The sequence below is a fragment of the Aquarana catesbeiana genome, linkage group LG01 (assembly GCF_042186555.1).
Source record: "Aquarana catesbeiana isolate 2022-GZ linkage group LG01, ASM4218655v1, whole genome shotgun sequence".
Lineage (NCBI taxonomy): Eukaryota > Metazoa > Chordata > Amphibia > Anura > Ranidae > Aquarana > Aquarana catesbeiana.
Window position 1 is genome coordinate 110,025,082 of NC_133324.1, and position 288,260 is coordinate 110,313,341.

The 288,260-nt window shown below is 43.5% G+C and overlaps 1 protein-coding gene and 1 pseudogene across 3 annotated transcripts; one reads left to right on the forward strand and one right to left on the reverse strand.

Annotated features, from left to right (window-relative positions):
* Positions 1-7,831: 7,831 nt before the first annotated feature.
* On the reverse strand, positions 7,832-179,315 carry ANKRD55 (ankyrin repeat domain 55). 3 transcript variants are annotated; one of them, XM_073622880.1, is made up of 11 exons: positions 178,847-179,312; positions 91,719-91,841; positions 84,911-85,041; positions 78,195-78,304; positions 65,608-65,668; positions 60,557-60,685; positions 58,838-59,022; positions 53,870-54,037; positions 36,627-37,282; positions 29,709-29,810; positions 7,832-8,316 (listed from the first exon to the last, which is right to left on the reverse strand). In XM_073622880.1, the coding sequence occupies exons 1-11, from the start codon at positions 178,884-178,886 to the stop codon at positions 8,057-8,059; spliced, it is 1,965 nt and encodes a 654-aa protein (XP_073478981.1). In that variant the 5' UTR covers positions 178,887-179,312; the 3' UTR covers positions 7,832-8,056. The 3 variants fall into 3 exon arrangements, with proteins under 3 accessions (XP_073478981.1, XP_073478991.1, XP_073478999.1); XM_073622898.1 differs by lacking the exon at positions 7,832-8,316 and adding an exon at positions 17,660-17,738 and having other exon boundaries at positions 178,847-179,315; XM_073622890.1 differs by lacking the exon at positions 53,870-54,037 and having other exon boundaries at positions 178,847-179,315.
* Positions 133,314-133,493, forward strand: LOC141124402 (U2 spliceosomal RNA; annotated as a pseudogene).
* Positions 179,316-288,260: the final 108,945 nt, after the last annotated feature.

A 288,260-nucleotide genomic window follows, 5' to 3' on the forward strand; every position in this document is an offset into this window, starting at 1 on the left:
AGAGAAGAACTTCAAAATCATGTCTAGATGGTACAGGGATCCTGCTACTCTACAAAAAATATTCCCATCTACATCGTCTACCTGTTGGCGTTGCACTGCAGCCACAGGCACATATCTTCATGTCTGGTGGGAGTGTGATCGGATTCGACCCTTCTGGAAGCAGGTATTTCAGGTATATGATAAGATATATGATGAATCTCTGAAATTGACCCCTGAGATAGCCCTTCTTTACATATTACCAGGATCAATAACATCCCAAAAACGGTGCTTATTGCGTTTTTTTCTATCGCGGCCCGTCAACTCATCCCCCTTTTTTGGAAAACGACCGTTGCCCCCCCCCCCCGCTATCTCTCTGGGTCTCCACGATGAATGACATCATGCGAATAGGGGAGATGTTGGCGCTAAACAATAACACATACGAAAAATATACCATTTTGTGGTCTGCCTGGCGGCACTTCGCCTCCTCAGACACCCTGGCTGAAATGCTTCCTGTATCTCGGAGCATAGCTTCCCCCCCACCTTGATTCCTAACCAAAATCAGAGGATGATCCTCACCTATTAAGTTGATGTCCTTCTCTTCCAGTCTCTCCCAACAGATCCCCTTCCCATCCTTCTTCTCTCTCACTCCCTTCTCTCTTCCTCTTTCCTTACTCCTCAAGCTTCTTTACTGTATTGACATAAAGTGCTTGTATGACTATGTACGAAATTTTGGGAGCAAGCATTGCTGTGGGTGATAGCCATTTTGCTTGTAGTTGTCGCTTTTTTGTAAACAATATGTCAATTATATCTTTGAATGCTTTGCTTTTCCTATCAATAAAAAAATATATTCAACCCTAAATGTGGCCGTGTGGAAAAGGAGTCGGGAGCCAATGCATTCAGTGGTTTAGTCCCAACTGAAAGCCCAACTGCAGCACAATTGAAACAGTGGGGTTCACCTGCACTGCAAGGATTAACTGCTTGTTTATATCTAGGGGGCAAAGAAAAATAAAATTTATTTAACTGAGCCCTATCGGGATATAAAATAAACTTGTCTAAGTCAAAAGCCCTTCCCCTTAACATCCCGGCAGCTGAAATTCAGCACTTAATATTCTGTTTCCCCTATGCGTGGAAATCAATGGCTCTAAAGTACCTGGGAGTATTTATCACCCTGACTTTCCATACAATGTACCAGGAAACCCCCCCCCCTTTATCAGCAAATCAGGCTAACACTACAACAGTGGAAGAAACATCACAACTCCCTCTTAGGACGTCCATCAAAACGTCTATTCTTCCCAAGCTCCTATATTTGTTTCAAACGCTGCCCGTACCTGTCCCCTATGCACACCTGAAAAAATTACAAGCAGATCTACTACAATATGTATGGAACTATAAACGACATAGGATCCCCTGTTTGGTGCTCATAGCCTCATGCTTAGATGGTGGCCTAGCATTTCCCAATCTTATTAGATACTATCAAGCGGCCAAGTTACGTTTCATAGCCTCTTGGTTTACCCAACGCTCGTTTAATAAATGGACGGAAATCGAAAAATTGTGGTTAGCTCCTATACACCCTAACAATCTACTTTGGAATGTGAATGTAGAGATGGACCCTAACCGACTTTTGGGGTCCATGTCCCTGCTCAGAACACTTTTCCACCAGTGTGCCCTTTCCTTGGAAAAATCACTGCTGACTTCCTTTCTGTACAACCCTAAGCTGCCCGACAGCCTCACTTCCTACATGTCCTCTCCCTGGGTGTCAAAGAATCTGTTCCACTTTGGCCATCTAGTAGACCCCAGATCCTGTAAACTGCTTCCATTTTCCGAACTCCAAGCTAAACTTGACCTACCCCGCCAGGTGTTTTATGGATATTTACAGATCCGTCACTATGCTCAAACTTTTACTCCAAATTCTTTGCCCCATCCCCCTTTGAACGTGTCATTTTAGAAGGCTCAGCACGTAGGGGAATGATCTCTGACATCTTACATAGCTACATAGTTAGTCAGGTTGAAAAAAGACACAAGTCCATCTAGTTCAACCATAAAAAAAAAAAAAAAATCAATAAAATAAAAAATATCATACCATCCCATATACCCAATCCTATACCAACAGTTGATCCAGAGGAAGGCGAACCCCCCCCCCCCCCATAAATGTTAGTACCCAGTTATATTATGTACATTTAGGAAAGAATCCAGGCCTTTCTTAAAGCAATCTACTGAGCTGGCCAGAACCACCTCTGGAGGGAGTCTATTCTACATTTTCACAGCTCTTACTGTAAAGAAACCTTTCCGTATTTGGAGATGAAATTTATTTTCCTCTAGACATAAAGAGTGCCTCCTTGTCCTCAGTGTTGCCCATAAAGTGAATAACTTAACACCAAGTTAACTATGTGGACCCCTTATATATTTATACATGGTGATCATTTCCTCCCTTAATCTCCTCTTCTCAAGAGTGAATAAATTCAGCTCCTTTAATCTTTCCTTCTTTAATCATTTCCTCATAGCTGAGTTCCACCATGCCTCTTAACAGTTTAGTTGCCCTCCTTTTTGAGAACTGGTGCCCAAAACTGAACTGCATATTCCAGATGAGGTCTTACTAATGATTTGTACAGGGGAAAAATGATATCTCTCTCTCTGGAGTCCATACCTCTCCTAATAAAAGAAAGGACTTTGCTCGCTTTGGAAACCGCAGCTTGGCATTGCATGCTATTATTGAGCTTATGATCTACCAAAACCCCCAGATCCTTCTCCACCATTGATTCCCCCAGTTGTACTCCCCTAGTATGTATGATGCATGAATTTTCTTAGCCCCCAAATGCATAACTTTACATTTATCAACATAAAACCTCATCTGCCGCATAGTCGCCCAATTAGACAGCGCATTGAGGTCAGCTTGTAAATTGGAGACATCCTGTAAGGATGTTATTCCACTGCATAGCTTAGTGTCATCTGCAAAGACAGACATGTTACTTTTAATCCCAGACCCTATATCATTTATAAAGATATTAAAAATTAAGGGTCCCAGCACTGAAACTTGGGTTACACCACTGATAACCTTAGCCCATTCAGAGTAAGAGTCATTAACCACTACTCTCTGAATTCTGTCTTTTAGCCAGTTTTCTATCCATTTGCAAACTGATATTTCCAAGCCTGTAGACTTTATCTTACACATGAGCCATGAGTGGGGAACTGTGTCAAACGCTTTTGCAAAATCCAAGTATACCACGTCCACCGCCACCCCTTTGTCCAAGGTTTTACTTACCTCCTCATAAAAAGAAAACAGGTTTGTTTGACAACTTCTGTCTTTCCTGAATCCATGCTGTCTGTTGCTTAAAATATTTTTTTCCAGCAAGAACTCATCTATGTGGTCTTTTATTAAACTCTCCAGTATGTTCCCGACTATAGAAGTTAAACTAACAGGTCTATAGTTACTTGGTAAAGACTTTGTTCCCTTTTTAAATATAGGCACCACATTGGCCCTACGCCAATCCTGTGGTACGATTCCTGTCATTAATGAGTCCCTAAAAATTAGGTACAATAGCTTTGAAATTACAGAGCTCAGTTCTTTTAGGATCCGTGGGTGGATGCCATCTGGTCCAGGTGCTTTATCCACCTTTATTCTGTCTAAATATTTCTGGACCATATCCCTTTTGAGCCATTGTGGATCATTTGGGTCTGTGTCACTACCACCCCCATTATGGACATGAGTTCCCCCATGCTCCTTTGTATACACAGAGCTGAAGAAAGTATTTAATAAATTTGCCTTCTCTTTGTCTCCTGTCACCCATTCTAGATTATTTTGTAAAGGGCCTACATGCGCAGACCTGACCTTTTTACTATTAATATATTTGAAGAATTTTTTGGGTTTGTCCTACTATCTTGTGCAATCTGTCGTTCGTTTTCAGTTTTTGCATCCTTGATTTCCTTTTTACATATTCTGTTATATTCTTTGTAACATTTAAAGGACACTAGTGTTCCTTCATTTTTATATTTTTTAAAAGCTCTTTTCTTATTGTTTATAGCTTTTTAACTTTGGCCGTGAGCCACATAGGTTTTATTTTAAGTCTTTTAAACTTATTGCCCATGGAAATATACTTTGCAGTGAGTTCACAAACTTTGAAGAATTCCCATTTCTGTTTAACATCTATAAGATATTCAATGCCTACTCCATTCCAACTCAAGGTAAACACTCATACATGCTCCGATGGGAGAAGGCGCTAAATGAGAAGATTTCACTGGAGGCATGGCGCATAATCTGGTCTCAGGCTGCTAAGAGTTCCTTTTGTACTCTCTATAAGGAAAATGCATATAAAATCCTCTACTTTGGTACCTACCCCTCCGGTACTGATCGCTGCTAGCAATGCCACAGGGACAAAGGCACTCTCCTCCATATATTTTGGAACTGCCCAATGATTACCCTTTTTTGGCACTCGACCCACCAGATGCTGGGTCGCCTCTTTGGGGTTTCTATCCCTATGACACCAAAACTCTTCCTACTGGGCCTTTCTCCACTTAAAATCCCCAAACATCACAAGAAGTTGCTCCACCACATTATTACAGCTGCACGATGTCTTATCGCCCTTCACTGGAAGCAGCGCTCCCCTCCATCCTCTGACACCTTGCATGCCAGAGTTAAGGATGTGGAGCTGATGGAGAAAATGCCGGCCAGACTACAAGATAGAATGGAAGCCCACAATCGTGTCTGAGACCTACGGCATCTCCAGGAGGACCTGCCCTGAATCAGTACATAGGCCACTTTGATGACACCTCTCTTTCTCTTCTTTTCTTTCTTTGTTCTGTGTTACTTATGTTTTATTTTACACTATACTACTTCCATGCCAATGATACAACACTGTGTTACAATGTTTCAGTAGCAATTTTGCTCTAGTAATATATTCCCTACTTGTAGTTATATTGTGTGCGACTACCATGTCTTGCTCCTATTTTTAGTGAGGATCTGTAATAATAGATAATCTGTATTAAGAAAGGCTGCAGCCTCAGCATTCCTTTATGAATGCAAGATTCTTTGAAGTATCTCACCAAACATATAACTGGTAATGCAGGGGATGCTTGTAATTTGACTTCAAGTTGTGCGCAGACACATATGAGTGGGGAAGAGAATTCTGGTGCATGCTGTACATTGTCTGCAAGGTAGAGAAATTTTTCTGACGTTGCCAAAGTAGATGGCTGCAGATTGAACAGAAAGGTATTTTTTTATGACCATAAACCAAGAAATGGCTTGTGAAGAAATTATTAAGTTTTATTTTTGTTTGCACAGAAATGTATTTATTTTTTTTTTTTGAGTGCACAGGATCTGGTCTGTTAGAAGTGGATTACAGTGCCCGTAAACCACAAAATAAAATAAATATCATGACATGAGTTTGCGTTAGTGAAGCTTGCTTATTTTAGTTTACAAGTAATATTTGCTTTACACATTTACCGTAAGCCACGAAAGGCCTTAGAATGGAACGTAAAATTCCAAAAAAAGGAAGTCCAAAGTTTGCTTCATCCAAAACCGGTCACGAGCCAGCAGAGTGGAAGGAAACTGAATTTTCCTGGATAACAATCATATACTATATTCACCAGTCACCAGGAATATTTCATTATATTTAACATGATTGTAAAATGACCCTAACAGTAACCCCTAATAATCATGTTTGAACCATCTCTATCAACTTTTTTTTTTTGATGGAATGAGGAAAGGTTAGACCCTCTGCAGAGTTTTTCTTGCAGCCTTTGTTACTGTTAGTTAGTCACAGAGGGGTGAATCTATAATTTCCGACCATACCTGTGGAAGCAGAAAAGCACTGTAGTAGTTGCCACTACTACAGTGACCACCACTGTCTTCTGGATCATGTGCCGAGCAGATGCCTTGCTGCATAGTAGGCACTTGGGGTCACTTACTTGGCATGGGCAAAATTCAATGAATCCAAGGCATTCCATGATTGGACAAGGCAGAGAGGCACAGCAGTGATGTCACAATTGCCACTGTGTCCAATCAGAGGTTGGACTGTAGGGTGTTAGTTCATCTTTCTAGTTTTCCTGCAAAAGTGAACTAACAGTGTAAAATATTAACTTCACATCGAAAGCTTCATCATCACATAAGAGGTCTCCACAGAACCCCCCTTTACATGAGACCTCCCATCACATCAGAGTTCCCCCCATCACACCAGAGTCCCCCCCTTCATGTCAAAGTCACCCCTTCACAACAAAGGCACTCCATCACATCAGAACCTCTGATACATTGGAGGACCCCTATACATGCGAGAACCTCATCACATCAGAGTCGCCCCTATACAAAAAGGCCCCCATATATAAGTCTACCTATCACAAAGCCCCCTAGTTACAAATCCCCCATCAAAGAGCCCGTAAGGTCTCCTTCACACCATGGTGCAGAGATGTCAGTTTTTTTGCACGTGTTCTGCAAGGGCACAAAGAAAACAATTATTCTCTATGTGCCCTATTCACTCCACAACACTGGTATCATGTGCAGATTTTTTTCTGTGCAGGAATTTGCAAAATGTTTAACACAGGGTGTGATGACTATCTTTGGATAAAAAAAAACGTTTGTGAAAATTGTTGTCAATATGCAAAAAAACTCACTGAAATGTGCATGAAAACTGATGTATGACTGATGCAAACTCATCACTCGGCAAGTGAAATCTGCATGTTTTTTTCCATTCGTTTTTATGCATGTATGGTGTGAACGAGGATTGACTCACACAATCACCCCACCACCGAACCATTGGGTGTTATAGTGTGCTGGCAGCCAGCTAACCCACACTATTGCAACTCATGATGCTTAACCAGGGAAAGCTGGATCCCAAGTTCCTGCCCCCCTAGTAAACCTAAATGGAACCCTGGTTGGGAAACACTGGCTTAGATGCTTAAACACAGGTTCAGTTCCGCTCTTTCCCAGGATCATTCAAGCTTACTGTACAGCCATAGCCAAAAGTTTTGAGAATGGAACAAATATTAATCTTCACAAAGTCTGCTGCCTCAACTTTTATGATGGCAATTTGCATATACGCCAGAATGTTATAAAAAGCGATCAGATGAATTGCAGTTAATCCCCCTTAGCCATGAAAATAAACTTAATCCCATTAAAAAAACATTTCCACTGCTTTGTGAAGAAGGCTTCAGAGCGCCCAAGAAAGTCCAGGAAGCGTCAGGACCGTCTCCTACAGTTAATTCAGTTGCGGGATCAGGGCTCCACCAGTGCAGAGCTTGTTCAGGAATGGCAGCAGGCAGGTGTGAGTGCATCTGCACAGTAAGGAGAAAACTTTTGGAGGATGGTCTGGTGTCAAGAAGAGCTGCAAAAAAGCCACTTCTCTCCAGGAAAAACATCAGGGACAGACTGATATTCTGAAAAAGCTACATGGATTGGACTGCTGAGGACTGAGGTCATTTTCTCTGATGAATCCCCCTTCCGATTGTTTGGGGCATCCAGAAAAAACCTTGTCCGGAGACGAAAAGGTGAGCGCTACCATCAGTCCTGTGTCATGCCAAAAGTATAGCATCCTGAGACCATTCATGTGTGAGGTTTCTTCTCAGCCAAGGGAGTGGGCTATTCTCCTCTCATGTAAGCATTGCTATCTAACCCTAAAGGCACATACTAGTTCCAACTCAGTCATGTCACCCTTAACCCTGGTATTAGTAACTGTCTTAAAAGTCAGATGACAAGGACTATCAGAAGAGCAAAATACTCTGCATCAGATCAGGTATGCTGCCCAGAGACAGGTTTTCTTTATCATAACGGATAAATAACAGTAATAACCACAGTAAATTAAACAAAGTTCTATCAAAACAATATAGAATTCAATGAAACTATTTATTGTAAAGTTTCCTCTGATGTTTTTTCATGTTGTTTTGGCGTGGAAGATCACAAAATAACAACTTAGAAAAAAGATTTTTTTTTATTTTTAAAAAAATAGCAAAAACCTAGTTCATGTTTATAATAATTTTTCAAGAATGTACAAACGACACATATGATTGCTGTCTCACAGACCCTACATACAGTGTAATGTACATGAAATACATAAAAGGAGGGACTCTTCTACTCTTGGCTCCAGATGTGGCGCTAGTCGTTGGTGTCAGACTTTTTTGGGGATCTCATAAGGCTTTCTGTTGTATTTTGGCCCCTTTGACTGGGAATGGCAGGCAGGACGCGAGTTGTCCTCAAGGGCTCTCTTCTTAGGACTGGCAAGAAGGAATAGAGTGAGTGACTCTGAGTTTTAGAGATGATTAATGGAGATAAGTTATTTGCCATCTGCAGAGAGTTGGTTGGCAAAGACATAGACTTCTTGACTCCTGGACAGGCTTGCCCAGATGGCAACTGGACTGGAATAAAAAGAAAAGTAGGAAATTATATTTAACAGATAAAGGTTATATACTTCTTGCTATCAACATGGATGTCAGTGGAAGCCTATGGAGCAATTAGCCTCATTTCACTCAACCAGTTTACTATAACATGATGTTAGAAAACTACCAACAAGTTACTGTACATATACCCCCACTGACTAACAGCAACAGAGTTTATACCAGATTACCAGACATGTCAAGTTGATGTTATTTTTAGGTCACATGCATCTCTATTTTTGTTCAGTACTGGTTTAATTATGTTTTATACAAGCACACTGGGTGTTTAGCGCAGTACATGAGGCTCTTGTGGTTAAATGTGGGTGAAAGGCACATGTGCACTTAATGCCCTAAATGGTAATGGCACTTATTGCACTTTCCAGCCATAGGAGCTTTTAGGCTCCCGCTCTGATCGCCTAGGCATTGGAGCGGAAGTGGGTACCTCTCAAAATAAGGTATCTGCTCCCCGTTAAAAAAAAAATATTTCAAATTTGGCAGAGAAGGAGAGAGGAGGAAGAAAAGTGGAAATTACCCTTTTGGATGAATCACTAGTTATTGGGCTTGTTTGGTAGGTGGAAGTGGCTTCCTTAGTTCTTCTGTGTGTCAGGAACATACATCAGCATTTATACCCTCACTAAGGTTGCCAGTCCTTGTTTTGGAAGATCTTATTATTTTACAATTATCTTATTACAGCACAGATGTGGTTACTTCACTTGCAGTTTTAGGCGCCATAAACATTGGGCATTTAGCCACAGATAGATGGCACATGTGCACCATCCAGCCCAGCCTGTCAAACTCTATGAGGCTGACAGAGCTCCATGGCGCACCTGTGCCCTTCATCCACGGCTAAAGACCAAAACCCTATGTAGTGTGTCCAAATGTCCAGTAGGCATTGGGTTTACCTGGCTCACAGAAACATTTTTGCAGCAAAGATGAATGCAAATAATAGACTGTAGCAACCAGTCAGTTTACAGCTTTTCTGTTTTCATAAAAGTGGAGAAGTTAGGACCAGCACCTAGTAACCATATGCTGGTCTGTACTTAACTATGTGCTAAACAAATAAATACCAAATACACTACTTTCCAACAATGCCTACTGTTAACCTCTGCATTCTGTGCGCTATTTGCTCCTGACCCCTGCACTGTGTGCGTTACTTGCGATTGACTCTGCAATCTGTGTGTTACATATTCCCAACCTTTGCACTCTGTGTGTTACTTACGCCTGACCCCTGCACTCTCTGCATAACTTATTCCTTATTCTTGCACATGCAGTGTTACTTACTCCTGACCCCTACACTGTGCGTTACTTAACCCTGCATTCCATTCGTTACATACGCCTGAGCTCTGAACTCCATGCTTACCTTACTCTAGACACCTGCGCACAGTGCATTATTTACTTCGGACCCCTGCACTCTTTGCATTACATGTGCTCAACCTCTGCAATCTGTGAATTACTTACTCCTGACCCCTTGCACTCTCTGCATTACTTATTCTTATCCCCTGTACTGTCTGCTTTAATTACTCTTGATCCCTACACTCTGTGCATTATTTACTACTGATCCCTGCACTTCATGCTTTACATACTCCTGACCCCTGAACTCATGCATTACTAAATCTGAACTTCTGCACCCTGTGCAATATTTACATCTGACCCATGTGTTACTCCCGACCTTTTCACCCTATCTGCTATTCCCTCCTAAACCCTGCACCCTGTTTGTTACGGACTCATGACCCCTGCACCCTGTGCAATATGGACTGCTGAACCCTGTACCTTATGTGTTATGGACCCTTTAGCCCTACACTTTGTGTGTATAGCACCGTTAATATACAGTGCCCTGAAAAAGTATTCATACCTGTCAAAAACCATGAAATTAGACCGAGACAGAAGTACAGTTAAATCACACTTGTTTAATAATAAAAGTAAAAAGAACAAACGTAGTCAAATCAAAGTTCAGTAACCGGAATGGATAGTCAGCCAAGCCAGAAGTCAAGGATCAAAGTAGTGGAACAGCAAGCAGAATCTGGAGCCAGAAGTAATGTCAGCAAAGCCAGTCTTTAAACAGGAACGCAGGAGTTTCTTGTGATATGACCAAGGCAAAGGCAGAGCTCCTCTGGACTGCACGGTTTAAGTAGGTAGGACTGACGAGCAGGATCAACAGCTGAGTAACTGTGGAGAGAGATGGGAGCTGGCAATTAGCCAACAGCTGAGCGGCCAGCTCAGAGAAGGAAGGGCTGAGCCTAGCCCTGACAGTACCCCCTCCTCCTCCCCCTCAGAGGACCACCAGGCTTGAGGGGAAAACGTCTATAGAAATCACAGAGGAGGACAGGGGCGTGTACATCCGAGGAGGAGACCCAAGAGCGTTCCTCCGGACCGTACCCTTTCCAATGCACCAGGTATTGTATGCGCCCATGGTACCTACGGGAATCAACAATGGACTGTACTTCATACCCCTCATGGTTCTCAACCTGTACAGGGTGAGGACGTGGCACCGAGGTGGTAAAGTGGTTGCAGACGAAAGGTTTTAATAAGGAGACATGAAATACATTCAAAATACGCATATTAGAAGGAAGGTCTAATGCGTAAGCCACTGGGTTAATCCTGCGAAGAATATGGAAAGGCCCAATAAACCAAGGTGCGAACTTCATTGAGGGAACACGAAGTCGGAGGTTGCGAGATGACAGCCAGACCCTGTCCCCAACCTGGAAGGAAGGCGCAAGCAGGCGTCTGTGGTCAGCATGGAGTCTGTACCTATCATTAGCATGACGCAAAGCCTCCTGGACTTGTGGCCAAGTGGAGCGAAGACCACGGAGATGCTCCTCTAACGTAGGAATACTCTGCGGAACAAACGAGTCAGGCAACATGGAAGGTTGGAAACCATAATTCGCCATAAACATGGACAATCGGGAAGCAGAATTCAAGGCACTGTTGTGAGCAAACTCTGCCCATGGTAATAGGTATGACCAGTTGTTATGATGGTCAGAAATATAGCAACGTAGGAATTGCTCCAAGGACTGATTCTGATCTGAGGCTCATTCTGCGGCCTCATTAGACTGCGGGTGATACGCAGAGGAGAAAATAAGTTGAATTCCCAACTGTGCACAAAAGGCTCCCCAGAACCGGGACACAAACTGACTACCCCTGTCCGAGACAATCACCTTGGGCAGCCCATGTAAGCGAAAGATCTCCCGAGCAAAAATGGAAGCCAGTTCCTTAGAAGTGGGCAACTTCTTAAGTGGAATACAATGACACATCTTTGAGAACCGGTCAACCACCATAAGGATAACAGTGTTGCCTTGGGAGTTGGGTAACTCCACAATGAAATCCATAGACAGGTGGGTCCAGGGCCTCTCTCCATTGGGTATGGGTTGTAGGAGGCCCACTGGAAGGTGTCGTGGAGTCTTACTCTGAGCACACACGGAACAGGCAGCTATGAAGGCAGTTACATCAGCACATAGACTAGGCCACCAAAATTGTTGGGAAATGGCCCAAACGAGTTGATTCTTACCAGGGTGGCCAGCTGCCTTGGGAGAATGGTAAGTCTGGAGCACGGCAGTACGGAGACTCTCTGGGACAAAGCAGCGGTCACAAGGTTTCTCAGGAGGAGCATGGACCTGAGCAGCAAGAATTTTGTCACCCAAAGGAGAAGTGAGACTGGTGCGAACATCAGCACTTACATTCTTAGTATGAGACGATGTAATTGAAACATGACAAGAAAAGAGCCATCGCGCCCTTCTGGGAGAGAGGCGTTTAGCCTCATACAAGAATGTGAGATTCTTATGGTCAGTAAGAATGATTACCGGCGCAGTGGTCCCTTCAAGGAGATGTCTCCATTCTTTCAGGGCTAAAATGATCGCCAACAGCTCTCTGTCACCAATCTCATAATTGCACTCCGCAGGTGACAATTTTTTGGAAAATTAGCCACAAGGATGCATAGCGCTCTCAGAGGTAGGACGTTGCGACAGAAGGGTGCCAACACCAGTCTCAGAAGCATCAACCTCGAGGATAAAAGGTAACGTAGGATCAGGATGTGCCAACACAGAAGCAGAAACAAAGGCAGCCTTGAGAACCTTGAGACTCTCAAAGGCCTTAATGGACTCCGGAGACCAACTCTGTGGGTTACCGTCCTTTCTGGTCATATCAGTCAGGGGCTTAACCAGAGACCAGAAGTTACGAATAAACTTCCGATAATTGTTGGCAAAGCCCAGGAAACACTGCAGAGGACGTAAACCCATGGGTAGGGGCCACTGTAGGACTGCCGAAAGTTTCTCGGGGTCCATCGAAAAACCAGCAGTGGAAATGACATAGCCCAGGAATTTAACCTGTTCACGATGGAACTCGCACTTCTCCAGTTAACAATAGAGATTGTTCTCTCTTAGTTTCTGAAGCACACAACAGACATCTGTGTGATGGCTCTCCAGGGACTTGGAAAATATGAGGATATCATCGTGATAAACCACCACACATAACTGCAACAAATCTCGGAGGACAACGTTAATAAATAACTAGAAAACTGCTGGGCGTTACAAAGGCAAAAAGGCATTACGAGGTACTCATAATGGCCTGTTCTGTTATTAAACGCAGTTTTCCACTCATCACCCTCCTTAATCCTCATGAGATTGTATGCCGCTCTCAAATCAAGCTTCGTGAAAACCGTTGCTCCCTTGAGGCGGTCAAATAACGCTGTAATCAACGGAATTCGATAGGCATTCTTAATCGTGAAACGATTGAGACCCCTATAATCAATACAAGGTCTCAGTTCACCACTCTTCTTCACAAAGAAGAAACCAGCACCAGCAGGAGACGAGGATTTGCAGATGAAACCTTGAGAAAGTGCATCTGCAACATACTCCTCCATGGCCTTATCCTCCAAGACCGACAAAGGGTAAACCCAGCCACGAGGGGGTATGGCTCCAGGTTGAAGGTCAATTGCGCTATCATACGGCCGGTGTGGAGGCAAACCACCGGCTTGAGCTTTGTCAAAGAAATCGCTAAAATCGCGGTATTCCTCCGGCAGGGAGGAGAGTGAAGAGGTGCACAGGAACTTGGCTACCTTCTGGAAGCATGTCTCACTGCATTGTGGTGACCAGGAGAGAACTTCAGCACGGAGCCAATCAAAAGAGGGGTTGTGCCTCTGTAACCAAGGATAACCAATAACCAGCAGAAACTTAGGTGAGGAAATAACTTGGAATTGGATTATCTCATGGTGAAGAGCCCCTACAATAACTTGAAATTGGATTATCTCATGGTGAAGAGCCCCTACAACGGAACCGTCTCATGAGTCACATGGGCAGGCTGTAGAGGTCTCCCATCAAGAGCCTTAATAGCAAGTGGAGTGTCACGCAGCTGCAGTGGAATCGAGTGCTTCGATACAAAGACAGCATCAATGAACAGGCCTGCAGCCCCAGAGTTGATTAGAGCCTGTATCTCGATGGACGACTCAGCCCAAGAAAGGGTGACCGAAACCAGGGGCTTACCCTTCTGGACAACTGGGGATGAAACAATGCCTTCTAAGGTCTGTCCGTGACAGGACCTCAAGGTTCGGGCTTTCCCTGGGCGGGTAGGACAAGACTTCTAAAAGTGACCTGCCTGGCGACAATAAAGGCACAATCTCTCCCTCCTCCTAAAGTTTCTCTCATCTGCAGAGAGACGCGTGAAGCCCAAGTGCATGGGTTCATCTTCACTGACCGACTCGGTACCAGGAGGCATGGGAGGTGAGGGAGGCATGGGTGGCTCTGCTGCCTGAGTACGGAATGCAATGGCGTAGTCGGCAACAGTTCTGGTACTCTGTTTGATGGACATGAGGCACTTGGCAGCAGAAGCAGAGTGTGTGGGAACGTCAAATACCCTTTTAAAGGAGGCCACAAACTCAGGGTAACTCAAGACAACAGGTTTTTGCGTCTCCCATAGAAGGTTTGCCCAGGCCAAGGCTCTCTCAGAAAGCAAAGATATCACGAAACCTACTTTGCTTCTGTCCGTGGGAAATGCCTGGGGCAGCATCTCAAAGTATATCTTAACCTGGTTGAGAAACCCTCTGCATTAAATTGGATCACCCTCAAATCACTGGGGAAGCGGAGCAGAACCAGACATACCTCTTACAGAGGTAATATTTGAGGCGGGTGCCTGCACAGAGACTGGTGTAGCAGCAGGGACGGCCTGCAACTCAGCTTGTACTGGAGCAGCCACAGTAGGAGATTCCAGGTGAGTCGTGCGACTCAGGAGCGTTTGTAGCGCTATGGCAAACTGATTCATGCTGTGATCTTGATCATCCAACCTGGAAAAATTACCAACAAGTGGATTGACTGTATCTTCTGAATTCATGGCCTCGCCTACTGTCAGAAACCATGAAATCAGACTGAGACAGCAGTTAAATCACACTTGTTTAATAATAAAAGTAAAAAGAACAAACGTAGTCAAAACATAGCCAAAGTTCAGTAACCGGAATGGATAGTCAGCCAAGCCAGAAGTCAGGGATCAAAGTAGTGGAACAGCAAGCAGAATCTGGAGCCAGAAGGAATGTCAGCAAAGCCAGTCTTTAAACAGGAATGCAGGAGACTGGACTGCTTAAGTAGGCAGGACTGACGAGCAGGATCAACAGCTGAGTAACTGTGGAGAGAGATGGGAGCTGGCAATTAGCTAACAGCTGAGCGGCCAGCTCAGAGAAGGAAGGGCTGAGCCCAGCCCTGACAATACACCTTGACATTTCCACATTTTGTAATGTTTCAACCAAAAACGTAAATGTATTTTTTTGGGATTTTATGTAATAGACCAATACAAAGTGGCACATAATTGTGAAGTGGAAGGAAAATTAACGGTTTTACATTTAAAAAAAAAAAAAAAATCTGAAAAGTGCGGCGTGCATTTGTATTCAGCCCCCTTTACTTTGATACCCCTAACTAAAATATAGTGGAACCAATTGCCTTCAGAAGTCACCTAATTAGAAAATAGAGTCCACCTGTGTGTAATTTAATCTCAGTATAAATACAGCTGTTCTGTGATGCCCTCAGAGATTTGTTAGAGAACCTTAGTAAACAAACAGCATCATGAAGGCCAAGGAACACACCAAACAGGTCAGGGATAAAGTTGTGGAGAAGTTTAAAGCAGGATTAGGTTATAAAAAAAATATCCCAATGCTTTGAACATCTCACGGAGCACTGTTCAATCCATCATCTGAAAATGGAAAGATTATGGCACAACTGCAAACCTACCAAGACATGGCCGTCCACCTAAACTGACAGGCTGGGCAAGGAGAGCATTAATCAGAGAAGCAGCCAAGAGGCCCATGGTAACTCTGGAGCAGCTGCAGAGATCCACAACTCAGGTGGGAGAATCTGTCCACAGGACAACTATTAGTCGTGCACTCCACAAATCTGATCTTTATGGAAGAGTGTCAAGAAGAAAGCCATTGATGAACAAAAGTCATAAGAAGTCCTGTCTGCAGTTTGCGAGAAGCCATGTGGGGGACACAGCAAACACGTGGAAGAAGGTGCTCTGGTCAGATGAGACCAAAATTGAACTTTGTGGCCTCAAAGCAAAACGCTATGTGTGGCGGAAAACTAACACTGCACATCACCCTGAACACATCATCCGTGTAAACATGGTGGTGGCAGCATCATGTTGTGGGGATGCTTTTCTTCAACAGAGACAGGGAAGCTGGTCAGAGTTGATGGGAAGATGGATGGAGCCAAATACAGGGCAATCCTAAAAGAAAACCTGTTAGGGTCTGCAAGAGGTTTCAAAAGACTTGAGACTGGGGCGTAGGTTCACCTCCCAGCAGGACAATGTCCCTAAACATACAGCCAGAGCTACAATGGAATAGTTTAGATAAAGCGTATTCATGTGTTAGATTGGCCCAGTCAAAACTCAGAACTAAATCCAATTGAGAATCTGTGGCAAGACTTGAAAATTGCTGTTCATAGACGCTCTCCGTCTAATCTGACAGAGCTTGAGCTATTTTGCAAAGAAGAATGGGCAAAATGTAGATGTGCAAAGCTGTAATTGCAGGGAAAGGTGGTTCTACAAAGTATTATTTTAGGGGGCTGAATACAAATGCATGTCACACATTTCATATATTTGTAAAAAAAATTAAAAACCATTTATCATTTTACTTCCACTTCACAATTATGTGCCACTTTGTGTTGGTCTATCACATAAAATCCCAATAAAATACATTTACGTTTTTGGTTGTAACATGAAAAAATGTGTAAAAATTTCAAGTTTTATTTTACCATACTTCTTTAAAATGATCCCATTGTAAATGCAATCTGTCCAAACCCACAATTCCTTAACCACCTGCCGACTGCTCACAGTAAATATACTGTGAGTGGGCAGCAGATACAGGCATAGTCACATACTGTACCTGTACATCGGCACATTCATATGGGTTTGGCGGCGTCCACTTCCAACCTATGCTGTGGACACAACACTAGTTTGGCAGCAGATTTCAGCTAATGATTTTGGCTGAAGTCAGCTGATCAGCTGTGTCCACTCACACATAGCATTCTGTGTTTACACAAATACAGAACTTTGTGTACAGGGAAAGGTGACCTGGCCATCTCTTCTCCCTGCAAGGCAGGGAGTAAAAAAGCCAGATAGAAAAGTAAAAGCAGCACACTTTACACATTGGTAGGCACACAGTTAACCCCTTGATAACTGATAGATGTTAACCCCTTCCCAGATAGTGTCTGTTAGCGTCAGATTGCTTGCCACCCTATCACAGCCCCACTTATAAGTTACTGATCCCCACCATTACAGTATATCGTCTATAGCTGTGTAAATTTCAGTATATATACCATAGTTTGTTTTGCATAGTAGTTTTGTATATATACCAAAATTGTTGCCCGACTAACCGCGGTAAAATCGCGCAAACAGAATCGCGGGACGCCCAACGCCCAAAAGAAGTTCTTGTACTTCTTTTGGGTGTCGGGCATCCCACGATTCTGTTTGCACGATTTTACTTTGATTTGATGGGCGGCAATCTCCGCAGAATCGCGCCGCAATTTGGTGCCGTTCAAATTAACAGGGATCGCAAAGGCGTCCTGCAATTTGCGCCATTTGCAAATCGCGGCGATACTGCCTGCAAAACGGAACACCATGGTGTGAATGGAGCCTGAGAGCAGAGCAGTAAATTATTGCACAGAATGACAATCAGCATTGAGCAACCTGCTAATGGCATGTGCTATATTTAGGAAAATAATATGCAACATTTCATATTTACTTAACTATATAATATATAAAAAAATTGTATTATTAAATAATACACACTGTGACACACACACACACAACACAAGTTATATTCAATTCTCTTTGGATTTTTTTCTTTATTCACCATAACATCCATTTCTTGAGGGACACAGGAATTCAGAGACTGTTGGGTTATGCTGTCACCTACAGCAGGATTTGGAAACCTGCAAACAAAAAAATGTGGTATAACCACTCCTAGTCTCAGTATGTCTTAGTTATGTAGCAGTAAAAAAGGCATGATTTTATACATGGACTGCTGGGACCTGTATCCCTCAATTAGCTCCAAGAAATGGATTTTACAGTAAGTACAGTACAGTAATACAATATCCTTGCTTGCTCATTGAGGGACACAGGCATTCAGAGATTTTTGGGATGTCCAAAAGCCAACTGATAGGTGGAAAAGAGCAACAAAACACTAACAAGCCTACAAGAAAAAAAATAGAACCAGAGACTGTCAACACAGGTTCCCCCAAGATCATGTTCTGAGTCCATGGCAGAGGACACACTGGCATAACAATTCCACTGAACAGTTATGGCATCTAGTGGTGAAAAGTGAGAACTACATGTCTAACACTATATTACATTCATTTAGCAACCAGCTCAAGTGCATTAAAGAGGAATCTCGATTAAAGAAAAAAATCTCAATTGAAGAAAACATAGCAAGCAAAAAGGTTATACCTTTGTCAAAACAGAAAAATGGCATCTGTAATTGACTGAGCTTATTGTGCATGAATTATCGTCTGTACTGCACAAAGTTTGTAGTCAATTTGTTCCTGTATTTTGATGCACAACTTTAAATAACAAACAAAAAACGAAATAAATAGTGTCCATCCACCTAGGACACTAGAAAAAAAACAAAGGCAGACTGGGAGTAGGAGGAGTTATACCAGGCTGGCCACAATTTTTTGGTCTGCCAGTGTCCAAATCCTCCAGTAGGTGGCAATATAACCCACGTCTCCCTAGTCTCTGTGACCCTCAATGAACAAAATGATTACTATTTCAGTGTGATTTTATGGAAAGAATTATAGATTAAAGAAAAAATAAAGGCATGGTAATACAGTTATGATGTATATGTGCATATAATGTGTATAAATGTATCTGCACAGATGTTCTAATGCATTTTATATGTCAAGGGGTTATGAGAAGCAAAGACATCTTTATAACCATATGTTCAACAATCATCACATGGGACAAGAATTCCTGGGAGACAAGCTGCTGTAAATAACTCTTTTCATGGCTTAATTAAAAAGTAGGACAATATTTTAAAGGGATTCCAATCTTTTTTGTGCACAGTTTTCAAATTTACTGTATGTGAACGTGATCAGTTTACAGGATGACCTGCTTTCATAGCATTCACAAATATAAGGACTGGGATTCCCCTTGACAAAAGGTAGGATTATAAATTTACAAATGTGCTGCCTTTTGTCTTTTTTAAATTGAACTTCACCCTTATCATAAAAATTACAACAAAAGCATCTTTAAAAATGTTTAGTAATGGCAATTTAGGCAAGTATAAAATGCTTATAGATAATTGCAGACTTTATTTTCTTTGCATATATTATTTTCCTTTTTTCTCCTTCCTTTTCATTCTGGCGATTTTTACTAAGGGCAGATTAATATATCTCCCTTTACGTCCTGGAGCTCTGCCTAGAACACAGGGTCTGCTTTCTGGAACATGTGACAGGAACTTCCCAGGATGCATCTGTGAGGCCAGGGTTATATCACCAGTGCCTTGCTCAACCAGGAAGTGGTAAAACATTAATTGTAAGTAAAAGCAAAACATGTTCAACTAATGATTGTAAGGTGATAATTAGTTTGTATTAATTGCTGTGATTTTTCAGAGCCACCTTAACCACTTCAATACCGGACACTGGATACCTTCCCACCCACAACAATTTTCAGATTTCAGTGCTGTTACACTGACTAGCAATTAATAGTGTCATGCAACACTGTACCCAAATTAAATTCTTATCATATTTGAGACAGATAGAGCTTTCTTTTGGAGGTAATCACCACTGTTTTTATTATTTTTTGCTATATAAACGAAAATACTCAAAATTAAAAAAAAAAAAAAAAAAAAAGTGTTTTGCTTAGGTTCTGCTATAACATTTTGCAAGTAAATAATCTTTTTATAATAAATTCAGGCAAAAATTTATTCTTCTACATTTCTTTGGTAAAAATAACCAAAATCAATGTATATTTAGTCTGTTTTAGACACAAGAACAGTAACTTGACATTGTTAAAAAACCATGCCTCTGCCTTTGGGAGCCAAGCTTGCAACTGTTAGCCTTGCAATGCCTCATGGGACATTTGTTCCACAACAGCTGGAGGGTCGCAGGTTGGACACCCATGCTCTAAGGCAGGGATATGCAATTAGCGGACCTCCAGCTGTTGCAAAACTACAAGTCCCATCTAAGGCAGGGATATGCAATTAGCGGACCTCCAGCTGTTGCAAAACTACAAGTCCCATCATGCCTCTGGGTGTCATGCTTGTGGCTGTCAGAGTCTTGCTATATAAAGAAAAGTGTAGCGCTAACAACCATAGACATAGTCCATAACCATATTCATGGTTAAGCCCAACAAGTAAATTACATAGATGTGTATAAAGATCCTTGTGAGAAAAATAAGAGTCCGTAATGCAAAAATGCTGATAATATCCTTAAAAGTGAAAGTCTTTAGTAGATAAATAACACCAAAAAAGTGAAGACAGACAGCAAGTGAATGTGTTGATAGAAGATCCACCACCCTATTGGATTAGGGGCTTACCGGAAAGATTGGACACAGATGGGTGTACACCCACTGGGTCAATCTAGCTTGTAACTGTGGGGATCCACGGTGGTGTCTGTATAGCGTGAGGGTTAATCCAGGTGACCCAATACGTTAGATATGGCAAAGGGAGTAGGTCCACTCAGGCATCCAACGTATACATATAAAAAGACGTAAGAGTACATAGCGTAATACTGTATAAGGGGTTTAAAACTCATTTATTTAAAAGTAGGAAAACTCACACTTTGGTAGAAAAAACAGCACTCTTGGATACAAATATCTGGCAATGTTAGTGGTATCAGCAGCTCATCCCAGCCCCATCCCTTGCTATGCCTCATGGGACTCGTAGTTCTGCAACAGCTGGAGATCCGCTAATTGCATATCCCTGCGCTAAGGAATTACAGAGAATCTGAACTGACTGACATAAGTATCCATTGTATTCCACAATCAAAACTGGATGGCATGTAGACACAGCCCCTTTCAGACCGGTGAATCTAAACAAACAGATAAATCAAAGGGCGCAAACGCCTAGTGTATTATCCACAACACCTTAATAAAGGATAACAAGAGTGCAAACTCAAAAAATGCAAAAATGATAACCGCATTGTATGTAAACCAAGAACCAAGGGTCAGGCTTGCTCTGATGAAGGGGGGCTGTCCCCTGAAACAAGTCAGATGATTATAGGACATCTATCTGAACTAGAAGAGTTCCATTACAGGACAGACCATTTATCCTTGGTTTACGTACAACACTGTTATCATTTTAGTTTTTGTGAGCCTTTGTGAGTATGCACTCTTTTTATCCTTAAATAAAGAAGTGCTGAGGATAATGCACTAGTCTTTTGTGCCCTTTGTTTTATGTGATTATTTAGTCTGTGAGAAAGTTATAGCGATTACAAACTATGATATATATATATATATATATATATATATATATATATATATATATATATATATATATATATGTGTGTGTGTGTGTGTGTGTGTGTGTGTGAAAATTGATCAATCCTGATGTACCTATGTATAAAACAAAAAGAATCTGCGCTGGCAACTCCCCAAGTGTATAATTGTGAGAAAGTGATATTTTAAGTTTTATATCAAAAAGCATATATACCATATGATGTTGCACAGAACCACATTTAGTGGATATTATATGGAGATGTACCAAGAACTGTGCATAAAACTACCAAACTATGTGAATAAAAATAAATCAATAAACGTAAATTTTGTGATCTAAATCAATTCACTCTTGGACGCTATGCGACTAGAAAGTCACTAGACTGTTATAGAGATAATCCCATACATTTGTGAGTGACAATAAATTAATCTCTGAAGAGTAAAGAATATGTGAATCAAAAGTCATAAATCATAACATAAAGTCTATTAAATTCAACCGTTCCTTCACAGGATGACAATCTGCAGATTTCAAACTTGATTCATTCAAAATAATAGATTCCAAATAACAGATAAGGCTGATGCCGGTAATGCTTGAGAGGAGGCTTTAGAGATCACAACCCTCGCATTCCATCAGAAAAAAGAAGAAGAGAAGACACATAGCATAAAACCTATGACACCGTGAGATCACCTGCGCATAAAAGCGCTACTCACGGAACTGATGTGCAGGGCAGGCATTCAGATAGTTTAGTCGGTGTTCGCTGCTGTGCGGCGTGCGTTCCACCAACTCCAGGAAGTGATGTCACTGGTTCTCAGGTTTACAAGCGTGGGCAGGATGTTACGTCGACGCGTTTCGCCCCTCCCCCAGGGCGTTATCAAAGACCCCTGGGGGAGGGGCGAAACGCGTCGACGTAACATCCTGCCCACGCTTGTAAACCTGAGAACCAGTGACATCACTTCCTGGAGTTGGTGGAACGCACGCCGCACAGCAGCGAACACCGACTAAACTATCTGAATGCCTGCTCTGCACATCGGTTCCGTGAGTAGCGCTTTTATGCGCAGGTGATCTCACGGTGTCATAGGTTTTATGCTATGTGTCTTCTCTTCTTCTTTTTTCTGATGGAATGCGAGGGTTGTGATCTCTAAAGCCTCCTCTCAAGCATTACCGGCATCAGCCTTATCTGTTATTTGGAATCTATTATTTTGAATGAATCAAGTTTGAAATCTGCAGATTGTCATCCTGTGAAGGAACGGTTGAATTTAATAGACTTTATGTTATGATTTATGACTTTTGATTCACATATTCTTTACTCTTCAGAGATTAATTTATTGTCACTCACAAATGTATGGGATTATCTCTATAACAGTCTAGTGACTTTCTAGTCGCATAGCGTCCAAGAGTGAATTGATTTAGATCACAAAATTTACGTTTATTGATTTATTTTTATTCACATAGTTTGGTAGTTTTATGCACAGTTCTTGGTACATCTCCATATAATATCCACTAAATGTGGTTCTGTGCAACATCATATGGTATATATGCTTTTTGATATAAAACTTAAAATATCACTTTCTCACAATTATACACTTGGGGAGTTGCCAGCGCAGATTCTTTTTGTTTTATATATTTTCAAAGTGTCAGCACTTTTTTCATCTAGCAGCTGCAACACATGAATTAGTTTTTAATATAATTTATTTATTTGCGAGCGCTGTGTTTTTTATCTACTGATGTACCTATGGCCTATCTCATTTCTTGAGGGCCTAAAATGCCAGGACAGTACAAATACCCTCAAAAGGACCCCTTTTGAAAGTAGACAGTCCAAGGCATTTAGTAAGAGGGATGGTGAGTTTTTTGAAGTTGTAATTTTTTTATCCAAATTGTTTGGAAACCGAAGTAATTCAATAAAATTAGTTTTTCTTTCCACATTTTTTTTAGTACATACTGTCACCAGAGCAGTACAACGTCACCATATGACTGGTGTGGCGATGATCAGGAACACTGACTGGTAAATTTGTAATAGTTTTTTTTAAATTTTTGCAACATTTTTTCTTTCTTCTTTTCTACATTTTTTTTTTTCTTATTATACATTTTTTTTTACATACTGTTACCACAGCAGTACAGTGTCACCATAGTGACCCCATGACACCATAATGGCATCTATTCATGTACCATTGTGTACAATTGTGATAGCTATGATTGGCCACAGCTATCTCATGGTACAGGTCCACTGCTATTGGCCCTGTACTATGTGATCACTGTGACCAAGCTTGCCCCACTCTTCTAAACATAAAAACGGAGCAGATGCTGCTCCTAACAAAATGATGCAGAGCAGGAGAGAGGAGGAGGGTTGTTAACCCCGCAGAGCTGTTAGCTGTCTCCCATCCCATGTGACAGGGTCACACCTAGTGGGAATCTGCATCAGTTTACTATATGGAACACTGCCGCATTCCCACTATTATTTAGGTGCATTTCATCATATTCAATATTGTTATTATTTTGGTTGAACATTCGGAATGTTTTCTGTTTTCTTAATGACTTATGTCATTATATGAATTGTTCTAACTGGCTTTCTGTTATGAATACCCAAGCACTTGAAATACTATAGATGAGAATACTTGAAATCTTATGGGTGCGAGTATCTTTCATGGATTCCTTTGCAAGGTGTTTCTACTTGTGTGCCACATATGTCGTTCGGATATGATGATCCATTTTTAACACATGTTGCTATCATATGAAGTCTTATCTATGTGTTTTATTTTAGATAGTGAGACCTGTTTTTCTCCAGCAATCCCTGAGTGTGTCCTGACAAAGTTAGACAGCGAAACGCATTGACGCACAGGGGCTCACTACTATGTATACTATGCATGTTTATCTCTGTCATGTATTGTGTATATGTTTTGAATTCTTTACCTTTTTTTTGCTTTTTGTATCATGTATTGTTATGAATAAAAAATAGAAAATTTTATATCTTCTACTCTTTATTGTGCCTTTAAAGTCCGACCTTTTGGCTATCTTATGCCCAATTTTCTCTTTTATATCAAATTTTCATACGGATGTGGCCATAGAAGTGTTTTCCTTATATTATCCGAGGCACTAAAACTATATAAGGAGGCATATAAAAATCTTAATGAAGTAAACCTGCACGGTTATAACAACTCAGGGGCATGCAGCACTAGCAAATTCTGAAGCAACATTTTGCTGCAGGTACTTATCTTTCTTTGTCTGGTGATTTTTAGCAGGTACATATGCACCACAATCAATGTCATAGTCATCAAAAGCCATGTTGTTCTGTTGCTAGCGCTACATGCTGCAAAAAGTCAATGGCTCAGCAACTAAGCTTCAAATCGTTCGGAATTTCATTGACACAGACCTTTCGCTTACCTCAAGTCTATTTTTATAGCAACAAAAATGCTAAGAAAAGCAATTCTGTAATTGCTACAATATTGCCTGTGTGACATAAACCTTATAGATTATCAGATTTTTGTATGAGGACCCAGCAAATTATGTTTACATGAGTTACAGTGGCTTGCGAAAGTATTCGGCCCCCTTGAACTTTTCAACCTTTTGCCACATTTCAGGCTTCAAACATAAAGATATAAAATTTTAATTTTTTGTGAAGAATCACCAACAAGTGGGACACAATTGTGAAGTGGAACGAAATCTATTGGATATTTTAAACTTTTTTAGCAATTAAAAAACTGAAAAGTGGTGCGTGCAAAATTATTCGGCCCCTTTACTTTCAGTGCAGCAAACTCACTCCAGAAGTTCAGCGAGGATCTCTGAATGATCCAATGTTGTCCTAAATGACTGATGGTGATAAATAGAATCCACCTGTGTGTAATCAAGTCTCTGTATAAATACACCTGCTCTGTGATAGTCTCAGGGTTCTGTTGAAAGCGCAGAGAGCATCATGAAGACCAAGGAACACACCAGGCAGGTCCGTAATACTGTTGTGGAGAAGTTTAAAGCCGGATTTGGATACAAAAAGATTTCCCAAGCTTTAAACATCCCAAGGAGCACTGTGCAAGCGATCATTTTGAAATGGAAGGAGTATCAGACCACTGCAAATCTACCAAGTCCTGGCTGTCCCTCTAAACTTTCAGCTCAGACAAGGAGAAGACTGATCAGAGATGCAGCCAAGAGGCCCATGATCACTCTGGATGAACTGCAGAGAACTACAGCTGAGGTGGGAGAGTCTGTCCATAGGACAACAATCAGTCGTACACTGCACAAATCTGGCCTTTATGGAAGAGTGGCAAGAAGAAAGCCATTTCTCAAAGATATCCATAAAAAGTCTTGTCTAAAGTTTGCCACAAGCCACCTGGGAGACACACCAAACATGTGGAAGAAGGTGCTCTGGTCCGATGAAACCAAAATCAAACTTTTTGGCCACAATGCAAAACGATATGTTTGGCGTAAAAGCAACACAGCTCATCACACTCAACACACCATCCCCACTGTCAAACATGGTGGTGGCAGCATCAATGTTTGGGCCTGCTTTTCTTCAGCAGGGACAGGGAAGATGGTTAAAATTGAGGGGAAGATGGATGCAGCCAAATACAGGACCATTCTGGATGAAAACCTGTTGGAGTCTGCAAAAGACCTGAAACTGGGACGGAGATTTATCTTCCAACAAGACAATGATCCCAAACATACAGCAAAGTCTACAAAGGAATGGTTCACAAATAAACGTATCCAGGTGTTAGAATGGCCAAGTCAAAGTCCAGACCTGAATCCAATCGAGAATCTGTGGAAAGAGCTGAAAACTGCTGTTCACAAACGCTCTCCATCCAACCTCACTGAGCTCGAGCTATTTTGCAAGGAAGAATGGGCAAGAATTTCAGTCTCTCGATGTGCAAAACTGATAGAGACATACCCCAAGCGACTTGCAGCTGTAATCGCAGCAAAAGGTGGCTCTACAAAGTATTAACGCAAGGGGGCCGAATAATTTTGCACGCCCCACTTTTCATTTTTTTATTAGTTAAAAAAGTTTCAAAAATCCAAAAGATTTCGTTCCACTTCACAATTGTGTCCCACTTGTTGGTGATTCTTGACAAAAAATAAAAATTTTATATCTTTATGTTTGAAGCCTGAAATGTGGCAAAAGGTTGAAAAGTTCAAGGGGGGCGAATACTTTCGCAAGCCACTGTATCTGTAATAGAAAAAGTCCCTTGCTAGTGAAAACATGCTTTCCCTGTATCCCTGTCTGATAACACTATAACATCTCTTCTGGGAAAGTGAAACAATGATCAGGGAAATGCAGTGTACAATTCTTTTTTAAACCACATCTGCTTCTGTATGATCATTTACTGGTATTTTGAAGAATTCAACTCACTGGCAGAAAATAAGAAGGAACCCTTTGTGGAGGTCGTAGGAGTTATGAAAGACAACTTCTTGCACTTTTATGTTAACCAAGGAAAATCATTACAGAGACAGAGTACAGAGATACCATTTTAAATGCACTTTTGGGTGACATGGAAGGAGAAAAACAAACAAACATTAAAGTGATTCTATACACTACTTTCTTTGCCTATAAATGACTGATGCAGACAGGAGCACATTATGCATCTGAGCTGTCATTGCTGTACTGTATTTGGAAATACTTTATGCCAGTCAGTTGCATGTCTGTGGTGCCAGCATACGTCTCTCATTACAGGTTTTCTTTAACATTAAAAAAGGGAGGGTGGGATTAGGGCACCCTGACCCATGACTACTATTGGCGGGACCAATTGTTTGGGCAAGTATAAAAGTCAATCCCAAGTCCCAAATATCCATTTAGATTAGCACATCATCTGGTCCACCATCAAAGCTTGCCTCTCAGTCCACCAATAATGTTGAAAAGAGTTTATCTAGTGCAGATAAATCACCAGTGGTCCTGCCTTTTTTCCCACCCAAACCTTAAAGCTGAGCTCCAATCATTTTTGTGTTTATTAAAAGTCAGCAGCTACAAAAGTGAAGCAGCTGACTTTTAATAAATTCATACTAACCTGTCCCAGGATCAAGCGATGTGGTCATTTGCACCATCGCTTGTCTTCCTCTCCCTGGCACTTCAACTGTTGGCACCCGGAGAGACCAAGACAGAAGTATACCTTAAATCACACTTGAAAAATAATAAAAGTAAATAGAACAAACATAGTCAAAACATAGCCAAAGTTCGGTAACTGGAACGGATAGTCAGACAAGCCAGAAAGCCAGGAAGCCAGGAATCAGCATAGTAGAACAGCAAGCAGGATCTGGAGCCAGAAGGAACATCAGCCAAGCAAGTCTTTAAAAGGCACGCAGGAGAGAATCACTGTGATGTTGACTAGGCGAAGGCAGAGATCATCTGGGCTGGACGTCTTAAGAAAGCAGGACTGATGAGCAGGATATCATCAACAGGTGAGTCACTGTGGAGAGATAGGAGCTGGAAATTAACCGCCAGCTGAGTGGCTAGCTCAGAGAAGGAAGGGTCCAGCCCTGACATGCGTGAAGGAGGAGGAGAACTTCTGCTTGGATCACCTAGGCGATCCGAGTGGAAGTAGGAGCGGATACCTGTCGAAACGAGGTACCTGCCCCCCCCAAAAAAAATGACATGTTAAATGTGGAAGGGGAGGGGGGAGGAGTGCCTAAAGCTGAACCACCCCTTTTGGGTGGAGCTGCGCTTTCAAAAGGGTTGCCCCGCCCAATTGGCAGTGGTCCCATCCTTCCCCAGCTTATGCTCTTGTGAACTGACAGGCTGGCTCACAGTTTTATTCAATCGCATTGCCCTCCTGGTTTATATTCATAACATAGAAGAAATGGCTGGGTCTCCTGGACTTCTGCCTAGGTTGCCTTGTGGATGATCCAGCTCTGCACACTATAGCCTGCTCCCAGTCTTACTTGCTCAGCCCTGACAGTACCCCCTCCTCAATGACCCCTTCCCCTCAGAGGACCACCAGGCTTAAGGGGAAAACATATGGAAATCACAGAGGAGGACAGGGGCATGTACGTCCGAGGATGAGACCCAAGAGCGTTCCTCCGGACCGCACCCTTTCCAATTCACCAGGTACTGTATGCACCCACGGAACCCACGGGAGTCAACAATGGACTGCACTTCATACTCCTTATGGTTCTCAACCTGTACAGGGTGAGGACGTGGCACCGAAGTGGTAAAGTGGTTGCAGACCAAAGGTTTTAATAAGGAGACATAGAATACATTTGAGATACGCATATTAGAAGGAAGGTCTAAAGCGTGAGCCACTGGGTTATTCGTGCGGAGAATACGGAATGGCCCAATAAACCGAGGTGCCAAATTCAGAGAGTGAACATGGAGTCGGAGGTTGCGAGATGACAACCAGACCCTGTTTCTCTAACCCAAGAATGCTCTGCAGAACAAATGAGTCAGGCAACATGGAAGGTTGGAAACCATAGTTCGCCATAAACGGGGAAGCAGAATTCAAGGCACTATTGTGAGCAAACTCTGTCCAAGGTAAGAGGTCTGACCAGTTATGATGGTCAGAAATATAGCAAAGTAGGAAATGCTCCAAGGACTGGTTGGCTTGTTCTGCGGCCCCATTAGACTGCGGGTGATACGCAGAGGAGAAAGCAAGCTGAATTCCCAACTGTGCACAAAAGGTTCACCAAAACCGGGACACAAACTGACTACCCCTGTCCGAGACGATCACCTTGGGTAGCCCATGTAAGTGAAAGATCTCCCAAGCAAAAATGGAAGAATGTATTAAAGTGAAAAACCTTTTATCTTTACAACCCCTTTAAGAATGCATGAGAGACACTTTCACAAAATCTGCTTGCGCCAGTCTTTATGAATTCCAGGGATAATGTTTACATATATTTTATTTTATATGTGTTCAGGGCTAAAACAAAACATGCATAAAACATGTTTTTTTCATTGGTTTCAGGAGTATATGAAATCTTGCATGAGTATTGCCTATTTTATGGCTTCCAGCCAGTAGGTGGAGCTCCGGGATCCTTTCCACATATTTACCAGGCCAATTCCAACTGTGCTGCTGAAAACAATGCCTGTTTTTACAGGCTGGATATTAAAATTACCTACCCAACCATTCCTTTTCTGTACAGATCTGTGTGGTTGTGTACAGATTTTCAGTTAGAGAGAGTCTGCAAGCAAACAACTCTTGCTTCAGCTCTTTTGAAAACCCATGATATTCTGTGATATTGGTGTCATGAGGACATCCTCTAATAAATGTTTGTATGCAGAATAAAGATTTTAAATCTTAAAACCTATAAAGCTGAAAATATAACTGACTGAAATCCATTATCCTGCACCTGTTAATGCCAAATTGTAAAACTATGGGTCATCTGCAGATGGGAGCTCCGAACTGTTTTGCAGAATGAATGCAATACAGCATTGAAAATTTTGCCCAATTAATTTTTGTTTCTCCTTATGATGCTACAGGGAAAAAAATATTTGAACCTTATGAATGAGATCTTCCCTTTCAGATGTACTGTATGTGAAGAGCATGTTATTTACACCTACTTTTCTTCACACAGTGATCCGGTAAAGGGGCCAAGCTGTTTCGCGCAAGTCGAAATTCTTTCATTCTTGGCTTATCTTGAGGGAGATGAGGTGAGTTGTGACCTGAAAATAATTATATATGTTAAGTATAGTATGACACTTTAAACAAAAATAGGTAAATGTAAAATATCTTCAGTTAATGAAGATTTACTAAATAATGTATATATTTTCTATAAATAATCTTTTACAAAGCCTGCAAAGACCTGATGACAAAAACGTAATTCAGATTAGGAAAGGATACATTTTAAAGGTGAAACTGGTGAGAAAAGAAAATGTTGCTTTTTATGCAAAAAAGAAACTGTATTATGGGCATTACATTGGTCCTGCGACCATCCAGCCTTACGTGAAAAATACAGTGTGCCAACTGCAGGAAAACCACATTGCACTTCCAGAACATCTAAGGCTGCTTTTAGATTGATGCAATGCGGTTTGACTGTACAACCAGAGCAGCGCAGTGTACCCGTGGGTTTGGTGCAGGGCAGCTGCGCTTTCCCATAGACTTCTATTTGGTCCTGTGGTTTTGGTGCACTTTCTAAAAGCGCACTAAAGATGCAGCATGTAGGAGTTTTGGTGCTCTTTAAGAAAGTGCACCAAAACTGTAGGACCTAAGAGAACTCTATTGGAAAGTACAGCTAACCTGCACCAAACCTGCGGGTACACGGTCAAACTGCGCCGTATAAGTCTGTAAGTAGCCAAAGTATTGATATTTAGGTCAAAGACATGCAAAGGGGTGACAGGTCCCCTTATTAGGTTTATGTAACAGACAGTTATTTGTAGCTGCTTTCATGCAATGTGGGAGTCTGTCCTGGCAATGGCTTGCCCAGGAAGCTCATGGGGTGTAGTCTGGTTATTTTGTTTTGGCTCAAGGGTAAAGGAAAATAACACATAAATACAGCTGGATGCTGCCCCATTGCCAGGACAAGAGTCATCAGCATCCAAAACAAGGAGGCAATTGCCCCCCCCCCCCCCCATGAGCTGTGAAATCCTTTAGCAGTATAGATTGCAGGTCCTGCCCTTTTTGCACTTCATTCCTTGGTATGTGCCCAAGGCAGCCGACTATTTTGCCTACCCCTCAACAGAACTCTGGGGCAGCACAGTGGTTTAGTGGTTACTTCTACCTTTCAGCCTTAAGGTCAATCAAATCCCAACCACAACACTACCTGCATGAAGTTTGCTTGTTCTCCCTGTGCTTGTCTGGGGCATGCTGGTAGGTTTTTTGGCTCCTACCCTAATTGGCCCTAATATGTAGGCAGGTGATTAGAGGGCCTCAGATTGTAAGCTTTTTGAGGACAGAAACTGATGTGAATGTGCAATATGCCGTCAGGTCCATAAATATTGGGACATCGACACAATTCTAATCTTTTTGGCTCTATACACCACCACAATGGATTTGAAATGAAACGAGCAAGATGTGCTTTAACTGCAGACTTTCAGCTTTAATTTGAGGGTATTTACATCCAAATCAGGTGAACGGTGTAGGAATTACAAAGTTTGTATATGTGCCTCCCACTTTTTAAGGGACCAAAAGTAATGGGACAATTGGCTGCTCAGCTGTTCCACGGCCAGATGTGTGTTATTCACTCATTGTCCCATTTACAAGGAGCAGATAAAAGGTCCAGAGTTCATTTCAAGTGTGCTATTTGTTTTTGGAATCTGTTGCTGTCAACTCTCAATATGAGATCCAAAGAGCTGTCACTAGCAGTGAAGCAAGCCATCATTAGGCTGAAAAAACAAAACAAACCCATCAGAGAGATAGCAAAAACATTAGGTGTGGCCAAATCAACTGTTTGGAACATCCTTAAAAAGAAAGAACGCACCGGTGAGCTCAGCAACACCAAAAGACCCGGAAGACCACGGAAAACAACTGTGGTGGATGACTGAAGAATTCTTTCCCTGGTGAAGAAAACACCCTTCACAGCAGTTGGCCAGATCAAGAACACTCTCCAGGAGGTAGGTGTATGTGTGTCAAAGTCAACAATCAAGAGAAGACTTCACCAGAGTGAATACAGAGGGTTCACCACAAGATGTAAACCATTGGTGAGCCTCAAAAACAGGAAGGCCAGATTAGAGTTTGCCAAACAACATCTAAAAAAGCCTTCACAGTTCTGGAACAACATCCTATGGACAGATGAGACCAAGATCAACTTGTACCAAGTGTACCAAGAGTGATGGGAAGAGAAGAGTATGGAGAAGGAAAAGAACTGCTCATGATCCAAAGCATACCACCTCATCAGTGAAGCATGGTGGTGGTAGTGTCATGGTGTGGGCATGTATGGCTACCAATGGAACTGGTTCTCTTGTATTTATTGACGATGTGACTGCTGACAAAAGTAGCAGGATGAATTCTGAAGTGTTTCGGGCAATATTATCTGCTCATATGCAGCAAAATGCTTCAGAACTCATTGGACGGTGCTTCACAGTGAACTGAAGACAGTTGCAGTAGAGGCCTGGCAGAGCATCACCAGGGATGAAACCCAGCGTCTGGTGATGTCAATGCGTTCCAGACTTCAGGCTGTAATTGACTGCAAAGGATTTGCAACCAAGTATTAAAAAGTGAAAGTTTGATAGATGATTGTTAATCTGTCCCATTACTTTTGGTCCCTTCAAAAGTGGGAGGCACATATACAAACTGTTGTAATTCCTACACCGTTCACCTGATTTGGATGTAAATACCCTCACATTAAAGCTGAAAGTCTGCAGTTAAAGCACATCTTGTTCATTTCTTTTCAAATCCATTGTGGTGGTGTATAGAGCCAAAAAGATTAGAATTGTGTCGATGTCCCAATATTCATGGATCTGATTGTATGTAAGGGGCTGTGTAAAATGTCAATGCTATATAAATGCCTGTGATAAATATATCTCCACTGCTGAGGCTCTATAATTGGAGTAGGTGTACCTTTCATTCATCTGCCCATCCTCAATTCATAGAGTGCTTTTCATCCATGTAAATTATAGTTCAGCATCTATGAATGGAGGAAGGGGTGAAGAGGTAGAGCATGGTTTGCACTCTTGATGAGTGCCCATGACAGGTCCAATGCTTGTATTAACCCGGAGCAGAAGATAACGGCTATGGGGGAAGGTGGGGAAGAGAATTTCAGAGTTAACCAGCACAGCTGGCAATAGAACAAAGGATACTTCTCATTAAATATAAGCAATGTCCCTTGTGCTGGTTTAAAAAAAAAAAACCCTCAGGGCTCATGCACAAAGGATGTTTTAATAACGCCATTGCTGTAGCAGCTCTAAAAACTTTTTTTCTTGTTTAGCCGCGTTTTTACATTAGCGTTATTGCGTCTTTTTCTGCGTTTTTTTGGCGTTAGCGTTTCTGGGCGTTTTTTTTTGTTAAAAACACTCCCTATAATGTAAAAGCACCTAAAAACGTCAAACACAGCTAAACGTGGCTTGACCCGTTTAGACGCTTTTTTTGGGTGTTTTTCATTTTTACGTCTTCTTTTTCTACTACCCCTAAACTCCTCTGACAGTTTAAGTGTGCATGGACACATAGGCTAACATGGAGGGGCTTTTAGGGGTAGTTAAAAAAACGTCAAACGCCCCTAACAGCAGCTGTAAAAACATCCTGTGTGCATGAGCCCTTAACTTAGACATTCACTGCAGTAGTCAAAAGTATTGGGACACCTGCCTTTACGCACACAACCTTTATTGGCATCGCAGTCTTCGTGTGTAGGGTTCAATATTGAGTTGGCCCATCCTTTGCAGCTAGAACAGCTTCAACTCTTCTGGGAAGGCTGTCCACAAGGTTTAGGAGTGTGTCTATGGGAATGTTTGACCATTCTTCCAGAAGTGCATTTGTGAGGTCAGGCAATGATGTTGAACGAGAAGGCCTGGGTCGCAGTCTCCACTCTATATCATCCCAAAGGTGTTCTATCGTGTTGAGGTCAGGACTCCCATATATTAACTCAGCTATTACAAACCAGGCCCGTTTTTACACAAGTTTTCTGAAATTTGTCCAACATAAACATCATATAATATTTCAACTGAATGACAACTTTTAACATAACTTACAAAGCTGTAACACTTTGCCATGTCTTTATAAACAGACCACTTGCTTTTTCTGGGCATGGTCTCATACCGCAGACACAAGTCAGAATAATGCTGCCATCTACTGGTAGGCTTTGGTAGGAAAATATACTTGCAGAAATTAAAGTTTGCCAAAGTAAAAGTAGAATTTTCTTACTAAGTTGCTTAGATCTAGAGACCACCACCATGCTTGACTGTAGGCAAGACACACTTGTCTTTCTACTCCTCACCTGGTTGCTGCCACACACGCTTGAGACCATCTGAACCAAATAAGTAGTTAAATATAAGTTTATCTTGGTCTCATCAGACCACAAGACATGGTTCCAGTAATCCATGTCCTTAGTCTGCTTGTCTTCAGCAACCTGTTTGCAGGTTTTCCTGTGCATCATCTATAGAAGAGGCTTCCTTCTGGGATGACAGCCATGCAGACCAATTTGATGCAGTTTGCGGCATATGATCTGAGCATTGACAGGCTGACCCCCACCCCTCCAACCTCTGCAGCAATGCTGGAAGCACTCATACATCTATTTCCCGAAGATAACCTCGGGATATGATGCTGAGCATGTGCACTTAACTTCTTTGGTCGACCATGGCGAGGCTTGTTCTGAGTGGAACTTGTCCTGTTAAACCATTGTATGGTCTTGGCCAACATGCTGCAGCTCAGTTTCAGGGGCTTGGCAATCTTCTTATAGCCTAGGCCATCTTTATGTAGAGCAAAAAAATTTTTTCTCAGATCCTCAGAGAGTTCTTTGCCATGAGGTGCCATGTGCCCAGTATGAGAGAGTGAGAGCAATAACACCAAATTTAACACACCTGCTCCCTATTCACACCTGAGACCTTTTAACACTAATGAGTCACGTGGCACCGGGGAGGGAAAATGGCTAATTGGGCCTAATTTGGACATTTTCACCTAGGGGTGTACTCACTTTTGTTGCCAGCGGTTTAGACATTAATGGCTGTGTGTTGAGTTACTTTGAAGGGACAGCAAATTTACACTGTTATACAAGCTGTACACACACTACTTTACATTGTAGCAAAGTGTAATTTCTTCAGTGTTGTCACGTCAAAAGATATAATTAAATATTTACAAAAATTTAAGGGGTGTACTCACTTTTGTGAGATACTGAATGTATATATATATATATATATATATATATATATATATATATATATATATATACACATACACATACATATACACTTATATTCTACTGAGGCCTCAGTTAAAGTTTTTAATCTAAAGTTTTAAAGTTTTTTAATCTGCACAAAATTCTGGTGTGTATTAAAGATTTGCCTAGTTAAACCTCGTTCACACAGGTGTACTATAGCATAGACCCGTGTAAGGGCTGTGTTTGCCCGTGCAGGGATACACAAACATTCCGTGCATCCCTATGCAGGCAGTCCATTCATTTTAATTAGGACAAATTGTTGCGGTAAATTGTGAGTGTGATTATGCAGTGGGTGTTGAAAACCTGAGCCTACTTACTGTGTACATGATAATGGCACTGTCCCACAATCATTGTGTCTACATACTATGCTTTAATTATTGTGCCACAAGCAAGAGTCTAACAGACCTATAAAAACCTCAGTACAATTATTTGCAAAAATAATTTTGTTTTTCTGCACAATGCCTATCTTTAGGAAATATTTCATTAACAGTCAGTGACTACTAAGCAACCAAGTATTGTACAATATAGCATAACGAGTGAAGTGGTCAGAAGCATGTAATAGAAAACCCTGTGTACACAGTGCAGTGATCAGGAGCGTGTCATATACAGCCCAGCATACAGAGTTCAGTGGTTAGGAGCATATCATATACACCCCAGTGTACAGAGTGCAGTGGTCAGGAGCATGTCATATACGACCCAGTGTAATGAGTGCAGTGATCATATTAGAACAATTTCTGTTATATAATGAACTAGGTATAGAGCAAGAACAATCTACATAGGATCACATAAAAAATACTGTCCTATCAAACAAATACAAGCTGTAATGTCACCAATAGCGAGACAAAGAGCAAGAGAGTGATAGACGGGGGGCGGGTTTGGGGCTGGGGATTGTCGGGGAAGAGAAAAAGAGAGAAGACAATGACAGTAATGGATCTTGCTTACACATTCCTCTAAAATGTGTACTCAAATCGCACTTATTTTAGAAAAATGATAATGTTTTCACCTGTTATGAGGAAAAGTAATGCCCTGTACACACGATAGGTTTTTCCGACAACAAAATCCATGTTTTTTTTCAGACGGATGTTGGCTCAAACTTGTCTTGCATACACACGGTCACACAAATCTTGTAAGAAATTCTGAACGTCAAGAACGCGGTGACGAGCCGATGAAAAAGTTCAATAGCCAGTGTGGCTCTTCTGCTTGATTCCGAGCATGATCGGAACTTTGTGCATCGGAATTGTTTACACACAATCGGAATTTATGACAAACGATTTTGTTGTTGGAAAATTTGAGATCCAGATCTCAAATTTTGTGTGTCGGAAATTCCGATGGAAAATGTCCGATGGAGCCTACACACAGAATTTCCGACAACAAGCTCCCATAGAACATTTTCCATCGGAAAATCCTATCGTGTGTACGGGGCATTGGAAATATAAGCCATTGAAAAAATAGGAGTAAAGTTGAAGAATATTGACCTACTGGTAAATGAATCACAATCAGCAAGAGAACAAGCTCTGTATAGAGTGATGGTCTTTATCTCCGTATATGAAAAGGAAACTGTATAAAGCAACTTAATCTTACCACAAACTGGCCTAGCAGATTGCCATTTTTTTTTCAAAACAAGTAATAATTTGGTGCCTTTGGTTTCATATTTTATACCCATAGTGTACCTTACCTGAATGCATATTTTCCATATGAGGAAGATGAGGAGGACATAGACTGTCCATATGGTTTGGCTTTTTGAGCAAAGCATGACCCTTGAACTTGTCAGGATCTGGTGAAGTCCAGGATTTATGGGGCAGGATTTGGTTAGCAGCTATATTCCATGGATTGTCTTGCAAAGTCTGGCAACTAATTCTGTGGTCAAACAAGTCATGCTCACTCTTGCTTTTCTGAGACCGGTGTGCAAAATGAAAAGCATTGCTCTGTGGGACATCTGATGTAGTCTGTGATGTGGTCAAAAAAGTGTGTCCAAGAGTTATAGGAGGGAGACTCTGTGTTCTTATGGGTGGAAGACCTTTGCTATTTTGCTTGTTTTCGGGTAACAGATACTTCTGTGACTCCACCGTCCTTTTTTTGCAGTTGACTGAGGTCACCCTTTCATCAGAAGGGTCTTTGCAGTTTGTGTCCAATATACAGTCAAATGTGGTGATGATATCATCAACCTCCGAGGTCTCTTCTCTGTTATACCTGAGTTTGTCCTTCTGATGTGCTTTCTGCTCCACCTTCTTCTTCTTGCATGAGAATATCTGATTCAGCACAGTGAGACGCCCTTCTTTCCTCATGGCCTTACAGCCCGGGGAGGTGAATGGCTGTAACGGGTCTGGTGTACTGCCAATAAAGAAAGAACATCACTGTTATGAATATTCAGTTACAGTCACTAACAACTTTAAAGCCCAAATTTAGGTTAAAAAAAAAAATCATCATGATGTACAGTACTTACATTTAATGAGAAGTGTCCCTTGTGCTTGTGCTGACTGTCCTAGATGAAAACCGAAGTCCGGCCGACGTGCCCTTAACAACCGATAACTCATTAGCTGTCAGTGGGCTTCCCCACTGACAGCTGAAATGTAAACAAAAGTTACCAGCAATGAAAAATGCAGACAAAAAAACAGAGTGGGGTCCCCTAATCCATACCAAACTCTTATCCGCGAGCACCTCCCTCTGTAACCATACCATACAACATGCCCTCAATGTGGGGGAGTGCTTTGGGGCAGGGGCCGCTCTGCCCCAAGGCACCTTGTCCCCATGTTGATGGGGACAAGGGCCTCTTCCCCACAACCCTGGTTGGTGGTTGTGGGGATCTGCGGGCAAGGGGCTTATCGGAATCTAGAAGCCCCCTTTAACAAGGGGGCCCCCAGATGCCACGCCGCCCCCTATGTGAATGAGTATGGGGTACATAGAACCCTTACTCAGTCACCAAAAAAGTGAATAAAAACACAACACAAGTTTTTAAAAAGTCCTTTATTAAAAAAAAAAATAAATAAATGTCCCCGGAGTAGATCCATCTTCAATCACGCCGTCTGCCACCACCACCGACCCCAAAAAAGAAAAAGAAAATCCTTCGGTCCCGACGAAGGCTCCCACTGTCTGCCAGCTCCGTCATCTGACAGTCCTGAAATTGCTAAGGGGCAAGGCCACCCGGCGACATTACCAGGTGGCCCCGCATGTCCCGTTAATGATGTCACAAGGGGCGGGGTCACCCAATGTCATCAGGTGGCCCAGAGCCCTCCCTGCCCCAAAGCACCCACCCCCATGTTGAGCTGCATTTAGCCTGGTATGGTTCAGAAGGGGGGACCACTAGCTCGCCCCCCCCCCCTTTCCTGGCCCACCGGGCTGCATGCTTGGATAACGGTCTGGAATAAATTCTTGGGGGGGGGCCATGCCTTTTTAAAAAAAAAAAATTGACATGTGGTTCCCCTTAAAATCAATACCAGACCAGAAGGGCCTAGTATGGATTGAGAGGACCTCACGCTGTTTTTTTCCCCACGTTTTTCATTGCCGGCATTCTTTTGTTTACATTCATCTGTCAGTGGGGAAGCTCGCTGATAGCTGATGAGTCATTGGTTGTGAAGGACGCGCTGGCCGGCTTCCCAGGCTACTCCTTAACAACCAGCTATTCTTCACACAAAATCGAATTGGGCGATCATTTTTCAACCGATCTGAATTCGAATTGTTCCGAAAATTTGGAATTCAGTAGAAAACGAATATACGAAATGAAATTAAAAGAATTGAAACAAAATTTGTTACTGTTTCATTCGGAGATTTATATACTTCCGAATCTCCGAATAACCAAAAATTTGTCCAAACTGATATCCGGACTGAAACAAATTGCACGTGTCTAGCTCTTCCTTTCTTTCTGTAAGGCTTCTGGGATGGACCAGAGGAATCCTCTGTGCCAGCGCTGACCAATTAGAATCGCTCTAGTCCATCACAAAAACACAAGAGAAAGAACAGTGGATGTGTATGCTGTCTCAAAATGATCTTTCTGACACATTGGGGTTGATTTACTAAAACTGGAGAGTGCAAAATCTGGTAAAGCTCTGTATAAAAACCAGCTTCTAGGTTTTCTTTTTTTTTTCGTCAAAGCTTAATTGAACAAGCTAAAGTTAGAAGCTGATTGGGGTGGGGGCGGGGGGAGTGTATGTAGGATTTCATGGGCCAGCGCTAATCAAGGGAATTACATTTTTTTGTAAAAACTAAAAGTTAGAAATACGCTACCATGATGTGAAAAGAACGAGATGGGATAATAAAATGAGCCAAATGGTGATTAAAATCCTCTCAACGTTATCGCTGAAGTAGCAAAAGAAAAAAAAAAAAAAAGAAGCTGATTGGCTACCAGCTGCACCAGATTTTGCACACTCCAGTTTTACTAAATCAACCCCAATGTTTATAAACACTATTCAAATGCAAGATAGAAAGACACATAATAGTTACTTTTGTATGTACTCTTTTGTATTAAATGCAGATTAAAGGGATAGGTCTCATCTGCATATAATGTAAGGCTGGCCATACATTATACTTTTTTTGTACAATTTTCCTTTAGCCCGGGTTCACACTGCACCCGACTTCAAAGTGGCGCGACTTCCGCTCGACTTTTAATTCGGACCCCAGCACAACTTTGGCACGAATTGCATGCAACTAGTCGGACCAAAAGTAGTGCAGTCGGAGAGACTCAAATCACACTGATTAGAACGGTTCATGTGCACAGAATGGGGTCCAACTGGAGTTTGACTTCTGATGAGACAAATGCTCCAAAGTCGGACGATTGTCGCATCAGTGTGAACCAGGCCTGAGACTTACCAAAACCATATACGAGGTCAAACCTAAACACTTTCAATTTGTATGCAATTAGGCGGGCCCTTGCACTACATAGTTAAAGGTAAATGTATGGCCAGCTTAAGTAAAAGCAACCTGAGAAGAAAGAAAGTTTACTTTTTAGTGTCACATTACAAAAGCACAAAATTAAAAAATAAATTTCTCATTTCATTTTTTTTTTTTTACTGTTCAATGCTTTGCAGCAGAATTATAGTTTTAGTGTTGCAGGATAAAAAGTATACCTTTATCTACCAATCAAAGTAGAAAAAAAGTGTTTTTTTAGTTCTGTTAAAAATTTTGTCTAAAGATTGCATATAAAATAAAATCATTTTACAAAACATGATAAAAAACAGAACAATATATGTATTACTTTGTTATGTAATCTTGTTTGCAGTATAAGCAGGCCCAGCAGAAATGTAAAACCTGTCCTGGTCCACAGGGAGTGTAAAGGTGTGAGAGCTGAGCATTTTTAAAGCCAAAAATGTTTTCAGCGAGTAGGGAATAGTTTAAAATCATGTCAGGTTTTTTTGCTCCTTTGTCCCACTGGGGAGAATTACCTTCACTTCCTGTCCTGACAAAACAGCAGTGAGTGATACGAAACCTATCCAAAACAAGGGAAATCTCTCTTAGTTGTAACCGGGACAAATGTCCCCACTGGAAAAAATAGATCACACAGCAAACTGAAGTAACTCTTCACAAAAAAATGAGGTTAGAGTACTCCTCAATTTCACTTCATCTTACTACAGTCTCAAAATTGACTCCTGGGCACACAGCCTGCTTCTAAAGACACATAGTTGCCAACATTGTCAAAAAATTGATAGGGACACTTTTTGTCTGTAGGCGGAGTCTTATAATTAGGGGGCGTGGCATTCATTTCTAGGCATGCCGTAGTGGGGGAAGAAAAATGCGGCGAGAAATGGGCGTGGTTTAAACTTAACGTTGGTCGTGGCTTAAAGGGGTGTGGCTCAAAGGGGGTGTGGTTTGAGTCTGAGATGAACGACGGATGGAGGGAGAAAGAAAGAAAGAAAGAAAGAAAGAAAGAAAGAAAGAAAGAAAGAAAGAAAGAAAGAAAGAAAGAAAGAAAGAAAGAAAGAAAGAAAGAAAGAAAGAAAGAAAGAAAGAAAGAAAGAAAGAAAGAAAGAAAGAAAGAAAGAAAGAAAGAAAGAAAAAGAAAGAAAAAGAAAGAAAGAAAGAAAGAAAGAAAGAAAGAAAGAAAGAAAGAAAGAAAGAAAGAAAGAAAGAAAGGAGAGAGAAGGAAGGAAAGAAAGGGATGGAGGGAGAGCAGGCCTAGATCCTACACCGGAACAGAAATCTGTGTATTTCAGAATGTTTAACAATCAGCAGATAAAGATACTCAAAACACCTGGTGTTAGCACTTCAATCATCACAGCACCATGGTTGATAAGGTGTCAGGGTGATTGGAGCGCATTATTTTTATTATTACATTGTAATATAAAATGAAATACCATAGTTCAACTCACCATAATGCAGAATCAGTGGGAGCCCTGAGCGTGTCACTTACCATGTCACCTGCCATCAGGTGTCCCCAGCAGAGTGCCTCCTCACATCAGGTATCCCCAGCAGAGTCCCTCTTTACATCAGGTGTCCCCAGCGGAGTCCCTCCTTACATCAGGTGTCCCCAGTGGAGTCCCTCCTTACATGAGGTGTCCCCAGTGGAGACCCTCTTTACATCAAGTGTCCCCAGCGGAGTCCCTCTTTACATCAGGTGTCCCCAGCAGAGTCCCTCTTTACATCAAGTGTCCCCAGCAGAGTCCCTCTTTACATCAGGTGTCCCCAGCGGAGTCCCTATTTACATCAGGTGTCCCCAGTAGGGGCCCTCTTTACATCAGGTGTCCCTAGAGGAGTCCCTCCTTACATCAGGTGATCCCAGCAGAGACCCTCTTTACATCAAGTGTCCCCAGTGGAGTCCCTCTTTACATCAGGTGTCCCCAGCGGAGTTCCTCCTTACATCAGGTGTCCCCAGTGGAGTTCCTCCTTACATCAGGTGTCCCCAGTGGAGTCCCTCTTTACATCAGGTGTCCCCAGCGGAGTCGCTCTTTACATCAGGTGTCCCCAGCGGAGTCCCTCTTTACATCAGGTGTCCCCAGCGGAGTCCCTATTTACATCAGGTGTCCCCAGCAGGGGCCCTCTTTACATCAGGTGTCCCTAGCGGAGTCCCTCCTTACATCAGGTGACCCCAGCAGAGACCCTCTTTACATCAAGTGTCCCCAGTGGAGTCCCTCTTTACATCAGGTGTCCCCAGCGGAGTTCCTCCTTACATCAGGTGTCCCCATGGAGTCCCTCTTTACATCAGGTGTCCCCAGCGGAGTCCCTCTTTACATCAGGTGTCCCTAGCGGAGTCCCTCCTTACATCAGGTGTCAACAGCGGAGCCCCACGTTACATCAGGTGTCAACAGCGGAATCCCTCTTTACATCAGGTGTCCCCAGCAGAGTCCCTCCTTACATCAGGTGTCCCCAGCGGAGTCCCACGTTATATCAGGTGTCCCCAGCGAAGTCTCTCCTTACATAAGGTGTCCCCAACGGAGTCCCTCTTTACATCAGGTGTCCCCCCCTCTTTACCCTGGTGCGGGCCGCACCCGGTAGCGACGCCACTGGTGATTAGGTCTCCGCGCCATTTACAGAAGACCAGCTCAAAGAAGGAGAGGAGAGAGAAGGAAGGAAAGAAAGGGATGGAGGGAGAGCAGGCCTAGATCCTACACCGGAACAGAAATCTGTGTATTTCAGAATGTTTAACAATCAGCAGATAAAAATACTCAAAACACCTGGTGTTAGCACTTCAATCATCACAGCACCATGGTTGATAAGGTGTCAGGGTGATTGGAGCGCATTATTTTTATTATTACATTGTAATATAAAATGAAATACCATAGTTCAACTCACCATAATGCAGAATCAGTGGGAGCCCTGAGCGTGTCACTTACCATGTCACCTGCAATCAGGTGTCCCCAGCAGAGTGCCTCCTCACATCAGGTATCCCCAACAGAGTCCCTCTTTACATCAGGTGTCCCCAGCGGAGTCCCTCTTTACATCAGGTGTCCCCAGCGGAGTCCCTATTTACATCAGGTGTCCCCAGTAGGGGCCCTCTTTACATCAGGTGTCCCTAGCGGAGTCCCTCCTTACATCAGGTGATCCCAGCAGAGACCCTCTTTACATCAAGTGTCCCCAGTGGAGTCCCTCTTTACATCAGGTGTCCCCAGCGGAGTTCCTCCTTACATCAGGTGTCCCCAGTGGAGTCCCTCTTTACATCAGGTGTCCCCAGCGGAGTCGCTCTTTACATCAGGTGTCCCCAGCGGAGTCCCTCTTTATATCAGGTGTCCCCAGCGGAGTCCCTATTTACATCAGGTGTCCCCAGCAGGGGCCCTCTTTACATCAGGTGTCCCTAGCGGAGTCCCTCCTTACATCAGGTGTCAACAGCGGAGACCCTCTTTACATCAAGTGTCCCCAGCGGAGTCCCTCTTTACATCAGGTGTCCCCAGCAGAGTCCCTCTTTACATCAGGTGTCCCCAGCAGGGGCCCTCTTTACATCAGGTGTCCCTAGTTGAGTCCCTCCTTACATCAGGTGACCCCAGCGGAGTCCCTCTTTACATCAGGTGTCCCCAGCGGAGTCCCTCTTTACATCAGGTGTCCCCAGCGGAGTCCCTATTTACATCAGGTGTCCCCAGCAGGGGCCCTATTTACATCAGGTGTCCCTAGCGGAGTCCCTCCTTACATAAGGTGACCCCAACAGAGACCCTCTTTACATCAAGTGTCCCCAGTGGAGTCCCTCTTTACATCAGGTGTCCCCAGTGGAGTTCATCCTTACATCAGGTGTCCCCAGTGGAGTTCCTCTTTACATCAGGTGTCCCCAGGGGAGTTCCTCCTTACATCAGGTGTCCCCAGCGGAGTATCTCTTTACATCAGGTGTCCCTAGCGGAGTCCCTCCTTACATCAGGTGTCAACAGCGGAGCCCCACGTTACATCAGGTGTCAACAGCGGAATCCCTCTTTACATCAGGTGTCCCCAGCAGAGTCCCTCCTTACATCAGGTGTCCCCAGTGGAGTCCCACGTTATATCAGGTGTCCCCAGCGAAGTCTCTCCTTACATCAGGTGTCCCCAACGGAGTCCCTCTTTACATCAGGTGTCCCCCCCTCTTTACCCTGGTGCGGGCCGCACCCGGTAGCGACGCCACTGGTGATTAGGTCTCCGCGCCATTTACAGAAGACCAGCTCATGGAGGCCAAAGGGAAGAATCAAGATAGTTGGTCTTCTGTGAAATGAAAGCCGGCGGAGACAATTCATGAGTGGCGGCCACGAACCCCTAGTGGCGGCAGCGAAAAATCAGGAAACCGCAGATTTCCCACCAAACGGTTAGACCAGGACAAAGGTCTAAATACCGGGAATGTCCCGGGAAATTCAGGACAGTTCGCAACTATGCAGACACACGGCCTGCTTCTCCAGATACAAGGCCTGCCTCTCCAGACACACGGGCTGCTTCCCCAAACACACGTTCTGCTTCTTTAAATACATAGCCTGCCTCTCCAGAAACGCAGCCTGCTTCCCCAAACACATGGCCTGCTTCTCCAGACATGCAGCCTGCGTCTCCAGACACGCAGCCTGCTCCCCCAAATGCATGGCCTGCTTCTCCAGACACACAGCATGCTCACAAGACACACGGCCTGCCTCTCCAGACACACGGCCTGCCTCTCCAGACACACGGCCTGCCTCTCCAGACACACGGCCTGCCTCTCCAGACACACAGCCTGCCTCTCCAGACACACGGCCTGCCTCTCCAGACACACAGCCTGCCTCCCCAAACACACGGCCTGCCTCCCCAAACACACGGCCTGCTTCTTCAAACACACAGCCTGCCTCTCCAGAAATGCAGCCTGCTTCCCCAAACACATGGTCTGCCTCTCCAAACACACAGCCTGCCTCTCCAGACACGCAGCCTACCTCTCCAGACACGCAGCCTGCTTGTCCAGACATACAGCATGATCTTCAGACATACAGCCTGCTTCTCCAGACACAGTCTGCTGAAGTTCTCAACAAACAAATGGTATTCTAGTGTTCCTCAGTTTTAGTTCTGGATACAGCTTCAAAATTGACCTTATTCCTTCAGGCCCACAGCCTGCTTCTCCAGACACACAGCCTGCTTACTCAAACTTGTCAGGGCTGGGCTCTCAGCCCTTCCTTCTCTGAGCTCAGGTTGCTCAGCTGTCGGTTAATTGCTAGTACTCATCTTTCCACAGTGGCTCACCTGTTAATCGTCTCCTGCCCGTCAGTCAAGCCCACAGCCAGCCCCTTCTGGCTATTTAAACCGCCTGGTTCATTTCTTCAATGCCTTCACCTTGGTCATCATATCTAGAGACTCTCTGCTGTGTTCCTGTTGAAGGCTTGCCTGGTTGACGTCCCTTCTGGTTCCTGATCCTGTCTGCTGCCTCTGACTACGTTGATCCCCTGCTTCCTGATTTCCTGGCTTGTTATGACTACCAAACCCTGGCTATGTTTTGACTACATTTACCAGTTGTACCATTTTTACTATTTTATTAAAAGGTGTGATTTTTTACTGCATTTTCTTTCTCCATCTGTTTCATGTTTCCTGTCAAAACTCATGGCCTGCATCTCCAAACACGCAGCCTGCCTCTCCAGACATGCAGCCTGGTTTTCCAGACACTGCCTGCTTCCCCAAACACACAGCCTGCTTCTCCAGACACACAGCATGCTCTTCAGACATACACCCTGCTTCTCCAGACACAGTCTGCTGAAGTTCTCAACAAACTAATGGGATTCTAGTGTTCCTCAGTCTTAGTTACAGCTGGTTACAGCTTCAAAATGAACCTTATTCCTTCAGGCACACAGCCTACTTCCCCAGACATGTAACTTGCTTCTCCGGACACATGGCCTTTGTATCGGTACCCCCGTAGGTGCTGCTGGTAACTGTAGTGCGTCTGTCACACTGCCCAGCCAGGCACACACTTTTCAGTCACACTTTAGACAGAAAGCAGTCCTCGCACTTGTTTTTATGTTTTTATTGAGGGGAATAAACTTGGATGGGGATAGGGAAAATTATGAGATGCCCAGATGATTGAAAGTTAATGTTGGGACAGAACTATATACACACTTGATATATACAATCTCCTCTCTTCCTCCAGCACAACACTTACTTGCAGACTATCTCTATGTAACACCTCCAGCACATCACTTGCAAGCACTCTCCGAACAAGCTAGCACAGATAGATACCCTGTTTCCCCGAAAATAAGACCTAGCATGATTGTCAGTGATGGCTGCAATATAAGCCTTACCCCCCAAAAAAGCCCTATCCTGTTTCCCTGAAAATAAGCCCTACCCTGAAAATAAGACCTACAAGGACTTTAACTAGGGCTTATTTGGGGGGTAGGGCTTATATTGCAGCCATCACCGACAATCACGCTAGGTCTTATTTTCGGGGAAACAGGGTAGGCCTGACACTGGCTCAGCCAGGCCTTAGCAAATGCCCTTTGCAGGCAGGGACCGCGGGCCCCTATGGTGTAGTAAAAATAAGGTAGTCCTTGGTGCTAGCTGTCCACGTGGCTACTGAGCCCAGTACCACATCTTCAGGCTCTGCCAGCCCTCCTGGCTGCAGCTGCCTCTTTCTCCACTGCCCATACCACAGTCCATCCTACTGGCTCTGCACCCATCTCAGACTACAATCTCCCAGTCCTCTCAGGCGTGACTCCCCAGTTCTCCTGACCATGTGATGCACTCACCAGCCCTCCTGGCTGTGACCTGTAGTTCCTCCCCGGAGACTTACCCGACAGGGATTCTCCCGCTGTTCTCTCTTGCTCCTCCTGGCCAGGACACCTCTGTGTGTTGTAGGAGGGTCCCCTCCACACCCAAGCCCAGGCCCAAGGTCACCCCCTCCAGATTGGGGAGCTCCCTCAAAGGCCATGGCAGCCTAGCACTCCATCTTCAGCTTTCACTTAATCACAACTACTCTCCAGCTGGGCTGACCCTGGGTATTTAAGGAGGCCTGCCCCCTGCCAATCCAGAGTGGGGATTGGTTAGGGCTATTCAAAATACCCCAGGCAGCACCACCTTTCCTCTCCTCCTTCCTTTCCAGAAAACACTACAACATTCTGGAAAGAAGTGGGAGGTGTTGGTGATGCTGCCTGTGAATCACCCAGCTCTGCCCCGGGACACTCCCAACCCAGATCAAAACACACCCAGGCTTGGCTGCCAGTCAAGCCTGGAAATGTACCTCCTCTACCAAAAACAACGCTATCACTTCAAGCACACTATGACAAACTCACCAGGGATTTGCCAAACATATCACACCTATGGCACAGCACACTAGAACCTTCTTAACCACTTAAGGACCGCCTCACGCCGATGTACGTCGGCAAGGCGGCACGGGCAGGCAAAATCACGTACATGTACGTGATTTGCCTCCCGCGGGTGGGGGGTCCGATCGGACCCCCCCCCGGTGCCCGAGGCGGTCCTGTTTTGTCCCCCGGCAATCGAAGGTGAGGGGGAGGCCATCCGTTCGTGGCCCCCCCCTCGCGATCGCCGCCGGCCAATCAGATCACTTCCTTTGCTGCTGTATGCTAAACAGCAGCAAAGGAAATTATGTCATCTCTCCTCGGCTCGGTATTTTCCGTTGCAGCGCCGAGGAGAGAAGACTTCACTGTGAGTGCACAACACTACACACACAGTAGAACATGCCAGGCACACAAAACACCTCGATCGCCCCCTGATCACACCCCCCCTCCCTGTCACAAACTGACACCAGCAGTTTTTTTTTTTTTTTCTGATTACTGCATTGGTGTCAGTTTGTGACAGTTACAGTGTTGGGACAGTGAATATTAGCCCCCTTTAGGTATAGGATACCCCCCTAACCCCCCCTAATAAAGTTTTAACCCCTTGATCACCCCCTGTCGCCAGTGTCACTAAGCGATCATTTTTCTGATCGCTGTATTAGTGTCGCTGGTGACGCTAGTTAGTGAGGTAAATATTTAGGTTCGCCGTCAGCGTTTTATAGCGACAGGGACCCCCATATACTACCTAATAAATGTTTTAACCCCTTGATTGCCCCCTAGTTAACCCTTTCACCACTGATCACCGTATAACCGTTACGGGTGACGCTGGTTAGTTCGTTTATTTTTTATAGTGTCAGGGAACCCGCCGTTTATTACCGAATAAAGGTTTAGCCCCCCCGATCGCCCGGCGGTGATATGCGTCGCCCCAGGCAGCGTCAGATTAGCGCCAGTACCGCTAACACCCACGCACGCAGCATACGCCTCCCTTAGTGGTATAGTATCTGAATCAATATCTGATCCGATCAGATCTATACTAGCGTCCCCAGCAGTTTAGGGTTCCCAAAAACGCAGTGTTAGCGGGATCAGCCCAGATACCTGCTAGCACCTGCGTTTTGTCCCTCCGCCCGGCCCAGCCCAAGTGCAGTATCGAGCGATCACTGTCACTTACAAGGCACTAAACGCATAACTGCAGCGTTCGCAGAGTCAGGCCTGATCCCTGCGATCGCTAACAGTTTTTTTGGTAGCATTTTGGTGAACTGGCAAGCACCAGCCCCAGGCAGCGTCAGGTTAGCGCCAGTACCGCTAACACCCACGCACGTACCGTACACCTCCCTTAGTGGTATAGTATCTGAACGGATCAATATCTGGTCCGATCAGATCTATACTAGCGTCCCCAGCAGTTTAGGGTTCCCAAAAACGCAGTGTTAGCGGGATCAGCCCAGATACCTGCTAGCACCTGCGTTTTGCCCCTCCGCCCGGCCCAGCCCAGCCCACCCAAGTGAGTATCGATCGATCACTGTCACTTACAAGGCACTAAACGCATAACTGCAGCGTTCGCAGAGTCAGGCCTGATCCCTGTGATCGCTAACAGTTTTTTTGGAAGCTTTTTATTGAACTGGCAAGCACCAGCGGCCTAGTACACACCGGTCGTAGTCAAACCAGCACTGCAGTAACACTTGGTGACGTGACGAGTCCCATAAGTTCAGTTCAAGCTGGTGAGGTGGCAAGCACAAGTAGTGTCCCGCTGCCACCAAGAAGAAGACAAACACAGGCCCGTCATGCCCATAATGCCCTTCCTGCTGCATTCGCCAATCCTAATTGGGAACCCACCACTTCTGCAGCGCCCGTACTTCCCCCATTCACATCCCCAACCAAATGCAATCGGCTGCATGAGAGGCATTTTTATGTCCTCCCGAGTACCCCTACCCAACGAACCCCCCCAAAAAAGATGTTGTGTCTGCAGCAAGCGCGGATATAGGCGTGACACCCGCTATTATTGTCCCTCCTGTCCTGACAATCCTGGTCTTTGCATTGGTGAATGTTTTGAACGCTACCATGCACTAGTTGAGTATTAGCGTAGGGTACAGCATTGCACAGACTAGGCACACTTTCACAGGGTCTCCCAAGATGCCATCGCATTTTGAGAGACCCGAACCTGGAACCGGTTACAGTTATAAAAGTTAGTTACAAAAAAAGTGTAAAAAAAAAAATATATATAAAATAAAAAAAAATTGTTGTCGTTTTATTGTTCTCTCTCTCTCTCTATTCTCTCTCTCTATTGTTCTGCTCTTTTTTACTGTATTCTATTCTGCAATTTTTTATTGTTATTATGTTTTATCATGTTTGTTTTTCAGGTATGCAATTTTTTATATTTTACCGTTTACTGTGCTTTATTGTTAACCATTTTTTTGTCTTCAGGTACGCCATTCACGACTTTGAGTGGTTATACCAGAATGATGCCTGCAGGTTTAGGTATCATCTTGGTATCATTCTTTTCAGCCAGCAGTCAGCTTTCATGTAAAAGCAATCCTAGTGGCTAATTAGCCTCTAGACTGCCTTTACAAGCCGTGGGAGGGAATGACCCCCCCCACCGTCTTCCGTGTTTTTCTCTGGCTCTCCTATCTCAACAGGGAACCTGAGAATGCAGCCGGTGATTCAGCCAGATGACCATAGAGCTGATCAGAGACCAGAGTGGCTCCAAACATCTCTATGGCCTAAGAAACCGGAAGCTACGAGCATTTTATGACTTAGATTTCGCCGGATGTAAATAGCACCATTGGGAAATTGGGAAAGCATTTTATCACACCGATCTTGGTGTGGTCAGATGCTTTGAGGGCAGAGGAGAGATCTAGGGTCTAATAGACCCCAATTTTTTCAAAAAAGAGTACCTGTCACTACCTATTGCTATCATAGGGGATATTTACATTCCCCGAGATAACAATAAAAATGATTAAAAAAAAAAAAAAAAAAATGAAAGGAACAGTTTAAAAATAAGATAAAAAAGCAAAAAAATAATAAAGAAAAAAAAAAAAAAAAAAAAAGCACCCCTGTCGCCCCCTGCTCTTGCGCTAAGGCGAACGCAAGCTGCGGTCTGTCGTCAAACGTAAACAGCAATTGCACCATGCATGTGAGGTATCACCGCGAAGGTCAGATCGAGGGCAGTAATTTTAGCAGTAGACCTCCTCTGCAAATCTAAAGTGGTAACCTGTAAAGGCTTTTAAAGGCTTTTAAAAATGTATTTATTTTGTTGCCACTGCACGTTTGTGCGCAATTGTAAAGCATGTCATGTTTGGTATCCATGTACTCGGCCTAAGATCATCTTTTTTATTTCATCAAACATTTGGGCAATATAGTGTGTTTTAGTGCATTAAAATTTAAAAAAGTGTGTTTTTTCCCCAAAAAATGCGTTTGAAAAATCGCTGCGCAAATACTGTGTGAAAAAAAAAATGAAACACCCACCATTTTAATCTGTAGGGCATTTGCTTTAAAAAAATATATAATGTTTGGGGGTTCAAAGTAATTTTCTTGCAAAAAAAAATAACTTTTTCATGTAAACAATAAGTGTCAGAAAGGGCTTTGTCTTCAAGTGGTTAGAAGAGTGGGTGATGTGTGACATAAGCTTCTAAATGTTGTGCATAAAATGCCAGGACAGTTCAAAACCCCCCCAAATGACCCCATTTTGGAAAGTAGACACCCCAAGCTATTTGCTGAGAGGCATGTCGAGTCCATGGAATATTTTATATTGCGACACATGTTGCGGGAAAGAGACAAATTTTTTTTTTTTTTTTGCACAAAGTTGTCACTAAATGATATATTGCTCAAACATGCCATGGGAATATGTGAAATTACACCCCAAAATACATTCTGCTGCTTCTCCTGAGTACGGGGATACCACATGTGTGAGACTTTTTGGGAGCCTAGCCGCGTACGGGACCCCGAAAACCAAGCACCGCCTTCAGGCTTTCTAAGGGCGTGAATTTTTGATTTCACTCTTCACTGCCTATCACAGTTTCGGAGGCCATGGAATGCCCAGGTGGCACAAAACCCCCCCAAATGACCCCATTTTGGAAAGTAGACATCCCAAGCTATTTGCTGAGAGGTATAGTGAGTATTTTGCAGACCTCACTTTTTGTCACAAAGTTTTGAAATTTGAAAAAAGAAAAAAAAAAATGTTTTTTCGTGTCTTTCTTCATTTTCAAAAACAAATGAGAGCTGCAAAATACTCACCATGCCTCTCAGCAAATAGCTTGGGGTGTCTACTTTCCAAAATGGGGTCATTTGGGGGGGTTTTGTGCCACCTGGGCATTCCATGGCCTCAGAAACGGTGATAGGCAGTGAAGAGTAAAATCAAAAATTCACGCCCTTAAAAACGCTGAAGGCGGTGATTGGTTTTCGGGGCCCCGTACGCGGCTAGGCTCCCAAAAAGTCCCACACATGTGGTATCCCCATACTCAGGAGAAGCAGCTAAATGTATTTTGGGGTGCAATTCCACATAGGCCCATGGCCTGTGTGAGCAATATATCATTTAGTGACAACTTTGTGCAAAAAAAAAAAAAAGTGTCACTTTCCCGCAACTTGTGTCAAAATATAAAATATTCCATGGACTCAATATGCCTCTCAGCAAATAGCTTGGGGTGTCTACTTTCCAAAATGGGGTCATTTGGGGGGGGGTTTGTGCCACCTGGGCATTCCATGGCCTCCGAAACTGTGATAGGCAGTGAAGAGTGAAATCAAAAATTTACACCCTTAGAAATCCTGAAGGCGGTGATTGGTTTTCGGGGTCCCGTACGTGGCTAGGCTCCCAAAAAGTCCCACACATGTGGTATCCCCGTACTCAGGAGAAGCAGCTGAATGTATTTTGGGGTGCAATTCCACATAGGCCCATGGCCTGTGTGAGCAATATATAATTTAGTGACAACTTTTTGTAAATATTTTTTTTTTTTTGTCATTATTCAATCACTTGGGACAAAAAAAATAAATATTCAATGGGTTCAACATGCCTATCAGCAATTTCCTTGGGGTGTCTACTTTTCAAAATGGGGTCATTTGGGGGGGGTTTGTACTACCCTGCCATTTTAGCACCTCAAGAAATGACATAGGCAGTCATAAACTAAAAGCTGTGTAAATTCCAGAAAATGTACCCTAGTTTGTAGACGCTATAACTTTTGCGCAAACCAATAAATATACGCTTATTGACATTTTTTTTACCAAAGACATGTGGCCGAATACATTTTGGCCTAAATGTATGACTAAAATTGAGTTTATTGGATTTTTTTTATAACAAAAAGTAGAAAATATCATTTTTTTTTCAAAATTTTCGGTCTTTTTCCGTTTATAGCGCAAAAAATAAAAACCGCAGAGGTGATCAAATACCATCAAAAGAAAGCTCTATTTGTGGGAAGAAAAGGACGCAAATTTCGTTTGGGTACAGCATTGCATGACCGCGCAATTAGCAGTTAAAGCGACGCAGTGCCAAATTGGAAAAAGACCTCTGGTCCTTAGGCAGCATAATGGTCCGGGGCTCAAGTGGTTAATAAAGTCTAGCAGTTAATGAAATACAGGCAACTTCTGACCTTGCAAAAAAAGCAAAAATGCAAAACATAAAGCAGGGCTTAGGGAAGCATCCCTACATTCAGATCACCCTTATGTAATAACAGTGATGGACATGCTGTCTTGAACATTCTGCAAAGTGGACCCGTTCAAACCACATATGTACTCAGCAGCTCAGCTCAACACAAACATTTAAACCATCCCATTTCAGGGATGCTTGACAGGAATCAGAACACGACAATAGTCTCAATGTGAACAAGCACAGCTAAACGTAATCCCATAGCTCCCAACTGTCCCTGATTTCATGGGACTGTCCCTGATTTGGAACAATGTCCCTCTGTCCCTCTTTCCTCCTCCTCATTTGTCCCTCATTTTGGTCTGATCTTTAAGTGCTGAACCATTTATCCAGTTTCCAGATTTATGCATTGGTAAATTTCAAGAGCCAGTATAAAGGAATGGTAGTGGTTAAAAAAAAGCACTTGTGGGTTTAACTCATAATTTTAATTTTTCTTTGTATAATTCTCCTTTAAGGAGGTGTGGCAGGGGTGTGTGTCTTATGCCTACATACTTTTGCTAATAGGTGTCCCTCGTTCCTATTGCAAAAGGTTGGGAGGTATGCCTAATCCATATAATGTAATACAAGTCTTAATCTGTATATGTACTGTAATTTCAAAGCATGTTTTCAGTATATTTAAATAAGCAACTTTCAAATAAGGAATATCTGGTTATCCTGCCATTAAGGTTCTTTTTTCACTTGCCAACTGTCTTCCAGTTGTGCTCCTGCTTTGTCAGCCTATCATGTGTGCCTTGGGTAGAGGCTACAAAAGACTAAGCTGGCACACCTTTCTCAGGCATGGTCCACCATTGCCACTATACAGAAGCTGGCCCGGAGGAATCATTTTGCAGTTAACACTGGAGTGAGTGCAAATGCAAAACAAATTAAAACAGGTGAAAATGGTGTTCTTTTAAGCCAACTGTTTTATAAAACCTGGTACTTTTGAAAACCAAATGTTATCCAGTTAGGGTTTAGATCCACTTTAACAAAGTATATTTATTTTTCTGAGTGTTGCAACCTGATGAAATGAATGGTGTCTGTTGTGTCTGAGGCTGCAGCATTACTTTATTTTATTGGCTCCCTCCCTTCTCACGATTGCATCAAAGTGGAAATTGGAAAAAAAGAAGTGCTCTAATTAAGCCTCATCAGGGTTTTTACACAGAATGAAAGATACCTTAATCAATTGCTTTTCACGCTTACCTGTTCTCCTGAGAAAGCAGCTTGATGCATGCAGTGTGCCCACAGTACATAGCATAGGTTAAAGGGGTGTTTTCATTGATGTCCCTGGGATTTATATCCACTCCCAACTTCAATAGAGTCTGTACACAGTCTGCTTTTCCTGCTGCTGCAGCCCAGTGTAGAGGAGTTCTGGAGCAGAGTTATGGATATGTCAACAAAAAAGTATTCATTGGTATAGGTCAATGAAATTGATCGTGTACAATGTATGCATACAATGTATGCATCTGTTGAGTTGTATATGGCTCTTGGCATTTCAATTCAAAGATTATTGGATTTTTCAGATATTTAACAAAAATAGTACATTAACATTTTGGTTCGATAATGTCATTATAAAACAGATATAAGACTTCTGTAAGTGAACAAAATACATTACCAGTATCTTTTTTTTATTTGCTCTAGACTAAATGAAACCAACACTGTATTATTCTTTAATAATAAAATAATCCTTGTTTATCCCAAAGGGGAACACTCTGTAAACAAGGGTAGGTTGCTAAACTATAAGAAAGGAGGAAAGGAAAGAAAGGGAGAGGAAGTTACCGTATGAGTTTTATAGCTTTGTCTTGAGTTCTGCTGGAAACACAAGTTTAGTAGTTCTTGGTGTCTTTCAAAAAAATTGAAGCTCTAGGATGTAATGTCCATGCAAGCCAAACTTTTGTAAATTTAGCTATGGAGCCATTTTTGTGTGCTAACATTAATTCAAAATGGGCTATGGAATTGAGTTTTAAAATGACTGGCTCTTGGCATTCCTATATGGGCCAAGTCTCCGGTCATCACATCTTACATGCTTGATAGCCCTTTCCATAGAATTTTCTTGGTAAATGTTTTACAAGGTAGGTCACCAGATTTTTTCTCAATTGGTCAGGCTTGGGATTTGCATGCAAAACATGCACACAAACTAGGGCAAATTTAGACAGGAGTCAACGAACCTATCAGCAGGTCTTTGGAATGTGTGAGAAAACCCACGTAAACACGGGGAGAACATGCAAACTTCATGCAGATAATGTCCTAGCTGAGATTCAGTGCTGCAAGGCTTAAAGTGATTATAAAGTAATTGTTTTTTTCCTATAAAAAAAAAAACAAACATGTTATACTCACCTGCTCTGTTGCAGTGGATTTGCACAGAGCAGCCCAGCTGCAGCCCAGCACCAGCGCTCCTGGCCCCTCCGTCCTGTTGAGTGCCCCCACAGCAAGCAGCTTGCTGTGGGGGCACCTGAGCCGAGCTGCAGCTCCGTGTGTCCATTTAGACATGGAGCTGCAGTTCGGCTCCGGCCCCTCTCTCCTGATTGGCTAACTGACTTTAATTGACAGCAGCGGGTGCCACTGCTGTGTCTCAGCCAATCAGGAGGGGGAGTCCCAGACGGCCGAGACACTCGTGACATCGCTGGACAGAGAGGGGGCTCAGGTAAGTATTAGGCGGGGGGGCAAAGGGGGGCTGCTGCACACTGAAGGCTCTTTATCTTAATGTATAGAATGCATTTAGATAAAAAACCTTCTGACTTTACAACCACTTTAAGTGCTAACTGCTAAGCCACTGTGCTGCCGTATGCAAGAAGGGAAATTAATGTTTGGGACACTGACTCTCTTGGAGTAGTCAAATCTTCTAGCAAATTCAAAGGCACATTGCAAGTGAATAAAAAAAAAAAAAGGAAAGCAATTTAAGAAATCAGAGCTTAGTAATGAGAGTGATCTCTGCTGACTTTCATCATTCAATCATGTGTACCTCTACCTGAAGGAGTAGGATTTTTCTAGCTCAGGGCCCAGGTAAATTTAGCCAGGCCTGTGCTATAGGCTAGGCCTGGATGTTTTGATTCTGGGACTGGGAATGTTTGGTGTGTTTGTTGTAGTGGGGGTGTGGCCACCTGTGCTCTGACTCAGAGATGCCTCCCCTGCTTTCAGAAGGATAGTTCTGAAAGAGAGGTTGGACTTGAGATCTGAGTGGCAGGCAGCTCATGTGAGGAGCCCTGACCAATTATCTTTCGGTATTGGCAGGGGACAGGCCTCCCATATAAGCTGGGGTCACATGCTTCCAGGGAGGAGTTATGGAGAGCAGGAACAGACAGAATGGAGTATTGAGTTGCTGTTCCGGGCGTCCCCACATGGGGATGCGCCGAGCGCGGAGGAGGGATGGAGGAACCGCTAAGACGGAGCCATAGATAAAGATCTTCATGTGATCACATTTTATCCATTGTAGTGTGCCACTTAGCACCTTCTAGCGTTTTAATAAAGCTTTTTTACGGATTCATGCCCTATGTGGAGGTTTTTTGTTCTTCCCTCCTTCCATGAATGGGACCTCGCTGAGCCTCAGTCTCTTTTCCTATACTGACATTCCATCTGAGAGAGATATCTTCATTGGCTGTGGATCTACATACCACCGAACAGCGACTGTCGTCCCGGATGAGACTCCCTGCCAAGACCTCTTCAACCAGACATCCCTGGGATCGTTGGATCCCTCAAGCCCGTATGACACTCCACCATACGGTGATTGTGTCCATCCCCTCTGGTAAGAGTACTTATTTCTATTGTTTGCTGTGTTGATTTGGAAGTTTGGAAGATCTGGGTGCAAAGTGTCTCCCCATAAACACAGAGCCTGTTCCAGTTCCTACCTCATGCGTAGGTGGGACATCGCATATGCCCACGAACCCCCAGTTCCTGTGGACTTACATATGATTTATTATACACTTATGGACTTTTTTCTTTATGTGTCTACTTGTTAAATCTTATCACACTTACTGCTCATTCGGCATAGGTTTTGTACTTCAGCACTCTGCCACATATACACGTTCTAGATGTATAAGCACATTTTTTAGCGCTGCATGTGTTTCATTTAATCTTTAAAGAAGTATCAAGCTGCTGTGACCAGGGAACACAGGACTTGTATGCTGGAGAAAATCAAGCGGAGGAAGTAACAGTAAAGAGGAGGATAGGATAGTAGATCAGCATTCTGTGACCGGGAACACAGAACTGTTCTTTTGGAGAAAGGTCAGTGTGAAGGAAACGGAATAAAAGAATCTATCAAGAGTAGTGCAGAATGCTGTGGCCGGGGAACACAGCGTTGACAGTAATGAACTGGCTGGGAACAGTAGTCTGCCTATTACCATGTGCCAGGTCATCCGGGGAGATATCGTGGTTAGCACATTGGTAATACCTTTCAAAGACTGTGTGGCTGTCTGACCCATTGAACCATTGGGGAGAGGCAGTGTATGTCTCTGGTTCTTTGACTCGCTAAGGCAATCCCATTCTGGTCTGCAAGGTGGAATTATTCAGAGTGATTCTGCTTTGTCCAAATGGAAGTAAAGAAGTAGTTCAGTAGCTTTACAGTACAGGCCTTGTATCAAAAGAGAAGAAGCAACAGTCTGCAGAGAAACTATTGCAGGGTATGCATCAATTTACAAGGTCAAGGCCATGAATAATGTTCCACAATGTGCTAATGCTATGGGCATCTCATGTCACCCTTTGTTCCACCCAAGTTGTATCCCGTAATAAATATGAAAAAAACGTGCAAATGACTGTTTATTGTCTTAATCAATCATGGGGAGCCTGGCAGCAGGGTGATTGGCGGATTGCTAAGTAACCAAATCAGCAGCCCTTACGGGGGTACCTGTTCACACATGTTCAAGCAAAAATGCTGTTTTTTATTTTCCTTCCATATACTGGGGTATTCTTTGTAAAGTGAAGCTTTACCTCATTTAATAAGCTCTGGAGCGCCTGCACCTGCAACGGCATCGGCAACGGCACTTGCAAAAGTGCACAGTCTAAAACTTCTACCGTGGTCGGTCAAATGATTAGGCATTGTTTATAAGACTTCTGTCGATGGGGTAGATCAGAGAATATACTAGTCCTCTACTTCTTATAACTACATTACCATCTACTATGCATACCTATACAGTGCTTCCTGAATGCCTTTTGCTACCTCTTATGACTTTAAAGGAGAACTGTCATGAGCATTCTAAAATTAAATATAGGTTTATACATGTATGCCTAAATATTTGTATTAGCCTTTTCATTAAAACAGTAGTAAGGGTGAAGAAAATCTTTTCTTTTTTCCTTGCTTTCCAGCTTCTTTGCCCCTTTCCTGATGAAGCCTGATTTGTGGGCATCACTAACCTTGAGCTCAGTTGCCCCTGCCCCTTGCTCAGTGAGCACATCTGGGGGAGAGGGTGTGTCAGCTAGAGGGCTCCAACCCTGTTCCCCTGTTCCATCCCCTCTGTGATTTCATTGGTAGCTAGGATGGTGGTGAACAATCCACAAAGCATCATTGGTGGAATGCTTACATCCTAGCAACCACCTGCATTCCAACCACCTGCATCCTAGCAACCAATAATGCTGTGTGACCCTGCTGCCAGCATCCTAACAATCAAGGATGCTGGGTGTCCCAGCTGCCAGCATCCTAGCAATCATTGCTGTGCCTCCTAGTGACCAATAGAAAGGTAGAGGGGTGGAACAGGGGAACTGTTTTCCTAGTGAGAGCAACAAGCGCTGTCTTAACTGACTGACTCAGTTGTTCTTGTCCCCTTGCTAGCTGCATATTCGGACATTGGTGGGGGGCACACAGATATCCATGCTATCTCGGCTTGGAGACCATATAGAAAGATGAAATTGGAAAGTGCTATATGCAATTTGTGAGCTGGGGGACATGAGCAACAAAAATAAAAGTTAGTGAGATTTCTTCTTTAAGTCAGTAGGGTGAGAAGGTGGGAGTCTTATTTCACTACAGATCTGGTTTAAGTCCCATATAATATTGTTAGCAAATCTACACTGCTGCTAACTTTCCACAGTTACTTCTGGAACTTTAAAAATACAAATCCCACTTAAAGATTTTATATACTTGGAATATATTTGTTTCAGATTTTAGTGAAAGGGAATGTGCAGATATTGAAGTGTAGATCAACATTTTCTTTGGTGCACAGCATTACATATATGATCAATTACCTGTCATCCACATCAAGGGCCTGTAAGTTACACTCTGGGACTCGGGCAAGTTCACAGATAATATCACTGTATCCTGCAGCTGCTGCTATGTGCATACATGTCTTCCCATTCTCATCATCATAGTTGATTGTGGACTGGCCCTGCTGATGATCGAGTATTATAGAGCACAGCACTCTGTTTCCACTCTGAAATCGAAGAGGTAAATGTAAATATATACCCATGAATGGTAAACTATCAATAATGAGAACTTTTTTGTTGTTTTGGATAGATTGGGAATGGTTAAAACCCCTGTATTATATTTTATGTGATGCTATGGGAAGATTCTTTCTGCTATGGGGAGATTCTTTCTGTATTTGTAACCACTGTAACCACTAGTGACCATGAGATGCGAGAAAACAGGGAGTGCACCGCATTAAAGTGGATGTAAACCCAAATTTTTTTTTTTTTTTTTTTTTTATGTCATAATGTAGAGTATAAGATTTCCTATCATTTGAGCCCAGTCTTGCCACAAAGAGTTAATCCAGCTCTGAGCAATCCTCTTTTATTGTTCAGTGAGATAAAACTTGACAAACAGAGAAAAACTTTGTCAAATCCTCCCCCCTTGCTGTGAGTGACAGGTGATTTACATATCTCGTGCACTAGCCTAAGACATGCATTATTTTTTAATTCCCTCCCCCACTCCTTTCTTCAGCAGCTCTGCAAGGATTGGCTGTTCCACACCTCAGCATGATTTGGCATGCTGAAGTCATGTGGTTACTTTCCTGTCTTTTCACTGGATGTTAGAGATCATAGCAGAAGTTCAGTGTAAGAAATACACAGGAGAAAATGCATATTGACAAGGGGAGTGTAGAGGTGGGTGGGGAGTCTACTGACATCACGACTCCACCCACCGAGCTCCAGACAACAGACCCCGCCCGCAGAATCTGCAGTTTTTCGGGTCTAATAACAGACAGAGGGGAGACATTTGACAGGTAAAGATACATGCAGGAGGCATGTATATCCTTATAGATAACACGTATGACAGTAGTTTAGAAAGGATGACATTGGGTTTACACCCACTTTAAAGGAAAATTATGACCTCCTATTAAAAAATATGTGCTTCAGCACTTAATTGTAAGTGCTTCTGTACTTTTTCCTCAATCCCCCTTCAAAGTGCCCCAAATACCTGCTGGTCATGCTTGTAAAGTCCACTTCAGGCAGCTTCCTGGGATGGGGGACAACACTGCTGCAGTACTACTAAATTCAAAGCAGTGTTGTCCCTCACATAGGCTGTGGCTGTGTGCTTTACATAGGGATGAGGAGATGTTGCTGTTGGTTGTGGCATTCAGTATTATCACTGCTGATTTATAAACATGTAGCTTGTCAATCAACAGCTGGTCCTGCTCACTGATTTCTAGATTGACAGAACTGCATGTGCTGCAGAAACCCTCCCAGTTTTCTTAGAATTCTGATTTTGAAACTTAGAATTCTGACTTTTTATTTGAGAATTTTGACTTTGAAACTCAGAATTCTGATTTTCAATCTCAGAATTCTGACTGTAAAACTCAGAATTCTAATGTTTAATCTCAAAATTCTGACTTTGAAACTCAGACTCTTCCATCCATAATATTATAACTGGAAAATGGATCTGTTTAGATTGATCAGAAGAGCATTTTGATATATTTTATACAGGGAAGAGCAGGAGGTGATATTACATAGTCACACCTTAGAAGCCAGTACCTGAACTGCCCAGTGAAGAGCAGTTTTAAAGTCTTTGTCCACCAGTGTTGGATCTGCCCCTTTCTGTATCAGGATCTGTACATGATGTGGTCGGTTATGAAATGCTGCCCAGTGAAGTGACGTCATTCCCTGTCATACAAGAATACAGAAAAATTACAGAATAATAGCCTAAAAATTTTCTAAACAAAATGCAGGTACACATGTAGTGATTTAAATGACTATTTCAGATAGCACTCAAGCATTCAGCACAACAAATTCAACATTTGAATTCACTAGGCGACAATGACATCTTTAAGGAGGTTTCATAAACTGAAGCTTCATCAACAAAACAGATCTTAAATATTTGCCACTTAGTGGCAGGTTTGAAGAAGTACATATAGGTGGTCTTTAGATCTGTGGAATGGGAATGTTAGGAGTAGGCATGACCCCAGCTGGAAAGATTTTGACAAGCATCTGTGCAATTTTGTCGACTATATATTCCTGGATAGGGGACTACACCACTTTGAAGAAAGGTCAGACTTAGAGGAGGCTGCCTTTGCTCTCTTTCTGAAAATGATAGTTGCCTATCTTTTGAGTTACGGTATTTATTTTCTAAGATGCTATCCCAGAATGAGCATGTAGAAAGTGAAGTCAGGAATCCTGATTTTGTTTGGCACTTGTATTTTTACCCTGATGAAGCCAATGTACTGAGGAAACATGTTGGGATAAGGATTATGAATTTTTAGCACTTTTTCATTACATCAACTCAAATAAGAAGAGTAATATAGATTGAGAAAGTGAGTGCTAAAGATAGAGGGATAGTAATCAAAGAAGGTAATCTGCTCTCTTCCTTGTAGACTAGGACACAAGATGAATAAAAAATAGTTGCCACATAATATTCTACATTAATGTACTTTCATATACATATAGGGTTTTAAAAAAGTTAATAAAGGATATGTTTTATAGGTCAAGGTTTGACGTGTGAGCTGCCCATCCTAAATTATATAAAATTCCATATTTTCCTAGTGACTACCTAGGAAGCAGAGCCCGTTTTATAAAAAAAAAAACATTGAAAGGACAATAAATTCCCTTTAAGTCTAGGTTCACACCTATGTGCTTTTTTGTGCATTTTCCATCTTTCAGAAACGCACTACAGTTCATTAACATGGTTTCCTATGGTACATGTTCACATCTATGCGTTTTTCATCAGGTGCATTTTTGGAAAGGGTCAGGGACCTTTTTTCCCCGCAGCAGATTGCGTTTCGCGTGTAATAGACTTCAAGTCGCACCAGAAACTCAAGTGTTGCGTTTTTTTAATGCATTTTGTGGGGGGTTCCCCCCCCCTTTAAAAACACTGTATCAACTGTTTTTATTTTTTGATAAAGAAATTGTAAAAAGCTCTTGCACTAGCTTTATTCACTTTTACACTTTTTTGGTGAACGTGGGGGGGGCTGGGATCCCTGTTAAAAGTGGCTTCCAGATTCTGATAAGTCTCTCGCCTGCCTGGGGAGTTCCGCCTGCAAAAAAAAAAAAGTCAGCAGCTACAAATACTGCAGCTGCTGACTTTTAAAATAAGGAAATGTACCTGTCCAGGGCGCCCGCGATGTCCTCACCAGAAGCTGTCCCGTCCCTCGGAACTCCGCTTTAAGAACATGGTGGCTGAGTTCCCGGCCTGTTTCTTAGCAACCAGCTACAGTGGTAAAAATAATTATTTGATCCTCTGCAGGTTTTGTAAGTTTGCCCACTTACAAAGAAATGAAGGGTCTATAATGTTTAACATAGGTGTATTTTAAATGATAGAGACAGAATATCAACCACAAATCCAGAAAAAACATGATATAAATGGTATAAATTGAGTTGCAGTTCAGTGACTAAAATAAGTGTTCCCAAAGCAAAACATTACTTAGTACTTGGTGGATAAACCTTTGTTTGCAAGCACAGGGGTAAGACGTTTCTTGTAGTTGGGTACCAGGTTTGCACACATCTCAGGAGGGAATTTGGTCCAATCTTTACAGATCTTCTCTAAATCCTTAAGGTTTCTTGGCTGTTGCTTGGCAAATCGAAGTTTCAGCTCCCTCCATAAATTTTCTATAGGATTAATATCTGGAGACTGGCTAGGCCACTTCATGACCTTAATGTGCTTCCTTTTTGAGCCACTCCTTTGTAGCCTTAGTGGTATGTTTTGGATCATTGTCATGCTGGAAGACCCATCCACGACTCATCTTCAGTGTTCTTGCTGAGGGAAGATGGTTCTCAACCAAGATTTTACAATACATGGCCCCGTCCATTGGCCCCTCAATGTGCTGAAGTCAGCCTGTACCTTTAGCAGAGAAACAACCCCAAAGCATAATGTTTCCACCTCCGTGCTTGACTGTAGGTATGGTGTTCTTAGGGTCATAGTCAGCATTTTTCTTCCTCCAAACACGACGAGTCGAGTTAATGCCAAAGAGCTAAATTTTGGTCTCATCTGACCACAGAACTTTCTACATGGTCAACTTTTGAACAGATATAACCAGGGCTGTGCTGCTAATGAGACCAGTTGAAGAGGCCACCTCAGGTGGCACTCATGGACACATGGCAGGGGTGGCACGGTCTATACTGTACACTCTGTGCATAGTGCATGTTCAGCCCTGCATACTTTGGCCTTCTTGTGTAGCACCATTAGTTGTTATTGTATAGGTGGCCATCTGCACCATAATAATGACATGGTGTGGCCCACCTGCCTGCGTCCTAGCAACCAATTACAGTATGCAGCTCAGAATCATCCTAGCAACCAATGACGCTGTACAGACTGACCACTAACATCACCAGAGGGAGAGGGGGGTTAAAGAGCAAATGGGAGCAAATAAGTTAATTGTTATGCCGGACATTGATCGGACATTCCGACAACAAAATCCGTGGATTTTTTCCGACGGATGTTGGCTCAAACTTGTCTTGCATACACATGGTCACACAAAGTTGTTGGAAAATCTGATCGTTCTGAACGCGGTGACGTAAAACACATACGTCGGGACTATAAACGGGGCAGTAGCCAATAGCTTTCGTCTCTTAATTTATTCTGAGCATGCGTGGCACTTTGTGTGTCGGATTTGTATACACACGATCAGAATTTCCGACAACGCATTTTGTTGTCGTAAAATTTTAGAGCAAGCTCTCACACATTGTGTGTCGGAAATTCCGATGGAAAATGTGTGATGGAGCCCACACACGGTCGGAATTTCCGACAACAAGGTCCTATCACACATTTTCCATCGGAAAATCCGACCGCGTGTACAGGGCATTAGAGTTTACATATATTTTAAAAATAATCCTAACTGTCTAACTCTAAACTGTTATTTTTATCCAAAGTTATGAAGAATCCATTGTTTGGTTTTTGTAAGCAGTTAAGGAAGAGCTGGGAATTATGGAGAGAAAATTTTACCAATGGGACACTAAGACACATTTACAAAGCCAGTGTATGACTTAACCTGTCAGCATCCAGAAAAACGCAGTCAGTTTTGGCTAAAGTTGGCCTTTATCTTTTGAATTTTATCACTGGTCCCTACTGGAATTAGAGCTTATCTATAAACACTGAAAAATGTGGTGTTCATGTGGTTTCCAAGTCAGGTGTTAGCTTTTGTTTTCTAAACTGACAGATTGGCTAGGCTGCATTATTCTTTTGCAAACGTTTTTAATAATTAGCGCTGTTGTTTGGACGCAATGCTAATTAAAAATCTACTGTTTGCTGTATTATGTCTTAATTTACAGTGAACAAAAAAACATTTGCTGACAGCAGTCATTTTCATTTGCTCCAGACTCTGCATCATCAGCTCTTTAATTTATTGTGACAGCTCACTCCAGTTGTTTATGACCTGTTACACTTTATCATGGCCAGTCTTTGAGACTGAATGATTGATTAGGCAATAATTGAATAAGATGGACTTTTTAGTTTATGTGCCGATTAACAGTCACCCTTAACACTGTGCATCCAAATTCCTTTTAAGGGATTTTTTAAAATAGAAGCATCAGTGCAGTTACAGAAATGACTTTTCAGAAGGCAGTGCTTTGTCAACTATGACAGACACATGTTGGCTATATAGACTATATATGGGGGCCCCTTTATCCCTTATCTGTAAAGTTCAGCTGCAAATATTTTAAATAGAAACACGCCTTTTAGTCTAGGTAAACATCTATGTGATGTGTTTTTCTCGCATGTTTTGCATTTTTAAACCTGCGTTTTTGTGTTTTTGCATGCATTTTTAATGCATTTTGCATTTTTTTGTTTCCTTTAAAAACACTGTATATACAGTGGGGTAAAATAATGATTTGATCCCCTGCAGATTTTGTAAGTTTGCCCACTTACAAAGAAATGAAGGGTCTATAATTTTTATCATAGGTGTATTTTAAATGACAGAGACAGAATATCAACAAAAAATCCAGAAAAAACACATGATACAAATGTTATAAATTAAGTTGCAGTTCAGTGACTAAAATAAATAGGTTAAGTTTATTTATACAAACTCTGGCAGCTATTGTTATCTAACCCAAGCGCTGCATTTTTTTATGAGCCTATTCCAACTGAATGGGAAGTCAGCAAACCTCAAAATGTACAAAAGAATAGGTCCTGCAATGCAGCGCAATACAACACAATGCAAAGGCCATATGTATTTGTTGCTGTATGCTTTAAATCAATGGTGCAGTATCAATGTGCTTTGCGGTGCAATTAATTTTACATTGCAATGCACATTACACCCATACACAATGGGATGCATTATAATGTGGGTCATGATGCATGGAATAACGTTTGTTCTGGTATGAATAATCTTTGAGTATGATAGCTTGGTCCTCTTGGAACCATTGTTGACCTAGTTCTTTCAAGAGAAAAACACAATAACCACATTAACATTCTAACACTTTGTTATTACAAGAACATGTGTTCAGGACAGTCCCCTATACACAATGACTATACTGAATCTGTACATGTGTGGGCACTTAGATTAAAAATCATCTACAGTATTTCCCATAAAAATGTGCAATGGAGAACAGAAAATCAGCCAAGTTGACAAAAAAAAAAGAAAGAAAATACCACCCACCTCATTGTCCTGATGATTAATCTCACTTAAAGTTGATTGTTGCAGAAGTACAGACAAAAGCCTAAAATAAGACAATAGAGAATTTGTTTAAAAATACTGAAACAGAATCTGAGAATGTCTTGAATATACACAGATCAGTCATAACTTTATGACCACTGACAGGTAAAGTGAATAACATTGATTATCTCCTTACAACACCTGAAAGTCCGTGGAATATATTAGGCAGCAAGTAAACATGTTATCCGTGAAGTTGATGCATTGAAAGCAGAAAAAAATGGGGATTGCAGTTGGGGGTATGTGGCTGCGTGACTAGACATGTTGCCCATACTGACCCATGTCCACAGCCAAAAGTGCCTATAATGGGCTTGTGAGCATCAGAACTGGACCACAGAGCAATGGAAGAAGGTGGTCTGGTCCAAAGAATCACAGTTTATTTTAAATCATGTGGATTGCTAGGTGGGTATGCATTTCTTACTTGGGGAAGAGATGTCACCAGAATGCATTATGGGAAGAAGGCAAGCTGGTGGAGGCAGTGTGATGCTTTGGGCAATGTTTTGCTGAAAAACCTTGGTCCTGCCATTTGTAAGGATGTTAGACATGTACCCTACCTAAAAACTGTTGCTGACCAAGTACACCCCTTCATGGAAACAGTATTCCCTGATGTCAGTGGCCTCTTGCAGTAGGATAATGCGCCCTACTGCAAAAATGGTTCAAGAATGGTTTGACGAACACAACAACGAGTTTAAGGTATTAACCACTTAAGGACCGCCTCACGCCGATTTACGTCGGCAGAATGGCACGGGCAGGCAGAATCACGTACATATACGTGATCTGCCTCCCGTGGGCGGGGGGGGGTCCGATCGGACCCCCCCCGGTGCCCGAGGCGGTCCACTTCTGACCAGCGGCGATCAGAGATGAGGGGGAGACCATCCATTCGTGGCCCCTCCCCTCGCGATCGCCGCCGGCCAATCAAATCATTCCTTTGCTGCTGTATGCTAAACAGCAGCAAAGGAAATTATGTCATCTCTCCTCGGCTCGGTATTTTCCGTTCCGGCGCCGAGGAGAGAAGACTTCAATGTGAGTGCACAACACACACACATACAGTAGAACATGCCAGGCACACAAAACACCCCCTTTTACCCCCCGATCCCCCCCGATCACCCCCTAATCACCCCTCCCCCCCGTCACACTGACACCAAGCAGTTTTTTTATTTATTTATTTTTGTCTGATTACTGCATGGTGTCAGTTTGTGACAGTTACTGTGTTAGGGCAGTTACTGTTAGCCCCCTTTAGGTCTAGGATACCCCCCTAACCCCCCCTAATAAAGTTTTAACCCCTTGATCACCCCCCGTCACCAGTGTCACTAAGCGATCATTTTTCTGATCGCTGTATTAGTGTCGCTGGTGACGCTAGTTAGGGACGTAAATATTTAGGTTTGCCGTCAGCGTTTTATAGCGACAGGGACCCCCATATACTACCTAATAAATGTTTTAACCCCTTGATTGCCCCCTAGTTAACCCTTTCACCACTGATCACCGTATAACCGTTACGGGTGACGCTGGTTAGTTCGTTTATTTTTTATAGTGTCAGGGAACCCGCCGTTTATTACCGAATAAAGGTTTAGCCCCCTGATCGCCCGGCGGTGATATGCGTCGCCCCAGGCAGCGTCAGATTAGCTCCAGTACCGCTAACACCCACGCACGCAGCATACGCCTCCCTTAGTGGTATAGTATCTGAACGGATCAATATCTGATCTGATCAGATCTATACTAGCGTCCCCAGCAGTTTAGGGTTCCCAAAAACGCAGTGTTAGCGGGATCAGCCCAGATACCTGCTAGCACCTGTGTTTTGCCCCTCCGCCTGGCCCAGCCCAGCCCACTCAAGTGCAGTATCGATCTATCACTGTCACTTACAAAACACTAAACGCATAACTGCAGCGTTCGCAGAGTCAGGCCTGATCCCTGCGATCGCTAACAGTTTTTTTTGGTAGCATTTTGGTGAACTGGCAAGCACCAGCCCCAGGCAGCGTCAGGTTAGCGCCAGTACCGCTAACACCCACGCACGCACCGTACACCTCCCTTAGTGGTATAGTATCTGATCGGATAAATATCTGATCCGATCAGATCTATACTAGCGTCCCCAGCAGTTTAGGGTTCCCAAAAACGCAGTGTTAGTGGGATCAGCCCAGATACCTGCTAGCACCTGCATTTTGCCCCTCCGCCCAGCCCACCCAGGTGCAGTATCGATCGATCACTGTCACTTACAAAATACTAAACACATAACTGCAGCGTTCGCAGAGTCAGGCCTGATCCCTGCGATCCCTAACAGTTTTTTTGGTAGCGTTTTGGTGAACTGGCAAGCACCAGCCCCAGGCAGCGTCAGGTTAGGGCCAGTACCGCTAACACCCACTCACGCACCGTACGCCTCCCTTAGTGGTATAGTATCTGAACTGATCAATATCTTATCCGATCAGATCTATACTAGCGTCCCCAGCAGTTTAGGGTTCCCAAAAACGCAGTGTTAGCGGGATCAGCCCAGATACCTGCTAGCACCTGCGTTTTGCCCCTCCGCCCGGCCCAGCCCAGCCCACCCAAGTGCAGTATCGATTGATCACCGTCACTTACAAAACACTAAACGCATAACTGCAGCGTTCGCAGAGTCAGGCCTGATCCCTGCGATCGCTAACAGTTTTTTTGGTAGCGTTTTGGTGAACTGGCAAGCACCAGTGGCCTAGTACACCCCGGTCATAGTCAAACCAGCACTGCAGTAACACTTGGTGACGTGGCGAGTCCCATAAGTGCAGTTCAAGCTGGTGAGGTGGCAAGCACAAGTAGTGTCCCGCTGCCACCAAGAAGACAAACACAGGCCCGTTGTGCCCATAATGCCGTTCCTGCTGCATTCGACAATCCTAATTGGGAACCCACCACTTCTGCAGCGCCCGTACTTCCCCTATTCACATCCCCAACCAGCTATTATTGTCCCTCCTGTCCTGACAAACCTGGTCTTTGCATTGGTGAATGTTTTGAACGCTACCATTCACTAGTTGAGTATTAGCGTAGGGTATAGCATTACACAGACTAGGCACACTTTCACATGGTCTCCCAAGATGCCATCGCATTTTGAGAGATCCGAACCTGGAACCGGTTACAGTTATAAAAGTTAGTTACAAATAAAAGTGTAAAAAAAAAAATATATATATAAAATAAAAAAAAATAGTTGTCGTTTTATTGTTCTCTCTGTCTCTATTCTCTCTGTATTGTTCTGCTCTTTTTTACTGTATTCTATTCTGCAATGTTTTATTGCTATTATGTTTTATCATGTTTGCTTTTCAGGTATGTAATTTTTTATACTTTACCGTTTACTGTGTTTTATTGTTAACCATTTTTTTTGTCTTCAGGTACGCCATTCACGACTCTGAGTGGTTATACCAGAATGATGCCTGCAGGTTTAGGTATCATCTTGGTATCATTCTTTTCAGCCAGCGGTCGGCTTTCATGTAAAAGCAATCCTAGCGGCTAATTAGCCTCTAGACTGCTTTTACAAGCCGTGGGAGGGAATGCCCCCCCCCACCGTCTTCCGTGTTTTTCTCTGGCTCTTCTGTCTCAACAGGGAACCTGAGAATGCAGCCGGTGATTCAGCCAGCTGACCATAGAGCTGATCAGAGACCAGAGTGGCTCCAAACATCTCTATGGCCTAAGAAACCGGAAGCTACGAGCATTTCATGACTTAGATTTCGCCGGATGTAAACAGCGCCATTGGGAAATTGGGAAAGCATTTTATCACACCGATCTTGGTGTGGTCAGATGCTTTGAGGGCAGAGGAGAGATCTAGGGTCTAATAGACCCCAATTTTTTCAAAAAAGAGTACCTGTCACTACCTATTGCTATCATAGGGGATATTTACATTCCCTGAGATAACAATAAAAATGATTTAAAAAAAAAAAAATGAAAGGAACAGTTTAAAAATAAGATAAAAAAGCAAAAAAAAAAAAAAAAAAGCACCCCTGTCGCTCCCTGCTCTCGCAAAAAAAAAATGAAATACCCACCATTTTAATCTGTAGGGCATTTGCTTTAAAAAAATATATAATGTTTGCTTGGGGGTTCAAAGTAATTTTCTTGCAAAAAAAAATAATTTTTTCATGTAAACAAAAAGTGTCAGAAAGGGCTTTGTCTTCAAGTGGTTAGAAGAGTGGGTGATGTGTGACATAAGCTTCTAAATATTGTGCATAAAATGCCAGGACAGTTCAACCCCCCCCCCAAATGACCCCATTTTGGAAAGTAGACACCCCAAGCTATTTGCTGAGAGTCATGTCGAGTCCATGGAATATTTTATATTGTGACAAAGAGAAAGAGACAATTTTTTTTTTTTTTTTGCACAAAGTTGTCACTAAATGATATATTGCTCAAACATGCCATGGGAATATGTGAAATTACACCCCAAAATACATTCTGCTGCTTCTCCCGAGTACGGGGATACCACATGTGTGAGACTTTTTGGGAGCCTAGCCGCGTACGGGACCCCGAAAACCAAGCACTGCCTTCAGGCTTTCTAAGGGCGTAAATTTTTGATTTCACTCTTCACTGCCTATCACAGTTTCGGAGGCCATGGAATGCCCAAGTGGCACAAAACCCCCCAAATGACCCCATTTTGGAAAGTAGACACCCCAAGCTATTTGCTGAGAGGTATAGTGAGTATTTTGCAGACCTCACTTTTTGTCACAAAGTTTTGAAAATTGAAAAAAGAAAAAAAAAAGTTTTTTCTTGTCTTTCTTCATTTTCAAAAACAAATGAGAGCTGCAAAATACTCACCATGCCTCTCAGCAAATAGCTTGGGGTGTCTACTTTCCAAAATGGGGTCATTTGGGGGGGTTTTGTGCCACCTGGGCATTCCATGGCCTCCGAAACTGTGATAGGCAGTGAAGAGTCAAATAAAAAATTTACACCCTTAGAAATCCTGAAGGCGGTGATTGGTTTTTGGGGTCCCGTACGCAGCTAGGCTCCCAAAAAGTCCCACACATGTGGTATCCCCATACTCAGGAGAAGCAGCTAAATGTGTTTTGGGGTGCAATTCCACATATGCCCATGGCCTGTGTGAGCAATATATTATTTAGTGACAACTTTGTGCAAAAAAAAAAAAAAACGGAGTTACTTACCGGTAACATCCTTTTCCAGGAATCTTTCAGGACAGCACCATAGAGAGAGACACCGGCTCCTCCCCTCTTAGGAAACACCGCCTTCCAATTCAATATTTAAATCTCATCCTCCCAACGGCCCCTCAGTTCTTCACGAGTTCCTCCGGCCAGCTGGGGAGACACAAGAATACGTCATACAAATCTTTATCTTACCTGACGTTCTCATGCGATGAGTTCTCATAGATAATCAAAAACCTGGGTGGGTACTAGTGCTGTCCTGAAAGATTCCTGGAAAAGGATGTTACCGGTAAGTAACTCCGTTTTTCCCCATTCATCTTTCAGGACAGCACCATAGAGAGGATAAGCGAGCACCTTACCTTAGGGAGGGACTACTGCCTGCAGCACCTTACGCCCAAAGGCTTGGTCTTTGGCTGACAGCAGGTCCAATCTGTAATGCTTCACAAACGTGGAAAAACTGGACCACGTTGCTGCTCTACAGATCTGCTCCGGAGAAGCACCAGCCCACTCTGCTTGAGAAGTTGCCACTGCCCTGGTGGAATGTGCTTTAATACCCTCCGGGGGCTCCAAACCCCCGATTACATAGGCCTGGCTAATGGCCAACCTTAACCATCTGGCTATTGATCGTCTAGAGGCTTTGAACCCTTTCCTAGCCCCTGAAAACAATACAAAAAAAGAATCGGATTTCCTAAACTGTTTTGTACTATCTAAGTACTGAAGGACGCACCTTCTAACGTCCAGTTTTTGAAAAATATGCTCCTGTTCCCTCACAGGATTCGAACAGAAGGTAGGTAAAATAATTTCCTGGCCCCTATGAAAACTAGAGGCCACTTTTGGTAAAAAGGCCGGATCCGTTTTAAAAATCAAACGGTCCGGAAAAACCTGAAAAAAAGGCACCCTAATAGAAAGGGCTTCGAGTTCACTTACTCTCCTTGCTGTGGTGATCGCCACCAAAAACACAGTTTTGAGGGTGATCAACTTCAAGGTACAGGATTCCAATGGCTCAAAAGGATCCCCTGTAAGAGACTGTAAAACTAAGGAAAGATCCCACACTGGGAATGGGGAACTTTTAACAGGCCTCTGTCTGCCTAAAGCTCTAAAAAACCTAGCTACCCAAGGATCTATAGCTAGCGGCTTTTCCAGGAAAACGCTTAGTGCCGATACTTGTCCTTTCAAGGTGCTAAGGGCTAATCCTTTGTCCGCTCCTGCCTGCAGAAACTCTAATACTGCTACAGAACTTCGTACATCGAAGGAGCTTTCTGTGCACCAACTGTTAAAGCGTATCCACACCTTTAGGTAAATGGCTTGCGTCTCTCTTTTCCTGCAATTTAGGAGAGTTGTCACTAGCCGATCCGAGAAACCTTTGCCCTTTAGCAATTCTTCCTCAGTAGCCACGCTGCGAGGTTCCATCGCTCCACCTGAGGGCAACAGATTGGACCCTGAGAGAGAAGATCCTCCCGGATAGGCAGAATCCAGGGAGGCTCCACTGTCAGACTCTTCAAGAGGGAGAACCACGGCCTCCTTGGCCAGTGTGGTGCGATCAGAATGAGGGTTGTGTCTTCTGACCGAAATTTTCTCAGAACTGCTGGAATCATTACGGGAGGGGGGGAAGGCATAACACTTTGAGAAACGCCAGCTCTGAGCTAGTGCATCCACCCCAGCTGCTCCGTCCCATCTGTTTAGGGAAAAGAACAGACGAGCTTTCGTATTCGCCTTTGAGGCGAAGAGATCAACGGAGGGGACCCCCCACTTCCGAGTAATCATCTCGAAGATGTCCTGGTTCAAGACCCAGTCGCCTTCCTTCAGCATTTTTCTGCTCAGAAAATCTGCTACGTGGTTCTGCTCCCCCTTCAGATGTATTGCAGAGAGAGAGAGAATGCTCCCTTCGGCCCACCTGAGGATGGATTCTGCCAGACGCCACAAGGATCTGCTCCTGGTTCCCCCTTGCCTGTTGATGTAGGCCACTGCTGATGAGTTGTCCGAACGGACCCTCACATGCTGCCCCAGGAGTTCTCTCTGAAAAGCTCTGAGAGCCAACTCTATTGCTCTCAGTTCCCTCCAGTTCGAGGACTTCTTTGCGTCTTCTTTTTCCCAGGTGCCTTGCATCATCTTGGAATCTAGGTGTGCTCCCCACCCTGTGCCGCTCGCATCGGTCGTAACCGTTATGGACACTGGAAGAACCCACTCCAGGCCCTGTGAGAGATTGGACCCTTTCCTCCACCACCAGAGGGACCTTTTGACCTGACTTGGCACAGATATAAGGGAGTCCAGAGATGCTGGACTGTGGTCCCAGACACTCAGAATAAACAGCTGTAGGGGGCGAAAGTGCAGCCCTGCCCACTGAACTGCCGGAAGCGTGGAAGTCAGTAAGCCCAGTGCTGACATTGCTTTCCTTACTGAGATCTGACTGCTGCCCTGGAGCAGTAATATTGCTCTGTCCACCTTCTGGATTTTTTCTGCTGGAAGGAACACTTTTTGTTTTGTCGAATCCAGTACATAGCCCAGGAAGGTGACCTTTTGGCCGGAACCAAACTGGATTTTTCCAGGTTCAAGAGCCATCCCAGGTTTTCTAAGCTGTCTCTTGCTACCTGAAGATCCTGGTACAACTGCTCTGGGGAAGGAGCAAACAGGAGTAGGTCGTCCAGGTACGCGACTACAGAGATGCCTCTGAGCCGCAAGAAAGCCAGGACCTCCACCATCACTTTGGTGAAGATGCGGGGGGAAGAGGATAGTCCAAAGGGGAGTGCTTTGAACTGTAGATGAAACGTTCCTTCCCCAGTTTTCACCGCCAGTCTGAGAAACCTCTGGTAACTTTCTGCGACTGGAATGTGCAGATAAGCGTCCTTTAAGTCTATTGACACCATGAAGCAATTTGGGGGAAGAAGCGCTTTCACCGAATAGATAGAATCCATCCGGAATTTCCTGTAGGTAATTGAGACATTCAGAGGCTTCAGATTCATGATAAGCCTGAATTTTCCCGAAGGCTTGCGGACCACAAAAATGTGGGAGTAAAAGCCTCTGCCTATCTCCTCTACAGGAACCCTCACTATCACCTCTTGTTCCTCTAACTCCTGTAGGGAGGATAGAAGAGCTGACGCTTTCTCTGCACACTTTGGCAGCTCGGTGACCAGAAGTCTGTGCTGAGGAGGTTCTGAGAACTCTAGCTGGTAACCTCTTCTTATGATCCCTAACACAAACTGGTTGGAGGTGATCATCTCCCATTGTGGGAGGAAGGCCCCCAATCTTCCTCCCACCGTGGTTACCCCGTCATTGGGTCTTCTTGGGCTGTTCAGGAGGGCGAAAAATCGCCCCTCCCCGCCCCTTGCCCTTCTGCCCCCAAGCTTTTTTCTACCGCTCTCCTTTTGGGGTTTCAAACTTTCTCTGGGGGCGAAACTTTCTTTTAGCCTGCTCCCCAAACTTCTTTTTAATGGGAAAGGCCTTTTTCTTATCGGCCGTCCGGTCTAAAACGGTCTCTAACCCTGGGCCAAACAAGAGATCTCCTGTGAGGGGAATTCCACAGAGTTTAACTTTAGACGCGCTGTCTCCTTGCCACGTCTTAAGCCATAGGGCCCTTCGAGCCGAATTAGTGAGGGCTGAAGACCTTGCGGACATGCGCACTGATTCGGCGGAAGCGTCCGCAATATACGCTACACCCTTAAGTAGCATGGGAAAGGAAGCCAAAATAGTCTCTTTTGGCGTTCCTGCCTCAATATGCGCCTTTATCTGCGTAAGCCAATATTCCATATTGCGGGCCACTACTGTGACCGCCATGGCAGGCTTAAGGTTTCCCTGTGACGAATCCCAGGACTTCTTTAAGAGAGAGTCCATCCTTCTGTCCATGGGGTCTGCAAGAACCCCCATGTCCTCGAAGGCCAGATCTGTTTGCCTGGAAACCTGAGAAAAAGCAGCATCCAGCCTAGGGGTCTTATTCCAGACTAGAGACTCCCCTTCTGAAAAAGGAAACCTTCGCTTCAAAGCCCTTGAAAAGAAAGGTTTTCTCTCAGGATCTTTCTATTCATTCTTTATGGCCTCAACCAATACATCATGGACTGGGAAATCCTTCCTTTTTTGTTCCCCAAGACCTTTGTACATTTGGTCATGGAGCGATAACACCTTCTTTTCTTCCTGAATTCCCAAAGTGGTGTGAATAGCTCCCAAGAGCTCCTCCACTTCGTCCAGGGAAAGCTTATAGCGAGAGGTTTTTGTGGATTCCCCATCCACCTCCTCCACATCCGATTCCCTTTGAGAATCTGAAGCAGTGCTATCTGGCTCCTCCTCAATTTCCACTCTGGAGCCCCCTGGTCTCTCTCCACTAACAGAGGGAGTATCCACTGGGCTAGGTGTAACACTCTGCTGCACTGGTAAAGGACTGCTTTGGGCTTGCGGCAACTGGAAGCTAGAAAAGAGTGCCTTAAAGGACTGAAAGGTGCTAGAAAGCTCTTTGACGGATGCAGCAAGATCTGTACCCTGTTCTGCTGCCTGTTCCCTGACTAATCCATCAATGCACTCCTTGCAAAGTGCCTTGGTCCAGGATTCCCCCATACTAACTCTACAAGAGGGGCATTTTTTCTTTGAACCATGAGGCGACTTGCTTTTCTCTGTGGCTTTCTGAAAAAGAAAGAGAGAGAGTCGCCATAAATGCCCAATCCCACCAGTGCTTTTACAGAGGACCACCAGGAGTGCCCCCCCCAGGACCAACCACCACCAGGGTCCCAGACACACTCCCCTTCCCCCCAACCACCAGTGAGGGGAGAACACCCGTGAAGCTATCGGGATTTAGGTAAGGGAACACCACCCCAGGGTTCCACTTACCTTAGCATGGCTGGTGCTACTGTCTCCTGGAGCAGTTCTAGAGACCTCTGTCTCAGACATGTCCGCTGAGGATGGTGGTCGATCGTTTCCCCCGACAGTTGACTCTACAGCAAAGCAAGAGGGTCGCACCAGCCGAACGCTCGGTCCGTTTTCTTTCCCCGCGTCCGGAACCGGAAGACGCGGAATCGTCGGAAGTGCCCGCCCTCGCCGGAACTGACGTCACCCGTCATCCGACCCGGCCATAGAGCTTCAAACGCTGGCTGCTTGAACAAGCAGGAGAGACTCAGGCACTTCCCACAGCGCCCCCCTGGGCAGAAGAAACACGGACCTCCTCAGCTGTCTCTTTCCCCAAGAGAGGCTGAGGCGCGCCAATTCAGTTTTAAAAACAGGTAAGTATGGCTTCCCCAGCCTTTACCTAACTGAATAAACAATAGTAGAGGGAAAGAGCTAGAGAGACCCGACTCCCCCTCTTCCTCACACAAAATCTTTGGCTTCAGTCTCCCTGACTGATCCGCCACGGTTCCCAAGCAGTGTCTCCCCACCGGAGGAAACACCTGAACTGAGGGGCCGTTGGGAGGATGAGATTTAAATATTGAATTGGAAGGCGGTGTTTCCTAAGAGGGGAGGAGCCGGTGTCTCTCTCTATGGTGCTGTCCTGAAAGATGAATGGGGAAAAAAATGTGTCACTTTCCCGCAACTTGTGTCAAAATATAAAATATTCCATGGACTCAACATGCCTCTCAGCAAATAGCTTGGGGTGTCTACTTTCTAAAATGGGGTCATTTTGGGGGGTTTTGTGCTATCTTGGCATTTTATGGCCTTCGAAACTGTGATGGGTAGTGAGGAGTGAAATCAAAAATTAATGCCCTTAGAAATCCTGAAAGCGGTGATTGGATTTCGGGGCCCCGTATGAAGCTAGGCTACCAAAAAGTCCCACACATGTGGTATCCCTGTACTCAGGAGAAGCAGCTGAATGTATTTTGGGGTGCAATTCCACATAGGCCCATGGCCTGTGTGAGCAATATATCATTTAGTGACAACTTTTTGTAATTTTTTTTTTTCATTATTCAATCACTTGGGACAAAAAAAATATATATTCAATGGGTTCAACATGCCTCTCAGCAATTTCCTTGGGGTGTCTACTTTCCAAAATAGGGTCATTGGGGGGGTTTTGTACTGCCCTGCCATTTTAGCACCTCAAGAAATGACAGTAAATAGGCAAATAGGCAGTCATAAACTAAAAGCTGTGTAAATTCCAGAAAATGTACCCTAGTTTGTAGACGCTATAACTTTTGCGCAAACCAATAAATATACGCTTACTGACATTTTTTTTTACCAAAGACATGTGGCCGAATACATTTTGGCCTAAATGTATGACTAAAATTGAGTTTATTGGATTTTTTTTATAACAAAAAGTAGAAAATATCTTTTTTTTTCAAAATTTTCCGTATTTTTCCATTTATAGCGCAAAAAATAAAAACGGCAGAGGTGATCAAATACCATCAAAAGAAAGCTCTATTTGTGGGAAGAAAAGGACGCAAATTTCGTTTGGGTACAGCATTGCATGACCGCGCAATTAGCAGTTAAAGCGACGCAGTGCCAAATTGGAAAAAGTCCTCTGGTCCTTATGCAGCATAATGCTCCGGGGCTAAAGTGGTTAAATTGGTCTAGAAATTCTCCAGATCTCAATCTAATTGAGCATCTATGGGATGTGCTGGAAAAACAAGGTCGATCAATGGAAGACCCACCTCGCAACTTACATGACTTAAAGGGGAAGTAAACCCTGATGGGTTTTACTTACTTTTTTGTTCCCTGCAAAGTAAAAGCATATTGGGCTAGTATGCATGCTAGGATCCGTTCAGACTGGCCTCTCAGTGAGCCGCTAGAGCCTGTGCCAGCCACTTCCAACCCCTGCACAGCCCAGTGCTCCAGTGAGCAGAGAGTCACCGACTCTCTGCTCACTGAAGACCGAGCCATCAGCGGTCTCTTATCACTCTGCAGCTGAGATCAGTGCCATTGCCATCTAGATGAGTGTTTTTTTTTGTTATTTTCTGGTCCCAGACTTCTCTTTTAAAGGCCAGCTGAAGTTTCTACCTTCTTTTAACTGTCCAGCAATAATAAAAAGAAGCAGTACTCAAGCAGAAATATTCACCCCATCTCTGATGCTGTCCTTTGCAAACTAACTAAGGTATGTCACAAAGCTTCCCAGGACTCACAGGAGAATGCTTCAATGTAATTATGCAGTGGTGTTCTCTGCAGGAAACTCCGGAGAAAGAAAAGGACCGAAGAGCCATTGAAAAACAAAAAGTAGGCAACCCCGGTGTGTTCTTTTGAGGTTGGGAGCAGAAAATGGAGGACAAGGCCCCAACCAGGAGCTAAACTTAAAATCAAGAAACACCTATTCTTGATCACTTCTTGTATTTGTATTCCCTGATGTAATTTGCCCTATAATTTCACATTTTATTTGTCTGTAATGATACAAGTTTTCCTACTGGCTGATGTGCTTACTTGATTTACTTGTATATAATACTATAATTAAATTGTTATGACTGAGACTTTGCTTTTACAGTGTTGCATATAACTGATAAGAGAACAATGACATTGTAAAATAATAAGCTTCCGTACCTGACATCAGCTTCAGCAGTGGCCGCATGCAGGGGAAGTCTCCCATTTTTATCTGGTATGTTCTGCTTGGCACCATTCCTGAGCAAACTAACACAGCCTTCCAGCCATCCCTGTAAGTGACAAGTGATATTAGCTTGCTTCTCTATAACATTATTGTAACATGCTGCCAGCCTTAGTTAATGAACCCCTATAACCGAAGACAGCCTTCCTCAACCCTTTATCCTTGAAAAAAGTATAAGTTTTTTTTATATTTTATTTAGTTTTGAATTTAGAAAAGAAGGATTCAAATGCTTTCACTTTTGTTCTTTCCTGCCTGTTACCCATTAGCAACACTTCAATTCACTTCCTGTAATGAGGCACAACAGGAAGTGTGAGGAAATCTCTGCAAAGTAAACAAATAGCCAGATGTCAGGAAAAGGTACCCACCTCTTCTTGTGGGGACAGCTCTAAAAATGTGGATTTCACCTCAGTTTCTGGCTTCATGACAATGGTCAACAGTACAAATAGAGAACGTCGGACAGCGGGGACACAGCAATAAAAACCTGACAGGTATTCCAACTCTTTCCTCATTCTCCAAAACTCGGGAAAAAAACATGTTGGTTATCCATACAGTTTAATTAAAAAGTTCATAATTCCAGGGTTAAGGTTTTGGCCAGAGACCTTCTGGTGGCTTCGTCAATTATTTGCCTGGCCTCCTGTGGCTTGCAGTTGTGCTTCTGTTTACTATTAAAACATAATCTGCTAATAGATATAGAAATCTGAAATATTTGTGATTTTATTTTAAAAATAAAAGGAAATCTGTCTTATCACTTTCATACAGCTGCATTAAAATATCACCAAGACCTTCTGCCGTGTCGGCGTATCGGATATCTTTAGACCTCTCCATCGTTGGAAATACAGTACAACAAACAAGCAAACTTTAGAGAATGAGTCATTGCTTTCATCACCTTCCAAGGAGCGAGATTTGAGCTCATATGTCAGGTTTCTAGTCATTGAACAGACAAGATGTTCAGAGAAGTGAAAGAATTAATATATGACCTTTCAAAGTTCTGTGATGTTGCCGTACATGGCTACAAAGGTCTCTGACAATTACACCTCCAGACAGATTGATATTTTCTTCTCCACACTCATAATTTAGCCATTGTAACCACTGTTGTCACAGAGGCCTTTCAAGCCCTATGCTTTTGTATCCCTATCATGGGCAGCTTAAGAACACTGAAGGATAAATGAACAGTCATTTTATATAAAAATGATCACAGCTGTGACACTGATTGTAAGCTAGAGGACAAAATGGTAGCCACTGTCCTCTTGCTAACAAATTAGTAGTCTATGGCAACATTACTCACAGCAATTATACTTTGCCCTGCTGTTTCGTTTGCATTTTAGAATGGCTATAATATATTTCAGAGACCCTCGAAAATCTGTCCTTTTCACTAATCTGATGCTGTGAGCAAGGGCAGGAAGTTACAAAGCTTTTATATTGTGCGTATGTGATGTATTTGAAAGTTTGGAGCAATCTGTAGACACAGCTGTACTGCCCCCACCAGTTTCAATATGACATTAGGCATACTTTGAAATGTTCCAGTTTTGCCACAATGGAGATTTAAAAACCTGCATAAGGTTGCGGCACTGATGTACTCTTATCCTTATTTTACCTAATATGGCTAATGGCTTCCAACATACAAGCCAGTCCTCATCCACCAATGTGTAACTACCTTAACCACTTAAAAACCACCCCACGTACATTTACTGCGGCAGGGTGGACCTTAAGAGCAAAATCACGTACCTATACATGATTTTTTCCAAGGGCGCACGCGTGCCCTGTCAGAACCCCGCTCCCGTTGTGACTGGATACAGCGGGAGCCAATCAGGAGGACCTGATGTCCGCTGAAAAACCAGCAATCGTTTAGAGAGAGGCAGAACAGCGGTCTGCCTATGTAAACAAGGCAGATCGCTGTTCTGCTAGTAAGGAAGATGGAGATCTTGTGTTCCTGCTAAGCAGGAACACAGATCTCTGTCTTCCTAAAGTGCAACCATCCCCCACACAGTTACCAAGGACTCCCAGGGAACATAATTAACCCTTTGAGTGCCCCTGATGTTAACCCTTTTCCTACCAGTGTCATTTGTACAGTGACAGTGCTTTTTTTTTTTTTTTTAGTACTGATCACTGTGTTGGTGTCACTGGTCCCCAAACCGTGTCACATAATGTCAGATTTGTCCGCTGCAATCTTGCAGTCCTATAAAATATTTTAAAAAATCGCTGATTGCTGTCATTACTAGTAAAAAAAAATAATAAATAAAAAGTCCATAAATCTATCCTATAGTTTGTAGACGTGATAACTTTTGCACAAACCAACACGCTTATTGGGATTTTGTTTAGCAAAAACCATGTAACAGAATACATATTGCCCTAAATTGATGAAGAAATTAGATTTAAGAAATTTTTATTGGATATGTTTTATAGCAGAAAGTAAAAAATATTGTTTTTTTTTTCAAACTTGTCGGTCTGTTTATAGCCCAAAAAATAAAGAAATTGTTGGGGTTTTTTAGTTTATAGCACAAAAAATGCAACCCGCAGAGATGTTCAAATACCACCAAAAGAAAGCTCTATTTGTGGGGAAACATCGATTTTATTTGGGTACAGTGTGGCACGACGGCGCAAAGTCAGTTAAAGCAACTCAATGCAGTATTGCAAAAAATGGCCGTGTTTAGGAAGGGGGTAAAACCTTTGGGAGCTGAAGTGGTTAAATCCAACTCCAGTCTGGTACAGTCTATAGTTTTTTAACCCCAATTTTACATAAAAATTTAAAGAAAACAAAAAGGTCACACCCTTATGATTAAACTCTGCCCTATATCTTCTCTTTTACCATCACTTACAGTATTTCAAACCATTGTCTGCAGTTCTACCTGTCTGCTGTTTATTGTGACAAGTTGGGGAATTTGTAGCGAAACAGTGAGTCTACTCCAGAAGTACAGTTCAGGACTTTTTCTGCCCACTTTTATTTAAAACAAAGCAAAAATTTCACACTTGAATAGTTTACCACGCAGGGGGTTCTCACCATCAATGCAACAAAACATAGAATTCAGCCTCGTGGCTCTCTTTGCTCAGCCCTCATGTCTTGGTAATACAAACCATCAAAAACACAGTCCCAGTGCTCCTGCACAAACTGCTGTACCTTTGTCAGTTTGACTGTTTCTTTTTGCAGTCTTGGGCCTTTGTCTGTCCTGATCTGGACAGTATGGTGCAACGTGCACCTAATGCCCTGTACACACGGTCAGGAAAATGTGTGATAGGACCTTGTTGTCGGAAATTCCGACCGTGTGTGGGCTCCATCACACATTTTCCATCAAAATTTTCCGACACACAAAGTTTGAGAGCAGGCTCTAAAATTTTCCGACAACAAAATCCGTTGTCGGAAATTCCGATCGTGTGTACACAAATCCGACGCACAAAGTGCCACGCATGCTCAGAATAAATAAAGAGATGAAAGCTATTGGCTACTGCCCCGTTTATAGTCCTGACGTACGTGTTTTACGTCACCGCGTTCAGAACGATCGGATTTTCCGAAAACTTTGTGTGACCGTGTGTATGCAAGACAAGTTTGAGCCAACATCCGTCGGAAAAAATCCTAGGATTTTGTTGTCGGAATGTCCGATCAATGTCCAACCGTGTGTACGGGGCATTACAGTTTCCTACACACACTGACCTCTTCGGGAGGGTGGGGCGACTGACCTCTAACCCTGTCTCTAGCATAAACCCAGCACACACCTGCATCATTAGTGTGCCTGTTTCCTGCAAAATCTGGTCCAGACTGCCATTTTAACCACTTCCGGACCGCCACACGCCAATATACGTCTTAACTTTGAAGAGGAATATCGTTGTTATGGCAGCAGCTAGCTGCCCTAACCCCTGCATTCTCTTCTTTGGCCGGCGGTCCGGTTTCTGATAATAGTGGTCTCTGCGGCAGATTTGCGCTACAGTGCCCTCTGCCGCTTACCAGAGCCGTCGGCAGCGGTGGAGGCGATGCTGTCCCTTGTTGTGACATGAAGATGAGTTTTTTTTTATTGCATTTTAGTGTAAATATGAGATCTGAGGTCTTTTTGACCCCAGATCGCATATTTATGAGGTCCTGTCATGCTTTTTTTCTATTACAAGGGATGTTTACATTCCTTGTAATAGGAATAAAAGTGACACATTTTTTTTTTTAAAAAGAACAGTGTAAAAATAAAAAATTAAATAAAAAATGTTTAAACACGCTCCGTCCTGTCGAGCTCGCGTGCAAAAGCAAACGCATACGTAAATTAAAACATTGTTCAAACCACTCATGTGAGGTATTGCCGTGATTGGTAGAGCGAGAGCAATAATTATAGCCCTAGATCTCTTCTGTAACTCAAAATATGCAACCTGTAGAATTTTTTTAAATGTTTCCTATGGAGATTTAAAAAAAATGTTTGTCGCCATTCCACGAGCGGGCACAATTTTGAAGCATGACATGTTGGGTATCAATTTACTCGGCGTAACATTATCTTTCACAATATAAAAAGAATTTGTATAACTTTAATGTTGTCTTATTTTTTTAATTAAAAAAATTGTATTTTTTTTCAAAAAAAGTGCGCTTGTAAGACTGCTGCGTAAATACGGTGTAACAGAAAGTATTGCAACAACCGTCATTTTATTCTCTAGGGTGTTAGAAAAAAAATGTATAATGTTTGCGGGTTCTAAGTAATTTTCTAGCAAAAAAAAACTTTTTAACAAAAACAACAAAATCTCAAAAAGAGGCTCGGTCTTTATATGGTAAACAGTATACACACATCTTTCCTCTCTCTTACCTTTAGCCTTTTACCACCCACTCAAGCAGCTAATACCTCAAGCATATTCTGATCTTTCATCATATTACACACATACACACAAACACATTGATAGAGAACAGACCGGTTGCAGATACATGTGGCCCCCTTGAGCCACAGCATTCCTCTTTGCAAGGTGGACTTTCCCAACTCTAGTCTTCTAACCATACAGACAATCTCTCTTCAGTAACTACTTCTCCACAACACTATCCTTTCCTTTATGGGGCCAGACTGTACCCTGCCAAACAGTATCTTCTGTACTTGCCAATATGGATGTCAACAACTGGCTGTCTCCCTGTATCCCCGTCAATATGGCTCTCAGGCTGGTTTTTGTGGATACCACCAATGGATGCCATTGATGTAAGCTGTGCAGTCGTTTAAAATTTTGATTTCAAACGATTATGTTAATAATGCACAATATCTGATTTTTGTTTTTTTGTTTAATGACAACAGTGTTGTGCCCTCAAAATCATAAGGTTCAATCCAAGTAAAATGTGGTAACCGTTAAGAATTGGACAAGACTGCTTGGATCATCCGATAATTATTATATTATCTTGTTTCATGATGCCTTGTATTGTTTGAGGGATATAATTTGTAGGGGTATATTCATTTTATTTTGGCTATTTATAAGCCTTCTTAACATGACCAATTTTAACCTGTTTATAATACATTGTATTTTTATATAAGTTGATGTGTCTCATGTCGTGCCTTTAAAATCCACCAAGTTTTTCTTGTTGGTGTTTTTTTTTTTATGGTGAAAAATCAGATCGCCTTGGAATGTCTACTTTCCAAAAAGGGGCTATTTCAGTGGTTTTTGTACTGCTCTGGCATTTTTATTTGCTATGCTTTATAACAGACAGTAAGCAAAACTATTTTTCTTTTTAAATGTTTTTGGTCTTTTTCCCGTTATATAGTAAAAAATAAAAACCCAATGCTTACTAAATGCTACCAAAGAAAAGCTCTTTCAGACTCATAAAAAAACTGAATTGGGTACTGTATTACATGACCGAGTAACTGTCAGTCATTTATAGATGTATTCAGTCCTACCTTGATTCCTACCCCTTAATTAAGGGGTAGGTTCTCAGTCTGCGATTTCTTACTTAAGGCTAGGTTCACATTTGTGCATTGTGGGAATACGTGCAAAATCACGTGCAATTCCAAAGTGCATAATAAACGGGCATCGCTTTTGCAGATGTGCAGCAGTGCCATTAACTCTTAATTGCACCCCAAAGTACCTTGCTAATGGTAGAGTTCATTTTGGTGCGGCACAATTTAAAAAAAAGGGTCATGCGCTTCTTTTGTGCAATTTTCGCATGTAGGGCAGCCCATTGAAATGAATAAACTGCCATAAATGCAATGTGCAAACATATGTGTGTACCTTTGCATCTGCATAGATGTGAAAGGACTCTAAGGCCAAAGACACTCCTTCTAGTGAGCTGAAAAGGAGAGAAGTGCAGCAGCTCAAACAACGGCAATGATCTTGCATATAATAAACTGATCATGAATATTCAATATGCCCTCTACCATCTTTACCAAGGAAGGATGAATAAGTATCATGATTGCTAGAAGTGCACATAAACATATGTACATGCAAAAGAAAAACAATAATACTTATAATGAATTTATAATAATGAAAAATATCCCCTTCACTGCAAGGGATACTTTCATGATGTTCATTTAATATAGGCAGATAATGAACAATTAATGAAGTACATACAGGTAGTTAATGAAGAAAATGGAACAAGGTTTATAATAGAAACCAATATAAATGACCTAAATCTTGAAGTAGATGTTCTTATAAAGCATGTACCAAATTACCATTTAAAGGTGGACTCATGTATTCCCCTATAAAGATTACATTTTCTTACCAGGTACGTGGCAAGTGATAGACTTGTTCTTCCACAGGCATCTTGTGTATTTATGTTAGCTCCCATTTTCAGCAGCAGTTTCACTGTATCGACCTGTCGTCCGGAAACAGCGTGCATCAGTGGTGTGCAACCTGGAGATGAAAAGTCAACAGTGTGCATCCAAAGGTTTGTTAGAGTATGTCGCATGAAAAATATCGCTATAGCATCTTTTCATTAAGGAAAAAAAAAAGTACATAGTATCCATGGCAATTATAGCATGGAATTATTTAAAGGGTCGGTCTGGCCAAAACAGATATTTCATCTATAGGTGACAACTGTTTAATTAAAGTAGAACTGAGGCAAAACTTTTTTCATAAAAAAAAAACTATATCAGTCAACATCCGTGGAAAATACAATAAAGTAAAAAAGACTGCTTGCAGTGAGGCCGATATGCAACAAATCCTCCAAAGTCAACCAATATATAAAGTGCAGCACCTATAGTATAACTATTTGAAAGTACAAAAGTGTCATATAACAAATAAAGTGCAATTGATATATACATTTACAAATATAACATAATATAATATAATATAATATAATATAATATAATATAATATAATATAATATATATGATGTAAAATGTGCAATTCATCCACCAATAGTCCAATTCCTTAAAATGACAGGTCCTCAATTTCAAGTATAACAGGTAAGTATATAAAAACTTAAAAAACAGCAAGTTCATGTAAAGTGCAGACAATCTTCACAACTATTATGTGGACCAATGAACAAACATTGTACGTATCCACCGTGCAGATTACCACCACCAGCACCCCACATTCACCAGAAAATATGGCTGCATTGATAAACAGCAAAAGCGCTTAGCTGTATCACCCAGGCAACGCTACAATTCCTCAGGTCCCTTTAAGATGTCTTCTCACTGGCTGTAACACTGGTTAGAGCACTGCGATCCAGGACAGGAAAATGGATACCACAGCTATACAGGATAAATGCTCACAAACCGGATCCACAAAGATCTCCCATGGTGCAGCATTTAAAAAAAAAGTTTTAGCACAAAGCTCATAAAAGCAGTTTAAAACCAAACAAAAGTAGCCAACAACTTATAGCTATGGCCGCCACATACAATCCATGCAGCCGCGTGCTGTCAGTACAATGTAATTCCTTCCAACAGGTTTTGCACTATAACGTGTCTTCAGGGGTCAAATGTACTGCATTATTTTCATGTAGTGTATACTGAAAATCTAATCTGGCCCAATTAGAGCCGAAAAAATGTCTCTAATTAGGCAGAATGAGATTCTCTCTCTCTCTCTATATATATATAAACTGCATTAAAATAATGCAACACATTCTGACCCCTGAAGACACGCTATAATGCGAAACCTGCTGCGGGGATTTACTTTGTGCTGACGCCATGCCGCCGCATTTATGGTATTTGGCTGCCATAGCATTAAGTTGCTGGCTACTGTTTGGTTTTAAACAGCTTTTATGTGCTTTATGTTAAACTTTTTTAATAAATGCTATACCACGAGAGAGCCTTGTGGCTCCGGTATGTGAGTACTTATCCTGTCCTGGATGCCGGTACTCTAACCAATGTTGCAGCCAGTGAGAAGACATCTTAAAGGGACTGCAGCCTGAGGAATAGTAGAATTGCCTTGGTGATATAACTAAGCGCTTTGCTGCGTAATACCATGTAGCCATATTTTCTGATGAGTGTGGAGTGCTGGTGATGGAAATCTGCACGGTGGATACACACAGTGTTTGTTCACTTTACATGAACTGGCTGTTTTTTAAGGTTATTAAAACTTGAACATTTCCCTTCACTGCCTGTCCCATAGCCAAAACAGGAAGTGAGAGGAAATCCCTTCAAAGTGAGGGCATACCTGGTTGTCACCAGAATTAGTCTCCCCATTGGAAGATTTCCCCTCTGTTCTTGTTCTGGTGACAACTCACAATTTGGGATTTTCTTTCACTTTCACTATCTGTGATAATGGTAAACAAGACAAATACAGATGGTGAATTTACCCATGAGGGACATAGAAAGCAATAAAACCCTGACAGGCGTTCCCTCCACTCTATCCAAAACTCTTAACTCTATCCAAAAAAAAGTTTTGCATTTAGTTATACTTTAAAAGGTACACTTTCAAAGTTTTTGCTGTTTTAACTAGGTATTACTGTAGTTATTTTCCCTGTGTTTTGTGTTTGCTTTACCTTGTAATGATGGGCACACATGTTGAGTCTGCAATTTGTAGTGTCATAGCTGTTCGATCCCCCTTTGTTCACGTATTCTTCCACCTAGCTTGCCTCCAAGGCATGCCTCACCATGTCCTCTGTGTTGCATCACAAATGTGCTAATGTGAGGAAAATGCATTGTGATCTCTTTGTTAATTGTTCTGACTGTTTGTGTCTGTGTCAGATCAAATTACTGATTAGCTCTCACCTGCAAAACACTAGACTGAGACACCCAGGGATTTATGTATTTTCCACACTGGAAATGACAGATCTCAGACTACAGACAGGGGTCATGCAATAGGCTCTGCAGTACAATTCCCCATTGATGTTTGAACACAAACAGAAACTTCTGACACAGAATGTGAATATTTACTCTACTATAGGCTGTGTGTACATTGTGACACCATAATACTACATGATCAATACACATCTTATGCATGTGAAAACAAAAGATGCAGGTAGGAAAGTTTCAATGTCTTTCAACTCCAAAATGGCTTGCCTAAGCAGTCAGATTCATCCTCATCTGCAGCCCTGCAAACCCAAGAAAGGGGGTCTCATTCTTCCTGCTACAATCTTTGTTAAATAAAGGAAAAATTAGGCACGTGCCTAGATGAAAAGGGCTCACCATCTCATTCCCCTAGTTGTGCATTTATTTTCTTCCCCAAACATATAACTGAATCAACTGTGGTTTTATATAAACCCAGAGTTTAGTTTTAATGTTTATTGTTTGATTTGTTTTATGACACATTTCTTTTACGCTAACTAAATCTTTATATATTTGTGATGTAATAGATCATGATGACCAATATAACATTTATAATAAACCAATCCCATGTGTTTGCAGACATTTATTGCTCAGTTTATTGCTGAACAATCTGCAAACATTGATGTAATCTGGATGATAAGTACCACTGTACTATAATCCTATCATGCTGTTCTAGTCTGTAGAAATGAGTAATCAAGACGCAGGTCGTGTGATCTCTGGAGGGAGGTCTAATGCTGGGTCTGGTGAATCAATGCTGGGTCTGGTGAATCAGATTCCTAAGGTAACAAAACAGCACAAGTGATTTGTCATCTCATTTAAACTGAATACCAATCTGTTTGATTATTATGCATCACAGTGTCTACAACACACTGCAAACATAATTTCTGCAAAGAGATTTAAACAGCAGCTCTGGACAACAAGTGGACACAGTCAGTGAATTGCTAATGCAATCCAGAAAATATTGTAAGTAAGCTAAAGTCAGAACATGCACTCAATTTACCTTAAAGCTTAAGTGGGCTCCATTCACAAAGCGTTATTGTTCCCCTTTAAAAAGGTGGTAAAATTCTGCTCAGCGTTTTTTCAAAAAGTTGTTTGCCATGTACAAAAAAAGCTACTAAAATACTGCATGAGTTATTTTATGACGCCTTGCGGTATTTTAGTAGTGGAAACTTGAGGTTATTTAACGCCTGGCACTAGCTGGCATATTTATTACCATTAATAAATCGGAATTGTTAAGGAGTGGGCGGTTGTCCACGTTCTTAACCACTAAACAACATGGTTGTTAAGGAGCGGGTGGCCATCGCATCCTTAACAAATGATGAGTCATCAGCTGTCAGCAGGCTTCCCTGCTAGTAAAGGGGGCTTCCAGATTGTGATAAGCCCCCTGCCCACAGATCCCCAGAGCCACTGGCCTATGCTTCACGGGGGAGGGGGCGCTCACTCGTTCCCTCCCTTTCCTGATCTGCATGCTTGGATAAGGGTCTGGTATGGACTTTTGAAAGGGGGGGGGACTCCACGCCATTTAAAAAAAAAAATCTGTGTGGGGCTCCCCTCAAAATCCATACCAGACCCTAAGGGCCTGATATGCATTGGGGGGGGGGGGCGGACCCCACTCCACTTTTTCAAGAATTTTTTTATTGCCAGCAATCTTTTTTTTTAGATTCAGCTGTCAGCGGGAAACCCTGCTAACAGCTGATGACTCATTGCTTGTTAAGGATGTGACAGCCGCCTGCTCCTTAACAACCATGATGTTTACTGGGTGTTAAAAAACAGACGGCTGCCTGCTCCTTAACAACTGGTACACATTCCATAAATACCGCATGCCTGGACAACTACTTAATTTCCATATGCATTTAATTATTTATTTCCTTCTGTGAATGGAATTTAATGTCTGCGGTATTTACCGATCGATTTCAGCATTTTTTGGTAAATACCACACAAATGGTCTTTTGCAGTGATGGCGAACCTTGGCACCCCAGATATTTTGGAACTACATTTCCTATGATGCTCAACTACACTGCAAAGTGCATGAGCATCACGGGAAATGTAGTTCCAAAACATCTGGGGTGCCAAGGTTTGTCATCACTGGTCTAGTGAATTGACAGTTTCAGGATCACAAAATGTGTCCTTACATAGTTAAATAGTTAGTCAGGTTGAAAAAAGACACAAGTCCATCCAGTCCAACCTTACAACCTTGTCCTGACACCTGTCTGTCTTCAAAACAGGCTGCAAAGCAACAAAATGTGATTATTTTAAAAGGGGTGATTCCTTTCTATACCCACTGTAGATAAATAAAAGCTGACAATTGTAAGTAACTCTGCTAGTGTAAATGGTTTGTATCATTTCTCTTACTGATACTTTCTGCTTGAGAGCTTCTTCTTTAAAAAAAAAAAGCAGACTTATTGGCTGGATCACCAGGTGAAAATAGAAACAGGAAAGATTAAAAAACAAAATGAATACAGCCATCACAAGAAATGTTTAGCTGCAATAAAATAAATGTTTGCTTTAGGGTTTAACACCACTTTAATATTCTATACAGAAGCTCCCATTCTAGAAATGATCACTAGTCCATTTTTGTTTGCAATATCTCCAAGCAAAAGTATATAGGAATTAGAATTAACGTTTGCTAAAATTATTATAATGTATAAAGTAGATTTCATTTATTTAGGCTCCATTCACATTAGCGCGTGTGACTTTGATCCAACTTTATACTCAATGGATCTAAATTGCATCAAATGTCACACCAAAGTAGTGCAGGCATCTTTTCAAAGTTGCTACGACTTTAACCACTTCAATACAGCGCATTTTCGCCCCCTTCCTGCCCAAGCCATTTTTCAGCTTTCAGCACTGTCACATTTTGAATGACAATTGCGCGGTCATACAACACTGTACCCAAATGAAATTGTTATCATTTTTTCCCCACAAACAGAGCTTTCTTTTGGTGGTATTTGATCACCTCTGCGGTTTTTATTTTTTGCGCTATAAACAAAAGAAGAGTGACAAGTTTAAAAAAAAAAACAATAATTTTTACCTTTTGCGATAATAAATATCCAATTTTTTTTTTCTTTAAAACAAATTTTTTCTCAGTTTAGGCCGATATGTATTCTTGTACATATTTTTGGTAAAAAAAAAATCGCAATAAGCGTATATAGATTGGTTTGCGCAAAAGTTATAGCGTCTACAAAATAGGGGATAGATTTGTAACATTTTAATTTTTTTTACTAGTAATGGCGGCGATCTGCGATTTTTATCGTGACTGCGATATTGCGGCGGACATATCGGACACTTTTGACACATATTTGGGACCATTCACATTTATACAGCCATGCGTGCTATAAAAATGCATTGATTACTGTATAAATGTGACAGGCAGGGAAGGGGTTAACACTAGGTGGTGATCGAGGGGTTAACTGTGTTTGCTAGGGAGTGATTCTAACTGTAGGGGGTGGGGACTCACTAGGGGAGGAGACCGATCGGTGTTCCTCTGTAATAGGAACACACCATCGGTCTCCTCTCCTCTGACAGGACCGTGGATCTGTGTGTTTACACACACAGGTCCACGGTCCTGCTGTGTTACCGGTAATCGCGGGTGCCCGGCGGACATCGCGGCTGCCGGGCACACGCACCGGGTGCCCAGTGACACGGCGCGCGTGTACCCCCTGGTGGGCTGGGATAACGAGGACGTCATATAACGCCCGCCCGCCACAAGAGCTGCGCCGCCTGGCCGTCAATTGACGGCCGGCGGTCAGCAAGCAGTTAAGTCACACCAATTTGAACAGGTGCCATTGAAAAGAATGGGGTACGACTTGTCATGCGACTTTGATGTCCAACCAGGTAGGAAGGTTGTTCTCTAATGTCTATAAGCACCTTTAGGCTGGCCATAGGGAAGAATTTCGAACAAAAAGAATGTTCTAAGAAAGTTTGTTCATTTCTTTAATATTAGTGGGTCAAATCGACATTCGTTTTCAAGGATGGAAATTTTTTCTGGAACGAACATTGACATTTGACATTAATGACATTCAAATGTTCTGAGATGTTTCGTATGAATTTCCCTAATACCTTTCCTAAGAATTTTTGTTCAAAATTCTATCAATCTATGGCCAGCTTTAGTCTCTCTATAACAGTGATGGCGAATCTTGGAACTCCAGATGTTTTGGAACTACATTTCCCACGATGCTCCACTACACTGCAGAGTGCATGAGCGTCATGGAAAATGTAGTTTCAAAACATCTGGGGTGCCAAGGTTCACCATCACTGCTCTAGAATATATCTCACCACCACACTCTCCTCTGACATTCCCCAGGACACACTCAGTACCTTCATTGTCACAGTACTCCAGAATGGAAGGATCTTCCCGGATTATTGCAGTCAATGTGTTGACATCACCATTCGCTGAGGCTTGGTATACCACACTCAAGTCAATCTCTTCTGCTGAATCACCTTGAAATAGAAACCAGAAAGGCCATTTGTTATACATTTTTTTAAGCAAGTTATATAGTAAAAGTAGATTGTCAGGTCATAACCGAAATCCCAGGGCCTAGGTCCTACCTTCCAGTTCTAGCTGTAATTATCTATGTGCACAGGTGAAAAACAATCCTGTCTGAAATAATGGTAATGAGTGACCATACAAGTAAACACATGCAAAATGTAAAAACAAAAAAGGAGAGCAAAAAGCAGGACTTTGCGTGAGACATGTCAGCGCAGTTGTTAAAATGTGGGCATCCATAAGTTGTTAACTCAACGCGTTTCTTGGCTTATAACCAATCATCAGGAGTTCCGATGCATAATAACTAAAAAATAATGGGGCAGCCATTAGTCTAATGATTGACACATAAATATCGAAAAAACAAAAAAACTACAATAGTACTCACAGATTGGTGGATAACTAATAAAATGGGAAGGTGGTCTGGGTCTGCAAAGTCTCACCCGGGGTTGAGGCAAGGACCAGCCCCCAAAAGGAACCCAAGGGACAGAGGCCGCCATCCGGGCCGGGACACCCCACATAACCGTAGCCCAGCAAGAAGGGAGGAACCTGGCAAAACGCATGTGGAATGCTGTGGAGGGAAAGGAAGGAATGTGAGTCAAAGTGAAAGTGAAATGAGGAAGCCATCCATGGCTGGGCAGGATAGAAGGAGTAGGGTATGTGATAAGGGAAACATAAAGCATAGAGGGAGTGTGAAGTACAAGGTAAACAGTGAGGAAGGTAAATGCGTGTCACATAAGTGGTGTTGGAAGTGTGGAAGCATGGATGGCCATGGGGAAGTGGAGGGGATTTACCTGTGAAGTGCGAGTTGTGCGCAAGCCGGTCATCCCTACACAGGTTGAGACGGTGTGTGAAGCAGGCCCACCAGAGGCCGCCGCCATATACCCCAGGCTGGGGGCGTGTCCCCACCAACGTCATGAAGGGGCGTCAATGCAGCACACAGGGAGGAGGGAGGAGTCCATCCACGATCAGAGCAATTGGGATGGAGTCCCGTCCCCCTGCCGCCATGACCCCGGCAGAATGGATCACTGATGCCCGCAGTGCAGCGTCGTAGGTCGCCGCACACCAGGCGTGAAATCATGACGCCGATGCGCCAAGGTCACGGCCCGCCCCCACCTGGGCATATCGCATCCCCAGAAATGGGACCCAACAAGACTCCAGTCCCATCCCCAATTACTAAAATGAACCAGTGAGTAGTTAAAGAACACAAAATGAAGTAGTTAAAGTATAAGGAATGGAAAAGATGTATGCACTGAATTAAATCAATATGCATGGGGTGGTCAGCAAATGTCTAGCTGATGAAAAAGAAAAAACAGGAAAAAGATTCAAAAAGCCATGATAAACGTGAAAAAGTTTGTAACGAAGATGATACAGTGGGTTCTAAAGGTATGGTTGGTCAGGTCACAGAAAGCGGGTGTTTTCCACCCAGTATTTTGGATATACAAAAAGAAGGGGGTTGTGACCTGTCCATACCGATATTTAGAACGCTGACATGTCTCCATCCCAATTAATATAAAAACAAAAAAAGGAGAGCAAAAAGCGGGACTTTGCGTGAGACATGTCAGCGCATAAATAGTAATTAATTGGTCAGGCTCATATAGAGTTGGCCTGTATCCAATGCAAGTATATAATCCAGACATCAATAATTATAATAATAATAAAAAAGAACAATGGGCGTAATCACAAAGGATTTACATCAGATATTCATATAAAGTATCATTTTAATTTATCATTCAACATCCATAAGTTGTTAACTCAAATCGTTTCTTGGCTTACAATCAATCATCAGGAGTTCAGATGCATAATAACTAAAAAATAATGGGGCAGTCATTAGTCTAATGATTGACACATAAATATCGAAAAAACAAAAACATAAAGCATAGAGGGAGTGTGAAGTACAAGGTGAACAGTGAGCAGTCACTTATGTGAACAGTCACATAAGTGGTGTTGGAAGTGTGGAAGCATGGATGGCCATGGGGAAGTGGAGGGGAAAATGTTTTATGTTTCCCTTATCACATACCCTACTCCTTCTATCTTGCCCAGCCATGGATGGCTTCCTCATTTCACTTTCACTTTGACTCACATTCCTTCCTTTCCCTCCACAGCATTCCACATGCGTTTTGCTAGGTTCCTCCCTTCTTGCTGGGCTACGGTTATGTGGGGTGTCCCGGCCCGGATGGCGGCCCCTGGTTTTTCTTTTGGGGGATGGTCCTTGCCTCAACCCCGGGTGAGACTTTGCAGACCCAGACCACCTTCCCATTTTATTAGTTATCCACCAATCTGTGAGTACTATTGTAGTTTTTGTTTTTTCGATATTTATGTGTCAATCATTAGACTAATGGCTGCCCCATTATTTAGTTATTATGCATCTGAACTCCTGATGATTGGTTGTAAGCCAAGAAACGGGTTGAGTTAACTTATGGATACCCACATTTTAACAACTACCTGTACTGTAACTGTATTTTTTGTACCTACTATGTCCATTGATTGATTTTATATTAATTCCTCTATGTTGAATGATAAATTAAAATGATACTTTATATGAATATCTGATGTAAATCCTTTGTGATTACGCCCATTGTTCTTTTTTTATTATTATTATTAATGTCTGGATTATATACTTGCATTGGATACAGGCCGACTCTATATGAGCCTGACCAATTAATTACTATTTATGCGCTGACATGTCTCACGCAAAGTCCCGCTTTTTGCTCTCCTTTTTTGTTTTTATATTAATTGGGATGGAGACGTGTCAGCGTTCTAAATATTGGTATGGACAGGTCACAACCCCCTTCTACATGCAAAATGTATTTTGTCCTGTTACCTTTCTTATTCTATCCTGCTCATTGGACAGTGAAGGTGCAGCAACAAACTGATGAGGTCATCGCTGTGCTTATTCCATCGATAAGTATGTTCACAGTATTAAGCTGGTAATAGATGGGTCATTTCTTTTAGTTTCAATACAAAAAAACAGATTCCTCCATTCACAGAAGCGAGATGGAAAGAGGAATCTCCAAAAACCACACAAATCAATCTCCTGCGCTGTGTAGTGTGCCTCTAAACAGCGAACTCTTTGCTTTGACGCTTTGGGCGTTGGACTTACCCCTATCAATCGCAATACACCACATCTATAATGTCACAATAGTCAAGACATGTAAATCACAATACAATAAAATCGGCAATCTTATTCTAAATAGTTGTGTATAGATCCAGGGCTCAACTTCTTGGTACAATAGGTATAAAGTGCATAGATCACAAAGGAGCACTGAGCCAATGCTTGTTACATGCTTATTTAAACTCATATGTGGACAGGGCCATCTTTAATATTGATTGGATCCTGGGCAAACATTCCCCCCCCCCCCCCCATGCAATTTCGCTCTCCACCTGCTCTGAGTCTACAATAAATAGCAGCTAGACTCAAAATCAGTTTACTGAATTAGATAAGGCAGCAATTGCGATTGGTCGCCAGAGGTTACAGTGTACCATTACCGCTCACTGACTGGCTGCTAGAGGTTACAGCACACATTATGGCTCACTGATTATTTGCCAGAGGTTACAGAAGATAACTGCTTGTTGATTGGTTGCTAGAGATTACTGTACATCAATACTGCTCACTGATTGGTTGCTAGAGGTTACTGGACATCCTTAACCACTCACCAATTGGTTGCTAGAGGTTACTGCACATTATTAATGCTTACTGATTGATTGCTAGAGGTTACTGCATATTCTTACTGCTCAATGATTGGTTGCAAGAGGTTAGCGCAAATCATTACTGCTCACTGATCGGTTACTAAAGGTTATAGCATATTATCTCCTCACTGCCTGCACACCATGGACTGGGGAGGTGAGGGGACCCATCAATAGACATAAAACTCCTAGGGATTCTAGGACTTCTGGGATCCGTGGCAATGCTGAGGGAGGGAGGGCAGGTAATCAGTGGCAATGCTGGGGGGTTGATTGGATCAGTGGCAGTGGTTGGGGGGATGGGATTAGTTAGGAGGCAGTACACTATGGCAAATTCTAAACTATGTAGAGCAAAGTTGGAAATTGTTGGCAAGTGGGGGATTCTACACTGATCACCAATGTAATGGGGAATTTACAATGACCATCAATGTGAAGGGGGATTTACACTGATCACCATGTAATGGGGGATTTTATGTCACCCACCAATATAAAGAGGGATTTCTACGCTGACACTAATATAATAGAAGCGTTTACACCAACCACCAGTGTAAGGGGGAGTATACAATGACCTCCATGTGAGGGGAAATTTACACTGACAACCATTGTCTAGGAGATTTGTACTGACCACCAATGTAAAGGGGGATTTACACTGATCACAAGTGTAAGGGCAATTCTGTGCTTACCACCAATGTAAAGGGAAATGTACACAATGTATGAAGAATTTACACTGACAACCAATGTAATGGGGGATTTTATTATTTATTTTATTTTTTTATTTATTTCAGGTACTTATATAGCGCCGTCAATTTACGCAGCGCTTTACATATATATATTATACATTCACATCAGTCCCTATACCCTCAAGGAGCTTACAATCTAAGGTCCCTAACTCACATTCATACCTATACTAGGGCCGATTTAGACAGGATCCAATTAACCTACCAGCATGTCTTTGGAGTGTGGGAGGAAACCGGAGTACCCGGAGGAAACCCACGCAGACACAGGGATTTTACATCAACAACCAATAAAGGGGGGGTTTACACTCATCACTAATTTAAAGAGGGCTTCTACATGGACTAACAATGTAAGGGAGGATACGAAACTGACCACAAATTAAAGTTTGGATTTTTTACCGATTACCAATATAAAGAGGAGTTTCTACAATGGCCACCAATGTAATGGGGATTTACTATGACCGCTTATGTGATGGGGATTTACACTGACCACTGATGCAATGGGGATTTACACTGACCACTAATGCAATGGGGAATTACACTGACCACTAATGTAATAGGAGCATTCACAGGAACCACTAATTTAAGGAGGGATTTACACTGACCACCAATGTAAGGGGGATCTTCATACTGGCCACTACTGTGAATGAAAGGATTGTACACTAAGCCCCAATGTAATGAGAAGATTTACACTGACCACCAATGTAACTGAGGCATTTCGCCTGCTTTCACATTTGTGTGTGTCAAGAACGCATGCAATTTGGTTTCCTGACACCACAGAAACATGCTGCCCTTTAGCAGATACACAGCAGTGCCATTAATTGTTAATGACACCCTCACGCATCTGCTGAGATGTGCATATTCACATGCACCACAATTATTTTGAAAAAGGGTTCCACCTCCAATTTGCTTACCTTTGCAGAACAGGCTGATGTTAGGCTTAATGACCACAGTTGTAGGCAGGACTTTCAAGCATGACCCTTTACCTCCACGGTGGCCAGCATTCAGCAGAAGTGATGGAGGATATGACCTCAGGGGGGCATGATATACATACGACTACCGCCTCTATTTACATATCAATGTCCACGGCTATTTGCATATTAATGCCGCTGCTATTTACATATCAATGCAGGTTATTTACATATAAACACAGGGTCTGCAGGTGAGTCATCTGTACATGACAATAGGGCAGAGCTGAGCAGCATTAGTAACAGAACTTGAACACTGAGATATCGGGACACAGCACAGGACTAAAACTTCATGGGACAAGGGAATTTGAACTGGGATAGTTGGCAAGTATGAGGCAGTTGCTTTGGGCCCCACAACAATGATGGGGACCAGGGCAGATGCCCATTTTGTCCTGCCTTAAGGACGGCCCTGTATGTGGAACCACAGTAAGGTAAAATAAGATGAAGTTTAAAATGAATAAAATTACTAAACCTGGTAAGAATTGATTAAGGAAAAAAGGAATGAGAGAATAAAGAGAGAAAGTGTGTGGGATCATGGTATGAATCTGCTATTGTAAAACTGTCATATTGTCATTCTCGATCTGTAATGGTTATTATTATTGGTCTCCCACTCGCCTCTCCTAGTGGATGGATGAATACAGGGGTACACTCCACCAGTGTGGTAATGTCCCCATCAACCACAGCCTGTATTCTGACAACCCCCACTACTCCCCAGGGTTCTGGTGCACAGTCCTGTTCTGAGGTGCACGACACTTCTCGAGCTGTGCAGGCCAGGGACTTGTTTCTTGAATGTCTGGACGGCACGCTCACCGCATTATCTGAAAGTGCAGTGATGGTCTTCGTTCCAAGACCAGGGCCCGCCCACTTGACCTCCATGGATCTCCTGCACATGGCGTACTGATGTACCTTCCCACCCGATGACGCAATCAGGGCCATTCACAGCACCAGCAAGGTACTGGGCAGGGCGAGAGAGATCCCCCTGCAGGAGCTACTCCCTCCATACATCTCCACCAGCCCATGCACCACCCACAGCTCTAACTAAATGTGTCAGACACACAGAGGAAGGAGAACGAGGGAGAAAAGCGGGGGGGGGGGACAACAGAGGGGGAGGGGGAGGAAAACGGAATCCCCTCTGAGACATTGTATTCTGGCAAAAGTTTCCCAGATATAGCGCCCTGCTCCTGTTAGGCGAAATTTTGTTGTTGGTTCTACTATAGTCAGTGGAGAAATGATCTGTCTGGTAAGGGTTTTCTAAGCTGGCTGATTTATCGCTCGTGCCTGTTTCTGGAAGAAGCTTCCAGAAAACAGAGGAAGAAGGGTCAATCACTCAGTCATGAATATTTATCATACCTCAGCCAATCCCTGGAAGGGGGTGGCCAGAAGGTGGCGTGCGGGGTAATAAATATTTAGGAGGCCTGGGCAGAGTGTTCTCCTTCCTCTGCTAGGAGGGTTCCACTTTTGGGGCTGCTGCCCCTGGGAGGCACCTGGTGTGAGACAAGAGTTGCAGTTTGGGCCTCAGCTGGTGTTGGGCTGGGGGCCTGGAGAAGATTGCCAAAGTAATCTGCTGGAGAGCATTGCATAGAAGCCGTGTCTAGAGAAGGATTCTTTTGTCTCCTTTACTGAAGAGTATCAGGTGGAAGCTGGGTGGTAGACAGCTCCTGGGACATTGTGAGACCTGAGCTTGGGCTTGGGACTTTCACGTGAGCTTGTTGCTATAGGATTAGTGCTAATAAAAGTTTGTCTTCCTCTTGATTTCGAATATAGTTTTGGACTATCTTGCACCCGTATCCCTCTCCTGTTCAAGTTTTTTGCAAATAAAATCCACAAAAAGACATCCCCTAGACTGAGCTTGTGTGTCAGTGTACTTGGAACTGTGTCTGTTGCAGGCAGTCTCTGTACTAGCAAGGGAGACCTGGGCATATTCTCAGCACCCCCTTTGGGGGTAAGCGCTACACAACATTTTCATTCAACAAAAGTCTAATGATCAGCTTCTGTTGAACAGGGAAGCCCACACATAGATCGAAATTCGGCTGGTTCCTGCTGAACCAGTTGAATTTAATTTCATAAACGGCCAGCTTAGACTGAGTGCCATGCAAAGCAACAGAGCCCTAACTGGCTCAGTGTGCCGGAGCTTCTGATCCTGGGGCAGCCTATAATAAAGCTTAACTATAGGTACAATGAATATTGCACTGTTTAGGAGATATTCACAAATTTTACAGATGGTGACGTCACTGGTGCATGGGCACTGTGGCAAACTGAATGTGCCCTTAAGTCAGAGTGGTGCGCTGCGATCGTGACTCCCATGCCCATTCCCAGAAGAAAGACTGGGCAAAGATGGAAGCCCTGGCAGAGGTGACAGCACTGTATATGGTGCATACTAGCACATTATGCCATTAACTTGCAGGTTTTTTTGATGACTAAGGCTTTAAGGTGAGTGAGTAACCCATGTGATCAGTGGCGGCCCCTTCATAAGGTGCGAAGGGGCTCTGCCGCGCCTAAGCCATGCACCCGGCCCCTAATCTACATGCAGGGCGCCGGACGCATGGATTTCAATGTGTTTTAAGCACATGATTAGAGCCTGACGCTCTAATAGGCGTAAAAAAAAAAAAGGGTGGGCTTGGGGCGCAGAGCACTGCGCCCTGAACCCACCCAGTTGTATAATTCGCTATTGTCTTCCTGGTTTTCCTCCTAGCCAATGAGGAAACGTGTCCTGCAACCCTATTGGCCAGGGAGTCTTAGGACATACTTCTTGTTCGGCCGGGATGTGAAGCCCAGCTCTCCTCCTGGTGCATTGTATGATAGAGATGGCAGTAGGGCTGTCAGGTGTGTGTGGTGGCAGTCTCCTCCTCCTCCTCCATGTTTCTCCAGTCTCCTGGGGCCCCGGTGATGGTGATAAGGGTGGCGGAAGCTCTGAGTCCCCCCCAGTAGCGGACGCCTCCTCCTCGGGCTGTAACTTCATCCTCAGCCCTGAAGCTCCAGAGCTGGCCCAGCCCTCCGTCCTCTGTCCTCTGTCCTCTGTCCGCTGGAAGATGATTGTTTATGGGCTGGGAGCACGGTGAGTGTCCGGGTGTGGGGTAGGGGAGGGGGTCCCGGGAGGTCAGGGGTTGTACGGAGGATGTGGTTGTACAGGGCAGGCAGGCAGGGGAGTGCTGTCTTGGAATTGGGGAGATGTGTACAGCTAAGGGCTGTGTGAGCCTCATTCACACTCAGCACAGCCGGTGATGGGGGGGAGGGGGGCTTTCCTGTTTGCATCCCCCCCCCCCAAGATTTTTTTAGCACCAGCCGCCACTGCATGTGATTAGTATTAGTGGGGTATGTTCCTGACATTCATTTGAACTAAGGAAAAGACTTAGCTGAGTGGTCAGACATCTTCACTATTATAGAGCAAGCTCAGTTGAATGGGACTAACTACTATTATACATACCTTGACCTGGATAGATGGGGATCTTCACAGACAAAACAGCTTATGATTGAGACTCATGATACATTCTTTGATTTTGATGTAACACGGTATAAGAAAGTTCACTGATTTCTCTCATTCACACACAATGAGCCCTTTCTAAGAATTTCTTAGCAGCCTTCACAGGTGCTGGTGTCAAAGTAACATATTCGGATAATTGCAGAAAACTGTGAGCACAAAGTGAAATAGCCAGAATTAAAAAAAAAATGTAAATGAAAAATATTCTGCTGGGTATTATGAGGAAAAAATAACAATGTGAAAGAATTAAAGTGTACGTAAACCCAAAATCTATTTTGTCTTGATTGGTACCATGCCTCACTGGATACAGTTTATTAAAGCAGTAGTAAACGGCTGGACTTTTTTTTTTGTACCCTGCAAGGTAATGTCATGATGTGCTAGTATGCACCGCATACTAGCACATTATGTTAAACTTACTTTAAAAGAAAGCCTTCCAGCGCCGAGATGTCAGAGCTTCAGGCGCTTCCAACCTTCATCTGTGTCCTTTCCGGGTCCGCGGACCCCGGCTGTGTGATTGGCCGGAGCCGCGATGACGTCACGCCCACACATGCGCACGGGAGCCACAGTTTACCGCCGCAGTTTACCGCACAGGATTCTGCAGGAATGGTGCACGTTTAGGAGATATTTATAGTACCTATAGGTAAGCCTTATTATAGGCTTACCTATAGGGAAAAGTCAGAGATAGGAGTTTACTCCCTCTTTAAACAAACATTTTTTTAAGAATCTGTTGTAAAGTTTCCCACCTGGAGATCGAGCTTGTAAGCAGCACTTCCTATTGCAGGCTGGCATCACCAAGCCCCTGTTCACACTGAAAGCGACTTTGAAATTGTGCTACTTCACTTAAAGTAGCTTGATTTCTTTTTCTGTTAAAAAAAAAGTAGCTTGATTTCAAAGCCACTGGTCAGTGCAATTCAAGGTACGACTTTTCTGACATCTGTGCGACTTCATGCACAGATGTCAATGTAAGTCGTACCTGAAATAGCGAAAAATAGAGCAGGAACTTTTTTTTTCAAATCCGTGCGGCGCTGCATAGTTTGAGTCGCACCAATTTGAACAGTTTCATTGCCAACAATAGGGTGTGACATGTTATCCGATTTGGATTTGTCAAATGGCATGACAAGTTGCGCAAGTGTGAACGGGGGGCTAAGTCGCTGCCTTACAATTAGTAGCAGCGTTGACAGTCTGCTGAGCACACTGCTCATGAACATGCCTCCTGCAGACCTATTAGAAAGCCCAATGGCAGGCTGGCAGGAATTGCATGGCAGGCTGACAACGCTGCGGCGAAATACTTGGCAGCAAAGTAGCATTGTCAGCCTACAACAGGGAGTGCTAAATCTGTACCTGCGTTTAGCCATGTTTGGCTTCTGAAACGTTGAAATCTTCTGCGTCTGAACCCATTTTTTTGCTTCCAAAGAAACGCTGTTAAAGGCAACTGCAAAAAAAGGAAAATAAACGAGACTGTGTACGTGGTCACATAGGATAACATTGAATGAGTTCAGGGGCAGTTGAAAAAAGCATCCAACTGCCTCTGAACGCGCGTTTAACAGTGTCCCGTGTACATGGGGCCTAATTTGTCATGCTATTTGACAGTTCCAAATTGCATGACAAGTCGCACCTCATTGCTGGCAATGGAACCGTTCAAATAGCCGCGACTCATGCTGCGGCGACTTTGAAAAAGGCTCCTGCAGTACTTTTTTTCCCGATTTCACTGTGACTTGCATTAACTTCTCTTAAATGAAGTCGCAAGCCACATTGAAATCAGATGTACAAATTGCACTGATGTGCAACTTTGAAATCGCACTAAAGTAGTGTGATTGCAAAGCCACACCAGTGTGAATGGGGGGGCTAAGTCTGCAAGTATGCTGCTACAGTAGCCTTTTTATTTTATTCATTGAATTGTACTTGGTACCATTATGTTCCCCGTACATTCCACAGTTTTTTTGTAAGTTAAAGTGCTACTAAACCCAGTAATATTTAAATAGTTCACCCCCCCACAGTGCCCACCGCTCATAAATCTTCTTTTTACATTAAAATACTGCCACTATATAGCTTTTTGGCTGATCTGTATACCACGGTCGCATGATAAACTGCAGGGTCCGTCCGAGTGCTGAGTGTTCAGGTAGGAGGAGATTTCCACTATAGCTTGTGTCCTCAGGCGGATCATCCATCAATCAAGATGTGACATCCCACCCACTGTGTTCTTTTTTAGTTACTGGGAATGGAGGAGGAGGGAGGGACTGGGCTGTCATTTAGGATCTATATACGCAACCAAATATGTGATGTCAATATCATCTGACCTGGCTAGCTCTAATAGACAAGGAAATGTTCTCTCCAGCAATAGAGATTAAACTGAGCATGTGCAGCAGTACTACCCTCACTGTGTCTTATTTAGTCTTGCCAAGAGAAACCCTGTAGGAGGGGAGGATCCGTCCATACAAGATCAAAGAGCCTTTTTACACAACACAGAAGATTTAAGTTCCACAGTGAGTATAGCAAGCATACTATTCTGCACATACAGACAGAATTGACTGTTGTGGGTTTAGTAACACTTTAAAGCCTATTTAGGCACTCCCTTCCCCTCGGTTTCCAGTTTATTTCACTTTTCCTGGGTAAGGAGGCTTTGAGATTGTTTAATACTCATTTCTGCCATTTTGTAGGGATACTAGGCCCTAGGTAAAAAAAAACGCATGGGAGAGGGAGGAATCTTTTTCAGATTGCTTCAAGGGCGACATGAAAATACACAAATCCTTTACATTCCAAATTTACAAAACAGTATGATTTTCAATGGCAACCTCAGCGACTTTTCGCTGTGGAATTTATTTTTCTTAGGCTTAAAGTGGATGTAAACCCCAATTTTTTTTTTTTAATGTCATAATGTAGAGTATAAGATTTCCTATCATTTGAGTCCAGTTTTGCCACAAAGAGTTAATCCATCTCTGAGCAATCCTCTTTTATTGTTCAGTGAGATAAAACTTGACAAACAGAGAAAAACTTTGTCAAATCCTCCCCCTTGCTGTGAGTGACAGGTGATTTACATATCTCGTGCACTAGCCTAAGACATGCAGTATTTTTTAATTCCCACCCCCACTCCTTTCTTCAGCAGCTCTGCAAGGATTGGCTGTTCCACACCTCAGCATGATTTGGCATGCTGAAGTCATGTGGTTACTTTCCTGTCTTTTCACTGGATGTCAGAGATCATAGCAGAAGTTCAGTGTAAGAAATACACAGGAGAAAATGCATACTGACAAGGGGAGTGTAGAGGTGGGCGGGGAGTCTACTGACATCACAACTCCACCCACCGAGCTCCAGACAACAGACCCGCCCACAGAATATGCAGTTCTTCGGGTCTCATACCAGACAGAGGGGAGACATTTGACAGGTAAAGATACATGCAGGAGGCAAGTATAACCTTATAGATAACCCGTATGGCAATAGTTTAGAAAGGATGACATTGGGTTTACATCCACTTTAATGTGCATGGGACGTTTTGAAACCTCTCCTGAACAATTTAATTTGACAGATAGTAACCATTTTAAAAACGTGCGTTTTGCCGCATGTACATGCCATGTTTGCGTTTAGAAGCGTTTTTTTTTTTCAAATAGTCAAAAATGTATCTCCATTAAAAACGCCTGTAAACGAAATGTGGAAATCACTGTATTGGTGTCATTGGTCCCCAAAAAGTCTCACTTAAGTGTCAGATTTGTCCGCCACAATGTCGCAGTCCCGCTAAAAATCGCTGTTACTAGTAAAAAAAAATGAAAATTCAATAAATCTATCCCATAGTTTGTAGACGCTATAACTTTTTGCGCAAAGCAATCAATCTACGCTTATTGGGATTTTTTTTTTACCAAAAACATGTAGCAGAATAGATATTGGCCTAAATCGATGAAGAAATTTGATTTTTTACATTTTTTAATTACCAGTAGAAGTAAAAAATATTGTTTTATTTTTTTAAAATTGTCGGCCTTTTTTTGTTTATAGCGCAAAAAATAAAAACCGCAGTGGTGATCAAATACCACCAAAAGAAAGCTCTATTTATGGGAAAAGAGGACATCAATTTTATTTGGGTACATCGTCTCATGACAGCGCAATTGCCAGTTAAAGTAACGCAGTGCCGTATTGCAAAAAATGGACTGGTCATGAAGGGGGGTAAACCTTCCGGAGCTGAAGTGGTTAAACAAAGAACTCTAGTTTATCACTACCCATCTGCGATCACTCGCGTGACACTTACTACTAAATGGGTAATATTAAAATGGCAACTTAAAAAAAACACCTCACTTTGCCTTCCCACATTATATCACATCACAGTCCAAGTTTCTCCCATATAAATAATATCTCTATTGCTTTGCTATAATCTGAAAAGTTCTTAAATATTAGGGCCCTTTCACACTGGGGCGGGGGCGGCGGTAAAGCGCTTTACCGTCGGTATTCGGCCGCTAGCGGGGCGGTTTTACCCCCCGCTAGCAGCCGAGAAAGGGGTAAAAACCACCATAAAGCGCCTCTGCAGAGGGGCTTTGCCGGCGGTATAGCCGCGCCGTCCCATTGATTTCAATGGGCGGGAGCGGTGAAGGAGCGGTATACACTCCGCTCCTTCACCGCTCCGAAGATGCTGCTAGCAGGACTTTTTTTACCGTCCTGCTAGCGCACCGCTCCAGTGTGAAAGCACTCGGGGCTTTCACAATGGAATCAAAGCAGCCGCACTTTCGGGTCAGTTTGCAGGCGCTATTATTAGCGCAATAGCGCCTGCAAACCGTCCCAGTGTGAAAGGACCCTTATAAACAGAAACATAGAAGAAAGATGGCAAAAAAAAAAAAAGAGAGGTCCATCGACTTGACCCTAATTTTTTTTATTTATATATGATTTGTTATTAAACTTTTTGTCTAATTATAGATCTACAGTATGATTGTCCTAAGCATGTTCGAATCCACTTACTATTGACTGACACACTACCTAACTGGAAGTCTATTCCAAGTATTAATTATTCTTTCAATAAAATAATACTTTCTAAGATTCGTTTTGAACTTTCCTCCTGCTAGTTTGAAGTCATCTCCCCATGGTCTTGTTCTTGGCTTCATATTAAAAATACTGCCCTCCTGAACCTTATTTGCACCCTTCATGTATTTAAAGGTTTACGGGCAGCACAGTGACTAAGTAGTTAGTACCTAGTAGCACTAGAGTCATCAGTTGGAATTCCAACCACAGCATTATCTGCACAGAATTGCATATTCTCCCTATGCCTGTATAGGTTTCCTCCCACACTCCAAAGACATGCTGGTAGGTTTATTGGCTCCTGTCTAAATTGGCCCTAGTATATGCGTTAGAGATCTTTGATTGTAAGCTCCTTGAGGGCAGTGACTGATCTGAATGTATAATATTAATATACAGGGATGCACAAATCATATTGCCCGACGTCCAGGACATGCAGTGTCAGACAGGTTGTATTTTTTTACGTTTAACCCTGCGTTGGGCAAGCTGCATAACAGCTGTGTTGACTATGTTGTGATTGGCCCACAGCTATCACATAGTACCTGGGCCTTTCACAGCACCCTGTACCATGTGATTAGCTGTAGCCAATCACAGATCACTAGAGATCACAGCTTTCATGAATGATTAACCCATTCATGACAGTTGGAAACTGTACCGTATCATACCTGGCCGATCCCCCTGGAAGCTGGAAATCACTGAAGTAGACACTGCTATCATGGGTGCCATTCTGAGAATGCTTTGTATTTTTTAACCACTTACCAACCGGCCCATAGCCGAATGACGGCTGCAGGGCGGTTGGATAACTCTGGGTGGACGTACTATGACGTCCTCCAGAATTCCCCTCTTGCGCGCCCCCTGGGGCGCGCACCCGAACACATCCGTGACCGCCGGGTCCAGGGGACCCGGCGCATCACGGATCCCGGTAAATGGCCGCTGATCGCGGCCGTTTACCATGTGATCGCGCCATCAAATGACGGCGCGATCACATGTAAACAGACCGGCGTCATCTGATGACGCCGGTTCCTCTCCTCCCCTCCTGTGTACCGATCGGTACACTGTGGAGGAGAGGGAGATGGATGGATGTCTGCAGCGCTGTGGGCTGTATGTGTAGTGCCCACAGCGCTGCACAGAGACATCCATCCATCCATGCTCAGCCATCCCTCACTACTAATGCTGTGCAATACTCTGCAATACCCCCACAATACTCTGCAATACCCCCACAATACTCTGCAATGCTGTGCAATACTCTGCAATACCCCCACAATACTCTGCGATACCCCCACAATACTCTGCAATGCTGTGCAATACTCTGCAATGCCCCCACAATACTCTGCAATGCTGTGCAATACTCTGCAATGCTGTGCAATACTCTGCAATACCCCCACAATACTCTGCAATGCTGTGCAATACTCTGCAATGCTGTGCAATACTCTGCAATGCTGTGCAATACTCTGCAATGCCCCCACAATACTCTGCAATGCCCCCACAATACTCTGCAATGCCCCCACAATACTCTGCAATGCTGTGCAATACTCTGCAATGCCCCCACAATACTCTGCAATGCTGTGCAATACTCTGCAATGCCCCCACAATACTCTGCAATGCTGTGCAATACTCTGCAATGCCCCCACAATACTCTGCAATGCCCCCGCCATACTCTGCCATGCCCCCGCCATACTCCGCCATACCCCGCCATACTCCGCCATACCCCGCCATACCCCGCCATACCCCGCCATACCCCGCCATACTCCGCCATACTCCGCAATACCCCGCCATACCCTGCCATGCTGAGCCATGCTCAGCTGTACTCGCCCTCTGTATGTGGCCAGGCTGTGAAAGTCTCACACATGTGGTATCGCCGTACTCAGGAGGAGCAGGAGAATCTATTTTGGGGTGTCATTTTTGGTATGTACATGTTATGTGGTAGAAATATTGTATAAATGGACAACTTTGTGTTAAAAAAAAAAAAAGCGTTTTAACCACTTCCCGCCCGCCGGCCGTCATACAACGTCCTTGACTTTGAGCGGGGATATCTGAATGATGGTTGCAGCTACAGGCATCATTCAGATATCAGCTTTTTCAGCCGGCGATTCCCTACACCATGAGAACGATCATAGCAGCTGTTCCACTGCTTGATCGTTCTTACGGGAGGCGAGAGGGGACGTCCCCCCTTCCCGCCGCCTTGCGGTGCTTCTACCGACTCACCGCTACGATCGAAGCCAGGATCTTTTTTTTTTTTTTTTTTTTAATTTCAGGCTTCCCAGCCTAGAGGTGAGATGTGGGGTCTTATTGACCCCATATCTCACTGTAAAGAGGACCTGTCATGCCATATTCCTATTACAAGGATGTTTATATTCCTTGTAATAGGAATAAAAGTGGTCAAAATTTTTTTTTTTTTTGGAAAAAAGCATCAAACTAAAATAAATAAAGTAAAATGAACAATAAAAAAAAAAAAAAATTTTAAAGCGCCCCTGTCCCTGTGTGCTCGCATGCAGAAGCGAACGCATACGTAAGTCCCGCCCACATATGAAAACGGTGTTCAAACCACACATGTGAGGTATCGCTGCGATCGGTAGAGCGAGAGCAATAATTCTGGCCCTAGACCTCCTCTGTAACTCAAAACATGTAACCAGTAAAAAATTTTAAAGCGTCGCCTATGGGGATTTTTGAGTAGCAAAGTTTGGCGCCATTCCACAAGCGCGTGCAATTTTGAAGGGTGACATGTTGGGTATCTATTTACTCGGCGTAACTTCATCTTTCACATTATGCAAAAACATTGGGCTAGCTTTACTGTTTTGGTTTTTGTAAAGCACAAAACAGTTTTTTTTCAAAAAAAAACGCGTTAAAAAAATTGCTTCGCAAATACCGTGCGAGATAAAAAGTTGCAATGACCGCCATTGTATTCTCTAGGTTCTTTGCTAAAAAAACATATATAATGTTTTGGGGTTCTAAATAATTTTCTAGCTAATAAATGATGAGTTTTACATGTAGGAGAGAAATGTCAGAATTGGCCTGGGTGCTCCAGAACGCCTGAAGGTGCTCCCCTGCATGTTGGGCCTCTGTATGTGGCCACGCTGTGTAAAAGTCTCACACATGTGGTATCACCATACTCGGGAGTAATAGCAGAATGTGTTTTGTGGTGTAATTTGTGGTATGCATATGCGGTTTGTGAGAAATACCCTGCTAATATGACAATTTTGTGGAAAAAAAAAAAAGTAAAAAAAAAACCTTGATTTTGCAAAGAATTGTGGGAAAAAATGACAACTTCAAAAAACTCACCATGCATCTTTCTAAATACCTTGGAATGTCTTCTTTCCAAAAAGGGGTCATTTGGGGGGTATTTGTACTTTTCTGGCATGTTAGGGTCTCAAGAAATGAGATAGGCCGTCAGTACTTCAGGTGTGATCAATTTTCAGATATTCGCACCATAGCTTTTGGACTCTATAACTTTCAAAAAGACCAAATAATATCCACCGATTTGGGTTATTTTTACCAAAGATATGTAGCGGTATAAATTTTGGCCAAAATATATGAAGAAAAATTACTAATTTGCAAAATATTATAACAGAAATGAAGAAAAATGTATTTTTTTACAGATTTTTCGGTCTTTTTTCTTTTACGGCGCAAAAAATAAAGAACCCAGCAGTGATTAAATACCACCAAAAGAAAGCTCTATTTGTGTGAAAAAAAGGACAAAAATTTCATAAAGATACAGTGTTGCATGACTGAGTAATTGTCATTCAAAATGTGAGAGCACCAAAAGCTGAAAATTGGTCTGGTTAGGAAGGGGGTTTAAGTGCCCAGTTGTCAAGTGGTTAAAATAAAGCAAAGTGTTCTCTGGACAAGGTGGAGTGGTTAGCGTCCTGCCTTTCCACCTTGTCCAATCAGAGAATGCTTTGCATTAATACAGAAAACGCAGACTGCTCCCTAAATGGCACTGGTGCCGATCAGCTGACATCCTGTGTTCAGAATGCAGCAGGGCAGCCGCTCAGAACAGAACTGGGAAGCAAATGGAGATCATTCAAGCAGATGTCAGAAACCACGAATCAGACCAAGGCAGAAGTGCAGTTAAAATCACACTTGTTTAATAATAATAGTAAAACACTGGGGGTCGAGTCCTTGGTCTTAAAAAACCGTGGGTAGGACATTACTATAATGCCACCTTCTCCACATATGCTAGGGGGGTAAGCGTCTTAATACATAAGAACTTATCATTTACGCTGTTGGACTTGCACCGGGACCCTGAGGGCAGATATGTAATACTACATGCAGTTGTTGCAAATGTGCCCATGGTGATAGTGGGACTGTATATACCTCCCCCGGCATCGCTACTGGTACTTCACAAAATTATGAAAAGTATAGCAGGTTATCCCACAGATAAGGTACTATTAGCGGGGGATTTTAATATGCCTCCATGTCCACATGTGGACAGGCTGATGTCGGACGCGACAACAGAGTCCTCGCTATCCAGATGGGCCACTACTTTTGATCTTACAGATGTCTGGCGGTGGAAAAACCCCTTATTAAGATCATACACCTGCCAGTCTGCCTCCTATAGGGCCATGTCCCGCATTGATCTGGTGCTCGCCACGAGCGCCGTCTTAGCGATGGTGCAGGAGGTCTCCCACTTGCCTAGGGGTATATCAGACCACTCTCCGGTCCTGCTCCGCTTGAGGATGACCCCTGCCCCCACTGACTGTCTGTGGCGCTTGTCCCGGTTTTGGGTATCAGATGAACGTGTAGCTGCGGATGCGGAGGTGGCTGTGTGGGAGTTCTGGACGGATAATCCGCCTGCTGCGACACCCCCAACTAGCTGGGAGATGTTTAAATACCATGCAAAAGAACATTATCAGAAGGCCATAGATCTTACAAGACGTCAGACTAGGGCAGCTCTGCTGCGGGCTGAACAGAGGGCTACAGATTTAGAGGATCAGTATACGGCTAGCAGGGATGAGGCCCATAGAAAAGACCTACAGTGTGCTATGAGAGAGGTTGTGTTACTCCGAACATCGGCCACAAAAAAATTATTACTGCATCAAGCGCAGCGCATATTTGAGCAGGGGGAGCGGACTGGACGCCTATTGGCGTGGCTATCCAAGGAGCAAGCGGTCTCAGCTACGGTGGCCAACATTAAAGATGCTTCGGGGCGGTTATTGTCGGACCCGCGAGATATTAATACCTGTTTCGCGCTGTATTATAGGGACCTATATACGTCCAGGGTGGGATATTCGGTCGCTGACCTTCAAACATATGTTGGGGCCATTGAATTGCCCTCCCTCTCGGAAACAGCTCGCCGGCGTCTGGATGCTCCAATAACACTTAAAGAGCTCCAAAGTGCTATAGGATCCCTTCAAGTGGGGAAAACTCCAGGGGATGATGGATTCCCTGTTGAATTCTATAAGGCCCACGCTGAGACCCTTGCTGTCAGGCTGCTGGAGGTCCTCTCCGCCTCCTTTGAATCTGCTTCTCTGCCCCCTTCCATGTCAAGAGCTGTAATTGTGGTCATTCCCAAACCTGGCAGGGATCCCGAATTATGCTCTTCGTACAGACCCATCTTGCTCCTAAATGTGGATGCGAAGATCCTTGCAAAGGTTCTGGCTACCAGACTCAATGCAGTCATCTTGTCGCTAGTTCATGGAGACCAAACAGGCTTCATGCCGGGCAAGGGTACAGACATTAATCTACGGAGACTATTTACTGTACTAATGAGACCGGCTGCTGAAGGGGGGGCCAGCGTTGTGGCCTCCCTGGACGCAGAAAAAGCCTTTGACTCGGTGGAGTGGGAATACCTATGGCTAGTACTACAAAAGTTTGGGATAGGACCTAACTTTGTAAAGTGGTTACGTCTACTCTATTCAGGCCCAACAGCCAGAATTCGTACAAATGGCATCCTATCTTCCTCTATTCCCCTCCACCGAGGCACCAGGCAGGGCTGCCCGCTCTCACCGGCCCTCTTTGCCTTGGCGATCGAGCCGCTGGCGATATTGCTCAGAGCATCTACGGAGATGGGGGGTATTTCGTTCCCTCCCCTGATAGAAAAAGTATCACTCTATGCAGATGATATGCTGCTGTACCTATGTGACGCCCAACAATCATTAAAAGCCACTCTGAATATCATAGACAGATTTGGAAGGTTCTCTGGGGTCAGGGTGAACTGGGAGAAATCTCTCCTGTTCCCCCTGACAGATGCTCCGCCGCCGGCTGGCCCACCCCTCCCTCTCAAAAGAGTGACGAAATTCAAATATTTAGGCATTAACATACAGACGGATCCGAAACAATATCTAATAGACAACGTATACCCTATTCTACAACAGTTTATCCAGCGTTGTTTGGTCTGGAAAACGTTGCCACTGACCCTGGTCGGGAGAGTAAATCTCATAAAAATGTCCTTCCTTCCTAAATTTTTATATGTTTTTCGCCACACTCCAATTCCCATCCCTAACTCGTTTTTTGCAAAGCTAGACCAAGCTATTACCTCTTTCCTCTGGGCGGGGACAACACCCAGAGTTGCTAAACAAACACTACAGCTATCGCTTTCAGAGGGAGGCCTCTCCAACCCAAATTTTAAAAAATATTACTGGGCGGCGGTGTTGGTCTCGGTAAGGTGGTGGTTTACTCAAGATAATACCAACCCAGCGGTAAATTTAGAGGCAGCAATTCTTGGCTCATACTCTGAGCTCAGCAACTTAGTCTATAGAGGTCCAAGGTACAGTCCCCAAATCACACTACATATGAAAACGACCATTAAGGTGTGGCAGCAGGTGTCTCGCTACTTTGGTGACGGACGAGCTGTCTCTCCATATACTCCGCTGTGGGGCAACCCCACAATGCCGCATTTTCAATCTGTCCCGGATCCTCAGGTCTGGGCCAGATATGGTGTTCGGACATTACGGGATATTTTCAAAGAGGGACAGCTTCTCTCGTTTGTAGAGCTAAAGGGAAAGTTCGGCCTCCCCCCATGGATGTTCTTCCGTTTTTTGCAGCTCAGGCATGCGGCCCGGGCGCAATTTCCAGAGGGGGTCGAACTAGTGATCCATTCGGTTGAATCCCTACTGATAGCTAAAGACATAGATCGTACGCTGTCCTCTATATATCTTAGGCTTTCCTGCAAAGCTGCCTCTGGAACACTTACACTATTTAATAAATGGCATTCAGACATCCCGACTCTGACTGAAGAGGATTGGTCAGAGGGACTGCAGCAGTGAATACCATTTATGATCTCAGCCAGAGATAGATTCATCCAGCTAAAGTTTTATACTACACTCCCCATAGACTTTCCTCTATATACCCGGGACTGGATGATACCTGCCCTAAATGCAGACAGTCGGTGGGGACCTTTCTTCATATGGTTTGGTCATGCCCTATAGTGCAGAATTATTGGACCACAGTGGTGGCGGAGGTCAACGGAGTGGCGGGATTACACCTGGAGGTAGATCCGCTTATCTTTCTACTGGGCATTACCGACAATTTGGCCACAGCAAAATATACAAAACTGTTTGTGTTTTACACAGCATATTATGCCAGGAGAGAGATATTAATGCGTTGGAAGTTAGGAGTGTCACGGATTCACACCCCAACGGCTACTAACTAACCGCAACGTGCGTTCCGTGACCGGGGTATATGAGGAACTAAGGGAATAAGGGGGAAATTATACTGCGCATGTAAGACTGGCTGCAGTACTTTCACAGCCTACACTACCTTTGGCCACCACTAGAGGGAGACTCCACTCCAATCCAGCTAGCTGACCACACACAGGCAGATACAAATCTTACATACAATCTGGTGCACTCTAAGGGTTGGGGAGCAGTCTAGCAATTACTATACACTTCTAGGGTTCCTCCAGCTATCCTGCAAGCTTGAACCCCGGTGTTAATCACTCTTCCCACTGTCCCCACACCCACACACCAGACACACAATAAACGATAGCCTGCCACCACCCAACAGTTTGTCCGCAGACTGGTCTGCTGAGCCACCACACACACAGATCTCCATCTGGAAGATCTGTTAGCTTACAATCTGCATGCAATCTGCCAACACACAGTGCAATTGCATACCGATTGGTACGTAACTTAAACCGAGTACTTAGGCACTAAAATACAACAACCTCTCCGGAGTTATGAGTCCTAGCTTAGTACACAGAAGTCACTTATTAATTTTATCATTTAATATCCCGAAAGTGGGCAGTGCATATAAGATATACAAAGAAAAAGGATTTACCAAAAAAGATACAAAAAATGCAGAAAGACACACAAATTGGCAATTTGCTATGAAAATAAAAAGGGATAAAAACAGAAATAAACTTTACCAAGAAAATCTATCCGTTAGTAGAAGCATACTGGAACATGTGGGAACTCCCCAGTTTCGAACTGGCTTCGTGGAAGAACGATGTCCATATCTCAGGCTACCCAATTTATTGAAATATGGATGCGGGCTGGACTTTAGCCCTTGGCCAATCAACCCTGGGGGGGTGTTCCTGTCTCAGCCCACAAATGTTTTGTGTTCTGAAATGACCAGAGTCACATTGGCCCAGAACGGCGCTGATTGCTGGGTCATGGATAGGATTTCCGATACCAGCGCATCATGCCGATCGCAACAGTACCAATCACTGCCTGCCTGCCGCAATCAGGCGCCATATAACGGTTTTGGGTGGTTCTTTAGGATTCCACCTCTGCTAAACATGCAGAGTTACATGTACACGTAACCCATCAGGTGTACGATCCAAAGGAATTATTTTCATCTCTCTGCCGTTAATATTTTAGCTTTTATGAGAGATAAAAATGGTTCCTTAGATCTCTCGATATTAATCAAAGCTTACAGACTGTCCGGAGCCTTGTGAATGCCCCCTGCAGATCTGTGTGGCCAAGATGACTAGCTGTTTCCTTTGAGCCTCAGGAAGGTGGCAATCTATGTTTACTCTAATGGGAGCTTTTATTGGCATCTAGGTGTCACTTAGATCCTAGAAAAAACTAGCTCTGTCCTTTCAACTGCTAATGAAAGAACATATGTGCATGACTGACATAGAATACTATATTTCTAATAACCCAGAATTAAACTACATCTACAGATCACACCACATCTAGTTAAGGCAAAACTATCCTACGCTTATATTTTCGTCACATCTCCCCCTTCCAGGTGACGCACAGCTGAGCCTAAACGGGTCAGCTAACGCGTCTGCATGGAAGATTCCCTAAGATGGGGGTGAAGGTTCCCCCAACTGAAGCTTGGCACCACCGACATTTCAGCCTGTCCCTTTGCAGATAGGAGAGGGCGACCGCACCCCTCTCTGACTGATCCTAACGGGTCTGGATCAGGATTGGCCAGTAGATTGCCCTGCGGATCCACTTCATCCACTGGCCACTGACTACCTACTGAAAGGGTACAGGCAAATTTGTCATTGTGTGTTGTCAGCATTCTCAGCCATTGGCCCTGGCCATCTGGTGGTACTCTATGAGCTACCACACCCAGATGTTTGAGCCTGGCATAAGGCCGTCCCTGGGTGATCTGGGCCTGGTTCCATGACCTGGGTACCAGGGCCTCCACTCTTTGGCCTGTCTCCCACACTTTTTCTCGTTCTGCCTCAACAGAAGGCCTGCCAGCACAACCCCTGAATTCCTCTACGCTGACACCAAACATATCAGCCTGTAGGAACGCAGTGCCATCAGCTGCAGCCTCTGAGAGAGCAGATTCAGATAGGGTCAGTTTTCCCCCATAATTCTGTGGTTCTTCCCCTGTTATGCACAGAAATGAATCCTCAATCATGATACTCATAGCTGTGTGGACAGAGGATAAAGCCACGAAAGACTTTATTCTGCCAGGGGTCATGCTCTGACCCGTGTCATACTCTCCTACTCTGTCCTCCTCAGCAGAAGGCCTGCCAGCACAACACCTCAGTTCCTCTGGGCTAACATCAGACTTATCAGCCAGAAAGTACCCGGTGTTGTCAGCTGCAGCTGCTGAGATGGTAGGCCCTGATGGGGCCAAATTTGCCCTGTCACCCTGTAATATTCCCTCAGTGACACACAGCAATGAATCCGCAATAGCAGTACTCGCAACTGTGGTGACAGAGGAGAAGATCACAGAAGACTGAATTCCACCGGGGGTTGTCCTTTGACCCACATCCCATACTCCTACTCCATCCTCAGCAGAGCATCTGTTGGCACAACACCTGAGTTCTTCTGGGCTGGCAACAAATGTATCATCCCCTAAGAACTCAGTGCTGTCAGCCACAACTGCCAAGGGAGTAGAGTCAGATTGGATCAGATTTGCCCCCTCACCCTGTGGTCTTTCCTCTGTGATGCACAGCCCAGAATCCACAATGGAAGTACTGGTAGCTGTGATGGCAGAGGAGCAGACTACAGAAGACTTTGCCTCACATAAGGTTACAAGCACACCTTGCTTGTCCGTACCAGGATCTACTGAAACACAATTGGCCTTTTCAGCAGGTACTTCAAAACATTCCTTTTCTTTACAAGTGGTTACAGAGTCACAGTCCTGTTCCCCGTACACCCTCATCCCGCCATCCCCAACTGGCAGTCCGTCAGCCAGACCTCTGTACTCCTCCAGGCTGATGTCATTTTTAACAGCCTCAGGGGACTCAGAGCGATCTGCCACAGACACCAGGGAGACAACGGTGTGAGGGGACCTCAGGCCTGCTTCACCAAGTTCACAAGGGTCCGACCCAGTTGGATTGGGCCCTTTCACAGACAGTCCCTCTGTAGCAGTGGGCAGTGACCAGTTCGGGGCAGCCCGGTGGGCCCCGGGAGTCACCACTGCAGCAGAGGGAATGTCTGCACAGCACAGATCATGACTTTTTACATCACACAAAACATTATCAATTTCAGAGTTCATTGTGACTTTAGTTTCCTTTCTGGGCCTTGGCTCCAGAAACCCATTAGGGCCTGGACCTGGCCCACAGTCACTAGTCCCCTGACCCTCCCCAGAGTTCCCAACGTGCACTGAGTCACCCAACAGTACTTTACGTGAATCCGGGGCTTCAGGTGGAGATGCAGGTTTCAGGGGGGATGAATTTGGCTCATAGCGGGCTACCAACTGCACCCGGTCAGTACCCGATAGTACATTACTGGCATCTGCTATGCCTACTTCTCTCACTTTGCTTTTTGATCCTCTGAGCAAAGCAACACAAGCTGTTGGTAACACAGGGATGACTCCTCCAACCCCTGTGATAACTGTGGCTTTCTTTGGGACCACATCCTCATGGCTCCTCGATCCTGAAAGAGCTAGGACATCCATGGATCCCGTATCTCGGATCCCGACTGAAACATTATTACCTGCGGTAACCAGCTGCAGGGTATCCGCACGGCCTCCTACATTTGTGGGATCTGCTCTGCCCACTTCTTTCACTTGGCTTTCAGATTCCTGGTTCAACGAAACACAAGCCATAAGCATGACAGGGATGGCTCCTCCACCTCCTGTGACAACCATGGCTTCCCCTGGGATCACATCCTCACAGCTCCTCAATCCTGGAAGAGCTAGGACATCCTCTGATCCCATAGCTTGGAGTCCAACTGTAACACTGTTACCTGCGGTAACCAGCTGCAGGCTATCCACATGGCCTCCTACATACGTGGGATCTGCTCTGCCCACTTCTTTCATTTGGCTTTCAGAGTCCAGGTTCAACGAAACACAAGCCATAGGCACGGCAGAGATGGCTCCTCCACCTCCGGTGACAAATATGGCTTCCCCTGGGATCACATCCTCACAGCACCTCAATCCTGGAAGAGCTAGGACATCCTCTGATCCTATACCTCGGAGTCCGACTGTAACGCTGTTACTTGCGGTCACTGGCTGCAGGTTATCCGCTCGGTCTCCTACATTTTCCCCAACAAGCAACACAGTAGGGGGTGCACTTTTCACACTTGCTGGTGGGCTAGGCCTCCTCCACTTTGGACAAAGGCTCGAGTAATGTCCACCTTGGTTACAGACAAAACACTTCAAGGTTTCCACAGATGTAGGTCTGGCTCTTGTAGTTCTTGATGCAGATGGAGGTGATGTTGCATTTCCATGCTGGATTTGGGTACTGTTCAGTTTGTGCTCTCTCCCTCTTTGCTTCATCTGCTGTAGTGATTTCTTCCGCTGAGAGGGTTTGAGAACAGAATCATGCTATCTCACACAGTCATCAGGAATGGCACAGTCTCTGGGTTTAGATGCCATGGTGAACTGTTCATGGTCATCCTCTATCAACGCACATAAAAGCTGGGTCCTCGTCTTGCCGACTGTACTGATGCCTCTTAGCTCACAGAGGTCAATCGCGGTCTCTTCGGATTGCCTCTTGTACCAGCATATCATCTCGTGGGTTACCATCTCCAAGTTTTTTGCCCAAATAAAAGATAGAAAAGAAAAAACAAGAGGGGGTGGGGAGCAAATAGCCAAGTATGTCTTCTACAAAACAAAAATTATGCACTGAGTGAGCTTCTGTAGGTCAGTTGCTTCTAACAAGTTTCCAACCTTTAGTACACAGGTTAAATGAATAAACCATGTACTAATGTACTAAGCAAATTCCGCTCGCTGCCGCCAATCTGTCACGAATTCACACCCCAACGGCTACTAACTAACCGCAACGTGCGTTCCGTGACCGGGGTATATGAGGAACTAAGGGAATAAGGGGGAAATTATACTGCGCATGTAAGACTGGCTGCAGTACTTTCACAGCCTACACTACCTTTGGCCACCACTAGAGGGAGACTCCACTCCAATCCAGCTAGCTGACCACACACAGGCAGATACAAATCTTACATACAATCTGGTGCACTCTAAGGGTTGGGGAGCAGTCTAGCAATTACTATACACTTCTAGGGTTCCTCCAGCTATCCTGCAAGCTTGAACCCCGGTGTTAATCACTCTTCCCACTGTCCCCACACCCACACACCAGACACACAATAAACGATAGCCTGCCACCACCCAACAGTTTGTCCGCAGACTGGTCTGCTGAGCCACCACACACACAGATCTCCGTCTGGAAGATCTGTTAGCTTACAATCTGCATGCAATCTGCCAACACACAGTGCAATTGCATACCGATTGGTACGTAACTTAAACCGAGTACTTAGGCACTAAAATACAACAACCTCTCCGGAGTTATGAGTCCTAGCTTAGTACACAGAAGTCACTTATTAATTTTATCATTTAATATCCCGAAAGTGGGCAGTGCATATAAGATATACAAAGAAAAAGGATTTACCAAAAAAGATACAAAAAATGCAGAAAGACACACAAATTGGCAATTTGCTATGAAAATAAAAAGGGATAAAAACAGAAATAAACTTTACCAAGAAAATCTATCCGTTAGTAGAAGCATACTGGAACATGTGGGAACTCCCCAGTTTCGAACTGGCTTCGTGGAAGAACGATGTCCATATCTCAGGCTACCCAATTTATTGAAATATGGATGCGGGCTGGACTTTAGCCCTTGGCCAATCAACCCTGGGGGGGTGTTCCTGTCTCAGCCCACAAATGTTTTGTGTTCTGAAATGACCAGAGTCACATTGGCCCAGAACGGCGCTGATTGCTGGGTCATGGATAGGATTTCCGATACCAGCGCATCATGCCGATCGCAACAGTACCAATCACTGCCTGCCTGCCGCAATCAGGCGCCATATAACGGTTTTGGGTGGTTCTTTAGGATTCCACCTCTGCTAAACATGCAGAGTTACATGTACACGTAACCCATCAGGTGTACGATCCAAAGGAATTATTTTCATCTCTCTGCCGTTAATATTTTAGCTTTTATGAGAGATAAAAATGGTTCCTTAGATCTCTCGATATTAATCAAAGCTTACAGACTGTCCGGAGCCTTGTGAATGCCCCCTGCAGATCTGTGTGGCCAAGATGACTAGCTGTTTCCTTTGAGCCTCAGGAAGGTGGCAATCTATGTTTACTCTAATGGGAGCTTTTATTGGCATCTAGGTGTCACTTAGATCCTAGAAAAAACTAGCTCTGTCCTTTCAACTGCTAATGAAAGAACATATGTGCATGACTGACATAGAATACTATATTTCTAATAACCCAGAATTAAACTACATCTACAGATCACACCACATCTAGTTAAGGCAAAACTATCCTACGCTTATATTTTCGTCACAAGGAGATCCTCCCACGGTGGGGGCGTGGAGGGCCCAGGTCAATGCGGTATTGCCACTATATAAACTTACCTATATGGGAGGAAACTGTCCTCAAAAGTTCAACAGAATCTGGGCGGCCTGGGTTGAAGCGAGACACCTCACCATATAGAGATTTCCGAGAGCCCCCCCTCCAGGGGGCCTTTGGGAAAAGGGGCAGACATGGTGTTTCTGACAACAGCTCGGGGATCTAGGGGGTTTTGAGATACTAAATCCGCAGTAGTGTGGGGGTAGCTTGCCCTCCTGCACGTTAGGATACCTGCCCTACGTGACACCTCTTCCCCTTTTTCCCATTTCTCTTGCTGGCGAAGAGTCCCTGGTGGGAAAGGGTGGTTCTAGACAAAAAGGGGTACATAACTTAAAAAGCCTACACTCTACCAAGGTGGTTGTGGAAATCATTCGGGACTAAGAATGTTATGTAGGTAAATAGATTGGGATAAAGTTGCATAGAAGACTCATGTTCCTATGACGCATAGTTATCAGACCTCAATATGTATCACTGTGAATCTGGTTCTACGGATATTTTTATATAAGATGCTTAACCTGATTTCTCAAGTGTACTGTACTTTCTATTTAAATAAACATTACCTGTGTTAAAAAAAAATAAATAATAATAGTAAAAGGTAAACAGAGCAACGTAGTCAAATCATAGCCAGAGTTCGGTAAACGGAATGGATAGTCAGACAAGCCGGGACGTCAGGAAGCCAGAGATCAGCGTACCTTAGGACAGGTAGTGGAACAACAAGCAGGATCAGGAACCAGAAGGGACATCAGCCAAGCAAGTCTTCAACAGGTACACAGGAGAGAGTCTATGGGTGTGTTGACCAAGGCAAAGGCAGAGGGGAACTAAACTGAACAGCTTAAGAAATCAGCAGGACTGACGAACAGGATATCATCATCAGGTGAGTCACTGTGGAAAAGATTGGAGCTGGCACTTAACTGACAGCTGAGCAGCCTGCTCTGAGAAAGAAGGGCTGAGCACAGCAGCGGTGTCTATTACTTTGATTTCCAGCTTCCAGGGGGATCAGCCAGGTATGATATATGCATAGTTACATTGGTCTAAAGTAGACCAATGTAACTGTATCAAATATCCATACATGGAATTCTGCTTTAAACTTGCTGCAAATTCAAGGTTGGTCAAACCTCATCCCTCATAGGCAGCAGAGCCAAAGAGGCAGTTTTTTGTTTTTCACTCCTGGGACCCATTTTCAGTCGACAGCGGGCTGAAGCCTGCTGTCGGCTGATGTCACAGAGCCGGTCCTGGCTGGGGAAAGATTGTAACCATATGGTTAGGATTCACCCAGGAGCCTTGATTGGCACCGGTCAGCAAGCCACTGAGAGCCTGAGCCAGCCTCTTCCACCCCCTCCACAGCCCAGTGCTCCAGTGAGCGTAGGGGTTGAAGAGCAGACAGCAGATGGCAGCAGACAAATGCAGCATTGCACCAATGCTGCAATCACCTAGGTAAATATGAATTTAGAAAAAAAAAAAAAACAAACCCATGCTTCTCTTTTATTGCAATGTGCATCATCAAAAAAAAATATGGCTATGATAGCTGAAGTCTTAATGAGCCCTTAATCAATGCTATTGCGGTCAAAAGGAAAAGGGGTGATCAAACCAATTTAAATATCTGTTATATGAAAAATTAAATTGGATAATTTAATCATAAACCAGCAAACATGGGTGTATGACCAAGTGAAATAAAGTTCCAAACACAATAAAATAAAATTCCTAACAAATCTTAAAGAAATCAATGTAAAATTGATTTGTGGTTATCAAGAGTAACAAAGCCTGATGCATCTTAAAATAACTATACTAAACAACAAAGCACAAACACGTTCCAAATTACCGAGAGAAATCTTTAGAATCTGTAAGGCTTGAATGCACATCCAGCAACTGTGCTGAAGAGATCTATGCAGGCCATAAAGGAAGGTAGAAAAGATACAGAATGTAAAGGCAGACCCTTGGGAAATACAGTATACAAAGGGAGATCAATGCTCACAGGAACCAGATGCTGAGATCTAAGGTCAGCTCACATAGGACTGCACGACCGCCTTTCCAGTAACAAAAAATTATCTTGTTATTTCCAGTTAAAACGTATCTGTTGTCATTGATTGTTTTAAAAAGCAGCTGACATGTTTGAATACAATTATATCCTTGTTACAGCTTGTATCCTGAATATCTGTGTAGAAAAAACTGTTTCAGTGTTCACAAACACAGAAACAGCTCTACTAGGGGCAATACAGGAGCAACCAACAGAATCACTAGCAGAGGCATTTTCGGTTATTTTATCTTTTTTTCCACAATGTACTGTATCCTGTTGTCATTTATCTGTAAATCTACAGATGCAGATTAATGATGTCTTCTGCCCATCACAATCCATATTTACCTTCAGACTGTTTTAATTGTGAACTGGTATTGTGGTATTTTAAACACAAGTAGTGAACATAGCCTGTTCACAGCCCCAAAGCCCAATGCAGCATCACACAATCTGCTCCCTTACCTAGGTGGATGGAGCATCAGACTGATGCTCCATTCACCTACTGTAGGTAAGTATAATTATGGGGAAAAAAATTCCCATACTTCTCTTTTAAATATGTAAATATATAAATATAATATACAATATATAAATATGATATATTTCTTGAAGATGATCTGCGTTTAAACTGCTGAAAAAATTGATGTATAAATTTAAATGTCATTGATAGCCTGAGAAGAGATAAATTCCCCCTCTTTCTAAGACTATGTACCAGCACAAGTGAGCATGCGCAGACATGCAAAATAGTCACAATTTAACTCCCATTCCTTTTTACCCGGGCGCTATAGTAAATTTGCAAGTTCAGGCGTCTGCGAACGTGAAAATGAGCGTTATATATCCAAATGCAAGTTTCAACCATTGAATATAATTGTACAATTGTTACTTCCACAAAAAAAAAAAAATACAATTTAATTTTGAGATGAACTGTTTATTTCTCTAAAATAAATTGTCCTTGCTGGGTTTTTATGTTGCTTCTTCTTCATATTTTTTTTAAAGAATGATATTCACATGTGTTGTGTAATTTAATGTGTAATGTGTAATGTTTTCATGTTTTGATAAAATATATTTTTCACAAAAATCTAACCCAAAACTTCCACAGGTGTCTTCACAAACTACAAACAATAACATTGCTGATGCAATTTTAAATGAGTCACAATTTTGTGTGTTGTTGAGTATTTGATCATAATTTTATCCCAAAAAATGTGATATGTGTACCAACTTCAGAAACCAAAATGTCATTCCCAAAATTCAGAGGGTAACATCCCTATTCTACACTCACACACCAAGACCCACCAAATATCACAGAATAAATCAAAAAGCATATCTCCTGACTAATGTCATTCCACCATCTATAGGTACAGTTGCAATAAAAAGTATGTGAACCCTTTTGGAATGATATGGATTTCTGCACAAATTGGTCATAAAATGTGATCTGATCTTCATCTAAGTCAAAACAATAGACAATCACAGTCTGCTTAAACTAATAACACACAAAGAATTAAATGTTACCATGTTTTTATTGAACACACCATGTAAACATTCACAGTGCAGATGGAAAAAGTATGTGAACTCCTAGACTAATGAGATCGCCAAGAGATAATTGGAGTGAGGTGTCAGCCAACTGGAGTCCAATCAATGAGATGAGATTGGAGGTGTTGGTTACAGCTGCCCTGCCCTATAAAAAACACACACCAGTTCTGGGTTTGCTTTTCACAAGATGCATTGCCTGATGTGAATGATGCCTCACACAAAAGAGCTCTCAGAAGACCTACGATTAAGAATTGTCGACTTGCATAAAGCTGGAAAGGGTTATAAAAGTATCTCCAAAAGCCTTGCTGTTCATCAGTCCACGGTAAGACAAATTGTTTATAAATGGAGAAAGTTCAGCACTGCTGCTACTCTCCCTAGGAGTGGGCATCCTGTAAAGATGACTGCAGGAGCACAGCGCAGACTGCTCAATGAGGTGAAAAAGAATCCTAGAGTGTCAGCTAAAGACTTACAAAAGTCTCTGGCATATGCCAACATCCCTGTTAGTGAATCTACGATACGTAAAACACTAAACAAGAATGGATTTCATGGGAGGATACCACAGAGGAAGCCACTGCTGTCCAAAAAAAACCATTGCTGCACGTTTACAGTTTGCACAGGAGCACCTGGATGTTCCACAGCAGTACTGGCAAAATATTCTGTGGACAGATGAAACCAAAGTTGAGTTGTTTGGAAGAAACACACAACACTATGTGTGGAGAAAAAGAGGCACAGCACACCAACATCAAAACCTCATCCCAACTGTGAAGTATGGTGGTGGGGGCATCATAGTTTGGGACTGCTTTGCTGCGTCAGGGCCTGGGCGGATTGCTATCATCGAAGGAAAAAGGAATTCCCAAGTTTATCAAGACATTTTGCAGGAGAACTTAAGGCCATCTGTCCACCAGCTGAAGCTCAACAGAAGATGGGTGTTGCAACAGGAAAACGACCCAAAGCATAGAAGTAAATCAACAACAGAATAGCTTAAACAGAAGAAAATATGCCTTCTGGAGTGGCCCAGTCAGAGTCCTGACCTCAACCCGATTGAGATGCTGTGGCATGACCTTAAGAAAGTGATTCACACCAGACATCCCAAGAATATTGCTGAACTGAAACAGTTCTGCAAAGAGGAATGGTCAAGAATTACTCCTGACCATTGTGCACGTCTGATCTGCAACTACAGGAAACATTTGGTTGAAGTTATTGCTGCCAAAGGAGATTCAACCAGTTATTAAATCCAAGGGTTCACATACTTTTTCCACCTGCACTGTGAATGTTTACATGGTGTGTTCAATAAAAACATGGTAGCATTTAATTCTTTGTGTGTTATTAGTTTAAGCAGACTGTGATTGTCTATTGTTGCGACTTAGATGAGGATCAGATCACATTTTATGACCAATTTGTGCAGAAATCCATATCATTCCAAAAGGGTTCACACACTTTTTATTGCAACTGTATATGTCCAAAGAAATGCAGTAATTGTGTAGGAGGGTTCCACCACCATTGCAAATTGTGCCATATGTTTACCATGGGCTAAGACAATAATCAGCCTTAAGAATTCCCCACCAGCACCAATTGCAGCCTCTTACCAAGCAAAAAGCAACAAAATTAGAGCTGTTTCTCTAGCAGCATGCTGACAGTAATCAGCCATACCCAGTCTTCAAAACAGATGGCATGTGCCAGAAACAGGTTGTTCAAGGGCTCTCTGGCCTCCCACAGTACATCTGCATTGATTAACTTATTGCACCCCTGGGACTTAGGACTGTTTGACACCACAGAGATGCAGCCTCCATCCATATAACAGCACAGTGGCTAATGGTTTAGCACTTATGCTTAGCAGTGCTGGGGCTGTCGGTTCAAATCCCAAACATGCCACTTCATGTAGAGAAGTTGTCTGTTCTACCTATGTTGTTAAACATAACTAGTGACTCATGTCCGTGCATAAATGTAGTATTTATGTGGAGGAGGGTTCCACCACCATTGCAAATTGTGCCATATGTTTTCCATGGGCAAGGACAATAATCAGCCTGAAGAATTCCCCACCAGCACTAATTGCAGCCTCTTACAGAGCAAAAAGCAACATAATTTGAAATGGTTGTATAGCAGCATGTTGACAGTAAATCAACCAAACCCAGCCTTCAAAACAGATGTCATATCACAAAAGCAGGTTGTTCAATGGTTCTCTGGCCTTCCACAGGACATCTGCATTGAATAACTTATTGCACCTATGGGACTTAGGACTGTTTGACACCACAAAGATGCAGCCTCCATCCAGGTGAAAGCACAGTGGCTAACTGGTTAGCACTTCTGCTTAGCAGCACTGGGGTCGCTGGTCCGAACCCCAAATATGCCACTACCTGGCTGGAGATTTGTATGTTCTTCCTCTGTTGTGGTTTTAAAGTTTTTTTTTTCACCAGTGATTACAGTTTTGATGGGTTTCACATAATGGAAACCCAAGAAATTACATTATAAATCAAGCGAGTGTGGGTTTGTACCAAATCTATAACTGTGTGTTTTGGGGCAGATATGAATGTATAAGTCTGGTGTGATCCTGCACACATATTTTAATGTTGTATGCTGATGATGAATAACAAATGCGCTTTGTCAACAATTTGTGTGAAGCAGCCTTCACAAAGTTGTAATTTCCTGTTTTGTACCCTCAACGTACAAGTTTAATTTGTAGATTTATGGTATCACTGATCATGGCCAGAGCCTTGGACATTTGTTAGGTTTACCCTGCACAGACATATATGCTGATTCATTCTTTCATTTGTAAAGAGTGTGTGTTCCTGATGAACAGGAGTGAGCACTTGAGCCATACATGAAGAGACTGAATCAATTACACTGGTGGGTGTGTCCTTTACTGGGTGGGTGGAGGTGTGCTAGCAATCCTAGCTAGGTTATATAAAGGCCTGCAGTTGTGGCGGTTCTTTGGCCTGAGAAGAGGCCAGTATCTTTGTTTGCAGTGCTTATATTGGTTTACAAATCAATATGTTTTTTTTTTCACGGGGGTGGGGTGCATAATGCTGTGGTTTGATTGTGATTTGATGATGTGGCTGTGGTTTCATGATTACTTTATGTGTTTGCTGGTATAGTTTTTCATTAAGGCCCTCAAAAGTGTGTTTTTGTTGGCATGGTTTCCAAATTGTGTCTTTGTCAAGTCTGACCATGTGTTCATTGTTTGTGAGCCTCAGCCAACCTTTATCTTGTTCTAGTTACTTCTAAATCTCACATGTTAGACTTACAAGTGCTAATGTTAATCTAGTTTATGTAATGGTTTAGATGAAAAGGAAGCTTCCTGCTAATTCCAAACATTAGTGTGTGTGTGTGTGTGTTTTTTGGATTTTGGATTCATTTTGTCTGTTTTAGCTTATGATCCTGCAATCTAACTTTTTAGGGGTTTGGGGGCGAGGCGTTCTGATCACCAAATAGGTTTGTCATGGTTATTAGCTTGATTTGTATCCCTGCTTTTCTAATGTGTCCTACCCTTGTAGATTGTAAGCTCTTTTGAACAGGGCCCTTCTAACTATGTGAAAGTGGTAACTCCTGCGCTGTTAAAAAAGGCCTAAACTAAAGGAACACTGCTGCAACACCCAAAGACTGATCCAAACAGGCAGATAGGGCATAAAATAGGAGATGGTGATTGCGCTGTGATGAACAAAAGAGGGGACAGGGAAAAGTGGGTGGGACTAAACTAAAGTGCATAAAAGACAAAAGATAAATGCCAGATAACCTAAGTGCATGAGTCAGGTACATAGGACTCACAGATTCAGAGAAGAACTAGCATATATATAAAGTGTAGGAATGCGTGTGAAAGCATATAAGGGCACTTAAAAACTAGAAAGAAATTGTATAATAGTGCATACAAGCAATACTGGCATCAATAGAAGTGCAAACAAACAATAAATGTGTATATCAAAATTGAGAGTGCATAAGCCCAGCAAACATTAGGCTCATAAATATTGAGTGGATCAAAATACTGACATGAGCGAAAGACAATGCAAAAAAATTAAAAATAAAGATTATTAGATTAGTCCCAGTAAATTAGTGCTAGTATCACACCAGCACGTAGCGACTTGCAAAACCTGTAAGTGACAAGTCCATAAAGTGAGATGATGCCAATCCCACCACCAAATGTGACACTTCCATATAAAACAATTCCAATAGTGAAGGGGAAGGGAGGAGTTCTTCAGTGGGGGCACCTTCGTGTTTACAGGCCGCTTACCTTACTGCTGTAAGGTATACAGCGTGTTGTGAATGGCCAGCGAATAAGGCAATCCAGTTGTACAATGGATAACGATGGTTCAGTATGCAGGATGGCATATAAAAAGACAAAAAAACGGACAGTATATAGTACAGAGTGGAGGGGCAGCGAGACACAGAAAAGGGAGGGAGGGATTACACTCACTTGTTTACAATGAGTGCAAGCATCAACCAACGAGCGCCAAGCTCGTATCCCTCCAAGTGTTAACTTCTGTCCTTTATTGCGTAAAAAACAGTCTCATAAACTTAAATTTAAAACCAGCTGAGCTCGTCACAATCAGCTGGTTTCCTCTGAAGAAGTCACGTGACGATACGTGTCAGGAGCACGGGACGCTGCCACAAACCAGCTGATTGTGATGAGCTTGGCGCTTGTGGATGTGTTGCACTCCAACCGGTTTTAAATGTAAGTTTATGGGACTGTTTTTTACGCAATAAACGGTATTTATATACAGGATCACGCTATGTGCGCTCTCTTCTTTTATACCGCACACTGTTATTTTGCCTGACGAGATTTGAGGAGTTGGAAGCGGGGACAGACTGAGGACGGAAGTTAACACTTGGCGGGATATGAGCTCGGCGCTCGTGGGTTGATGCTTGCACTCATTGTAAACAATTGAGTGTAATCCCCCCCTCCCTTCTCTGTGTCTCGCTGCCCCTCCACTCTGGAGGTCACGGAATTATACTATATACTGTGTGTTTTTTGTCTTTTTATATGCCATCCTGCATACTGAACCATTGTTATCCATTGTACAACTGGATTGCCTTATTCGCTGACCATTCACAACACGCTGTATACCTTACAGCAGTAAGGTAAGCAGCCTGTGAACACGGAGGTGCCCTCACTGAAGAACTCCTCCCTTCCCCTTTACTATTGGAATTGTTTTATATGGAAGTGTCACATTTGGTGGTGGGATTGGCATCATCTCACTTTATGGACTTGTCACTTACAGGTTTTGCAAGTCGCTACGTGCTGGTGTGATACTAGCACTAATTTACTGGGACTAATCTAATATTCTTTATTTTTAATTTTTTTTGTATGTTTTGCAGTGTCTTTCACTCATGTCAGTATTTTGATCCCTTCTAGCTATATTGTCAAATGCTGGAGCATCATTTCCATGCTTTTTATTTTTTTTCAGAGAGGGTGCCCCATGTTGATGGGGACAAGAGCCTCTTCCCGACAACCCTGGCCGGTGGTTGTCGGGGTCTGCGGGTGGGGGCTTATCGGAATCTGGAAGCCCCCTTTAACAAGGGGGCCCGCTGATCCCGCCCCCCCATGTGGATTGGTATCGGGTACATTGTACCCCAACCCATTCACCAAAAAAGTATCTAAATATACAAGCCACAAGCGACAGTTTTTGACAATTATTTTATTAAAAAAAAAGAAAAAGTGTCCCACGAAGTCCATCCACTGTCCATCACGCTGCCCGACAGACCCAAAAAAATGGAAAGAAACTAACGAAGCTCCACCTCGATGGGAGGCATCCACCGACTGATGTCTCTTCACTTTGACAGCTGTTATATTGGAAAGGGCGGGGCCACCCAGTGACATAACTGGGTGACCCCTCCCCCTTCTGACATCATGTGCTGTAATGTGATGTCAGAAAGGGCGGGGTCATCCGGTTACACCACCGGGTGGCCCCGCCCTTGCCTATTTAACAGCTGTCAAAAGCTGTCACATTTTGACACTTTTTTGTTGAATGAGTAGGTGTACGATGTACCCGATACCCATTCACATAGGGGGGCGGGATCTGAGGGCCCCCTTGTTAAAGGGGACTTCCAGATTCTGATAAGCCCCCTGCCCGCAGCCACAGCCCAGGGTTGTCGGGAAGAGGCCCTTGTCCCCATCAACATGGGGACAAGGTGCTTTGGGGGGGTGCAGAGCCCCCCTGCCCAAAGCACCCCCCCATGTTGCTCGCTCGTCACCCCCACCATGACCTGCCAGGCTGCATGCTCGGATAAGGGTCTGGTATGGATTGTGGAGGGGACCCCACGCCAATTTTTCTTTAAATTTTGGCGTGGAGTTCCCCTTAAAATCCCAACCAGACCCGTAGGGCCTGGTATGGACTGGGGGGGCCCTACACTTTTTTTCTTCATTTTTTTCATCTATAATTCTGGGAGTCAGCAATACATTACAGCCGCGAGCTGTAAGTTTAAATGACATTTTTTCCTTTAGAAAGGTCATTATTGCTGCGGCATGTTCTACATATCGCACAGATGCGCTATTTTACAGGCAGAACAAGGGGACCCACCAGGCACGATATTTAAAGAAATTTAATTTTTATTGTTTCACTTTAAGCATCATTAAAATCACTGCTCCTTTTAAAAACAATTGTTTAAAAAATAAAAAAATTGCATTGATACATGTCCCCTAGGGCAGTAGCCAGGTCCCCATACACTTTTTATGGCAATAACTTGCATATATGCTTTTAAAATGAGGACTTTGGATTTTTAATGTTCCTGTCCTATAGACTTTAATAGCGTTCACATCTTCACTAAAAATAGGCGAATGCCTAATAGCCAATGCCACATCAGCATGGGCATGTTTGTTTCCATAATATTAATGCCTCAATGCAAAACATTATTGTATAGAATTAAAAGAATCAAACACTAGCAAATGTATTTTCTACATACAGTTGTGCTCAACTCAGTAGCCTAGTGGTCTGTGCTCCTACCTTGAACGACTCACAACATGGGTTCAAATCAAATCCCACAGATGGTATCACCTACTGAAAGCTTGAATTGTACTCAGCAGCATATGCAAAAAATACGCAAATGCCAATTAGTCGATGCACATCAGTTTGGTTAATTCCATAATATTAACTCTTCAAATGCATGCAATGGTATGTAAGTATTCAATAATATTATGGTGTGGAATTCCAAAAATCACACACTAGTTAATGTGCAGGGTGTTAGTTTGCATTTTTTTGTTTTTAATTCGCTTGTGCACTGGAAAAATCCGCTGAGCAGGCAGATGACGGTCTGTGTCCTCTGCACTATGCACTCTGGGGTAATCAGATGGAAATGGACCGCCTGTCTGGTTCCATCCGATGGCATCCTATCTGATTCGCCAGACGGATCGAAAATAGGATCACCATCCGTCTGTTTTTGGTGGACAGGATCAGATCGGATAGTACCGAATGTCCGCTGACATCCGCTGCTCCATAGAGGACAATGCAGGGTCTGATCAGGTTCACCTGAAAAACTGACAGGTGGACCTGATCGGACAGCCCATGTGAAAGGGGCCTTACTGAAGGCAAAACTTTAGGCAAACAATTTTTTTGGAACACCTGTCAGGTTTTTTTATTGCTCTCTGTGCCTCCATGAGATTAGCCCTCTCTATTTGCCCTGTTTTCTAAAATCACAGAGAGCGAAAGAAAATCCCAAATTGTAGGTTCATCAGAACAAGATTAGATGCAAAATCTTCCAATTGGGACACTAGTTCTGGTCACCTTGGTGACAACCAGGGATTTCCCTCACTTTGGATAGATTTTCTTTTACTTCATGTGTTGGCCTTTAGTTTTACCAATTTAAAATAAAACTTCAAACAAAATTAATTGGTAATTTTTAAAGATACCAAAAAAAGAAATATATATGCCCTAATGTTCTTCTCATTTTCTACTATCTACATTAATTTAATTCTTCAATCACAATATCATTCATTTTTAAAATAGATAAGCTTTGATATTTTACTGCTATCTCAGTCAGAACTTTTCTTACATTTTGGTGGCTCTTTAATCCCATCTACAGGAACACACAAAATACCTACAGGATACCAGTATTATATACTGATATCATAGACCAACCTTTTTCAACCAGAGTGCCTTCAGGTTTCTTTAGGGGTGCCTTAGCAAAATGCCCAAAATATTGGCCAAAAATTGTATACAAGCCAGTAAGTGGATCAAGGCTAACTTTTGGCTACACAAAGCCACAGGTTTTCATTGTACACCACTAAAACCTTCTAGCCACCGGCACCTTAACAACCGATGACATCATCAGTTTATAAGGAGGACAATGTTTTCTCCTCCCCTGCCCTCTCCGTGAGCCCTGGGGTCACATTAACTGAGTGAGGGAGAGAAACTGAGAGAAAAGAGAAACACTGGAATACTAGTCAGTGTGCAAAGGTGTGTTTGCCTTGGAAGAATATATCACCTGTAATCTTGCTGCATTTTAAAAAAAAACTATTTGTTTAGCTTTTTAAATTTTAGAATGGTGTCTCTCAAGATCGTTCTGAATTTTAAAGGGTGCCTTGACTGAAAAAAGTTTTGAGAAATAATGCCATAGACAGTATATAGACCATTCTACCAGAGCATAGTGAATGTGTGCAAGCAAAAATGCATTTTTTTTCCCCTTGTACCTGATTCGGTATTCTTGACAAAGTGAAGCTTCACCACATTCAGTAAGCTCTGGGGAAAATGAGCGCAACTGCAGTTGTAAAGTGCACAGTCTATTTGCCTTTAGTAAATAAAGTCCAATGAGTTTAACCGTCTAAGCACTTTGGAGGAACTGCTGTACTCATAACTGAAGAAAGATGTGACAGGTCAACCTTATAAATAACTCTGGTCCATATAACAGCCTGAAGGAACATTTTTCGTGAAGACCACTAAACAAATTTAGGAAATGCAGGGGCATGTGGTGACCTTGCAGAAGGAAGAACAGGTGAATGAAATAGCAGTTCTTAAAAGGTTGCTGGGAAATATCTCAGTGACCAAGCTCAATCTTTCACTTTCTGTGTAAAGTTAAAGATTATAATGCAATATTGTTACTTTATGGCGAGTTTAATGGGTGATCTTGGTGCTCTTGCTCAATGATAGCGGATATCTCCTGGCTTTTAGTTTTAAATCCAGACAAGCTTTTAGCCTTAATGCTTGGTTAACCTGAGTGTTAACGACATTATACTTCAGATTCTTTGTATTGCATTCGTAGATACAAGTCAAACTGCAAATAATAAAACAGATAAATGGTAACTGTTGCCATATCCAGTCTGTTTAATGAATGATTAACCCAGCTGCCTAGGTAGAAGTGTAGCGGAAAGTGCCCCATTACATACCATGCTCAGATGCAGGTGCCCTTTTCCCTGGATTCCCACTATCCCCATGACTCCCAAAAGCCCCTGGACATGCCCAGGGGATATAGATTTCCTGGCTCCAGGAGCTCAGAGGGACTGGATAGGGCACAGGTGGCTGGGCATGTGGTCAGCCACCAGCTGCCCGGCCCTCCACTTTTAATTCTGGAGTGCAGGCAGCCAGGTTGGGGCACAGAGGCATGCAGTGAATTCCCAGTCACTGCAGAAAGCACTGTGCCAACTTTGTCCAGAGCGTTGAGCCTCATGTGGAGGGGTCTTGTGACTACAGCAGTTCACCTGTACATCTAGACTGGAGGTTTCTTCTGTGGTGCCAGTCAGATCCCTCCAGCTGCTTCCTGGGAGCACCAGATCCAGCCTACCTCACTGTTAGAGAGACAATGCCACATGAGGGCAAGCGCAAGCAGCCATTTGTACTTTATTGTAGGGTTTATTGTGTAATGATCCCTCTATGTAATGAGTTCCTATTAAAGTGGTATTACACTCAAACTTTAGAAAACTGCTGACAGGCAGAGTTTTTATGGCAGAAGAGACCCTAATCGCCTCTTGGCCCTTTGGCCAAGATCAAGTGTAGTATTTGTTCTTATAAGTGTCTGGTAGGGGATCTCTGCCATCATCCTAGACTTTCAGCTGGGATGTCTGGCTGTATAGTATCCCTACTGTTATTATGGGGTTCCTGAGGGATCCTACTGTGGAAACAGAAACCGGTTTACCCACTGGGTGATGTGGGGTCTGGGAGTAAATCCCTGGTGGAAGATTCCAAGGGGCCTAGTGCCTCCTGATTTGAGCAGTGCTACCTGGTCTGACCAGAGGCAAGGAATCAGAGGGCCGGTGTGAAACATCCCCTGGGAGTGGTGTCCTGGGGTTGTCGGAGTAACACTTTAGTTTTGGCACCCTACTGTGAAACTAGGCCACAATACCTAAGCTTTTTTTCTGCACAACGCCTCATGGGCTAGGCTCTTTTGCCGATATTGGGGAAACATTTGTTTCCGCAAGGTCCATTTTTTTTTCTTTTTTTTGTATATTTATTTTCTCTCCACATGTGACACCGTGAACTTATAAATGTGTTTTTCTTTTTTACTCTAGGATTCTAGGCCACGGCTCTTCTGGCCTGCGCTGAAGTCCAGCGGAAACATCTGAGAATCTGTGGCCAACCAGTTTCTTCCACCCCTGCCTTTGGGGGGGTCTCTCTTTGACAGAGCCCCCCATCTAGTACTCCCTAGTAGTCGTTAGTTAGCTTCAGCTGAGCATGAGGAGAGGGTTTCGCTTTACCCCGTCAGTCTTGCTCCCTAGGAGGTCAGGGAAGGGTCCTTCCTCTTCGGAAAGAGACTAAAAGACAACCCTAAGTGGTAACATGCACTCTTTAAGGTTACTTTTGGTATTTACTTTTTGCACACCGCCATATAAATTCCACCCCTTGCCTGTCAGAAGTAATGTACACTGAGTTGTGCATGCACAGCTCAGATTACATGTACAACACCTGTGTGGGGTTAGGTATCTCCTGTGCCATTCAAGCGGACAAACAGAGCGAACGCAGAAGGAAGACCAGCAGAAGAAGGAAGCATGCAAGCAATGACAGTGCAGACCATACTAGCACATTATGGCATAAACCTGCAGAGGACCTGTTTATAAAATATTTTTGAGCAGCTTAATTCTACTTTTAGCTGCTCAAATATTGTACTGTGCTGTCACCTAGTGCCCCTATTGTACTGTGCTGTCACCTAGTGCCCTGGTTTTGTAGCAGCTTAAAGCAGTATTAAACCCAAAACCAAAAATGTAATATATTGCAGCTTACCAATCATTAGATGCAGTGACTGTATTTGTTTTCTTTTTTTAGGCTTTTTTCCTGTTTTCCCCTGGTGAACTGGCCAGTCTTATGCCTCCTGTATTCTACAGACACCACTCTGGATGAATGAGCACAGGGGCAGATTTGGACAGCAGCATTGTCAGTTTGGGGTGAGGGGAGTGTTAAGTGTACTAGCTGATTTAATTACAGTAACAAATTGAAGCTGGACTCCTTCAGATGAAGAAAAAGAAAAATACCCATGAAGGCTCAAAGGATGCATGACATAATTTTGGCCTAGGCCAGAAACCAGCCAGCAATGGAAGAAATGGGTATATGAAAAAAATACTGCGCCAACTAAAGTATCGGGAGCAGCCAACATAACAATCAGACCAATTGTGAATCAAATAAAATAACAAAATGTGGCGCTAAAAAGTGGTGTTCATTATTAGGCAGGACAAACCAGAATATTCGTCTGGGTGTCAAGTATGCGTAATAAAGATTTAATGAAAACTAAATAAGAAAAACACAATTGAAGTGTATAAAAAGACACAGATGTGTCTGTGAATCTAAACCAACTGAGATAATGTACAAAAAAATCCTCAATCTATAAGGACATATACACATGTGTGCAACAAACATTAATGAGTGCAAACAAAGTAAATTGTAAACTAAATGAAGGATAAACCTTAAAAAATTCATAATGTGTTCAAAGCAATGTAAAGTGCATATTAGCAGATATACTGCAACCAAAACAGGTATGTATAAAAGTCACAAAATGTTCGTGAAATGAGCAAATATGATCATTTGAGGATTTGGCTTATGGAGCCTACAACGGAGAATACAGACTGGCATACGGAGCCTTCAGCAGAGTGTATCAGACATCGACAGCTGGAACAAACTCAGAGGTGATGTACTAGTTGAGTGCCCAAAGCATGTGTAAGCAAAATAAACACTCTTACCGGAGCAGATGGACTCACTAGCCGTACGGCTGAGAGTCAACCGGGCTTATAGGCAGAAGGCCAGGATGGTTGTCCCAGGGGGAACCGATCAAATTCCACAGCCAGAATTGATGTTGGGGTGGCCACGTCACTCACCAGTCATCTCCTCAGAGTCTTCCTCTCCTCAGAGTCTCCGCAATAACAAGTAGTGTGATGATGGATAAATCAGGTCTCCACAAACGACATGGAAAGGATGTAGCCCTCAATGAGAAAAATATCTCAACATAGTGTGAGATTGCTCAAAAAAGTAATTTTAATAAAAAAAATTCCAGATAAAAGCATTCTAGGCTCCTTAGACCAATGAGGAACCAAGTGTAAGCAAATGTTAAAAAGCGCTTACATGAGTTGTGGCATAACAGGCATATCAAAAGCCGACGCGTTTCATCTACATAAGACTTCGACTGGGGTATATCCGTATGCCAGTCTGTATTCTCCGTTGTAGGCTCCATAAGCCAAATCCTCAAATGATCATATTTGCTCATTTCACGAACATTTTGTGACTTTTATACATACCTGTTTTGGTTGCAGTATATCTGCTAATATGCACTTTACATTGCTTTGAACACATTATGAATTTTTAAAGGTTTATCCTTCATTTAGTTTACAATTCACTTTGTTTGCACTCATTAATGTTTGTTGCACACATGTGTATATGTCCTTACAGATTGAGGATTTTATTGTACATTATCTCAGTTGGTTTAGATTCACAGACACATCTGTGTATTTTTATACACTTCAATTGTGTTGTTTTTCTTATTTAGTTTTCATTAAATCTTTATTACGCATACTTGAAACCCAGACGAATATTCTGGTTTGTCCTGCCTAATAATGAACACCACTTTTTAGCGCCACATTTTGTTATTTTAATGGAAGAAATGTAAATAAAAAAAAAAAAAGAAGAAGAATACTACACTCCTATCTATGTACTAATGCTAGCAGCATAAGGATTCAAAATAGTTAATGTTGATTGAGAGAGTTTAGTTCTGCTTTAACCACTTGCCATCCGGGCCAATTCAGACACTTTGCTCCTACATGTAAAAGTCTATTTTTTTTGCTAGAAAAATTACTTAGAACCTCCACACACACACACACATTATTTATATATATATATATATATATATATATATATATATATATATATATATATATATATATATACACATACACACACATTTTTTTTTTGTTTAGCAGAGACCCTATAAAATAAAGAGGTGGGTGTTGCAATTTTTTTATGTCACATGGTATTCGTGCAGCGGTTTTTCAAACGCAATTTTTTGGGAAAAAAAAAAACACTTTCATGAATTAAAAAAACCCAAAGCACTAAAGTTAGCCCCATTTTTTTGTATAATGCAAAAGATGATGTTACGCCGAGTAAATAGATAACTAACATGTCACGCTTTAAAATTGCGTCTGGCCATGGAATGGCAGCAAACTACGGTGCTTAAAATTCCCCATAGGCGATGCTTTAAACGCCTTTACAGGTTACCAGTTTAGAGTTGCACAGAAGGTCTGGTGCTAGAATTATTGCTCTTGCTCTGACATTCGTGACAATACCTCACATGTGTGGTTAGATTGCCGTTTACATATGCGTGTGGGTGTAACTTATGCGTTTGCATTTGCGCGTAAGCACGGTGGGACAGGACGCTTGAAAAATTTTTTTCTTATTTATTTTATACAAAAATATTAGACCCCAAGTTTCTCCTCTGGCCTCCTACACAGACGATCAGACACAGATCGGTCTGATCGGCTGCTTACCTGGCCTCTGGTGGCCAGGTAAACAAAGGCAGAACCAGAAACTACTTGTCGCTCTCGGTTTCTAGGGTTATAGAGAGAGGGGAATAATGTCAGATCTTCTCTCTCTGTACAGGGCTGCCATCGCCGCCAGCCACATCACTCCCGGTCTCTGCGATGGGACTGGAGAGGCTGGGAGAGGCAGCGGTGGAAAGGAGGGTGACACCAATCCACCACTCGCAGAAGTGATTGAGTGGCTAATTAGCCACTCGGCTCACTTCCGCCTTACTCCGAATCGCCAGCTGAAAAGAATGATACCAGGAGGATGCCTGTAGGTGCAGGCATCATCCTGGTATAACCACTGCAACACAAGGACGTCCATTTATGGTCCTTGGACCTTTTTGGCTGATCTGTATACCAAGATCACATGACAAACTGCAGGGTTTGCCCGAGTGCTAAGTGTTCAGGTAGGAGGAGATTTCCATTACAGCCTGTGTGCTCATACTGTTATGGGAGGAATCATCCATCAATCAAGATGTGTGTGTGTCATCCCACCCACTGTGTTCTTTTTTAGTTACTGGGCATGGAGGAGGAGGGAGGGACTGGGCTGTCATTTAGGATCTGTATACACACCCAAATGTGTGATGTCAATACCATGTGATCTGAATAGCTCAGCTCAACCAAGAAATGTTCTCTCCAGCAGACTAGACCAAACTGAGCATGTGCAGCTTTACTACTGTGACTGTCTTATCTGGCCTTGCCAAGAGAGACCCTGCAGGAGGGGGAGGATCTGTCCATACAGGATCAAAGAGCCTTTTTACACAATACAGAGGATTAACCCCTTAAGTTCCAAAGTGAGTATAACAAGCATGCTACTCTGCATATACAGAGAGATGTTACTGTTGTGAGTTTAGTAATGCTTTAAGGTAAATCTCCACATTGGTACACAGATGCCAAAAAGAACTGGCAGAGGTTATAACTCTCCTTTAAGCCTCGTACATACGCTTAGATTTTCAGACGACTGAACATCCATTTTTTTGTGGCATGCTAGTCTTATTTCGAAAGTGAAGAGGTTACTCACAATGCGAACATTTTCGTACGACAGAATACAATGTCAGATGCGTAATCTTGCTCTTACGATTTTTTTCGTACGAAAACCGTACTAATGAAACGAAAATCAGACTTTGAGTTCACATCCGACAAAAATTATAGTCTTCACATCCAGCTTTTGTCTGATGAAAAACCGGAATCGGCTGTCGAAAGCACCGTACTAACAATCCGAAAATCGGCAGACAGCTCGTCGTATGGATTTTTCCATCCAATTTTCGTATTTGTGTGTATGGGCCAATAAAAAAAAAAAAAAAAAAAAAGTTTTGCCTATAGTTAAACTTTAACCCTGCAATAACTAATCAAGATACCTGCTCACTGAAAATACACCATTCTTTCCCTTTAAGTGGGTCACATTCACAGATATGTCTTCAGAAGCCAAATTAGACCATGGATTATATTAACAAACTCAGAGAGTTATCTTTTTTTAGTACTAATTTATATTTAAATGTGCACAAAGATTAACATCTGTTTGCAGATTTTCTTTTCTTGAAAATTTTCTGAAAAATCTATTGAACTAAACTTAGTTTATTTTTAATCTTTGAAGGGAATTGTTGAGTGTGTATTGTCTGCTGTACATAAGCATGCTGTCTGCATTGCAGTCTATAGTGCTGCAGTGCAGATGTTGATACAGCAGATGTTAGTATCAGTATGTTATTGTTCTTAAAGTAGAACTCTTTTGAATAATCATTCAGGAAGGAAAAATGGAACTAGAATTATCACACTACAACAGCAAAAGCAAGGAATGGGAATAGGGGTGGAGGGGAGGGGTATGTACATAGTGCCCAGCTTGCTGAGAGCTCTCCAGACACGGATGGGGTGATGGGGATGGGCACACATTTTGTTTCAGATTTGATCTGACAGTTAAATCAAAATGACCAACTACTATTTAGTGTGAGGGGTTCCCTGGAGCAGTGGTTATATCCAATCAGCTAAGCTCTAATGCCTCTTTCACACGGCCGATCCGTTCAGGTCCGCCTGTCAGTTTTTTAGGTGGACCTGAACGGACGCTCCATAGACCTCTATAGAGCGTCGGATGTCAGCGATGTCAGTGACATGTCCGCTGACATCTGACCCGCTCCGATCCGAAAAAGTGTGACGGAGGAAAAACCTACTTTTCCATCCGTCTGCGGATCGGATGACGACGGACTCTATGGTCCATCGTCATCCGATCCCCCATTGGGGAGAGCAGCGCTCTGACAGGTCCGTCGCTGCACAGTGTGCAGAGACAGACCTGTCATCTGCCTGCTCAGCGGGGATTGACGGAGCGATCCCCCGCTGAGCAGAGCGGGCTCCGTACACGGACACGTCCGTGTGAAGGAACCCTTACACTACAACCTGAAGGACATTTTTTTCCTGCTCTCTCCTGTAAGGCTGGGTTCACACCACTGCAAATTGGATGCGGCTCCCCCACATCCAATTCAGCCGCATCCAATTTGCGATAGCAGGAGATTTTGACCAGCTCTCTATGGAGCTGGTTCACATATCTCTGCTGCTGAGCGAATTTGCACAGTAGTCCTGTGCGTCTTTTGATCTGTTTCAGGCCCAAATTCAGCCAAAAATTCGGGCTGAAATCAGACCTGAAACAGTGAACCAGGATGCACCCGAGCCCTGCTGGGAGCCGCATACAGCGATGGTGTGAACCCAGCCTAAAGCTTTGCAAGTAAAGTTGAATTCTACATTCCTTGAGATCTCAGTGCCTCATCTTAACCGGTTCCCAACCGGTTCACGCAGATATACTGTGGCAGAATGGCTCTCCTGGGCGAAATCCCATACATATATGGCTTTGCCCAGGAGAGCAACCAGAGGGCGCACGAGCGCCGCCGAAAGCACGCGTGCGTCTGCTGCACAGCAGGGGACCCGATGCGCGGCCGGCAGGCTCGATCGCCGGGGGCCATGCGCGATCGTGTGCACAAGCGGCAGCACGGGGGTGTGTGTGTGTGTGTGTGTAAACACACAAATTTCTGTGCTGTCAGAGGAGAGAAGACAGATCGTGTGTTCCTACAAAGTAGAAACAGCGATCTGTCATCTCTCCTAGTTAGTCCCATCCCCCCACAGTTAGAACACACACATAGGGAACACAGTTAACCCCTTGATTGACACCTAGTGGTAACCCCTTCCCTGCCAGAGAAATTTACATAGTAATCAGTGCATATTGATAGCACTTATCGCTCTGTAAATGTCAATGGTCCCAAAAATGTGTCAAAAGTGTCCGACCTGTCCACCGCAATGTCGCAATACCGCTAAAAATCGCAGATCACCGCCATTACTAGTAAAAAAAAAAAAAATGCCATATAAATGCCATAAATCTTTTCCCATAGTTTGTAGATACTATAACTTTTGCGCAAACCAATCAATATATTGGGATATTTACTATAGCAAAAAGTAAAAGATATTGGTGTTATTTACGAAAGGAAAATTCACTTTGCACTACAAGTGCAAACTACAAGTGCACTTGAAATTGCACTGAAAGTGCAGTTGGAAGTGTAGTCACTGTAGATCCGAGGGGGACATGCAAGGAAAATAAAAAACAGCATTTTAGCTTGCACATGATTGGTTCAGTGCAATTTCAAGTGCACTTTGCACTTGTAGTGCAAAGTGGATTTGCCTTTCTTAAATAACCCCCATTGTGTTTTTTTAAAAATTGACGCTCTTTTGTTTATAGCACCAAAAAAGGTGATCAAATACCACCAAAAGAAAGCTCTATCTGTGGGAAAAGAAGGACGTCAATTTTGTTTGTGTACAACATCGCACGACCACGCAATTGTCAGTTAAAGTGACGCAGTGCCGTATCGCAAAAAATGGCCTGGTCATTGAGCAGCCAAATTTTACGGGGCTGAAGTGGTTTTAACACATAACCAACACAACTCCCTCCTCCTTCCTGCTTCTTTGAACCTCCTTCCTGTTTCTATAAAGTTGTATGCATGGCAGAATCAAGTTTACAGAATGATTGAGATATTTGCAACACTCTGAAGTTTTTATCCATTACCTTTGCCTTTTTATTCCCTGTGCATTGCTAGCTGTCATCACATAGCAAAGCCTGACTGAGTATTGGTGTGTTTACATTCAGCCTGTCTACAGTCAGCACTGTACAGTGTAGAGCAGCCTTTTTCAACCAGAGTGCACAGACACCCTGGCGTGCCTTGAAGTTTCTTCAGGGGTGCCTTGGCAAAATGGCTAAACACTGATCAAAAATTGTATACAAGCCAGCAGATGGATCAAGTCTGCCTTTTAGTTACACAAAGCCATGGGTTTTCATTTTGCACCATTACAACTTCCTAGACACTGACATCCTAACAACCAATGATGTCATCAGTTAATAAGGAGGATGTCTTTTGCCTCCACAGCATCCTTGTTTAAACCTCCTGTGCCTCTCTCCCTCAGCACTGGGGTGACATTAGCTGATGGAGAGAAATTAAGGGAGAAGAGAAACATTGGAATGCTAGTTAGTACCAGTGTGCAAAAGTGTTTTTGCTTTGGAAGAATAAATCAATCTACGTGTGTGGATGTTGCTGTATTAAGTAAAGCTATTAGAATAGTTTTTTACATCTTAGAGTGGGGTGTCTCGAGACTGTCCATCATTTTAAAAGGGTGCCTTGACTGAGAAAAGATTGAGAAACATTGGTGTAGCATGTCTCAGACCAGAACTGAGAACTAGATTATAAGACTTACCTATAGTTAGTGAAAATATCTCCGAAACGTGTACCAACCAAACCTGTGACATCACTGGTGCATTCGCTCTGAAGGAACGGACATGGGTGCCGTTCCTTCTGAGCCCCACGCTGTGAACGGTGGCTTCCGTGCCCATGCGCGGTATTGACAGGATTGCGGCTCCGGCCAATCACGATCAATTCCGCAAACCCATAGAAACTCCAGGGAAAAAGTCAGCCGTCTCAGCAGTGTGTGGGCGCCGCTGGAACAACTTTGTTCTAAGGTAAGTATTTCATAATGAGTTAGTATGCAATGCATACTAGCTCATTATCCCTTTGTCTTACAGGGTTTTTTTTTTTTTCAGAGTTTGCAACCTCTTTAAGCATATGCAGTTTTTGATCTGTTTCTCCAGTAATTACATGAATGCAATTCTTGAGCTTTTCAAAAAACTCCTCAGTGTGAAAGCAGCCTAGCAGCCCAGGTATTAAGTGGTGGTCAGGGTTTTCGGAGACTCCAAGGTGGATTAGTGTATCCAAGTGTACCATAGGGTTTTAAATTTATCCCACCTATCTTGCTCCTGAAAGAGTGGGCATTTCATTAGATGCCCACAGCATGGGATTGTGGCGGTTTTTGTTTAAAAAAAAAAAAAAAAAAATTTTTTGTGTCACTGTCCCTTTAAGGTAGGCTTGACAGGGCACGGGTTTTCCAGGCGGGAACAACGTGACCTTGGGCGGGAAAAACACGTGTTTTTGAAAGGAAGACATGTGAATAGGGCTATATAAGACCCCCGCAATAAAGCGCCTGTCAGAAGTGTGACCCAGAGTGATTTGGTGAGCTCCACAAGCTAGCTATAATACGGAGCTTGCCTTATCGCCTGAGGTCATGAAGACTCTTCTGCGCCAGGTCATGGAGAGAGCAGCGGCTGAAGGAGGGGAAGAATGGATGAGAAAATGCCTGACCGAAGCACAAGCAGCGCCGGTAATCGGAGCGGAAAATCCAGCGGCAGGTCCGTCTGATACCGGGAAGAGCAGTGAGCCAGTCATGGCGCCGCCTTTGCTTCTCCCTCCCAGCCAGTCCTCTCAACCCCGGAAGATACAGCGCAGCTTACCTCCAGAGCGTTTGAGTTCTCCTGGGGCATCGCGCGAACTGGAAGATTCTCGCGTTGGTGACGCTGTAGCGGACGTCAGGCCGGCACAGCTGCGCAGTGGGCAGCGCGTCAGAAGAAAGAAGAGGGCCTTCTCTCCTTCTCCGGCTCAAGTTCGAGAAGGGAGGGAGCGTGCGCAGAAGTCTCCTGCTACAGAGCATATTTTTCCCTTCTCTTTGCAGGTTACCTCAGACTCAGCATCACGAAACAAGGCTACAGCATCGCAAGTGTCTGGGCTGTCTCAGCCAGACATTGCAATGGCTCCTCAGACGTCCGGAATTACTGCTGATGCAGCCAGTGCACAGAAGCAGAGCAGTAATACAATCAATGAGCGCTCTTCTACTGATTCCATTAAGACTGGTGAGTTTCACCAACAGTATTTGTTTTCACAACTATTAAATTCAATTACAAAATTTACTGAATCTTTGAATAATCAGCAGCTGTCAGCAAATGATTCTTCTCCTGCTGCTGTATGGTCTGATATGGTAAGCGATACTTTGCCTATACACAGGATTGTTGCTGGGGGTGATAAAATTATTAGCAATATTCCAGAAAGTAGTAGTGTTTCACCTATGTTATCTCATATTCCTGAAACATGCTACAAGGAGGTCCTACCGTGCAATATGTCACCTTTAGGTTTTCATTTAACATCAAATATCAAAGAAAAGATTTGGAAAAATAAAAAGATTTTATTGATTTATTGACATTGCTTCCTAATAGTAAGGATATAATATTTAGAAATGACAGAAGATCGGAGGATGTTGAAGATAGGCGTAGAACAGCACCTAAATCTTTTTACAATTGGTTACAAGCCTTTTGTATTTTTGCAGCAATAATGGGTGAGAAGTTTCCAGAAAAATGTAGTGGTTTGTTTCAACACCTTGAACATATTTTGGAAGCTTATAGGAATTTTGGGGGTTTTGGCTGGTATAGTTATGATGAGTCATTTCGTCAAAAGCTGGCAATTTATCCGACGCTTAAATGGGGTATGAAAGATGTTGGGTTATGGTTGAATCTTATCCTTCCACAAAAATCGTTTTTTAATAAACAGCCAGCTAATACTCAAAATGTTTTTACAAATCATAAGAAAGGTTTGTGTTTCGCGTTTAATGAGTCCCAGTGCAAATGGTCTACGTCGTGCCGTTATAGACACGAGTGTTCCTTTTGTTTTGGGTCTCACCCCTTATCAAAATGTTTTAAAAGGACCTTTGCGAATACCCAAAGCAGGGACAATTCAAAAAGCTTTCACACCGGTGAAGCTGGAAAAAATGTACCCTTGGCTTCTGCTGTATCCAGACAAGGCGAAAGCGGACATTTTAATTGAGGGTTTTTCTTTAGGTTTTAGGTTACCAGTTTTTTCTGGTATAGGTTGCCAGGTAGTAGAAAATCTTAAATCTGTTCAGACTCATAGTCAAGTGGTTAGAGATAAATTGATTAAAGAAATTTCAGCTGGTAGAAGGGCGGGTCCTTTTTCATCCCCTCCGTTTAATAATTTTCGTGTATCACCTTTAGGTTTAGTCCCAAAGAAAGAACCTAATTCATGTCGCTTGATACATCATCTTTCATTTCCGAAAGGCAATTCCCTAAATGATGAGATTGATGAGACATTGTCATCTGTAACTTATGCTACATTTGATGATGCGATTGCGATTATAAGAAAGTTTGGTTTTGGAGCTTTATTAGCAAAGTCTGACATTCAATCTGCTTTCAGATTATTACCCATTGCACCGGAATCTTTTAATTCATTGGGTTTTTGTTTTGAGGGTGCCTTTTTCTATGACATGTGTTTACCTATGGGATGCTCGTTGTCTTGTAGGTACTTTGAGACTTTTACCACTTTTTTACAGTGGGTACTTATACACGAATCTGGATATGAGGGTATTATCCATTATTTAGATGATTTTCTTTTTATAGGTCCTCCAGATTCACCAGTTTGCGCTTTGTTGTTAAAGTTATTTTTAGCTATTTCAGAATTTTTTGGTATTTCTATTGCCTTTGAAAAAACTTTTCTTCCTGCTCCTGTTATGGAATTCTTAGGTATACAAATTGATACTAATTTATTCCAATATCGACTTCCTTTATTGAAAATTTCTCGGCTTCAGGAATTTATTTGCCGTTTTTTGCGTAGAAAAAAATTTTTATTAAAGGAATTGCAAGCTTTTTTAGGTTTATTAGCTTTTGCGTCTCGCATTATGCCAGTCGGTCGAATTTTTTCCAGAAGATTAGCTTTAGCAATGTCAGGTTTTAAATCTCCTTTTTCGCATATTCGCCTTACTACAGAACTCAAAGATGATCTGTTGGTTTGGTCACAATTTCTTATGGATTACAACGGGAGAACCTTTTTTCAGGAAGAATTTGTTTTTTCAGCAGATTTGGATTTGTACACAGATGCTGCAGGATCACATGGTTTTGCAGCTATTTGGCGTACTCACTGGTGTTGTGGCTCTTGGCCTCCTGTTTGGGTTTCAAACAAGACAACAAAAAATATTGTTTTGTTGGAATTGTTTCCCATTGTGGTCGCTTTCGAGTTATGGGGTGAATTTTTTGCTAACAAAAGGATTTTGGTTCACTCAGATAATAGGGGAGTACTTTTTGCATTAAATTGCCTCTCTTCAAAATCGATCGGAGTAATAAAACTTTTTCGTTATTTTGTATTATTATGTTTACGGTTCAACATCTGGGTTAAGGCGAGACACGTTCCTGGTAAACGAAATATAGTAGCTGATGCATTATCTCGTTTTCAGATGGCTCGTTTCAGACAGTTTTTTCCGGAAGCGGATCGAGTCGGTCAGTCTTGCCCAAATCATCTGTGGGATTTGATCTAGCCACAGTTTTCTCAGCTATTAAAAATTCTGTAGCGCCAAAAACATGGATCGAATATTCGATTGCATGGAATAGGTGGCTTTCTTTCAACAATGACATGGGTTTTTGTGGTTATGATCCTACGGAACAATCGGTATTGACTTTTCTTTGTACTTTAATGCAACAAAAGCTCTCTTTCCACCATATTAATAAGAGTTTAGCAGGAATTTCTTTTTTCTTGAAATGTTATAATCTGCCAGTGTGTAAAAGTTTCTTCTCTGTTCGTCAAGCATTGAAAGGATATAGAAAAAAGACTTTTACACCTGATTTACGTAGGCCAATCTCTATAGACCTGTTAAAAAGGCTTTGTTTAACAACACCTTTGGTATGTAATTCGGAATATGAAGCGTTGTTATTTCATGCAGCTTTTGTTATAATTTTCTTTGCGGCACTTCGTATTTCCGAATTATAAATGGGGAAATTCGGGCTTAAAATTGGAAGAGGTTTCAATTTCCACAGGTGCGGTAAAAGTTTTTATTAGTAGATCCAAGACTGATACATTTGGTAAAGGGATTTGGTTAACATTACAGGCATGTGGGGACCCTGTTATCTGCCCTTATGTGACACTTGGTAAATATCTTTCTTGCAGACCTTCTTGTTCGGGAAATTTGTTAGTTCATCTAGATTTTTCCCCTCTTACGAAATATCAATTTTCAATCATTTTTAAGCGATGTTTGTCACATTTAAATCTTTCTCATCTAAGATTTTCGACCCATTCTTTCCGTATTGGAGCTGCCACAGAAGCGGCTAGACTGGGTCTTAATGATTCAGCTATTATGCGGTTGGGGCGGTGGGAATCCAATCGTTTCAATATATATGTTCGTCCTAATTTATCTCTTTAAAATTTTAGGTTCCAAGCTTTTCGTGTGGATAATTGGGCACTCGTTTGTTCATTGGGCCCATAAGAGAGCATGCAGACGTTGTTACTCTTCCAACCTTTCTTTATCTCCTGATTCTTTCAAAGTTCTGTGGAAGGGCATTCGTGGGCTACAATGGATGAATCTGAATCTTCATCTTTCAAAATTGGCTCAGTTATGGCCTACTCCTGCAGTTTTAATTATCCATGTAGGTGGTAATGATGTAGGTAAATTTAAAACATTGGATTTACTTTTTATGATTAAAAATGATTTACAGTTCTTTCAGTTTTCGTTTCCGGAAACTCGTATAGTTTTTTTCAGAGATTGTTCCTCGTCTTATCTGGCTATCTTCTTCTGACAATAAACCTCTAGAAAAAGTTCGAAGGCGTGTGAATCATTCAATTGAAAAATTCATGCCTCTTTTGAACGGATTTTCATTTCGCCATGTGGATCTGGAAGGTGGTTTTTCTGGCCTTTATAGACAAGATGGAGTTCATTTGTCTGATGTTGGCCTAGATATTTTTAACCTGGGTTTACAGAATATGATTGAAATGGCCGCGGTTTTGGGGTAGGCCGTTTTTGTTTTTTAACAAAACCGGCTGGTGGGGACTTTTGAATGTTTTATTTAAGGTACTCGCTCGAGTTCTATGACTGAGCGAGATATTTTAATGATTATTTAAAGAAAAATGAATTCTTGGAATATTTTAATGAATTTTATTTAATTATTTATACCAATAAAGGTGCCGCGGCCATTTTTATTACCAAAAAAAAAAAAAAAAAATATATATATATATATATATATATATATATATATATATATATATATATATATATAAATAATATAAGATTGATTATTTATTGTAAAAAAAAAAAAAAAAAAAAAGATTTAATAAATTATCAAAATAAGTTGTTCTGGTTTGTATTATTTCTTAGTGGTAGTGTCAATTCAAATACAGCCTACATTCCCATGAAAGAGTGGGCATTTCATTAGATGCCCACAGCATGGGATTGTGGCGGTTTTTGTTTAAAAAAAAAAAAAAAAAAAAAACATTTTTTGTGTCACTGTCCCTTTAAGGTAGGCTTGACAGGGCACGGGTTTTCCAGGCGGGAACAACATGACCTTGGGCGGGAAAAACACGTGTTTTTGAAAGGAAGACATGTGAATAGGGCTATATAAGACCCCCGCAATAAAGCGCCTGTCAGAAGTGTGACCCAGAGTGATTTGGTGAGCTCCCATCCCTCCCACCCTGTCGCAGCACTTTTATGTGGTTTGTCACCCTTGGATCAAGGGGGGACTTTTGAATGTTTTATTTAAGGTACTCGCTCGAGTTCTATGACTGAGCGAGATATTTTAATGATTATTTAAAGAAAAATGAATTCTTGGAATATTTTAATGAATTTTATTTAATTATTTATACCAATAAAGGTGCCGCGGCCATTTTTATTACCAAAAAAAAAAAAAAATATATATATATATATATATATATATATATATATATATATATATATATATATATATATATATATATATATATATATATATATATAGAAATAATATAAGATTGATTATTTATTGTAAAAAAAAAAAAAAAAAAAAAAGATTTAATAAATTATCAAAATAAGTTGTTCTGGTTTGTATTATTTCTTAGTGGTAGTGTCAATTCAAATACAGCCTACATTCCCATGTGTTTGCATCTCCTCCATCAGCATAATATAATTCACTATGTCTATCCATTATATACCTTAAAAATTTTGCACCAAAATTAATACAGTGAAACCTCGGATTAGGGGCATAATCCGTTCCAGGAGTATGCTCGTAATCCAATGTACTGGCATATCAAAGCGAGTTTTCCCATTGAAGTCAATGTAAACGAAAAAAATTTGTTCTGCATTGACTTCAATGGGATGCAATACCACATGCAGCCAGAGGCGGGGGGCGCCAGAGCGCCTCGGAAACGGCCAAAAAGACCCGAGGGACACTTCGGCTGATCACGGCAAACCCCGGAAAGACTCCGTTCACGAGCCTTTCCAAGGTTTGCCGAGGTCAGCCGAACTGTCCTTGGGCCTTTCCGTGCATTTCCAAATGGCGCCAATCGACGACTTTTGGCTCTGCTTGGCTCCAGCGGTCCCCACCTCAGGCCAAAAGCGGTACTGCACACCGCTTTTGGCCTGAATCCTGATAGTTTAGCGAGACAACATTTGCAAACCGAGTTAGGATTTCTAGAAATACAAAACCGAGGTACCACTGTATATAAAATCACACACCCACCAAATGTGCAAATATGACCCCCTAGCTTCCAGGTTTTATTCCCAAAGCTTAATTGAACAAGCTGAAGTTTGCACCTGATTGGCTACCAGGCACAGTTGCACCAGATTGTGAGTGCACCAGTTTTAGTAAATTCCTCCTATGTATCACGTCATCATAAGTAAATCTTGAAAGTGATGTTATGAATTCATAAAAAAAAATACAAAATAAAAAAAAAAAGAAGAAAAAAAACAGTAGCTCTTTATTCTAATGCCCCGTACACACGGTCGGATTTTCCGATGGAAAATGTCCGATCGGAGCGTGTTGTCAGAAATTCCGACCGTGTGTGGGCTCCATCGGACATTTTCCATCGGATTTTCCGACACACAAAGTTGGAGAGCAGGAGATAAAATTTTCCAACAACAAAATCCGTTGTCGGAAATTCCGATCGTGTGTACACAAATCCGACGGACAAAGTGCCACGCATGTTCAGAATAAATAAAGAGATGAAAGCTATTGGCCACTGCCCCGTTTATAGTCCCGACGTACGTGTTTTACGTCACCGTGTTCAGAACGATCGGATTTTCCGACAACTTTGTGTGACCGTGTGTATGCAAGACAAGTTTGAGCCAACATCCGTCGGAAAAAATCCTAGGATTTTGTTGTCGGAATGTCCGAACAAAGTCCGACCGTGTGTACGCCCTATAAGAGTTATGTTAATGTTGTAATTGACAGAAACCATAGCAGCCAATCAGATGTCAAAATGAAAGATCATTTCTGACCGGATGCCATAGAAGATAGTGCAGTTTTCATTTTACTTGCTGCCTGATAGAATAAGCCAGTGAGTGATGCGAGTGTTAAATTTTGATTCCTGTGACCTGCCTTTCCTCGAAATGACATTTTAACAAGCAGGTGGAAGTGGAGGAATCCCCGCTGGGGGAAGACTTGCCTGAAAGTCATGTCTCACACATTCATGCTGTTAGAACCGGCTTCCCACTGTGCTTCACTGATCTCTCAGCCACAGACAAATGCTGTCATTTTTTAACCATAGTATTCAGCTGTAGTATCATCCCTGAAGGAACAAGTAAAAATTATCCTGAAGCCAGTATGATGATTGCTGGTGTACAAACTGCATAGAGTCAAGACTTCATAATGATTTCCTACCCTAGTCACTACCCAGCGATGTGCCGGAAATAACAAATGTCACTACGGCCTCCCCCCACCGCAAAGTCACACTCTTCTCCTCCAGTTTTCATGCTCCAAAGCAGGTTTCCATTTTACTCATTACTACAAGACAAAACACACCTATCTTATTTCAGACAGTTTGGTAAATGGAACCTAAGGCCCAACTCCAGGAAACTTGAAAACTCTCCCTTGCAGTGGGGCTGTGCCTGCACTGCAAAGGTTAACTGCTCGTTTAGGTCTAGGGGGCATAATAAAAAAGAAGATTTACTTACCCAAACCTCTGTGCTGCTAGACCCATCCCTACAACGTCTTCTCCACGCTCCAGCAGTCTGAGGTCCTGCATTGGACATGATGACACTAAAGCCGCATACACACGATTGGATTTTCCGACGGGAAATGTGTGATGACAGGCTGTTGGCGGAAAATCCGACTGTGTGTACGCTCCATCGGACAATTGTCGGATTTCCTGCGGACAAATGTTGGGTGGCAGGTTTTAAAATTTTCCACGGACAAATGTCTGTTGTCGGCTTTTCCGAGCGTGTGTACACAAGTCCCTTAGCCAAAATTCCAAAGTACAAACACGCATGCTTGGAAGCAAGGACGAGCCAGAAGCGGTCGGTCTTGTAAACTCGCGTTCGTAATGGAGAATTAACATTCGTGACGCAGCAAATTCTGAAATGTCGAAATGCAGCACACATTCTCTTCTTTAATGGGATAATAATGAAGCTGCTGATACTGATGGAGTTATTGCAAAAAAATTTTCATAGGGCTTTTTTCTTCTAGTGATATCAATAATATTATTATGTTTTTTTTTTTTTGGGCACGTTACCACCACACCATTATCCCCTAGTTTTTAAGATCAAAGATACAACTATGTTGGTGTCCCTTGTTATTTTACATTGTATTTTTTTTAAATGCAACTGCCTACTCCCAAACTGTCATTTGAAGTAAAACACATAGCCAAGTATTATTCTACACAATTTTTTTTATTGTGCATTAAAAATAGAAGACAAATAAAATTAGATATGATATCTGCCAATAGAACTTAATCAAAAAGTGCATTCTATGCATCCAAAAATATAGAAAATATACCAAATCAAATCATTAGTCATCAAAAAAAATAATGTCAAAGCAATATCTTCAAGGCCAATAATAAATAACACGTTATCTCCTCCGATTCCACAACATGTCTGGTTGACGAAGGGCTGCTCAGAAACAAACTGAAAAGCACGAAATGAAAAGCGCGAATCAACACTCACCAAGCTTCTACTAAAACGAAATTAGTAGAAGGAGCCCAAAGGGTGGCGCAAAAGAGCTGAAAAACCACTTAGTACGTCAGTACGTTCCTGTTTTTTTGACCAACAATTCCTTGCCGTTTGTATGCAAAACAAATTTGGGCCAACACCCTTTGGACAAAAGTCCGCGGTTTTGTTGGCCAACAATCGGATCGTGTTTACGAGGCTTTAGGGACAGTCCACCACTGAAGCACGGAGGAGCACCATCTGCCAAAGGAAGTGGAGGATTGGGTACAGTACTGTACAAAGGTATTAGGTAGGTGTGAAAAAATGCTGTAAATTAGGAACACTTTCAGAAATAGAAATGTTAATAGCTTATTCTTACCAATTAACAAAATGGAAAATAAATGAACAGAAGAGAAATCCAAACCCAAAATTAAATCACAATTTGGTGTGACCACCCTTTGCCAGTGCTAATGGCACTGCTGGACATCTTCCGATATCAAAGGGAAGTAAGCATGATATATCATTCATCTGCTAGATTAAGTTTTCCTAGCTGACCACTGCATCTACAGTTCTCAGTATTGCCCGATCAATGGTGTCCTCAATGCTAAGAGATACAGGCAGATACTTATCCATCGCGCCATACCATCAGGGAGGCGTGTGATTGGCCCCAAAGTTATTCTGCAGCAGGACAATGACCTCAAACATACAGCCAATGTAATTAATAACTATTTTCAGCGTTAAGAAGAAGAAGAAGAAGTCTTGGAAGTGATGGTTTAGCCCCCACAGAGCCCTAATCTCATTATCATCAAGTCTGTCTGGGATTACAGGAAGAGACAGAAGGATGTGAGGCAGTTTACATCCACAGAAGATGGGTGGTTAGTTCTCCAAGATGTTTGGGACAACCTACCCGCCAAGTTCCTTCAAAAACTGCATATAAGTGTTCTTAGAAGAATTGATTAAAAAAAAAAAAAAAATAGAAAAGATCAGGCGCCTGCTAAAAACCCATGTGGGAGAATTAGTGTTAGTCCTATGGGTCTTAGCTGCTTAGGATCCCTCCGGGGGGAGTAGAAAAGAGCTGCAACAAAGGTTCCATATAGCACTTAGACTCTGGTATAATGTTTTATGTTGGTGTGGGGGGAAGACACAGTCTTTCAATGATGGAAAACAGCCTTCTGTGTTAAAAGATAGTTTACTGAAAAACATTAAAAAACTTACATGGGGTTTGCCAATCAAAAGCCAATAGTTTTAACCACAGATGTTAGTTTCCATCGGATTGTGCCTTTCCTTGGATAAAGGGGTCCAGGTGTGTCACTGTATGTCAATGGTATCATAGGGGTGGACAATGGAGGAGCCTCTGTCCCGTTCCTGAGAGAGTGTTGTGTCAACCGAATAATCAGTGGATCTCTGTGCAGGGAGACCATGCAGGGGCGCGTTCTGCTATTGGACCTCAGTAGCAAGGTAGATGGTCAGTTGGGGAAACTCTGTATTAAGCTTCCTGCTTGTAACTCCCCCCACCATCGCACCGATCATCTGTGAGGCTGCCTGGGACCCCCTTGCTGAGCTCAGGACGCCGGGCCCGGTACAACAGGGCCAAGCTGTACTAGCTTAAAGCTGCCCTGCCTGGCGCCGCCCCTGCAGAACCAAGGACAGTCTTGGTCCGAGGACAGTGTCTTCAGTCCGGGGACGTCTGGTCACCCTAGTTTACATACACTTTAAAGCCCAACTCGGGGAAACCTGAACATCCTGACAGCCGCTTCTTCTCTTCTCCCTCCTGTGGTTGTCAGCTGCTTCATTGAAAGCCATGCACGGAGATTGTTGCTTGTAACTCCCACTACCGCCGCACCGATCATCCCCCACTGTCCATCAAATGTCCCTTAATTTCTGGGCCCCCCGTGCCCTCGTCCTGGTGTCCTCCTCTGCCTCCTCCTCTTGCTTCCCGGGTCCTCCTCCGGCTCCACACCTACTCCTGTGGCTTCCGGTGTCCTGCGGCTCCCGGGGTCCTCCTGCGGTTCCACTTTGTGCTCTTCAAGTCCCCCTCTCGTCTTGGATCTGTCAGGAAGGAGCCGGTATATCTGTCATTTACCCACTCCTTCCTTTTCTGAATGCACAGTCAGTGATCAATGCCTCTGTGCATTCATAACTGAGCATCATAAACTGTTTATGACGCTTCAGTTTATGAATGAACAGGAGCCACTGTCTCCTGTCCATTCATTCTGTGCCCTCAGTCCCTTTCCCTGTCTCAAAGGGGAGATGTTAGGGGTCCCCTGTTATCACACCAAAGCCCCCGCCCCCACACCCCCAACAGGGCTGATAAAAAAAGAAAAAAAAAAAAAGAGTAATAAATAAATATTTAAAAGTTACATTTCAAAAATAATAAAAAACAAAATAAAAAAAAAAACACTGACACCATCCACCCCCCACCCCAAAAAAAAGAAAGCATTGTAAAAAAGTAACAAAGAAATATAAACTGTATAATAAAAAAAAAAAAAAAAAAAACTGACACCATCCACTTCTCTACTGATACAATCCACTGCCAACCTCCTACCCCTAAAAAGGAAAAAAGAAAAAAAAATTGTGAAAAAAAAAAATTAATTTGTAAAATAAATAAATATACGGTATACAATTGTAAAAAATGTATAAATAAAATTGAAAACTACTGACAACATCCACTTCTATACTGACACAATCCACTGTCCTAATGATACGACCCACTGCCAACCTCCTCCACCAAAAAAGAATTGTGAAAAAAAAAAAAAGAAATTAAATTGTAAATAAAATAAAAATACATTTGTAAAAAAAATGTATAAATAAAAAAACTTCTGACACTGTCCGCTGCTCTACTGACACACCGTCCATCCATAATTGTCCACAGCCCACCCCCCACTGAAGCACTGTGAAAAAAAATTATAAATATAATTGTAAAAAATAAAAAATAAATAAACTACTGACACCATCCACTGCTCTACTGACACTGTCTACTATTCTGCACATACTACCCACCACCATATACTCCACACTCTTCTCCTGAACATAATACTCACTGCCATGTACTCTGCACTTTGCTCCCTTAGCTGAACATTATATTAGTGTCACTGTTGATGTCAGTGTCAGTTAGTCAGTTAAGCCAGCCACAGATGATTAAAATCTTGCCTGGTTTAGCAGGGAATGTCTAAAATTCAAACCATCTATGGGAGCACCCCTGAACTCTGTACATAGCGCACCCCTGAACTCTGTACATAGCGCACCTCTGAACTTCTTTGGTAAGAATAAAATACAAAATATGCATTGAAAAGTTTATTTTCTATCTTATCTTCTTAACATCTGATCGTCATATCCCCTAAAATTCTAATTAGTATCTTTTTTTTTTATCTCAGGGACGAAATGTGAGAAATAACTTATATATCATACAATCATTCCATAAACACATACCACATACACTGCATATATCATTTGAGGAAAATATGCTTATAAAAGTAGTTTACCATTTGCCAATAAAAAAAAATATGTCCCTGGATTTAATTTTAAAAATCTGGTCACCATAATTTAAACCCACTAAAATTGAATATATAATAGCTTAGCAGTCTTTAGATGTGGTGGCTGCATTTTTTGTTTGTTTATTCAGCCTCTCTTCCATTATTTTCACCGGTTGATCCTGCCAACAACACACTTCTTGTCCTATGGTGACAATGTGTACACTGTGCTGTGCTATCTATGAAGAAGCAACATTATCCCCCTGAGCTACTCTCCGGATTTGCACTACAGAATACCTTTTCTTATTCTAATCATCATTACATGAGGGATTTGTTTTGTATTTCACAAAATGAATTTTAAAGGAGTTCTATGGTTACAGCATGCCTCTTTATTTTTACCATCATTTGACAATCCAATATACTGTAAGATTACTTGAAAAATCTGCTTTAATGTTGTGAGTGCTGCCTGTCTGCTGGTCATCTCTTTCCACAACTTCCTGTATTTACTGCATGCTTTGCAGCTTCTCCTCTGCTGTTTACTTTCAATTTCTAAGGACTACATATCCCATGGTACCTTGCTGCCTGCAAGCAGTGATTCCTGTACTTACTCCGCCTCCTGAAACTCCTTCTTTGTGCCCCTCTGTGGTTCAGAAGGCAGGCTCTGTGATATGTGTGACACAGCAGTGCCTACTTACAGGGCATAGTGAATACATCTGTCAGAATTCAAGGAAGTAAATGTACTATGAACTTCAAGATTGTTAATATTAACAGGAGTAGGCTAGAAATGGAAATTCAATGTGGAAATTAATATATGATTTTACATTTTTGCTATATGTAGCGCTTAACCCCGAAGGAGCGGCTGAATATTTGCTATATCTGTAATTCACGTTTACTACTCAACCCTCGCAGCCCATAGATTTAAAAGTCACAGTCCTTAATGCTTTTTCTTAATGCTTTATTCATCAACATAAACTGGGATGGGAGAAGGACTTCCTTTGAAATGCTCTTTTGTTACATTGTCATCTTTCAACAATTCTTACAGAAAAATCTATTAACAATTGTGGATAATCAGGAGAACATTTTAAACGATCTCTTCACTCAGGGACGATGGAAGTAGATTTGATAGAGAATTCGTTGGTAAAGAGTCACTCTGAATAACTTCTTCATCTGGATAACTAAAAAAGGAACGATCCATATCTCTATATGTGTACTTGCAGCTTCACCGCTACCTCTTTACCACTACTTCCCACCGGCATGGTACTTCCTAATTAGGCTAAAGGAGAGCCACTCTGCACAACTCCTCCCGCTTGACTGATTGGAATCCCAGGGCAATGCTGAACTCAAAGTCATAGGCCATTACTGCCCATCTCACTGACTTGTGCACCAACAACCCTCAGTCTCTGGCAGTACCTGTCCCTTGGGCTTTCACTCACGTGATCAATAGTCCATGTGCCACTCATAAACGATCAATCGCCCAGTTTCCTTCCGCTTTGTTGCTACTTCATCCGCAATGATTCTCAGTTTCTCTAACTCTTTGTGGCCCGCTCCCTTCCCTGCAGGGGCGGCCTACGACATCCACGACCACTCGCTGTAAGATGTCGTCTGTTCCTCCATGAGGATTGGATCTCCACCCTTCTCGTTAGGGTGAAGCTCCATTGGCTCCCCGGAGGGGAAACCCTCCAACTTCCCCTCCGGGAACCAGGCTGGCTCTCTCGCTCCTCAGAGCAGGACTGGACTCGAACTCCCCCCGGGCACCATGTGACCCCGCTTTTATATGAGAGTCCCGGGATTACCAAACAAATTAATGATTGTCGGAGACCAACACATAAACTACCTGTCACTCAAATATGGAAATTAACCAAACAGGCCTGCTGTAATAGCATCAGCCTGTCTAAATTTACCTGTCATAGAAAGCTAACAAGAAAGGTCACCTACCTAAAAGTAGGTGTCCGCTACATATAGATATGCATTACATTTTTTGTTCAGGGCACAGGACAAGGAAAAGATGGTTTCTGGCAGGATCAACATGTTTTGTTTTTTTTCTTGTAGAAAATAAGCTTAACCTGGAAAAAAACCAAATGCAGCCACCACATCTGAAGATTGCTAAGCTGCAATGGAATACAATTTTGTTCTTGGGGTTAAATATACTTTAACATATAGGTAAATCATATGTAAAACCATTTTTTTTTTAAATTTTAGGCTTAGATAGATAACAATCAGAACTTCTGTTGGATTTCCTTTTGCAGATCCCCCTCCGCCTTGGGGGAGTGCAGGAACTACTTTTTGAAATCTGTGCGGTGCCACAAAGTCATCGTCGTCGCACTGATTGGGATGGTGCTGTTGCCAGCAATAGGCTGTGATTTGGCATGTCAAATTGCGCTGATGTGAACAGGGGCTTATTGTCATGATTCAGGGACGAGCCCTTGACTCCCCGAGTGACAGCGTGTTCCACCAGGACTGATACTAAACAGCTGATCTGCCCGAGCTACACGAAGCTACGACCGAGGTGGGGCAAGTGTGACGTAAGCCCGAGTCGCCGCAGCGTCTGCTTGTGCTGTTTAGCGAGGAGTCCCTGCCTGCAGCGAGCAACTCACTCTACAGGTACAGCTTGCGAGCTGACATCGGCACAGGAGGAGGCCAGATGAGACATAACAATTCAGGACAGTGAGTACTGAGACCCAATGGTGTATGGTACTGGTCATATCGGCTGCTTAGTTTTGCAGGGGAAGGATACCTACGTGGCATGGGATCCCCCCGCTTTAGCAGGCCAGACCTGAGCAATCCTCTGGGAGTCCTTTATATTGCTACTCACCCCGGACTCTATCAAAACTTAATGGAACAAGCTGAAGTTGCACCAGATTCCATGTGCACCAGTTTTAGTGAATCTCCCCCTGTGTTCCATTCACTTCCTGCCCCCTATAGACAATAGGTTAGAGGAAACCTTTTCAAAGTATAAAAATCCACTCTTATCGGCCACTAGAAATGCTACCATCAGAAGAATTCCCCCATTCCTGTTCTGGTGAATTTTCCTTACTTTCAGTCTTGCTGACAATGGTGACCAGGACAAATAGAGAGGCTAAATTTCCCCTGTGGAAACAGTCACCAATAAAAACTTCTGTAACATCTCTAAAATGTACCCCTTTTTAACGAATGAAATCGCAAAGCTGCACATTCCCTCCCTTCTTATCTCTCGCCTTGACTATTGTATCTCCCTTCTCATAGGCCATACTCTACACAGGCTATCCCCTTTTCATTCTATCATAAAAGCTGCTACTGCTAGACTCCTCTACCTTACCAGTCGCTCAGTGTCTGCCACCCCTCTCTGCCAATCCTTCCACTGGTGTCCTGGGGTTTAGTCAGGGATGCTCCTCACAGATTTACTTGCTAGGAGTATTTACCTTAGTGAATTGTTAGAGAGCCATTGAATTCTCCCCAAGTTTGACCTTGTTGTACTTTTCTCTTCTACCACTAGGTGGCCGGGCACTTGGCGGTACTAGATATGAGGACAACTCAAGGTCAGGTTATGGGTATATGGGGTATCTCAGCCAATGAGCAGGGTTTTTTCTTGAATCCCTTGGCCTGCTGGAAGAGCTTATATATTTGGGTGGAGTCAGGTGATCTGGGTTCGGGGCCACCTGGACAACTGTCTGGGTGGACGTGTGTCATACTCTCTGGCCTGCTAGGCCAGAGATTGGGCCTATCCTGGGTGCATCTGGCTGTCAGGCTGTGTGAGGGCCTATCCAGAAGTAAGAGGGCAGTGCAGAGTTGGGATTGTGACTTGCAGCCCAACCAGAAGTGACAGTTCTGCCAGTCGGAGAACCTGATGTGGTCGGAGGTAGAAGGGAAGCTGTCGCCATAAAGGGACCAACTACCTTTACCAGGGAACACAGTGAGTAACTGAAGCAAGTAACGGATCAGCATTCTCACCAAACAGGAACGGTGGAGAATCGGGAAACTTCAGGCAGTGAACAAGTCAGGGACCCAACTAACGGAGGTGACGCTTGCAGAGCAGCCTTGTGAGTCAAGCCAGGGACTGAGCCGGTTAGCAGGGGTGAAGCTTGAGAAGTATCTGGATTGCCAAGCTAGGGACCCAGCAGGGAAGCGTGGGTGACGCTTGAGGTAGATACCACTGCAAAGCTTTGAGGAGCTCCAGGGGCTCAGAGTCAGTGAATCAGAGCGTCCAGTGAGAGACCAGGAGCTCAAGGGGCTAAAGAACTACAAGTAGAAGTTGTAGTGAAGCTGAGAGGACTGCTATTGTATTAGGAACTGTTAAAGACTGTTACCATAGGAGACAGCACACGTGCAGATGTGGTGCCTTGCTGGGGCCTTTCCCTGTAAGGCTGTCCTCCTATTGAAGTCTCGGAGTCTGCCAATTTAAATTGCAACTGCTTAAGGGTGTCCTGGCCCTAACCATTTTTCCCTCATAAAAGAAAGACTGTAAAAGAAATAAAAATCTCTTTTGCATTCAAGAAGTGTCTGGCACCCAATAACTTACACCTTGCACCCACTATGCCTCACAACCCACTACTTACAGGAGGATGTCAGCTATCTTTGGCCTTAGAGGTTCTCATTAGACTGGAAGAGGCTAAAGACTTTGCTACAGTGGTTTTGCTTAATCACAGTGAAAGATTGGTAGTGGCAATCAAGCAAGTCATCTTCCACCAGATGGTGGACGGGGCTAGCAGGACTGTGATTGGCTTCAGCAGTGACCAATGACAGTCCTCCTCCTACTGGAAACAGAGCCCGACCCCCCCCTAGCAGGGCTGCACCCAATCTCTTCCCCATCACAAAAGCTGATGATCATAGCTACAGCAAAGTTAGAAAACCAAACAATGTTTCCCATCTTTTATAATGTGTAGGGGCACAGTGCCTCCCCCTCAGTGCAGGTGCGGCGTGGGGAATTCTGAAATTGGAATGCATTAGTGTCTCACTGACACTTCCCTGCGCTGCTCTGCTGATGGGGAGTTGAGTGCCGGCAAAAGAGGCTTTATGTGCCGCTTGCGGCACCCGTGCTGGGGGTTACCTACCCCTGGATTACATTATCTCACAAAAATTAGTACACCCCTCACATATTTGTAAATATTTTATTATATCTTTTCATGTGAAAACACTGAAGAAATGACACTTTGCTACAATGTAAAGTAATGAGTGTACAGCTTGTATAACAGTGTAAATTTGCTGTCCCCTCAAAATAACTCAACACACAGCCATTAATGTCTAAACCGCTGGCAATCAAAGTGAGTACACCCCTAAGTGAAAATGTCCAGATTGGGCCCAATTTTCCATCCCCGGTGTCATGTGACTCGTTAGTGTTACAAGGTCTCAGGTTTGAATGGGGAGCAGGTGTGTTAAATTTGGTGATATCACTCTCACTCTCTCATACTGGTCACTGGAAGTTCAACATGGCACCTCATGGCAAAGAACTCTGAGGATCTGAAAAAAAGAATTGTTGCTCTACATAAAGATGGCCTAGGCTATAAGAAGATTGCCAAGACCCTGAAACTGAGCTGCAGCACGGTGGCCAAGACCATACAGCTGTTTAACAGGATAAGTTCCACTCAGAACAGGCCTCGCCATGGTCAATCAAAAAAGTTGAGTGCACGTGCTCAGCGTCATATCCAGAGGCTGTCTTTGGGAAACAGACGTATGAGTGCTGCCATCATTGCTGCAGTCTGAAGTGGTGGGGGTCAGCGTGTCAGTGCTCAGACCATATGCCGCACACTGCATCAAATTGGTCTGCATGGTTGTCGTCCCAGAAGGAAGCCTCTTCTAAAGATGATGCACAAGAAAGCCCACAAACAGTTTGCTGAAGACAAGCAGACTAAGGACATGGATTACTGCTGACCAAGATAAACTTATTTGGTTGAGATGGTGTCAAGCGTGTATGGCGGCAACCAGGTGAGGAGTACAAAGACAAGTGTGTCTTGCCTACAGTCAAGCATGGTGGTTGGAGTGTCATGGTCTGGGGCTGCATGAGTGCTGCCGGCACTGGGGAGCTACTGTTCATTGAGGGAACCATGAATGCCAAAATGTACTGTGACATACTGAAGCAGAGCATGATCCCCTCCCTTCGGAGCCTGGGCCGCAGGGCAGTATTCCAAGACGACCACTGCCTTGCTAAAGAAGCTGAGGGTAAAGGTGATGGACTCGCCAAGCATGTCTCCAGACCTAAACCCTATTGAGCATCTGTGGGGCATCCTCAAACGGAAGGTGGAGGAGTGCAAGGTCTCTAACATCCACCAGCTCTGTGATGTCGTCATGGAGGAGTGGAAGAGGACTCCAGTGGCAACCTGTGAAGCTCTGGTGAACTCCATGCCCAAGAGGGTTAAGGCAGTGCTGGAAAATAATGGTGGCCACACAAAATATTGACACTTTGGGCCCAATTTGGACATTTTCACTTAGGGGTGTACTCACTTTTCTTGCCAGCGGTTTAGACATTAATGGCTGTGTGTTGAGTTATTTTGAGGGGACAGCAAATTTACACTGTTCTACAAGCTGTACACTCACTACTTTACATTGTAGCAAAGTGTCATTTCTTCAGTGTTGTCACATGAAAAGATAGAATAAAATATTTACAAAAATGTGAGGGTGTACTCACTTTTGAGAGATACTGTATAACAACCTTTGTTGCAGATTCCTACCTTTTGTTATTCTGAAGTAATCCATCCCTGTATGTTCCTCTGAGCCTCAGTGATGAGTGGGTCTAATGGGAGCAGTTTCATAATTATCGATCAGGTGTGCACCTGCAGGGCACTAATGAGGAAATCTGCTGGATCTGCATCTCTTTAGATGTGTTCCTTCTGGGAATGTCTCACAAAAAATGACATTTTTGTTGCAGAGGATGTCTGAAATCTGACTTGTATCTTAGGCAGACTTCTGGGAAAATTGGTGACCCAATCACACAAGCAGGAAATTATGTTTCTGGGGGGTGGTCAGTACAAACTCTTTGTACAGAACAACTCCAGGTAGCCATATTGCATTGAATTCTCAGAAAATTACAGTGGCTGCAGTTTGAAAAGGAAAGGTAATTTTTAATAACATTCAATTACAATATGACTTGTGTTCCAATTGTATACGGTATATTATTTTTTCTTTATTTGCTATTTTTTTCCCCACAAAAGTGGAGTTACCCTTTAAGGATTTAGAGGAGATCTGTAAAAAATAGTGGACCAAAATCCCTCCTGAGATGTGTGAAAACCTGGTCACCAACTACAAGAAATATCTGACCTCTGTGCTTGCCAACAAAGGTTTCTCCACCAAGTACTAAGTTATGTTTTGCTTGGGGGTCAAATACATATTTTACTCACTGAACTGCAACTTAATTTATAACATTTGTATCATATGTTTTTTCAGGATTTTTGGTTGATATTCTGCCTCTATCATTTAAAATACACTTATGATAAAAATTATAGACTCTTCATTTATTTTTAAGTGGACAAACTTACAAAATCTGCAGGGGATCAAATAATTATTTTGCCCACTATGTATATGTATGTATATATATGTATTATATAACATACATTGGCTATCACTGTTATCTGACATTTTTGGTTATGTAGGATACCTGGTACTCAGATGCACTGAGTGGGTCCCCCTGCAGGCTGCTACATGACTATAGTGGCACCTCTATTTACGAGTAACGCGGTTAACAAGCGTTTCGCAAACCGAGCACTGTATTTCTAAAATTCCTAACTCGGTTTGCGAGTGTTGTCTCCCAAGCGAGCAGGATTCAGGCCAAAAGCGGTGTGCAGTACCGCTTTTGGCCTGAGGTGGGGGCACCGGAGCCGAGCCGAAAGTTGCTGATCGGTGCAGTTCAGAAATGCACGGAAAGGCCCGAGGACAGTTCGGCTGACCTCAGCAAACCTCGGAAAGGCTCGTGAACGGAGTATTTCCGAGGTTTGCCTGGGTCCGCCGAAGTGTCCCTCGGGCCTTTTCGGCTGTTTCCAAGGCTCTCCGCCCACCCCCGGCCGCATGTGATATTGCATCCCATTGAAGTCAATCCGGAATTAATTATTTTCATTTCCATTGACTTCAATGGGAAAACTTGCTTTGATATGCGAGTACATTGGATTATGAGCATAGTCCCGGAATGGATTATGCTCGTAATCCGAGGTTCCACTGTACTGTGTCCTGTAGTCATGTAGCAGCCAGCAGGAGAAACCATATACTCCCATGACGGGATGCGCTATCTGACATGCTCATAAGTGTTGGTAGCTCTGCAACAAAGAGAGCAGTTTACTAACTGCTAGAGATGGACCGAACACCTCGCTCACCCCCTCCCCCCCCGGTTTGGTTTGCTCAAGAACTTTCAAAGGTCGCAAAAGTTCAGAAATGGACTAGGAACCCCATTGAGGTCTATGGGACCCAAACTGGAAAAATCAAGTGTGCCCATTTTGAAGGCTTATATGCAAGTTATTGGGCATACAAAGGGTATGAGGGTCCAGAGTACTGCCCTGGCGGACATGTATCAATGAAAAAAGTTTTTAAAAAAATATAATTTTTAAATGAGCAGAGGAACTGCAGTCTGCTCACATAATTTGTAATAAAAAACATCTTTGCCATTCTGAAGCTTCCCTCCAACCACTTTGCATATTATTTTATATATACTATGATTCTGTACTTGCCAAATATGCTGCAGAAATCTCCCTTCACTGAGTCTGGCTGTAACCATTTTAACTGTGGGCAGCTGAAGCTGCTGCCTGTTCACTTCCTGGATTTACAGACACACCGAGGCACACCTCCAGCTCTGCAGCTCTCATTGGCCCTCTTATGACTCACCCTCCCCCCCTTCCTGGCAAACTCTCACGAGAGTGAGAGGGAGCTGTGCATGATGGTAAGCCTAGGCTTTTCACCAGACAAGAAATAGGAAGTGGGCTGTATAAAGTATTTACTGGCAGAAAAAAAATGTTTTACTATCCAACGTTAAAACAACAAGGGCAGAAGATTTAATAGATGGAAAGATGAAAAAATGACTGAAGTCCCGCTTTAACCACTTCAATACAGGGCACTTATGCCCTGTACACACGGGTGGACTTTTCGGTAACAAAGAGACGGTCTTTCCGACGGATATTCAACGGACTTTCGACGGACTTCGACAGACTTTCAAACGACCGGACTTGCCTACACACGATCACACCAAAGTCCGACGGATTTGTACGTGATGACGTACGACTGGACTAAAATAAGGAAGTTGATAGCCAGCAGCCAATAGCTGCCCTAGCGTCGGTTTTCGTCCGTCTGACTAGCATACAGACGAGCAGATTTCTCGATAGGAACTGGGTCTGGCGGAGTTCCGATGTAAAGATTTGAAACATGTTCCAATTCTAAAGTCCGTCAGATTTTCGACAGAAACAGTCCGCTGAAGATCCGATGAAGCCCACACACGGTCTGATTGTCCACCGGATTCGGTCCGTCGGAGTCCAGGGCATTATACACCTTCCTGCCCAGACCAATTTTCAGCTTTCAGCGCTTTCGCACTTTGAATGACTATTGCATGGTAATGCTACACTGTACCCAAACTAAATTTTTATCATTTTGTTCCCACAAATAGAGCTTTCTTTTGGTGGTATTTGATCACCTCTGGGATTTTTATTTTTTGCTAAACAAATAAAAAAAGACCGAAAATGTTTTTGTTTCTGTTACAAAACTTTGTAAATAAGTAAGTTTTCTCCTTCACTGATGGGCACTGATGGGGCTGAACTGACGGGCACTGATAAGGCGGCACTGATTGGCACCGATGAGGTGGCATTGATGAGGTGGCACTGATGGGCACTAATATGTGGCACTGATAGGCGGCACTGATATACAGCACTGATGGGTAGACACAGGTGGCACTGAAAGGCGGCATGGATGGGCACTGATAGGTGGCACAGATGGGCACTGACAGGTGGCACAGATGGGCATTGATGTACACTAAGAGATGGTACTGATGGATGCCAATCAGTGCCAAACAATAATGCCTGCCAATCAGTGATGCCCATTGTGGGCACTGATTGGCATCCATTGTGGGCACTGATTGGGAACCCTGGTGGTCTAGGGTGGCATATCTGGTGGTGACATCCCTGGTGGCATCCCTGGTGGTCCAGTGTGGGCATCCTCGGGGGGGGGGGGGCTGCACTGATAATCAATCAGTACAGACCCCCCTGTCAGAGGAGAAGCCGATCGGCTCTCCTCTACTCGCATCTGACAGACACGAGTGAGGAAGAGCCGGTCAATGGCTCTTCCTGTTTACAACGTGATTAGCTGTGATTGGATACGGCTGATCACGTGGTAAAGAATCTCTGTCAGATTCTTTACCTAGATCAGAGTTGCAGTGTGTCAGACTGACACACCGCAACAACCGCTGCAATGGGCGCCCGCGGGGGCGCGCAGCGGCTTGATATCTTGGCGACGTCATATGACGTCTGGTCAGGATATCGAGACCACTTTGCCGCTGTCATTTTGCTATATGCCGGGCGGCAAGTGGTTAAAGTGAAGCAATAAATATTAAAAATTCTTTTAAATATAGTGCCTGGGGGGTCCCCTTAAGCTGGGTACACACTATTAGTTTTAATCGTTCAACCCCGGGGGGGTTGAACAAAAAATACTGTCAACTCTGGTCGGAGCCGCTGTACTAACCAGTGCTGAGCTGTGGTGTTCTGACAGGCAGATGGCCCCCGCCAGAACACTCCAATCAGTGCTCTCTGCCATTGGTTTTTCAGCATGCACATCTGACATACACATGGGCAGAATGTCAGCCGCTTTTTTTTTTGAACCGGCAAATGTCCACCCACATTCTGTCCATGTGTACGGGGCTTTAGTCTGCCTGTAAAGTGGCGCATCTGTATCGTGTATAGAACCTGCTGCAGCAAAACTGATATATATATATAAAAAGACATTTAAATAGAGGGTTATTACCAAAATGTAATAGAGATGGGGAAATGTGTACTTGGATGCACTTTAATCAATGAAAAGTGGTGTTTGGTGCACTTTAACTTGAGTACTCACTACACAGACACACTCTAGTGGCAGACTACAATATACTGCAGTAAAACTGCACTAACGCACTTCAATATACTGCAGTAAAACTGCACTAACGCACTTCAATATACTGCAGTAAAAGTGCCCTGACCTACTACAATATATTGCAGTAAAACTGCCCTGACCCACTACAATATATTGCAGTAAAACTGCCCTGACCCACTACAATATACTGCAGTAAAACTGCCCTGATATTCTACACTGACACACTTCAATATACTGCAGTAAACCTGCCCTGACACACCAAACTGGCACTAAAGTAAAAAAGGAAGGTCACACTATACTCATGCAGAACATATTAGCGCTGTGGGAGGCATACCCATATCAACACTGACTGCATTAATGGGGGAATCGAGCGATTTTCTTTCCTTCCACAAGTGATGGTAGGAAAGAAAATCGAGTCATCTATGGGCTGCTTATAGCCGCTCAGATCACTTTTAAATTATAGAGCTAGGATTGGCAGCCATGATCCCGGTATAATCACTGAAACCAGAGGACGTACAGGTACGTCCATTTGCGGGAAGTAGTTAATAGATTGTTTGTTGAGAGACCATATTTTCGATTGATATGTGCAGTCCATTCAGACCAATACTATGTGTGTAACATCGTTTGATAACGCAAGCAAGCTTTCACTAATAGTCCCCTGCTGGGAAAACATCTTTATAAGTATATATCCTGTATTAAACAGAGGGGTGCTAAATGGTTATTTTCATCATATGATTACAGCAGCAAAAATGTTTAATTGCTAACTCATGTTATGCTAAAGCATTGCAGTGAACAACTGAGCAGTAATAGATCTGTAGGTGATTTTTTTTTTTTGCACAGTAAAAACTGTTGTGACTTTAAGGGCTTGTTCTAACCATAGCGCATGTAGCACATACCCCAGACCAGGCTGGCTGATTTATCCCAGGTTCCACTTCCATTCCCTGTGAGGCACATGGTTGCCAGGCACACATCAGTTCACAGTCTTTTACCTAAATAAACAGGCAGTGCATGTCTTTGCTGTCTAATGCTGATTTAAACTTGGGTAGGGTGTGGGTGAGTCTTGGGATATTCCAAACTAGCAAAAAGATAATGGAAGACACTTCTAACTGTACTGCTTCCTCAGGGTGCAACCACCCTCTTGAATTCAGTGTCTACTGAACTACAACTCAGGGAACGCCATTGCAAAGGTAAAGCCTGAGTCCATAAAATGGAAAGAGCTCTCCCAAAATTTAGCAAAAACAGTCTCTGGGATCTTTTAGGCTTGTGCTCACTGTGCCCTGTGTACATGAATGCTTTCTTGCAGTACCAGCCAACCTCTGAACTGTATTCCTAAAGGTTAAGTCCACCGTGGACTTCCTGCACCACTCTTCAGGAACTCTAGACGTGGGCCCCCTAGCTCTAGCTGGAGCTGGGACTCAGACAGCCTCTTCTAAGCTGCAGCAATCAGCTCCAGAGGGCCACAGCCCTCAGGCTTGGTCTTCTACCACGGGACAAAGACCCTGCTGTTCCAGGCCCCAGCCATTTTATACCTACCTCAGCTCCCTACTGGCCATTCTCCCTGCCAGGGAGAACCTCTTTCACCCACTAAAATGTGGAACCTACCAGAAACCATTGGGAAGCAGTCAAGCCTACCACCAGCAGAACCCAGAACAACCAAAATCAATTCAGCACCACTCCACTGCTACAGGGGAGCCAAAAACAAAATTTGCCTCAACTGTTAGCAACTTAGCTAAGAGGGTGCTGTGCGCAAATGTACACACGCAAGAGCATGTATTTTTAAGTTGCACTGTGCTGCAATGCATTTTGTAAAAACTTTTTTCTTTTTGTTTAGATTGCATGTTTGTCAGCGGTGCAGAGTAGGTAAATACTTGCTGACTGGATCTTATGCGTGCACTTAATAACCAGGGAGCCAGAACATAGACCTCCTCGCTACCGGAGGACCTGTCATCTTATCAGGTACCACGCCTAATGACTGGTTGCTTTGTGTCATGAACTTGCGCTTGGCTACTCTTAGCAATGGCTTTACTCTTCCTTGCCCTATTGAGTAAACACCCTACGACTGACTTGCATCATACCCCATATGTGCTGTACTGACCCAAAGTAGTGTATCTGGCATAGGGCACTTATGCACCCTTTCAGTGACTTCAGATCAGGCTCAGGCAAGAGTTAACAAACTTTACTGAAAATCCTGCAGCATAACAGGTTAAAGCGGAACTTCACCCAAAAGGTTTTGACAGATACCAGCTCCCACTTCTGGTCAGATGCTCCGTGGCAATCTGAGCCAGAAGTTTCCCCTCCTCCTTCCCCCGCAGCATTCTGGGACTATGGGACCATTCACAAAAGGCATGCGCAGTAGGTTTCCCTTACTTACAATGCCAGCGCCTGCACGCAAAGCAGATTAAAGAATTGGCTCGGGTGAGGACATCACTGGATCCCTAGACAGGTAAGTGTCTTTACATTAAAAGTCATCAGCTACAGTACTTGTAGCTGCTGACTTTTAATTTTTGGGGGGAGCCGGGAGCTCATCTTTAAGTGCAAACACAGTTCAATGCATCCATCCCTAACTAGCTACTCTACAGTGTGACTGCCAAGGCATATCTTGCAAAGGTGAGAGTCCATTACTTGGTGCAAGTCCATGCTGTGGCAGGAGAGCTTCAGGGAGCTCCTGGGTGGCTACTGGCTTTAAAGGGTTACATATTCTTCTTTAAAACCCTTGCTTCTGTTACCAAGTGGCTAGGGCAGAGCCCCCTCTGTAAAGCAGCTTGAGATTACATCTGTATGGGTGTCTCTGTCTTCTTTAGATGCAGTTTCCTGTGTGAACAGAGCCCTCCCCCCTTTTATACCAGAACAGGGAGAGAAGCAGAGCTCAGAAAGAGCGGGAACAGCAGAACTAGCATTAACCCTTCCCTAACCTGGGCAGACTAGCTAGTTTGCTAGCATGGTACATTCCCTTTGTAGGCAGCTGCCTACAGCCTGCCTACATGCTATTATTATGCGCTGGAGCATGCCACGACTACAGCATGTCTGAATGATCTACACAAAAAAGTAATATTTTCCTTAATGCAAACCAATTCAGCACATCGGTTTGAGCTGAAGCCACAGGACATAAGGACACAAATTGCCTTTTTCTTCCATTAACCCCTGTTTACACCAATGCGTCTTGTCATGCGATTTGACATTTTGCACCCGATCTGTGCCTATGGAACTGTCCCAATCGGTGCGACTCTGACTTAACATGGAGTCGCACAGATGTCAGCAAGCTACACATGAAATCGCACTGACCGGCAGCTTTGAAATTGCACTGAAGTAGTGCAATTATAAAGCTGCATTCAGTGTGAATGAAGTCTTATGCCACAAGCCCTTATCTCTGATGCAGCCAACTTTGTGATGTGAGGTTTGCACTGTGAAACCACATTCCCTTTTCTGTAGGGAAATGTAACAACACTAGAATAATCCCATAGAATTGATCGCATGATGGTGAATTCCTGTGATCTATAACAAACTTGTTTAATCGCTATCATTCAGGAGCTAACCGATTAAGATGGAGTTCTGCACAAAGTGATCTAAGAGATTGCAGTGCTCACACTATAAGGTCCTGTAGAGTCAATTACCTACTGCTCCCATGACTCCTCTTAGTGGAGTGTTTGCATTATTTGACCTCTGCTTGTAAAAGCACTTATAGGCACGAGAACACTGCTTGGAATGATCAATTAATCATGATATAAAATATGCTTTGATTGCTATAGCCTTCCTTTCCAAAATGCATGGCATTGGCTCTGATGAAGCTGTGAAGAAACATGTTAGCCTTTTTGAGAAGGTCATTGCTACATAAGGATTTTACTTTGCTGCAAGATTGCTCTGCACCTACACTCATCATCTTGGATTCTGATGAGAATCTTATCTGAGATACCATGAAAGGGTTTTCCAGCCTCAGGAAGCTTTGGGTTTCTGGTGATAAATGTGGACTATGTGACCTTTAAATGTCAGGTCAGATAACATCCGATGAGTGCGGCTTCATGATGGTGGTGTGCATTGTACATAAAATGTTAAACACTCTCGTCTGTCCGTGTATTGCGAGATTTGTTCTTGGACCCCATCTCTTCAATATCTGTATTCACAATGTTGGCCGCCTGATTAGCTCATCTGGTGCTCAGTCTATGCAGAAGATATTTCGACTTATATTCTCACTTTCCTATTGCCTCATGTTTTCTGATATTTGCTATCTCTGATTTTCAATCCTCTAATTTCCTTAATGTGCACAGCTGGACAATAAGAGAAAATACATTCAGTGCATTTCAGCAATACATGCACATGTCTGTGGTCCTGCAAGAAATCCAGTGAACTCCTCAACCTTAATGTAGGCCAGCACAGGAGAACTTAGGCAGGGCTGACAACACTGCTAGAAAATTTACTGCAGCAGAGGCAGCACTGTCAGCTTACTACAAGATACAGTGGGTGATCACTGAAATTCTGGTAGGATAAATAGGTATTTTTCTATAAATGCAGTATTTTTTAAAGAGATGTACTAAATATTTTTTTTTATTGTACACAGACATAGGCTTAAATCTGAATTCCAAGTATGAACTTTATTGCATACTTACATTGGACACGTTTGGACTAATGTAAGTATACAAATCTAATAGTTGATGGACCACTGGAGAAGCTGACAATCACTCTAGTAATCAGTGCTACTACAGTGATAGCAGCGATCTTCTGGGTCCTGTGTCGAGCGGTGATTGTCCCATCTCTACACCTCATCCAATCAGAGAATACTTTGTATTTATTGAAAAAAATACAATGCATTCTGTGAATGGCAGCAGTGCTGAGCAAGGAACCCCCTGCAGGAGGGAAGCCACTCGGTCCCAGAGGATCACTAAGTGGCAGCCTGTCCATCACTCAGTGGCGCTCCTAATCAATGTGCCCGGCCCCTACTCTACAGGGTGCCAGGCGCATAGATTCCAACGGGGTTTTTTTTTTTTAAGCACTTGATTAGAGCCCAAGGCTCTAATTGGCTTCAAAAAAGGGTGGGCTTGGGGCCAATCAGGAAGCGGGTCCTGAGACCCAGTTGGCCAGGGAGCCTTAGGATTCCCTGGGCAATCGGGTCTCAGGACACACTTCCTGTTCAGCCGGGAGGAGAAGCAACGGCCCCGGCTCTCCCTTCCCCCTGCCTCCTAAGTTAAGTGCAGTCTCCCATTGGGGGGGGGGGGGGGGGGGGCTGGGGGTGGCGGTGGAATGGTGGCGTTAGTTTGCATCCCCCCCCCCCCCCCCCCCCGAAATATTTAGCAACAGCCACCACTGGGATCACTGTTATCACTGTAGCAGCACCAACATTTAAATTACAAAGAAAAAGAACCACTGGACTTTAAAGGCAGATTGGACCGAAAATATCATTAAAAATTTATAATTTATATGTACATAGAAAAAGAAAAATACATACACATACACAATTTCATTTACAAAGAGCACATTTATATATATACGATCAGCCGAAATGGCCTCAAATCATACTTGATATTACAGATTCACAAATGTGTGAGACCCTGTTCTCCTAAATTAAATCCTTCTCTTGCTGCCACTTTTTTAAAACTAAAAATCTAAAATATTAGTGCCTGCCCCCCAAATACATCTCAGCTCGACTTTTGTAAAACTTTACTTTCTCGTCTACCAACAAATGGACACCACTGCAATAATCTGGAAATTAGCAAAAAAAATTTAAAAATGTATAGAAAGACCCGATTGTACAAAGCTTCGTAGATTAACAGAAGACATGTAAAGTGGATTATTTTAGTAGCTGGCAGTCAACGGAGGGGTTTGACAGGAAAGTACAACACCGGAGAAAAGAGAAGAGAGGACGAGTCCTTTCAAGTCTGTTCTCATTCCAGTTTTGTGCCTCTCTATCAGTCTGTTCATTGGCTCTCTACAATCCAACCCTTCATATATTTTTATACATTGTCAAGAAACCTGAAAGCTGTTGTTCAGAGCCAATGTACTGAGCCAAAGTGAGAAGCTGTGTGTGTGTCAATGGACGCACACAGCCTAGCTCAGAATCAAGCCTGCACGTCTGCCTCCATAGCAAGCCCTTGTTGTGGGGGCAGACACAGAAGAGGAGGAGCCCAGATCGCCCGTGAGGGACCCTAGAAGAGGAGGTTTGTGGCTGCTCTGTGCAATACCATTGCACAGAACAGGTGAGTATAATATGTTTATAATTTTAATTTGTAAAAAATTGCCTTTACAAATGCTTTAAGCTTTTTTTTTATAACTTCAATACCAGTATGACTCTTCATTTTCAAAAAATTTTGGAAAAAAAAGATTTTTTTTATGGGGGGTTCCCTTACTGTCCTGGCATGTTTAACAGAAAGTAAGGGAAACAGTTTTTTGGTCTTTTTTTTCTTTATATAGTAAAAGATTAAAAAACAGTGGTTATTAACCAGCACCGGAAGGATTTACCCCCTTCCTGACCAGAGCACTTTTTGCGATTCGGCACTGTGTCACTTTAACTGACAATTGCGCGGTCGTGCGACGTTGCACCCAAACAAAATTGACCTCCTTTTTTCCCCACCAACATAGCTTTCTTTTGGTGGTATTTGATCACCTCTGCAGTTTTTATTTTTTGCGCTATAAACAAAAAAAAAGAGCGACAATTTTGAAAAAGAAGCAATATGTTTTACTTTTTGCTATAATAAATATCCCCCAAAAATATATAAAAAAAATTTTTTTTCCTCAGTTTAGGCCGATATGTATTCTTCTACATATTTTTGGTAAAAAAAAAATCTCAATAAGCGTACATTGATTGGTTTACGCAAAACTTATAGCGTTTACAAAATAGGGGATAGTTTTATGGCATTTTTATTATTAATTTTTTTTTATTAGTAATGGTGGCGATCTGCGATTTTTATCATGACTGCGACATTATGGCGGACACATCGGACACTTTTGACACTATTTTGGGACCATTGTCATTTATACAGCCATCAGTGCTATGAAAATGCACTGATTACTGTGTAAATAACACTGGCAGGGTAGGGGTTAAACACTAGGGGGCGATCAAGGGGTTAAGTGTGTCCTAGTGAGTGATTCTAACTGTGGGGGGGTAGGCTACCACTGACATGACAGCAATCACTGCTCCCGATGATAGGGAGCAGTGATCTCTGTCGTGTCACTGTGCAGAATGGGGAAATGCCTTGTTTACATAGGCATCTCCCCGTTCTTCCGCTCCGTGACACAATCGCGGGCACCCGGCGGACATCGAGTGCGCGCCCACAATGCCGCATCTTAAGGGGGACGTACCTGTATGCCCATACATATATTGTTGCATGCTGGTCGGCATGTGGTTAAAGTGGTTCTAAAGGCAGAAGGTTTTTTCTTAATGCATTATTCTGTGTGCAGCAGCCACACTCTGCCCCCCCTAATACTTACCTGAGCCCCATCTCGATCCAGCGATGTTGCAGTAGAGACTCAGCTGTCTGGGACTCTCCACCCGATTAAACACACCAATGGCACCCGTTACTCTCAATCAAAGTCAGTAAGCCAATGAGGAGAGAGAGGGTGCGTGGTCAAGCCACGGCTCCATGTCTGAATAGACGCACAAAGCAGCAGCTCGGCTCGGGTGCCCTCATAGCAAGCTGCTTGCTGTGGGGGACACTCAGCAGGAGGAGGGGCCAGAAGTGCCAGCAAGGGACCCGAGAGGAGGAGGATCTGACCAGAACATGTTTGTCATTTTTAAACCCCCCCCCCCCCAAAAAAACAGAACTTTAAAAAAGACTTTAATATCACTTTAAATACCACCAGAAGAAAGCGCTATCTGTCTAAAAAAAAAAAAGGTGAAAAATTCACATGTTGCACGACGGAGTCATTTTCAGTCAAACTATCACAGCACTGAAAACTGCAAAAATGGCCTGGTAATAAACAAAGGTGAACACAGGCTGGTACTAAAGTGGTTAAGAACCTCATAATCAGTAAGCTGTTTTATATAAAGGGATTGTTGTTCTTCTGCCATTACAATTGGGTTATATTATGTGACCAGATAGTGCTTATCAGGCTTAATGCTATATCACTGTTGTACATTAGACAATATGATCTTTGCAGGCATTCTAGCGTCGTTATGGCGACATGTCTGTAAACATTTTAACACGTCTGTCATTTTTGGGTCAGTTGTCTATTAAAAAAAAAAAAAAACACAAGTTGATGTATTAATTAGGCTACTGGCCTATTCTAGGTTACTGCAATGAGCTTTGCACTGCAAAAGGCAGCTTAGCTCCATCTGGATTTCCATAGCAACCTGTACATGTCAAATTGGTTCCCCTAGTGTTTATTCTGCCAGAAGCCACTCCGAGCACACAGTATATTTCCTACAATACGGAACAGGGAGGCCCATTGTGGCGATATAAACTCAGACGCTGTACTGTTGCAGTGACACATGAATTACACATTGTCATGCTAATCGCAATCAGTTTAGTGAAGCATTGTAACGCAACAGGGCTGAGCCAGATGCCCACAACAGAGCGTCACTGTTAAGAAACATAACCTTCCTTCGCCTTGTGTCTCACTCTGAGGGTCTCTAGCCCCATCATGAACATCCAACACGTCACATGCGTGCAGTTACCTGGAGGCGGAACCAGTGGAAATTGCACTTGAGAGATGCTAAGACTTCATTTGTAAAGGCAAAGTGTTAAAAGCTGTGGTCACAGAGCAGACTTCATTGTTTTACTGAATATAGAAAACCGAAATCTGATTCATTTATGGTTTACTATATACATGCACAACCCATGGCTTCTTGGGGCTCAAGATTGGAAGCACTGGGATACATGAATGATTCCCAAAGTAATAAAGAGAATTTGTCAAGTATGAGCAGCTATATTCATTCAACAGTTTCGGGAGCAGAGGTCATTAATGCCAAGAAGCACTGACCAAATTTAAAAGCGCCAGATAACTTTTTTTGTCTGAATAGAAAAAGAAAAGAGGGTGCACTGGTCTAGTGCATTATACAACTGATTTGTTAAAAGATATGAATAAATCATAAAGACGTCTATTAACCAATTCAGCCCCGGAAGATTTTACCCCCTTCCTGACCAGAGCACTTTTTACAATTTGGCACTGTGTCGTTTTAACTGACAATTGCACGGTCGTGCGACGCAATACCCAAAACAAAATTTGCGTCCTTTTTTCTCTACAAATAGAGCTTTCTTTTGGTGGTATTTGATCACCTCTGCGGTTTTTATTTTTTGTGCTATAAACAAAAAAAGAGCGACAATTTTGAGAAATACCCAATGTTTTGAACTTTTTGCTATTATGATAATCCTCCAATTTAAAAAAAAAACAAAAAAACACATTTCTTCATCAGTTTAGGCCAATATATATTCTTCTACATATTTTTAGTAAAAAAAAAAAACGCAATAAGGGTATATTGATTGGTTTGCGCAAAAGTTATAGTATCTACAAACTATGAGAAAGATTTGTGCCATTTTTATGGCTTTTTATTATTTTCTTTTTTTTTTTTACTAGTAATGGCAGCGATCTGAGATTTTTATCAGGACTGCGACATTATGGCGGACACTTTTGACACTTTTTTGAGACCATTGACAATTATACAGTGATCAGTGCTATAAAAATGTCCTGATTACTGTGTAAATGTCACTGGCAGGGAAGGGGTTAACACTAAGGGGTGATCAAGGGGTTAACTGTATGTCCTAGGGCGTGATTCTAACTGTTGGGGGATGGGAGTGACTAGGAGAGGAGCCATATTGTTTTTCCTACTTAGTAGGAACAAACAATATGGCTCCTCTCCTCTGACAGCACAGGGATTTGTGTGTTTCAAATCCCCGTGCTGGCGCTCGTGTGCGCAATCGCATTTGGCCGGCGATGATCATGCCCGCCGGCCACGCGCATCGGGTCCCCTGCCGTGCAGCGCACGCGCCCTCTGGTGACCGAAAAAGGGTAGGATGTACCCATACAGATTTCGCCCAGGAGAGCCATTCTGCCTCAGTATACAGTTGTGTTTAAAAGTTTACACACCCAGGCGGAATTTATAATTTCTTGGCCATTTTTCAGAGAATATGAATGATAACACAAAAACTTTTCTTTCACTCATGGTTAGCATTTGGCTGAAGCCATTTATTATCAATCAACTGTGTTTACTCTTTTTAAATCATATTGACAACAGAAACTAGCCAAATGACCCTGATCAAAAGTTTACATACCCCAGTTCTCAATACCTGTGTATTGCCCCCTTTAACATCAATGACGGCTTAATATCTTTTGTGGTATTTGTGGATGAAGCTCTTTATCTCCTCAGATGGTAAAGCTGCCCATTCCTCTTGGCAAAAAGCTTCCAGTTCCTGTAAATTCTTGGGCTGTCTTGTATGAACTGCAAGTTTGAGATCTCCCTAATGATGGCTCAATGATATTGAGGTCAGGAGACTGAGATGGCCACTCCAGAAACTTCACTTTATTCTGCTGTAGCCAATGACAGGTCGACTTGGCCTTGTGTTTTGGATCATTGTCATGTTGGAATGTCCAAGTAAGTCCCTTGCGCACCTTCCTGGCTGATGAATGCAAATGTTCCTCCAGTATTTTTTGATAACATACTCCATTCACCTTGCCATCAAATTTGACCAAATTTCCTGTGCCTTTGTAGCTCACACATCCCCAAAATATCAGCGATCCACCTCCGTGTTTCACAGTAGGAATGGTGTACCTTTCATCATAGGCCTTGTTGACTCCTCTCCAAATGTAGCGTTTATGGTGGTGGCCAAAAAGCTCAATTGTGGGCTCATCACTCCAAATGACTTTGTGCCAGAAGGTTTGTGGCTTTTCTCTGTGCTGTTTGGCATATTGTAAGCGGGATACTTTGTGGCATTTGCGTAGTAATGGCTTTCTTCCGGCGACTTGACCATGCAGCCCATCTTTCTTCAAGTGCCTACTTATTGTGCATCTTCAAACAGCCACACCACATGTTTTCAGAGAGTCCTATATTTCAACTGAAGTTATTTGTGGATTTTTCTTTGCATCCTGAACAATTTTCCTGAAAGCCTGAAATTTTAGTTACCTGACCGTGGTTTGGTTTCAACAGAACCCCTAATTTTCCACTTCTTGATTAGAGTTTGAAAACTGCTAATTGGCATTCTTAATTCCTTTAATATCTTTTTATATCCCTTTCCTGTTTTAAACAGTTCAACTACCTTTTCCCGCAGATCCTTTGACAATTATTTTGCTTTCCGCATGACTCAGAATCCAGAAACGTCAGTGCAGCACTGGATGAAAGATGCAAGGGTCTGTCAGGAGTCCAGAAACTCATTGACCTTACACACACACACATACTACAAGCAAACAGATCACAGGTGAGGATGGTTACCTTTAATAGCCATTCAAACCTCTTTGTGTCAACTTGTGTGCATGTTATCAGGCCCAAATCCCCAGGGTATGTAAACTTTTGATCAGGGTCATTTGGGTAGTTTCTGTTGTGATTATGATTTAAAAAGAGTAAACACAGTTGATTGATAATAAATGGCTTCAGCCAAACACTAACCATGGGTGAAAGAAATGTTTTTGTGTTATCATTCATATTCTCTGAAAAATGTGCAAGAAATCATAAATTCTGCCAGGGTATGTAAACTTATGAGCACAACTGTATCTGCGTGAGCTGCTCGGGAACCTGTTAACATAAGTTAAAAACACACTCGTCAGGCCACATGTGTGGCTATGTCTCATTGGTTGCTCAAATCACCGAACCTGGGAGTGAGGGGTCCTGGATGAGACCACCTCAGGCTGACGCATTTCGAAGGACTGGCCTTCTTTCTCAGAGCCTAACTTTAAATGGCTTAATTCACAGTACTTATAACTTTTCTGTCTGGCAGTAAGGTCTGAGAACTAAGAATACGCACACGTGCACATTCCTACTTCCCTGCTGTAGCATAGTTAATGGCCATTGGTATGGGGCATTATACCTGAAGACTGAAAAAGGGTGTATTGCTGTCACAAAGCAGTTTAAGAATGACAAAATAGTCTGCCCTGCATTATAGTAAAAATGACTAACTGGAACTGGTGCAAACGTGGAGAAACCAGGATACCGGCACTCCAAATGGCCATAGCAGTCTTTAAATAATAGGCAAACCATTACTGAATTGCACTACATTATTAAAAAGAAACCCCTATAAAGTGAACTTCTAATTTTGCCCCACTAGGGTAACTGCATGTTATAAAAGTGTAGGATAGAAAATGGTGTTATTGATAACAACCAATTTAATTTTTCCTTTTTATTTTCAGATTAACACTAAATAATGTCAGGTTTATCTGATTGGTATCTGTGGACAACACCATTACTTTCTTTTTCTGTCACTTTTTTAGAATGGACCATTAGTACTCTAAAATAATAGTATGGATTACACCGTAAAAGCCTAATACCAGCTAAATGAATATGTATAATACTGCAACTAAAAAAGTAAGTCAGACGTGAGAGTCACAAAAGTGGGTGAAGAAATTAGTTTTATGCAAATTACCACTATGAGTTGTTGCCGCTATAATTAAAAAAATATACATATAACTTAAGAAAGCAAGCTGTAATCGTTTTTTTTTAAAGATTGTGACCACTCAGTATAAGTGTGACATATACGTGACAGTCAAAGAATAGTCTCTCCTGCATACTCCACTATATCAAGGGACTTACTGGTCAATATTGGTCCTCTCATGTCATTCAATACAAAATACAGATAATTCATTTTGATTGAGAGACTTCATGCGATGGCCAAATTAACAGCAGATGGGCGACAGAAATTGCAAAAACAGTTCGACTTACCTTTATGTTGATCAAACACTGAGGAGTTGCTGAAATCCATGTTTTTTCTCTCTTTATTTGCAGAAAAGACGGTGTGTATGACATCAGCTGGGTTCCAGGATGGAGCTGCTATTTTACAGCAATATCTGCATGTGCTTATAGCATTGCCTTTGTATGTGATGACACAAAATTGCCTTATGGATACTGACTGGTGCCTGGGATAAATCACAGCATGGTATTCCTTGCTAGTTAGGATGCATGATGGAAATAAGATTCACTCATTGCTAAATGATGGCAAACCGTGTTGGCGAGCGAGTGTGGAATTGTGGTGAGTGAATCATGTCTTTTGTTATAACTGGTGTAGAGGAAATGCAGCTCTCTCCAGCATCAGAAACAGGAATGTTGCTATAAAGCAAATAGAGATCTCAGAGGATGAATGATTACCGGAGTCACAGAGCTGCGGACTGAGCATGTGCAAGGCTGTCTGTGTAGCACTGATTGTAATGTGCAGCACTCACTACAGATATCAAACACACTTAAAGTGTTGCAGGGGGAGGATGCTAACTGGATTCAAGGCAGAAAAGAATTATACCACAAAGAAATGTGAGAACACAAGATACATACAGTGCTGTGAAAAAGTATTTGCCCCCTTCCTGATTTAAATTTTTTTGCATATAATTTTTTTTTCCTTTATTTTTTGTTCCATAAATGTTTATTAGAATTTTTGAATTTTTGAAAGAAAAAAGACGTGTACAACAACATTATGCATAACATTCAATTCAAGTGCGGATACATTCGGTACATAAGAATAAGGAGGAAGATATAAGTGAAAAGGCACCCTACCAAACAGATGTGTCCAAGGATCTATGGAAAATACTTATTTCCGTACAAATATGTTTAGCATATAAAAAAAGGGTTAATAAGTCTGTCACCCTGATAATAACCCCGAATAACTACTGTATATCCATTCTGGATGCATACTGGGTGTCATAGAGAAAATTGCAGTTTTTTGCATATTTGTCACACTTAAAGTGGTTGGAAAGCACTGGTGCTTAAAAAAAAAAAAAAAAGGTCCTGCAAAGGCAATGTCATAATGTGCTAGTATGCATTGCATACTAGTACATCATAAGAAACTTACCTTAGAAAGAAGCCCTCCTGCGCCACGATGTCACCGCTGAGACAGCTGACATCTTCCCCCGGTCTCCCTTCCTGGTTCCCAGCCTCCGGCTACATGAGTGGCCGGGGGTGCGATGATGTCTAGTTTCCGGCATGGGCTCTGAAGGTCTGGAACTATAAGCCGGACCTTGAGAGCACATGTGCCGATGATATCATCGGCTGCATGCACTCTTAATATCTCCTAAATTGTGCAAGTTAAAGAGATATTCACAGTACCTACAGATAAGCCTTATCATAGGATTACCTGTAGGTACAAGTGGCAGTTGTACTAAACCAGTGTTATTAAACCGTTGGTATTTGACCCCATACAGACTTTCCAAAATATTCCCATCTTCATCCAGCCTATGCTGGAGATGTAACACCCATTTAGGTAATTTATTACATACACTTTAGGGATTTAAAGCTTTGTTGAGCTTTTGGAAGACAATTTCCTCCTTTTATTGGGTCTTACAAGTAATCTAACAGCACTCACACCAGCAATGGCCTTACTAGGGTTAAACTTAGATTTATACCTGCTTAATTATAGGATTATAGTAACCAATATCTTGTTTTCCTGGACCTCCCCATGTCAGCCTACTATGGGTCAGCCCTGCCCCCTCTGACCCCTCCAGGACCACCTCTTTCTTAGCCCATAAAGGGCGGCTGACTGCCCACCCCAGTGTTCTTTTTTCGTCCTCGCTCCGGACGCCTTTTAATGTTTATTTTTACATTTCATTTTTTTCTCCATCCAGCCAATCAACACTGTCCAGACTGAGGGTCCTGCAGCTTAATAGGACAGCCAGAGCAGAATTAAAACACCTCCTACAAGCTTTAATCAGGCACGGATAGAAGTCACAAGACTGCTCAAACTGCCGATGAAAAAAGGTATGTATTCAGTAGTATATTTTTACTAAACCCATTGCATTTCCATGTTAGGTGTACTGTGGGAGACCAGAAGTAGTGAATGCAGCATCCCGGGTTTAGTAACACTTTAAATTATTCGGATCATCAAACACATTTTAACATTACACAACTATAACCCGAGTAAATACAAAATGCAGTTTTTAAATGATGATTTATTTTATTAAGGGAAAAAAGCTGTCCTAACCTGCATGGCCCTACGTGAAAAAGTAATTGCCCCCTAAACCTAATAACTGGTTGTGCCACCCTTGACGGCAACAACTGCAATTAAGTGTTTGGGATGACTGACAATATTGTCTTTTATATATATATCTATCTATATATATATATATATATATATATATATATATATATATATATATATATATATATATATATAGATAGATATATATATGTATAGATAGATATAGATATCTATATCTATATATCTATAGATATAGATATATATAGATATATAGATATAGATATATATCTATATCTATATATCTATATATATCTATATCTATATCTAGATATAGATATATATATATATATCTATATCTAGATATAGATATATATATATATATAGATATATAGATATATATATACATATATATCTATATATCTATATAGATATATAGATATAGATATAGATATAGATATATATCTATATATATTTATTTATATATATAGATATATATCTATATCTATATATATAGATATATATAGATATAGATATATATCTATATCTATATATATCTATATATAGATATAGATATATATTTATATATATATAATATAGTCTTTCATATCGCTGTGGAGCAATTTTGGCCCACTCTTCTTTGCAGAATTGTTTTTTTTCAGCCACATTGGAGAATTTTCCAGCATGAACGGCCTGTTTAAGGTCATGATACAGCATCTCAATCTGATTTAAGTCCGGACTTTGACTAGGCCACTCCAAAACCTTTTTTTTTTTTTTTTGAGCCATTCATAGGTGGACTTGTTGGTGTATTTCGGATCATTGTCCTGCTGCATAAGCCAAGTGTTCTTGAGCTTGAGGTCACAAACTGATGGCTGGACATTCTCCTTCAGGATTTTATGGTAGAACACAGAATTCATGGTTCCATCAAATTATGGCAAGTCCTCCAGGTCCTTAAGCTGCAGCCTCAGGCCATTGTCAGACAACACTATGTCAGACAGCTTCTTTTTAAGTGATTTCTTGATTCAAGAGGTCTGGCAGTAATCAGGCCTGGGCGTGTCAAGTGTAATTTAACTCAGCTTTCCAAAAATGTGGTTAATCACAGTTCATTCACTGCACTGTGGATTAACTAATTTTTTTGTAATATTAAAATTTGTTTGATTAAAAAAAAAAAAAAAAAACATGTCATACTTACCTGCTCAGTGCAATGGTTTTGCACAGAGCACCCCGATCCTCTTCTTCTCAAATCCCCGCCAGTTGCACTGGCTCCTCCCCCTTCACCAGTGCCCCCAATACCAAGCCACTTGCTATGGGGGTACTGGTATGTGGTCGTTCCTGAGCCCTGCTCTATGCATCCATAAGACACATAGAGCCGCATCTCGGCCCCGCCCCTGCTCTCTCCTCATTGGCTCACAGGCTGTGATTGGCTCCCATTGCTGTCTCAGCCAATGAGGAGAGGAAGTCCTGGGACAGCCATTGCTCTCGTACACATTGCTGGATCGAGAGGGAGCTTGGGTGAGTATTAGGGAGTCTCAGCACACAGAAGTTTTTTTTCACTGTCATGCATAGAATGCATGACAGTAAAAAAACCATCAGCCTTTACAACCACTTTAAGTGTGACATATATGCAAAAAAATAAAAAATCAGAGGGGGGTAAAAACTGGTATTGGCAGCAGTAAACCATGTATGCCTTAAAAATAGCCCAAGCAGGTTTGCCCTGCTCTTTTATTCAGCAAGGCAGCTAACAATGAAGTTTCAATGCAAGAGTGCATAGCACAAAATAAACAAAACATCTGCTTGTTCCTGACTAACAGGGTACTCCTAACAGGTTTCCCAAAATTAATAGGCAGCCATTGTAGCTTTGAGGCTGGGTTCACACTATTGCAAATTGGATGCGGGAAACCCGCATCCAATTTGCAATAGCAGAAGATTTTGAAGGGCTCTCTATGGAACTGGTTCACATATCTCCGCTGCAGCTCTGGTGCGAATCTGCACAGGAGCCCTGTGCATCTTTTGGTCCATTTCAGGTCTGAATTCAGCCAAAAATTCAGGCTGAAATCAGACCTGAAACCATAAACCAGGACGCCCTGGACCCCTGCTGTGAGCCGCATTCGGCGAGAGTGTAAACCCAGCCTAAGTGTTCTATCAGCAGTCAGCCTTTTTACCCAACGATAGACTCCCACAGCAGAGAGAGCGAGAGAGATCCCTGAGCATCAGTCATCTCACATATAAAATGGCCTGTGGACAGCTGAGGGTATTATTGAGATCTGGCTCTCAGGTAAGATGTGGACCTAGAAATAGAGGCTTTTCCCACCCAAAACTATACAAATCCTCCAGGACCCAGAACAGGACTTACTGTAAGAATCCAAGAAAACAAAAAGTTTGTTTTCTCCATATGAGATAAAAACTCTGGAGCCATTCACCATTTGTAGGTAATAGACCTTGGTGACACATTTACAACATCCACAATCCTATACACATTTTGATTGAATGATGCATTTGCAGGTCTTGTTGGGGGAACGGATTTTAGGATATTTTATCACAGGTGACATTTGGATGGGGTTCAGCCCTTCTTTCCCAAGGTAACAAAAGGCGGTACAAATACTTTAAAAATAGGCCCACATCCACATTTACAGTATGTGCATCAATTACAACTACAATTTAAATGCACACTATATGTACTGTAGAAAAGTCCCTGGCCTCTTTAGGCCTTATAGTTACCTCCAGAGTTAGGGAGAGCTGACATCCTTCAGTGTAGAGTGGGTCACAAGGAATGGTGGGTGAATGCAAGATGAACAGGTGGGCGCCAGACACTTTTGAATGCAAAGAGATTTATTGTCTCTCAATCAGAACTGTGGGAGAGAGGGTTGGGGCCAGGACACCCTTAGGTATATGCAAAGATAATTAGCAGACTCTGAGACTTCTATAGTTAGACAGCTAGACAGGTGAAGGCCTCCAGCCGGACACCACTTTCTCTATAGGTAGGACCGCTGTCTCCTATGGCAACAATCTTGTAGCTGTTACTAACGGGAATTGTATACAACTATTTGTAACACGAACAGTCCTCAGATTACAATACAATCATTCACTGTGGGTCTTCATTCAATAAGCTCCCAGTCTCTCTCACTAGACTTCAGATCTACTAGCCACTGAATCCCCTGAGCTCTTTCACTTTAGCACTCAGTATCTTCCTCAAGTGTCACCCCCGCTTCCCTGCTGGGTCCCTTGCTTAGCACTCACAGATACTCTTCAAGCTCCACCCCTGCTGACACGTTCTCCGGTAGCAATGTGGATGGTCCCTTAGTGGCGATAGCTTTCCCTCTATTTCTGACCACAACTGTATATATAGTATGGTGAACCACAGAGGGAAATTATATAACTCTCTGTAAAGCGTTGCCAACATCCCAAAATATGTTGCAAAAAAGCAAGGACCCTAAAAGGGAAACCTTTGTACCCCGGTACAGTGGGACTTTACAGGCGAACAAAGCAGTTGAATTATAATAAAAACTATTTATTTATTGAAAATTGCTTAAAGAAGCATAAAAACATGAGAATCTAAACATAGATCTATACAAAGTGCTTATGCAGAGTGCAACAAACTTTTTTGATATATTTCTTTACACTTTCAATTGTGAATACATATTTCTCCATGAGCCTGACATGTTTCAGGATGGTGTCCCTTCTTCAGAGGCGTATTGAGGAGAGAAAATATGGGTGTATTCTGAAAAACAGGTGAGATCAATGAAAACAAGGAGGTATTATTCAGAGCAAAAAATTCACATTATGGCAACCGAGGGTGTCCAGCATACATACCAGTATCCAACCTTTGGAAAAAGTTGTGCAAAGACTGCGCAAGAAAAACGAACTCTCGTATGCAAAGAGAAGAATGCTGTGATTAAATGAAATAGATATATGACCGCCAATTAACCGAGGGTAGACATGGCGGCTTCCATTTGGGCCGAGAGAAAACTCCGCAAAGGCCCCCAAAGAAGAGGACGAACCCCGCCAAATCCACAGTAGAGCCCTAAAGAGGTTTGAATGGATTAATAGATTACATTCTGTTTGAAAATATATGCAAAAAGATATAAAAAGAAACCATATAGGTTATGTACATTATATAATATATAAATGAATAAATGAAAGAAAGAGCTGCTTTCTTCATAATCCAAGTATGGAATTTACAGCTTTATATTATAAATTTGAGATTTTTTTGATATTTTTGTGTATTTTATTTTTAGAAAAGATCATAACTGAAGCCTTGTTATATAGAAAAAAGGGGGAAGAAAAAAGAAAGCACGGAAAAAACTTTTTTGTGATCTATGCATTGTAGAGGCATTGCTTTGTATATACAAACAGGAATTGCCTGTGCGGTTACTGTTTAAACTGCACAGAAAGCACCAAAGTCGTTTGTAAAAAACAGGAATGGACCAGGGAGAAGAAAAGAGAAAGAAATTGCCTCCCTTCTGCTCGGGGATATAAGAAAAAATAGGTAGCTTTTTTACTTACTTTCTTAAATTAAAGATTTTCAAGCGAAATGCTGGAGCGTGGTTGTTGGTGGCGTGTATGTTTGACACTGGGCAGGGTGGCAGTTGCAGATTTTAAAAGCCACTGGCGCCTGCGCAGTGTAGCTGATTACGTGAGTGTCAGCAGGATGAGATGGATCGCATTGTCGCGTATGACGCATTGGCGTCATAACAGGGCGACGTGCTCAGGCGGCGTTGCGAGGTAGCGGAATGAAAAACCTGGGGGACCACGTCATCGTGTAGAACACGGTGACGTCATCACAAAGCGACATGCAGAGGCAACGCTGCAAGGCAGAGAAGGGGGAGGAGAAAAAAAGGGGGAGTGAGGCCATGTGATAGGCCGCCCAGGATGAGCACGAGCATCACCAAGGCAACCGCTCACACGGGACACTCGGAATAAAAAAACACAATATTGGGCACTGTTTGCAAGGGATCATAGGTGACTGGGACTGGGGGCATCCAAAGCAGAGGCACCAGGGACAAATCTGCATGGCGCCCGCCCAGTGCCGAGGCACTGGGGGAGCGTCATGCAGACAAGGCCCACCGGCGCAAGAACACCGCAAATGCATGTTCGGACTTAGCCGAACAGGCATGCAGTGTAAATTGAAAAAATATTGAGCACTGTTTACAAGGGATCATTGGGGATTCGGACTGGGGACATCCAAAGCGGAGGCCCCAGGGACAAATCTGTACGGTGCCCGCTCAGTGCCAAGGCACTGGGAGAGTGTCATGCAGACAAGGCCCACCAGCGCAAGAACACCGCGATTGCATGTCCGGACTTGGCTGAACGGGCATGCAGCGTAAACTTAAGGCCATGCCACCACCATTATGGATGGGGAGACATGGCCCCGGTGCGCCGGGCAGGGTCAAAACCAGAACCAAAGGAAATAACAAGTAACGAAAGGAAATAAAGATATAAATACCTCAAGGATATAAATTCATCCAATTGAGACTAAAAAATTGTTTCTTGGTTGGACTGGATGTGTGGGCACGATCGGATGCACATAATGAAATAATGGCAAACATCAATGGATATAGAGCAAAACTTGAACAAAACTTGAACAAAAATAACAATAGGTACATGGGAGAGATATGGGAGAAACAACAGAGACCAAGATCAAAGTGTATCGTATGACCATAAACAAACTGTCAACGGTTAGATTGCCATTATTGTTTGCCATTATTCCATTATGTGCATCCGATCGTGCCCACACATCCAGTACAAAGCAATGCCTCTACAATGCATAGACCACAAAAAAGTTTTTTTCGTGCTTACTTTTTTCTTTCCCCATTTTTCTATATAACAAGGCTTCAGTTATGATCTTTTCTAAAAATAAAATACACAACAATATAAAAAAAATCTCAAATTTATAATATAAAGCTGTAAATTCCATACTTGGATTATGAAGAAAGCAGCTCTTTCTTTTATTTATTCATTTATATATTATATAATGTACATAACCTATATGGTTTCTTTTTATATCTCTTTGTATATATTTTCAAACAGAATGTAATCTATTAATCCATTCAAACCTCTTTAGGGCTCTACTGTGGATTTGGCGGGGTTCGTCCTCTTCTTTGGGGGCCTTTGCGGAGTTTTCTCTCGGCCCAAATGGAAGCCGCCATGTCTACCCTCGGTTAATTGGCGGTCATATATCTATATACTGGTATGTATGCTGGACACTCTCGGTTGCCATAATGTGAATTTTTTGCTCTGAATAATACCTCCTTGCTTAAATTGATCTCACCTGTTTTTCAGAATACACCCATATTTTCTCTCCTCAATACACCTCTGAAGAAGGGACAAATATGTATTCACAATTGAAAGTGTAAAGAAATATATCAAAAAAAGTTTGTTGCACTCTGCATAAGCACTTTGTATAGATCTATGTTTAGATTCTCATGGTTTTATGCTTCTTTAAGCAATTTTCAATAAATAAATAGTTTTTATTATAATTCAACTGCTTTGTTCGCCTGTAAAGTCCCACTGTACCGGGGGGTACAAAGGTTTCCCTTTTAGGGTCCTTGCTTTTCTGACCACAACTGGTTCCCCGGCCAGTGGAACCATGATTCTTGGTTGGACTACAAGCCCGCAGTCCCAACCCTACGCTGCTTTTCCTGCTTCTGGATAGACCCTCAGACAGTCTAGCAGCCAGATATCCCCAGGATAGGCCTTAGGTTTCTGGCCTAGCAGCCCGGGGGGATACAACACACGTCTACCCAGACGCCCCCGGTCCAGGTGGCACAGAATCCTGATCACCTGACTCCACTCAAATAAACAGGGTCTCCCAGCAGGCCAAGGGACCCAAGAAAATCTCTGCTCGTTGACTGAAACACCCCATTCATTCCTAATCTGTCCTTGCTATGCCCTAATGTCACCAGATACCAGGCCACCTAGCAACAGTAGAGAGAAATGCAGCAATTCCAGAGTTAGGGCAAAAATCAATTGACCTCCTAACAATTGGCCAAGGCAACTATCACCTGGCAACTAAATTTGTAGCACCCTGTCTAAACATCAGGGTGCTACATGTACTATAACATTTTCTGTTTCCCACCACTTTCTGTTTTGGTGACAAATTCCACCAGCACAAATAGAGGGGTAAATCTACCCATCTGGAACACATACAAAAAAAAAAAATGTAACAGAGGTTATAATCCTTCCCTGTTCTCTCCAAAACTAAAACAAAGTTTTAAACACTTTAACCTATGACATTTAGGCATACCTCCCAACTTTTGAACTTCCGAATGAGGGACACTTGAGGAAAGAAGTAACCTTGCATAGCGCGCCGCTGCAAATGTGGGTGTGGTCAAATGTCTGACAGTGGGAGGAGCTTAAGGGGCATCATTAAACAAAACTCGGGCTTCCTTGTACCTATAAAATATGCTTTTATTATTGTTTCGCAAGCAAGAGTCTCATGGATACATATGAACCCTAGCACATTCATTTAAAAAAAAGGATAAAGGCATGCAGGGTTTGGAGTGCATGTACAGAGTGCAGGGTTCTGGGATGAGCTAAATACAGAGTACAGGGTTCTGGAATGAGTTATATACAGAGTGCAGGGTTCTGGGATGAGCTATGTACAAAGTTCAGGGTTCTGGGATGAGCTATGTACAGAGTGCAGGGTTCTGGGATGAGGGATGTACAGGGTGCAGGGTTCTGGGATGAGCTATGTACAGAGTGCAGGGTTCTGGGATGAGCTATGTACAGAGTGCAGGGTTCTGGGATGAGCTATGTACAGAGTGCAGGGTTCTGGGATGAGCTATGTACAGAGTGCAGGTAGGGGGTGGATAGGGAGATCGCAGGATGGCTGGAATGGGGGGGATCGCAGGATGGCTGGGATGGGGGAATCACAGGATGGCTGGGATGGGGGGAATCTCAGGATGGCTGGGATGGGGGGATCACAGGATGGCTGGGATGGGGGGATTGCAGGATGGCTGGGATGGGGGGATCGCAGGATGGCTGGGATGGGGGGTGGATGGGGGGATCGCAGGATGGCTGGGATGGGGGGATCGCAGGATGGCATGGATGGGGGGTGGATGGGGGGATTGCAGGATGTCTGGGATCAGGGGATCGCAGGATGGCTTGGATGGGGGGTGGATGGGGGGATTGCAGGATGTCTGGGATGGGGAGATCACAGGATGGCTGGGATGAGGGGTGGATGAGGGGATCGCAGGATGTCTGGGATGGGGGGATCGCAGGATGGCTGGGATGGGGGGTGGATGGGGGGATCGCAGGATGGCTGGCATGAGGGGTGGATGGGGGGATCACAGGATGGGATGGGGGGGTGGATGGGGAGATTGCAGGATTTAGGATGAATGGGGGTGGACAGAGAGCTCAGGAGAGAAAGCATAAAAGCATATAAGTACCAGCCTGAGCCCAGCTTCTGTCTTCCAATAATCTGATATGATTCTGGGCACAGGCTTCACCAGAAATCTGTCTGTCATCTGTCAGGACACTGCCACAGCTTAACTGCAGCAACTATCAGGCGCACACTGACCTGCCCTCCTCCATTGGAAAGCACCTCCTCGTCTTCAGTACAGATCGGCAACTGACCCTGCCCCCGCGCACAGTGTGAGTACAGGATGATTGCTATGAGCTGCAGCCAATCACCATGAGGACAAGCAGCCGGAAGGTCCAATCAAAGAAGATTTTCACACGCACAGTGAGAAAAGCAGCCTCAGGCTGCGGGATTCTGTGTGCACGTGCGGGACAGCGGGAAAGCCCTTCCTTTGCAGGACAATCCCGCCCATTCAGGGACGGTTTGGAGGTATGTTTAGGTGATCCGCAGCTATTTTAGACTCATTTTCCAGTTCTTAGGTCACCATTAGTGGAACACAGGGTAGTCTGCTGCTGCTGTAGCCCATCCAGGTTTAGCATGCTGTGCATTTAGAGCTATCCTCTACTTTGGTAATTGTCATATAATCATTCTGATTAACAAGGAGTTTTCCCTACAGAACTGCCACTTTGGACTTTTTTTTTCTTTTCTGCCATTCTTTGTGAACACCGGAGCTGTAATGTGTGAATTTTAATATTTGCGGTCTCTGTCCTATAAGGGAGATTTCCCTTTACTTCCTGTCCCACAAATTCAACAGGACACAAGAGGACCTTTTTAGTCTTCTGTCAGCAGTCAGCCTTTTTACCCAACAGCAGTCTCCCACAGCAGATAGAGCGAGAGAGATCCCTGAGCATCAGTCAGCTCACATATGGACAGCTGAGGTCAATATTGAGATCTGGCTCTCAGGTAAGTTGTGGCCCTAGAAATGGAGGCTTTTACCACCTAAAACTCTACAAAGTCTTCAGGCTCCAGGACTCAGAACTGGACTTAAAGAGGAGTTCCAGTCCCCAGTGAAAAAAATAAGTCAACACCTACAAAAACTGTAGCTGTTAACTTTTCAAAAACAGCCACTTACCTGTCCCACAATCCAGCAGTGTGCTCACCCCAGTAAGTTTCACCTGCTGTCTTCTTTCCTCAGCGCCGGCATCTTCACTATGGGCACCTGGCTGTGACAACTTGCATGTTCACAGCTGGGTGCCCACTGTGCACGCGTGAGCATCGCTGCGTATCATGAATGGTGGATGCAGTCTTCTGGGACCTGTCATTGTTCCAGAAGACTGCAGGGGGAGGGAAGGGATTAGAACTTCAGTTTCCGACTGCCTAGGCGGTTCAAACGGAAGTTGCAGCGAGTACCTGTCAAAATTGGGTAATCCCTCCATCCGCTCCTCTAAAATGTAAATTCTTCAAGAGGAGCGAGGGACGAGTCCTTAAAGGGGAACTTCCAATTTTTTGGGTGGAGCTCCGATTTAAGAATATAAAAAGTTTGATTTCTCCATATGAGATAAAAGCTCTGCAGGTAATAGACCTTGGTGACACATAAACACCATCCACAATTCTATGTATATTTTGACTGAATGATGCATTTGCAGGTCTTAGCGGGGGGTTACAAATTTAGGATATATTTTATTATAAAGTGACATTTATGTGGGGTCCAGCCCTTCTTTCCCAAAGGTAACATGCTAACAGAAGGTGTACAAATACTTTCAAAATAGGCCTATACCCACATTCATGTGCATCAATTACAACTACAATCTACATGCACACTATATGTACTATGAAATTTTCAGTTTCCCACCACTTGCTGTTTTGGTGACAAATGCGACCAGCATAGACGGTTAAATAAAAAAAAAAAAAAACGTAACAGAGGTTATAATCCTTCCCTGTTCTATCCAAAACTAAAACAACATTTTTACTATTTATATGCTTTAACCTCCGGAGTTTAGGTGATCCCGTAGCCTAATTTTCCAGTTCTTAGCTCACCATTAGTGGAACACGGGGTAGTCTACTGCTGCTGTTATGCCGCGTACATACGGTCGGACTTGCCAACGGGATAAGCTCCGTTGGCATTTCCGACGGAAACATTTAGAGCATGTTCTCTATCTAAGTCTGTCGTACACACGATCAGAATTTCTGACAGAAAAAATCCAATGGGGCATACACACGGTCAGATTATCCGACCAAAAGCTCCCATCGAACTTTTTCTGTCGGAAATTCCGACCGTGTGTACGCGGCATAAGTCTTATGCACACTGCAAAAAAAGCTGCTTCTACAGGTATTTGAGCTTTTTTCTCTGCCTATAAATTCCCCTCCATGTTAACCTATGTGTCCATGCACACTATAGACATTTACAGAAGTTTAGAGGCAGGGGAGTTTAGAAGCAGAAAAAAAAAACATCACTTGTGCTTTCAGGAGAGGAGCTTTTGAGCATAAAAAAAACATCTGAAACACAAGTACACGCGCATTAATGCTAGGCGCTTTTAGCGCTTGAGCGGTTTTTGATTTTAGTGCCCAGAATAAATGAATATTCTAGCCAATGAAATGAATACATGCTGAAGCGCTTGACGCGCCTAAATGTGCCTCAACACGCTTAAACAAACGTGGCTTAGAAGCATTTTTGCAGCTGCTTTTCTCTTGCCAGGAGAAAAGCATTTAAAAGAGCCCCAGTGTGCATGAGGTCATAGGCAATCAATGTTTAGCATGCTGTGTATTCAGAGCTACCCACTTGTATGCTATAGTTATAATTACTTTGGTAATTGTCATATAATCATTGTCATTAACAAGGAGTTTTCCCAACAGAACTGCCACTCATTGGACTTTTTTTCTTTTATCCCCTTCACGCCGACCATACGCGTCCTCACTGGACTGGGCTTTTTTCCATAGGGCCACATATTTGCGTATCTCCCTTTGTGCTCAGAGCACGCCACATGGCACACTCCCAGCACAGAGACTGAGGTCTGACCGAGAGCCCCGGGCTCCGTACTAATGACTGGGACCTGAAAGCTCCTATTCGGGGTCACCTGATCGCTGTGATAGCCTCTGATTGGCTATCACAGTGATCAGTCACTGTGAAGCCCACCCCCATGTCTCCTGTCTCTGTGAATGGACAAAACTGATACATTGTAACATAACACAAGAAAATTTCTCCAAAATATGGGAAAATACCTTCTTTGATAGTTGTCACCTAACCAGGTGACCCCTTTGGAAGATTTACCTTAACTATTGTTCCAGTGACAAATTAACATTTTTGGAGTTTTCATAATTTTCTGTTCACTTGCTACCAGAAGAAGCATTTTACCAGTGGGGGCACACTAGAAACATGTCAGAACAGCTATAAAAGCCTGACAGGTGTTCTAATCACGTACCTGTACGTGATTTTGTGCACACGATCTGGGGGGCCACTCCCACTGTGATTGGACCCGCCACTCGCTCGGAGGAAAGTCAGAACGGCTGTTCTGTCAGAGAGTAAAAGAGAGATCTTGTGTTTCGGCTAATCAGAAACACGGATCTCTCTTTTCATCCAGTGCATCCACTCCCCCCACAGTTAGAAAGCACTCCCTAAGAGCACACTTAACCCTTTGATTGTCAGTGACAGTGCATTTTTTTTTTAGCACTGATCACTGTATTGGTGTCACTGGTCCCCAAAAAGTGTCACTTAGGGTCAGATTTGGCCGCCGCAATGTCGCAGCCCCGCTAAAAATCGCTAATCACCGTCATTACTAGTAAAAACAATAAAAAAATAAAAAGTCCATAAAAATATCCCATAGTTTGTAGACGCTATAACCTTTGCGCAAACGAATCAATATACACTTATTGGGATTTTTTTACTAAAAATATGTAACAGAATACACATTGGCCTAAATTGATGAAGAAATTAGATTTTTTAAATTTTTTTATTGGGTATGATTTAGGCTGGGTTCACACTACAACACGCAGCGGCTCACAGCAGGAGTCCGGTCCGTCCCCAGTCACCGTTTCAGGTCCGATTTCAGGCCGAATTTTGGGCTGAATTCAGAAATGAAACAGACCAAAAGACGCACAGGGCTCCTGTGCAATTCACACTGAAACAACTGCCGAGATGTGTGTACTGGCTCCATAGAGAGACGGTCACAATCTCCTGCTATGCGATTTGGATGCAGAGAAACCTGCATCCAATTTGCATAAGTGTGAACCCAGCCTTATAGTAGAAAGTAAAAAATATTGTTTTTTTTTTTTTTTTAATTGATGATTTCTTTGTTTATAGCGCAAAAAATAAAAACTGCAGACGTGATCAAATACCACCAAAAGAAATCTCTATTTGTGAGAAAAATAGGACAGTGATTTTATTTGGGTACAGCGTTAAACGACCGCTCAATTGTCAGTTAAGGCAACACAGTGGCGTATTGCAAAAAATAGACTGGTCAGGAAGGGGGTAAAACCTTCCGGAGCTGAAGTGGTTAAAGTAGATCACTTTTCACTAAAATCTCATATTAGTTAGCTAATGAAATTTCAAAAGAGGTTTTAAAGTGATACTAAACACATACTGTTTGATTTACATTGTCCCTACTCTCTGTATTTGGATGATGGCACTGTAATTATTTAAATAATAATAATAATAAAAAAAAAATCTAAGTCTCTTTTTCCTAATCGATATACAGCTGTCACATGTCAAAAGTGCTTTGGCCCTACTTCTCCTTTAAAGTAGGCACCTACCTACACATATTCTCCCTGACTGGATTGCTGGTAATGTCTGTCTGCTTTAAGTAATATGTAGGAGTCTTCTAGTGAAGGGGGAACCATCCTGAACTGCACCCTCTTTTCCTAGGGCATAGTGGAAAACTTTCAGAACAATAAAGAAAATTGAATTCCTATTTTCAAGGTCAGACATGCTTGCTGTAAACTCTGTATTGCTTCACAGGGCCCCAAAAGAACAATGAGGAGCCAAAAGTTGCAGGGAAGAGTACATGGCAGACAGATGACTACAGCACAGTAAAGATGGGTCTTGTCTGTTCCTGCAGCCCACCCGGGATCCTCTATAAAAGGACTAGACTTTTATAATGATGATATCACATAAGTAAGATTTACATGTAAATAGTACCCTTGTAGTTTACCGCATGTGTAAGTTCTAATTTGCAATGTGTAATGTGCCTTTGACTGTACAATCTCCTTTAGATCTATCAAAAACTATGTAGCGTCTGATTGGATACCGATTAGGTATTATTTTTTTTTTTTTTTAAAACCTTCAGCATATAACGATTTTAGACTTACTTGATCAATTTTACTCAATCTTATGTAAGACAAGTCGGGTGTTTGCATCATTTAGGTTTTCCTTATTTTTTCTTTTTTATGATCTTTTTGTTCTTATAGTTTAACAAGAGATAACAATAAACGCTTTAAAAAACTAAATATACAGTCAAACAACTGACTACACTGACATTTAGACATAAAAATCCTATCTATTGATCAGCCATGGAGTCCAGTTTTTTGTGTTCCACAAAAGGTCTGCTGCGTCTCTTCCTAAATGCTTTGAGTCAAACAGGTAGACTAGATGTAGTCTGGCTAGAAGTATTTTAACAGTCCCCTTGACAGTTAGTTCAGTATGCTTGTAGGTATACAGATTCCTTGTATCCCAAAGGGTTTCCTTGTAAATCATGGAAAAGATCCATACTTTCCTTTTTTTGGCTTTAGATCCATCATACCAACCAGTGAGTAACAGTTGTTGATGCTCCCAAGGAATTTTTGGGTGAAGGAGCATGACCAGAAGAGGTGTTGTAGGTCCTCTGAAGTGTCGCATTCCTCTCTAGGGCATACTTCTTCCCCTCCGTAGCCTTTTGATCTTGTGAAAGATCTGGTGGGAAGGCAGTTCATTAGGGACATCCATTGTATGTCTTTTTGTTTATTTGTTGGTCCTTTTATTTTCATTTTAGCCCATGTAGTTCTGGTTTGTTGAGAACTGAGGCTTGAATATCATTTATTGTATTTTTACTCAGTAAGGCTCTTAGTTTTGTCTTATTTAGACTATCTGTCCCTAATTGTACCAGTTTGTTTTCTTCGTAGAAACTCCTAAGTCTTAGGTAGTATTGAGGTACAACAAAAGCAAAGGGCCTCTTGATGTCATAGTACCACCATCCCCATTTAGACAGGATCCATCCGGCTAAGTATCGCATCATTGCGGCAGTTTTGGTGTCTTTCCCTTTAGTTGTTTTCCCAACATAGATCCATGCGTGCATGTTGAAGAAGGTTTGTAGGTCCGGTATTCCATAACCTCCTAGGCTAGGGTCTTTTTTGAGTTTTCTCCTATTACATTTCTCAATCTTTGTGCCCCAGAAAAAAGGTGAAGATCATTCTATTAAGTCTATTGATCTCTGTTTTTTTGGGTGGATAGATCATGCTGGTATAAAGCAGGAGTGGTAGAATGACTGCTTTGATAATTAGGACTTTCCCGGTCATTGACAGGTCTCTTAGTTTCCAAAAATTTAGTTTTTTCTCCACTTTAGAGGCCAGTAGTTGATGGTTTTTGGACCCGTCTAGGGCAGCATTAAAAGAAACTCCCAGAATCTGGATGTCGTCCGTAGTTTTTAGACCTCTAAAATCTAAAGGGATATTTTTCCCCAGGTTACAGACACTGGTTTTCTCCCAGTTTACTGACATTCCGAACATAGCACAGAAGATTTTTAGGTGGAGATTGCATCTCTGTAAGTCGTGTTGGCTGTTAAGGAGGAAAACCACATCATCCATATAGGCTAGGGACTTGATTCTCCTCCCATCACTTCCTGGCAAGAGGATCCCTGTAAGACCTTGTCATATTGAATGCTTCTCAGGAGTGGTTCCATGGCTCTTATGAAGATGAGTGGGGACAAGGGACATCCTTGTCTCACTCCTGACTTGATAGGGAAGTCTTCACTTAGCCAACCGTTAACAAGAACTTGGCTAGAGATGCCTTTGTACATACCCACTATGATTTTAAGCAGGCCTTGGGGGAGGCCTATTCTCTGAAGCACTTGCCATAGGAATTCGTGTGAAAGTTGGTCAAAAGCTTTTTGCAAATCTATTGCTTTAGCTATCAGTGCAATGTTGTTGGACCGGGCAAAGTAGGTGGTATCTCTCAGTAGGGTCAGGTTATCCGTTATACGTCCGTATACTGGATTTAACCGATCCTTTATCAGAGAAAAAACTGTAATAGGGTTTTTTCCCATGCACCTCTCTGCAGCTGTCTCTGAGGCGAAAGTCCGAAATCATACTGTTAAAAGCATGGCTGGAGCTGTCAAGTTTGCTGGTACTTTCGCCTTGTCTATCCTCAGTTCTGCGGATAAGGTTGAAGTCTCCAGCTATCACGGTGCTACATCGACCTGGTAGGTAGAAGTTTAGAGTATTAATGAAATTGTTTCGTTGACACAGGTCAGTAGGTGCATATGCATTGAAAAGTCTTATTTTATGACCCATGAACTCAAGATTGCAAAGGAGGAGCCGTCCTGGGACTAGCACTGTATGAGAGGTGAGTTTAATAAGGTTGTTCTTGATTAGGATTCCCAAACCTTCATTTTTTGATTCTCCTATAACTGATTTATTTTAACTAATTTAATTTAACTAATTTAATTTAATTTAACTGATTTGATCTAACCGATTGGGTGTTATTAGATTAGTTACATCCTAGTTTTGGTAAACTTAAAGAGGATTGTACAAATATTGTATAGTCAGAATGTAATGCATGTGGATAACTTATAGGGACTTTGTACTAAGTGAAATATGGAAGGAGGGCTGGATTCCATTACTGACCCTGTTCTAAAAGCTAATGGCTAAACGGTCACTGGCTTCAATACTCTCTGAGTTACCGACTTGGGAAAAACATATGCATTGTTAAATCAGAGAAGAACTTGTGATCTGCACACTTGTTCTGGATCAGAGACTTAGAAAATATTCAAGGTATTGGATAGTTATACTGTACATATATACAGCACTGTGCAAAAGTTTTAGGCAGGCATGAAAAAATCCTGTAAATTAAGAAAGATTTCAGAAATATAAGTGTTAATAGCTTATTTTTATCATTTAACAAAATGAGTAAAAAAAAATAAATAAACAGAAGAGAAATCCAAATCAAATCAGTATTTGGTGTGACTACCCTTTGCCTTCAAGACAGCATCAATTCTTCTAGGTACACTTGCACACAGTTTTTGAAGGAACTCGGCAGGTAGGTTGTTCCAAACATCTTGGAGAAGTAACCATAGATCTTTTGTGGATGTAGGCTGCCTCAGATCCTTCTGCCTTTTATGTAATACCAGACACTTGATGCCGAGATCAGGACTTTGTGGGGGCCAAACCATCACTTCCAGGACTCCTTGTTCTTCTTTACGCTGAAGATAGTTCTTAATTACATTGGCTGATGTTTGGGGTCATTGTCCTGCTGCAGAGTAAATTTGGGGCCAATCACACACCTTCCTGATGGCATGGCAAGAGGACACCATTGATCCTGACTGAATATTCAACTCCATTTGCAGAAATGTAGCCCCAAATATGCTAGGAACCTCCACCATGCTTCACTGTTGCCTTTAGACACTCAGTATTGTACCGCTCTCCAGCCCCTCATAGAACAAACTGCCTCCTGCTATGGCCAAATATTTCACATTTTGACTCATCAGTCCATAGCACTTGCTGCCATTTTTCTGCACACCAGCTTCTTATGTTTTTGTGCATAGGACATTGAAACAAGGCTTAGCTTCTCAATTGGAGATTGGGGAATTAACTTTTAGCATTAAAGATAGACTCAAGGTATGAATTTATTGCATTGTTACATTGGTCCAGCTAAAACCAATAGAAGTATACATATTCCTTACCTGTGGGACCTCTGTGAAAGCAGAATAGTGGGAGCTATGGTCTTCCAGGTCCTGTGCACATCCACCATTCACAGAACAGCTTGCATTTTTTTCAATGATTATGAGGTGTTTTCTGGCAGGACAGTGTGGAGAGGCAGGACGGGGACATCACAATCTCTTATTAATCCAATTAGAAAATACTTTGCACTTAAATATCACATGACGTACAGGATCAGTGTCAAAAGCAACCTCTGCAATCCTTGATACAGTACTGGATCCACTGTCTGTGGATGGCAGCCAGTCTCCCTTTTTCACAAATTAGAACTGGATTTGCATTATCTTCACATGCAAACAGATATTCTAATATTGCCAAAACAACTCCCCTATGGGCCCCTCCCATTCCCAGACCCCATAGCAGTTGCATGGGCTGCTATGGCTATTGTTACAGCACTAGAAATATGTTTCCAAACAAATCCTTATGGTTAACTCTGCTTTCAGGCATAACAGATGCCACTTCAGGTATTGCCACATATCAGCACTGGCCAGGTATGCCCATATGAACAACAACAATGATGAGATTTAAAGTGGGAACTTGTTTTTACTGCACAGGACCGTCTTTTAGCTTTGACCATGCTCCTTGACTTAACATTACAATAGCTTTCCTAATTTACATTTCCAAGTCACCTCCAGCATTATAAAATTTGTCTGTTCAAAATAATATGTGGTTCCTGTATGAGACACAAATAGATTCCAATATTTCTAAAATGCTCCCTGGTGGGAACGATATTTGCATTGATTTGCATTTATTACAGTACATGCCTGGAGTAAGCAGACATTATAAACATGTTTTATAAGATTTATGGTCTCGAGTGCTTTGGAAATTGGATATCTGGAAATAATGAGAACTCTAAACTTTTTTTATTGTCTTGTTTTTGCTGTATTATTGAAATCTAAAACACATGAAAATACATGCCTTTTTGTACATTTAATACAGCCATGCCCACCTAGATTTGTGAGTTATGTTCTCCTTTTGTTGTGTGTATTGTAGTTAGTTCTTAGTGAAGCAGCAAGAATACACCTCTTTCTTTGCAGTCAGTGTGAAATTCACAGCTTTTGGCTGACCCACTTTTGGGTCCAAATGTGTCTTATCTTCTATCCCCCACAGGTGTTCATTTAGGTCTGAAGTAGAGGACTATATAAATCAATATATTTTGTCTAGGACTCTAGTGTAGGCTGCTCATGGGGAGCTGCCACTGGATACATGGTTACATGAACCACTTGCCTACTGGGCACTTTCACCCTTTTCCTGCCCAGGCCAATTTTCAGCTTTCAGTGCCATGACACTTTGAATGATGACTGCGCAGTCATGCTACACTGTACCCATATGAAATATTTATAATTTTTTTCACTCAAATAAAGCTTTCTTTTGGTGGTCACATAGTTACATAGTAGGTGAGGTTGAAAAAGACACATGCCCATCAAGTCCAACCTAAGTGTGTGATTATATGTCCTTATTACATTGTATATCCCTGTATTTTGTGGTTGTTCAGGTGCTTATCTTTTTTTTTTTTTTTTTTTTATACTTTATTTAATATTTTTCCATACAAAACCGATCCCCTCAAAATACAAAAAAAAATACAGATTCATTGACAGAATACCTCATGTTGCTAACCGTCATCCTACCCCCCCCCCCCGAAACCCCCATTCCCACCCCACCCCCGTTCCTGCAGAAGGATCTATAAGGAGGCCAATGGAACATTCATGGACACCTAACCATGTCCAATTCGCCGACCCCTCAAGTATTGTCTATAAATTCCTCAGCATAGCTCCAAGTCTTTTTGTACCTTTGCCAGCCTTCCCATTTACCTTCCCATACCGCCCCCTCCCCAGGATCCGTTCCCCTGCTATACAAAATTTCAACGTTGTACACCTCATTGACGCAGAGGAGCCAGTCCCGAATATTTGGGGTGGCCGGGTCTAACCATTTTGTTGCTATCTGCTTCTTGGCTGCATCAAGCAAAATAGGTACCATAGAGGACCGGTAACTCCTCAGCGTCTTTGACGTGCCGTGAAATAGACACACCCATGGGTCTGCCGGGATAGCCTCTCCTGTTATTGCCTTGATCAGACTTATGATTTTTCCCCAGAAAATTTTTATGCCGGGACACTCCCACCACATGTGGGCCATAGATCCTACAGAGATACATCCCCTCCAACATTGGTTGGATTTAGTGTTGTCCATTTTGGCTAATCTGTCTGGGGTGGCGTACCATCTTGCCAAACATTTGTAGTGACTTTCCGTTCTCCTGGAATCCAGTGCTGCCAGGTGTACCAGTTTCAAAATCTTCTCTAAGGTGACTTCACTGCATTGTGATCCTAATTCCCGTTCCCACTTTTTGACGTACGGGGGCACCTCCAGCTCCGACCTCCTACACTGAATCCTATATATTTGTGAGATAGCCCCAGTCGGCTGCTCCCTCACACAGAGCTGCTCGAGTGGTCTATATTCCTCTTCACCTCTGAGTGGCTTCGGTAATTTTTCAGTGAAATGCGAGAGCTGAAGGTACCTCCACGCGTCCAAAGCCCCTATCCCCGGATCTGCCCTTAACTCGGAAAATATGCGTAGACTCCCATTATTAAGGAAGTTTTTAAGTTGAATGCCCTCGTCTTTTAACCAATTCCCTCCCACCTCCCTCCTCCCTGGCTCAAAAAAAGGATTGTCTTTCATATAAATTAAAGGTGAGTTATATGTCCACTTGTTCTGAGTGTGTACCAAATCCCAACATTTAAGAGTGTTTTGTGTCAAAACCGCTGTGTTTGTGCCCAGTGCTCTATATTTTGGTGGGTTCCATATATTCCTACGTAGATCAGTGTTACTCATATAGTGTTCTAAGCTGACCCATCTCTTTTCGGTATCCTTTTTTGACCATTCAATAACCCGTGATAATGTGATTGCTAAGTAATATTTATAAAAATCCGGTAGGGCCAAACCCCCCTTTTTTTTACCCCTGCTCAAAACCACGTAGGAGATACGTGGTTTTTTGCCACCCCAGACAAATCTTGCCACCAATCTCCTTAAGGCTCCAAAGTAATACAGAGGGAGTGGAATGGGAAGCATCTGGTATTTAAACAGTATTTTAGGGGTCAGTATCATCTTAACCGCATTCACGCGACCAAGCCACGAAAGTGGTCTCGATGCCAACCTTCTAGTTTCCTGCCTAATCTCGTCCAGCAATGGTATAAAATTTTTAAGATACATTTCATTAATAGAGTTGGAGAGTTTTACACCTAGATATTTGATTTCCTCTTTCCAAGGAAATGGGAATACCTGAGAAAGGTGGACTGCCTCTTCTTTGCCCACACTGATGTTCAGGATCTCCGACTTCAAGTTGACTTTGAAATTTGATAGTTCCCCATAACCCCTGATTATTCGGAGCAGGTTCGGGAGGGTAATTCTAGGATTGGTAATAAAGAACAATATATCGTCGGCAAACGCCGCGAGTTTGTGCTCCTCCCCTCCCGCTCCTACCCCGTTGCAATCTGGGTCGTTGCGGATGGTAGCGAGGAGAGGCTCCAGGGACAGAACAAACAAGAGAGGGGACAGAGGGCACCCCTGCCTAGTACCATTTTTCATCACAAAAGGTTCTGAGAGAACCCCGTTAACCCTAACTGTAGCCGTAGGGTGACTATAGAGGGACTTAACCCAAGTGATATACCTCGGCCCCACCCCCATAACTTCCAACGTTTTCATCATGAACCCCCAGTCTACCCTGTCAAACGCTTTTTCCGCGTCTACTGACAGGAATAGAACTGGGGGTCCCTTGCATTTACCTAACTCCAAAAGGAGTGCTGCTCGAACGCCGTTATCTCTGCTCTGTCTCCCGGGTATAAAACCTGCCTGATCTGCATGTACTAGGGATGCCATTTTCTCCTTCAATCTACTTGCCAGAACCTTTGCATAGAGCTTCACATCTGCGTTCAACAACGAGATGGGCCTATAACTGGAGCAAAGCTTATCATTTTTTCCCTCTTTTAATATTAGAGTGGTTGAAGCTAACAACGCCTCTCTCCCCATTTCACAATTAATACCCAGATCGTTCCAGTATTGGCACAGTCTAGGGACTAGAATGTGCTTCAACTTATCCAGATATAGTGTGGTGAAGCCGTCAGGGCCTGGACTCTTGCCCTTCGGGGACGATTTCAGGGCTGCCAAAATCTCATTCTCTCCAATCGGTCTATCTAGAGCCGCTCTCTCTTCCTCTGTAAGCTCCGCCACTCCTGCCCCCCTCAGGAACTCCTCGACCCTCTCCCCATGTGTTGGACTGCCCATTCTATTTTGGCCTATGGAGTAGAGCGCCTCATAAAACTTTTTAAACTCCTCTGCTATACCTTTACTGGGACCGATTAGCTCTCCTTTTTTATTCTGGATTTTGCCTATAAAATTCCTGTTTTTTTTCTTTCTTAACATTCTGGCCAGGTGCTTACTAGACTTGTTTGCCCACAGATAATTTTCTTTTGTTAACCTATTGAGGGATCTCTTAGTTTCCTGTTCCATAGCATCCCTCAGCTCCTCCCTTTTACCAACAAGTTGGTGGAAAATTTCCTGACTCAGTCCCCTCCTCTCCTTGTGTTTCTGCTCCAAAATGAAAATTTCAGCGATCAGCCTCTCCCTTTCTTCCCTTCTCTTTTTTATGATTCCCGCTCCCATGGAGATAAGGACCCCCCTAGTGAACGCCTTATGCGCTTCCCATAGAGTGGAATAGGAAACCTCTCCTGTGTCGTTTACTTTAAAGTAAAAGTCAACCTCTTCCTGTATCCTCTCCAATACTTTTGGGTCTTTAAGCAGGGATTCATTCAGTTTCCACGCATAAGTCCTTTCGGCCCTATCAGGGAGCCTCATCGTCAAAGTGACCGGTGCGTGATCTGAAAGTGAAATAATCTCAATTTTAGTTTCCTCCACTTGATCCAAGAGACCATGGTCCACAAAAATGTGGTCTAATCTCGAATACGTCCCGTGCACAGGGGAAAAGAAGGTATAATCTCTGTCCTTGGCATGTTGCATCCGCCATGCGTCTACCAGGCGGCAGTTGAAGAGCCGCCGCCCGATTGCGGCAGTAGAGACCTTACTTGTCCCCTGTGCCCGGGACGTACTGTCGAGACTCGTGTCCAGGTAGAAGTTCAAATCCCCCGCCAGCACCACCTCTCCCTCTCTGAAACTCATCAACTTTGTCAACACCTGCCCGAAAAATGCAATTGGTTTCTTATTTGGGCAATATATATTCGCCAGAGTAAATATTTTATTTCCGATGCTACCCTTCAAAAAGATGTATCGGCCATCCGGGTCTGACAGTCTGTCTAATAGTGAGAAGTTTAAGGACTTTGAAAGACCAATTGCCACCCCCTTCGCTCTTCTAATGGGGGAGTCGCTGTAATACCATTGCGGCAGACCCGGAGAGAAAAGCCTGATCCTGGACTCCAGCACCAGGTGAGTCTCTTGGAGAAAGACTATGTCAGCCCCGTAATGTTGTAATTCCTTCAGGATTTTATGTCTTTTTACAGGGGAGTTAAGACCCTTTACATTATAAGAAAGAAACTTGAGATCAGGCATTTCTTAAGTTCACGGCCCTGACCCCTTCTCTCTGCACAAGATCCCCCTCGCAGGAACGTCCTTCCCCACCTCCCCCTCCCCCCGACTCCCCCCACCCCAGCCCCTCCCCCCACCTGCAGCCCAGCCCTAAGCCCGCTTGTAGAGGATGTTCTCAATCCCATACAGCGCGCACCACTTCAAGGGGTGGTGCTCAAATGCCGGCACCCAATGCCTCCCCCCCGCTATGCGAGGGGAGAGAGGTGAAGGCAGGGTAGAGAGAGAGCGAAAAAAAAAAAAAGGGGTTCGCTCTCCCCCCCCCAGCACGGAGGGAGATTAAGAGGACAAGAGGCCAGTGCAGCCCACACCCGCGCAGCCACCACCTCATTTACATTTTTAATTGACCAGAGACCCAAGTCACCTCGTCTTTGTTACGCTCCACCGGTCCCCGATTGAGGAAGAGGTGACCGGAAAAGGGGGAAAAAAAAAAAAAACACATCCCCCGTCCCCGAGCATACCCCCCCCCCGCCCAGAAAAGCAAAGTCAACCCCACGCTCAAAAACAGCTTGGAATAGAGTTCAATGCAAGTCTTATCTCAGTTCCTCCGGCATCGTGATCCCCACACTTGCGCAAAAATCCTGAGTCTCTTCTGGGAATCTCATCCTATGTGTTCTCCCTTCTTTAACGACTATCAAGGATGTTGGGAACCCCCAGCTGTACTTCAAGTTGGCCCTTCGAAGTTGGTCTAACAAGGGTCTCATCTGTCTTCTCCGTGCTAAGGTTCCAGCCGAGATGTCCGCGAAGATCTGTAAATTTTTATTTTCAAAGCAGATTGGGGGTGCGCCCCTAAGATTCCTCCATATTTTTTCCTTGTCCTCGTACGAGTGAAACTTCACGATGACATCCCTGGGGATATCTTGATTGAGGTTAGGGGGTTTCCTCACCCTATGGGCCCGGTCGATCCTAAGTACCTCCTCCACCCTTCTACCCAGAATGGGGTTGAATATTTTTCTCAATTTATCCCCAAGGTCTTCATTCAGTTGTTCCGGGATGGATCTGATGCGCAGGTTTTGTCGCCTGCTCTGGTTTTCCTGCTCTTCCATTTTGTAAGACAGCATGCGATTTTCGCTCTGCATCTTGCCAATTTGATCTTGGAGGTCAGAAATCATTTTTGCTTGCTTCACTGATACCTCTTCTACCTCTTCTACCCTGTGGAGTAATTGGCCCATGTCTGTGCGAACATTCATGATTTCCGATTTTATCACTCCTTCCAGCTTAGCAAACATTTCCAACATTTCTGTTCTGTTCAAGCCGCGTTCCATGTTTCTTTGCTCTACCGGGGTATCACTCAGCGCTACCCCCTCCAGACTTAGGTCCTCCTTAGGCCTATCCCCCTGTCCCCCCTTCTGTTTCTGCTGTTCTTTTTTCTTCTCTTTTGTTCCTGACTGTTTCATGTCCTGTCCTGGGTTCTTTAGGTTTGGTTCTGTGAGATATTTTGTATGGAACTAGTGTTGAGGCTCTCTCTTGGATTTTTAGGTTCTGTTGTTTTTTGAGACCGCCCTCTCATGCTTCCACAGGGTGCCAGCTTTTAAGGTGTTGGGCCTGCTACTTCGGCGTATTACTTGTTCCCTCCTGGTGGTGCATACACACCACGTGAATATAAAAAATGTATTCCAAAACAAATAAAGTCCGGGGGGAACCCTCCTAGCCCTCCTCACCTCTTCCTGTCCTTATTACCCGCCTTGAAAGGAGTCCTTACGTAGGTGCTGGGGTTTTCCTGGGATTATGGTAGACTTCCTGGTGATTGGAATCTCATTGATTATCCTTATCGATCCCCCTCCCTATGTCTCCACCATGAGCAGGGTAAGGTTCCGGGAGTCTACTGTGGAAGGTGTAAACCAGGTCTCAAGCGTGCACTGATGGCCAGACCTCAGACATAGCACACCAAGCTGGTTAACAGATTCGCTAAAAGGCCCAGGGGATGTATCAAAGTTCACTGTACTCATACGCTGGTTCTGCAAGTTATTAACCGTCCCTCCACCTTTATACCTTGTAATTTCTTCACATAGGGAGAGGGAAATATTCCTACCTTTTCTTCTGTTGCTGTCTCTCAACTGTAGCACTACTTCAGAATAGAGCCAAAATCCTGGTCCTGGGTAAGAAGCAGGGGGAGAGAGGTAGGACCTGGGAGGGCCGTCAGTTGTCCAGAGCGCTCCGGTTGGACCCTTTCGGGCTGCTCACTGCTTCAGCGTCATCACTTCACCCCACTCTCTGGGCTTCTCCACCTGCTGCTAGTCAGCTGTTTGTCAGCTCGTCTCCAGTCGTGTCACGTCCCAGCCTAAGCCGCGGTGCCGGCCGGCTGGGACGTAGCCTTTAGTGTGTAGCCGTCCGCGGGCGCGGGGCGTGAGAAGGGGGGGGCCCCGCCACGGGAGATAGTGTGTCCCGGTACAGTGCTTACACCGGGGACGCTGCGGTCTCTCACCCCGCTCGCGTCTCTCTCCCGCCCGGAGCCGCTCGCCTCAGATCCTCACACTGGTGCCGACATCAGCCCCTCCCCCTTCACGGACGTCCTACGTCACGTCCCCATCACCCCTGGACGACCCAGGTGCTTATCTAATAGTTTTTTGAAACTATCGATGCTCCCCGCTGAAACCACTGCCTGTGGAAGGGAATTCCACATCCTTGTCGCTCTTATGCCCCGTACACACGGTCGGACTTTGTTCGGACATTCCGACAACAAAATCCTAGGATTTTTTCCGACGGATGTTGGCTCAAACTTGTCTTGCATACACACGGTCACACAAAGTTGTCGGAAAATCCGATCGTTCTAAACGCGGTGACGTAAAACATGTACGTCGGGACTATAAACGGGGCAGTGGCCAATAGCTTTCATCTCTTTATTTATTCTGAGCATCTGTGGCACTTTGTCCGTCGGATTTGTGTACACACGATCAGAATTTCCGACAACGGAATTTGTTGTCGGAAAATGTTATATCCTGCTCTCAAACTTTGTGTGTCGGAAAATCCGATGGAAAATGTGTGATGGAGCCTACACACGGTCGGAATTTCTGACAACAAGGTCCTATCACACATTTTCCGTCGGAAAATCCGACCGTGTGTACAGGGCATTACAGTAAAGAACCCTCTATGCAGTTTAAGGTTAAATCTCATTTCTTCTAATTTTAATGAGTGGCCACATGTCTTATTAAACTCCCTTCCGCTGAAAAGTTTTATCCCTATTGTGGGGTCACCAGTGTGGTATTTGTAAATTGAAATCGTATCCCCTCTCTAGCGTCTCTTCTCCAGTGAGAATGGGGTCAGTGCTCGCAACCTTTCTTCCTAATACCCTCCAGTCCCTTTATTAGCGTTGTTGACCTTATCTGTACTCGCTCCATTTCCAGGACGTCTGTCAGAGAGCGTACCTCGGCGGGCAGGGTGCTCGCGGCGGTGTGCGGCAGGGCGCGTCGGCGCGCGTTGGCGCGCGCGTTCCTGTGGACCCCGCTGTGCGTGTTCCTCGCGGTGCTGGTGTGTGTGTCCAGGGTTGCCCTGCTGTGCACGCCGGCGTGCGGGGGCGCGCGCGCGGGCGTTGGCGGGTGCGCGCGCCTGTGTGTGCTGGGGCGCACGCGTGCACGTCGTTTGGCGCCAAAAGATACATTTAAGCTGGCGTGCCTCTGTGACCAGTGCTGCCTGATCAACAGCTTATTGTCCCAGTGCCTGACCCTGTATCCGAACCGTTCCTGATTACCTGCTGACCCGGCCTGTCTCCTGGATCTCTCCTTGATCTCTGCCTGTACCTGACTTCTGCTTGTTTTGACCATCCGCTTGCCTGCTCCACTGTACCTTTGCCGTCTGTCTGTTACCGAACCCGGCCTGCCTCCTGACCATCCATCTGCCTGCTCCCTTGGACTCCAGCTGCCTGTCTGTGGTCTACCCAGCCTGCTTCCTAACTAATCTGCTCCGTCTTGTGCCTGTGCTCCAGCCAGCTTCAGCCCTCTCATCTGTTACCCTGCAGTATCTGGACTGTGTATACAGGCTCTCATACCACTCCGTACTTTCGTGCCTTCTGTTTACTCTACCAGGGGCCGTTAGTCGGACGCGTAAGGGAGCCTACCCTCTGCCCAATTGGACTCGCCGGTCTGGTAAGTAAGAGCCTGACAGTATCAGGCAGCCATGACCGAGTCCGGGCAGGGGGCTTCTCCCATGGATGAACTCTGCAGACATCTGGCGGGTCTAACCCAAGCGGTAAAAAGCCTACAAGAGGGATATTCAAGCCTAGAAGAGCGTGTACAGGCCTTATCCGCACCTTCCGGCCCTCAGGGGTCCGCAGCCGCAACCCCAGCACCCTCCGTGGTCATGTTACCTCCAGAGCCAAAGGTACCAGTACCAGAAAGATTCCTTGGGGACCGAAGTAGGTATCGTGCTTTCCGGAATGCCTGTAATCTCTACTTTGCCCTTCTGCCACGCACATTCTCTCTAGAAGCCACTAAAGTGGGCTTCGTGATCTCCTTACTATCGGGCGAACCTCAAACCTGGGCCCACCGACTTTTGGAGCAAAAGTCTGCTGTCTTGGAAAGCCTGGATGCTTTCTTCGGTGCTATGTCTCAACTGTACGAAGACCCCCAGCTAACTGCCACCGCTAAAGCCACCTTACATGCCCTCCGTCAAGGCCGTCGAGCTGCAGAGGATTATGCCGTTGAGTTCAGACGCTGGAGCTCCGATATGGCGTGGAATGACGCTGCTTTGCGCCACCAGTTCAGGATGGGGTTGTCAGATCCTCTCAAGGACGAGTTAGCACGGGTAGGGGTACCTCAGACCCTGGAAGAGCTAATCAACCTGTCAATCCAAATTGACCGTAGGTTGAGAGAACGACGCACCGAAAGAACCACCAGTACCCTTCGTCCCACCTGGATGCTCCCACAAGTACCCTGTCCTCCCAGCAGATCTTCCGCTCCCTCACCAGTTCCGGCCAGTGATGCACCAGAACCTATGCAACTTGGTCTGCTTCGTCCTTCCTTGACCCCAGAAGAGAAATTACGCAGACGGGCACATAACCTTTGCCTCTACTGCGGGGAACCCGGGCACTACGCCAGTGGTTGCCCCAACAAGACGCGTAAGTGTCGCTCTGCTGTGCTACTGTTCTACCCACTGCTGGAGCACACCTAACTATCTCTGTCACTTTACAGCTTCCCGGAAAGGCTATCCAAGTTCCAGCCATTATTGATTCAGGAGCCTGCAGCTGTTTTATTGACCGGACCTTCGCTTCTCAACATGACATCCCTCTCCAACCCAAGACTCAAAGCCTGGCCGTTCATCTTGCAGATGGCTCTGCTCTCCGTTCCGGTCCGGTCACTCAAGAAACCGTCCCCATTATGGGCCCTCAACACCGTGAATATCTCTGTTTGGATGCCATCTCCTCACCCCTTTTTCCAGTCATCTTGGGAATACCATGGCTACAGGTTCACAACCCTCAAATCAACTGGGCTGCTGGTAAAATTGAGTTTCTTTCAGGATACTGTCAACAACATTGTCTGCAAGGGGTAGACTGTGAGGTTACCCAACTCCTCTGTTTACATCCTGATGTTAACCTGCTCCAAGCTATTCCTGAGCCTTACCGAGATTTCGCGGATGTATTTAGCAAAAAGGGTGCAGAAATATTACCTCCACACAGGCCCTACGATTGTCCTATTGAACTGCTTCCAGGAACCGAGGTACCCTTCGGCCGGATCTTTCCACTGACTGAGCAGGAGCTGGGCACCCTGAAGCAGTACCTAGATGAAAACTTGAAGAAAAAATTCATGCGCCCGTCCACTTCCCCGGCCGGTGCTGGTTTATTCTTTGTAGAGAAGAAAGACCATTCTCTGCGGCCATGCATCGATTACCGCGAATTGAACAAGATAACGATTAAGAATCGTTACCCGCTTCCTCTGGTACCTGAGTTATTCCAAAGGCTGGGCACAGCCAGAATTTTCACTAAATTGGATCTTCGTGGAGCATACAATCTAATTCGCATCCGAGAGGGTGATGAGTGGAAGACCGCCTTTCGCACTCGTTTCGGGCATTTCGAGTACCTTGTTATGCCCTTCGGTCTCTGTAATGCCCCAGCCACGTTCCAGCACTTTGTGAACGACATCTTTAGAGAATTCTTGGATCTCTACGTCATCGTTTACTTGGACGACATTCTCATCTTCTCCTCTTCCTTGGCTGATCACCGCAGGCACGTCCGGAATGTTCTCGCTCGGCTCAGGCAACACGGCCTATACGCTAAACTTGACAAATGTGAATTCGAACTACAAAGTATCCAATTTTTGGGACTCATTATTTCTGTGGAAGGTATTAAGATGGACCCACAAAAAGTGTCTGCCATCCTGGACTGGCCTGCACCTACAGACAAAAAAGGGGTCCAACGCTTCGTAGGATTTTCAAATTTTTATAGAAAATTCATTAAGGACTTTTCTAAAATCATTGCTCCCATTACGGAACTTACAAAACAGGGATCCCGATTCTGTTGGACGTCCAGGGCACAATCAGCTTTCGAGAAATTAAAAGGACTGTTTATATCTGCCTCTATCCTTAAACACCCTGACCCTGCTCTACCGTTTGTGCTGGAAGTTGATGCTTCGGAGATCGCAGTGGGGGCAGTACTTTCTCAACGCCAGGGCCCCAAAGCCCTTTTGTTTCCAGTAGCATTCTTCTCCCGCAAACTCTCGTTGTCTGAAAGGAATTATGATGTGGGAGATCGGGAACTTTTGGCCATCAAGGCGGCTCTGGAGGAGTGGCGCTATCTTCTGGAGGGTGCTGTACATCCTGTCCTCATCTATACCGATCACAAGAACTTGGAATACCTAAGGTCAGCCAAGAGACTTAAACCACGACAGGCTAGATGGGCACTTTTTTTTTCCCGCTTCTCCTTTCACATCACGTACAGACCCGGCTCCAAGAATGGGAAACCAGATGCTTTGTCTCGAATGTTTCATGATTCCAAGAAAATTGCTCCTCCAGATACTATCCTGCCTGCGGGAAATTTTTTACTTCTCCAGGGAGATTTAATTTCCAGAATTAGGCAAGCCTCCTCAGAAATCCCTCAACCTACTGGGACCAGTTTAAGCGATGGGTTGCTCTGGCACGAAGGCAAGATTCTGGTTCCTGAGAAACTTAGAGTGCTGGTATTAGAATTGTGTCATGACCACAAGCTGGCAGGTCACTTCGGGGCCCGGAAGACGACTGAACTGGTGCAACGTACCTTTTGGTGGCCACAATTATTGGAGGATTGTAAAAATTATGTTGGTTCTTGCCACACTTGCCACACGCTCGGAATAAAAGTAACCGCACAAGGGCCTGGGGTCTGTTGAAACCCTTACCGATTCCTGACAGGCCTTGGAGAATGTTATCGATGGACTTCATCGTGGAGCTACCCCCATCCGAAGGTTTCTCGACCATCTTTGTGGTGATCGATAGACTGTCCAAGATGGCACACTTTCTCCCCATGAAGGGTACACCCACAGCCGTAGAAACGGCGAACATCTTTGTCAAAGAAATGGTGAGACTACATGGGGTACCCGCTAATATTGTATCGGATCGGGGTGTCCAGTTCACCTCTCGGTTCTGGAGGCCACTGTGTGGTGCTCTTGAAATTGAATTGGCATTTTCTTCGGCCTATCACCCTCAGTCAAACGGTCAGACGGAGAGAACTAACCAGACGCTGGAGCAATACCTCCGTTGTTTTTCTGTGTTTTCGCAAGATGACTGGGTGTCCCTGTTACCAGTCGCTGAATTTTCATACAACAACTCTCTACATTCAGCTATCAATCAGACTCCTTTCTTTGCCAATTATGGATTCAACCCTTCCTTCCTTCCCAGTTCTATTCCGGAATGTACCCTGCCTGCGGTAACTGAAACAATGGAGTTCTTTTCTAATAACTGTAAGATCTTGCAGGAGACCATGGCTCAGTCCCAGGCATCCTTCAAGAAGATGTTTGACAAAAAGAGACGTGTCCTTGAACCTGGTAACCAAGTGTGGCTATCCACAAGTAACTTAAAATTGGCTTGTCCCTCCAAGAAATTGGGACCTAAGTTTATGGGTCCTTTTCAGGTGAAAAGAAAAGTGAATGATGTCGCTTATGAACTTAATCTGCCGGAGTCCCTTAGAATTCACCCAGTCTTTCATGTATCATTGTTGAAACCAGTTGTTCCTGATTCCTTTTCTGATCGTAAAGCCAAGCCACCGGAGCCTGTTATGGTCAACAATGAGGAGGAATTCGAAATCGAGGCAATCCTGGATTGTAGAAAGAGGCAGAATCAGTTCCAGTACCTCATTAAATGGAAGGGGTATGGACCCGAGGATAACTCTTGGGAGCCTGAAAGTAATCTCCATGCCGATGAATTGTTACAAGCCTTCAAGGACTCTCATGCAACCAGGTTGGCCCAGCTGGGCATCCGGAGGCTGCCCTTGAGGAGGGGGCACTGTCAGAGAGCATACCTCGGCGGGCAGGGTGCTCGCGGCGGTGTGCGGCAGGGCGCGTTGGCGCGCGCGTTCCTGTGGACCCCGCTGTGCGTGTTCCTCGCGGTGCTGGTGTGTGTGTCCAGGGTCGCCCTGCTGTGCACGCCGGCGTGCGGGGGCGCGCGCGCGGGCGTTGGCGGGTGCGCGCGCCTGTGTGTGCTGGGGCGCGCGCGTGCACGTCGTTTGGCGCCAAAAGATGCATTTAAGCTGGCGTGCCTCTGTGACCAGTGCTGCCTGATCAACAGCTTATTGTCCCAGTGCCTGACCCTGTATCCGAACCGTTCCTGATTACCTGCTGACCCGGCCTGTCTCCTGGATCTCTCCTTGAACTCTGCCTGTACCTGACTTCTGCTTGTTTTGACCATCCGCTTGCCTGCTCCACTGTACCTTTGCCGTCTGTCTGTTACCGAACCCGGCCTGCCTCCTGACCATCCGTCTGCCTGCTCCCTTGGACTCCAGCTGCCTGTCTGTGGTCTACCCAGCCTGCTTCCTAACTAACCTGCTCCGTCTTGTGCCTGTGCTCCAGCCAGCTTCAGCCCTCTCATCTGTTACCCTGCAGTATCTGGACTGTGTATACAGGCTCTCATACCACTCCGTACTTTCGTGCCTTCTGTTTACTCTACCAGGGGCCGTTAGTCGGACGCGTAAGGGAGCCTACCCTCTGCCCGATTGGACTCGCCGGTCTGGTAAGTAAGAGCCTGAGAACGTCCTTCCCAGGGATTGGTGCCCAGAACTGGACACCATACTCCAGGTGAGGCCGAACCAGAGTCTTGTAGAGTGGGAGAATTACCGCTTTAATCCCCTTTTCAATGCATGCCAATATTCTGTTTGCTTTGTTAGCAGCAGCTTGGCATTGCATAACATTGCTGAGCCTGTCATCTACTTGGACCCCCAGGTCCTTTTCCATCCTGATTCCCCCAGAGGCTCTCCCCCAGTGAGTAGATTGCATTCATATTTTTGCCACCCAAATGCATTATTTTACATTTTTCAACATTAAACCTCATTTGCCATGTAGTTGTCCACACCATTATTTGTTCAGATCTTGCATGGTTTCCAAATCCAGGGGAGAAGTTATTGCCCTGCTTATCTTAGTATCGTCCGCAAATACAGAGATTGAACTGTTTATCCCATCCTCCAGGTCGTTTATGAACAAATTAAATAGGATTGGTCCCAGCACAGAAACCTGGGGGACCCCACTTTCCACACCTGACCATTCCAAGTACTCCCCACTTATTACTACCCTCTGAACTCACGCTTGTAGCCAGGTTTCAATCCATGTACTCACGCTATGGTCCATGCCAACAGACCTTATTTTGTACAGTGAACGTTTATGGGGAACTGTGTCAAATGCTTTTGCAAAATCCAGATACACCACGTCTACGGGCCTTTCTTTATCCAGATGGCAGCTCACCTCCTCATAGAAGAGTAATAGATTGGTTTGGCAAGAACGAATCTTCATGAATCCATGCAGATTACTGCTAATGATACCATTTTCTTTCTTTCTTTCTACTAAAATCTTGTATATAGTCCCTTATCATCCACCCCAGGAGCTTGCATACTATTAATGTTAGGCTAACTGGTCTGTAATTCCTAGGCCCTTTTTTAAACATTGGTGCTGCATTCGCTTTTCTCCAATCAGCTGGTACCATTCCCGTTAGTAGACTGTCAGTAAAAATTAGGAACAATGGTCTGGCAATTACTTGGCTAAGTTACCTTAAGGACCCTAGGGTGCAAGCCATCTGGTCCCGGTGACTTATTAATGTTAAGTTTTCCAAGTCTATCTCTAATTCTGTCCTCTGTTAGCCATGAGGGTTCTACCTGTGATGTGTCATGAGGATAAATACTACAGTTTTGATTACTGAAGCTACATCTTCGTGAAGATTGAGGAGAAGAATAAATTCAATACCTTCGCCATCTCCCCATCTTTTGTAATCAGATTTCCTTCCTCATTCTTTATGAGGCCAATATGGTCTGTCCTCCCTTTTTTACTGTTTATATACTTAAAGAATTTCTTGGGATTTTTTTTTTGCTCTCCTCCACTATGTGTCTTTCGTGTTCTATCTTAGCCGCCCTAATTGCACCTTTACATTTCTTGTTGCATTCTTTGTAAAGTCTGAATGCTGATAATGATTCCTCAACCTTGTATTTTTTGAAGGCCTCGTAGTTTAGGGAAGTTGGCTCTTTTGAATTTCAGTGTCTTTGTATTTCCTATTTGTGTGATTTATACTGAAGCTAATTGACCTGTGATCGCTGCTTCCTAAATTTCCCCTTATTTCCACATCCGTGATCAGGTCTGTATTGTTGGTAATCAGTATTCTAGTAATGCTTTGTTTCTAGTTGGTGCGTCTACCATCTGACCCATGAAATTGTCCTGCAAGACATTTAGGAACTGGCGAGCCTTAGACGAATGCGTGGTTCCTTCCGCCCAGTCTTATCTGGATAATTACTTCCCTAATCTTCCTCTGCCTTTCTGGTGTGGCTCGATGTACCGGTAGTATTGCTGAGAATACTACCTTGGAGGTCCTTTTCCTCAATTTACCTCCTAAGTCCCTAAAATCGTTCTTTAGGACATTCCATCTGCCTCTGACTTTGTCATTGGTGCCAACATGCACCATGACAGCCAGATCTTCCCCCCCTCCCAGTAATCTGTCCACCAGATCCATGATGTGCCGAACCCGAGCGCCTGGTAGACAGCATACAGTTCGGCACTTCAGGTCTTTGTGACAGATTAAAAAAGGGGGTTATTCCTGCGCTACCAGATGGGGAAAAAAGATACCGGATGGGGAAAAAAAAAATAGTAAAGCAATCAAGCGAGATGTGGACTAGGTTTTTTTAGAACTGTATATACCATATATTGCCGGGCAGCTGCATGCACCGAACAAAGGGCTCAGACATAAGCCCAAAAAATGTAAAACGAGAAGGGGGGGGGGGGGTGGTGCTGCGCTATCCGAAGGGTCTCTGTGGTATATAGATAATCCTTACTGATCAGTATGGTTGAAGTCAATATAAATAATGTATTGTTTATAATTATTTATATTGACTTCAACCATACTGATCAGTAAGGATTATCTATATACCACAGAGACCCTTCGGATAGCACAGCACCACCCCCCCCCCTTCTCCTTTGTGACAGATTGCCCTCCTAATTGCTCTTCTAAGAATTGAGTCCCCTACCTCCAGAATCTGTCTTTCCTTTCCCTTCGCTTTCCTCCCACTCTCACTGGAGGAGTTCTTCCCCTGACAGCTAGGGGAGTCCCTCAGCTCCAGCAGTGCTGGTCCCTGACTGGTTTTACCAATGTCATTCAATGGAGCGTACTTATTGGTCTCCCTTTGCCTGGGACTATCCAGAATTACCAGCCGACAGTCCTAAAATCACGGTTGAAGTATCAGCAATGGGGCAGAGTAACAGTGTGCGTTGCTCACCTCCACCTCCAGCTATGGAAACAGAGCTCTTATGGTAGATGCAGCAAGTTTTAACTTATCTGGATGAACCTGTTTTTGCACAAGACGAGGTTGGATGGAGGAATTTGTCTGTCTAGCAGCCAGAGGAATCTGTCCTCAATCCCCAGCCACAGATCACAGAAAGTATGAACTCAACTGACTTCTCATTAACCACTTCCTGCCCGGCCTATAGCAGATTGACGGCCGGGAAGTGGTTCTGTTATCCTGACTGGATGTCATATGACGTCCAGCAAGTTAACATGCCGGAACGCGCTCCGATCTCTCGGAGGCTTCTTACCACGTGATCAGCTGTGACCCATCAGTGCCACCTATCAGTGCCCATCAGTGCTGCATATCAGTGCCCATCAATTCTACCTTTTGGTGCCTCCTCATCAGTGCCCATCAGTGCCACTTTATCAGTGCCAACTCATCAGTGCCCATCAGTGCCACCTCATCAGTGCCGCCTCATCAGTGCCGCCTTTTATGACAGAAAGTAAGAAAAACTTTTTTTTTTTCAAAAATTTGGGTCTTTTTTAGTTTGTTTAGCAAAAAATAAAAACCCCAGAGGTGATCAAATACCACTAAAAGAAAGCTCTATTTGTGGGAAGAAAATGATAAAAATTTAGTCTGGGTAGAGTGTTGCATGACCGCGCAATTGTCATTCAAAGTGCGACAGCGCTGAAAGCTGAAAATTGTCCTGGGCAGGAATGGCCAAAAGTCCCTGGTATTGAAGTGGTTTTAAAGGAGGTAACATTTACTGAAATTCAAACTGAAGTACTAACAACAGGGCAGAGCTCTGCTAGCCTCTGCCCAGCACTGGTAACATCTTCTTCGTTCTACGGACAGGAGATGGTGAACTTCTATCCCCAGACACCAGTTCCAGAGACTGGGGATTTAATAGACTTCTCTGCTGAGGAAGAACAACCTGGTGAGCCTCCAGCAGAAGAACTGGCATCAGGGCCAAACATCACTGAGCTTTGCCCAACACTAACAGCAGCTTCAGCCTTCCTGAGAGAAGAGGCAGTCGGCCTTTCTCCCACCATACTGACAGGGACATGGGATTTTCTGCCAGCAGCATTTGTGGAGTTACCAGAAACATCTCCAGCTGAAGCACTGACAACTGGACAGAGGCTCCAAGACCTCTGCCCCACACCTGCGGCATTTCCGGAGGCCCAGGGTGAGAAGTTGGCAGTCATTCCTCAGCAGCAGATTAAGATCCAGGGGGAGAAGGAAAAGGAGGTGTTTGTCCTCCCTTCCCAACAGTTGGCCAGGGTGGAGGAAACGATCTTTCCTCCCCAGCAAAGATCATTGTACCTGGGGGACAGTACCAGAGACATGTAGTCCCAGCAGCCAGATGAGTGTAAGTGAGATGGAGCAGCCGGCTCCCCTTCCCAGCAGCAGGCAGCACCCCAGAATGATGCCGCCAACCCAGCAGAAGAGCTGGCAACAGAGCAGAGTGCTGCTACCCTCTGCTCTCAAATAAGAAAAGATGCAGCATCCACCTGTATACTCCAGGGATGCTGGGCAGTCGGCCCAGATCCCCAACAGCATGATGAAGTGAGCCCAGCCACCCTGTCTTCTTTCCAGTAGCTGAAAGTACTCCATGGAGAAGGGCCTGTCCGCACTTCTCCCCAGCGGCGGGTATGTTCTCTGAGAGAGGCAAAGGTTGGCTGGGTGAGTAATGCTATGTTTGGGGCAATTTATTTGGGGTACTGTGTGGATACCGGCATTGGGGTACTGGAACTACTGACTAACTTTGGAGTCAACCCATCTAGGGTCTCCTCCTGTGTTAGTCCCCTGCCGAAAGGGGAGATGTGTGATGGAAGTCACTTTGGGCGGGGGGCCCGTGGAACCCAGAATACCTTGGAGAGGGTGGTAAACCCTTGTTTCAGCTCCCCATGCAACTCCTATATCTAAGTTACCCTGTGTCTGGGAACAGGGTGACCGAGAACCCCAGTCTGATCTGTACTAATCGGACTCGCTGTACAACCACACTGGAATGTTGTATATATATTGTATATTGTCTCATACTATGGTGTGCTCTCTGTTGGGACATTTGGGGTGTGGCTTTATTCCATTTTTCTATTGTTTGTGTCTGCCTTAGGAGCAACCTATTATGGCATGTATGTCTATGTGGATTAGCTGTGAGAGTGAGGGGGATTTCTCCTGCAGCCCCTCCCAAAGACAGTCTACTGATGAGAAGTTTGAATATCTCTGTGTGCCTGTGTTTAAATAAACAGTTCATGTTGATTAGCCAAAACGAATACTGCCTAGTTATTGGTTGTCAGCGGTTGGAATATCTGATATCTATATTCAGACTGAAGGAATCGGTATATGGCGAAAGCACTCAAGAGGAGTGTGGGACGTTTAGTCAAATCACCATTCCAGAGCATGAAACAGAGTGCATTGCAGAGGGACTACTTGTAAAGTTGGAGCTGTAGTAGGGAGCAAGAGCCCCATAAGCTGATGCCTCCTCTGTAGTGCTGGCTCCTGTAACATGTGGAGTACCAACTGCACTCCACCTCTTATCCCAGCTAGCGGTCATCAATACCAATAAGATGTAGCAATACAATGAGCATATTAGTATATGACTGCTTTCACACTGATGTGCTGCTGTTTACCCACACTGTGGGCGCAGTGCATTGTACTTTCAGCTTTCTTGCAGGTTTGCTGCACTTTGCCATAGACTTCTATTATATCCTGCTGTTTTACCACCCCCAACTTTATGTGTAAACGAGCCCTAGGGGTGCCGCTGTCGAATGCAACTAAGGGCTCATTCTGTAGTACGGCAATTAGAGGTTTAAATCAGGTGTGAGGAGGTGACAAAAGCATGTAGAATAAAAGCATTGCGTTTTTTGCGCCTTCTCACTTCCGGTATCCGGTCTACGTCCACTTCCGGCCACTCCCTACGCATTATGTCACACATGTGACTTCATCAGGGTAACCAAGAGAATGCTTTTTTAAATCGCTGTTGATGTAAGAGTCCAATTATTGGCACTTGAATAAAATATTTCAAGTTTTTGAACTAACTACACTATTGGAGGCATTTTTTTCCTTCCCTCTTTGATTTCTACCACCACCGGAGCATATAGGGTGGACACGCAGTGTCCATTACTGGGCTTAAGGACCGGGTGTATGATACCAGGAGTGGAAGATTGTGGAACAGAATCTGGGGAAGGTTAAAGGCTATCTATATTATTGGATGCTGTTTATATATAGATTTGAGGTGAGAGTTCTGTGACCACATTTTCTATTGGATGCAATGAGAATATATATCGTAGAAGTCGTTAATTTATATCAACATATGGACTTGTGCCATTTATCTATTTGATTTATTTTTTCCAGTTTTCTACAATTTTTTTGGGACTTTATGATTTATTGTCGGCCGTAGTTGTAGGCTGATTGTTAACACATTACTGCGCAAGATCACCATTTATTTTCTAGTGCTCTCTCTTTGCTGTGAAATTGTAGTGTAGAGTTGGTCAACAGCTGCTCACCGGTCTTGTGTCGGCAGGAGTTCTTCTTCTACTCACGAGGCGAAGGGGTCTATTTCTGTTAGTTTCCTCAGTGTCTGGCTCTTTTAACTGAACAGCAGGCTCCCAAAAGTCCAGGTCTCATTTCAGTGCTCCAGAATAGTGGCCACTCTGCCTCTACTGCTCTCAGGTGTCACCATCCACTCACCACCTTCACTCCTCAGCCAGAGATTGCCACTACCTTTTCCCCAGGTGCACCAGATCTGTATCAGTCCTGGTCTCCCTGAAGAAAAAGAGAGCCCTTCCTCTCTTTCAACCTGGGAAAAATGCCTCTACCCTTCCTCATTAGTATCTCTCTCTGGGAATTGTAGCTCAAAATTAACCTGTAGCAATGACTGCGTCTCTTTGTAAACCACATTCCCCCCAAATCTCCATGCTTCTAATCAAAAATCTCTAACAGTTTATTTTGTCAGCTCACCCTCTAGTGGATGGAGGGCAGCTGTACACCAGCTGCTCAATGTAATATGACAGTCTCTCCTACAGCAGCGCTTATGTATCTGTCTCAACACACTCACAAAGTCCCTTTCCTGCTGAAACTGCCGACTGGGCTACATTCAGTATTTATTGGCATCTTGTCTTACTGTATATATTTGTTTAGCAAAAAAAAGGTTTTTGGGAATCTGTTGAGTTTCTTACTTGGAGATCAAACCAGTAGCAACACTCCTTGTTTTAGAGTGACAACGCTAAACCACTGCCTTGCAAAAAACTGCATGTATGCCCAGCCTGCCATCAGTGCTTCTTTGGTTGGCCATCCAGCTACCAAGTCTGCACATGCTTCCTGCAGACCTGATAAATAAGAAAAAAAAATCTGAGTTAAAAAGTAAAAAAAAGAAATAAAATTAGCACAGACAGGCAAGAAGCAACACAAAGCAGAGCAAACAGAGGCCAACGAAGAGCAGACATATGGTGACCTCATTTACAGTATAGCATTCAATATCTGATGTCCTTAGACTCCACTCCTTTGCCCTTCATCTATTCTGCTTTTCACGTTCTCTTTTATTGTTCTGTGACATTTCTGATTCCTTAGGGTTCTGCTGTTGCGTTGCTAGTTGACCCATTCTCTGTCTCTAGCACTTGTTGCTCTTTATCATAAACATCTGTCTCCCAGTGTGTGTTCTGTACCATTTTTGCCTTATGTTCTTTTTATACTCGATCCAGCTGTTCCACGTTATGTGGCCCTTAAAGGGCAATCTCTTCAGAATCAAGATGTTGGATGTTTTGACTGTTTAAAGCCAAATTCAGCCTAGCTGCCATTTTTGATATATTAAGACTTGATATGAATATAACCAAAGTAGATATTGTTTTTTTTTTCTTGTTCAAGTATTTTATTGGATATAAGATCTGCCATCACATATAGTTAAATGTATAGAAAATGTAAAAACAAAAATGTTTCCACACAGGGAGAATCACGTTTAGAATTCACAATTTACAGTGCATAACATCAGAAAGATCCCCTCTGGGGGTTGTAGGGAGATCAAGATCGATTGAAGTCCACAAGGTGATGGCATTGAAAGCATTGTAAGTGCAATAGGGAAGAAAGAAGAGAAAGTGCTAGGTCTCATATATAAAAACAAAAATCTGTCCTGGGACTTTAAATGAGGTGCATCACTGCATACAAGGTAAACATGATTGGTAAAAGTATTAAAAAGTAGATACAATTCTCATCATATTACATCCAATGTAGATACAATAATTGCAAGCCGATATGAAAGTTTCAGATATACATACATTATTGGAAAAGAAGCATCTTAAAAACTCAACGTGTTTCGTGAGCAACTGTTCACTTACTCAGAAGTGGATTGTCAGAAACCATGAAATCAGGCCGAGACAGAAGTACAGTTACATCACACTTGTTTAATAATAACAGTGAAAAGAACAAACGTAGTCAAAACATAGCCAAAGTTCAGTAACCGGAAAGTCAGCCAAGCCAGAAGTCAGGGATCAATGTAGTGGAACAGCAAGCAGGATCTGGAGCCAGAAGGGATGTTAGCACAGCAAGTCGTGAACAGGATCGGAGGAGGCGATAGTTTTTGTGATGTTGACCAAGGTGAAGGCAGAGCTCCTCTGGACTGGATGGCTTAAGTAGGCAGGACTGACGAGCAGGATAGCACCAGACCGTTTCTTTATTTTTGCAAAGAGCCAACTCTCGTTTGGTCTACCCCAGCCATAGCTTGGGAGTTTAGAAGGGGCCAAACAGTGTTGGGTGAGTACGTTGTGCATATCAAAATAGATATTGTTTTTAAAGCATATCTAAACCCCAAAACAAAACACACTTTCTGTCCTAGAGAGACAACACTTGCCCACCAGGACAACAGAGACAGGACAAGACTACAGAAGCCTCCCTTTCTCTCCTTTTCCAGAACATGGAAGGAAGGGGTCATGTAGTCCTCAGACATAACTGGAGACAATATATCTGATAAGAATGCAGCAAATACAGATAACACAGGGTGTTATTAGCTGACAATATATCTGGCAGGATCTTTTTTATCATTTTTATCATTTTTCTTTTTACTTGAATAGCTACAAAGTGCTTAAAAGTTAATAACAGTGTCCTCTAGGATTAGCGATCCAGTCCCAGAAGATGCAAGTTGTGGGGAAACGCATCAGGTGGAGTTAGTGTGTGATGTCCTCAAATGGTGGCCACAAATGCTGGTTTCCGTGGCCACATTGATTTGTTTTATTCCTGTTTTATTCAAATAAAATGTAAGTGCAATGCTTTCTTTCATTACATATTTTTTAATCATACGGTATTATGAGCTCTCTCCCTAGTCATGTACTATACATGTGTGTGCCGGTCGCCGGCAGGCGGAGAGTGAAGAATGTGACATGATCTTCCTACATGTGATTACATTTTAATTACCCTAAGGTTTTGACAGTGAGAATGTGGACCTTGTCTTTGATATACCACAAGCTCATTTTATCTCTGTGTAGCGGTACCTTTGTAGGGGCTGCTGAAATGTTGGATTGTCTGTCACCCTGCCCAGCCTGGCATTCACTTCCCAAATGCTCAGAGACATAGAAAAGACATAGAACAGTCCATATGCTTTGTTTTTTTGTTTTTATTGAGAGGATTGAACTTGGATGGAGTAAGGGAAATATGGGATGCCCAGTAGAATTGATAGAACTTGCTATATACAGTCCAATATATACACTCCATTTCTCCCTCTCTCTAATCTTCAGGTCTTTCTCATCCAGCACATTACTTCCTCTCTGATCTTCCAGGTACAGCTAGCACAAAGTGGTTAGGCAATTTAGCAATTGACCTTTGAGGGCAGGGACCGCGGGCCCCTATAGTGTAGCAAAATAGAAAGTCTCTGGTGCTAGCTGTCCTACACATGGCTATTGAGCCCAGTCACCCATCTTCAGGCTCTGCCAGCCCTCCAGGCTGCAGCTGCCTCTCACCACTGCCCCATTCACCACAGTCCACTCTTCTGCTTCTGCACCTATCTCAGACTGCTAGCTCCAAGTCCTCTCAGGCCTGCCTCCCCAGTCCCTCCGACTGTGCCTCACTCACCAGCCCTCTTGACTGTGACCAGTTGTCCTCCCTGGAGTCTCTTAGTAGTGCTCTCTCCCGCTGTCCTCTCCTTGCTCTCTCATATGCCTCCAGTCCAGGACCTCTTCACGTGTTCTTGAAGTTGGTCCCGACTGCAACCGAGCACAGGCCCAAGATCACCCCCCAGACTGGGGAGCTCCCTCAAAGGCCCCAACAGACTCCACACTCTCTCACTCCAGCTCTTCCACCCGTATAGGCACCGGCTCCTTGAGCGATGCTTCCCCCGGGAACCCTTATAACCTTTACATTAGCACCAGGTAATACTACGCCTCTTCCTCACCTTTTGCCCCATAATCCTCCTTACCACTTTTACCCTTCCTCACTCCCCCCTCCCCTCTCCCCCTTTCCCTCCCCCCTCCCTTCCCTTCTGTTCTTCCTTTGTTCTTGTGTTCCCTTCCCAGTGTTTCCTCATTTCATCCTTTCCCCCCCTCTTCCTTTTTACCCAAGGTCATGTCCACCCCCCCCCTTCTCCCCCTTTTCCATCCTTCTCCCCCCCCCCCCTCCATCCTTTATGTCATTCCTCTTTTTCATCTGTTTACCCACTTCATACACAATCCATTATGTTTTCATGTTTTCACTACTCGTTTCTCATTATTCATTTTTCCTACACCTTTTTTATTCCTTCACCTTATTCCATTATATTTTCTTCAATCTTTTCACCAACTTCCCCACTGTGTACACTACATTACCACCTATTCACATTGTCACCTTCTTATTCTTAGTATTCCTTCTACCACTTGACACCCCACTCATCCACTTGTCTCTAGGTTGGTTACCCTAGTATACCCAATTGGTTAATTGATCATCCTGATCTATTTTCATTATTTCTGTAGCTCCCCCAGGTCGCCGCGGGGGATCAATTTGGTGATATGAGCCCTGCGTTTGGGGCCTGCTGGGACATGGGTAAGCAGCTCCGCTCCTTTCCCCCTTTTAGCCTTTTCAATATCATGTTTACTCTTGATGCTGTATTATGAAGTTTTTCAGCAACTTTATCATGCATATTTTTTATTATCTGTTAGGTTTAGACTGTGTAGTCAGAAACATAATCTACAGATTCCCTCCTGATGAAGCGGCCAGTATCCGTGAAACTAGTCAAGGAACATGATATCTGTGATTAATCGCTCCACTGTATAATCCTCCCCCTTCGGGGTTAATGACTTTACTGTTGCTACCATGTTTTGCTGTGTAACGGATGATTTGTTTTCTGCATCAATAAATCAATCTTCTATTTTTACATTTTTAATTTGTTATGTTATTTACATTGTAATACGTTTTACTGTACCGCAATAGTCCAAACGCCCTTAATCTCCTTTGGCAGCCTGACTGGGGATCAGGCTCCCAATATTCCTTAAACTCTTCCACCCGACAACTTCTCCCCCCGCTGGGCTGACACTGGGTATTTTTAGGAGGCCTGCCCCCTGCCAATCCAAGTTGGGGATTGGTCAGGGCTCCTCAGAATACCCCAGACAGCTCCGCCACTTCTCTCCTCCTCTCTTTCCAGAATCTTCTGTAAAGAAGAGGGAGGTCTTGGTGATGCTACCTGTGAGTCACAAGCTGCTACACTGAGCCACTCCCAGCCCAGAATGAAAACAAACAGGCCTAGCAACCAACCAGACCTGCCTAAATTTACCTACTCTCTCTAGCACACTACTAGATGGTGCCGCATCTGTAATTTGAGATCATTTAGATCTAGTAGGAGGTCCTTTTTTACCTAAGGGACACCTTCAGCATTGGGGCACCTTCAGCACTGGAGCACCTTTAATTTATAGTCGTTTATGAGCACTTTATTTACACATGAACTTTTATGGACTATTAGTTTATATGAAATTTACTATTATTTATATTGGTTGCACCAATTGTGTATTAATTGTACATTTATTTGCATCAAGTTATACTTTTTTAACCAACATTATTTTGTTTAATTGATCCTTGAAGGAATGTACTATATATGCTTTAAAGGTCCCTCAGACATTTGGGGAGGAGAGAATTCCCGGGAAGTTTGATAGCATTCCAGCGCAGTTGAGGAAGGAAGGGAATGTGTCCCCGAAATACATCCGCTTGCCGACATTGCTACAGTTTGGTCACTCGTTGCCACACTGGTTGACCATCGGATTTGTTGTCATGCAGGTTACTTCTGTCCTTTGTGAGTATTCTTTTAGCTATTTGATTTCATTTATCAGTAAATCTAGGCGTGTGCGCCCCCCTGTGTGTGTTTTCTCACCCTCATGACAGGCCCTATGTTGGTAGTCACTATAGGAGAAATAGGTGCCTCCCTTCTTAGTGCTTTCCCTTCCCCCGCATTCCCTTATTTCCCTTCCCTACACATTTTTTTTCATTTTCTTTCTTTTTTTCTTCTCTTCATTTTTTCTCGATTTCCTACTCTTAGCTTTCCAGTAGCTATTTTTTTTTACATCCCATTAATGCACGATTGGTGACAGGTCTCCCTAGGCATTTTGATTCTTGAGGTAATTACTTGCCAATTTGTCTGCTTTGAGAATACAAATATTTTCTTGGAGAATTATGACACCTGCCATTTTGCTGGACCTGGTGGTTTGGATGTACTCTGGCAATGTTGCCATTTACAGTTCCACCTTTCGTAACAATTAATGTACTTCGCTATTTGTCACCCTTCAAATGCCATGTAAGTTTACTTTTCTTAATAAATACTCTATGGAACAAAAAAAAACTGTGCTGACACACAAAGCAAAAGGCATGTTCTACTTTTCTTAATAAATACTTTATGGAACAAGAGAAAAACAACTGTGCTGACACACATTGCAAAGGCATGTTCTATGTTAAGACAAAGGTAGGCCCAGAGTAAAGATGACTCCCACCTCTTTTCCAAACAACATTTGGGCGTCAAAGAAAGGTAACTGATTCATCAGCATGCATAAAATTGAACTTGTCTCTTGGCAAAACTAGTGATGAGATCATCACACCCTTCCAGATCCACCCATGGTCATGGCCATTCTAAGGAAGACTATTTATTCTTGTTTAATAATTATTTGCTTTACATGGAAGAACATATAGCAATGGGAATAAAGCAATGGTGGCACTTGGTTAGAGCTAAGACCTTCATTGAAAGGTCATATCTTCATTGATCTTCAGCAACAATCCTATCTGTATTAGACTACATAGTACTCACAATTGTTACATCAGAATATAGTGAGTTTAATGCAAAACATTACTTAAAGTGGAGTTCCACCCACTTTTACAACTCTTCAGCATCCCTCACTAAACTGTGCACTGTAAACGAATTGGATATTTTTAAATTTTTTTTCTCAGCACCTACTGTATATCTGCTGTATTCATTTTTCACTTCCTCCTCCCTGGCCGTGGCCCATCGCATCATTTCCTGTTTGCAATGCCTTCTGGGAAGGGGCGGCAACTTCCTCTGAAACTGCCGTTGCTATGGAAACCTGACCTGAAACCTATTACACTGCTTGTGCTGCACTGAGCATGTGCGAGACCTGCAAGGATGAGATCCAGGAAGAAATACAGTCTGGCTTCAGATGCCCACACTTAAGATGGCCGCAGCCTGCTGTAAGTTTATAAAATAACAAACTACTGCTATAAACTAACAAAACAGACCTTAGTTTACAGACTAACTTTACTAGAATACATTAAGCTTGTGTATTATAGGGGTATTTTTATTTAAAAAGTATAATTTCGGCCGGAACAGCACTTTAAAGTATAACTAAAAGCTATTTTTTTTTTTTAGTTTTTTTTGAAGATGGATTTGAACACCTGTCAGGTTTTTATTGCTGTCTGTGCCCCTGTTAGGGAGAATTACCTTCTCTATTATTCCTGTTTACCATTATGACTAAAAATGAAAGTATGAGAAACGCCCACATTTTGGGTTATCCCTGAAACAGGAATAGTGGGGATATCTTCCAATAGGGACGCTAGTTCTGGTGACAATCAGGGATTCCCTCACTTTACAAAGATTTTCTCCCAATTTCTGTTTTGGCCACAGGACAGAAAGTTAATGGAAATCTCTCCAATGGGACACAGATGACAGAAATAAACCTTACAGGGGTAGGTTACATAACCCTTCCTTACTCCAAAATGAAAAAAAAAAAGTTTTGCCTTTTAGATCTAGTTTCATTTACCAATATGCCCATTAAGCAGATGGCATTGACAACAATATGTCTGTTTTTATGTAGATAGATGAAGAAATGGCAGTGACCACTGAAGCAGTCTGCCTAACCTAACAGCAATGCGCTTTACAAATGTGAATTTTGCTCTCCACTGGTTTTGGGAGTTTGTAGTCAGTGGGGACCAATAAAAAACAAATACAGTTGTTTTAAAAACAAAATGGGAAGAAAGTTTGATTACATGACCTGTAAATGTCCTAACCAGTTCTGCTTTAATCACAAAGCTCTTTCTGCTCATGGAGAGAAATCAGCGTTACATGGTACACCTAAATATAGGGTGAAACATGTATCATGGTTCCAAGCGGACCTACCCACCCCCAAGACAGATTCCCCGTGGACAACATGCTGGAGTGGGTGTGCGGGGCTCCACCTGCACAGCCATGTCGTTCATTCAAAGAGATCTGTGGATAAATAAACTTTTGGTTCTCAAAGGAATACAAGTATGATGATTATTTCACTCATAGTCCATTATACCTCCTCCAGCTCTCTAACTGAAAGCCCGTACCTTGGTACAGACAGGGAGCTGGAGGAAGAGGCTGTAGGAGTCTGGTATTGCACTTGTGATGCAGCGATAACAGCTGTAATGCTTTGCAGGTTCATTTGCAAAAAAAAATTCACATTTTTTTCTGCAACTATATGTGCACCGAACCTGCTGATTGGCTCCCACTGTGTCCAATCACAATGGTAGCGGGTCGCCAGTGACATGTGCCCCAGACCCAGTGCACAAAATCACATACAGGTAGGTGATTCCGCGCAGAAGGGCCGCCCTGCCACAGTATATCTGCGTGGGGCAGTCCTTAAGGGGTTAAACTTGAAGCAAAGCCCCTCAACAGAAATTTCCAGGAGTTTGGGGTCATTTACACTTGCAGTTGGAAGGCATAAAAACAGGTTGTTGACCTACATTTTTACTACCCCCCCAACCACCACCCTTAAAGTGCAAAGGCAGCTGAATGGGGTTGCAAACATGCCATTGCATAAATACGTTTGATGGCCAGTTCTGCCCTGCAAATGAATGTGGCATCTCAGCAACCACCCTGCAACTGTGTGCAATGCACCTGGTTGTGGCACAGTGGTGCAAAATTTACACAGTTAAAACAAGCGATGAGAAGACTACATATCACCTTCTTACTGCCTGGTGCAAGGTCTGCCACATGTGTAAACATAGCATCTCACAAAATTAGAATATCATCAAAAAGTTAATTGATTTCAGTAATTCAATTCAAAAAGCGAAACTCATATATTTTATATAGATGCGTTAAACACAGAGTGATATATTTCAAGCATTTGCGCTGACTTTGGACTTGATAAAACACAGTGGACCAACACCAGCAGATGATATGGCTCCCCAAATCATCACTGACTGTGGAAAATGTTGCATTTCATTTGGAAATCAAGGTCCCAGAGTCTGGAGGAACAGTGGAGAGGCAGAGAATCCAAGTTGCATGAGGTCCAGTGTGAAGTTTCCACTGTCAGTGATGATTTGGGGAGCCATGTCATGTGTTGGTGTTGGTCTACTGTGTTTTATCAAGTCCAAAATCAGCAGAGCCCTCTACTAGGAAATTCTAGAGCACTTCATGCTTCCCTCTGCTGACCAGCTTTATGGAGATGCAAATTTAATTTTCCAGCAGGACTTGGCACCTGCCCACCCTGCCAAAAGTACCAATACCTGGTTTAATGATCATGGTATCACTGTGCTTGATTGGCCAGCAAACTCGTCTGCCCTAAACCCCATAGAGAATCTGTGGGTATTGTCAAGAGGAAGATGAGAGACACCAGACCCAACAATGCAGACGAGCTGAAGGCCGCTATCAAAGCAACCTGGGCTTCCATAACACCTCAGCAGTGCCACAGGCTGATCGCCTCCATGCCACGCCGCATTGATGCAGTAATTTATGCAAAAAGAGCGCGACCAAGTATTGAATGCATACTATACTGTAAATGGACATACTTTTTTAGTAAGCCAACATTTCTGTATTACAAATAATTTTTTTATTGGTCTTATGTAATATTCTAATTTTCTGAGACACTGAATTTTGTTTTTTTTTCTGGCTGTAAGCCATAATCATCAAAATTAAAAGAAAGGAATGCTTGAAATATATCACTCTGTGTGTAATGCATCTACTGTATATTAAACATATGAGTTTTACTCATTTTGAATTGAATTACTGAAATAAATTAACTTTTTGATGATATTCTAATTGTATGAGATGCACCTGTATGTACAGTAGGTGGACACAGACACAATTTTCACACTTTTGGCTCTGTATGACACCAGAATAAAATTAAAAAGAAACAATCAAAATGAATTCGAAGTGCAGACTTTCAGCTTTAATTCAAGGGGTTGAACATAAATATCAAGTACAAATTTTAGGAACTGCAACCATTTTTATACACAGTCCCCCCATTTTCAGGGGCTCAAAATGTAATTTAATATAATCATAAATAAAATGTTCATTTTTAATATTTTGTTGAGAATCCTTTACTGGCAACGACTGCCTGAAGTCTGGAACCCATGGACATTACCAAAGACTGTGTTTCCTCCTTTCTGATGCTTTGCCAGGCTCTAACTGCAGCTGTCTTCAGTTGTTCTTTGTTTGTGGGTCTTTCTGCCTTTAGTTTTGGCTTTAGCAAGTGAAATGCATGCTCAATTGGGTTGAGAACAGGCGAATGACTCGGCCATTGCAGAATATTCCACTTCTTTTCCTCCAAAAGCTCCTGGGTTGCTTTTGTGTTGTGTTTTGGATTATTGTCTATCTGTACTGTGAAGCTCCGTCCAATCAACTTTGCTGCATTTGGCTGAATCTGGGCTGACAGTATATCTCAAAACACTGTAGAATTCATCTGTATTCTGTCACATCATCAATAAACACCAATGACCCAGTGCCACTGGAAGCCATGCACGCCCATGCCATCACACTGCCACCACCATGTGTGCTTTGGATCATGAGCTTTTCCCAGCCTCCTCCACACTTTTTTCTTTCCGTCATTCTGGTACAGATTAATCTTAGTTTCATCCGTCCAAAGAATGCTTTTCCAGAACTGATCTGGCTTTTTTAGATGTTTTTTGGCAAAGTCTAATCTGGCTTTTCTATTCTTCAGGCTTATGAATGGTTTGCACCTTGTAGTGAACCCTCTATATTTGCTCTCGTGAAGTCTTCTCTTGATTGTAGACTTTGACAATGATACGCCCACCTCCTGGAGAGTGTCATTCACTTGTCTGGATGTTGTAAATGGGTTTTTCTTTACCATAGAGAGGATCCTGCGATCATCCACCACTGTTGTCTTCCATGGACGCCCAAGCCTTTTTATGTTGCTGAGCTCACCAGTGAATTCTTCTTTCCTCAGAATGTACCAAACTGTTGATTTGGCCATTCCTAAAGTTGCTGCTATCTCTCTGATGGATTTGTTTAGTTTTTGAAGCTTTAGAATGGCATGTTTCACTTGCATAGACAGCTCCTTTAAACGCATGATGTAGGTTCACAGCAATAGATTCCAAATGCAAATACCACACTTAGAATCAACTCCAGACCTTTTACCTGCTTAATTGATGAAGAAGTAATGAAAAGTAGCCCACACCTAGCTTTTGATACAATTGTCCAATTACTTTTGGTCCCTTGAAAAAGGTGGGGTGGCTATTCCTAAAAACTGTAATTCCTAAACCCTTCCTCCGATTTGGATGTACATACCCTCAAATTAAACCCGAGAGTGTGCACTTTCACTGTATAACTAACTGTGTATGTATATATATATACATACACACACATTTATTTATATATAAATGTGTGTGTATGTATATATTTATATATAAATATATACATACACACACACAAACACATGCAAACATTTATAAATATATGTAAAAAAACATTTTAAAATGTATTAGAACATTTTTTAATAAATTGCCACTTGTCAACGCACTTTCATTTTTTTAACTTATCAGAAATGCAGTGAGGACGGCCAGTCAGTGAGCAGTATGTAGAGGAAGGGCTGGGAGAAGTTCTCCAGTTCTTTATGTGCAGTGTAAGACTTGAAGCAGCACAGATGACACATAGAGGGAATTCCTGCAGTGATACAGTGAAGGTAGACCTCCCCCATTCAGCCACTTACCCCATTACTGGAAGTAGAAGACTCCCAGGCTGCCATCTCTGTTTCACCCCCTTCTCACCCAGAGCAGCCACATGTGAATTTGTAGGAGAGAGAGTTCAGCCACACCCCTGCCTCGCCCACCACCTCCTCAGCTCAGGGAGATACTGCACAGCTGAGAGTCCTCCCTGGCTGCAAGCCACAGCGTGCTGTGTGTGGGGCACTAGAGGAACACTGCAGCCAGGGTAGAAAGTCAAAGGCTGACCTTGCCGACTTGGTGACAGAGATGGTCGCAGAGATGGGGGTGAACCAAAGAACCCCCCCTTTATTATGGTGTGCCCAGGCACATCCGGCACACCACGTGTGCACGCCTATAATTAGTAGTTAATTTAATAAAATGTGTATCTTCCATTGAGAGTAAAGCTTTCCTTAAATTAGGTCCTTAGGGATCAGTGCCCGTGTCTCAATCTGTCATGGTATTTTTTCCTAAACATGAACACATGTTTATAAATTATTCATTAGCACTTGGTAAATCAAGATATAGCAACGATAAAATAGTTTGTATATCACATCAAATGCTTGTCATGTAACAATGTTTCCACTGAGTGGCATCTTGTGCTGTTATATTTAGTTACTGTAAACTTCCAGACCGCAGAGTCAGCTAACTGTATGCCTGAGGTGCCAAGGTGATTAGCTTTTATTCTAACAAATGTCAAAATTAAACAACTAATTATGGGATTTCTAAGGTCTTCAGGGAACAGGCTATTTCTTCTATAGTTCCAACACAACTGCCACTGGTTTGTCATGACATTGACCATTTAGAGTCTCTGGGGAAAAATTCCCCTATATCGAGGATGGATTATGTTCCTGTGCCTGCCTAATAAAGATGCAAGTTCTTCAGTTTAGAGTCTGTAAAGCAAAAACACATCCAGAGATGGCTACATACAAAAAAGTATGTAAGAAAGTTTAATCACATACAAGAGGAACAACTTTGAAAAGCTGAGACTGGGTTCACACCTATGCGCACGTGTTCACGCCTATGCTGCGAGAAACGCAGGTGAAAAAGTCCTTGACCCTTTTTTAAAATTGCACTGCACCAAGCCGCATGGTGCTGTGGCACCATACAGTTGGGTGCAATCAAAAATACACTTGAGTGTTGATGCATAGGGGTGCCATTGTTAAAGAGCAGCGTGTTTCTGTGTATGCTGGGAAAATGCTCAACTTTGTGCCTGTACACGCCCTGCAAGATGTGTCAAGCCTTAAAGTGTATCTCTAGGCAAAACCTGTTTTTTTTAGCTTTGGACAGAATAGGGAAGGGTTAGACCACCTGTCAAGTTTTTATTGCTCTCTGTGTGATCATTGAGGAGATTCAGCACACTATTTGTACTGGTGATTGTTGTCACCAAGAAAGAAAGTGAAGGGCAATCCAACATTTTAGACATTTTGTAAGAGGGGAATTTTCCTCACTTTGGGAGATTTCCTTTAACTTTCTGTTGTGTCTTTGGGCGAGAAAGTGAAGTAAAATGTCCCCAGTGGTTCAGAGAAAGCAAAATAATAGCCTAAACATATTCCTACTCTATCCAAAACTACAAAAAAAGTTTTGGCTAAACTTATACTTTAAAGCGGGGTAGGCAACCCTTGAGAGGTGGTGATCTACCTGAACAACATGGAAGAGATCAAAAATCACTGGGGTGTGGGGATACCTTTTTATTTATTTTATTCTTAACTGCTTCCCACCCGGCCTACAGAAGAATGATGTCTTATGAGATCCTCCCAGTCACTCTAGGGGCTGCACTGTGGCGTGCCTGTACCATGTGATCCCTGTGACCAATCAAAGCAATCAAATGAAGGTTGTACACAATGAATAGCTTCCATTCATTGTATACTATTGTGTTGATCTCTGTGATTGGTCATGGTACAGACAGGGCCAATCACATGCATCTGTACCATGTGATAGCTGTGGCCAATCACAGCTTCACAATAGTACACAATGAATGAATGGATGGCTTTCATAAAAACAATTGCTTATAACAGTGATTGTCACTGTTACAATCAATCATAGTGTTAAAAAAAAAAATTCTGATCACTTCCCCAGAGTAGTACAGTGTCACTATGGTAAAAAAAAAAAAAAATCGTAAAAAAAAGAAAAAAAGGTTTAAAGAATCAAAAATTATTATTATTATTTTTTTTTACATACTGTCACAAGTCAGTTTACCTGATCACTGCCACACCAGTCATATGGGGACTTTGTACTGCTCTGGTGACAGTATGTAAAATAATAAATTGTAAAAAACGAATTTTATTACATTTTTTTCATTTTCCAAAAAATTATGACAGAGACTTCAAAAAACTTACCATGCCTCTTCCTAAATACATTGGACTGTCAACTTTCCAAAAAGGGTTCATTTGGGGGGGGGGGGGGGGGTTAATACTGTTCTGGCATTTTAGGGCCTTAAGAAATGAGTTCGGCCGCAGTGGCGGCTGGTGTTTTTTTTGGGGGGGGCGGCAAACAATTGTCCTGACCGACAGAGTGTGAGCAGGGTTTACACATATCCCGCTCTTATCTCTGAGCTGCAGCGAGGGGAAGAGGGGCAGTGCACAGCCATACACAGATGAGAGGAGAGCTGGCTTCCATCTCTGCAGCCCACTCTCTCTCATACCAGCAGCACAGTGGCGGTTGGAGGGGTGACAGCCGGTCCACACTTACCCCATCCACGATCGCTTCCTCTCCTTCTCCGCAGACTATTGAGAGCAGGCAGGTGGACAGAGCCAAGCCGCGGAACACCATCTTCCTTCTTTCTGCTAAAAGTTGCTCTGAGACTGCACAGTAATTGGCTGCCGCCAGCACCCCCCCGTGCCTCCTCCTCCACTCCAACCACCGCCGCACACATCGCAAAACTGGGTGGGCTCCGAGCGCAATGCTCTGCGCCCTGAGCCCACCCTTTTTTGAAGCCTATTAGAGCCTCTGGCTCTAATCATGTCCTTCAAAAAACACCCCACCCCCCATTGGAATCCAGCATCCCTGCATGTAGATCAGGGGTCCAAGTGCATGGATAGGGGGGCGGCGCCCGTGCACCCCTAATGGATGGGCTGCCACTGATTGGCCGTCAGTACATCAGGATTGATCAATTTTCAAATATATATATATATATATATATATACCATAGTTTGTAGACTCTATAACTTTCCTACAGATTAAATAATATACACTGATTTGGGTTATTTTTACTAAAGAAATGTAACATAATACATTTTGGCCTAAATTTATGAAGAAAGCTTATTTATTTGCAAAATGTTATAACAGAAACAAAGAAAAATTTGTGTTTATCAAAATGTTTGGTCTTTTTTCGTTTATGTAGCAAATAAAATAAAAACCCAGTGGTGATTAAATACTACCAAAACAAAGTTCACCTTCTTTGCACTGCACATGTGGGTTATGTAGACAGCAAGAGGTTAATTGTACACAGACAACTGGTTTATTTAGGGGTTAGACATGAAAAGTCATGAGTACTAATTTAAAGGGATTTTTAGTTTAAAAACCTGTCTACTATAAGGACTTTTTCCACTTTATGGACAAACTTGTTTAAATCAGTGGCCTAAAATCCCAATGAAATCCACTTTAAAGCGGAGTTTCATCCAAGAATGGAACTTCCGCTTTAAGGGAAGGTGACCCCCTGACATGCCACATTTGGCATGTCCTTTTTTGAGGGCGGTGCGGAAACCCTCTTTTTAGAGGGTTCCAGCTCCCACTTCCTCCCGGGGCACCGCGGCGCCGGAAGTAAGTTCACCCCTCCCTCTTGGCAATCATCTGGGACACGTCACAGGTCCCAGATGATTGCCCGGCCAGTCACAGCGCACAGCATGGCTCGTGCATGCGCAGTGCGTGCCCGGCTGTGGCTTCACAGTGACAATGCCGGTGCCGTAGAGAGGAGGGGGAGAGGAGCGGGGCTTTGTTCCCCAGCATTGCTGGACCCTGGGACAGATAAGTGTCCGATTATTAAAAATCAGCAGCTGCAGTATTTGTAACTGCTGACTTTTAATTTTTTGTCGGAACTCCGTTTTAATTCCAATTTGTAACATGTCTCTCTCTTTTTCTTTCCTTTTCTCTCTCTCTCTCTTTCTTTCTTCTTCTCTCTCTCTCTCTCTCTCTCTCTCTCTCTCTCTCTCTCTCTCTCTCTCTCTCTCTCTCTCTCTCCTGAAGAGTCTAAATTACAAATGTTTTTTTTAGCCTACCAAATTACATTGTTTTGTCAACTTCCATTTCATTAAATTTACAGGCCATTATCTATCATACAGCAAAATAACAAATCTAGTAATAATAACCAAAAGAAATACAAATTCAAACTTCTTTTTTTAAACCAGAAAGCAATTCGCTGAGAACTGTGAAGTCTAAATATGTGCAAATAAGCTTGCAAGGAATTATAATATAAATTTAATTTGAAAATATTAAAGTGGAATATAGCAGGCAATGGCGAGTGGTGAGTATCTCTGTAATGAGAATTTGATGGATCGCTGATTCCTGTAATTCTTTGGCCTGGTATACTAAATCCAAATCGGTTTAAATAACATGGTACTGTAAATGATGAGAGGTGATGGGTTATTAGATAACACAGTGTGGCACAGCAGAAATGTGTGACACAGCATTACCTCCCCTTTGACCTTACAGCAGTGATGTAGTCCCTGTAGTGCACTCAAAGGCACACGCACCATGAGCAGTTCCATCTGTGAGAATTAGTTAAACTATATGTAAACCCAGCATGTGATATTCCTGAATTGTGCATGCTGTACCATGTGCTTGTATGAAGAAGCATCCTGTTCTCTTTGTATTGCTTCCTTTGTGTGAAATCCCCGGTGTTCCTGCCAGTCCCTCTGTTTCCACTTAAAAACTGACCACACTAAGCAGGAGAACACAGCGTGGTTAGTTCTCTAGCTGTGCTGGGAATTCTGCCTGCTCTCCTCTAATGATCAATCTTGTCCTGACACGCCCCCACTGCACAACCATTCACTGGTAAGTTCAGTGGTTTCCTGTTTCTCCTAAGCCTTCTCCCCGAGCTCTTATTGCGCTGAGAACAAAGGGAATGTGATCACTTTTTAAAAAGGGGAAAAATTGAATTTATTATGTTTTTTATATCTATACACAAATGTTTTGCCCTTCATTTCTATTTTAAACTGAACGGGTTGTTTTACAAGATGAGGGTTTATAATCACTTAAAAGGTAACTCCACTTTCGTGGGAAAAAAAATAGCAAATAAAAAAATAATATAGTGTTTAATTGTAACTTAAGTCATATTGTAATTTAATGTTATTTAAAATGACCTTTCCTTTTCAATCTGCAGCACAGTAATTTTCTGTAAAATGCAATATGACTACCTGGAAGCGATCTGTACACAAAATGTGTACAGAACACACCCCAGAAACATCATTTCCTGCTTGTGTGATTGGCTCACTCATTTTCCCAGAAGTCTGTACTAAGATACAAGTCAGATATCAGGCGTCCCCTGCAATAAAAATTTCATTTTTTGTGAGATACTCCCAATAGTAATTCACGTCTAAGGGGATGCAGACCCTGCAATTTTCCTCATCAGAGCCCTGCCGTTGCAGCAGCTGATTGATAATTATGAAACAACTCTCATTAGATTCACTTACCACATGGACACAGACAAACACATAGTAATTTCTTCAGAATAACAAAAAGGTAAGAATCTGCAACAAAGTTTGTTAAAATCCTTGTAATGTACATAGATCACCCAGAGGGGAATGTTTTTTTCTCAACAAAAGTGGAGGTACTCTTTAACCAGTTCAGTCAAATAAAATTTCTTTTTTTCCCAAAAATAGAGCTTTCTTTTGGTGGTATTTGATCACCTCTGCGGTTTTTATTTTTTACGCTATAAACAAAAGAAAAGCGTCAATTTTGAAAAAAACAATTTTTTTTGCTTTTTGCTATAATAAATATCCCCCAAAAATATATAAAAAAAAAAACCTAATTTCTTCCTCAGTTTAGGCCGATATATATACATCTTCTACATATTTTTGGTAAAAAAAAACACAATAAGCGTATATTGATTGGTTTTCGCAAAAGTTATAGCATCTACAAAATAGGGGATAGATTTATGGCATATTTATTATTATTATTTTTTTTTTTACTAGTAATGGCGATAAGCTGCGATTTTTATTGGTACTGGGACATTGCGGCGGACAGATCGGGCACTTTTGACACTATTTTGGGACCATTGACATTTATACAGAGATCACAGTGCTATAAAAATGCATTGATTACTGTGTAATTGTCACTGGCAGGGAAGGGGTTAACACTAGGGGGAATCAAGGGGTTAACTGTGTCACCTAAGGAGTGATTCTACAGTGGGGCAAAAAAGTATTTAGTCAGCAACTAATTGTGCAAGTTCTCTCACTTAAAAAGATGAGAGAGGCCTGTAATTGTCATCATAGGTATACCTCAACTATGAGAGACAAAATGTGGAAACAAATCCAGACTAGGGATGAGCCGAACACCCCCCGGTTCGGTTCGCACCAGAACCCGCGAACGGACCGAAAGTTCGCACGAACGTTAGAACCCCATTGACGTCTATGGGACTCGAACGTTCGAAATCAAAAGTGCTCATTTTAAAGGCTAATTTGCATGGTATTGTCCTAAAAAGGGTTTGGGGACCCGGGTCCTACCCCAGGGGACATGTATCAATGCAAAAAAAACTTTTAAAAACGGCCGTTTTTTCGGGAGCAGTGATTTTAATGATGCTTAAAGTAAAAAAAAAAAAGTGAAATATTCCTTTAAATATCGTACCTGGGGGGTGTCTATAGTATGCCTGTAAAGTGACGCGTGTTTCCCATGTTTAGAACAGTCCCTGCACCAAATGTCATTTTTAAAGGAAAAAATCTCATTTAAAACTGCTTGCGGGTTTAATGTCATGTCGGGTCATGGCAATATGGATGAAAATCAGTGAGACAAACGGCATGGGTACCCCCCAGTCCATTACCAGTCCCTTTGGGTCTTGTATGGATATTAAGGGGAACCCCGCACCCAAATTAAAATAAGGAAAGGTGTGGGGCCACCAGGCCCTATATACTCTGAACAGCAGTATACAGGCGGTGCAAACAAGACAGGGACTGTAGGTTTGTTGTTAAGTAGAATCTGTTTGTAATTTTGAACATTTTTAACGTGTTTAGCTCCAGCCAAAAAATCTTTTCTAAGCTTTTTGGAAAACATAGGGAAGGGTTATCACCCCTGTGACATTTGTTTTGCTGTCTTTCCTCCTCTTCAGAAGATTTCACCTCACTTTTTTGTCCCAATGAAAAATGTTTTTTGAAAATTTGGGTTTTTTTGTGGAACAAGGATTGGAAAGCATCAGTGGAAAGGAGAACTTGTTTTCCCATATTAACTCTTACAGGAGAGAATTTCCCTTCCTAGGGGTAGATTTCATCTCACTTCCTGTTGTCTCCTTCCGTTTGCAAGTAGGAGTCGTTTGTAAGTTAGATGTTTGAAAGTAGGGTCCTGCCCTATATACTCAGCAGAAATTTGGGCCTTAGGTGTTGCTGTGGCCACAACACTGTAAGCCCTCACAGGGCCCTGCTGTGAAATATTAGATCAAGAATTGTAATTACATGCCCCTGTTGAACAGCAGCTGAAAAATTAGGCCTTAGGCACTGGTGCTGGTGCCACAACACTGCAACCCCTCACAGACACTCTAGTTGGAACGCAGGAACGAGCCCTGCTGCAAATTATTGCTTCAAAAATTGTAATTACACGCCCCTGTTAGACAGGGGCAGAAAAATTGGGCCTTAGGCACTGGTGCTGGTGCCACAACACTGCAACCCCTCACAGACACTCTAGTTGGAACGCAGGAACGAGCCCTGCTGCAAATGATTGCTTCAAAAATTGTAATTACACGCCCCTGTTAGACAGGGGCAGAAAAATTGGGCCTTAGGCACTGGTGCTGGTGCCACAACACTGCAACCCCTCACAGACACTCTAGTTGGAACGCAGGAACGAGCCCTACTGCAAAGTATTGCATCAAAAATTGTAATTACACGCCCCTGTTAGACAGGGGCAGAAAAATTGGGCCTTAGGCACTGGTGCTGGTGCCACAACACTGCAACCCCTCACAGACACTCTAGTTGGAACGCAGGAACGAGCCCTGCTGCAAAGTATTGCATCAAAAATTGTAATTACACGCCCCTGTTAGACAGGGGCAGAAAAATTGGGCCCTAGGCACTGGTGCTGGTGCCACAACACTGCAACCCCTCACAGACACTCTAGTTGGAATGCAGGAACGAGCCCTGCTGCAAAGTATTGCATCAAAAATTGTAATTACACGCCCCTGTTAGACAGGGGCAGAAAAATTGGGCCCTAGGCACTGGTGCTGGTGCCACAACACTGCAACCCCTCACAGACACTCTAGTTGGAATGCAGGAACGAGCCCTGCTGCAAAGTATTACATCAAAAATTGTAATTACACGCCCCTGTTAAACAGGGGCTGAAAAATTGGGCCTTAGGCACTGGTGGTGGCGCCCAGAACCAAAAATGTTCTTACAAGCTATCAGCGTGATGATTGAGGAGGAAGAGGATAATTACTCAGGGATAGTCACTCAGCATCAGCATAGGCAGTCTTTGAAGGGATCTGAGATTTCAAAAAAAATTATTCGGTTACATCAGCATCAGGTGCTTGGTAGCTGGTGGTGATCCAAGACTCATTCATTTTTATGAAGGTCAGCCGATCGACCGAGTCGGTGGACAGACGCACCCTGTGATCGGTTACCACGCCTCCAGCAGCACTGAATGTGCGTTCCGAAAGAACGCTGGATGCAGGACAGGCCAGTAGCTCAATTGCATACTGTGCAAGCTCTGGCCAGTGATCCATCCTCAAGACCCAGTAACCCAGAGGATTTTCGGTGGGAAAGGTGTCCAAGTCTGATCTTGCCCCTAGGTATTCCTGCACCATGTAAAACAGACGCTGGCGATGGTTGCTGGAACCGATCATACCTTGGGGCTGCGGACCAAAAAATTGTCTGAACGCATCGGTCAGACGGCCACCTTCTCCACCGCTCCTTCTTTGACTGACCGAAGCCTCAGCAACACGTTGTCCAGAAACAGGAGTTTGTAACCTCCCAGTCTCTGGGAACGCGTTGCACAGACCTTTCTGCAAGGCCTCCCGAAGATGTTTCATCCTCTGCTCCCTCTGCGATGGCAAGATAAGGTCCGCAACCTTACCCTTGTAACGTGGATCAAGGAGGGTTGCCAGCCAGTATTGGTCCTTCTCCTTGATACCACGAATACGAGGATCCTTACGCAGGCTTTGCAGGATCAGGGAGGCCATGCAGCGTAGGTTTGCTGAGGCATTCGGTCCGGAGTCCTCTGGGTCACTAAGAACGACATGGTCCGCAGCCACCTCCTCCCAGCCACGTACAAGTCCATGTGTTTCTTGGGACTGATCCCTTAAAGACTGCTGCTGATGCTGAGTGCCAGGCTCCACCTCCATACTGACACAATCTTCCTCCTCCTCCTCTTCCTCCTCGTCCTCTTCCTGTGTGATCGGCGGGCACGCAGGAACACTGTCTGGATAAAGGGGGCCTTGAGAGCTAAGGAAGTCCTCCTCTTCCTGCCTCTGTTCTGCCTCAAGTGCCCTGTCCATTATTCCACGCAGCGTGTGCTCCAACAGGTGGACAAGGGGGACAGTGTCACTGATGCATGCACTGTCACTGCTCACCATCCTCGTGGCCTCCTCGAATGGTGACAGGACAGTGCATGCATCCCTGATCATGGCCCACTGGCGTGGGGAAAAAAAACCAAGCTCCCCTGACCCTGTCCTGGTGCCATAGTCGCACAGGTACTCATTGATGGCCCTCTGCTGCGTGTGCAGCCGCTGCAGCATGGCCAACGTTGAGTTCCACCTGGTGGGCATGTCACAGATTAGGCGGTTCTTGGGCAGGTTAAACTCCTTTTGGAGGTCCGTCAGCCGAGCACTGGCATTATATGACCGGCGGAAATGCACACAGACTTTCCTGGCCTGCCTCAGGACATCCTGTAAGCCCGGGTACCTGCCCAAGAACCGCTGCACCACCAAGTTAAGGACGTGAGCCAAACAGGGCACATGGGTCATTTGTCCCTGTCGGAGGGCAGAGAGGAGGTTGGTGCCATTGTCGCAAACCACCATTCCTGCCTTAAGTTGGCGTGGCGTCAACCACCTCTGAACCTGCCCCTGCAGAGCTGACAGAACCTCTGCCCCAGTGTGGCTCCTGTCCCCCAAGCACACCAGCTCAAGCACCGCATGGCATCTTTTGGCCTGCGTACTTGCGTAGCCCCTTGAACGCCTACGGAGCACCGCTGGTTCCGAGGAAGAGGCCATGGAGGAAGAAGAAGAGGAGGGGGTGGAGGAGAGAGGTGTGTCACAATCAGCATTTTGGAGGCGTGGTGGCGGAACAACCTCCAACACTACTGCACCTTGTCCTGCATCCTTCCCAGCTGCCAGCAGAGTCACCCAATGCGCCGTGAAACTTAGGTAACGTCCCTGTCCATGCCTGCTGGACCATGAGTCAGCGGTAATATGCACCTTACCGCTGACCGCCCTGTCCAGCGAGGCATGGACATTGCCTTCCACATGCCGGTAGAGAGCCGGAATCGCCTTCCGTGAGAAAAAGTGGCGTTTGGGTACCTGCCACTGAGGAACCGCACATTCCACAAACTCACGGAAGGGGGCAGAGTCTACCAACTGAAAAGGCAGCAGTTGAAGTGCTAGCAATTTTGCCAAGCTAGCATTCAACCGCTGGGCATGTGGATGGCTGGGAGCAAACTTCTTTCGGCGGTGCAGCAGCTGGGGCAGGGAAATTTGCCTGGTACAATCTGACGTCGGTGTACCAAAAGCAGATTGCCCACAAGTACTTGGCTGTGACACACCTAATTCTACACCTTCATTCCTCTCACTGTAGGTCTCAGAGAGGACTGAAGGTCTAGTGGGGTTGGAAATCTCAGCTGATGAGGAGCAAGGAGAGATCCTCTTTGTTCTTTGGTGTGGGTCTTTTAGATACGCTTGCCAACGAACTGCATGGCAGGTCAACATATGTCTGGTCAAGCATGTGGTACCCAAGCGGGAGATATTTTGGCCACGCGAGATACGCTTGAGACATATGTTGCAAATAGCAGCGGTGCGATCTGATGCACTCGTCTCAAAAAAGGCCCACACCAAAGAACTTTTTGAATAACGCGCAGAGACTGCAGCGCCCTGCACATGTGGAGCTTTGGGGTGTGATGCAGTCAATGTGCTGCCCTTAGGCTGGCCCCTGGAGGGCATCCTGCCTCGTTGGTGATGTGCTGCCGCCTCCTCCTCCTCCTCCTCCTCCTCCTCCTCCTCCTCCTCCTCCTCCTCTCTCCTATCAGGCACCCACGTTGAGTCAGTGACCTCATCATCCCCTCCCTCCTCATCACTGGAGCAAACCTGGCAGTATGCTGCAGCAGGGGGAGCATGACTGCCAGATTGCTGTCCTTCTTGGGCACCCCCTCTGTCCGCGCTCATGTTACTGCCTTCATCGAGCTCAGTATCGTCATCAGAGCCTTCCAAACGCTGGGCATCCTCCTGGAGCATGTACCCAACACTGTGGTCAAACAGTTCGAGGGAATCCTCATGAGGACATGGTGGAGCTAGGGAAGGAGTCACTGATGACATTGAGCTGAGGGAAGAGGCCGCTGCTTTGCCAGACAAAGCACCCTGGGCATGGGTGAGAGAGGATGAGGAGGATGAGGACGGCTTGGTCATCCACTCGACCAAGTCTTCCGCATGTTGCGGCTCAACATGGCCAGCTGCCGAAAAAAAGGCCAAGCGTGTCCCATGGCCACGTGCTGATGAGGATGCACCGTCTCCACGACCAGCACTAGACACAGAGCCTGCTTGCCCTCTCTTATTGGCTTGTGACTGTCTGCCTCTCCTTCTTGGCCTTCCAGACATACTAATGGCCTGTAGCTGCACTAAGCTGGGATAGAACACCTGTAATTTTCTTCAAGTAGCTTTATATACTGTAACCAGACAAGCCTGCCTGTCAGTAGGAAGATAACAGGAACGGATCTAGCTGAACACTGTGAGCAGGACGCACTGTACTAAATGTAAATAGTCTAGCTGCCTGACCGTGGTACTAATAGGATCAAATAGAACACCTGTAATTTTCTTCAGGTAGCTTTATATACTGTAACCAGACAAGCCTGCCTGTCAGTAGGAAGATAACAGGAACGGATCTAGCTGTACACTGTGAGCAGGACGCACTGTACTAAATGTAAATAGTCTAGCTGCCTGACCGTGGTACTAATAGGATCAAATAGAACACCTGTAATTTTCTTCAGGTAGCTTTATATACTGTAACCAGACAAGCCTGCCTGTCAGTAGGAAGATAACAGGAACGGATCTAGCTGTACACTGTGAGCAGGACGCACTGTACTAAATGTAAATAGTCTAGCTGCCTGACCGTGGTACTAATAGGATCAAATAGAACACCTGTAATTTTCTTCAGGTAGCTTTATATACTGTAACCAGACAAGCCTGCCTGTCAGTAGGAAGATAACAGGAACGGATCTAGCTGAACACTGTGAGCAGGACACACTGTACTAAATGTAAATAGTCTAGCTGCCTGACCGTGGTACTAATAGGATCAAATAGAACACCTGTAATTTTCTTCAGGTAGCTTTATATACTGTAACCAGACAAGCCTGCCGGTCAGTAGGAATTTAACAGGAACGGATCTAGCTGAACACTGTGAGCAGGACGCACTGCACTAAATGTAAATAGCAGGAACGGATCTAGCTGAACACTGTGAGCAGGACGCACTGCACTAAATGTAAATAGTCTAGAAGATAACAGGAACGGATCTAGCTGAACACTGTGAGCAGGACGCACTGCATTAAATGTAAATAGTCTAGATAGAAGATAACAGGAACGGATCTAGCTAAACTGAATACAGTGTATATATATATATGCAACACCTGGGATGCATATATATACACAATACACTGTAAGTGCAGCTAACTGACTGACTGTTCTGCCTAATCTATCTAACTCAAATCAAATGACACTGTCTCTCTCTCTCTCTATCTCTCAGCACACCGGAACACACACTACACAGGGCCGCCGTGCAGGCGGCCTTATATAGTGTGGGGTGTGTACTAAATGCCCTGAGCCGTAATTGGCCAAAGCCACCCTGGCTTTGGCCAATTACAGCTCTCTCTACTGACAGCGCTGTGATTGGCCAAGCATGCGGGTCATAGTGCATGCTTGGCCAATCATCAGCCAGCAATGCACTGCGATGCCGCAGTGAATTATGGGCCGTGACGCGCCACACGAATTTAGCGCGAACGGCCCATAACGTTCGCAATTCGGCGAACGATCGAACAGCCGATGTTCGAGTCGAACATGGGTTCGACTCGAACACGAAGCTCATCCCTAATCCAGACAATCACATTGCATGTATTAATGGCACCTGTTTGAACTTGTTATCAGTATAAAAGACACCTGTCCACAACCTCAAACAGTCACACTCCAAACTTCACTATGGTGAAGACCAAAGAGCTGTCGAAGGACACCAGAAACAAAATTGTAGACTTGCACCAGGCTGGGAAGACTGAATCTGCAATAGGCAAGCAGCTTGGTGTGAAGAAATCAACTATGGGAGCAATAATTAGAAAATGGAAGACATACGAGACCACTGATAATCTCCCTTGATCTGGGGCTCCACGCAAGATCTCACCCCGTGGGGTCAAAATGATCACAAGAACGGTGAGCAAAAATCCCAGAACCACACGGGGGGACCTAGTGAATGACCTGCAGAGAGCTGGGACCAACGCAACAAAGGCTACCATTAGTAACACACTACGCTGCTAGGGATTCAGATCCTGCAGTGTCAGATGTGTCCCCCTGCTTAAGCCAGAACATGTCCGGGCTTGTCTGAGGTTTGCTAGAGAGCATTTGGATGATCTAGAAGAGGATTGGGAGAATGTCATGTGGTCAGATGAAACCAAAGTAGAACTGTTTGGCAGAAACACAACTCGTCATGTTTGGAGGAGAGAGAATGCTGAGTTGCAACCAAAGAACACCATACCTACTGTGAAGCATGGGGTGGCAAAATCATGCTTTGGGGCTGTTTCTCTGCAAAGGGAAAAGGACGACTGATCCGTGTACATGAAAGAATGAATAGGGCCATGTATCGTGAGATTTTGAGTGCAAACCTCCTCCCATCAGCAAGGGCATTGAAGATGAAACATGGCTGGGTCTTTCAGCATGACAATGATTCCAAACACACCACCCGGGCAACGGGCTTCGTAAGAAGCATTTCAAGGTCCTGGATTGGCCTAGCCAGTCTCCAGATCTCAACCCCATAGAAAACCTTTGGAGGGAGTTGAAAGTCCGTGTTGCCCAGCGACAGCCCCAAAACATCACTGCTCTAGAGGAGATCTGCATGGAGGAATGGGCCAACATACCAGCAACAGTGTGTGACAACCTTGTGAAGACTAACAGAAAACGTTTGACCTCTGTCATTGCCAACAAAGGATATATAACAAAGTATTGAGATGAACTTTTGATATTGACCAAATACTTATTTTCCACGATAATTTGCAAATAAATTCTTTTAAAAATCAGACAATGTGATTGTCTGGATTTGTTTCTCCTCACCCCTGACAGTACCCCGCAATACTCTGCAATACCCCGCAATACTCTGCAATACCCCGCAATACTCTGCAATACCCCCGCAATACTCTGCAATACTCTACACTACCCTGCAATACTCCGCAATACTCTGCAATACTCTGCACTACCCTGCAATACTCTGCAATACTCTGCAATACCCCGGCGATTCCCTACACCATAAGAACGATCATAGTGTCTGTTCCACTGCTTGATCGTTCTTATGGGAGGCGAGAGGGGACTTCCCCTCTTCCCACCGCTTTGCGGTGCTTCTACCGACTCACCGCTACAATCGAAGCCAGGATCATTTTTTTTTTTTTTTTTTAATTTCAGGCTTCCCAGCCTAGAGGTGAGATATGGGGTCTTATTGACCCCATATCTTACTGTAAAGATTACCTGTCATGCCATATTCCTATTACAAGGGATGTTTACATTCCTTGTAAAAGGAATAAAAGTGATCAAAAACATTTTTTTTTGGAAAAAAGTGTCAAACTAAAATAAATAAAGTAAAATGAACAATAAAAAGAAAAAAAATTGTTTTAAAGCGCCCCTGTCCCTGTGTGCTTGCATGCAGAAGCGAATGCACATGTAAGTCCCGCCCACATATGAAAACGGTGTTCAAACCACACATGTGAGGTATCGGTGCGAACGTTAGAGTGAGAGCAATAATTTTGGCCCTAGACCTCCTCTGTAACTCAAAACATGTAACCAGTAAAAAAAAATTTAAAGCGCCGCCTATGGAGATTTTTAAGTAGTAAAGTTTGGCGCCATTCCACGAGCGTGTGCAATTTTGAAGGGTGACATATTAGGTATCTATTTACGCGGCGTAACTTCGTCTTTCACATTATGCAAAAACATTGGGCCAACTTTACTGTTTTTTTTTTTTTTTTAAAGCACAAAAAAAGCGTTCAAAAAATTGCTGTGCAAATACCGCGCAAGACAAAAAGTTTCAACAACCGCCATTGTATTCTCTAGGGTCTTTGCTAAAAAAACATATATAATGTTTTGGGGTTCTATGTAATTTTCTAGCAAATAAATGATGATTTTTACATGTAGGAGAGAAATGTCAGAATTGACCTAGGTGCTCCAGAACGCCTGGAGGTGCTCCCCTGCATGCTGGGCCTCAAAATGTGGCCACGCTGTGTAAAAGTCTCACACATGTGGTATTGCCATACTCAGGAGTAATAGCAGAATGTGTTTTGGGGTGTAATTTGTGGTATGCATATGCGGTTTGTGAGAAATAACCTGCTAATATGACAATTTTGTGAAAAAAAAAAAGAAAAAAAAATCTTGATTCTGCAAAGAATTGTGGGAAATAATTACAACTTCAAAAAACTCACCATGCATCCTTCTAAATACCTTGGAATGACTTCTTTCCAAAAAGAGGTCATTTGGGGGGTATTTGTACTTTTCTGGCTTGTTAGGGTCTCAAGAAATTAGATAGGCCGTCAGTAATTCAGGTGTGATCAATTTTCAGATATTGGCACCATAGCTTTTGGACGCTATAACTTTCACAAAAACCAAATAATATACACCAATTTGTACTTATTTTTGTAGCACGAGATATACAAATAAACCGCCCCTGAATCTCTCTTACTCCACTGCGCCAAAGAAAAGTGCAAAGCTATATCAAAGATGTGTAAATGAATACAAAATATGTGTACATACACAGTGTACAGTGAAAAAAAGCTGCCACTTAAATAAATACATAAACTGATCAAAATCCCCAAAACTATACCTCTCACACGTGTACAGATAGAGATAGCGGCGCTAATATAAATTGTGCAAAATAATGGGTCAGAGCAGTATAATGCCTATGACCCTCTACTTATGCATACAAATATTAATAATCATAGTGTCATGAAAAATATTAATTTTATCATGAAAAGAAATTTCTTTAACACCCAGTGAAAAGTGTCACTATAAATAATAAATTACAAGAAATGAATGATCAAGTTCAACAGTTGTTTTTCAATCTTCTTGTGAAATCTTCTTTGCACTTTTCTTTGGCGCAGTGGAGTAAGAGAGATTCAGGGGCGGTTTATTTGTATATCTCTTGCTACAAACCATTGTCTATTTATTTACCACCTGCAGCCTTAGATGCCATTAATTGTAAACAAGTTAAAACTTGGTGGGATGTTTTCATGTTTGAGGTGGTTTTATTCATTGACCACTGATGATATATCATTATTATTCTCCTTTTTTTTAGACTCGTCTGCAGTCATCCATATTTTTTATTAATAGGATCAGATTGTGTTTCAGTCATTGTTTGTTTTATGCAGCTGTATGATAGTATCATGACTAATTTATATAGCTTGTATTTTAAACCAGACAAATTCATTATCTCCTGTTGAAATGTTCATTTTAATTTATTAATATTCATTTTTATTGGTTACTTTTCCACATTAGCACTGTAACTAGTGGTGGATTATAAGTTAGGATATGTCATATGTCATATATGGTAATGCTGAACGCAGCATTCTAACTACATACCGTAAAAATGTTTGGGAACCACTAATGCATTCAGTCTTTGTACCTGTGCTTCACGGTCAGGGGGACATGAAGTGTGAGCATGTGCAGAGCAGGAGGTCACATGACTGATGGTGATCACATGACTGATGGTGATCACATGACTGATGGTGATCACATGACTAATCATAGATAATATATAAGGATTGATGAACCATCCGTGTAGCCAATCCCATTTTAAAAAAGTCTATTCGACGAAACATGTCTTGGGCATGGTTACACGGCATTCCATCGCACTGACATTAGATGCCGCTGTCTGAGGAGGACTACACCGATCGGATGGCTGGGCCTTAGAAGGTTGTGTGAGAGATACACCAGTTTACACTTCAGGTCCGCTGTGACCGCGGTGCACCGTTGGATCACTGATCCTGTTGCTTGCTGTGGATTTCTTTTTAAAGGCTTTTATGTTTCAGTTTAAAAGTGAGTGTAACCATTGAAGTGTGTTTGAAGTGATTTTAATAAATCTGTCAAAATGGTATCACGCTATGTGGAGCACTTTATTCATTTTTTCACATATGGAGCTGGCTTGATTGGAGTCATGGTTCATCACATGCAACCCAGGTGTGGTTCAATTGCTGTTTTGCCAAACACGAGAGTGGGAGGCTATACAATCTGGTGAGTGCGCTCTTCAGAGGGAGTGGTGTCACTATCACGGTGGTGTGGTGGAAGAGTAGAAGATTTTTCACAAGAAGATTGAAAAACAACTGTTGAACTTGATCATTCATTTCTTGTAATTTATTATTTATAGTGACACTTTTCACTGGGTGTTAAAGAAATTTCTTTTCATGATAAAATTAATATTTTTCATGACACTATGATTATTAATATTTGTATGCATAAGTAGAGGGTCATAGGCATTATACTGCTCTGACCCATTATTTTACACAATTTATATTAGCGCCGCTATCTCTATCTGTACACGTGTGAGAGGTATAGTTTTGGGGATTTTGTACTTATTTTTACCAAAGATATGTAGCAGTATAAATTGTGGCCAAAATTTACGAAGAAAAATTACTAATTTGCAAAATTTTTTTAACAGAAACAAAGAAAAAGTTTTCAGTCTTTTTTTCTTAGCACAAAAAATAAAAAACCCAATGGTGATTAAATACCACCAAAAGAAAGCTCTATTTGTGTGAAAAAAGGACAAAAATTTCATATGGGTACAGTGTTGCATGACTGAGTAATTGTCATTCAAAATGTGAGGGCACCGAAAGCTGAAAATTGGTCTGGTTAGAAAGGGGGTTTAAGTGCCCAGTTGTCAAGTGGTTAAAAGGTATGGTAGTACCAAGAAATATTTTGGGCCAGGTTTCCTATGATGATAAAAAAAAAAATCAGGAGATATCCATTACCATTTACCACCAAATGAAAGCCCAATTTGTCCTAAAAAAAACAAGATATAAACCACCTGGATGCACAAAGTGATATGTATGGTTTTACTAACACATGCCAAAATTGTGCTTAGGCAGAGGTTCCATTATCCTGACTGGGCATCCTATAATGTCCAGCAGGATAAGCCGCTCGTGCAGGCCCCTGGAGGCTCATCAGTGGCGATCCTAGGTGCGGTGTGCCCCTCTGACATAGCGCATCGATGATCTTGGTAAAGAACCTATGACATAGGCTCTTTACCATGTGCTCAGCTGTGTCTAATCACAGCTGATCACATCATAACCAGGAAGTTACGGTTATTGGCTTTCCTTTATTAGTGCCTGACAGGGCACAAGTAGAGCAGAGCCAATAAGCGGCTCTCCTGACAGGGGGGTCTGCGCTGATAATGAGCGCATTGATTATCAGTGCAGGCCCTTCAGGGATGCCCAGCAGTGCCCACCTGTGATGTCAATTTGTGCCCACAAGGTATGCCAATAAGTGCCTATCAGGGATGCCAATCAGTGCCCATCAGTAATGCCTGTCAGTGCCTCCTCATCAGTGCTGCCTATCAGTACCCATCATTGCCCATCAGTGCCACCTATTATTGCCCATCAGTGCCACCCATCAGTGCTGCATATCAGTGCCGCCTATCAGTGCCCATCAGTGCTGCATATCAGTGCCCATTAGTGCTGCATATTAGTGCCTCCTCATCAGTGTCCATCAGTGCCACCTCAACAGTGCCCGTTAGTGCAGCCTCATCAGTGCCCGTCAGTGAAGGAGAAAACGTACTTCTTTACAAAATTTTATAATAGACACAAAGAAAAACTTATTTTTTTCAAAATTTTCGGGCTTTTTTAATTTGTAGCTCAAAAAATAGGAAACCCAGTGGTGATCAAATACCACCAAAAGAAAACTCTATTTGTGTGAACAAAATGATAAAAATGTCATTTGCCTACAGTGCTGAGGCAGATTTGATCTTGGAATTAGAGTGTATTATTTTATTATTAGAGAGACAATAGCTACAGATATTGTGCACTGGCCAGACAGCACAGTTCCAGATGGCAGACATTTTTATAACCACTTCCAAGTTTGGAGGTCAATGCCCCACTTGTCCTTGCTCTTTGTGCTGAAATTCATCCCCTTTATAATTTAGTGGAAATTTCCTGGCCTGAGTTTCTCCAGAGTGGCAAATTCCCATCCATATTTTTTTAAAACCTACTGCCATAGGCTGCCGTCTTCACCAAATTAGGATTTATGTTTTTAGAGAGCCTATGTTTTATTTTTTTTTGCTAAGGCCTATTTTTTAAATTTGGGGCTCCAAAGTGCACACTTGTTGCTGATACAGGTAAAGCTGCCATTTGTATGCATATACAGCAAACACAGGCATGGACAGCAATGCAAACTCTGTACTCTTCTTAGGCAAGAAGAAAGAAGGCCATCAGCTCAGACTCTCATCTTGCAGAGGTGATGGATGCAAGAAATACCATCTTGTAGGAGTAAAGAGATGATCTCTGATGTATTGGGACAACCAGATTCAGAATCCACCAAGCCACATGGGGAGCTACATGGGAGACTCCCTACACAAAGGACCTAATCAAGGAGTGAAAGGCCAACAGTCTCTGGAATAAGACAGAAACCTGACCTTTGATAGTGCTGAGAGTCAAACATTGGCCCAGACCAGCCATTTTGCCACCTGCCATTACTATTTTTTTATATTTTATTTATAACTAAATTTCATTTTTTTTTATAATTGTCATTTTTCTGTTTTTATTTTTTTTTTCTTCATAAGGCTGCCAATATCCTGTCCAAGCAAACACAGGCAGGGATTGAAACCCTGTAACTAAAACACTTAGCACTTATATCCATGTACTACTGGGTGTCAACAATGTACCACTCTCTGGAGGGGGCACAATTTGTGCTTGAGGTAATTGCTCAGTGTTTCTCAACCATTTTTGAGTCACGGCGTGCTTTAAAATTATTTTCAGTCTTGAGGCACCTCAGTCTAAGGCATATTACTGCAAACAGGCTGCTCTTTAGAAGACGCACAGGGGTGCCATTAATTCTTACGGTACCTCCATGCATCGGCAAATGTGCCGTGTTTTCATATGGGCCAAACCTGTTAGTGCTGCATCACCATGCAGTTCGGTGTGCTGAGATTTAAAAAAAAGAATAGGGGACAAGATTAAAAGTGTAGCACTACTCCCGTAGGAGCCTCAGGATTACTGTCTGGGTCTTCCGCAGGCTTTGCCCCGCAGCCAGGCCCATAGGCTCATTCACATGTTTCTTCAATAACCAGTCTAGGGGATGTTGTTTTGTGTTTTTTATTTTTGGAGAACTTGGATAGGGTTAAAGGTAGTGGTGGGATACTCCAAAGACAAGAACAGTGTACAACTGAGAACTTATTCTCGGGACAAGCTATATTGAAGTCCGGGCTTGAAACAAACAGTAGACTTCAGCTCAGTAGTAGTAGTTAGAGCCACAAGAGCAGAGCCCCTTTAAATAGGAGAGTAGATAGACAAAGTTCTTCAGGACACCAGGTCCCCTTTATAATAGACCCACAGCTGACTATTTAGTACCAGAGGGGTAGCAAAAGCACAAAGATTCAAAAGTCCAAGATCAAGCATCTGTACTCACAAGGCCCAAGGACAGCTGGTAGCCTCCATTCAACTTCAAGCGAAACCTTCCCATTATACAAGACCAGATCTTCAGCAGACAGTCCCCCTCAGCCAGCTTTCTTTAGCTTCCAGCTCAGCATTCAAGCCCATCAAGTCACCCACCTGAGGCATTACCAACAGCAGCTTCCACCTGGGAGGGCAGCGTGCTCCCCAGGCTGGACTAATCAACTCTGGGAAAAGACTGTGTGCTCTGTGTGCTCACAGAATATATACAGTCTCCCAGCATGCAATCAGAGCTTGCCTATATGAGATAGGCCAGAGCTTTATCAATATTCATGCTGCTATCTGCATGGCTCCACGCCTATCATCCAGAAACTTCTCCAGTTCCAGATGTAGACAGGCACTGGCTAGTCTGCCTGTGTCATCGTGGGACATTCTTTAACCGGCCGGCTTAAGGGAGAAGAATGCTGGGTGAGGATATAAATAACCTAGTCTGGGGAGGAGCTCTTTCTCTTGGGACCACAGCCTTTACCTGAGAGCAGGGATCTGGCCTCTCTGAGGGATGTGAGCAGGCGCTGCGGCCTGGACAGCGTGGAGAGCCTTCAGCAAGTGAGCCATACACCTGCAGGCAGATCGACAATCACCACCTTCCTGTTGGGTGAGTGACTATCAGGGGTCACTCTCATTGTCGCTGTTACAGACCCAGCTGATTCCCAGTGTTACCAGGACAACGGCCAGGCACCCTTCACTGGTTGCAGATTCTTCATGAGCCTGTTCCAGGACATCCTATTCCCTTGAGCCTTGGTATCATCAGGATTGGTGAGCAAGCAGAAGCCCACCCTGAGTAAATCTTACAAAAGACACTGCATGAAGACACCTTTACCCCATCTCTTTACACAAAAGCTTCTAGCAGGAAACACTTGGCATATGCTACTATATCCACTATTGCTGGTCGCCATTGCACAGCAACCTTCCTGGGCCTTTGTTGAGCTAGCTGAAGATTCTGAATACCTACGCTACAAGGACTCCCCCCCCCCCCCCCCATAGAGGACTCAATTCATAACATCTGTGTGCATTAAGGCAAACTCTTACTCAGACTTTGCTTATTGCATTCTTAACACATTGTGTTTTTATAAGTTGTACAGTTTACTTTCTGGACCAGTGGCATCAGGGTTCTAAGAGAGCGGTTTGATACAGAAAGGTCTTCCCAGCTGTGTTAGAAAAGGGAATGAATATTCACTTTCCTAACATTGAACTGACTTTCCGCCAATCAGCTGCTTGGGTCTTTTACCCGTTACCTGATTGGCTGAAATGACAGGTGCTGTGATTAGACGCCTATCAGGCGTCCAATCATAGGAGAGGACAGGAGGAGAAGACGGGAGAAGACATTGAGGGCATGGAGGAGCATGGAGGACACCGCCCGCCACCATCGCCCGCTGCCCTGTTTCAGGATAAAACCTGCCCCTCATCTCCCTCTTAATTTGTGACCTAATCAAGCTGCTTACATACTCTGCGGTGAATGTACAATACGGTTTCTAAAATAATAAACTCTAACTTTCATCATAAAACCTGCCTTTATTCTACCTCTTTTATTGTGGCCTAATCAACCTGATTACATACTGTTTTTCTGTCCTTTTGGATTTGCATTGGGTGCCTATTTTAGAGACTCTAAGTAGTTATTTCATTACTTAATTTTGATCCTTATGAGATTACACGGATACATGCACAGCGAGATTGGATAGTATTAGATAATCCTTCTTGATGATTATATTTAGTGACCTACCGTGGGTGATCCTACATGTGGCTGGGTTCCTTTTGATGCTCCAGTGCCCGCCCAGGGAGCTGTTGTGCTGGCGCTGTTGAGTGCCGAGGTATGTCCTATACAATACATGTATGAATATGCTGATGAAATATGTGTTTAGAGATACTGTATTGTTTAAATATTATTGTTTTTTCTTAGCTAAGTGCTGTAGTAAATTCATGAGCCCTGATGAAGCTAAACCTGACGAAACACGTCAGCACATGAAGACCGCCTTTCACCAGCACTAATACATGCAAAGTATATTAATATCTCAGTGTATATAGATATTATAGTAGACCAATACTACTGCTCAATTCGTTTGAATAATTTTTGTATAAAGTGTTTTAAAATATTTGTTATTTAATAAAATTCTATGATTTTTTAGATAAAAGTTTGCTCCTTTTCTGGCCTGTATAGTCTGAATTTTCTTTTTTTGTTTTTTCCAAAATACATACTGTGCAGTGACTATGACCTTTTCGTGACTATTGTCTCTGAAAAAATATAATCTAATTTTCTTGTAGGATAAAAACTCCCTTGTCTCTCCCAAGCATGTAATTGAAAGGATTGTTTTTCCAATGTCACACTCATAGGTGTGTGCAGCCTATTGCATTAGGGTGTGCACCCCAAAGCTCAAACACACATGCATGTGTATATGTATGTGTGTGTGTGTGTATATATATATATATATATATATATATATATATAGATATAGCAGTAGGGAAATGGATAGTGTCAGTAGAACAGTGAATAGGTGTCAGTGGGCAGGGACTAGTGTCAGTAGTTTATTTTTATTGTTTTTTTATTATTGCTATTGGGGGGTTTTGATGAGATATCAGTGGCCTAAACAGACCCCTGATGTCTCACTTTTGAGAAGGAAAAAGGGGCTGAGGACCCTTTCTCTGCAGCCAAGCAGCAGGGAGAATCTGCACAGCACAGGGTGATTAGGGTGTGCCCGGGCACACCAGGCACATCCTGTGCACACGCCTATGGTCACACTTGAAGCCGGATGGAAAAGAGGACCCACTTCCCACTGTACAGTATTTAATAAAATGGCAGCACCCAGTTCCCCATGCCCATTGTTTGACAATCCAATGCCTATTAGCCTTGAAAGTTCATTTTCACGATTCCCCCTCCCCCTCAACCACATACTTAAAAGGAGTTTGGATTTATGTTTACAGTTTTCTGACTTTGCAGTGGTTTTGACAAAGGCCCCATGAACCGTATCTGGACAAAATCGCTCATCCCTTTGCATGGAAAAAATAGACTATTTGCAGCAGGAGCCCCAAGGTCTGCCCAATAAGTGCCAAAGGGCTGCAGCCTGGGCGCCAGTAAGATATATGATAGGAAGGACGAATTGCTGATTACAGATAAACTATACCAAGTATAGTTTAGATTTAGTGAAAATATATTTGAACCAAATTGAGATTCACTCACACATATGATTCCCTTATGGGTAAGATATAGTATGTGTGAGCGATTCTGTAGTTTATTGTTGGCTTCTGGGTATGATAAGATATATCACATTTTTAACTTACATCGTTACCAAGAATTGGCCAGCAGATGGAGCCTGCACCATATAGTTTGATAAATACTTTCACTGATGTTTTAGAATTTACACACGCTTGCATACACAATGAAAAATTATCTCTGTCTCTCACTCTCTATTTATAAATGTGAGGATTTAATAAATATATACTTACTGTATTACAGTAGTTTGTAAGAACTTGAACATTTTAATAGCAACTACATCTGGTGTTGTCACTTAGTTGGTATTTTACTAGCCTGTCTGCCTGATTTGGCTAAAATCATGAGATTATTTTTTTCTTTTAAACAAGAGAAACCTGTAGTCCTGGGCAAGCTGGGCAGCTACTCAGGGTAAAAGCTACCAGAGGGTGCTGCAGTAGTGCAGGGACCTTGCACATCAGTAATGCCTTTGACCTTTAGGCCTCGTGCAAACAGGAAATTTTGCTATCTCTACTAGACACCTTTCCTTCTGGCTGCGGTGTTTTGGCAGAAAAAATGCTTGAAGCCTGTAAAAGTCTGTAGCGCATTTAGGCACTTCAAGCACTTGGGCGTTAATTAATTTCATTGGGCCAGAATAATAATTAATTCTAGCCATTGAAAAAATGAATTAACGCTCAAGCGATAAACACGCCTAGTGTTAACACCTGTTTCGACGCTTTAGGCCCCTTTCACACGGACGGATAGAATTGTGCTTTTAGCTGCGTTTTTTACCGCAGCTTAACGCACACAATGCTTTCTTATGGCCCCATTCACACACTGCGTTTAGCTGCGTTTTGATTACATGCGGTTTTGTGCGGATAGAAAAAATAGAATTGACTGCGTCCAGGAGCGATTTAGCGCAGCTATCCGCACATAACCGCAGGTAATTGCAGTGCACTGTGTCAGCTGTGGATAGCAGCGCGAGCTGGCTCGCTCATCGGGAAAGTGAAAATGCGACAAGCACGGGGATCCAACTTGGATCCACGCCAATGTCAGGCACTGTTTGGTATGAATCTTGAGGGGGAACTCCACGCCAAATTTTAAATAAAAAACCTCCATGGGTTCCCCTCCAAGAGCATACCAGGCCCTTCGGTCTGGTATGGATTCCAAGGGGCACCCCCTACGCTGAAAAAACGGCGTGGGGGTCCCCCCAAAATCCATACCAGACCCTTATCCGAGCACAGGAAAGGGGGTGGGGAGGAGCGAGCGCCCCCCTCCTGAACCGTACCAGGCCGCATGCCCTCAACATGGGGGGGTTGGTGCTTTGGGGCAAGGGGGGCGCCCTGCGGGCCCCCCTACCCCAAAGCACCTCGTCCCCATGTTGATGAGGACAAGGGCCTCTTCCCGACAACCCTGGCCGTTGGTTGTCGTTGTCTGTGGGCGGGGGGCTTATAGGAATCCGGGAGGCCCCTTAAAAAGGGGGCCCCCAGATCTTGGCCCCCCACCCTATGTGAATGAGTATGGGGTACATCGTACCCCTACCCATTCACTTGGGGAAAAAAGTGTCAATAAAAAAACCACACTACACAGGTTTTAAAAGTAATTTATTAGGCAGCTCCGGGGGTCTTTTTCCGACTTCGGGGGTCTCTCAGGCCTCTTCTCCCTCTTTCCGGTGTCATCTCCGCGCTCTCTGGAAGAAGGCGCTGGAGAAGAACCACAGAGGCCAGGATGGCTAGTGAAAAGGGCAGCTGCAGCCAGGCAGGTTGGCAGTGCCTGAAGAGATGGTACTGGGAGTAGTAGCCACAGGAATAAGACAGCTAAGCACCTCTTTTATTCTGCTACACCCGCGGTCCCTGCCTGCAAAGGGCATTTGTTCTGGTTCTGACTTAGTCTGTGTTGGATCAATTTGTCAGTGCTAGCTGGTCCTGGGAGATGTAGTTCTACAAGCAAGTCTGTGCTGGAGGTAGAAGAGGAGAAGTGTATATATACTAGATGTATATAGTTGAGTCCCTGAAGAATTCCTTGTTGATCAAGTGGGTATCCCATAATAACCCTATTCCCATCCAATTTTAATCCCCCTAATAAGATACAAAAACAAACCTGCAAGGACTGGTTCCTGTCTCCAGAGTGTGTGGAAAATTTGTGTGCCTGGCTGTGCAGGGTGGGAGATACCCATATTCATGGGGGTAGCGCTACAAAAGTCTTGCACACTTTGGATGGGGTTAATGCAATCAGGTGTTACCTGAACTCAGCTACTGCTATTCGCAATTGGATTCCCTCTTTGTGCTTCCTGAGTGCCCAAAGATGGTCCATGCAGCTGTTATATCTTCCATTTCTCAATAGATCCAGCAATGTGTTTCTCAGGCCTATCTTTTTAATGGTAAGAATCCACCTTTTCCAGTAAAAGTCTGTAGGCAGGTAGAGTTTTATGCTGCCTCAATAAACTAACCCTCCCCTCCCTCAGTAGGGTTGGTGTCTCCTCTTCTTTGTTGGCGGGCTTTTCCGGGTCTGACTCCCTTTTTCTGTGTGTTAAAAAAGGGACAATCGTCCAGACCTGAGCTCGCAGAAGGTTACTGAAAATCTGCGGTTGCTACTGTTACCGTTGCCAGACTCCGTCCTGTTGGCCTGCAGTATATGCCAAGGCCAGAGAGCCAGTCAATGCCCATCTGTCCTTGGGATCCTTCTACAGCCTAGGGGGATTTCTGGGACCTTCAGTCTGCCTTGAAGATGCCAATCCTCGATGCTGCCCTAATGGACTTTGCCAGATAAGTATGCTGGGGCAGCCATTTAGAGTAAGACTGTTGCTTCTGTTCTACTGTTATGCCACATTATTTAAGCAAAGCTTTTGAAACTTTGCATTTGCCTGGTCTGAAGTTAGCTTAGTTAGATAGATAGTTAGACAGATTTCAATGTGATTGTTTAATTTATTTTTGTACATTATGGGCGCAACATACTACACTATGAAATTCCTTTATTGTTATGTTCTTACCATACTGTGGTGGAGTGGATAAGAGGAGTTGGAAGATGTAATTTTCATCTGTAGCCATGCCCCCGTAGGGGTTTCTAAATGTTGTGGTTCACCTGTCACCCTGCCCAGCCCGATATCCATATCTCAGTCTTTCAAAGACACAGTCCAGTCCATAGCTTTGTTTTGCTTTGTTTTTTATTTAAGGGGATTAAACTTGGATTGGGATTTGGCAATTATGGGTTGCCCATAACTTTTAGCACAACCAATTGGTGAATTTTAGAACAATCAATTGGTGACTTTTAGAACAATCAATTGGGGCAAACTATGTACACTCCCTGTACATATTACTTCTTCAGTCTACCCTTAGCATTTTCCTTGCTTGCAGACTATTCCTCTTCCAGCACTTCACTTGCTGAAGACTGTTCCTCCTCCAGCACTTCACTTGCTTCAGACTGGTACTCCTCCAGGCTAGCTAGCACTGCATGGGTAGGCCTGACGCTGCTTCAGCCAGACCTCAATGAACTGCCTTTTGCAGACAGGGACTCCGGGCCCCTGTGGTGCAGAAAAAAGTTCTGGTGCTAGCTATCCTCTATTCAGCTACCACTCCCAGATAGCTCTCTTCAGGCACTGTCAGCCAGCTTGGCTGCAATGACCTCTTTCCACTGCCCATTCCACAGTTTTTTCTTCTGGACTCTTAGAAGTGTTCTCTCCTGCTGTGCTCTGCTTGCTCTTTCATGTGCCTTTCCTTCCAGTATTTTGTTACTCCTCCTGGATGCACCTGAGCCCCAGCCCAGGATCACCCCCCCCTAGACTGGGAAGCTCCCTGTGGGCCTTAACAGCCTCCACACTCTCTCACTCCAGCTCTTCCACCCAGCAACTCCTGCCCAGCTGGGCTGACCCCAGGTATTCAAGTGTAGCGCTTACCCCCGAAGGAGCTGCTGGTAATTGATTGGGCTTGTACTCTGCTCTATTACCCCCAATAAATCGGCTCAACCCACTTAACACAGCTGTGTAACAATATTGGTACGAAAACCCAATATTAAAGAACAATTCAATAATAACAGTTTACATACATTTTACCTTTGTTGTTACCTGGGTATACGCTGCTCCACCTGCTAGGAGATGAAAACAAGCCTCACAACAAATTGTATTAAACCAGGATATAACTTTACTGAAACAGGTTTAAACAAATATTACAAGAACTGTATTGGCACACAAATCTGACACAATACTGAGATGAGTGTTGGTAAATGGCTACACCCAAGGGTTACCTAAATGACCCCTGCAGGCACGTCTCCAAGTGGGACTAATGCTCTGAGCGATAAAATCTTGGCACTGGGCACCTTCCCACTTCCAGCAATGGCCATGCAGACACTCTAAACTTGCAATACACGAAAAAGTGCCATCAAACAATGTAACACAATGTAATTACTCAAGAGCTCTCCCTGTGGTGAAATGCAGTCCTTTGTATGTAGCAGCAATACGGCAAGGCCTTACAGTAAATGATATAGTCTCTTGTCTTCTTTCTTCAGCTAGCCATTATACTGCAGTATTTGTATTCCATAGGGTTTGCAGAACATAAAATAGTGAACAACAGCAACTTCAATTATGCAATGCACTTATGACTTCCTGTCTCCAGAATGCACTAAGACCATCAGTCAGTTCCTAGTGAAGTTAGGCTTTGAGGCCTGTCTGAGCACAGTCTGAGTGGAAAGAACTGTTCCGTGGGACTGCAAGTCTCGCAGCAGCACTGTAATGACTAGTCTATAGTGTGCTAGGTGCTTTAAATAAGTTTTGGGCAACAGCCCTCTCACCACACCAGGGCTGGAAATTGGGTGCCTCCGCTCCAATGATCTCAGTCCTGCTGCCAGTCAGCTCCGTTACACCGCACTGCTCTGCGACATGACCGGGATCCTCAATTGGCTCCGTTAGGTGTTCTGGATCCTCAAACCCGGTCACACAGCTTATTCAGCACACTGTAATGGGGCACTTTCAGTGGTTGCAGTTCCGTTCCGTGCCAAGTAGGCCGCGCTCTTCGGGCACCCCCACACAGGTCCCTGCAGGCAGGTCACGCGTCCCAGCAAAAAGAGACAGGAAATGGCCGCACTTGGCCTTTTATTACCTACCCAGCATGCAGTTTAGTCACTCAGTGTTCATGGGTAGGTGAGTGAGCATTGTGGGTAGGTAAGTCTTTTCCAGTAAAACAATTAAGTCACTTTCTGCTTAGCTGTTATATGAGGATGAAACAAGTCTTATTCACATTATATACCACTATAGGGAGCCAAATACCAATCTAGCAGCCTTGCCTATTATTTAACATTACATGGCAAAAATTCCAGTGCTACACAAGGAAGCCTGCTCGCTACCAATGCAAGTTGGGGATTGGTCAAGGCTCCTTAAGATACCCCAGACAGCCCCACCTCTCTTCCCCTCTGCTCCTTCTAGCACTTTCTAAAAGGAAGAGGGAGGTGACAGTGAAGTGGTGCGGCCTGTGAGTCACCAACTGCTACCCTGAGCCACCCCCAGCCCAAAATGAAAACAAACGGGCCTAGCAACCAGCTAGGCCTGCCTAAATTTACCTACTCTGCCAACAAAAATCCTCACTCTAGCACCTACCTAACTAGAGGGTGCTATGCATCTATTTAGAGCTTCACTGAAGATTGGTGACTAAGGGAAGTTCTTGAATATCTGCCTTATACAGATGTTGTTGAAAAGCATTATATGACTCATTTATATGCAAGGAGTCTGTGGTAAACCTCCTTTACCAATCCGAGGGAAGCTCTACACAATGGTGGAAACACAATTGAACTTTAATTATACAAACTTTAAAATTATAATTTTTGGACACTTTTTCGTGTTTTTTCATGGTTTTACACTTTGTTCACTAGTAGAGGAGGTTTATATTTTCACATTAAATTTTACAGACTGGAAACACACTTGTATATTTGTATGATAAAGAGGTTATTCAGGGATAGTTTTTACAGAAGCTCTGTTTTGTAAAGCGTTTACTGATTATAAAGACTAGGGGTGTTATTTTTTTTACCAGGAGCTAGGAATACTGAGTTTTGCTCAGTGCAGGAAAAAAGGATTTGCTGTGTTTGAATTACCTAGATTTATGTCAAGTTGACTTAAAGTCATTTAGTATTTTGTTTTGGTACTGTAACTGTGCTGAATTAAACACTATACAAATATAGCACCTGTCATCTCTAAATGTACAATGCACATGTGACATACATTTAGCCTGGAAGAAAACGGAATACAATATTTAAGTGTTGTATGAAAGTGCGGAGTACACAGAATATTGTGTCTTCCAACACCTCCCTCGAGGGGATGGCGTAAAAAGCAAAACTGTCAGTTAACCACAAAAGAACAAGATCAAAGGACAAAGGGATCAGCATTAAACATGGAAACAAAGATCTTCATCATTCTCATGAGAATACTGCTAGTAAATTGTGGGAAGACCATTTTCTTTGGAAAGTGCACCACAATTAATTTTTTGTGCTTTAGAGGTATAACAGTGGCCAGCATTTAAAAATAACGTAATAACTCTTTAATTGTTCACATGCTGTCTTCTTGTAAAATCTTGGTAAACTAGCAATCCCAGTATGGCCTATTTAGTGATGCAATTTTATTGTATTTTAAATATAACACTTTCAATTATTAGGTAAAAGTGAACTTTCACAAACATTGGCACTTCAAGGCCGCATGCCCTCAACATGGGGGGTGAGTGCTTTGGGGAAGGGGGCGCCCTGTGGCCCCCCCACCCCAAAGCACCTTGTCCCCATGTTGATGAGGACAAGGGCCTCTTCCCGACAACCCTGGTCATGTGTTGTCGGGGTCTGCGGGCGGAGGGCTTATCGGAATCCGGGAGCCCCCTTTAATAAGGGAGCCCCCAGATCCCCGCCCCCCACCCTATGTGAATGAGTATGGGGTACATTGTACCCCTACCCATTTACCTGGGGAAAAAAGTGTCAATAAAAAACACACTACACAGGTTTTTAAAGTAATTTATTAGGCAGCTCCGGGGGTCTTCTTCCGTCTTCGGGGGTCTCTTCCGTCTTCTCCGCTCTCTCCGGCCTCTTCTCCTGGTGTCCGGTTCTTCTCCCGCTCTCTGGTTCTTCTGCTGGGCTCCTCTGCTATCTTCTGCTCTTTTGTCGCTCTTTTACTAGCGGTGGCCCGGTCTTCTTCGTCGTCTTCTTCCCTCTTCTCTTCTTCCGATGTTGACACGACGCTCTCTCCGGCTGTAATGCTGTGTGCAAGCTGTGCAATGACTTATATAGGCATGGGGCGTGTCACCGGGTGGTGACCCTGCCCCTTATGACGGCACAGTCCCAGCATGCCCCGGGGCTGTGACGTCATAAGGGGTGGGGTCACCGGGTGACATCACCCGGTCACCACGCCCCATGCCTATATAAGTCATTGCGCACCGGTCACACAACATTACAGTGGGAGAGAGCGTTGTGTCAACATCGGAAGAAGAGAAAAGGGAACAAGATGATGGAGAAGACCGGGCCACCGCTAGCAAAAGAGCGGCAAAAGAGCAGAAGATAGCGGAGGAGCCCGGCAGAAGAACCAGAGAGCGCGAGAAGAACCGGACACCGGGAGAAGAGGCCGGAGAGAGAGCGGAGAAGTCAGAAGAGACCCCCGAAGTCGGAAGAAGACCCCCGGAACTGCCTAATAAACTACTTTAAAAACCCGTGTAGTGTGTTTTTTATTGACACTTTTTTCCCCCAGGTGAATGGGTAGGGGTACGATGTACCCCATACTCGTTCACATAGGGTGGGGGGCCGGGATCTGGGGGCCCCCTTATTAAAGGGGGCTCCCGGATTCCGATAAGCCCTCCGCCCGCAGACCCCAACAACACATGACCAGGGCTGTCGGGAAGAGGCCCTTGTCCTCGTCAACTTGGGGACAAGGTGCTTTGGGGTGGGGGGGCCGCAGGGCGCCCCCTTACCCAAAGCACTCACCCCCCCCATGTTGTGGACATGCGGCCTGGTACGGATCAGGGGGGCGCTCGCTCGTCCCCACCCCCTTTCCTGACCGGCCGGGTTGCGTGCTCGGATAAGGGTCTGGTATAGATTTTGGGGGGACCCCTACGCCGTTTTTTTCGGCGTAGGGGGTTCCCCTTAAAATCTATACCAGACGACATTGTCACCTCTTTCTCGCGCTCACTGCAATAGGAAAATGTGGTTTTCCTATTGCAGCGAGCGCGAGATTATACCCTGTCGTCGAGAACCATTCTCACGGGCAGGTGCTGTAGCTGCCCTTGTGTCGTATTTGGTCCGTCGGACCAGCATACAGACGAAGGGGCTTCCCGATAGGAACTGGGTCTGGCGGAGTTCCGGCGGAAAGATTTGAAGCATGTTTCAAATCTAAAGTCTGGTGGATTTTCCACCGAAAAGGTCCGTCGGAAGTCCGATGAAGCCCACACACGGTCGGATTGTCCGCCAGATTTGGTCCGTCGGACCAGTCCGGTGGAAAAGTCCACTCGTGTGTATGCCGCATAAGGCCTCATTCACAAGAGGTGGATCTGCTCAGCAGGAGATCTCTCCGTTGATCTCCACTGAGGCGGTGGATGACAGCTCCATCTCTGTTCACTGAGCGGGGAGGGGCCTGTCAGAGCGCCGCTGATTCCTATGGAGGGATCGGATGAAAACGGACAGCATGTCCGTTTTCATCAGATCTCATCCGATCCATGCAGACGGATGTCGAATGTATCGCCATACGTCTGATTTTAGCGGATCAGATGGCAGATGGGTGTCAGCGGACACATCTCCGCTGACATCCATCTCCCCATATGAATCAATGGATGGCCCGCTCGGATCCACCTGAAAAACGGACAGGCAAATCCAAGAGGGCTTGTCGTGTGAAAGGGGCCTAATAAGAGCGCAGATGGCAATAAAACAACTGACAAAAAAAAGTTTAGCCTTTAACCGCTTGCCGACCAGCCGCCGCAGTTGTACTGTGGCAACATGGCTCGGCTCCGTGAATTGCCGCCATGTTACATCCTTTCTACTGATGGCCACTAGGGGCGCATGCCTGCTGCTCGCCCTCGGAGCCGATGCGAGTACCCGGTGGTCTCGTTGACTGCTGGGCTCCCGCGATCGATCATGACACGGCGAGAGTAAACACAGAGATCCCGGTTCTCTGAGGGGAGAAGAGACAGATCGTGTGTTCATACAAGGTACGAACACTGATCTATCTCTTCCCCTAGCAAGTCCTATCCTCCCTTCAGTAAGAACACACACTAGGGAACACAATTAACCCCTTAATCGCCCCCTGGTGTTAACCCCTTCACTGACCGTGACATTTTTACAGTAATCAATGCATTTTTATTACACTGATCTCTGTATAAATACCAGTGGTCCCAAGAATGTGCCAAAATTGTCCAATGTGTCCTCCATAATGTGGCAGTCATGATAGAAATCTCAGATCGCCGCCATTACTAGTAAAATAAAAATAATAATAAAAATGCTATAAATCTATCCCCTATTTTGTAGACGCTATAACTTTTGCGCAAACCAATCAACATACGCTTATTGCGATTTTTATTACCAAAAATATGTAGAAGAATACAAATCGGCCTAAACTGAGAAAAAATTTGCTTTTTTTAAAAAAAAAATGGGGATATTTATTATAGCAAAAAGTACAAAATATTGTGTTTTTTTTCAAAACTGTTGCTCTTTTTTTGTTTGTAGCGCAAAAAATAAAAACTGCAGAGGTGATCAAGTACCACCAAAAGAAAGCTCTATTTTTGGTACTAATCCCAGGACCCTGCATTCACTATATCTGGTCTCCCACAGTACACAGAACATGGAAATACAAAAGTTTTGGTAAATATAAACTGCAAGATACTTTTTTTCATCAGCAGAGCAGTCTTGTCACTTCTATCAGTGTCTGGTTAGGAGCCAGAGGCGTAACTAGAATCTTCAGGGCCCCGATGCAAGAAACCATGGAGGGCCCCCCTGACAGGGCTCTTTTCTCCGAGCCCGATGGCGGAACACCAGGGTCCGGTCGCAAGTGGGTGGCTGCATGTAAAGGAATAGATTTCCCCCCCCCCTTCTCCTCCTCTCCCTCCCACATGCATTCAGCGGCTGCAGGAGGAAAATGGAGAGATGGGTTCCTCTATGAGGAACCCATCGGTGTTTCTCAATCTTTTTCCAGTCAGGGCACCCTTGAAGTGGCTGCACTGCAACCACCCTGCAACTGTGTGCATTGCATGCAGTTGCAGCATAGTGATGATGCATTTAAGGGGTTAAAACAGGCGGTCAGGAGGCAACATATTGCCTCTTTACCGGCTGTCAAATGCCTCTGAAAAGCGATCTGAGCATGGATCACTTTTCAGAGGAACAGCATTTTTTTTTGCTGGTACTATGAACAAGCAAAAAAAAAAAAAAAATTGGTTCCAATGGGACACATATAGGGGGTCAGGATTAAAAGCACATACATAAAATGTGCATATATACATGTAAACACACATACATACACACACACACACACACACACACACACACACACACACACACATACATAAATACACACACATATAAACCAGTGGCAGATGGTGCTCAAAATTTTTTGGGGGGCGCAAGCAAACTGAAAAATTCTTTAAAAAACGCATCAATTGTAGCCTCACTGTGCTCATCAAACGCAGCCACTGTGCACATCAATTGCCACCACTGTGCCCATCATATGCAGCCACTGTGCCCCTCATATGCAGCCACTGTGCTCATCAAATGCAGCCACTGTGCCCATGAAACGCAGTCACTGTGCCTATCTAACGCAGCCACTGTGCCCATCAAACGCAGCCACTGTGCCCATCAAACGCAGCCACTGTGCCCATCAAACGCAGCCACTGTGCCCATTAAACGCAGCCACTGTGCCCATCAATTGCCACCACTGTGCCCATCAAACGCAGCCACTGTGCCCATCAAACGCAGTCACTGTGCCCATCAAACGCAGCCACTGTGCCCATCAAACGCAGTCACTGTGCCCATCAAACGCAGTCACTGTGCCCATCAAACGCAGCCACTGTGCCTATCAATTGCCACCACTGTGCCTATGAAACACAGCCACTGTGCCCATCAAACGCAGCCACTGTGCACATCAAACGCAGCCACTGTGCCCATCAAACGCAGTCACTGTGCCCATCAAACGCAGCCACTGTGCCTATCAATTGCCACCACTGTGCCTATGAAACGCAGCCACTGTGCCCTGAAACGCAGCCACTGTGCCATCAAATGCTGCCACTGTGACCCCCCTGCCCGTTCGCAGTCTACCCGGCACTTACCCTGTCTCGGTGGGGCAGCGGGTGACGTCGACGAGCGGGGTCCTCCATGCGTCTCCTCCCATCCTCTCCTCCTGATAGGCATCCAATAGCGGCGCCTGTCGTTTCAGCCAATCAGGTGACGTGTAACAGACCCGAGCACCTGATTGGTGGAGAGGCGGTTCAGTGTTAGGAAAGCGAATATTTATTTGCTTTTCTAACACACCTGGGTGGACTGTGAGTGCCAAGCATGGCACTCGCAGTTCACCTATTTTGAAGCCTATTAGTGCTTTAAAAACACCCCTGCCGGTGTAATTCAGGCGCCCGGCGTCCAAAAAGGGGCCAGGCGTCTGAATAGGGGGGGCAGTGGCGGCCATAGATAGATTCACACTATGCATGAATCTATCTATTTGTGATAGAGGGGTGCCTGGAGGGAGGGGGGCGGCGCCCATGCGCCCCTATGGACGCACCGCTACTACATACATACATACATACATACACACACATATACATAGATGCACACACACATGCACATACACACACACACATACAGTAGAACTTTACCTTAGCTCTTCCTGTCGGGTACTGCACTGTAGGGGGAGACAAAGAGCACAGCACACACTGCTTTCACTTTGTAATCAATGTGAGCAGCTCCCTGCACAGTGCCGAATACAGTTCGGCTTAGAATCAGGGAGCTTGTCTCCGCTCCCCTATCAAATTAGTAACAGTGATCCTGTTGTGCTGTATACTGTAGATGAATGCTCTTCTGACAGATGGGCAGAGCACAACACAGTGCACCTTCTGCTGGCTTTGTAGTGGCTTCCCCCTGTAAGTTGGGGGAGGGGGATGGGTGGCTATTTGTGTTGGGAAAAGTAATGGGGATTTGGGGAGGGGGGATAGGTGCTAGGAGGAGGGTTTGGGGGGTTGAACCAGGAGAAGGGATGCTTGTGCTGGGGGGGGGATGGGGGATTAGTGCTGGTGGGGATTTGGGTAGGGAGGAAGAATTTGTGTTGGGAAGGTTAATTTAGAGGGAGTTGTGCTAGGAGGAGGGATTTGTGGGAATTTGTCCTTGGAGGGGATTTGAAGCATAAAGATTTGTGCTTGGGGGGGGGGGGGGTTATGCTGGTGGGGGAATTCGGGGCTAAAAGGAGGGATTGGGGGGATTTGTGCTGGCAGGGGGGATTTGGGGGGAGAAGATTTGTGCTTGGATAGACAGTTTGAGAGGAAAGAGAATGTGAGCTATGCGGGTGATTTTTTGGGGGTGAGGGAGATTTATGCTAGGAGGGGGGATTCGGGTGGGATTTGAGCTGGGGGGCGGGATTGGGGGTGGGCACAGATTTGTGCTGCGAAGGGGGATTTGGGGGAGAAGATTTGAGCTAGGATAGAAAGTTTGATGTGTGCTAGGGTGGTAATTTTTTGGGGTGAGGGAGATTTGTACTAGGAGGGGGAATTTGGGTGGGATTCAAGGTGGGAAGGGCAAAGATTTGTGCTGGGGGTGGGGGTGGGGATTGGAACTGGGAGTTTGTGGCATATGTGCATTATTGTTTGGGAGGAATTTTGGTATGAAGATGGAATTTATGTTTTTTTTTGTATGACAGAATGTTTGTGTCCACTAATAATGATTTTTATGTATTTTTGTGAATATATAGTTTTGATATTTTCACACGGGGGGGGGGGGGGGGATCAGGTAGGCTCTACAGGGTCCTGTGGTTTCTAACAGCGGGATGTCGACGTGATGTCCGCTGATCGTTCCCCAGAGAGGCAGAATCGTGATCTGCCTATGTAAACAAGGCAGATAGCCGTTCTGACAGGGATGAACACAGCAGGAACACGGATCTCTGTGTTCTCCCGGTCAGTCCATCCCCCACACAGTTAAAAAGCATCCCCTGGGGACACACTTAACCCTTTGATCGCCCCTGGTGTTAACCTCTTTCCTGCCAGTGTCATTAGTGCAGTAACAGTGCATATTTTTAGCCCTGATCACTGTTAAATAGTCACTGGTTCCCAAAAAAGTGTCAAAAATGTCAGTTAGGTGTCCGATTTGTCTGCCGCAATGTCGCAGTCTCACTAAAAATCGCTGATCGCCGCCAGTACTAGTAAAATAAATAAATAAATAAAAATATCATAAAAATATCCCAAATATTATAGACGTGATACCTTTTTCCGCAAACCAATCAATATACTCTTATTGGGATTTTTTTTTTTACCAAAAATATGTAGCGGAATACATATTGGCCTAAATTGATGAAGAAATTCGATTTTTTACATTTTTTTATTGGATATGTTTTATAGCAGAAAGTAAAAAATATAGTTTGTTTTCAAAATTGTCACTCTTTTTTTGTTTATAGCGCAAAAAATCAAAACCGCAGAGGTGATCAAATACCACCAAAAGAAAGCTCTATTTTTGGGAAAAAAAAGGACATCAAATTTATTTATGTCGCACGACTGCGCAATTGTCAGGTAAAATAACGCAGTGCCGTATCTCAAAAAATGGCCTGGTCATGAATGGGGTAAAACCTTTTCTATGGCTGAAGTGGTTAAACAAATTTCTTTTGTTTCACCAAGCAGTGTTTGCACGAGACCATTTGAAGACAATAGGACAATTGGATAGTGTTTATTAGATATGTAATAAAACTCATAAATAATTGCGCTATTACACAAAAAAGAAAAAATATAGCTGCCAGCATCAAACAGTGTGGTGCACCGTGCAAAAATATATGTCAATAGTGAAAAATGCAGCGCTAAATATAATAGATACCAGGATGACGTGCTCACATCCCGTATAGAGGTAATTGGTGACAAACCATATTCGTGAACTAAATCAAGCAAAAATGATCAAACAGTCACAAATAGGTAATGAGTGTCCATAATGATTGAAAACTCCATTGATATGTGCAATAACTTCTTCTTAAACCATAAAATGGGATGTGAGTGGTGATTATAATTCAGGAACGAATCCTCATACACTTGGATCAACATAAAAGTGGTAGAGATGGGTACTCTTACCAGAAAGGGTGGGCACAAACACCGTACAGTGGAGTGTCATGCGAGCTTTAGGGATTAAACAATCCCAGGGATACTATGTTGGAAGACCGTGCAGAAAGATTCCATCCAGGACCACCGTGGTTGTAGAATGGTGTATAGATCCGCAGCAGGTGGAGGAGTAATTTCTCAAAGGAAAGCGACCTCCGCTCCATATAGGTTCAATTCATGGAAGGAAAAGAAAGTCTCCACATAGGGCATGAATCCAATAGAAAATGTTTTATTTTTAAAAAAATGCCAGAAAATACTTTTGGACAAGCACTGGATAAAACATGATCACAGAATTAAAATAAAATAAAAATCGCGTGGTAACAAGACATCAAAAGCTTCAGCAACCCGACATGTTTCGGACGATGGTCCTTCAACTGGGGCATATAGCTTGATGTCTGGTTCCACGCTGAGATATAAATGCACAAAAATCTGTAAAATGACAATCAGCTGTGTATACTCTTTACTGGGCAAACCCACAAGCCAATCAGCAATAAGAAGCTGTGTCTGCAGACTCCACTGCTGACACAGGAAATAACATTCTCCAATTGCAACCCTGGAGGCGGTATCCATAGAATGGGTAAACAAGGACCACTTGAATTTATCATTAGGAATTGGCTTGGGCCGCACAGTCGTGAGTGTCTTCCTATCAATAAGAGAGATCCTTGTTATCTCTTGGTCTATCCGAGATGGTAGATAGCCTTTTTCTACAAAACGTTCTTTCAAGAACTGTGCTTGTTTAACAAAATCGGAGGAATTAGTACAATTTCTACGGATTTGCAGCAGTTGGCTGCGAGGAACAGACTCCAGCCAAGGGCCATAATGGCAGCTATCCAGACTCAAGTCTTTGGCAGACTCTAACAGGTTTTCTTCTAAGATTGCCCTGTATTTGGCTCCATCCATCTTCCCATCAACTCTGACTAGCTTCCCTGTCACTGCTAAAGAAAAGCATCCCCACAACATGATGCTGCCCCCACCATGTTTCACAGTGGGGATGGTGTGTTCAGGGTGATGTGCAGTGTTAATTTTCCGCTACACATAGCATTTTGCTTTTAGGCCAAAAAGTTACATTTTGGTCTCATCTAACCAGAGCCCCACATGGCTTCTCGCAAACTGCAAATAGGACTTCTTATGGTTTTCTTTCAACAATCGCATTCTTCTTGCCACTCTTCCATAAAGGCCAGATTTGTGGAGTGCACGACTAATAGTTGTCCTGTGGACAGATTCCCCCACCTAAACTTTTTTGATCTCTGCAGCTCCTCCAGAGTTACTATGGGCCTCTTGGCTGCTTCTCTGATTAATGCTGTCCTTGCCCGGCCTGTCAGTTTAGGTGGATGGCCATGTCTTGGTAGGTTTGCAGTTGTGCCATACTCTGTCCCTAACCCTGCTTTAAACGTCTCCACAATTTTATCCCTGACCTGTCTGGCGTGTTCCTTGGCCATCAGGAAGCTGTTTGTTCTGAGGGCTTCACAGAACAGCTTTATTTATACTGAGCTTAAATTACACATAGGTGGACTATTTACTAATTCAGTGACTTCTGAATGCAATTGACTGAACTAGATTTTAGTTAGGGGTATCAGAGTAAAGGGGCTGAATACAAATGAACACCACACTTTTCAGATATCTATTTGTAAAAAATTTGGAAAACCATTTATCATTTTCCTTCCACTTCAAAATTATGTGCTACTTTGTGTTGGTCTATCACATAAAATCCCAATAAAATACATTTACATTTTGGTTGTAACATGAAAAAAAATGTGGAACATTTTAAGGGGTATGAATACTTTTTCAAGGCACTGTATTAGCAATTGTTCCTATTATGTTAGAGAAAACATTAGTCCAAACTTTGCTAGAAGCCTGGCCTTAAGGCTTGTACACACGGGCCGAATATTATTGAACAGGCATGCTGAAAAACCAGCATCCGATCAGCGATTTCAGCCAATGGCTATGAGCACTGATTAGTGTGTTCTGGCGGGAGGGGGAAGCCCCCCTCCTAGAAGACAATGGCTCAGCAGGGGAGATTGTCGCACTAACATTGCTTAGTTAGTATGGCGAATTTTCAGGGTTTTTTTTCGTTCAGCCCGCTGGGTTGAGTGAAAAAAGAAAAACTGTTTAAACCAGGGGACAAGATGGAGACTTAATCTCACAAACATTATTTCCTAGTATACCGTAATTTAAAAATTATACTTCTGTTACAATTTTCCTATTATTAACCTGAGGTCAGTCTGTTTCCCTAGCAGTAAAAGATTGGTCTATTGAATGCCCTCAGTTTTGTCTAAAAGAATTCCAAAATGGCTGGCCATGTGCTACACAGAAGTTGGAACTGATCAATCTTAACGAATGGCCACCAGAAAACTTACTGTCCTTAGTGGCTGCTGTATTTCGCTAAGTCACTGCAGTTAATGCTATGAAGCCTGTAAAAAACAATACAGAAACAGCATTGGACCCTGCAGAATGCTCTGCTGACATTCACATTTCCACTGACCTGAAGCTACTGACACAATCCAAGTACCAATAGATTCTGGGGCTAACAACAACTCTATTGATCCCACTCAGTAATGCGACCACAGTTACAGCTTGGAAACTAGCTTATGCTCTGTCTTCTCAAAACCCATTTACTTACCAATCTCTCCAGACACCACCAGGGTTCTTCCCATGGACCATAAAGGTGTATTCACCTCCCCTGCTGGTTTGCACGCACATTGGGCATTAAGCAAGTGTTCTCATCTACACTTACATTAACAACTCTATGCTCAGGCATGGTTTGCATTCACATTGAAGTGAACCGTACCGGACCACAAGTGAACTGTGCCTGAAACCACTTCTTCTAAGTGGTCCTTGGCACAATACACTTAACTGTTTGGAGCACTCACACTACACAAACTGGATCAATAGGGTGAACCGGGCATTTTTATGACTGTGAGTTCACTGCTCCCAGATACAGTCTTTCCTTGATGGACAACTTCCATGACAAATGAGGTGCATAGGCTTCCCAGCCTGGCCACCAACACAAACAGGGGTACACTTAGCAGCAGTTCTCTCTTTGTGGTGTTGGTTTTTGGTACTTGTAGATAAAGCTTCAAGTCAGAAGTGTTACAGAGGGAGTACCAGGTTCCCCTATTGATTCCCCAGTAGGATTGGGAAGCCAAATGTGTAACCACAGTGGCAATTAGATAGAGCTGCAACATTAACATGGGCTATCATTGCTTTCAAATTTTCAAATCACTCATAGGGGCCACTTTAATGACTTTTTCTTTCTAATGGGTAACTATAGAGCAAAAATAATCTCATCCAGGCGACTGATGCACATTGCAGACATTTTAGCAAACTTTTTTTGTAGTTTAACACCTTTCCCTGTTCCTCAGATATTGCTGTTTGGAGAACCATATCTTTTCTTTGAATACTAAATGAATTTACCTTCATTTTAACCACCTAAGTGATGCAAGAAAATATGCAGTGTCGGTGGTCCTTTACGTGGTCAGTGAACATTAGAATGCGTTTCACCAAAAATAAAACTCCTATAGCAAAGTATATCTGTAAATTAACTTGTAGCTCCATGCAGTCTTCAGGCATACCAATGAATCAACTACACAAACAAGAGGAATAACACATTTTAGACAGTTTTAATGACTGCAAGCTAAAATAATAGCATTTTTTTATTAAAAATAAATTACAAAATGACTTGTGCAGGACTAATATGCTGTATGATTCTTTGTTAAAGTGGAGTTTTCCATTAATGCGCAGACGCTGCACCAAGCAACTTTTTCTGTCACCAGCTCCTGAATGACCATCAAGCCTTGTTGTTGTTCCTCCTTCCACCTGACTCCTGATAGCTATCCACATAAGGCTCACCCCACTTCATTTCCCCTTTATGACCTTTTAACCATTTCCAGGCCTTGAAATTTCCTCCAAATTGGCATGCATTTGCTCCATTCACTCTTTGTCTGCCTTATGGCTTTAATTCTCTTCCTTGGCTTGTGTTAAGCAACACTTACTCAGTGTGTGATGTGCTATCTTCTCAATAAAAGTCTTTAGCAGAGCTGTGTTTATATCCAATCAGATTTATGTCCACTCTCCTGAGTTCTCAGGCATAGTATTTATTCTCTCCAAAGTGACTCACAGAACTTCTGAGCTATTTACTTGAGCTACATAGATAAAAGTTCTAAGTTTGTATAGCTGTGATAGGAAACAGCTGCTTCCTTTGAGGTCTGCTTTCTGGAGGTATCTTCACTGGTGATAACTATTGTATGTAGAAGCACTTCACAAAAGAAGCTTTAACCCCTTAAAGATCATCCACACAATTTCTTTGCAATAATGGGCAAAAACATGAATTGCAAAGGGACATGCGTTGCATTGCCGCACAATGAGGCAATGCATTATTGTGTGTTACAGTACACTGCCAGAAATGGTACATGCATTTTTTTATGTTAGGCAACCCATTCAAATAAAAGCACTGCCTTAATACACATACGTTAATATGCACAGTAATGGTGTAAATGAGCCCTTGTCAAGCATGGCCAATAGATATACAGCCCAATCTGCCAAGTGTTTACACAAAAAGCCTTAGGTTAGCTGTGTTTTCAGTGTGACACAACAATGCGTGCTAATGCACAATTGATGTGTACATTGTGATGGGGTGTGTTTAAAAAAAAATGTCAGGGCCCATCACACTTTTTGTATTAATCAGAAATAATTGTTTAGGAGGTTGTATAATAAAGAGTATAGGTACCTACATCTCAGAATCAAACAAAATACAGGAAACCAAAAAAGTCGGGGGGCAAATAGGATTTTTCTGGTACCGTCACAAGACATTACAACGATTTGGTTAGAAAGGTTTTAGTTTTATTTATTTTTATTTTACATTGTGATTAAAAAACACATATACACATTAAAAAACATAGAGTGCAAAATAAGTCCTCTCAAGGGTCAATGCACCTCTAATTAAAGAAGTCATACTGCCCACTTCTACAGGAGAGAGAACACACACAATTCACACACACACACACTTCAGACTCTGACCAGGTAAGTGACAGGTGTAGACCATCGGGGAGGGTTCATCTTCCAAATGCTCAATACCATAGGCTGTGTACCTACTGTATGTACACTGTACACCTCGGGGAGACATATATCGCATGACTTGTCAATGTAAGGCCTTTTATGTAGGCAAGACAATACGTCAGTTTGGTCAGCGTAAAGATAACCACATATACTATTCTGGAAATGGCAAGATATTAACCCCCGTAACAAGACACATAGGTTTATCTCATAAATTTGACTATACGGTAGTTTCCTTCTGTGTTCTGGAAGTGATGATCCCTCCAGATCCCAGATCACTGGGGGTGGGGGGTTGGGTGGGATTGGCGTATACTCCAGTGTGAAACACTGGATTGAGCGGTTGAATGCGTCATATCCTCCGGGTTTAAATGAAATGCACACCTACAAGCTTTTCCTGTGACTTTATCAGGGTGTTCGTCTTCTTTGTTATTCACTTTTTTCTCCCATTATCATACCCTTTCTTTCCCTGCTCTCTCTCTTTTTTTCTTTCACAACTTCCACTCCCCCTCCTCCTTTTTCTTTCCCTTTTTTCTTCTTTTGATCCTTCCAGGTGGAATATACGTAAAATAGACCCTTTCTCTATATATTATTTTGTTGTTTCTCCCTTTCTCATTTTTTGTGAAATATACAGTGATTTATGTAAGGATTCCCTTTGTTAAATATGTTTTTCATATATGTTTAACCTTCCTGGCTCAGTGCAGGAAGGATATTTTTTGTATCAAGCTGTATTTTTTTTTCTTCTCTATATGATATATATGGTTGACATTGAAAGTGGAAATATTTTTGCCACGGTTGGTGGTTCTCTGGCTGGCTGCTCGATTGTGCCCAGGGTGATTCTTGTCCCTGGCATGTGAAGCCTGTTGGGGGAGTATGAGCGATGGGGGTCCCACTGTATCCCCTCCCTCTTGACCTTGAGATGAATAGACTGGATGAGCCCTCGGCGGGCGCCCCATGATTCATGGTGTCCCAATCTCTGGGGCGCGAGTAGCTTGGTCTGAGTCCACTTCTATCTGGGCCTCTATGTGGCCACTTTTCGGCCTTTCGCCCAGTCTTCCAATATCTCATTGCTGGCAACGCGCATGTGCCCCCCTACTGGTACATGCGTGATCGGATATCGGGTCCTGCGACGTCATTGGCCAGCGGCCGAACTGGGTGCGGGGCAGGAGCAGGCTAAAAGGGGCCCAGTCTGGGATATGTTTTCTGAGCTGACACTTGGCGGTGGATGCATGTCGCTGAACTCATTGATCTAGGTATGGTAACTGTGACAGAATTGCTTCCCACACTCCGCTTGAGTGCTTCTGTCAGTATATCGCTTTCTAAGCTCTGTAACACGAGACCAGTAGATTTGGCTGAGTTACCCCAAGTACCAGGCAGTAGCAATTTTGGCGTAAGCTAGAATAAGAACTGTTTATTTGAACAAGTATACAGGCTTTTTTACACTTGAGAAGGACATTCCCCCTTCTGATCAGATTACCCTAAAAATACAACTCTTGGGAAGGGAGGACGACAACCTCCTCTCCCTTCTCCCCCTGGATCCTGATCTGCTGCTGGGAAGTGACCATCTCCCTCTCACCCTGGACCTCTGGAACTACCCAGGTGTGGGTCAGAGATCTTGGACCCTCTGTTCGGTTGCCAGCGCTTTAGCTGGAGAAGTTTCTTGTAACTCCACAGATGCTGCTGGCAGGAAATCCCATGTCCCTGGTGCTGGGCAGAGCTCAGTGATGTTTGGCCCTGATGCCAGCTCTTCTACTGGAGGCTCACCAGGTTGTTCTTCCTCAGTGGAAAAGTCAATTTAATCCCCAGTCTCTGGAACTGGTGTCTGGAGATAGAGGTTCATCATCTCTTGTCCGTGGAACAAAGAAGATGTTACCGGTGCTGGGCAAAGGTTAGCAGAGCTCTGCCCTGTTGTAAGCACTTCAGCTTTGGGGACAGCCATCTTCGGAGTTTCTGCTTCCGATTCTCTGGCATGCTGCTGAATGTGTTCTAGCAGTTTCCTGTATGCCCTTTCCAGATGCTGTTCTTTCCTTAGCAAATATTCCAGATCAGGTTTAAGCTCTGAGACCCCTACAAGACAGAGCATAGCCTCTCTGTATTCTTGCAGGTCCTCAAGGGAAGGTTCCCCTTTATCGCCAAACACAAAAACATTTGTAAGGCTCTCCCACAGCAATCCAGGGCCACCAAAGCCATATCCCTCCGGAGAGGATTCTGTTGTCTCCCCTAAATATGCCTGCTCTGCGTGCCATTGCAGAGCCGATATCTTTTGTCCAGCTCTATCTCCTGCTGGACCAGCCTGTCCAACTCAGTCACCCATTGCTCCTGGAGCCGCTCTCCCAGGAATGGCATCCCCAAATCCTGTTGGTCACTGACCCATTGCTCTGGGGTTGGAAAGCACTTGCCCTGCTGTATACCAGCCACCTGGAGGGCTCCAATCAAGAGCCCTACCCTAATCTGTTGCCTGAGCTCCAGGTATTCATCCGCAGACACAGTCCTGGAGTATGCTGAAAGGACAAACTGCAGCAGCCCTGGGAACTCTGATGCCAGATCTATATCTCCGCTGGGGTGACCGAAGTCTGCTATCCCGATCTTGGATCTCGGTGAAGGTTTGGACATCCTAGACTTCAAGAAGCATCCCAGTGCTTGCCACCAATGTGACGGTATTGCTTCCTAAGCTCTGGAACATGAGACCAGTGGATCTAGCTAAGTTACCCCAAGAACCATTCTTCTATTCTTTATGATTATTTGTTTTCCTTTTTCCTTTTTTTTATAGTTTTTTTCCTCTACAGTCTATTATATTTGATGATGTATTTTGACAATCAGAATTACAGATGGAAGCGGTTTCGGTCTACTCATATTCATATATTTTATGATTATGTTTATGTACGTGTTTTGGATGTACACGTTGTCTTGCTTGTTTAGACACTGGATTCGCCATTTATATGTGTGGGCATTCCATTCCAAATCTGTTTTTCTCCTGATTGTCTTTTTTGATGCATTTCCCACCATGGATTCACCTAACATTAGAATTACTATTTTTGTTCAAGTTTTTTGTTGTGTCGTTTTGTTTTTTGGTTATTTTTGGCTATATACCATATTTATTTCAATGCGATTTATATTCATGAATAGATTTGTAATAACCATATAAACATGCACTATATGATCTATTTCATTTTCCTTTATATTTCTTTTGTATTTTTTTGTATTTTTTTGTAGTTTTTGACTGGTCTCCAAAGTGTTGGAGACTAGTCAAGGGATCTCATGGTGGTAAATTCATTTTCAATCATACAACATGTGTGGTCATTTGATAATCAATTGTTGTTTAATGAGTATGGGCGTTAACATCCTGTTTTCCCCTTCCTCTTTTTTCCTTTATATGCACTTTTGTTTGTTTGATCAAACTAAGCTATGAGTAAGCATCTCTGAATGTGAAACGCGTTAGCTTTTTATACCCGGTTTGTCCACCTTATGTTTTGCCTTTTTGGATTTTAATCATTTTTCAAATAAAGATGTTTCTGCAAGGAGTGCGGCAGTCCAGGACTTTTTTCTTCATTACCCCAAGAACCAGGCAGTACCAGTTTTGGAGTAAACCAGAATAGTAACTGTTTATTTGAACACGTATACAGGCTTTTATACACTTGAGAAGGACATTCCCCCTTCTGATCAGATTACCCTAACAATACAAACTGCATACAGGAATATAATTACAACAGACATATACTGTAAACATAACATTAATTAACCCTCTGGATGACTCAGAGGTCTGACCTTCCAGGTCAGACTTGCCATCTCCTAGCTCACAAACTACAATACACATTATCATAAGTATAAACACAGAACAGCTTCAGACAATAGCAGAGTTAATTAGCACAAACAACAATGGGTGAGAGACCCTTAGGCTCGGTTCACACTGGGGCGACTTGTCAGGCGACCTAGTCGCCTGACAAGTCGCCTCCCGTTCTGTGCTATGGAACCGTTCTAATTGGAGCGACGCAAGTCGCTCCGACTTAGAAAAAGGTTCCTGTATTACTTTGGGGGCGACTTGGGGCGACTTGCATAGACTTCTATGCAGAAGTCGTCTCGCAAGTCGCCCCGCAGTCGTTTGCAGGTCGCCTCGCTGAGGCGACCTGCAAGTCGTGCCGCCCATGTGTGAACCGAGCCTTAGGCGGCATACTAGACCTACTTACAATAAACACATTATGGCAGGGGGCCCCAGACAGGTGGCTTGCTGATGACATCAACATTAGCTATGAGTCCCAAGCTGGCAGAGACCATCATGGCCTTTTTAACCACTTGAGCCCCGGACCATTATGCTGCCTAAGGACCAGAGGTCTTTTTCCAATTTGGCACTGCGTCACTTTAACTGCTAATTGCGCGGTCATGCAATGCTGTACCCAAACGAAATTTGCGTCCTTTTCTTCCCACAAATAGAGCTTTCTTTTGATGGTATTTGATCACCTCTGCAGTTTTTATTTTTTGCGCTATAAACGGAAAAAGACCGAAAATTTTGAAAAAAAATGATATTTTCTACTTTTTGTTATAAAAAAATCCAATAAACTAAATTTTAGTCATACATTTAGGCCAAAATGTATTCGGCCACATGTCTTTGGTAAAAAAAATGTCAATAAGCATATATTTATTGGTTTGCGCAAAAGTTATAGCGTCTACAAACTAGGGTACATTTTCTGTAATTTACACAGCTTTTAGTTTATGACTGCCTATGTCATTTCTTGAGGTGCTAAAATGGCAGGGCAGTACAAAACCCCCCCAAATGACCCCATTTTGGAAAGTAGACACCCCAAGGAAATTGCTGAGAGGCATGTTGAACCCATTGAATATTTATTTTTTTTGTCCCAAGTGATTGAATAATGACAAAAAAAAAAAAAATATTTACAAAAAGTTGTCACTAAATGATATATTGCTCACACAGGCCATGGGCCTATGTGGAATTGCACCCCAAAATACATTTAGCTGCTTCTCCTGAGGATGGGGATACCACATGTGTGGGACTTTTTGGGAGCTTAGCCGCGTACGGGGCCCCGAAAACCAAGCACCGCCTTCAGGATTTCTAAGGGTGTAAATTTTTGATTTCACTCTTCACTGCCTATCACAGTTTCGGAGGCCATGGAATGCCCAGGTGGCACAACCCCCCCCCCAAATGACCCCATTTTGGAAAGTAGACACCCCAAGCTATTTGCTGAGAGGCATATTGAGTCCATGGAATATTTTATATTTTGACACAAGTTGCGGGAAAGTGACACTTTTTTTTTTTTTTTTTTTGCACAAAGTTGTCACTAAATGATATATTGCTCACACAGGCCATGGGCATATGTGGAATTGCACCCCAAAATACATTTAGCTGCTTCTCCTGAGTATGGGGATACCACATGTGTGGGACTTTTTGGGAGCCTAGCCGCGTACGGGCCCCCGAAAACCAAGCACCGCCTTCAGGATTTCTAAGGGTGAAAATTTTTTATTTCACTCTTCACTGCCTATCACAGTTTCGGAGGCCATGGAATGCCCAGGTGGCACAAAACCCCCCCAAATGACCCCATTTTGGAAAGTAGACACCCCAAGCTATTTGCTGAGAGGCATGGTGAGTATTTTGCAGCTCTCATTTGTTTTTGAAAATGAAGAAAGGCAAGAAAAAACTTTTTTTTTTTCTTTTTTCAATTTTCAAAACTTTGTGACAAAAAGTGAGGTCTGCAAAATACTCACTATACCTCTCAGCAAATAGCTTGGGGTGTCTACTTTCCAAAATGGGGTCATTTGGGGGGGTTTTGTGCCACCTGGGCTTTCCATGGCCTCCGAAACTGTGATAGGCAGTGAAGAGTGAAATCAAAAATTCACGCCATTAGAAAGCCTGAAGGCGGTGCTTGGTTTTCAGGGTCCCGTACGCGGCTAGGCTCCCAAAAAGTCTCACACATGTGGTATCCCCATACTCAGGAGAAGCAGCAGAATGTATTTTGGGGTGTAATTTCACATATTCCCATGGCATGTTTGAGCAATATATCATTTAGTGACAACTTTGTGCAAAAAAAAAAAAAAAAAATTTGTCTCTTTCCCGCAACTTGTGTCACAATATAAAATATTCCATGGACTCGACATGCCTCTCAGCAAATAGCTTGGGGTGTCTACTTTCCAAAATGGGGTCATTTGGGGGGGTTTTGAACTGTCCTGGCATTTTATGCACAACATTTAGAAGCTTATGTCACACATCACTCACTCTTCTAACCACTTGAAGACAAAGCCCTTTCTGACACTTTTTGTTTACATGAAAAAGATATTTTTTTTTCCAAAAAAAATTACTTTGAACCCCCAAACATTATATATTTTTTTTAAAGCAAATGCCCTACAGATTTAAATGGTGGGTGTTTCATTTTTTTTTTTCACACAGTATTTGCGCAGCGATTTTTCAAACGCATTTTTTGGGGAAAAAACACACTTTTTTAAATTTTAATGCACTAAAACACACTATATTGCCCAAATGTTTGATGAAATAAAAACGATGATCTTAGGCCGAGTACATGGATACCAAACATGACATGCTTTAAAATTGCGCACAAACGTGCAGTGGCAACAAAATAAATACATTTTTAAAAGCCTTTAAAAGCCTTTACAGGTTACCACTTTAGATTTACAGAGGAGGTCTACTGCAAAAATGACTGCCCTCGATCTGACCTTCGCGGCGATACCTCACATGCATGTTGCAATTGCTGTTTACGTTTGACGACAGACCGCCGCTTGCGTTCGCCTTAGCGCGAGAGCAGGGGGCGACAGGGGTGCTTTTTTTTTTTTTCTTTATTATTTTTTTGCTTTTTTATCTTATTTTTAAACTGTTCCTTTCATTTTTTTCTTTTTTAAATCATTTTTATTGTTATCTCGGGGAATGTAAATATCCCCTATGATAGCAATAGGTAGTGACAGGTACTCTTTTTTTGAAAAAATTGGGGTCTATTAGACCCTAGATCTCTCCTCTGCCCTCAAAGCATCTGATGACACCAAGATCGGTGTGATAAAATGCTTCCTCAATTTCGCAATGGCGCTATTTACATCTGGCGAAATCTAAGTCATAAAATGCTCGTAGCTTCCGGTTTCTTAGGCCATAGAGATGTTTGGAGCCACTCTGGTCTCTGATCAGCTCTATGGTCAGCTGGCTGAATCACCGGCTGCATTCTCAGGTTCCCTGTTGAGACAGGAGAGCCAGAGAAAAACACAGAAGACGGTGGGGGGGGGGGCATTCCCTCCCACGGCTTGTAAAAGCAGTCTAGAGGCTAATTAGCCGCTAGGATTGCTTTTACATGAAAGCCGACCTCTTGCTGAAAAGAATGATACCAAGATGATACCTAAACCTGCAGGCATCATTCTGGTATAACCATTCAAAGTCGTGAATGGCGTACCTGAAGACAAAAAAATGGTTAACAATAAAGCACAGTAAACGGTAAAGTATAAAAAATTGCATACCTGAAAAGCAAACATGATAAAACATAATAACAATAAAACATTGCAGAATAGAATACAGTAAAAAAGAGCAGAACAAGAGAGAGAGAATAGAGAGAGAGAGAGAACAATAAAACGACAACTATTTTTTTTAATTTTATATATTTTTTTTTTTTTTTTTACACTTTTTTTGTAACTAACTTTTATAACGGTAACCGGTTCCAGGTTCGGGTCTCTCAAAATGCGATGGCATCTTGGGAGACCCTGTGAAAGTGTGCCTAGTCTGTGCAATGCTGTACCCTACGCTAATACTCAACTAATGAATGGTAGCGTTCAAAACATTCACCAATGCAAAGACCAGGATTGTCAGGACAGGAGGGACAATAATAGCGGGTGTCACGCCTATATCCGCGCTTGCTGCAGACACAACATCTTTTTTGGGGGGGTTCGTTGGGTAGGGGTACTCGGGAGGACATAAAGAAAATGCCTCTAATGCAGCCGACTGCATTTGGTTGGGGATGTGAATGGGGGAAGTAGGGGCGCTGCAGAAGTGGTGGGTTCCCAATTAGGATTGGCGAATGCAGCAGGAAGGGCACTATGGGCACGACGGGCCTGTGTTTGTCTTTTTGGTGGCAGCGGGACACTACTTGTGCTTGCCACCTCACCAGCTTGAACTGCACTTATGGGACTCGCCACGTCACCAAGTGTTACTGCAGTGCTGGTTTGACTACGACCGGGGTGTACTAGGCCGCTGGCGCTTGCCAGTTCAATAAAAAGCTACCAAAAAAACTGTTAGCGATCGCAGGGATCAGGCCTGACTCTGCGAACACTGCAGTTATGCGTTTAGTGTTTTGTAAGTGACAGTGATCGATCGATACTGCACTTGGGTGGGCTGAGCTGGGCCGGGCGGAGGGGCAAAATGCAGGTGCTAGCAGGTATCTGGGCTGATCCCGCTAACACTGTGTTTTTGGGAACCCTAAACTGCTGGGGACGCTAGTATAGATCTGATCAGATATTGATCCGTTCAGATACTATACCACTAAGGGAGGCGTATGCTGCGTGCGTGGGTGTTAGTGGTACTGGCGCTAATCTGACGCTGCTTGGGGCTGGTGCTTGCCAGTTCACCAAAATACTACCAAAAAAACTGTTAGCGATCGCAGGGATCAGGCCTGACTCTGCGAACGCTGCAGTTATGCATTTAGTGTTTTGTAAGTGTCAGTGATCGATCGATACTGCACTTGGGTGGGCTGGGCTGGGCCGGGCGGAGGGGCAAAACGCAGGTGCTAGCAGGTATCTGGGCTGATCCCGCTAACACTGCGTTTTTGGGAACCCTAAATTGCTGGGGACGCTAGTATAGATCTGATCGGATCAGATATTGATCCGATCAGATACTATACCACTAAGGGAGCTGTACGGTGCGTGCGTGGGTGTTAGCGCTACTGGCGCTAACCTGACGCTGCCTGGGGCTGGTGCTTGCCAGTTCACCAAAATGCTACCAAAAAAATGTTAGCGATCGCAGGGATCAGGCCTGACTCTGCGAACGCTGCAGTTATGCGTTTAGTGTTTTGTAAGTGACAGTGATCGATCGATACTGCACTTGGGTGGGCTGGGCTGGGCGGAGGGGCAAAACGCAGGTGCTAGCAGGTATCTGGGCTGATCCCGCTAACACTGTGTTTTTGGGAACCCTAAACTGCTGGGGACGCTAGTATAGATCTGATCAGATCAGATATTGATCCGATCAGATACTATACCACTAAGGGAGGCGTATGCTGCGTGCGTGGGTGTTAGCGGTACTGGCCCTAATCTGACGCTGCCTGGGGCGACGCATATCACCGCCGGGCGATCAGGGGGCTAAACCTTTATTCGGTAATAAACGGCGGGTGCCCTGACACTAAAAAAAATAAACAAACTAACCAGCGTCACCCGTAACAGTTATACGGTGATCAGTGGTGAAAGGGTTAACTAGGGGGCCATCAAGGGGTTAAAACATTTATTAGATAGTATATGGGGGTCCCTGTCGCTATAAAACGCTGACGGCGAACCTAAATATTTACCTCACTAACTAGCATCACCAGCAACACTAATACAGCGATCAGAAAAATGATCGCTTAGCGACACTGGTGACGGGGGGTGATCAAGGGGTTAAAACTTTGTTAGGGGGGTATCCTAGACCTAAAGGGGGCTAATATTCACTGTCCCAACACTGTAACTGTCACAAACTGACACCATGCAGTAATCAGAAAAAAAAAAAAAAAAACTGCTGGTGTCAGTTTGTGACAGGGAGGGGGGGGGGTGATTGGGGGGGATCGGGGGGCGATCGGGGGGGGGGGGATCGGGGTGTTTTGTGTGCCTGGCATGTTCTACTGTGTTGTGTAGTGTTGGTGCACTCACAGTGATGTCTTCTCTCCTCGGCGCTGCAACGGAATACCGAGCCGAGGAGAGATGACATCATTTCCTTTGCTGCTGTTTAGCATACAGCAGCAAAGGAAGTTATCTGATTGGCCGGCGGCGATCGTGAGGGGGGGGCCACGAACGGATGGCCTCCCCCTCATCTCCGATCGCCGTGGGACCAAAGACGACCGCCTCGGGCACCGGGGGGGGGTCCGATCGGACCCCCCACCCGCGGAAGGCAAATCACGTATATATACGTGATTTTGCCTGTCCGTACCACCTTGCCGACGTAAATCGGCGTGAGGCGGTCGTCAAGTGGTTAATAATGTCCTTTTAAATTACATAACAGAATACCTTCCCAAATGCTTGCCTCAAATGCCAGGGCCCATAGTCGGTAGGGAAGAGGCTAGCATTCAGTCCCCTCCAAAAGCCTCTATCCCGGGTGAGTCTATCACAGTAACTTTTTTCAAGATTATTCTTCTTATATTAGACTCTATGTATGTGTATTTATATAGTATCTCACAAAAGTGAGTACACCCCTCACATTTTTGTAAATATTTTATTATATCTTTTCATGTGACAACACTGAAGAAATAACACTTTGCTACAATGTAAAGTAGGTAGTGTACAGCTTGGATAACAGTGTATATTTGCTGTCCCCTTAAAATAACTCAACACACAGCCATTAATGTCTAAACCACTGGAAACAAAAGTGAGTACACCCCTAAGTGAAAATGTCCAAACTGGGCCCAAAGTGTCAATAATTTGTGTGGCCACCATTATTTTCCAGCTCTGCCTTAACCCTCTTGGGCATGTTCACCAGAGCTTCACAGGTTACCACTGGAGTCTTCTTCCACTCCTCCATGATGACATTATGGAGCTGAAGGATGAGACCTTGCGCTCCTCCACCTTCCGTTTGAGGATGCCCCACAGATGCTCAATAGGGTTTAGGTCTGGAGACATGCTTGGCCAGTCCATCACCTTTACCCTCAGCTTCTTTAGCAAAGCAGTGGTCGTCTTGGAGGTGTGTTTGGGGTCGTTATCATGTTGGAATGCTGCCCTGCGGCCCAGTCTCCAAAGGGAGGAGATCATGCTCTGCTTCAGTATGTCACAGTACATGTTGGCATTCATGATTCCCTCAGTCAATTGTAGCTCCCCAGTGCCGGCAACACTCATGCAGCCCCAGACCATGACACTCCCACCATCATGCTTGACTGTAGGGAAGACACACTTGTCTTTGTATTCCTCACCTGGTTGCTGCCACACACGCTTGACACCATCTGAACCAAATAAGTTTATCTTGGTCTCATCATACCACAGGACATGGTTCCAGTGAATCATGTCCTTAGTCTGCTTATCTTCAGCAAACTGTTTGCGGGCTTTCTCGTGCATTATCTTTAGAAGAACCTTCCTTCTGGGACTACAACCAAGCAGACCAATTTGATGCAGTGTGCAGCGTATGGTCTGAGCACTGACAGGCTGACACCCCACCCCTTCAACCTCTGCAGCAATGCTGGCAGCACTCATATGTCTATTTCCCAAAGACAACCTCTAAATTTGACATTGAGCACGTGCACTCAACTTCTTTAGTCGACCATAGCGAGGCATGTTCGGAGTGGAACCTGTCCTGTTAAACCGCTGTATGGTCTTGGCCACCATGCTGCAGCTCAATTTCAGGGTCTTGACAATCTTCTTATAGCCTAGGTCATCTTTAAGTAGAGAAACAATTATTTTTTCAGGCGTAGGACACCCCCCCTGCCATGCCCCCTAAACACCCAAGCACTTTTGTTTTTACCACTACTATTCCTTTATACTGGCTTTTGAAATTTACAAATGCAGTAATTTAGAAATTGGATGAAAGGTTTAGTACTGTGAAACACTTTTTGAAAGATAAAAACTGAATTTTATATACAACGCTAGAGATCAGACCCAAAATAAAGGACAAAAGAGGGACAGAGGGACTTCGTTCCAAATCAGGGACAGTCCTTCGAAATCAGGGACAGTTGGGAGCTATGTATTAGGATACTGGTAGTTTTTGGGCTTTAGCTAGCACAGAAGCTTGGTGCAAAAGATGATTTCCAGAGCTAAAATGATAGTTCTTTAGCAAGTAAGCTGAATCCCCTAAGCCAGTTTAAATTGATCCTCAATCAAGGTCAAAGGTGCCCAGAGGAGCTTTTATACTCACCTCTCTTGCAACCTGCATCTCCTATCTTCTCCATCTTCCTTAACTGCAGCCTCGACTCTTTGAATTCAAAACTTCCAGAAGTGTAAAAAACCTGTGTCCATCATCACACGCTGTGGTTCTGTCAGGTAACCTGAGAACAGGTGACAGATGCACTCCGTGGAAGTCAGGAGTGCACCGCTAAGGTAGTGGACCCTAGGACTGACTGCTGCGGATTGAACCCTGGGAGGTTCAGGAAGCAGGTCTACTGGATCACTAACACAGATCCCAATGGGAGCTAGAGCATAGATTCCCCAGGGCGCGGAGTCTAAGAGCCAGCAGGTGTTCACCATGGCCTCTAGTGGTGAGGATGGACTGCGCTGCAGTCTGGCTCCAGGTCGTGGCCCCCAGGGTCTCACAGCTCACGCTCACGGTAGACTACAGGAGAAGAGGAAGGAGGCAGCAGGCTGGAACAACAAGGAAAGTAAGGGATAAGCCAAATGTCGGGGCGACTAGCAGACAAGGATTAACATAACACGCCAAAGGTCAAGGTCACAAGCAGACAGGGATAGTCGAGAACAGGCCAAGGTCGGTAACTGGAATCAGATGTAGGAAACACAGCAAGTACACATGAAAGCTAACACACAATGGTTGATCAGCAAGGTTGGCTTGCAATGCCCAGGTTAATATAGTGTTCCTAATTAGAGACTGGGGTGGAGCTATGCTGAAGTGCTGAGCTATTTAATCATTCAGGTGAGGGTGGCTGGCCTCTAAAAGTGAACCCAGAAGGAAAAGGTGAGCTGACAGACACACATTACTGCATAACCATGACAGGTTCCTTTCTCAGACTCCTACATCATTACTAACTTAGTGGATTAAAGGTCAAAGAATGGAACCATGGCAAGCGGGCAGAATATAATCATCTGACAGAAAAGTTGAATGCTATAGAGTTTTACCAAGGTTGCAGTAACAGAACAAAGAAAAGGTAGGGGGACTTGAGTCGACAGCAAAGTTAGTATATAAGCTCATAGATTGTTTTGATGTTAACCTCACTATAACCTGACAGGATCACTGTGAACGGTAATGTTCTGTTTCATCAGAGTGCCCCCCCAAACAAATTCCACCATGAATGTAAAATCTAAAGTATACTCTACTCTAATAGCAGCTAAAATATTATAATTCTCTTCTATCAGTAAAGCTGTATATCACATGACAACACGTGACCTGTTTTCAGATGCTGCCAAGTATGATGTATGCAACTCATATCCTTACATCCTTACATACATGATATATTATTTACTAACCTGAGCTCATTCATATTATTAGACATTTAGCTCACTGATTACTCATTTGTTTGTATACCTTCGTGTGTTGTGATTTAAATCTGGAGGGATTAGTTGCCAAGTAAAACTGATTAAAGCTATAATCACCCTTAGAGAATAACCTGAGAATTAAAAA

Coding starts and splice junctions, on each gene's coding strand:
- ANKRD55 (XM_073622880.1), bottom strand. CDS start 178,886: ATGGATTTCAGCAACTCCTCAGTGTTTGATCAACATAAAG. Junction 59,023..60,556: donor CTCTTCACTGGGCAGTTCAG/GTACTGGCTTCT, acceptor CTTCGATTTCAG/AGTGGAAACAGAGTGCTGTG. Junction 29,811..36,626: donor TATGGAAAATATGCATTCAG/GTAAGGTACACT, acceptor AATTATTTTCAG/GTCACAACTCACCTCATCTC.